We start from the raw sequence: 212,057 nt of genomic DNA, 5'->3' as shown, positions 1-212,057 counted from the left end.
CCTGGTTCCGCTAGTGGCTGGGAGGGACGGAGGTCCGCCTTGGGTGTGTGTTGGAATCGGGTAATTGGGGCTGCCACATTCTGGGCAGAGCCAGCTCTAACCGGGGAGCAATAAAAAATAAACCTCAGATAACCTGAATCAATATTTCCCCACCAGGGCCCTTGGAGCCCCCGCAGCTGCTTTCCTGACAATCTGGCAGTGCCCCACCCACCCCTCGCCCCTCCCCTGCCCTCCCCACCCTTCGACTGCTCTGCGGGGCCATATAAGGCCCAGACCCCTGCCCCGGTCGCTCTCCCACACCAGGTTTCTGGCCACCATGGGGCTGCCACTAGCCCTCCTGGTGGCCCTCTGCCTGACTCTGACCTGGGCCGGGGGCTCAGAACTCCGGAGAGGTGAGAGGGTGCGGGCAGGAAGACCGGGCGGCCCAGGGCACATGGTCCTGCCTGGGGTAGAGGTGTTTCCCTCGGCCCGGGCTTTGGGGTGGACAGCGTGGGCCAGGCCTCCTGCAGCCCCACCCCTGCTGACTTTGGGTGGAGGGATGGAAGGAAGGAAGGAAGGAAGGAAGGGAGGGAGGAAAGAAGGAAGGAAGGGAGGGAGGGAGGGAGGGAGGGAGGAAGGGGGTCTTGGGTTCCCACCATGCTTCTGAAGGTGATTGCCTGGCCAGAGTGTGTATCCAGCGGACAGTCCCAGGCGGACGCACCGGTCTGGGTGGCTGCCTGTGGGCCTAGGGGAGGCAGGGGCCTGCCAGGAGGGGCCGGGCCAGGGGAGGCCCCCAGTCCCGGTATCAGTACCGGGACTGGGGGTCAAGACCAAGCCGGGCCCTTCAGCAGAGCCAGCTGTTTGGGTCTCTGCTCAAGGGGTGGCTTCAGCCAGAGAAGACCATGCAGATGTAGGATGGGGACATCTCTGTCCCAGCAGGGCACTTGGGGACAGGGTGGTGGCGGGGCTGGGGGAAGGGGGAGCTGGCCCCATACGGATGAACATGACGCAGGTTCCCTCTGAGGGGTCTGGCACAGATCTTCTGCGGGATGAGGGGCGGCTGGAGCGGGGCTGGGGTGCTGGCTGGGGTGTCGATGGACGGAGTGTGGTGGAGACCGGGGTGGGGAGCTGGGCCAGGCTGACAGGGCGCCAGGGAGCCCGACAGCCCCTCTGGCCCTGCTCCCCGCTCAGCACACAGCCGCATCCCCCGCAGGGTCAGGGTGGGAGGGCGCGGCGGCTGGAGACGCCCTTTCAGGGGGCTGAGACTGCGTGGATGGGGTGGCCAGTGTCCAGCAGAGGACCCCCGCAGGACGACCCTCCCTGGGGCCTGGGCCGAGACCCCGACGGGCTCTGAGCTGCTGCGGGGCGCCTCTGGAGGGTCCTCAGAGGGCCGCTGCCAGGCCAGAGCCTCGGACGGACGGGCTTCCTGGCGACATGGGCTGCTCACGTGCCCACCCGCTGCGCCCCAGCAGGCAGGACCCGGAACCACGGCCAGAGCGTCTGCAGCACGTGGGGCAACTCCCACTACAAGACCTTCGACGGAGACGTCTTCCGCTTCCCCGGGCTGTGCGACTACAACTTCGCCTCTGACTGCCGGGACACCTACCAGGAGTTCGCTGTGCACCTGAAACGGGCCCCCGGCCGCAGTGGGGGCCACCCCCAGGTCGAGTACATCCTGCTGACCGTCAAGGGTGATGCCATCTACCTCACCAGGCAGCTCGCTGTGGTGAACGGCGCCGTGTGAGTGGCCAGGCAGTGTCCCTTCCCACGTCCTGTGAGCCAGTGCCCCCGCTTGCCCTCCCTTCCCCCCACCTCCCCCCACTGCCCCGCCGGCTAAGAAGGAGAGTGTTGGGGAGAGAGCTTTATTACCAGTGAGTCTCCTCCAGCCCCGCTGCTGGCAGCCCACCAGGCTCTGGGCTGGACCGTGCTGGGCAGGGTGGCCTGGCAGCCCAAGCTAGGGTTACAGGAGCCCACGGGAGGCCCGTTCCTCCTTCCCCCACGTTGTCCCGCGTTGTCTCAGGAACAAAGGGGCCCTGAGCTCATTCCTGCCCCGGGCGGGCGGGGGTTGGGGTGCAGGGGGCGTCCCCACCTGCAGGGTTTGCCCTTCCCCTGCTGCAAGGGATTTCGATTCCCCGAAGCCCAGGCTCAGAGCAGGGGGTGGGAACAGGGCCCACAGGGGCAGCGTGGGGTGGGTGCGGCGCCTGCCCTGGGCGATGGGGCGGGTGGGGCTTCTCCAGCCTGGCCCCCCTCCTCCCAGGGCTTTACGGGCTCCCTGGGGGCCCTGCCCAGAGCAGAGCCCAGGGAGGGGGTGTGGAGAGGGCGTTGGGCCGGCGGGTGTGGCTCGGCCCGGAGGACCTAGCCAGGCAGGTGGACAGGGGCTGGGCCACGGCTCGAGTGCCCCCAGAGGGTGGCCACACTGCTTGTGGCTCCGGATGGGAGCCGGCCACCCCACCCACGCCCCCAGCCTCAGCCCCTCTGCCACGTGGGTGCTGCGTGGGCCGGCGTGACCCCGGTGCCCATCCCCCAGGGTCAGCAGCCCGCACTACAGCCCGGGGCTGCTCATCGAGCAGAATGACGCCTACACCAAGGTCTATTCCCGTGCCGGCCTCATGCTCATGTGGAACCGGGAGGACTCGGTCATGGTGTGTCACGGGCCTCGGGGACCCCAGGGGACCAAGAGGGGGTCTGGGCGGGCTGGGGCGCTGTGTGGCCTTTGGGCGGGTGGAGAGGCTGGAGGCAGAGCGGGGGTCAGGCGGCCCACCCCGTGAGGGGACCCTCTGGCCCGGGGTGGTGCTGGCCCTGCCCCTTCCCCCGCCCCCTCCCCCCAGCTAACCCCAGCTCTCCCACCACGGCTGACACCCGTTCAGGCAGGGTTCTGAGGCTGACCTGGCTGCCCCACGGCCTGCTCACTTGTCTCCCTTCCCCGGACAGCTGGAGCTGGACAGTAAGTTCCGGAACCACACGTGCGGCCTCTGCGGTGACTACAACGGCCTGCAGACCTACTCTGAGTTCCTCTCCGATGGTGAGGGCCTCCTCGGGCCTTGGCGGCTGGGCTGCGGGCAGGCTCCCCGCCCGGCCCCGCTGAACGGCTGTGCCCCCCAGGCGTGCTCTTCAGTCCCGTCGAATTTGGGAACATGCAGAAGGTGAACAAGCCTGAGGAGGTGTGCGAGGGCCCCCAGGAGGTGCCGACCCCCGCGTCCTGCTCTGAGCATGTGAGTCGCTGGCCATTCGGGGGGGAGGGGGCCGTGGGAGCAGAGCCTGCCCCTCCCCCCAGAGCCGTGCCTGCTGGCCTCTGTTGGGGACCCCGCGCCCGCCCCGGCGGCGCGGAGGGGAGAGGAGGCCATGAGCAGCCCCACCCACTGCCCGCCAGCGCGCCGAGTGCGAGAGGCTGCTGACACACACGGCCTTCGAGGACTGCCGGAAGCTGGTGCCACTGGAGCTGTACGTGCAGGCCTGCGTGCAGGACCGCTGCCAGTGCCCGCATGGCGCCTCCTGCGTCTGCGGCACCATCGCCGAGTTCTCCCGCCAGTGCTCGCACGCCGGCGGCAGGCCGCGGAACTGGAGGACCGCCTCGCTCTGCCGTAAGTGCCGCGCGGGCAGGAGCCGGGGGCACGTGGGGCACGATCCGCGGGGAGCGCGGGGCCCTTTGCGCCCTGGACTGGGAGCCATGCTGTGCCCAGCTCAGCCGGGGCGCGAGGCCGGCACGGACCCTTCGTGGCACCCGCTGCGCCCTGCCCTCGGCTCAGGGGCCTGCCTCTGCCTGTCCAGCTAAGAGCTGCCCCAGGACCATGGTTTACCTGGAGAGCGGCTCGCCCTGCATGGACACCTGCTCACACCTGGAGGTCAGCAGCCTGTGTGAGGAACATCGCATGGACGGCTGTTTCTGCCCGGAAGGTGAGTGCTGGGGACGCACGCAGGCAGCGGAGTGGAGAGCGCTGCCCTGAAGCACCGCCCGCCGCCTGTGCCTGGCGGGACGGCCGCCTCGCTGCCTGGGCCTCGGCTCTCAGCCATGCTGAGGGAGAGCGACAGCTCGGGGCCCTGCAGGGACATCGGGGACAAGGTCCAGATAGAAGGGCTACAAGGGCTGCAGACCCCCCAACATACACACAGCAGTGTCACCTTCCTGCTCATCACCCGTGGACAGACCTCCTCCTGCCTGGCCTGTGGCTCTGAGCCTGGAAGCAGGTCCCTCTGATACAGTGTGGGGACCACAGTTGTCCCCAAAGGACCATAGGTGTCTGTGGCTGGGAGGCCTGGCTGGCAGCACCCCTTCAGGGAGGCCGGCCCCTGGCTGTGGCCCTGGAAGCGGCAGCCCCGCCAGGGGGGACGCTGGCGCTGTTCGGGCCGGCTGAATGGAACATGTCCCGCGCTGTCCCAGGCACTGTGTACGATGACATCAAGGGTGACGGCTGCATCCCTGTGAACCAGTGTCACTGCAAGCTGCATGGACACCTGTACGCGCCTGGCCAACAGATCACCAACAACTGCGAGCAGTGGTGGGTCCCGGAGCTGGGGTCCCGACGGGCTGGGGTTCAGGGGTCCAGATGGGCAGGGGTCCGGGTGGGCTGGGCCCGAGGGCTGGGTCCGGGTGGGCTGGCCCGAGGGCAGGGGTCCGGGTGGGCTGGCCCGAGGGCAGGGGTCCGGGTGGGCTGGGGTCCGGGTGGGCTGGCCCGAGGGCAGGGGTCCGGGTGGGCTGGGGGTCCCGAGGGCAGGGGCGGCGGTCGAGCCTGACCCTGGCCCTGTTGCCTGCAGTGTTTGCAATGCCGGCCGCTGGGTGTGCCGGGACCTGCAGTGTCCCGGGACATGCGCCCTGGAGGGCGGCGCCCATATCACCACCTTCGACGAGAGGAAGTACACGTTCCACGGGGACTGCTACTACGTGCTGACCAAGGTGGCTGGCACCCGGGTGGGCATGTGGGTGGAGCTGGACCCTGCCCCACCCGCTGCGTGGCTGCAACGCCCTGTGCCCTCCCCGCAGGACACCCATGACTCCTACGCCGTCCTGGGCGAGCTGACCCCCTGTGGCTCCACCGACAAGCAGACCTGCCTGAAGACGGTGGTGCTGCTGGCTGACAACAAGAAGAACGTGGGTGCCCCTGCCCCCTGCCCTCGCAGCACCCCCGGGGGCCCCAAGGCCCTTCTCAGCCCCCGTGTGCACTCGGCCTTGCCCACAGGTGGTGGCCTTCAAGTCGGACGGCAGCGTCCTGCTGAATGAGCTTAAGGTGAACCTGCCCCACGTGACGGGTGAGTCCAGCTCCAGGGCGCCCATGCCGGGGAGGGGGCGGGGCGGGGGGAGGGAGACGGGGGAGGGGGATGGGAAAGGAGGGGAGCCCTCCCCACGAGCCCTCCACGGCCCTTCCCCTCCCCTGCCTTGCAGCGAGCTTCTCCATCCTTCAACCGTCCTCCCACCACATCGTCGTGACCACCGCCTTCGGCCTCAGGCTGCAGGTCCAGCTGGTGCCGGTCATGCAGCTCTTCCTGACGCTGGACCATGCCGCCCAGGGGCTGGTGCAGGGTGAGCGGCCCCGCCCAGCGCCCCCCACGCAGGCCACCCTCGGGCCTGCGCACTCTGACCCCCGACCCTTCCCAACCCTGTCCTGGCCCCTCAGGCCTCTGCGGGAACTTCAACGGCCTTGAAGGTGACGACTTCAGGACGCCCGGTGGGCTGGTGGAGGCCACGGGCGCCGGCTTCGCCAACTCCTGGAAGGCCCAGTCGAGCTGCCGCAACAAGCTGGACTGGCTGGATGACCCCTGCTCCCTCAGCATCGAGAGCGGTGAGGCCTGGCCGCTGGGGAGCTGGCCCGGCGCACACAGGGCTCCTGGTGGGACGCGGCGGGCGGGTGTCGTGTGGAGACAACAGAGCCAGCCGTCCACCTGCTGCCGTCTGCCTTGCGGCTGGTTTATGGTGGCCCACGGTGGCAGCCTGCCCAGTGACATGGCAGAGGGGCCGGGGCTACTAATCGCAGGCTGGTGGCCCTCATCTGGGGGCTGGCCTGGTGCCTTGACAGGACACCCTAACACCTGCCAGGTCACCTGCCACGTCCACGAGGTGGAGAGAGGAGAGGGGTGGGAGCCCTTGCCCTACAAAGGGGCACCGTCCTGTGCTGACCTGCCCTGAAGGGAGGGGCCTGGGCTCGGTCCACCGAGGGGACAGTGTCTGCTCCAGCCTGGGCGGCTGGGCAGCCTGACCTGGGGGCTTGCTGGAGGGCCGTCCGCACTGATGGGCTGAACCCTCTCCAGCCAACTACGCCGAGCATTGGTGCTCCCTGCTGAAGAAGACAGAGAGCCCGTTCAGCAAGTGCCACTCTGCCGTGGACCCGGCCGAGTACTACAAGGTGGGGCCCCCGGCGCTGCCCTGCCCGCTGCCTGCGCGGCTCCCGTGCGAACCGGCCCCCGGCACTGCCCTGCCCGCTGCCTGCGCGGCTCCCGTGCGAAACGGCCCCCGGCACTGCCCTGCCCGCTGCCTGCGCGGCTCCTGTGCGAACCGGCCCCCGGCACTGCCCTGCCCGCTGCCTGCGCGGCTCCTGTGCGAACCGGCCCCCGGCACTGCCCTGCCCGCTGCCTGCGCGGCTCCCGTGCGAACCGGCCCCCGGCACTGCCCTGCCCGCTGCCTGCGCGGCTCCCGTGCGAACCGGCTGGGTGTGAGCACAGCACGTGTGTATAGCTGGGTGTGTGTGTGCACGTGCGTAAATGCTGCGTGTCTGTGTGCTCACACGGGCGTGATGTCCCCCAGCCAGCTCTCCCCGTTCACTGCCCTGTTTGCCCCCACAGAGGTGCAAATACGACACGTGCAACTGTCAGAGCATGGAGGACTGCATGTGCGCGGCCCTGTCCTCCTACGCCCGCGCCTGCACCATCAAGGGCGTCACGCTGTGGGGCTGGCGGGAGCGCGTCTGCAGTGAGTGCCAGGTGTCCTGGGCCCGGGCCGGCCTCCAGGCCCTGCTGTCCCAGGTGGCAGCTCACCCTGGCCGTCGAGGGTTGAGGGTGCAGGGGGCCGACCTCACTCCCAGCTTCCCCGGCTAGGAAGCAGCAGGAAACCAGCCCTGGGCCCCTCTGCTTGCAGGGAGGGGCCTGGAACTGTGGCCACGATGCCTTAGCTCAGAGGGGAGGTGCGTGCAGGGGGCTGGGGCACCTGTGTGGCCAGGGGTCCCGGGGTGACTGCCCTCGTTGGCCCCCTGGCTGGGTGGGTGTCCTGGCCAGATGTGGGGCTCAGGGCTGGCTTTCGGGGAAGGGAGCTGCGGGCCGTCCTCCCGCCCCTCAGGCCGGCCCCTCCCCTCTGCAGACAAGGACGTGGGCTCCTGCCCCAGGTCGCAGGTCTTCCTGTACAACCTGACCACCTGCCAGCCGACCTGCCGCTCGCTGTCTGAGCCTGACACCCACTGTGTCAAGGGCTTCGCACCCGTGGACGGCTGCGGCTGCCCCGACCACACCTTCCTGGACGAGAAGGGCCACTGCGTGGTCCTGGCCAAGTGTTCCTGCTACCACGATGGCCTCTACCTGGAGGCAGGGAAGACCATCCTGAGGCAGGAGAAGCGATGGTGTGTGGCCTGGGGTCAGGGAGGGAGGGCCGGCTCTGCTGGGGGCGCCCACACCCCCGCCCAGTCCCACAGAGCCACTGGGCCCGCCCCCGAAGGGCCCCATTCACCCCCCACCTCTCCCTCACAGCGTTTGCCAGAACGGGAGGCTGCACTGCCTGCAGGTCAAGCAGCCCTACCAGCGTAAGTGGCTGCTGCCCTGTGCATGGCCTGCCGCCCCCCAACCTGCTCCCCCTCCATCGCCTGCGCGAGCCCCACACCCAACTTCACCTGAGCTGATGTGGCCCCTTCCGTCCCGCAGGCTGCCCGGCCCCGAAGATCCATGTCGACTGCAACAACCGGACGGCGCTGGCCACCCGGAACCCCAGGCCCGTCAGCTGCCAGACGCTGGCTGCCGGCTATGTGCGTGCTGGGCGGGGGCGCTGTGGACAGGGGTGCAGGCGGGCTCCCGTACGGCCGGTCCTGCGGCTCTGGGCCCTAGGTCCTCTGGACACATGCGCTTCGCCGGCCCTCCCCGTTCCTCGTGGGAGGTGACCACCTGTGGGTCCCCACCCAGACCGCTGAGGGCACAGGGACCAGTGTAGGGGCCCCTGGCAGGCTGCTTTCCCCCATCTCCCAGCCCAGTGGTGAGCCCGGGGGCAGGGCTCCAGAGGCTGGACCAGGGAGAGGCGTCAAGCGTCAGAGGGTGGGGGGGCGGGGCAAGAGGGGTGTCTGCAGCAACAGAAGAGGGGTCAGCCACCCTGGGCCCGGCACCTGATCCCCGAACCCCGCTCTCCAACCGCCCGCCAGTACCAGATGGAGTGCATCAGCGGCTGCGTGTGCCCTGAAGGGCTGATTGACGATGGCCGGGGTGGCTGCGTGGTGGAGGAGGCGTGCCCGTGTGTGCACAACAAGGACCTGTACTCCCCCGGGGACAAGATCAGGGTGGACTGCAACACCTGGTAAGCACCCTGGCCCCCGACCCCCAAGCACTCCGTGGGGAGCCGGCCCTGGACCACAGGCCTCCTCCACGGGGGTCTCCTCCGCGGGGCTGGCCGGGGTCTGCAGGGCCCTGGCCTGGGTGGGCGCTGGGATAGGAGGGCCTGGAGGTGTGCTCTGTGAGCTGCTGGAGGGCTTTCCGCACAGCGCCAGGGTACACGCTGAGCAGGGGTGGGGGACCTGGGCCCCTGCAGCCCCTCCAGGCCCCCCATCTCGCTCTCCTCAGCACCTGCCAGAAAGGGCGCTGGGCATGCACCCAGTCCGTGTGCCACGGCACCTGTGCCATCTATGGGAACAGCCACTACATCACCTTCGATGGGAAGTACTATGACTTTGATGGACGCTGCTCCTACGTGGCCGTTCAGGTGAGGCCGAGGGCATGGCCAGAGCCTGCCACTGCTTCGTGGCCCCTGCGCTGCTGGCCCTGGGCTGCTCCAGACCAGTGAGGAGGCTCCGAGTGGAGGGGTCTGGGGCGGGACGGGAGCCCTTCCGTGGCCCTCCCATTCCATGACCCTCCCGTGGGTTGCGGGGGTGTGGGGTGCAGAGGGGCGTGTGTGTTTGGGGGGTTAAGGCCCCTCTCAACAGATGAGGGGCTGAGGCTCGACCAGGTCCAGCTGGGGGGAGGTGCCCAGGACCCTCATGGCCGGGCTGGCCTGGCTCACGTGCCCGTGGGCCCCCAGGACTACTGTGGCCAGAACTCCTCACTGGGCTCCTTCAGTGTCATCACCGAGAATGTCCCCTGTGGCACCACGGGTGTCACCTGCTCCAAGGCCATCAAGATCTTCCTGGGGGTGAGTGCTGCCTTCCCCTGGGCACGCATGGTCCCTTGGGGACCCTCAGACCCGGCCAGTGACGGGGCCTCTCCCCTGGGCACAGAGGACGGAGCTAAAGCTGGAGGACAAACACTGCATGGTGATACAGCGTGACGTGGGCCACCATGTGGCCTACACCACGCGGGAAGTGGGCCAGTACCTGGTGGTGGAGGCTAGCGTCGGCATCCTCGTCATCTGGGACAAGAGGACCAGCGTCTTCATCAAGCTCGCCCCCTCCTACAAGGTGCGCAGCCGCCTGCCCGTCAGCCAGTCCGTGCCTGTGCTCCCCCCGGGCCCCCCAGGCTCGTGAGCGGCCAGCCCCTCCCGCCTGCGAGCCCCCGGCAAAGCCCCCGGCCGGCTTGTCTCTGCAGGGCACTGTGTGTGGCCTGTGTGGGAACTTTGACCAGCGATCCAGCAACGACTTCACCACGCGGGACCACATGGTGGTGGAGAGTGAGCTGGACTTCGGGAACAGCTGGAAGGAGGCCCCCACCTGTCCGGACGTGAGCGCCACCCCCGAGCCGTGCGTCCTGAGGCCGCACCGCCGCTCCTGGGCCGAGAAGCAGTGCAGCATCATCAAGGGCCCGGTCTTCGGGGTCTGCCACAGCAAGGTGGGTGGGGAGTGGGCGAGGGCGGGGCCGAGGGCGGGGCTGCGTCAGCCTGTGCCATCTGTTCTCCAGCTTCAGCTCCATCTTCTGTGTCCTTTGGACACGTGACCAGAGGTCCAGCCTTCCCTCTGAGACCCCTGGTTGGACCCCCGGCCTCTGGACCTTCCAGGGAGGGAGAAAGGACACAAGCCCCTGAGGCCCAGATGGCCCTTAGCTCCCGGCAGTGGTGGGGGGAGGTGGGCAGGGTTGGGCAACCGTTGCTGGACCTCCCCTGCCAGCCCCACTGGGGGGCTAGGGCTGGGTGACCACACCCTGTCCCGGGCGCAGAGTCGGCCTTGGGGTCCCGAGCTTCCTGGGCCACAGGGGAAGGCCTGTCCGCATGAGGGCGGTGTAGACACCGGGCACATGGAGGCTCCTCCCCTAGGTGGACCCCAAGCCCTTCTACGAAGCCTGTGTCCACGACTCGTGCTCCTGCGACACGGGCGGGGACTGTGAGTGTTTCTGCTCTGCTGTGGCCGCCTACGCCCAGGAGTGCACCAAGGAGGGGGCCTGCGTGTTCTGGAGGACGCCCGAGCTGTGCCGTGAGTGCCCGCCTGTCCTGGGCCTGGGGTGCCAGTGTGGCGGGCCGGAGGCTGCTGCGCCAGGGGATGGGGTGTTTGTGACCCCCCCCCCGCCTCCCCCGCCCGGCCTCGGCCCTCCCCGAGCCTGACCCCCCTCCCCCCTCCCCCAGCCATATTCTGTGACTACTACAACCCCCCGAACGAGTGTCAGTGGCACTACGAACCCTGCGGGACCCACAGCTTTGAGACGTGCAGGACGATCAGCGGCGTTCACTTCAACATCTCCATGTCCCACCTGGAGGGTGAGGCGCCCTGTGGGGCCCGGGACCCTGCGTGCCAGGGTGGGCCAGGCTCGCCGCGCTGACAGGGGGCTGGGAGCCTGAGTCGAGACCCCGCCCTAGAGGAGAGAGGCAGAAAAGGGGCAGCTTAACACGCCACGTCAGGTCAGGAGACCGTGTGAGGTCGGGGGCGAAGCTGCTGTGGGGAAAGAGCAGAAGAGGGCGAGGTGGGGGCTAGGGAGTCCTCTGCAGCGTCTGTGAGCTGAGAACACGGAGATCTGGGGAGGGAGCAGTGGGCGTGCCCCCCAGGAGGCTGGGCGGGGCCTGGCTGTCCCTTTGGCCACAGGGCCGTGTCAGGGCCCCAGGAAGGGGGCGGTGTCCAGGCCCCTGCCTTCCCAGAGGACATCTGGAGAAGAGGACCTGCCAGGGTGGGGAAGATGGGTAGGGTCTGTGGATGTGGGGTCCTCTGTGCCGGTCCAAGCCCAGTGCCCTGTGCCCACCAGGCTGCTACCCCCGGTGCCCTAAGGACAGTCCCATCTACGACGAGGACCTGAAGAAGTGTGTCACACGGGACCAATGCGGCTGCTACGTCAACGGCACTCACTACGCACCCGGAGAGCCTGTGCCCACGGAGCAGATCTGCCACTCTTGGTATCTAAGCTCACGCCGCAGGGGCCCCGGGGGAGATCAGTGCACACGCACACACGCACCCACATCCACGCACACACACCGGCACACAGTGCTGTTCATGTACACACATGTGGACACATGGCCGCTCGCACACAGGAAACACGGGGAGGGGAGAAGTGGGCCCTCCTTCCTTCTGCTCCCCTTGCCTCGTCCCCTCTCTGCCCACAGTGGGAACCCAGGCGGGGGCTCCTGGACTCAGCCTTTGGGGTGGCGCCCTGAGGCTTTGGGCCGGCGGCAGAGGCGGCTGGGAGAGGCCAGTGTTTCCTCGGGCCTGCAGCCTTGCTCTTGCTTTTCAGTGTGTGTGACAACTCCTCGCAAGTTGTCTGCTGGCCAGAAGTAGGTAAGCTGCCCGCCCCTGGACGGTCCTCCTGGCCCTCCCCCTCCCCCTTTTCTTCCGTGTGGCTTCCCTGGGGCTCCCAGCTCAGATGTGCCTCTGATTCGCAGCAGCCCCTCGGGCTCACCTGCAATGTTTGTGTTTCTCCTGATGGGGAGCAGATGCCCCATCTGTGGTGTAGCTTCTGTGTCCTGATGGGCACCGCTTAGGATTCTGGGAATGGGGTCCTGACGGGCACTGGTTTGCCAGTGGTTGGAGGTGGGGGAAACCAGTCTTCCCCTTATTGGGACAGACTGAGGAAGGCCTTGTGTGTCTCTGTCTTGTTCCTGACGTGTTGACGTCGGCCTCCCCCCAGGGAAGAATGTCACCTCTAAGAAGGACAGCCCCTTCTGCTACTGGGAGACCTGTGGCCCCAACGGGACGGTGGAGGAGCACTTCAGCATATGCGAGCCCACCCCACCACCCTCGTCCCCCTCAACACCCGCCACCACCACCTCTGTCTCCCTCATCACCCCCTCCACCACCACGAGCACCACTCTGACCGCCAGTACAGGTAAGGTCTTCCCCTGATCCCAGCAGGGCGGCCTTTCTAGGTAGATGGGTGTGATGCCGACATGCCTCTCAACTCAGGGAGTGTCCCCCGCCTCCCAGCATCTTGACCACACCCCTGAGCCCAGATTGCAGTGATGGCGACTCGGGGCCGTCTCCCCAGACCCGCAGGAAACTACCCCTAAGGGTTAGAGGAGGCAGAGAGACACCCTCTAGTCCCTGTGCATTTGCTCGGGCTGAAATTGCAGCTACTGCTGAACGAGCCGCCAGCCGCCAGCCACTGGGAAAAGAAACTGGTAAAATTAAAAGGTTTGAAAAACCTCAGAGCTATAGAATGACATTCTCTTTCCCCCCCATTTTACTGCAGTGCCATCTCCCTCTTCAACAACTCAGAGTAAGTCACGTTGACGGCGTTCCCAATGATACAGGGCGAGGACCTGCAGAAAACTGCTGGGCGCCTCCCTCGAGACCCAGACACGGGGCTGGGCTGGGTGGGCTGGACCAGCGGCTCGCGGACCGAAGATGCTGTATTTTGGTGACTTGATTCCCGATTTGCTGAGCCCAGGGACACGTGCAGGGGACCTGACCAGCTCAGGGTGAAAACATTGGTCAAGAGTCCAGACCAAGTCCCTGCCGGCGCGCTTCTTCGCTGGACTGGGTGGCCCTTTCCTTATTTATTGGTTTGACATAAGGATTTGAAGGTAGCTGAGGAATGGGTGCTAGGCTGGCGCTCTGAGGCCTGGGTCTGTCACTGGCATGGCATTGGGGTCTTGGGTTTTTAGCTGCAGAAGGAGGGGAGAAGTGGAGGGTGGAAGTTAGGGCTCAGCTTAGAGCCTCAGAGCCAACACTGCGCCCTTTGGTGATGATGGGGACAGCTGGTCCCAGGGGTCTCGGTTCTCCGAGTCCCACAGATCTCCTGAAAGGCACACCCCAGCCTGGCTAACCAGCGCTGCGTCTTGCTCGCCTAGGGCTATGCTGCTCCTGGTCCGACTGGATCAACGATGACCATCCCAGAATCGGCAGTGATGGTGGAGACCGAGAGACATTCAACCATGTCTGCAGGGCCCCCAAGGATATCGAGTGCAGGGTGGCCATACCGCCGCACCTCAGATGGGAGGAGCTGGGCCAGGAGGCTCAGTGCAATGTCTCCTTCGGGTTCATCTGCAAGAACGAAGACCAGTTTGGAAAAGGACCTTTTGAAGTCTGCTATGACTACGAGATACGCGTCTATTGTTGCCTGGTGACGGATGAGTGTCGCATGGAAACGGTCACGACGCCCACCACAACTTCACCTGGGACTCCAACTCCGACCCCCAGCACCACCTCAACAGAGACTCCAATTCCGACCACTACAGAGACCACAACCGCAACACTCACTACCACCTCAACTGCGACTCCAACTCCGACCCCCACCACAACTGCAACAGAGACTCCAACTCCGACCACTACGGAGACCCCAACTACAACACCCACCACCACTTCCACCGGGACTCCAACTGCGACCCCCAGCACAACCACAACAGAGACTCCAACTCCGACCACTACAGGGACCCCGACCACAACACCCACCACCACTTCCACAGGGACTCCAACTCCAACCCCCACCACAACCTCAACAGAGACTCCAACTGCGACCACTCCAGAGACCCCAACCACAACACCCACCACCACTTCAACTGGGACTCCAACTCCAACCCTCACCACAACCACAATGGGGACTCCAAGCACTACAGAGACCCCAACCACAACACCCACCACCACTTCACCTGGGAGTGCAACTCCAACTCCCACCACAACCACAATAGGAACTCCAACTCCAACCACTAGTGAGACCCCAACCACAGCACCTACCACCACTTCAACTGGGACTCCAACTGCGACCCCCACCACAACCACAACAGAGACTCCAAGCACTACAGAGACCCGAACCACAACACCCACCACCACTTCACCTGGGACTCCGAGTCCAACCCCCACCACAACCACAACAGAGATTCCAACTCCAACCACAACAGAGATTCCAACTCCGACCACTACAGAGACCCCAACCACAACACCCACCACCAGTTCAACTGGGACTCCAGCTCCGACCCCCACAACAGCCACAACAGAGATTCCAACTCCGACCACTACAGAGAGCCCAACCACAACACCCACCACCACTTCAGCTGGGACTCCAAGTCCGACCCCCATCACAACCACAATAGGGACTCCAACTGCAACCACTACAGAGAGCCCAACCACAACACCCACCACCACTTCAACTGGGACTCCAACTCCGACCCTCAGCACAACCACAACAGAGACTCCAAGCACTACAGAGACCCTAACCACAACACCCACCACCACTTCAACTGGGACTGCAACTCCAACTCCCACCACAACCACAATAGGGACTCCAACTCCAACCACTAGTGAGACCCCAACCACAACACCCACCACCACTTCAACTGGGACTCCAACTCCGACTCCCACCACAACCACAACAGAGATTCCAACTCCAACCACAACAGAGATTCCAACTCCGACCACTACAGAGACCCCAACCACAACACCCACCACCAGTTCAACTGGGACTCCAGCTCCGACCCCCACAACAGCCACAACAGAGATTCCAACTCCGACTACTACAGAGAGCCCAACCACAACACCCACCACCACTTCAGCTGGGACTCCAAGTCCGACCCCCATCACAACCACAATAGGGACTCCAACTGCAACCACTACAGAGAGCCCAACCACAACACCCACCACCACTTCAACTGGGACTCCAACTCCGACCCTCAGCACAACCACAACAGAGACTCCAAGCACTACAGAGACCCTAACCACAACACCCACCACCACTTCAACTGGGACTGCAACTCCAACTCCCACCACAACCACAATAGGGACTCCAACTCCAACCACTACAGAGATCCCACACACAACACCCACCACCACTTCAACTGGACCTCCAACTCCGACCCTCAGCACAACCACAACAGAGACTCCAAGCACTACAGAGACCCTAACCACAACACCCACCACCACTTCAACTGGGACTGCAACTCCAACTCCCATCACAACCACAATAGGGACTCCAACTCCAGCCACTAGTGAGACCCCAACCACAGCACCTACCACCACTTCAACTGGGACTCCAACTCCGACTCCCACCACAACCACAACAGAGGTTCCAACTCTGACCACTACAGAGACCCCAACTGGGACACCCACCACCACTTCAACTGGGACTCCAACTGCGACCCCCACCACAACCTTAACAGAGACTCCAACTCCGACCACTACAGAGATCCCACACACAACACCCACCACCACTTCAACTGGACCTCCAACTCCGACCCTCAGCACAACCACAACAGAGACTCCAAGCACTACAGAGACCCTAACCACAACACCCACCACCACTTCAACTGGGACTGCAACTCCAACTCCCATCACAACCACAATAGGGACTCCAACTCCAGCCACTAGTGAGACCCCAACCACAGCACCTACCACCACTTCAACTGGGACTCCAACTCCGACACCCAGCACAACCACAACAGAGATTCCAACCCCGACCACTACAGGGACCCTGACCACAGCACCCACCACTACTTCAACTGGGACTCCAACCACGACCCACAGCACAACCACAACAGAGATTCCAACTTCGACCACTACAGAGACCGCAACCACAACACCCACCACCACTTCAACTGGGACTCCAACTCCGACCCCCACGACAACCACAACAGAGATTCCAACCCCAACCAGTACGGAGACCCCAACCACAACACCCACCACCACTTCAACTGGGACTCCAACTCCGACACCCAGCACAACATCAACAGAGATTCCAACTCCACCCACTACAGAGACCGCAACCACAACACCCACCACCACTTCAACTGGGACTCCAACTCCAACCCCCATCACAACCACAACAGAGATTCCAACTCCAATCACTACAGAGACCCCAGCCACAACATCCATCACCACTTCAACTGGGACTCCAACTGCGACCCCCACCACAACCTTAACAGAGACTCCAACTCCGACCACTACAGAGATCCCACACACAACACCCACCACCACTTCAACTGGGACTCCAACTGCGACCCCCACGACAACCACAACAGAGACTCCAAGCACTACAGAGACCCGAACCACAACACCCACCACCACTTCAACTGGGACTCCGAGTCCAACCCCCACCACAACCACAACAGAGATTCCAACTCTGACCACTACAGAGACCCCAACCACAACACCCACCACCAGTTCAACTGGGACTCCAGCTCCGACCCCCACAACAGCCACAACAGAGATTCCAACTCCGACTACTACAGAGAGCCCAACCACAACACCCACCACCACTTCAGCTGGGACTCCAAGTCCGACCCCCATCACAACCACAATAGGGACTCCAACTGCAACCACTACAGAGAGCCCAACCACAACACCCACCACCACTTCAACTGGGACTCCAACTCCGACCCTCAGCACAACCACAACAGAGACTCCAAGCACTACAGAGACCCTAACCACAACACCCACCACCACTTCAACTGGGACTGCAACTCCAACTCCCACCACAACCACAATAGGGACTCCAACTCCAACCACTAGTGAGACCCCAACCACAACACCCACCACCACTTCAACTGGGACTCCAACTCCGACTCCCACCACAACCACAACAGAGATTCCAACTCTGACCACTACAGAGACCCCAACTGGGACACCCACCACCACTTCAACTGGGACTCCAACTGCGACCCCCACCACAACCTTAACAGAGACTCCAACTCCGACCACTACAGAGATCCCACACACAACACCCACCACCACTTCAACTGGACCTCCAACTCCGACCCTCAGTACAACCACAACAGAGACTCCAAGCACTACAGAGACCCTAACCACAACACCCACCACCACTTCAACTGGGACTGCAACTCCAACTCCCATCACAACCACAATAGGGACTCCAACTCCAGCCACTAGTGAGACCCCAACCACAGCACCTACCACCACTTCAACTGGGACTCCAACTCCGACACCCAGCACAACCACAACAGAGATTCCAACCCCGACCACTACAGGGACCCTGACCACAGCACCCACCACTACTTCAACTGGGACTCCAACCACGACCCACAGCACAACCACAACAGAGATTCCAACTCCGACCACTACGGAGACCGCAACCACAACACCCACCACCACTTCAACTGGGACTCCAACTCCGACCCCCACGACAACCACAACAGAGATTCCAACCCCAACCAGTACGGAGACCCCAGCCACAACACCCACCACCACTTCAACTGGGACTCCAACTCCGACACCCAGCACAACATCAACAGAGATTCCAACTCCACCCACTACAGAGACCGCAACCACAACACCCACCACCACTTCAACTGGGACTCCAACTCCAACCCCCATCACAACCACAACAGAGATTCCAACTCCAATCACTACAGAGACCCCAGCCACAACATCCATCACCACTTCAACTGGGACTCCAACTGCGACCCCCACCACAACCTTAACAGAGACTCCAACTCCGACCACTACAGAGATCCCACACACAACACCCACCACCACTTCAACTGGGACTCCAACTCCGACCCCCACCACAACCTTAACAGAGACTCCAACTCCGACCACTACAGAGATCCCACACACAACACCCACCACCACTTCAACTGGACCTCCAACTCCGACCCTCAGCACAACCACAACAGAGACTCCAAGCACTACAGAGACCCTAACCACAACACCCACCACCACTTCAATTGGGACTGCAACTCCAACTCCCACCACAACTACAATAGGGACTCCAACTCCAACCACTAGTGAGACCCCAACCACAGCACCTACCACCACTTCAACTGGGACTCCAACTGCGACCCCCCCGACAACCACAACAGAGACTCCAAGCACTACAGAGACCCGAACCACAACACCCACCACCACTTCACCTGGGACTCCGAGTCCAACCCCCACAACAGCCACAACAGAGATTCCAACTCCGACCACTACAGAGAGCCCAACCACAACACCCACCACCACTTCAGCTGGGACTCCAAGTCCGACCCCCAGCACAACCACAACAGAGACTCCAAGCACTACAGAGACCCCAACCACAACACCCACCACCACTTCAACTGGGACTGCAACTCCAACTCCCACCACAACCACAATAGGGACTCCAACTCCAACCACTAGTGAGACCCCAACCACAACACCCACCACCACTTCAACTGGGACTCCAACTCCGACTCCCACCACAACCGCAATAGGGACTCCAACTCCAACCACTAGTGAGACCCCAACCACAGCACCCACCACCACTTCAACTGGGACTCCAACTCTGACCCCCAGCACCACCTCAACAGTGACTCCAACTCCAACCACTACGGAGACCGCAACCACAACACCCACCACCACAACAACAGGGACTCCAACTCCGACCCCCACCACAACTACAAGAGAGACTCCAACTCTGACCACTACAGAGACCCCAACCACAACACCGACCACCACTTCAACTGGGACTCCAACTCCCACCACAACCACTACAGAGATTCCAACTCTGACCACTACAGAGACCCCAACTGGGACACCCACCACCACTTCAACTGGGACTCCAACTCCGACTCCCACCACAACCACAACAGAGATTCCAACCCCGACCACTACAGGGACCCTGACCACAGCACCCACCACTACTTCAACTGGGACTCCAACCACGACCCACAGCACAACCACAACAGAGATTCCAACTCCGACCACTACGGAGACCGCAACCACAACACCCACCACCACTTCAACTGGGACTCCAACTCCGACACCCAGCACAACATCAACAGAGATTCCAACTCCACCCACTACAGAGACCGCAACCACAACACCCACCACCACTTCAACTGGGACTCCAACTCCGACACCCAGCACAACATCAACAGAGATTCCAACTCCACCCATTACAGAGACCGCAACCACAACACCCACCACCACTTCAACTGGGACTCCAACTCCAACCCCCATCACAACCACAACAGAGATTCCAACTCCGATCACTACAGAGACCCCAACCACAACACCCACCACCACTTCAACTGGGACTCCAACTGCGACCCCCATCACAACCACAACAGAGATTCCAACTCCGACCACTACAGAGACCCCAGCCACAACATCCATCACCACTTCAACTGGGACTCCAACTGTGACCCCCACCACAACCTTAACAGAGACTCCAACACCGACCACTACAGAGATCCCACCCATAACACCCACCACCACTTCAACTGGGACTCCAACTCCGACCCTCAGCACAACCACAACAGAGACTCCAAGCACTACAGAGACCCTAACCACAACACCCACCACCACTTCAACTGGGACTGCAACTCCAACTCCCACCACAACCACAATAGGGACTCCAACTCCAACCACTAGTGAGACCCCAACCACAGCACCTACCACCACTTCAACTGGGACTCCAACTCCGACCCCCAGCACAACCACAACAGAGATTCCAACTCCGACCACTACAGAGACCCCAAGCACAACACCCACCACCACTTCAACTGGGACTCCAACTCAGACTCCCAGCACCACCTCAACAGGGACTCCAACTCCAACCACTACAGAGATCCCAACCACAGCACCCACCACCACTTCAACTGGGACTCCAACTCCGACCACCACCACTACAGAGACAATCCCCACCACTATCACAACCACTGAGACCCCAACACCACCACCGACCACCAGCTCCATGGTGACTCCCACTCCGACCCTCACCATTAGCACCACCTCCACCGAGACCCCAACATCTACACCCACCATAACAGAGGCCCCAACTCCAGCATCCACCACCACAGAAATCCCCTCCCCGACCACTGCCACATCCACAGAGACTCCAACCCCACCTCCCAACATTAGCACTACCAGCAGCACATCAAAATCTCTTCCTACGTCTTCCCCTCCAACCTCCCAGTCCACCTATCCCTCTTCCATGGAATCTACCACGCTTGTGACCACTGCCCCAACAACTGTGGAGACATATAGCACACCACAGACCCCAGCGTCGACAGAATCAGCCATCACTACAACAGGAGGAACCACGCCCTCTCCACCTACACCTGGCACCACCCCTCCAGGTACACAGAGACCATGGAACTTGTGTGGTTATTGGTGATGCGCTTACCGTTCCTTCTCCCGCCAGGGGAGCTTTACAACTCTTGGGACTTGAGACAGGTGCCCCCCCACCCTACCCAGTGAGAGCGGTCCCCAAGAAGGCTCCAGGAGGGCTCGCCTGCCTCTCCTGCCCCCCAAGTCCCGATGCTGAGTGTTCAGGAAGCTGCTGACCCCACAGTACGTCTCTACTTGGGCATGGCTGCCTGTGGCCCACATCCCTCAGCCTATGGCTGTAAGATGGGCTACGTGGGCAAAGCCATCCTGAGGGGAGACCACCGAGGCATGTGTGGCCTCATGGGGAGTAGAGGCTGCCAGTCAGGTGCCATGGGAGACCCTCCCTCTGTCCCCCCTCTTCCAGCTGCACTTCTCCCTGGGGCTTTGGAGGGCCGCTGGTCAGCCTCTCTTGATGGACCAATGTCCTGTGGCTCTCGTGCTGCCTGGAGCTGGTGCCTCACCCCCGTGGCCCCCCTGTTACATACACCATAGACTGTGGGCCCTGACAGTCTGCTCAACCCTGAGACTGAGGGCTGGGGAAATGGATGTGAGGCCTCCCACGCCAGGTACCACGTCCTTCGAGTGAGCTGCCCACATGCACTTGCCACCAGGCCGCCTGTGCATCTACGATGGGTGGACGCCCTTAGCCCTGACTGCACCCTCCATTCTTACAGGCTCGCCAACCTCGGGTCCCACCTCCTCGAAGACCACTCCCACCCATGGAACCACGACTGGGCCCCCTTCATCCACCACAGGCCCCCCTTCCACACCCACACCCACTCCCGCGACTGTGTCAACGACTTCCACGGGAGCTTCCACACCAATAGGACACTCGTCGACCATGCCACCTACGCCACAGACCACCAGCACCTTGACCTCCAGTGTGACCACCCCTACGGTGATCCCATTAACCTCGCCCCACATCACCACGAGCATCGTCTCAGTCACCATCGGCACTCAGAGGGAATGCTGCTATTTAAATGACACGTACTATGCCCCAGGTATCCAAGCTTTTCATTCTGACTCAGGCAATGCAGGCTGGTGGAACTTTGTGTTCCCAGCGCCCAGGGGTCAGTTGAAGGTCTAAACTGGGTGCTTGCTTGGGAAGCTGGATGCCAGCATGGGCGGATGTCTCCATGGCCAGCCCCGTGTGCTGCCACAAATCAGGGCTGAGTGAGGGTGGTGTGGACTTCTCTCTCGTGGCCTCTGTGGGGACCCGCCTGGGTATTCTGGTGGCCAGCCCTGTGTGGATGGGGTAAGGACTGGGTCTTTCCCCTTGCAGGTGAGCTGGTGTACAACAGCACACATGGGGACACCTGCTATTACGTGAACTGCTCGCTGGACTGCACCCTTGAGATCTTCAACTCGTCCTGCCCATCCACACCCACCACCCAGCCACCCATGACATCCAGTGTGCCGCCCACCACCAGGCCCCCTGCGTGCCTGGACTTCGATCCTCCCAGACAGGTCTGTGTCTGTGGGTGGCTTTTGTCCCCTCGGGCACCCCCCCCCCACTATCTGGGCATCCAAAGCCCCAGGCTCTACCTTTCTGTTGGTCATGCCCCTGCCCCTATGCCCCACATCCCCAGTTGGGCGAAGGCTTTAGGCAGCTTGCTGGGCTCAGGGTCTGCTGTGGCCCTCCTACCTTCTCTCCCACATGCCCCTTGCTGTAGTGAGGTGGCTGGCTGCCCTCCTGGACGGGGTTGCCCTTCGCCTTCAGCCTCCTGGGCAGGGCTCTTAGGTGCTCACCTGGGGCCTCGCCTGCACGGCCCACCCCTCCTGTGTGAACCTGGGTGCCAGGCTGGTGCCGCTGACCCTGTGCCCTCCCCACCTGCAGGAGAACGAGACCTGGTGGCTGTGTAACTGCACCATGGCCATCTGCAAGTACAACAACACCGTGGAGCTCGTGGAGATGAAGTGCGACCCCCCACCCATGCCCACCTGCTCCAACGGCCTCATGCCTGTGCGCGTCGAGGACCCCGACAAGTGCTGCTGGCACTGGGAGTGTGACTGTAAGCCCGACGCCGCAGAGACCCACCCCACCTGCTCCCCACTGTGTGTGTGGGGGCTGCAGACCCCAGGCTGTCGTGATGGCTTTGATGGCTGAGCACCCGCGGAGAGCCAGGCCCACGTTTGGAGCAGTTTCTCACGCCTCCTGCTTATTCCCCATCTCAGGCCAGGGGTCCGGGGGGAAGAGAGGGGCTTGCCTGGTGGAGCATGGCCACCGCCGAGGGGCCTGGGGTGGGGGTGGGGCAGAGCTGGAGTTGGAACCGAGGCCTGGCCACTGCGGGCTGAGTGCGGAAGGCACTCTTGGGGCCCAGATGTCCCACGTGCCCCAGGAACCAGACTCCGGGGCTTCCCTCAGTTTCTGCTTGCCCTTCCCACCTGACCCTTGACCCTTGGTCCCTGTCCTTGACCCTGTCCCTGTCCCAGCCCCCGGCCCATGGCTCGGCACTGGCTCACCCCAGCTCCCTCTGCAGGCTACTGCACGGGCTGGGGGGACCCGCACTACGTCACCTTCGATGGGCTCTACTACAGCTACAAGGGCAGCTGCACGTACGTGCTGGTGGAGGAGATCACTCCCACCATGGGCAACTTCGGGGTCTACATCGACAACCAGCACTGCGACACTGACAGCCAAGTGTCCTGCCCCCGCACGCTCATCGTGCGCCATGAGACCCAGGAGGTGCTGATCAAGACCGTGCACACGATGCCCATGAGGGTGCAGGTACGTTGGCTGGGGAAGGGTGTCCACGGCGGGGCGCACTGATGTGGGCTCCCTTAGCCGGTGGGAGGCTGGGCTTCCTCCCCCAGAGCCAGGCTTGGAGAGGGCAGGGCGGCGCTCAGCGGACACATTTCTGTGTCTGGCCCTCTGGAGGCATTCAGGGACCTCTTGACCTCCCCCTCTCATGCCCCTGCCACCCACCCTGGGCACAGGTCTCTGTGGCAGAAGCCCCCTCCCTGAGGACAGGGGTGAGTGGGGAGGGGCCCTGAACACACTGCACGGAGTTGTTGGTTCCCGTGGCCCGGGGAGTCCTACCCCCTGCACGGGGGCCCCCAGGTCTCTGGGGGACTCTGAGGACAGCGGCCCTGCCACCTTGCCCCTGAGACGAGTCAGGACAAGGATCAGAAGAGGGAAGGGGGAGAGGGACGGGCAGAGATCCCTGCACTGGGCGCTCAGCCTGAGGACAGGCGGGGGAGGGTGACCCCAGGTGCCTCCGGAGGCACAGCTCGTCCCGCCCTGCTGGCCTTCCCTGACCCCAGATGTCTCGGCCACAGGTGCAGGTCAACAGGCAGGCCGTGGCGCTGCCCTATAGAAAGTACGGGCTGCAGGTGTACCAGTCAGGCATCAACTATGTGGTGGACATCCCTGAGCTGGGTGCCCTCATCTCGTACGACAGCCTTTCCTTCTCCATCCGGCTGCCCTACCACCGGTTCGGCAACAACACGAAGGGCCAGTGTGGTGAGCCTCTCGCCCCCCGTGCGCTGCCCCAGGGAGGGTGTCCGGGCTGCGGCTGGCTGCGGGCGCCTGCCCCCACGGCTGCGGTTCTCAGCGCCGTGCAGGCCCCCACTGCCTTATTTGGGCTGGGCTCCTGTGGGAAGCCAGTAGGAGCCTAGTCTAGTCTGTGCCCTTGGCCCCGGCCAGCCGGCCACCGGGGACCTGGGCTGGGAGGGGCTGGGTCCTGGGGGCTTTGCCCAGCCTGCTGGACGGCTGGGCTTGGCTCAGGGACACGTGGCCTTCCTGCCGACACAGGCACGTGCACCAACAGCACCTCGGATGACTGCATGCTGCCCGGTGGGGAGGCCGTTGCCAGCTGCGAGGTCGCGGCTGGCCACTGGGTGGTGAACGACCCCTCGGAGCCGCAGTGTCCCCACAGGGGCTTCACCACCAAGCGCCCGACCGCCTGGCCGTCGGTGGGCAGCAGCACACCCACCGGGACACGCCCTCCGTCTCCGCTCTGCGAGCTCATCAAGGACAGGTGATCCCGGCCCGGGCCCAGCTGCACCCCTGCTGGTCTGCGGAGAAGAGGCCACAAGGGCTGAGCCTGGGGCTGGGGAGGCAGAAGGAGGTCACAGTGGGGCCCAGGACTCGGGCTCCTGATTTCCATGGGGCTGAGTGGCCCGTAAGGCATCCCTGTGCCCTTTGTGACCCCCCCATCTCTCCTGCCTCCTGGGCTGGTGCAGGGGCGGTTGGGCTTGAATCCTGGGTAGAGACTAGTTGACTCGGGACAGAGTTCGCATCCAGGACTGATGCTGGGGAGGGGTATTTGGGCTTAGACAGAGAGGGGGCGCTCCCAAAGCTGGCATCCCTGGGAGCGAGCAGCTTGTCCCCAGAGGTGGGCGAGGCGGGGCTGGGAGGTTCCCTGCTGGTGTTGCTGGAGGGGGGTCTTGGCACCCCGTGGCCGTTTAGACACGAAGCTTCCATCTCCGGCCCGAGCACAGCGCCTCATCCTCGGGCCACAGTGCTGGCCCCCCTACCCCAAGGCCAGCCCCGCCGCTCTGCTCCCACCCTCAGCCCACGGGCACCTGTCTGGTGGTGCAGGCTGAGCCGGGCCCCGGGGGACAGCCCGGGTGGAGGTGCTGGGCAGGGGGTATTGTGAGAGAGGCTGGGGCACCGGCCAGACCGTGACCTGCAGCCCTCCACCCGCAGCTTGTTCGCCCGGTGCCACGCTGTGGCATCCCCCAGGCACTACTACGAAGGCTGCACATCCGACAGCTTCGCCGCGCCCGGCTCAGGCCTGGAGTGTGCCAGCCTGCAGACCTACGCCGCCCTCTGTGCCCAGAAGGGCATCTGCGTCGACTGGCGGAGCCGCACCGGCGGGGCCTGCCGTGAGTGCCTGCCCGCCCCGTCCCGGGCTCTGCTGGGCGCTGTGCCGGGAGCCAGACTGGGGTGGGGGGACAGGCCACCAGAAGAGCCGCCTTGCTCAGCAGCCGGCGGGCTGGGCCCCCTCCTCCTGGCTCGGGACAGCACGGGGGGCTGAGGCCACGCTCAGCCCGTGCGGGTGTGTCGGGTCCTGTTTGGGAGGGGCTGGGCACGATGTCACTTGGGGGTTAGGGTGGGGGACACAGGCTTTCCCCCTCTGACTCTGGTTCCTGCCCCCTCCCCGCAGCGGTGACGTGCCCGGCGCACCGCGAGTACCGGGCCTGTGGTCCCGTGGAGGAGCCCACCTGCAGGTCCAGGTCAGTCGCCGTGGATGCGTCGGGGCGGTGGGCTGTCCCTCTGACCGTGCTCCCGGCCGGTGTGTCAGGGCTGGTCGTCCAGTCTGTCCCCTCGCCGTCTCATGATGCTCTCCCCCCCAGCCCCACCCAGGCAAACAGCCCACGCCTGGCGGAAGGCTGCTTCTGTCCCAAGGGCACCACAAGCTACGCGCCCGGCTTCGACGTCTGCGTGGACCTGTGCGGTAGGCTGCCTGCCAGAGGCCGCTACTCCTCCCTGGGGCTGAGGCCAGCTCCCACGTGCTGGGGCTGTGCTCACGGGGCTGTGCTCACGGGGCCTGTCTCCTTCCTTCCTAGGCTGCGTGGGGCCCGACAACGTGCCCAGAGAGGTAGGCCGACACCCTTGGTGCTGGGACTGGACACTCCCACGAGCCCTGCATTTTGGGAGGTGGGATGGGTTGGAATGAGAACCTGGGACCCTTGGAGGCTATAATGAGTAATGAGTGATTTAAGTCCTGGAAGGCTGAGCTAGCAGGGGGATCCACCCACTAGCCATTTCATGCTCTGTCTACACCTGCGGCGGCGTCTGCAGTGTTGAGCGTGTCTCCTGCGCGTGGTTGGCTCTTTAGCTCCACGCTGTGTGAGCCCCACAGAGGCACGTGGCGCGTCTGCCCCGCACCAGGCCTGTGTGTGCACACGCTGGTGAGCAGGTCTCGGTTGTGACGTGAGTGTCCTGGCCCAGGACCTGCCTTGTGCGCTCAGAGCGGGGAGGGCGCGGGCTTTCCCGCAGGCCGCCGGGTGCAGCGCTGCCTCGGGCTGACCGGCGCCCGCTCTCCCCCTGTTCGCCCCTCCTCCCTGCAGTTTGGGGAGCACTTTGAGTTCGACTGCAAGGACTGCATCTGCCTGGAGGGGGGCAGCGGCATCATCTGCAGGCCCAAGACATGCCACCCCAGGCCCCGCGTGGAGTGCAAGGAGAAAGGCACCTACACTGTCACAGAGGTCGACCCCGCCAACGTCTGCTGCAACATCACCTCTTGCAGTAAGGCGTCCGCGGGGCAGGGAGCGGGCCTGGCCCTGCTGTGATTTCTGGAGGTGGGGGCCTCAGGGCGTGTCTGCAGGAGGGTGGGCGTCGGTGCGGCCATGGGGGTCCAGACCCCGGGTCCCTCTGCTGCAGGCCCCCGCCCTGTGCAGGGTGGCGTCGGGGCTCGGCCAGCTAGCAGCCGTGCTCACTGGGGTGTCTCCCCCGTTTTCAGAATGCAACACCAGCCTGTGCAGGGAGAACCCCCCGCCTTGCCCGCTGGGCTTCGAGGTGAAGAGCAAAATGGTCCCTGGGAGGTGCTGCCCCTTCTACTCGTGTGGTAGGTGGGCCGGGGTGGGGGATGAAGGAGGTCTAGGCCGGGCAGCCGGGCTGGGGCTGGGCAGTGGTGTGATGGGGGGATGGGGAGGTGGGGGGGTGGGGCTGAAGTGGCCCCTGCCTGGGGGCTCAAGTTCTGCCCAGCGGATGCACCCAGCCCAGTCCGCTGGCTCTGCGTCCACGTGGGCTCAGGCAGGACAGTCTGACCTTCGTTCCTCTTCTTCCCCCCAAGTACCCAAGGGCGTGTGTGTTCTCCGGAACGCTGAGTACCAGGTGAGCCCTGACGGGCTGCGGGGAGTGGGGCCGGGTGCGCAGAGGGCATGGGGTTTGGCAGGCTCTTGGCTGGCCCGGTGAGGGGCCCTGCTCTGGGGGCTCTCGGCCCCGGGGCGCCCAGCTCGCCTGCTGGTGATGGGGGCGGTGCCCTGGAGGGGGGAGGTGCCTCGGAGGCCCCGCCTCACCTTCCCTCCCCGTGCCCGAAGCCCGGTTCTCCAGTCTTCTCCTCCAAGTGCCAGAACTGCACGTGCACCGACCGCAGGGACAACGCCACGCAGCTCAACGTCATCTCCTGCACCCACGTGCCTTGCAACACCTCCTGCAACCGCGTAAGCACCCCGTGCCCAGACAAGTGCGGCCCGCCCACCGCCGTCCCCGCGCAGCCCTTCCTCTTTCGATGCCAGCCCGCCCGGGTGTCCTGCAGGGCTTTGAGCTGGTGGACGTCCCCGGCGAGTGTTGCAAGAAGTGTCAGCAGACCCACTGCATCGTCATCAACCAGCCCGGCAGCCAGAGCGTGGTCCTGAAGGTGCACATGCCTGTCCTTCCCCGCCCGGGGCAAGGCTGAGTCTCCCCCGGGGCTGCAAGGCTGTCCACGTCCTGTCTCTTATCAGGACACCTGCCATGGGATTTTGGCCCCCTGTCCCTCCCCCACGCCCCGGGTAATCCAGGATGGTCTCACCTGGAGATCTTTAACTCAGCTCCCTCTGAAAGACACCCTTTCCAGGTCAGGTCACCTCTGCGGGATGTGCGGGTTAGGTTGTGGACCCGTCTGTGGACTACAGGCTGGTAGTCCCTGGGCCCCTCCTGGGTGCCACCGGCCTGGTGGCCCCGGGCCTGTGGGCTGCACTCGGCAGGGTGTTCGGGGTGTCTCCAGTTGCCTTTCTGGGTGGGACTCCTGCCAGGCCTCCCACAGACCCTCCTCTGCCCCACAGCCCGGGGACATGAAGAGAGACCCCCTGAACAACTGTACCTTCTTCAGCTGCATGAAGATACATGACCAGTTCATCTCATCCGTCTCCAGCATCACCTGCCCCGACTTTGACCCCAGCACCTGTCTCCCGGTGAGCGGGCCCATCACTGCTGGGAGTGGGGGTCCCCGATGTTCCTGAGCGGCTGGCCCGCCAGCACCAGGACAGCAGCCTCCAGCCTGGAGGGTCTGCTGTGGGCCCTTATGCAGGAACGGCCGCGTGCACCCCCGTGGCAAGCGGGGGGCTGTCACTGCTCGGGGAGGCCTGCGAGTCCCAGCTGCTTCTCCTTCCCGCCAGGGCTCCATCACGCTCATGCCCAATGGCTGCTGCAGGAAATGTGAGTTCCGGCGGGTGGCTCCTGGGGCGCGGGGCGCGGCGGCCTGGCAGCGGGCTCCACCCGGGCCCCTTGGAGGGAGGACAGCACGAGGGGATGGTGCCCCGGGAACCCCGTCCCCTCTGTGCCACTCTCAGCTGGACGCTGAGTTCGAAGGCATCACCTGGGCTGCCCAGGAAGCCTGAATCCCTTCCTGAGAAGCAGGACAGAGCTCAGCTTACTTGAGGGCGGCCGAGGTGGGGTGCTTGGGGAGGGAAGAGGAAGCAGTGAGGGGGAGTGAGAGGGCCCTGCATGGTGGAGACCCCCCGAACCTCTGCCCCCTCTCCCCAGGCCTCCCTCGCAATGAGACCAGGGTCCCCTGCTCCACTGTCCCTGTCGTCAGGGAAATTTCGCACAACGGCTGCACCAAGCTGGTCACCATGAACGACTGCTCCGGGTCCTGCGGGACCTTCGCCATGTGAGGCCCAGGCCGCGAGTGGCCCTGGTGGGGGCGGCGGGGGGGATCCTGCGGGACCTTCGCCATGTGAGGCCCAGGCCGTGAGTGGCCCTGGTGGGGGCGGCGGGGGGATCCTGCGGGACCTTCGCCATGTGAGGCCCAGGCCGCGAGTGGCCCTGGTGGGGGCCGTGGGGGGGGCGGGGGCTGCGTCCGCGCCAGCAGGCAGTGGCGCCTCACCCCGGCTGCTCTGCAGGTACTCGGCCGAGGCCCAGTCCCTGGACCACAGGTGCTCCTGTTGCACGGAGCAGCGCACCAGCCAGCGGGAGGTGACGCTGCAGTGCCCGGACGGGCGCGGGCTCAACCACACCTACACCCACATCGACAGCTGTCTGTGCCAGGACACCATGTGCGAACTGCCCCCCTGGCGCAGGGCCCGGCGCTCTGGCCTCAGGGACCTGGGCCCGGGGCGGGGGTGAGCGGGGAGCGCTCGGCCACCCAGGCCCCGCCTCCACCGTCCATACACCCCCTCTATTGACCCTCTGAGCTTCCTCGCCTCCTAATCTGACCTTCTCTCTGCAGATATTTATTCTCCAAAAGCCTTTGTTTGATTCTCTGCTTTTCCGAAATAAACTCAGGCAGACACTGCGCTGCTGTGTTTCAGTAGAGGCTGGGCGTCGGGTGGGCCACCGTGCACGGCCGAGGTCTGGCTGATTCCTGGGGAGCGAGTGGGCTCCGGCCACCAGGCTCTGCACACAGGATCGGGGGGACACAGTGCCCAGGGGCCTGGCCTGGCTTCGGCAAACCCCGGAAGGCACTGTCCTGCCCTCTCCTGCCCTTGGCATGCACGAAGCCCTGGCGGGGCCACCGAGATGCAGGTGGCCCCCCGCTGCAGGAAGCCCCCTGTGCCCGATTTTGTGAAGAAGGATGCAGTCCCTTTAGCAGCCATTATGCTGCCTGTGCACCTGTTTGCGTGCATGTGAGTGTGTGTTCGCATATGTGACCTGTGTGTGAATGTGCACACGTTTGCATGTGTGTGTGAAATGCACCAACCCCTGGGGAAAATAGAGAAGGTCCTGGTCCACAGACGGGGGCAGCATGCCGACGCCTGCTGCAAAAACTGACAAAAAGTGACCTTATGGGTCCTTCCGGGCTGCCGTAACGCAGCTGGCCGCAGGGCCTCCGGCTGGCTCTGGGGACCAGGCCAGGAAGCGGCCCTGTGTGCGTGCGTGTGTCCACGTGTCCACACGCCCACGTGTGTCTGGGGACCTGCTCTGTGCGCTGGCTGAGATACCAGAATGGTAATTCTAGGGAAGGGACCCTCTGGTCCTTTTACCGTAGAGCGAGGCTGGCAGCCGTGGAGACCCACGGGGTTGGGAGGGGAGCAGTTGCTTCTCTCTGACCAGGTGGTGGGGGAGTGGGGGCCCTGGGTTCCTGGGCTGAGGACCCCCAGGTGTAGTAATCCAACCTGTGAGCATCCTTGGAGACCTAAGGGGAGGGCACTCTCCCCCCGGGGCCCAGGTACAGTCTGCTGTCACATTTACACCTGATACCTGTCGGCCACATTTACACCTGGCTCATGGGTGCTGGATGAAGCTGCCCAGGGCCCAGCCGTGCTTGCACAGGGCGGACCCAGGCCCCCACCTCCCCTCCACCCACCGCCTCCTGCCACTGCCCTCCCCTCAGCCACCTGACCCCCTCCCCCACCTGACCCCCACCTGACACCAGGTCAGGACACCCCAGCACAGCAGTACCACCCTGGATCCCGGGCTCCTGGTGACTTCAGGAGCTCATACTGCACCTGGCCCAGCCCGTGGACTCCTCGGTGGTCAGTTGGCCTGGGATGGACTTGGAGTCACCAAGTCCCCTCCTAAAGCAGATTTGTTAAGGGGACAGAGGGGTTGCCCACCCCTGCTTTGCGGCCACGTGGGGTCCTGGGTGCCTCAGAGCCAGCCCTGCTGGTAAGCGGTCACTGAGCCCACCCCAGGCTCTCAGCTGTTCCTCTGTCCCTCCTGGGCCATGAAGGCTGTGAGCTCCATTCACTCAGTGTGTGGCCTGTTGCCTGGACCTGGACCCGAGCCCCAGGCCCGGCAGCTCCAGCCCCGGCCGCGAGACCTGTAGGACAGGCCCGGGGGGAGGGCGCTGGGGCCGGCGCTGGGTCGGGGGGTGGTGTCAGGCTCTGGCCAGCAACCTCCTTGGCCTCCCAGGTCCCCACTGCTGCCCCACTAGCCCTGGCCTCACAGCTGTGAAACGGGGGTTCCCGGGTGACCAGGGGTGGGCAAAGGTGGGTTGTGCCCCCAGGCCCGCTGATTTAAGCAGAACAGCCCTGGCTTTTTTCTCTTGGACATGGAGTTTCCATGAAGTTTTGCTTGGAAAGAGGTTTTTGGCTTAAAAATAGTTTGACAGGGACTTCCCTGGTGGTCCAGTGGTGGCTAAGACTCTGCATTCCCAGGGCAGGGGGCCCGGGTCCCATCCCTGGTCAGGGAACTAGATCCCGCGCACCGCAGCTGAGTCCGAATGTTGCAACTAAGACCCGGTGCAGCCAAATAAATAAATAAATATTAAAAAAAATAGTTCGACAAAATCATCGGCAGATGGCGGGAGGCCGCGGCCCTGTCCCCCGAGAGGAACCCGTGGGCGCCTCCCGCCCACCCCGCACGTCGAGCGCTCACGGACGAATGAACCAGGGAGCGCGTGAGCAGAGGAACTATCCACACGCCAGCCTCTGCGCACGACCCCAGGCCCACGAAGACCCAGGCGGGGGCGGGGGGGGGCCGGGGGGGTAGGTACCGATTCATTGTTTCGCTTCCGTCAGGCCAACGGTTCCTGCCCCACCCCCCTGTTTAGATGCGGGCTCTGAGGGCTCTGCTGTCTGCCGGACACCTGTACGGTGGGTGGCAACCCGGCCCTCTGCTCAGAGAGCAACCGCCTGGGCCCTGCCCCTCCCTCCGCGCTCCCAGCCCAGCCCTTCTCCCACTTCAGCCTTCCGATCCTGCGGAGACCCCAGGCCCTGGGGCTGCTCCACAGGTGCTCCCCGCCTGCCCCAGACCTGGTTTCTAGCTGGGGAGGGGTCCCCATGGAGACCCCAGGCCGGGCCCACACCGCCGATGGATGCAAAGCCCGGACGCCAGGTGGTTCCCTGCTCCCCAGTCCGCGGCCCCTCTCCTGGTCTGGGTCTCTGGGCTGAGCTCCCCTTTCCACTGACGCCTCTGGGGCCGATCTCTCCTCTGACCAGAGGCAGAGAGGCCTCCACCTGCCTCCACCGCCTCTGCCCCCCCAGGCTCTCAGGCACCGCTGTGCCAGGGCAGAGGCGGCAGATGTTCCCAACCACCTGGGTGGCCCGGGGGACACCTTCTGTAAATGGGGACTTGGCAGAACAGGTGCGTCCCTGTCCGGACAGCCTGCCCCCTCCCCCTGCACACGGCCCACCCAGGTCACAGAGGCGTTGGAGGGTCAGGATGGGGGACAGGGAGGGAGGAGGGCGGGCAGCCTGCAGCCCCCTCCCCTCTCCAGCTGCTCTCTCTTCCTCCTCACCTGGCTCACCACCCAGAGCTGTGTCCTCCTAGGACTCCCTAGGGGTACGCCCCTGGAGCCACGGCCATCTGCTTCTCCCACGGCCCATGGTGGGCTGTCCCCTGTCTGGGGTGCCCCCAGGTCAGCCAGGTGGGCGGCCCTGCCCCGGGGACCTGGAAGCTGGGCTACAAGGTCTCCGCCACTGTCTTGGGTGCCGTGGGAACAGGGCCAGGCTTGGGACAAAGTAACTGCCCCTCTCCATGCTGCCCCACCCGCCCTGGGTCGTCACAGCTCCTCCCCGCTTCCCGCAGCCTGCCCACCTCTGCCCCTGGCCAGGAGGCTATGTAAGAGTAAAACACCTCACTGTTGGCTAAGTGCCTGTTTCTCCTGCTGCCCCCGTGGACCCTCACGCTACAAGGGCCCTGACACAGGGTTCACTCCAACCCTGTTTTCAGTAGGAAAACAGGCCTGGAGGGCAAGGGGCTCCCAAGGCCACCAAGTGGACCCCGAGGCAGAGTTGACCAGGCCATGGGTCCTTCTGCTGCATGCTGCCTTCCCCCCCCGCCCCACCCCAGCAGGTGACCCCCCCACCCCCCGCCGTTCCCTCGAGCTCACTGATGCTGGACGGGCCCCAGGGCAGGGCCCACAGGTTCCCACCAGGCCTCACGGCACTGCAGCTCAGCTACGCTCGACCCCTGGATGCCGGCTGGCCCACGCTGTCTGGGGTGGCGGGCCTGCAGCGTGGCCTTCAGCGGTGCCCATGGCCATGGTGCCCACTCGGGCTCCAGCTGTGCAGGCCACTCTGTGCCTGCTGTGCCCCTTCAGGTCCTCACTTCACAGCGGGATTGTGACCATAACAACCGACAGGTAGTGCCTGGCTTGCTGCTACCCAGGCCTTCCAGAGGCTACGCTCGCCCCCAGACACTTGCCCCCCACCACAGGGGAAGGCCGCAGAGCCAAGACCCCTGCTGGGGCCCGGGAGGGATGGGGTCTCCTAGGTACCCTGCGGGATCGCAGGTTGTCAACCCTGGGGCAACACTTCTCGGGCTCTGTGGGGCTCCACCGGTGAGGGGAGCCCTGGGCCCACAGCCTGGCCCTCGATCGCAGGGCTGCGGTGGAGACCCCAGTGGTGAGAACACAGCCTCGTTCTGAGATGCTGCCCGGGCCTCCCATGGTGTGATAGCCCTGTGCACACCCAGAGCCTGGACATTAGATAAGGACCGGACTTAGGATTTCCATCACGAGTTCCCACCTTGCTTTCCCCAGCTGTGAAACGGGGGTTCCCCGTTTCACATACTCCAGTCACAAAACAAAAGGAAACATGTTTAAAACAGTAAAAATCATACAAAGTATGTTACACACATGGGACACATGGAATTGAACTAAAAATCAACAACGGAGAGAGAGATATCTGGAAAATTCCAAATATTTAGAAATTAAGACATACTTCTAACTAACTCATGAATGACAGAGGAGGCCACAAGAAATCAGGAAATATTTAAAATAGAATACAGATGAAAACAAAACCTATCAAAAATTGTGAAATGTAGCTAAAGCATGTCTTAGATGGACTTTTATGCATTTAATGTTTGTATTAGTGAAAAGGAAGCTCAAAGCAAATAGAAAGAAGCAAATAAGAGAGAGCATAAATAAACAAAATTTAAGACAAAACAAACAACAAAACCAGAAATCCAATGGAGATTGTCAATGAAACAGAAAACTGGCTCTTTGAAGAGACTAAAAATAAAACTGACAAATCTCTAGTGGATCATGAAAAAAAGAGCAAAGACGTGAATGATTAATATCAAGATTAAGAAGGGACATAACTACAAATCCTACAGACATTAAAAGGATAGTAAGGGAGTATTATGAGCTGCTTTATGCTAATACATTTGATAATTTAGATTAAGTAGACAAATGTCTTGAAGGAAACAAGTTAACAAACTTTGTTCAAGAAGAAATTGAAAACTTGAACAGCCCTATGTTGATTCTAGAAAACTAAAACTCAAAAACTTTTCCACAAAGTTCAGGTTCAGGTGGTTTCACTGGTGAGTTCTATCAGGTATTTAAAGAAAAAACAATATGATCTTACATAAATTCTTTCAGGAAATAAAGAAGGAGGGGACACTTCTCCGCTCATTTTATGGGGCTAGTATTTATGTTGATTACAGAACCAAAGATATCATAAGTAAAGCAAATCACAGATCAATTCTTCTCATGAAAATAGGTGCAAAAATCCATAACAAAATATTAGCAAGTCAAATCCAACAATACGTACACAGGCTAATACCAAGTGAGGTTTACCCCAAGAATGCGAGATTGGTATAACATATGAACATCAATCAGTGTAATTCCCCATGTTCATAAAATAAAGGAGAAAAACAAATGATCACATTATATGCAGAAAAAGTGTTTGAAAAAAATCACAACACTTTAATGATAAAAACTCTCAGAGAGCTAAGAAAAAAAGAGAACATCTTCAACCTGATTGGGGACATTTACAAAAACCTGAAGCTAACATCACACTCAGAGATTAAAGCCTATTCCAAGATCATGTAGGAGAGTAGTCTGTGTGCTCTCACCACTTCTGTTTAGCATTGAACTAGAGGCCCTTGCCAGTGCAATAAGACAAGTAAAAGAAATGAAAGATGTTCAGGTTGGAAAGATCTGAATGGTATATTTTATAAAGATGTCTATATTTGCAGATGATATATTTATGTATGGCGATAACCCTAAGGAACCTACAAAATATCTACTAGAAAGAATAAGTGAATTTATCAACATTGCAGGATATAAGGCAATGTACAAAAACCAATGGCATTTCTATATAGTATAAATGCACAATTAGAAATGAAATTAAAGAAAACAGCTCAATTTACAATAGCATCATAAATAAAATACTTAGGAATAGATTTAACAAGAGTTGTATGAGATGTGCACAGTAAAAACTACAAAACAGTACAAAGCAAAACATAAAGGCTGAAGTAAATGGAAAACTATACCATGCTCATGGTGGAGGATTTAATATTGGGAGCATGGCTGCCCTTCCCAAATTTATCTAAAGATTCAATGCAATACCAATCAAATCCCCAACAGGCTTTGTTGAAGAAATTGACAAGATGATTTAAAATTCATATGGAAAGGCAATCTGGTATAGTCAAAACAATTCTGAAGAACAAAGTTGGAGGGCTAGCATTACCTGATTGCAGGAAAATGTTGTATAAATACAGTTTTATGTTATTTATTATTTATATTATATTAATTATATTATTATAAAGATATAGCCTATATAATTAATAGTGTTCTATTGGCATAAAGGTAGACATATAGATCAATGCAGCAAGACAGAGAGTCCAAGAATGGTGGCGCAGTGGTTGAGACTCCACCTGCCGATGCAGGGGACATGGGTTCGTGCCCCGGTCCGGGAAGATCCCACATGCCACGGAGCGGCTGGGCCCGTGAGCCATGGCCGCTGAGCCTGTGAGTCCGGAGCCTGTGCTCCGCAACGGGAGAGGCCACGACAGTGAGACGCCCGCCTACCGCAAACAAAAACAAAAACAAAAACACAAAGGTAATTAATAGGATAAAGGTAGTCTTTTTTAACAAATAATGCCAAATGTCTATCTGTGTGGAAAAGAAATAAACCTTGACCCTTAGCCAACACCATATACAAATATAACCTAAGTGCAAGAGCAAGAACTATTAAATTTATAGAAGAAATACAGAAGAAAATATTTATGACATTGGAATAGGCAAAGATTTCTCAAACCAGACATAAAAAACACAAAGTATAGAAGAAAAAAACCAATAAAATAGACTTTATTAAGATTAAAATCTTTTGGTTTTTGAAAGACATGGTTACCAAATTTTTGCAAAACATATGTCTGAAAAGGAACTTACATCCAGAATATATAAAAAAACTCTTACAACTCAATAAAAGTAAGTTAACTCAATTAAAAATAGGCAAAAGATTTATAGGATCCATCACAAAATATGATATAGGATCGGCCAGTAGGACGTTCAGCGTTACTGGTCCTCCAATCAATGCACAAACTACAAAGGTGTGTCGGTCTTCACACACGGACAATACAAAATGTTGGCAAGAACATGGAGTAACTGGAACTCTCAGATGTTGCTGGAAGGAATGTGAAATTGTACAGCCTTTTGGAAAACAAAACGTTACCAAGTTAAATGTATACTTACTATGTGACTCACCAGTTTCCCTCGTAGATGTTTACCCAGGACAAAAGAAACCACATGGTCGAAGAAGACGTACGTGAATGTTTGAGGCCCCATCATTCAAGATTTCTGAAAACGAGAAGTGATGTACTTGCCCGTCCACTGCTGAATGGATAGACAAATGGAAATATTGGCTTGGCCAAAAAGTTCGTTCGGGTTTTCTATCACATGAAAAACCCGAACGAACTTTTGGGCCAAGCCAATATAGCCGTACGTTGAGATACTGCTCTCCAATAAAAATGGACAAGTATCGCTGTATGCAACTGGGGTAAGTATCAAAAGCACTGTGTTAATTGAGAGTAGTCAGGTGTAAAGGACTGCAGGATTCTGTACCACAGAATTCTAAAAATGACAAAACTGGGGGGAATGGCGAGCACAGCGGTGGTTTCCTGGGACCAAGGATGTGGAAAGGGACCAGCTGCAAAACGGCACAAATAAGCTTTCTGAGTTCCTCCATCTTGGTTTTGGTGGTGAGTACATGACTGCACATAGTTACTAAAAGTTATCAGGCTGCTTGTCACGTGTCTGCTGTCAGCTGGTGGGTCTGCAGGACTGGACATGGTCGGAGTAGCTTGGGTCACTGGCGCCTGTATCCATGAGTCGCTCCTTCTCCAGAAGAAGGTGGCTATTCCCATGGCGGTCACCGTTCCCAAGAGGCACGAGAGACCCGAGGGCACAAGCTCTTTTCGTGCCTCCACATGTGTTGGATTTACTGCTGTTCCAGTGGCTATAACTACCATGGACACAGCAAGCCCAGATCGGTGAGGATGGGATACAGGGGTGTGAACAGCCGGGCCTTGGACCACATCGTGTCACACAGACTTTCGAAGAAGTGGGAGGCCGAGGCCTCTCATTTCTGAAACTAGGATAACGGTGATACAAAAATCTCTCAAAAGCAGTCCCAGGAAAGGAAGTTGCAGACACCCTGAAGCATGTGTTAGTCCTTGTGGGGCTTGCCTTTTCCTCTGCGGCCACATCTCTTTCCATGAGGAGCTGGTCCTTCTGTTCCTGCCCCTTTGTCCTTTACGTCCTCCATCTCAGAGAGAGCGCAGTGGCTTAAAGGCTTAATCCACACCCGAAAAGAGAAACAGGGCGTGGGCATCCCTCCTCTCTTCTCTTCCTTCCTCCCGGGCCTGACCTGCTCTCCCTTGCTTCTCCAAGGAGGGGGCTTGTCAGGGCCGGCCATTGGAGGGCTGTCTGTTTAATTCGAGGGGTCAGAGTAAGGAAGCCGACTTACCCACAAGCGCGATCCGTGGTCTCCGGCCAAGAATTTATAATTTACGCAACTAGGCCTTGTCCTGCACACGCCAGCTCCCCTTCCTTCTTTTCAATTGGTTCAAACCTTCAGGTGGGGAGGGCTGTGTATGAAGCTCCCCTAAGATCCCAGAAACCGTGAGCAAGGAGGCTTACCCAGCAAGTCAAGTATCGTTCAACAGCAGAAGATCTACTGACGTAACGTCTCAGTCAGGATAGCTCTGTTGTGCTGCAGGAACAAGAGCCCCCAGATCTTGGTGGCCTGTGACAGCAGAGGTTTCCAGGCACCCTGGACTGGTGCTCTGCTCCCATCTTCTCTCCAGGACCTCAAGTGATGGAGCAGCTGTCATCTCAGAGATCACGTCTGTCACACGGAGCCTCTTGCCCAGTGTCTAAACCCTCAGAACAGAGGGTCACCTGGGTCATCCCAGCTGCCAGGGCTGGGATGTGGGATGTGGCTTTGCCAACAGGAGGGGAGCCAGCAACGTTTGGCGATTTCCATGGACAGATTAAAGGAGAAAAACCATTAAGAGATGCAGAAAAAGCACCCCATGAAAGCAAACAGCTTGTCTTCATTTTTTTTTAAAGCAAACTAAGACTGGAAGGAAACATTCCTCATCTGTTAGTGGGTATCAGTCAAAAAGCGGCAGCAAACATCAGATTTAGTGCTAGAGCTTTAGGTCATTCCATGAAAGTCAGGGGATGCGGAGGCTGTCTACAATGACTACTTTCTTTTTTTAAAAAAATTTATTGATGTATAGTTGATTTACAATGTTGTGTTAATTTATGCTATACAGTAAAGTGACCCAGTTATACATATATATTCTTTTTCATATTCTTTTACCATCAATCTATGGGGTCTAGAAGTTCTTGCCAAAGCAACAAAACAAGAAAAAAAAAAAGTATCAGGATTGGAAAAAAATAAAACTGTCCTGACTTAAAGCTACTGTGATTATCAAGATGGAAAAGCCAATCAGAACTCAGTAACATTGTTGGATACAAGGTTAATGAAAACAAGTACACAAAACCAGTAGCATTTATTTATGCCAGTAAAAACCAAGTAGAAAAAATAATAATTAACACAGCCACAAACCCACGCAGATTCCTAAGAATAAATCAAACAGAATATGTCCCAGGCTATTAAGAGAAAATTACTATAGTTACTGGAAGGCAAATAGGAAGAACTTATTAAATGGAGAGAGATGCCCTGCTCACGAATGATAAGATTCAATTTTGAAAAATAAAACCATTTCTTGGCAAGCAGCTGTATAAACCTAACAAAATGCCTTTCACGATCCCAGTAGAGTTTTTCATGGACTTGTCAGGCTGCTCAAACAGCCCACGTGAGACCAAAGAGCTAAGAAGAGCTGAGAGTTTTCAAAGAAGCACGAGGTGGGAAGGCCGGTCTCTTCTCACAGAGCCGAGTGGGCTTGCTCAGGGATAGGCAAGCGGGCAGGTGGAACAGACCACACGCCAGGACAGTGACTGCGGTGGGAGGGACTCCTCATATGCGGGGAGGGGCGACCTTCAGTAGAAGCTGCTGGGACAGCGTTCTCTCAGTGGGGAAGTAGGAATGAGGTCTCCACCTCACGCCCCAAACTAAGATCAGACACCAAGTGGCTTAAATAGCTAGATGTGAAAAGCAAAACTTTTAAACTTTCAGGAGAAATTAAAGGCGTGATGTTTATGACCTCAGGGGAGGGGAGGATTTCTTAACCAAGTCAGTAAAATCCCAAGCCGTCGATGTTGCAATGGAGACACTTGGTAATATCCTGTTTACAAAGAGACAACCTAACAAAGTGAAAATACAGGCCAAAGAGGGAAGGAAGCTTCCGTGAGGATGACTCATGAGGACCAGTGTCCAAAGAGCTAAGGAATGCCCGTGATGTCCACCACCTGCTGGACCCTCATGGGGTGAGGGGAGGAGAAGGAAGGGGAAGGGGAGGACGGGGGAGGCTGAGCCCACCCACGGCCTAGACGGAGAGTCCAGGGCGCCCACCTGCTGCCTCGGGGCCGAGGGCAGCTCACCTCCTTCAGGCACAGATGACGAAAATAAGCAGCAAGCCAAGAAGCTTGGCCACGGGGATCCTGGAAACGCGAGAGAAGCCGCCCTTGGGACCCGCGTCAGCCCGCCGGCGCTTCTGCCTGGGCCGTCCCGCCGCTGGCCGAGCCGGGTGTCACAGCCCTCTCGCAGGAGTGAGACCCCCACCCTTCCCCAGAATGCAACACGGCCACTAAACCTGCAGGAACCGGAGCCACAGCAGGCTCGCGCAGACGCTGATCGCATCACTGGGGATTCACGCGTTATCCCTGCTTTATAACGTGCACATTTACAAACGTGGTGAAACTGTAAAAACTTTCGAGAACCATGGAATTCAGGATTGTGGCCACTTCTGGGGAGGGGGTGGGGAGAGGCACCCGGTTCTGCCCGTAATATTTTATTTCTTGATGGAAAACATATCTGAAGCACAAAGGTCAAGGAGCTAATGTTAGTTGAAGCTGGACGGCGGGTACGTGGTGCCCACGTGTCCCTCTTCTCGATGGTACATTTGAAATCTTTCCTGGTGGGAGGATGGGAGCTGGTGAGTGGGCCCTGCAACGTCCAGCGCAGCCCCTGGGGCCGCGGCAGGAGCACAGGGAACGTGCTGCGGTGGGGGGAGGGCGTCCCAGGTCTCAGGCTGCTGAGGGCGGTGTGGTCAGTCCCTCCCTGCCCAAGCCAGCCAGGCCGAGCCCGCAGCCTGCGACCAGGAGGCCGGAGCAGGGCCCCACGGACGTCACCGGGCTCTGAGAGCCTCATGGCGCCCTCGGACCCTCAGGAGAAGCTCCGCCAGGGTTTGCTGATGGCATCAAATCAGATCCTGTCTGTTTAGGGTTCTGCTGGCCGCTCCCTGAACCCCACCTGCCTGCCGGTCCCTGAAAGGAGCCGGGGATTTTCTCCCTGTGCAGTGAGTTTTGATCACTCTCTCTCCTTTTGTTCTTACAGGTTGTCGTGGGCTGAACTGTGTCCCCCAAATTCATACATAGGGGTCCTGACCCCCAGCACCCCAGAATGTGACTATTTGGAGATGAGGTCTTTAAAAAGGTGGAAAGTGAAATGAGGTCACGAGGGTGGGCCCTGCCCCAGTGTGACTGGTGTCCTTATAAGAGGAGGAGGTCAGGACACAGACACACACAGAGGGACGACCCCGTGAGGACACAGTGAGGAGATGGCCGTCTACACGCCGAGGAGAGAGGCCTCAGGAGGACCAAGCCTTGCCCACACCTGGATCTGGGATTCCAGCCTCAGGACTGAAGACAAAAAACAACGAACAATGTTGCTCCAGTCACCCCAGGAAACACACCCTGATCAACCCTGCGGCTACACGGAGGGAGGACCCAGGTGGACGGGATGGGCGCTCAGAGAGGACATAGGGCTTTCGGGCCATCACCTGTTGGCGTTCCCCCGGAGAGTCCACCCCCTGCCAAGCTCGGGGAGTGACAGGGGAGGTGTCATTGGCTCAGTGATCCCGGCCGAGGGTGAAGCAGCTTCCTCTAGGGGACAATCTTGGTGTTGGGGGGGGGGTTGACTATCACTTCATTTAACAGACGGCAAAACCTGCCAAGGTGGGCCAGCAACCCGGGGGGTCACGCAGCTGGGGTAGGCAGCACCTCACCACGCTGATCCCCCGGAGACCCTGGTTGGGCTGGGCGAGGGAGGGGGCCCTGGGGACAAGGCCAGGGCCTCCCCAGCTCCCCTCCCAGCCCGGTCATGCCACAGAAAACGCCTGCTCTGTCCTGGCTGGAAGTGCTTCCGAGCCCTGATTTCCCGCTCTTCCCGTGGTTGGGATGCCACCCGCCCGCCGCAGAGCTGGGACCCGCGGCCGTCCTTGCACCACGTGGCTGAGAAACGGGTACCCAGGCCTTGCAGCCAGGCCACCTCCTCCTGTGCTATGGGCTGGCGGGGGGTAGCTGGGCATTTTCCATCCCCAACGTCCTCGGCGTCAGCAGGCCTGTTAACAAGGCCCCAGGGAGATCGGGGACGTTGCCACCTGGCATTGGAGGCCTGCCCCCCACCGGTGGCACGGGGCCAGCGGTGTCCTCTCTTCTCGGCTGTCCCTGGGCTGCCCCGAGCACCAGGAAGTGGCCGTTCCCCAGCATCTCCAGGGCAGTGAGCGAGCTGGTCATCTTCCCACTTCCTGCTCGGGGGACAGTGGCTCTGGGCCAGGCTGCAGGGCAGGCCGTGCCTCTAGTGCCCAGCCAGACCCCACCCCAGGGAGCCTGCATGCCGCCCGCCCCCCAGCACTGCCTGGGCTGCCCTCTACCGCCTCTGCCTGAGGATGGGGCCCCACACGGAGAACTTGCAGGGGGAACCCCACAAAGTGGGCCCCGGGTGCTCCCTACTTAGTGTCAGCTTTCAGGACTCTTCCTGCGAACGACGCCTGGACAGGGGTCTCGGGGGAGGCGTCCTGTAAGGACACCAGTGTTCACAGCGGCCTCCCGTCTGCGAAATCAGGGCTCACACAAACCCAGCCCCCAAGCAGCAGCTCTTGGCCGAACCGCAGGCATTTCTTGGCCGAACCCTTTGGCCTGTTGGTCAGAGATGGGCCAAGCGCCAGACCACGGAAGTTTACCCCGGGGCGGGGTCTTCTGCCCGTCCTTCTGGCGCTGAGGTGTTGCCGTATTTTCCTGAGAGGCCCGACAGAGGCTCGCCGCGAGGGCCAGTGCCGACTGCACCTTTGAGCCTGAGGGCCGGCGCTCGGTGGGGTGGGGGACGGCTGTCTCCTCTGTCGCTTCCCCTGGGTGGCTGTGCCGGGGGCATCTCCAGCCACTGCCCAGAGCCCGTCAGGTGTCCGGGGGTGGTGATGGGTGAGGGCCCCTAGGGCAGCACAGCCCGGCCACGGGTGGAGGGGCCCCAAGCGGCCCGCTGGCCGCGATGCTCAAGGGTCTGGAGTTCCCATTGCAGCTCACGTGAGTCTAGCTCTTCCTTGCATTTGGCTGCGGTGTCCAGGATGGTGGTGAGTGCTTCCGGGGCGTCACAACCCCCACCCCTCACGCGGGCTCTCAGCACCCACACGTCTGCGGCGAGCTGTCCCAGGACCCCCGACCCCGAGGGTCCTTTAATGCCCTCGACTTGGAGCAACAACTGGCTCAAATATCAAATAAAGTTCAGAGTTCTTTTCTTTCAGCTTTTAAACATATCACTCCTTGGTCCCGTAACCAGCGTGCATGGAGAAGTTCAAGGTCGACCCCATCTCTTTCAGAATCCTACCGTCTTCTACCCCCGCACCCTGGTAGCTGAGGTGTGATGGAGGCTTGGTAGCAAGAGGCCCGAGGAATTTGCCGTCCCCCGACCCGGGACCCGGAGCCCCTCGGGTGCCTTGCAGGGTCCTTCTGGTTTCTCTCACCGTCTCCCCTGTTCTTATGATTCACGCCCACAGAACTGGAAGTAGGTACCCTTTGTCCGTGAGATTTGGGCGTGCTGTGAGTAGCAGAAGTTCATTCTTTTTATTTCTGAGTGGAACTGTGTTGCAGCTTTGCCGCAATTATTTATTCACCCTACTACTGGTGGACGTCTGGTTCCTCCCAGTGCCGTGGGGTGAACTGTATCCCCCCCAAGTCACATGTCAACGTCCAAACACCAAGTACCTTGGAATGGACTTGTTGGAAATAGCGTCTTTCTGGAGGTGACTGAGTTAAAATGAGGTCACTTGGCTGGACCCTCATCCTGTATGTTGGTGTTTATTAAAAGGGGAGATTTGTAGACAGACACACACCAGGGAGGATGGATGCCACGTGAAGATGAAGGTGGAGATCGGGGTGATGCTTCCAGACGCCAAGCACACCAAAGACTGGAGCAAACACCCCAGAGCTGAGGGGGAGCACTCGACAGAAGCCCTCAGAGCCTCGGGGCGGGGCGCAGCCCCGCACTCCCCTTGATCTGGGACTCCCCGCCCCCAGGACGGAGTGAATGAACTTCTGTTGATCAGGCCACTTGTGCCCGGTGCCCTGTCCTCGGGCAGTCAGGGCTCGCGGCCGTGCCCAGTGTTTGGCTACTGTTAATAAAGTTGCAATGATCATTGGCACAGTGTTTCGGGTGGTGCAGCCACCGTCTCTCTTGGAAACGCTTCGTCCCACGTCAGGCAAACGGTTTCCCGAGTGGTCCTGGTGATGGGCATGTCCTCTCAGCCGGGACGGGGGCTCCACCAGCTCGGCGCTGGGCCAGCACCTGGAACGGTCCGTCTCCGCCAGCAGCCCTCCTGACGTTTCACTGGGTCGTGTCCAGGGGCTATTTTCCGTTTCTCTCTTGTTGGGCTGCCTTTGAGTCCCTTCCTTCTGAGGCCTTTTGTTTTCCACTGTGGGAAAAACGTTCCATTATTACTTTAACATTTTTCCTCTGCATAAAAATTTTTTTTAAAAATTATTTATTTATGGCTGCATTGGGCCTTCGTTGCTGCACGCGGACTTTCTCCAGTTGCGGCGAGCGGGGGCTGCTCTTCGTTGCGGTGCGCGGGCTTCTCATTGCGGTGGCTTCTCTTGTTGCGGCGCACGGGCTGTAGGCGCTTGGGCCTCAGTAGTTGTGGCACACGGGCTCTAGAGCGCAGGCTCAGTAGTTGTGGCACACGGGCTTAGTTGCTCCGCAGCACGTGGGATCTTCCCAGACCAGGGCTCGAACTCGTGTCCCCTGCATTGGCAGGCGGATTCTTAACCACTGGGCCTCCAGGGAAGCCACCTCCATTGAAATTTAAAATATTTTTCTTTGTGGTACGAAACATATAATATAGACTTTACCATCTCGCTATGCCTAAGTGCACAGCCCAGGGGCATTAAGCACGCTCGCATTGCTGCGCACCCTTCACCACCATCCACGTCCAGAAGTTGTTCATCCTCCCAAACCGAAACCCTGTCCCCATGAAACACTCACCCCCTCCCCTCCCCCAGCCCCGAGCCCACCGTCCACTTTCTGTCTCTATGGGTGTGACTCCTCCAGGGACCTCATGTGGGTGGAATCAGATGGGATTTGTCCTTCCGTGTCTGGCTTAGCTCACCGAGCATCGTGTCCTCAGGGTTCACCCAGGATGTAGCCTGTGGCAGGATGTCCTTCCTTTTTAAGGCTGACATCCATTTATGGATGGACCACATTTTGTGCATCTATCCACGCACCCTTCGACGGGCACTTGGGCTGCCTCTGTCTCTGGGCTGCTGTGAACATGGCGTATGAGTGCCTGCGAGCCTGCTGTCAGTCGCTCTGGGATTCTCCAGGGTCTTCCTGAGGAGAAAGTGGGGATGGGCCCAGACCCTCAGACGCACCTTGACGCATTCCCCGTGACCAGACCCCTCCTGCTCAGACCCTCACCTGAACCCTCTGGGGGAGGAGCCATTACAGGCTTGACCGGCCAGCCCAGGTGCTTGGAGGAGAGGGAAGGAGGAGAGATGCTGGGTGGGCTGGTCCACAGGCCTGCCTGCCATTGCCATTACCCTAGGCTGACTGGGACACTGCTGCCAGCCTCTGACTCCGACCTCATGGCCCAGGGGCCTGCTGAGGGCTGAGACCAGAGACGGCCAGAAGGCCTTCATCCCGTCCGCCTCCCACGGCCTCCCACTGTCCCCTCCCTACCAGCCCAGCCCCCCACCTTGCAAGGCAGCCTCGAGCTCTCTCCCTCTCAGCATCTCTGTGTCTCTGCCTCTCTCTCCCTGTCTCTCTCTGTGTCTCTCTCACTCTGTCTCCCACTCTGGGTGCTGACCAGTGACTGCGTCATTAGATAGGGCTTAGTTAAAACCCCATAAATCTCAAAGCTAAATAAGGCAGCTGGGCCAGCCCTGTGTGCAAACAAGAAGCACCTGTGTGGCCTCTGCCCCACTGCTGAGGAGGGCGGGACAGACCCCGTCGTCCTGACACTTTCCCTCCAAGCCTGCCGCCACCTCCTGGCTCAGAGGCCTTGCGAAGCAGAAGGGGCAGCGGCTGTGCGGTGATTCACAGAGAGGAGGGGCCGACCCTGGGCTGGGGAGTCCTGGGGAGTCACGAGGGTCATGTGCTGGAGGCAGAGTGGCCGGGCTCTCAGGGGCAGCCTCTGCATCACCGCCCCGGGTTCTGAGTCAGTTTTGAACCTGGGCCCTGGCCACCCTGATCCTGCTGGGCTGTGCAGCGCCTGCTCGGGGCGCCGGCTGGTGGTTGTAGCGGAGTCGCCGCGCGGCAGCTGCGTGGGTCACGCACGAGCAGGACGAGGACCAGATGCCTGGGAATCACCCCCACACGCCCAGCACCCACGTGGGATTCCAAGCCCAGGGGCTCGCGTGCAGCGGGGCTGCTGGTCAAGCGCTCAGCCACCTTCCTCCCCCAGAAGGGCCACGAGGCCTGTCCCGCCGGCCGGCCCCTGGCATGGCCGGGTGTGGAGACTTGGGGGACGGTGGCCTCGTGGCCCACGCTGACCCTCAGGGAGCACGTCCTTGAGGTTTCCGAGCTTCCCTTTATCATGGTGCCTTTTTCAGAAAAGCACAGACACTTATCAGAGCCAGGGAGCTACCGCACTTCTGTCCATGAGCTGCCAGCTGCCCAGCGGGGTGTCCGTCCATGTCCACCCTCCTTCCTTGACACTTGGGCGGGAACGCGTTCAGCGCCGCTGGGGACAACGTGCCTTGTCCTGACCTTGATCTGTCCCCGCACGTCTCCTTGCCTCCCGGAGACGGGCCGGGCAGGGCCAAGCCCACCACGTTCCAGGGGCCTCTCAGTCTCACGGCTTGCTGGGAAGGGCCGGGTGCCAGGAGGAAGGGTCACAGTGCCACGTCACTCCGTCGGCTGACCCGTGGAGCCCTCCTGCAAGGCCGCAAGGCGGGGAGGGTGCAGACAGGAGGAGCCATTCCTCTGAGAGGACCTCCCGGCCTCGGCAGGCCTGCTCGCACGCCCTTCCCCTGGGACCCTGAGGAGGTGACCTGACCTTAGAGGGCACGCAGCTTTCGGACCTGCCGTGACCCGCGGTGCTCCCAGCGGGGCGCAGGCACAGCCGGCTGGGCGTACAAACCCTTCCCTCAGCCCTCTTGCAAACCGCACACCCCGATCTTGCAACCTCCGGCCTCCCTGCCTCCGGCTGTCCTGCCGATGCTGCATCCTTGAGGGTGATGGGGGGCCGGAGAGGTCCTGCCCGCTGAGGCCCTACCTGTGGGCCTTGTCATAGGAGGCCCTGAGAGGGCAGGCATGTTGCCTGCGGGGGGGAACGGACGGCCACGCTCCTGCCCCACAGGTGCCTTGAAGGCAAAGAGGGAGCAAAGCCGTGGGGGGCCGATCCCCCATTCACAGACACCCACTCCGGGTGGGCCAGCCAGGCGGCTGTTGGAAGTGCTTGGGGACTGCAGGACCACTACCCTGAGCCCAGCGTCCCACCGGCACTGGGCGGCTGTAATCTGAGACTCTGTGCTGACCGCTCTGGTCACCACCTGTTTGCTGTGAGGTCTGGGAGGGCAGACCGTGCCCATCTCATGGCCCTCGAGCCCTACCCGCAGACATGTACTGTGGAACAAGAAGAAGGTGTCCCCATGGGGCAGCGGGCCAGGCACAGGGTCTCCGAGGCCCTCAGAAGTGGGGGCCTCAGGCAGCTGGAGGAGGCCGCGTCCCCAGCTTGCAGGTGGCTGCCACCCTGTCCTCTGGTGCCTGGGCCGGCGTCGCTAGTTGATAGGGCTTCCCCCTGCCCACACAGGCCTGGAAGTGGCCTTGGAACCCTGATGAACGCCCTGCGCCGGGTAGCCCTGCGCCCAGGGCTGGTGTGTAAGGAGAACCCCTACCATCTGGGAAGCCTGGCCTCCTCGCTTTACGCGGGAGCTGCTGCCAGAGAGCCTGGTTTGCCAGGAGGGATCTTTAAGAGTGGGGCACCTAGAGGCCCCCAACCCCGTTGTTCCTCCCCCGCTGCCACCAGCACCCCCTTGCAGGGCCGGAGCAGTGGCTGCAGAGACGTCCGGTTGACCCGCAGGCGGCCTGGTGCTGGGCTGCGTTCTGAGCCGCGTTTCCCTCCTTCCGCTCCTTCCTGGGGCCTTTGATTTACCCGGGAGGAGGGGACCCTAATGGATCTCTTCCTTTCCTGTGAATTGACGGGCCTTTCACTGCCACCGAGCCAGTGCATGGCTCCCTGGCCCGCGAACCCCATGGGAGGCTGCGTGACTCAGGCTCCCCGACGGGAACTGCCGCCCCTGCGCTGAGAGATCCTGGATTAGTCCCAGAGGGCAGGCAGCTGCCTTTGTCAGGGCTGTTCTGAAATCCTCCTTCAGGGAAGCAACACCCCACTAATCCCCGGGGGAAGGTCCTCTCCTCCCGGAGTGCCCGCCTGGGCCCCTCCCTGTGCGGCCCTGGGTTGCTTAGCAGGTTTCTGGGAGACAGCGGTGTCCTGCACGCAGTGGGACTTGATAAATGTTTGCTGCAGGAGAAAAGGAAAGGACGGTTCCACCCCCCGTCAGCTGGACCTGTGTCCACTGCAGCCCCCAGGAAGGCTTCAGTCCTCCCGGTCTAGAGCCACACGGTCGAGTCCTTCGGTGTGGACGGGGCAAGGTCTGTGCCAGGAGCAGGGCGCCGGGACACAGTTCCTTCCTTCCCTCCCTCCCTCCCTCCCTTGCGGGATATTAGTTCCCGGGCCAGGGACTGAATCGGGCTACCGCAGTGAAAGCGCGGAGTCCTAACCACTGGGCCGCCAGGGGAGCCCCTGCTTCCTATAGGTTATGCTGCTTGGGGGGGGGGGTTGATTTATTTTTAAAATTATTTTTTTGAATTGTGGCAAAATACACGCAACATAAACTTACCTCCTTAACCGCTTGTAAGTGAGACGTCAGCAGCGCTAACACGTTCTCGTTGTGTGACCGTCACCCCCATCCACCTCCAGAGCTTCTCCATCCTCCCACACGGACACTCTGTCCCCGTGAAACACTCCCCTCCCCTCCCCCAGCCCCGGGTCCCACCGTCTACTTCCCGTCTCTATGGATGTGACTCCTCTAGGGACCTCCTGGGAGTGGAATCAGACAGGACTTGTCCTTCTGTGTCTGGCTTATTTCGTTGAGTGTAGTGTCCCCAGGGGCCATCCTGTCGTAGCCTGTGTCAGGATCTCCTTCCTTCTTAAGGCCGAGCAATGTTCTACGATGTGGACGGACCACACTTTGTGACGCACTCACCCACGGACGGACACTGAGCTGCCTCCACCTCTTGGTGACGGTAGCACTGCCGCGAACACAGGTGTGCAAGGGGCCGACGTTCTGTAACGAGCAGGCTGGCGTGATCTAAGGTCACGCGAGAAACACGGAGGGTCCCAGCAGCAGGCTTGCAGCCCCCAGTGTGGGCCCAGCTGGATGGGCTCAGCCCTGCTGGAAGCGCCTTGCCAGGTATTGCTAGGCACCCCAGGGAAGTGGGAGCACAGCCACTGGCAGAGGGTCAGGTCCCTCAGGCGGGGCCACGGCCTGCGACGTCTTGCCAGTTTGGGAAGAGTCCCTGGGACCGCTGCCTTGTGAGGCGCCGCCAGTGGGCTCGGGGCGGGCAGCCAGGCGGGGCGGCGTCAGCCGCCAACGGTCTTGGGACGGGCTTTAGGGTCCCTGAAAACCCCAGGTTCCGCCCTCAGATCAGCAGTGCACCTCGGCCTGACCCCGGGGCCGAAGGCGGCTGAGACCGATAGCTGAGCAGCGTGTGAGGGGCTGTGTACAGCCCTGTGTGTCCTCAGAGCCGCCCCAGGCTCGGCTGCTCTCCGTGCCAGGCTGGGCTGGGCTGGCCTGGGGAGATGACACTGCCTTCTCTCCTACGAGGCCCAGCACCCTCCAGCCCCCCGCTGACCCACCCCCACTCCTAGAACTCTGATTTCCGCTCTAACCCTCCAGGGCAACCTTCCTCAGCTCCCACGAGCCCAGTCAGTGGGGAGGGGCGGGGGGCTCGAGTCCTCCCGCTGGGCGCTTGTCCTCGGGTTGGAATTTCTAAACTCTCTGAGCAGTGATGCCGAGGGGAGCGGACAGAGGGGCCGGCGAGGCCTGCAGGGGCTTCTTAGTGCAGACGGGGTGATCTGGCCCCATCCGCTCTGGTCCCGGCGTTGGGCCACCCCCACCGGGCTGGGCTGATGGAATCCTCACAGCTTCCTGGAAGGCAACCGGGACATATGTGTGCCGGGGGTGGGAGACACCCCTGCCCCAGGGACAGAGGACTTCCGAGCCCTGGAGACCCAAAGTCGTGGTGTCCAAGCAGAGGTGTGAGCCCCTGCTCTCTGACCCAGTGGGGGTCTAGAACTTGGGCTCATGCCTCTGAAGGACTCACCTGAGGCGGGGGCCCTGCTGCCCCTCCGTTCTGACCCCGCATCTCCCCTTCACACTGCTGTGTTACGACCTGTGAACGGTCTGTCCCCCAAATCGCAGTGTGCGCTGGAGGGAGGGATCCCATAAACACTGTGCAATAAATGGGTGAGAGAAGGTGGACGAGTGCAGGTGAGCGCAGGTGAGCCCAGGTGTGCGCGGGGGAGCGAGTGGTGTCTGCTGAGCAGGTGAGCCAGCCCCAAGCACACGGCCCTGGCTGTCCCACAGAGCCTCCTGGTTCCAGGGGGCCTGTCAGCCACGGAAGCTACGGCAGGAGTGTCTCCCCGTCAGGTCTGCCCACCCTGGGTGATGGGGCCCCCCGGCACTGACCTGTGGTAGCACAGGTTGGCTGAGGTGACGGGGGACAGCAAGGGGGGTAGACCGTGGCCAGCTCCCTGGCTGTGTGGCCTTCCATGGCCTGTTCCCCGTTAGGGTGCCTGCAGCTGCTTTGCATGGGACCAGCCCCTCCCGGCCTGTGCACCTGGAGGACGGTGTGCATCCCTGAGGGTCCCGGGCCTGGGAGAGCCCGTGGAGGCCCTCAGGGTCAGAGGTCAGGGAGCTGGAGCCCCCGAGGACGTCGCTCCAGGCCTCTCTCCCAGGCCTGAGGGCTCCGGCGCTGCTGGGCTCGTGGCCGCCTCCCTCCTGTCTCTGCTCCTGTCTTCATGGCCATGTCCCCTGCGTGGTCTCTGCTTCTCAGATCTCACTGGGACCCTTGCCAGTGGAGTTGGAGCCCAGGATGAAGGTCCCTCAAGGTCCTTAACTTAATGACACCTGTGAAGATCCTTTTCCCAGATACACATACTCACGGCTTCTAGGGGCTGGGGTGGGGCATGTCCTTTGGGGGCCGCCATTCACCTGGCTTCACCTCAGAACTCACAGCTCAGACAGCACAGTCCCCGGGGCGGGCAGGGCAGGTAGTCCATCCGATCCAACCACCAGGCAGGATGGGAGGGAATCCCCCCCCGGGGGCTCGGCCCCTCAGGCAGTGAGGCTTCACACTCGGAGGACCTGCAGGCTCTGCTCCGAGCAGCTCAGGGTATTGCCCACCGGGGCCCTGGCCCGTGGACGCCCCTGACGGGCCAGGCGGGGTGCGCCTGACTCCCAGGTGGGGGATCCTGGCAGCTCCCCGAGGCTGGCCCGTGCTGAGCGCAGAGATCCACGCCGAGCCGGGCCCCGAGCTGGGTCTGACTCAGGAGGGTCCACCCTCTAGAACATCCCACACAGAGCCACGAGAGCGAGGTCTGCTTTGCTCCGTGCTGTGTCCCCAGTGCGGGAACACGCCGGGCCCAGAGTGGGCCCTTGGCCGAAATCCTGAATGAAGGAAAGAGGCTCGTCCACACGCCCTCCCCGCTTCAGCCTCGAAGGAGCCCCCGGGGTGGCAGTCGCAGTCCTCACGATGTAGGACAGACTCTGCCCCCCCGGGCAGCCCTGAGCGGGGCTGACCGCTGGCACCCCCAGCCCTGCATCCTGCCATCTGGGGAAACCTCGGCTGCGCTCGGAGCAGCTCTGTGGGCCGTCTGTGCCCGGGGTGGGGGTGTTTCGGCCTTGGGCTGGGAGGGTCTCCGGGGGGGCAGTTCCCGGGGACGGATGGCCGAGTCCTTGCAGCCAGCACTCCTAGTGGCCAGGGGCAGGGGGAGAGGGCGTGGTCCTTGAGGGGCCCAGGTGGCACCCCGCAGGCCACCACGCAGAACTGCTGCGGCCACGGGGGTCCTGCTTCTCAGGACCTCTACCCATTTGCACGTAGCCCTCAAGTGCGGCCCTGCTGCCCCCTCGACAGCTGCCCCCAGGACCCTTCCAGCTGCCCACCATCCTGCTGGTCCCCACGGGAGGGGCTGGCCCTCAGTCTCCAGCCCCCTCCACGCAGCAGGCAGCCTTCACTTCTCTGCCTCTGGGTGGCCAGTGCCCACGCCAGCCGGACCTGTGTGTGCACCCGCCCCGATGTGTGTGTGCACCCGGGGCCTGAGGCCAAGTCACCCATGAGCACGCCCTGCCCAGAGCTGCCCAATGGGGAGGGGCGCAAGCCCGGGCTGTGCGGACACCGTCCAGCCATACAGGAGGGGGTTAGGACGTCCCGAGCCTTCCCTCCCACAGACAGGCACCCCTGGCCCAGATTCTGGCCACTACCATGGACGGCGGCCACTTCCTGGCCCAGCTGTCGTGCAGGTGGACATGACTGCAGGTGTGGGGCGCAGGGAAGCGGGGAGGGGAACATGCTGGACCCTCGTCTCTGGCCTTTGCTGGACAGGATAGCCAAGCTGGGGCAGCGGAGAGAGCCTCTTCCCCTTCCCCTATCAGGCCCAGGAGCTCCTCTCAGGTGTGGCCTGGCGGCCCACAGATAAGCAGATTAGCGCTGTGTGCGCCAGTGCGTGAAATCAGTGAAGTCAGCCTTATCAAGTGGGGATGTTGTCTCAGGTGGGGCTGGACAGGCCCAGGTGAGGAGGGCGTTCCCTACCCCACCCCATGGCTGGGAGGTGGCGGGGCCAGGAGCCTGGAGGGCCAGGGTGTGGAGGGGAGCAGGGAGCCCACTGCTTGGTGTTCCGGCCTCTGGTCCCCAATAGGCCTGCCCTTCCTGGCTCGTCCTCACAGAACATCCACTCGTGCATCTCCCGAGCTCCTGTGTCAGGGGCACCGACAGAGACCGGGAGGGGGATGCTGGGGTTTGGGGGGGCCCGGCCTGCTCAGGGCACCCAGTGGGGAGGGGCCTCGGGCATCAGCGGGGCAGTGTCTGCAGTGGTATTGGGGGCACCTGGGGCGACCGAGAGCACCCACATGCCATCTGGATGGATTCTCAAGAGGGGACCTCCACCAGCAAATGAGGAGGCGGTGTCGGGAGTTTGGCTGCCTGGCCTGAGGTCACTGGCCGGTGGTTTGAACCTCACCTCATCCCTACTGAGCTGCAAATATAATAAACCCAGAGAGGAAACTGGGGGAAAGCAATGCAGACACGGGGACTTGGACAGAGCCGGGCCGGTGGCCGGACAGTCGGTACCGCTCAGGTGGGCCCTGCTCGCAAGCGGCAGGGTGTTGGCACCCAGCCTTCCTGTCATTCCTGGCTGGACGTGAGGAGAAGGGCCATGGACAGGGAGGGGGGAGCCAGGGTGGCCTGGGGGGCCCGGGGGAGGGGCCGAGCCCTGGGCGGGCTTGCAGGAGGGCAGAGGAGGCTGGTGTGGGCACAGACCTGTAGCCGTTGGGGCCCTCCTCGTCTGCCCACCCCGGCCAGGCTGAGCCCCGTCCCCAACTTCTTCACTCCCTGAAAGTCCTGCTCTGGATCTGCCCCCGGGACCCCTGCCTCCTCCCAGCCCCACGTCCACCTAGTGAAGTCTCACCTTGCCGGACGCACCCTCCATGAAGCCCTTCCTTGTCCCCTGTCCGTCCTCACCCCACCCGCCCCTCGTCCACAGATGGGCAACAGGCTCTGCGGACAAGCTCCCAGGCCAGGCCCTTCAGCCGAGCCCCGCATCTGCGTGTGCATCCCGGGAGACTGCCGCATCCCGGGAGACTGCCGCAGCCCTGTGTCACTCTGGGAGGGGGGTGCGCCGAGGAGCCTGCAGTCTAGACCGCCCACCCACAGGGGAGGGCAGAGACACAGAGGCTGTGGGAGCCTGGAACCCACTGAGAGGCCAGAGGGGGGAGAGGCGAGGCCGTGGTCCCACCCTGCCGCCATGCTCCTGCCCCTGCTTGGCCCTTCCTCCTCTCGCGGTCACCTCCTCCAGGAAGCCAGCAGGATGTGGCCCCCCTCCTGTCTCTTCCCACCCCCCACTAGCCTCAGAGCTCCTCCAGTGGGGCCACAACGGGGGAGCGTCTGCGGGGCCTGCTAAGGGCTTGTGAGGTGATGCAGCCGCCCCAGGCGCCTGGCTGCCATTCCCTGTGCTCCAGTGGTGCCCAGCCTCTGCCACAGGCAATTCAGACCCTCTGGTATGGGAACCGGCGCGCACCGCACCAGCTTCTGATCTCTCCTCCTCTCGCCCTCACGTCCTCACTGCATCCCAGCCCACTGGGTCCTCACCGTGCCGGTATCTGCTTGGCGTTGCACAAGGAACACCTTCCATGCTTTCCTCGCCCAGCTGTGCACCCACCGTTGGAAATTCTCTGTGGCCCTCCGGGCCAGGTCTGCCTTTTCCACAGGGCATCGTTTCCCTTGCATCTCGACCGTGCTGGCTACGTATCTCTAGACTTTCTGGAGACCCCGCGTCATTATCACCCACATTCTTACTCCATCAGGTCCCACCTCAGCCCCCTCAGGATTTAACCCTTTGAGGGCCATTTCCTCCCTGGCACCCCAGCCTTCTCATTCATGCACAGATCTCCACTTATTCAGGATTACTTTACCCCTCTGGGCAATAAAGATATGGAAAAAGGAACATCTTTAGTAAAACTGTTGGGCCAGGCTTTGCCCTCTGCCACAGCACATGGTAATGCTCCAGCAGAACAGTGAGCCCACGACAGACGTGTCACGTGGGTCCCGAGTGGAACTTGGCTGGTTTAAGCCTCAGACTTTTAAGTAACTGACTGATACACTGACCAACTGGTGAGCCCAGGGGCCAGTAGACCCTGTGGTCCCCTCAACAGGAAAGTACCAGAGGCCCGGAGAAGCCACTTCATGGCAAGCAAACAACAAACAAATAAAACCAACTGAAGTGGGGCCCTTGGAAAGAGTCATCAGCTGGTATGAGAGTCAGGAGAGACACATAGTTTTGTAAGAATAAAAGTTACGACAGGGAAATAAAGTACATTTTAGAAAGTATCTATTAATTCAAGAAACCGTTGACTCTGAAACAAGAAGGGAAAGACAGACAATGAAAGACAGCTAAAAAGGGGACTTCCTTGGTGGCGGAGTGGTTAAGAATCCGCCTGCCAATGCACGGGACACGGGTTCGAGTGCTGGTCCGGGAAGATCCCACATGCCGTGAAGCAACTAAGCCCGTGCACCACAACTACAGAGTCTGCGCTATAGAGCCCGTGAGCTACAACTACTGAGCCCGTGCGCCACAACTACTGAGCCTGCGCTCTAGAGCCCACAAGCCATAACTAGTGAGCCCGCGTGCCACAGCTACTGAAGCCTGTGCACCTAGAGCCCGTGCTCCGCAACAGGAGAAGCTACTGCAGTGAGAAGCCCACAAACCGCAACAAAGAGTAGCCCCCCACTCAACACAACTAAAGAAAGCCCACTTGCAGCAACGGAGACCCAATGCAGCCAAAAATAAATAAATAAATAAATTAGTTTTTTTTTAAAAAAAGACTGAAAAGAAACGATCTGTGGGTACACACCACAGCACAGGTGAGTCTCGGAAACATCCAGGCACCAGGAGCTACTCCTTCTGATTCCATCTGCGTGACATTCCAGAACATTCCAGAACACACACGAATAAGGTACAGGGACAACACTCAGACCAGCGGCTGCCTGGCTCAGGAATAAGGGTGGGGTTGACTGGAAAGGGGCACGAAGTAATTTTTTGAGGTTATGGAAATGTATCTTGATCGTGATGCTGGTTTCCTGAGTGTGAACATTTGCTAAAACTCACTGACTATTGACTTGAAGTGAATTAATCTTCTGGTGTGTGAATTATATCTCAATAAAGTTTAGTCTAAAAGAAAAGAAAAACCTGATTAACTGAAAAGAAATCAGGAAAGAGGAACAAAGAACAGGTGGGTAAAACACAAAACAAATTGCAAGATGATAGACTTAAACCCAACCGTGCCAATCACATAACTGGATTGAAGATACGATAAAAGAAAACATTTTTGAGCTGAAGCAAGACGTCTTTTTTTGTGTGTGTGGTACGCTGGCCTCTCACTGTTGTGGCCTCTCCCGTTGCGGAGCACAGGCTCCGGACGCGCAGGCTCAGCGGCCATGGCTCATGGGCCCAGCCGCTCCGTGGCACGTGGGATCTTCCCGGACCGGGGCACGAACCCGTGTCCCCTGCATCGGCAGGCAGACTCTCAACTGCTGCGCCACCAGGGAAGCCCGCAAGCTGTCAGTTTTGCTCATTTATTTAGTTATTTGAGAACCTCTCCTTTTCATTGAACAAAGGTCACAAAAACAGACGAAAATCCTTGCTCTCATAGGAGGTAAAGTTTAGCAGGAACATCATTTTCTGGTTCTATAGTCTCACTAATCTGTGTATAATTGCAAAAGGAACATAATTCTGTGGGAATATTCATCCTGGGGAGGTGAGCCTGCCTGGAGCAGAGAACAGCCAGAGAAGGTGCCCTTAAACAGGTGATGGAGGTCAGCGGGGAATGGATGGGGGTCCAGAAACAGGTGTCAGACACAGGTGTTCAGAAGCACGTGCAGCCTGGAGTGGGAGGGAACGGGTCTTCTGAACACTGTTAAGTCTAAGGATTAGAAAGAATATTTTCCACATTTCCACATACTTTTCCTGGAAACTAAAAGGACTTGAAGACATACTTTGAGATCATACAATCAAGACACAATCTCGGTTCAAGAATGGGAAAGTCTTGACCTAAGAAGCCTGGTGAGAGCCCTGGAACTGTCTGGTTTAGGGGCTGCTCCAGGTGGCTGTGTGCTGTGGCAATAGTCCTGAGTGCAAAGATCAGAAGTAACTCTTGCAGGACAGACACAGGGGTGAAATTGTTATTACAATCCAGAGTGAACATTCCAGAACAAGGCCTGGAAGAATGGAAGGGTGGTGGTTTCTCTGCCATCCACAGGGGTGACTCAATATTGCTGATAGAAAAAGATAGCCTCTATGGTAACATTACTCAGTGAATATCCACAGGGCAGAAAAGGCAAAGTAAACATAAGCCAAACGGCACGAGAAGGGCAGAGGCCAAAGAAAGAGGCAGGGATGCGTCCAACAGGGTGGCTGGGGAGCCCACTCTTACCTGTGAGAATAAAGGCACATCCAACTTCCCTGAACACAAAGCTGGAGGTGGGGTGAGAAAGGGAGAAAAACACTTACAGGCTGACTCCATGTTTATAAGAGACATATCTAAAAATCATGCCACAGGAGAGTTAGAGGGGAAAGGCAACAGCTTCCCCCAGAGTGTCAGTGGAGGTTGTGCAGGGGAGCAGTAATGAGGAACACCTGCCCCCCCAGCCAGGGAGGCCTCATGGGGAGCCAGGACTCCCACCCCACCCAGCAGTAATGAGAAGGCCTTTTGGGTGTCAACAGAGGGTTGGACCCCTGTCTGGTTCTCCCCTTCCCTTGGTAAATCTGTGCTAGAGAAAGCCAACTAAACAGGCTTAAATAAGGTCCAGAATCTCACGGCAGTACCCAAAATGTCCCAGTTTCAATAAAAATATTGCTCATCATGACCAGAAGCAGGAAGATCTCGACCTGAATGAGAAAGGACGGTCAACAGAGGCCAACACTGATGACACAGATGTTAGATTATCCAGCAAAGAGTTTAAAGCAGCTGCCAGAAAATGTTTCAGTTATGGACACATTGAAATGAATAAAAAATACAAAGTGCAAGCAAAGAAAGAGAAAATATAAAGGAGAACCCATGGGAACTTTGGAACCGAAAATTACAATAAATGAAATAAAAGCCAACCCAACACAATGGAGGGAAAGGATCACTGTACTGGATTGTAGAACAATGGAAATTACCCGATCCGATCAACAGAAAATACATGGGAAAAAAATGAACAGAGACTCAGAAACCTGTGGGATCTGTGCCACAGGGGACCTGGAAAAAGCACTCAAAGAAATAAAGTTTTAAAACATCCCAAATTTGGCAAAAGACCCACAGATTGAAAAAGCTGAGTGAATTCTAAACAGGTTAAACCCAAAGAAAGCCATACCAAGACATACCATAGTCAAACTTCTGAAACCTAAAGGCAAGAAAATTTAAAAAATGAAAGCAATGAGAGAAACAGCACTTTACCTTTAGGGGTAAAAACCAATTTGAATGACGGCCGATTTCTTGTTAGAAATCATGAAGGCCAAAACAGCATGACATCTTCCACGTGTTGAAAGAAAAGGACTTGCCAGCCCAGAATGCTCAACCCCGTGGAAATGTTCTCCAGAAAGGAAGGGGGAGACAAGCCATTCTCAGATGAAGGAAAAGCTAGAGAATCTGTCACCATAAGATCTACCCTAAAAGCTGCGAAATTTGTGAACTGAAAACTGATATAACTGAAAGGGGAAATATATAAATTTACAATCCTGGCTGGAGATGTCAACCCCCGTCTCTCAACAACTGACAGAACAACTAGACAGAACATCATCAAGGATGTAGAAGAACTTAATACCATCAACCAACAGGATCTAATCAACATTTACAGAACACTCCACCCAACAGTAGCAGAATACACACACTTTTTAAGACAATATACCAAGACGGACCATATCCTGGGACACAAAACAAATCTCGACAGATTTAACATAACGGAAACCACACAGAGTTTGTTCTCTGACAACAATAGAATCAAATTAGAAACCAGTAACCAAAAGTTAACAAGAAGATCTCCAAATACTCAGAAACACGTTTCTAAATAATCCATGGACCAGTGAGGAAGGCTCAAGGAAGCACAGAGATACACTGAACTGAATAGAAATGAAAACTCAACATATCAAAAATTCTAAAGCAGTGCTGGGGGAATTTTATACCAGTAAAGGTGTATACTAGGAAAGAGGAAATGTCTCGTATCAGTACACGAAGCTCCCACCTCAAGAACCTATAGGAAAAGAAGAGAAAAAGGGACTCAAAGCAGAAGGAAGGAAAGAGCAAAGACAGCAGCAGAAACCGGAGAAATTGAAAACAGGAAAATGGGAAAGAAGTGAATGAATTTTAACTCATTCGAATGGAAGAAATGAAATGAAAGAAAGAAAAATATCAATAAAATTTACAGAACTCTAGAAAGCCTGAAAAGAAAAAAGAGAGAAGACCCAAGTTACCGATATCAGGAATGGAACAGGGGGTATCACTACAGAACCCACAGTCGTCAAAAGGGTAGTGAGCAAATGCTAGGAACAACTCTACACGCAGAAACTTGACAACTTAGATGAAATAAACCAATTCCTCAAAAAGCAAAAACTACCACAACTCACTCAATATAGATAATTTGTGTAGCCTTATAACTATTAAGGAAATTAGATTCATAATTTTAAACTCCAAAAAGAGAATCCAGGCTCAGATGGTTTCAGTGAAGAATTCTATCAAACTTTTAAAGAAGAATTATCACCAAATCTGCACAACTTCTTCCAGAAAGGAGAAGAGGAGGGGACACTTCCCAATTCATTTTATGAAGTTAGTATTACCCAGATACCATAACTATAGAGACAGTACAAAAAAAATTAAAAGCCAAAACCAACAACTGCAGATTAACATCTTTCGTAAGTATAGATACAAAAATGTTTTACAAAGTAACGGCACACAGAGTTCATCAGTACATAAAGAGAATTATACATTTTCACCAAGTGGGGTCCATTCCAGGGACGCAGGCTGCTTCAATATTCAAAAATGAATGAAATCAACTATATTAACAGGCCAAAGAGGAAAAATCACATGAGCATATCAATTAATGCAGAAAAAGCCCTTCACATGACAAAGTCCAACATCCACTCATGATAGAAGCTCCCAGAGAAACAGGAATAGAGGCAGCTTCCTCCGCTGGATGGGGACCGTCTACAAAAACCCTACTGCTAATATTGAACTTCTTGGGGAGAGATGAGTGCTGGAAGCCAGGCAAGGATGCCCACTCTCACCAGTCTTCTCCAACAGGCCTGGAAGTTCTAGTCAATGCAGTAAGGTAAGAAAAGGAAACAAAGAGCACCCAGTTTGGAAGAAATGAAGCTGTCCGTATTTGCAAACGACACCATTGTCTACACAGAAAATTCCAAATAATCTATTATTAAAAAAAATCTAAGAATAAGCCGATTCTGCAAGCTTCAAGGATACAAGATAAACATACGCCCATGAGCTGTATTTCTATATCTTACCAATGACCACGTGGTCACTGACCATTGTATTCAGAATATAATACTATTTGCGATTGCTCAAATAAATGGAAAAACTTAGGTGTAGATCTAACAAGGCCTATATAGGACTTGGGTGCCCCAAACTGCAAAACGCTGATGAAAGGAATCACAGAGGATCTGAACAGATGGAGTGTCCCCGACCTCAGGTTCAGCTGCTCGTCAGCTCAAGAATCCAATACTAGAGACAAGTGTTGGCTAAAAGGAAGGTAGCTTTATGGAGGAAGCCAGCAATCCTGGGGAGAACGTGGACCCGTGTCCCAAAGAACCAACTCCTCAGCTGCGGATCAGAGGGCAGGAGCTTTTAAAGGGGAGTTTCAGGGCTGTATAGGCGGAGGGAGGGGCTCAATGCAGAAACAGCAGAGTCAGCGCTGGAAGTCATTTTGAAACTGGTCTGCAGTGGTCTGATCAGTGTCATCTTTTTTTTTTTTTTTTTTTTTTTTTTTTTGCGGTACACGGGCCTCTCACTGTTGTGGCCTCTCCCGTTGCGGAGCACAGGCTCCGGACACGCAGGCTCAGCGGCCATGGCTCACGGGCCCAGCCGCTCCGCGGCATGTGGGATCTTCCCGGACTGGGGCACGAACCCGTGTCCCCTGCATCGGCAGGCGGACTCCCAACCACTGCGCCACCAGGGAAGCCTCAGCGTCATCTTGATTGTTTTAAGTGCAGTTGATCTTCAGCTCCAGGGTCGGTTTGTTCCCATTTCCTTGAGGCCAGTTCTTGGAATTGTGCAAGACGGAGCAGCTTATGTCATGGCTACAGTCTGGTCACCACGCAGTCAGCTTTTTCCATTCAGTGCCAGTTTCTGTATCTGCAAAACAGCTCAAAGGATATGGCTCAGGATATTATCTATAGCCCTGGAGGAGGGACTAAAGGTCCTTGACTTTGTTTAATGGCTAAACTATTATTTCATCTTGTTTGACTGTTTTCCTTTGTTTCTTCATTTTCTCACTTCTCTGATTAAATTTATTCTTTGGAACTCAGGGGAGGCCTAGGAAGCTAGGTCTCTATAAACAAGAGGCAGACGGAGGACAGGGCAGGGTCTGTCCCAGGAAGGCCCCACAGGGTCCCACTCACATAAAGACATACCATGCTCATGCACTGGAGGGCTTGACATGGTGAAAGTGTCAATTCTCCTCAAATCAACATACAAGTGCAATACAATTCCTATCAAAATCCCAGCAAGGGTATTTGTAGATATAGACAAGATTATTCTAAAATTCATATGGAAACATGGAGGAACTAGAGAAGGCAAAGCAACTGTGAATAAGAAGAAATTGGGAGACATCAATGTACCTGATTCCAGGACTTCTTATGTAGCTGGATAACCAAAACTATGTGGCATAAGTAGAGGGGTAGAGACAGATCAGTGGGACAGAAAAGAGACCCAGAAACAGACCCACACAAATACGCCCAAAGGTGCCAAAGCAATTCAGTGGATGAAGGGTTGATTTTTCCACAAGTTGCTGGAGGCATTGGACATCCAAAAAAAGAATGTGGACCTAACTCACATGTTATGCAAAAATTAGCTCAGGATGGATCGCACACTTAAAGGCAAAATGCAAAACTCTACAGCTTTTAGGAAAACGGGAGAAAATCTTCAGGATTTAGGATTAGGCAAAGAGTTCTTAGTCTTGACACTAAAAGCATGATCCGTAGAAGGAAATAAAAGGTAAACTTGACTTTATCAAAATTAAAAACTTCTGCTCCATGGAAGACCCTGTTGCGGGATAAAAAGAGAAGGTACTGACTGGGAGAACATATTTGCAAACCACACATTCACCAAAGGGTTGGTATCTAGAATATATAACAAACTCTCAACATAGCAACACTAAAAACCAAACAATCCAATTAGAAAATGGGTAAAAGGCATGAAGGGTCGCTTCTCTGAAGAGGACATAGAGAAGGCAAATAAGCACATGAGAAGGCGCTCAACATCATTAGCCTGGAGGGAAATGTAAATTAAAACCACAAGGAGAGGGCTTCCCTGGTGGCGCAGTGGTTGCGAGTCCACCTGCCGATGCAGGGGACACGGGTTCGTGCCCCGGTCTGGGAGGATCCCACATGCCGTGGAGCGGCTGGGCCCGTGAGCCATGGCTGCTGAGCCTGCGCGTCCGGAGCCTGTGCTCCGCCACAGGAGAGGCCACAGCAGTGAGAGGCCCGCGTACCGCAAAAAACAAAACAAACAAAAAAATAATAATACAATCACTCTAATAATAATAACAGTTTGTTGAGTTCTTAAAAATCTAAACACGCAACTACTGTACAGCGCAGCAATCGCACAAAGGCATTTATTTATCCCGGAGAAACAAGAGCTGATGTTTACAGCAAAGCCCATGCACGCATCTTCACAGCAGCATCATTTGTAACAGCCAAAACCTGGACACAACCCAGATGTCATTCAACAGGTGGGTAGATGAACAAGCTGTGGTCCGTCCATGCCCTGGGATCTCACTTGGCGGTAAAAAGCAGTGAACACAAAACAATCTGAGTGAAACTCCAGAGAATTATGCTGAGTGAAGAAAGACGGTCCCCAAAGGTTCTGTACAATTCCTGAAACAACAAAATTATAGAACTAGAGAACAGACTTGTGGTTGTCGGGGGTTAGCTAGGTGGTGAGAGTGAGAGCAAAGGCAAGAGGCAGGATGCTGGGGGGCTGGAAATGCTCTTTGTCTCGGCTGCATCAATGCCAGCATCCCGGTCGAGATGTCCCACTGTTGTTTTGTAAGATGTCACCATTGGGGGAGGCTGGGTAAAGGGTACCTGGAATCTTTCTGGATTATTTCTTAGAGCTTCATGAGAACCTACAATTCTCTCAAAATAAAAAGCTTAATGGAAAAAAACCCCATAGCATCAAAATATGTTCAACTGTCTTTTCAGCAAATGGTGCTGAAGTCCTTGAACATCCACATGCAAAAAAATGAAAGAAAGAAAAGAAACGCAATCCGTACACCACACCTCACACACGAATGAACTCAGAACGGATGAGGATCCAAACGTAGGACCTAAAATTACAAGACTTCCACAGGAAAGCAAGAGAAAACCTTGGTGACCCTGGTGGAAGCAAAATTTCTTAGCTATGACACCAAAAGCAAGACCCATAAGAGAAGAAATTGACAAATTGGGTCTCATCACAATGAAAAACCTTTGCTTTTTGAAAGACGCTCTGAAAAGTGCAAAGATCAACCATGAACTGGGAGAAGATGTTGACAAATCACGTGTCTGATAGAGGACTTGTGTTCAGACACACTCAACAATAAGAAAGCAAACAGTTCAATTTAAAAATTGGCCAAAGTGTTGACGGTCCCCTCAGCTAAGAAGACACACGGATAGAAAGTATCCCCAACGTCAAAAGCTGTTAGAGAAAAATTCACATGAAAGCTACGAGGAGACTCGCACAGAGCGGCCCGGCTGCCACACGGCTGGCGGAACCAGGACGGCACAGCCCTGCTGGAATACGGCCCAGCAGTTTATTATAAGCTAGACGTACTCTTACCGTAGGGTCCAGTCACCCATGCCAGTATGCATTCATCAGAACTCCCAAAATGCTGCACGAACAAGAGAGAGTTTTACTGTGTATAAGTTACACCTTAATAAACAATGAAAAATATACAGAGAGTTGATGTCAAAAAGAGCACAGAGGAATTGCGAAGAGGTGGTTGTAGCGTCCCACCCCATGACAGGTGCAAGAGGGACGGATAGACAGACATAGAGGCAAGATTTCAATTATGTGATTCCTAAGATTTATTTATTCATACGTTTCTAACTTTATTCCCTAATACAGATGACATTCATTCATTTTTACAGTCCAGAAGATAGTCACAGAAATTAATCTATATTAGTGTCCAGGGGAAACTGCAACTCATTCCAAAGATAATAAATGTTACTTGTTTATGAAATGTTAGCCATGGTCCAGCAAAAATTCAAGCAAAGCAAAACAGTGTAATTGGCGAGTTAACGGTGTGGTTAGCCCCCGGCCCCTCCCCCCTCCCCTCCCCCTTCCATCATCTGGGCAGAATGGGGACCCCAGGAAGAGACCCACACATGTGGCTACTTGGCTTGTGACGAACACACCATGAACAGCAGTGCTCGGGCCCTTGGACAGCGGATGGAAAAACGTGAACCTGACCAGGCCACACCACACGCAGACAGGATTCCAGCTGGATCTCGGTCCCATATGTGGAATGGGAAACAAGAAAACTTCTGGGAGAAAACATGGGAGCGTGTCTTCAGGACTGTGAGTTAGATGAAGATTACTTAGAACACGAAAACATCAACTAAGAAAGAAAGAAAAGGATAATTGTGTTCCATCAAAATTAAGAACTTCGGGCTTCCCCGGTGGCGCAGTGGTTGGGAGTCCGCCTGCCGATGCAGGGGACGCGGGTTCGTGCCCCGGTCCGGGAAGATCCCACGTGCCGCGGAGCGGCTGGGCCCGTGAGCCATGGCCGCTGAGCCTGCGCGTCCGGAGCCTGTGCTCCGCAACGGGAGAGGCCACAGCAGTGAGGGGCCCACGCACCGCAAAAAAAAAAAAAAATTGTGTTAAAATACATGTAACAAAATGTACCATCTTAACCATGTCTAAGGGCACATTTCGGAGGCACTAAGCACATTCACATCATTGTGCAAACTTCACTACCGTCCACTCCAGAACGTTCCATCCTCCCAAACGGACGCTCTGTCCCCATTACACACTCACTCCCCTGCCCTCCCCCAGCCCCTGATCCCCACCGTCTACTTTCTGTCTCTATGGATGTGACTCCTCCAGGGACCTCATGCGACTGAGTCACGCAGGACTTGTCCCGCGTCTGGCATATTTCACTGGGCATCTTGTCTCCAAGATTCATCCTGTGCAGCCTGAGTCAGATTTCCTTCCTTTTTAAGGCTGAATAATATCTCACTGTGTGGATGGACCACGTGTACCCCTTCATCCATCGATGGACACTTGGGTTGCCTCTACCTCTGGGCTGCTGTGAGCACAGGTGTGCAAATATCTCTTCGAAGCCCTGCTTTCAGTTCTTTTGGGATACACCCAGAAGTGGTGGTCTAATTTCTATGAGCACGATTTTACACTGTGAACAATACCTTTTAAACGTGCTGATGGCGTTAGACAAGCCCCAGCCCCCCGAGTGCCGATGTCCTTTTGTCCTGGGGTCAGAGGCGCCCGCTCCGCGTCAGGACCCTGGGGGCCACAGTCAGGGCTGTTTGGGCGGCATCTCACTTTGGATGCATCCTCCCCTCTCCCTAGAGGCTGACAGGACCGTCAAGGGTGACTTTTCCTTGTCCTGATGCGGGCAAGTGGGCGGGCAGTTCCCTGCCTGCAGATGGCGGCGTTTGGGGGAGGGGCTGGCACAGTGCTCTTAGGGCAGAGGAGGCTGGATTCTAGTAGTGTCAGCTGCTACCTGACCCCTGGGTGCCCAGGCTGCCTGGGAAGCTAGGAGGGACACAGATGCGGTTGCCTCCAGGGAACAGCCTCAATGGACAGTCCCCTCCGTCCCCCCAAGGAGGTGGAGGGGTGACCGCTGAGCAGAGGCATTGGAGGAAGGCATGGTGGGGAGGGGCTGGGGGCCTTTGTGTTTTCTGGGGCAGGAGGGGGCGGGCGGGGGCTCCCAGGAGCCGAGCTGGGCCCAGGGCGATGAGGGACTCCAGGGCCAGCACTGCCCCGCCCAGGCCTGGGCAGAGAGGGGCTCAGCTGTGGGGGGAGGGGGGAGCCACTGTCAGCAGCAAGCCGGGGTCTCACCGCCCTTCATTTACAGCTGTGGATCTGGGGGACCAGGTCAGATCTCGGGAGGAATTCTGTCTGCCCAGTGATGCAGGTAAACAGACGCATGCAGGAAGCCTCCAAATCAGGTCAGCCCTGCCATGAAACCAAGTTTACTCTCCGCTCCCTTCTCCCGCCGCCCAGAGAGCATCCCCCGTGCCCCCCCGACCCCCCTGCCCGCGCCGCCGGTACCGGGGGGGTCTTGGCCCCTCGGCCCGGGGAGGCTGACCCCACTCATGGGCATCTTCCAGATGGCTCTCTCCCCCTCGGGCCCCGAAGCCAAGCAGGAGGGATTAGGACACCATCCTCCTTATCAAGGAAGTTCCCGGCTTGGAGCAACTCTGAAGCCACCGTGCCCTTTCTGTCAACAGCATGATAATTCCTGCAAGCTGTCAGAGGTTCCCAGCGCCTTCCTGCCGAGGTGGCGCCCACTTCCTCTTCGCGCGTTAGAAGGGTTCCATCTGTCTGTGTCCTGAAGTCATGCTCTGTCACACGGGATATGTGGTAAACTTTCCCCAAACTGCTGGTTTCCGCATCTGTGACATCAGGCCGCACCCTCGGCCTCACGGTGTCCCCTGCGTCAGGAGTGACTGTGGGTCACGGATGCTGAGCCAGCATTGATGAGAAACTGGGCTGTGATTTTAGGTGCAGCCAATAGAGGAAGGTGCTGCCTGTTCGACTGTCATGGTGCAGGCTAGGCTGGCGGTGCACCGAGGTCCCAGATGCGTTAAACTGTGCAGAAGGTCGAAGGGACGCCCCAGCGCGGCATCATCACCCCGTTTCAGGAAGAGAAAGCAGGAGCTTCACGAGGTCCTTCAACTCGCCTGAAGCCTCCTGGAGGCGACCGCTGCAAGGGCGGCAGGGGCTCTTCCGGGGGACCAGACGCAGCTCAGAGGACGCTTCCCTGACGCATCAGTTGGTTTTGTCCTTGGGGCAACCGTCCTCTGAGCAGCGCTCCTACGATCACCATTTTCCAGACGAGATGCCCGAGGCACAGAGAGGGTGATGTGCTGGCCCAGGGCTACACAGCGGATGGGTTTCAGGGCCAGGATACCATCTCCTCCCAGTGTCTGGAGCCCCAGGCCCTGGATTCGAATTCCTGTTGGTCCCTCTGAGGTCAGGTGCCTCCCATCTGTGTCATCCAAAAAGCAGGGATATAACCACAGTTCCTACCACTCAGGAGTTTCTGATTTTCTATGGACTGAATTATACAGTGAAGCCTCCAAGAAGTGTGCCCGGTCCACGAGGGCTGCCACCAGGCTGGCGTCCGAGACGGGGCTGGCAAAGTGTCCAGAGGGGCCTGGAGACACCCGTCCGCTCCGCAGTCTCAGCAGAAAACAGGCGCCACGGCGGACTGTCTGCTTTAAGACGTGCGGCTGGTCCAGGCCTGGCTCTTTCCCCAGGGCAGGGGGTTGGAGGGACCTGGCGTTTGGGGTGTGGGTGTTGACCTCCGGGTTGGAGATGTGCCCCAGGTGGAGAGTGGAAGTCAAGTCTTCCCCCACTGCAGCCCCTCCAGTGCACCGGGCTATAGGGGAGGGAGGTCTGGGTCAGGCTGCCTGGCCACTCCAGCCGGACAGTCTGCGCGTCCAGTCAGACCCCGCTGTTCTCACCTCCTCGCCCTGGAGGGGAGGAAGCCAACCCCACAGAGTCCCACATGGGAAGGGCTGTGAAGCTGCCCCCTTTTTCTGCCCCTAAGCTGTACCTGTCCACCAGGACAGAGCCTCTGCCCTGCAGCCTGCGTGGGCTGAGGGAGGTGGGAGTGTCGGGTCCGGAGAAGGCTGCTGGGACGGCTCAGCCCCCAGGTCCTGCAGCTACAGCAGAGTGACCCCAACGGCCCTGCAGGTCACCTGCGTTGGGACCTCGGCCATGCCCAGAAACTGGAAAGGAAGGGACAGGCGTTGGGGAGGAGTGCCAGCCCAGGGCAGGCAATGCTGGATCCAGTGTCCCCTGCCTAGGTGCACGCGCACCTACACCACGAGCGTGTGCACAGACTCGGGCACGCCCCAGCACACACAGACGCACGGCGCGCGCTCACGTGCACTCGCCCCCACCCCATCCCACCCAGCACACGCTCTCGGCGGGGCAGCCCCCGCTGAGCCCTCCCGTTCTCAGTGCCCGTCACACACCCTCCTCTGAAATCGAAGACCTGCCTCCATCCAGACCTTGTCTCTGCTTCTTGGTCCTTGAGACTTTGCCAGGCAGTGGCCTTTTATGTGACCCACACCCGCTGCAGCCCCGATCCCAGGGCCCCCACTGTCAGGCCCAGGAAGCCCCATGCAGAGCCCATACGTAAGGGACTCCCTTAGGGGAAGCCTGCCCGCGTGCCCAGCAGTGGCTGGCAGGGGCCCAGGTCACTCTCCAGCCCTGGGCCAGCGGAGCGTCAGTTAACGGACCTCAACCCGCTGCCCTGCAGCCCCGAATGCCTGGGAGTTCCTCATTTCATCTCCAGACTCCCCGAAAGTGCTGTGTAGCCGCCGCTTAAACTGGCGGTGTGGAAGGGGAAGGCCGGCGTAGCCCGGTCGCCGCGAGCGAGGGCCGCTGGGAGCCTGCAAAGAGCCCGGTGTTGTGCTCTGTCAGACATCAAGCTGACCGCCACCGAGTTTGGGAATCTGCAGAAGATGGACGGCCCCACGGAGCAGTGTCAGGACCCTGCCCCTGAGCCCCCCGTGAACTGCTTGACCGGTTTTGTAAGTCCCAGAGTGAACGGGGGTGGCGTCCGCCTCCCACGGCCCCGGGGACAAGCCGGGGAGGGGGCTGTGAGCCAGGGGATGTTCCAGAGCCTGGACTGAGTGCCCCGGCTTTGCCCCAGGGCATCTGCGAGGAGATGCTGAGCAGCGAGCCGTTCTTGGACTGCGCCGCCCTCGTGGACGCCAGCAGCTACGTGGAGGCCTGCCGGCAAGATCTCTGCCACTGTGGCCAGGCCAACCTCACCAGCTGCCTCTGTCACACCCTTGCTGAGTACTCCCGCCAGTGCACCCATGCCGGGGGGCTGCCCCTGGACTGGCGGGGCCCCCAGCTCTGCCGTGAGTGCCCTGTGTGACCCCGGCCCTGCCATGCCATCCCTTCTCGGGCCGGAGGCAGGGGCAGGGCGTGACACGTGCCCCATCTCCTCCCTGCAGCCCAGACGTGCCCCCTCAACATGCTGTACCGCGAGTGCGGCTCACCCTGCGTGGACACCTGCTCCAACCTGGAGCACTCCCAGCTCTGCGAGGACCACTGCGTCGCCGGCTGCTTCTGCCCTGAGGGTGAGCCGGAGCCCCACCCCCTCTGGCCCCCCCGAACCACACAGATGCATTGTAGGTGCTCAGGAAGGAAGGCCCCTCTGACGTGGCCCGAGGTGTCCCTGGACCCCTGGGTCTGAGGAACCCTCCAGGGCAGGGCCACTGTGGGCAGAGGGCCTGTCCCCTCCACACACCCACATGGCAGGCACAGTCCGGCACCTGCCACGTGGCCTGCCTGCCTCTGCAGGGACGGTGCTGGATGACGTCGGCCACACTGGCTGCATCCCGGTGCCCCAGTGCTCCTGTGTGTACAACGGGGCCACCTACACTCCAGGGACCGGCTACTCCACAGACTGCACCAACTGGTAGGACCCTGGGCCCCTGCCCTCCCCTTCCCCGGAGATGCCCAGGGACGGCCCCTGCCTTCTGGTCCCCCTAGATGCGCCCGGGCCGGCCCCTCTGGGGGCTTGTCCTCTCCCACGCGGGTCCCCGGGTGGAGGCCAGTGGCTCTCTGGGCAGGCGCTGATGGGCTCCAGTCTATGTGGTGATGCAGGCAGGCCTGGGCAAGTCTACCTGCCGTCTTGGGGGGGCGGGCTGCTCCCGGGGGCCAGCACCCACGTGGGCGCTCCCTGCTCTCAGCACCTGCGCTGGGGGCCGGTGGAGATGCCAGGAGGTGCAGTGCCCGGGCACCTGCTCGGTGCTGGGCGGTGCCCACTTCTCCACGTTCGACGAGAGGCAGTACACGGTACACGGGGACTGCAGCTACGTGCTGGCCAAGGTACATGGCCCCAGGGTCCTCCCCGGACAGAGCGGCTTTCAGGTCGTGGGTCCACGTGTCCTTCCCCAGCCTGGGCTGCATGTGGGTGCCGCATTTGGGGCCACCTTGGGATCCCCGACGCCGAGTCCTCCAGGAAACCACCCGAGCTCTGGGCGGGCGGACGGATGGTGGGGAGGGGAGAGGATGAGGCGGGCTGGGGGCGCTGCGCTTTGCGTGAGTACCTGTGTTTCCAGCCCTGTGACAGCAGCGCCTTCACCGTGCTGGCCGAGCTGCGCAGGTGTGGACTGACCGACAGCGAGACCTGCCTGAAGAGCCTGACGCTGACCCTGGGCGGGGGGCACATGGTGCGTGCAGACCCTGGGGTTGGGGTGTCCTTCACGGCAAGCGACCTCTGCCCGAGCCCTTGACCCCACATGGGCAGCAGGTGGCCGAGGCATGGCCCGAGGACCCGCCCACTGCCTCCCTGCTTCCACCTCTTGTGGGTCTTTTGAGTGACGGTCCCCAAAGGGAACAGCTCAGGGGCTGGCAAGGGGCCTCCACACCTCCCCCACGAGGCCAGGAAGCTTCTCTGCTGAAGTCGACTTTTTTACTTTAGTAAATCTCTTTGGTTTTCACGTCGCCAAAAAGCGGTCCGGTCCTCGCGGAAAGCTTAGCGGAGCAGGCTGAGCCTGGGGGATGGGGGGCCAGGTCATCAGCCCTCCTCTGCCCTGGGGAGGCCATCGGGAGCCCTGTCATGTGCTTCTCCAGGTCTTCGTGGTAAAGGCCAGCGGGGCGGTGTTTGTGAACCAGATCTACACCCAGCTGCCCCTCTCGGCAGGTGAGGGCGCCTCCCTGCCCCGCCCCTGACAGCCCCGCCCCCTGACAGCCCCGCCCCTCGCGCCCGCTGAGACCTGGTCCCCTGCGTCTGCAGCCAACGCCACGCTCTTCAGACCCTCCACCTTCTTCATCGTCGCCCAGACCCAGCTGGGCCTGCAGCTGGACATCCAGCCGGTGCCCGTCATGCAGGTGCTCGCGAGGCTGGCGCCCCAGCTCCAGGGGCAGACCTGCGGTAAGAGGGTCACCACCCAGCACCCGAGCCCCCCCTCCGCAGCCCAGCACACAGGGGCCTCACGCCACCCCCGCCCCCAGGCCTGTGCGGGAACTTCAACCAGAACCAGGCCGACGACTTCCGGACCGTCAGCGGCGTGGTGGAGGGCACGGCCGCCGCCTTCGCCAACAGCTGGAAGACCCAGGCCGCCTGCCCCAACGTCAAGAACAGCTTGGAGGACCCCTGCTCCCTCAGCGTGGAGAACGGTGTGTGTGTCCAGCAGCCCCGCGGGCCAACCTGGTGCGGGGGCCCCTGGGCCAGAGGTCTGAGCATGCGCTCCTTGGGGGCCCGGCCTGAAGGGGGCGTCAGGTGGTTGGTAAACAGGCGGACTCAACATGCGTTGTTCTGGCCGGTGAGCCCCGGGAGGAGAGGATCAGGGTGCTGGGGGGAGTGGAGGCCCACCCTCCTTGCCTGCTCTCCTGGGGGACCGGGCTCGCGGGGCGCTCGGGAAGCAGCCTAGGTCTGCTGACACCTGGCACTCCTTCACACGGAGCATAAGGGATTCCGGCTAAAAGGAAAGCTGCTCATCTCCATGTAGCTCCCGCCTGACGTGGCCGTCCAGCCTCGCTGACCGCCCCCCTCCTCTGTCCACAGAGAAATACGCTCAGCACTGGTTCTCGCGGCTGACAGACCCCCGCGGCCCCTTCACCCGGTGTCACGCTGCTGTGAGCCCCAGCGCCTACTACTCGGTAATGCCACCCACCTGCCTCTGCCCTTGGACCACTCGGCCACCCTCAGGGTCCCAGGGGCCATGGCAGCAGCGTCTGGGCCCAGCAGGTCTCTCAGTCTCCAGTTTCTCCCACCCCCATTCACTCACTCATTCACTCATTCACTCACTCACTCATTCACTCACTCATTCATTCACTCACTCATTCATTCATCACTCATTCATCCACTCACTCATCCACTCACTCATTCATTCATCATTCATCATTCACTCATTCATCACTCATTCATCCACTCACTCATCCACTCACTCATCCACTCACTCATTCACCACTCACTCATTCATCACTCACTCATTCATCCACTCACTCATCCACTCATTCATTCATCATTCACTCATTCATTCGTCACTCACTCATTCATCCACTCACTCATCCACTCACTCATTCATTCATTCACTCATTCATCCACTCACTCATCTACTCACTCATTCATCACTCACTCACTCACTCACCCACTGCTGTGGTTCTGAGTCCGTCCTCTCCTCCAGCTCCATGCTAGGCACAGGGGCTACACCCAGGGAGTGAGTAGCCTGCTGGCCCCAGGGTGCAAATGAGAAACTGGTGTCTAAGGCTGACTACACAGGGATGGACCGCTGGGTCACACAGATGAGGGGCTGGGTCCTTCCAGCACCCCCGCCCGCCAGCCCAGGGGCGTGATGGCAAGATGCTCTGTGCACGTTAGTGGGACCCCCGTGAGGCTCGGGGAGGGGTCCTGGGGAGGCAGGGACTCCGGCAGCAGCATGGGGGAAGCTCACCGTGTGTGGCCTGGTGTCCCTGACATCCTGATGCCCCCACAGAACTGCATGTTTGACACGTGCAACTGTGAGAAGAGTGAGGACTGCATGTGCGCGGCCCTGTCCTCCTACGTGCGGGCCTGCGCCGCCCGGGGCGTGCTGCTCGGCGGCTGGCGGGACGGCATGTGCAGTGAGTGTCCCAGGGTGGATGTCCCATGGCCCCCGTCCCCCAACCAGGCTCAGAGGCCAAGGAGCGCCCAGGCCAGTGCCCCGGGACCCCATCAAGGACGAAGGGCTTGGCGGGAACAGGGAAGCGGGGGGGCCGGCCCTGTCCTGAGTGCTACCCCCTCCTGGCATCGTGCAGCAAAGGCCATGACCACCTGCCCCCAGTCGCTGACCTACCTCTACAACATCAGCACCTGCCAGCCCACCTGCCGGGCCCGGAGTGACGCGGACGTCACCTGCAGCATCAGCTTCGTCCCCGTGGACGGCTGCACCTGCCCTGACGGCACCTTCCTGGATGATACGGACCAGTGTGTGCCGGCCACCAGCTGCCCCTGCTACCATGGGGGCTCCGTGGTCCCCAATGGGGAGTCAACGCACGAGCAGGGGGTCGTCTGGTAAGAGCCCCTGCTGAGTGGGTGGCGTGGGCGAGGCTGGGGGGCTCTCTGACCACTCTCTCCTTGCAGCACCTGCACCCAGGGCACACTGACCTGCATTGGAGGCCATGCCCCAGCTCCAGGTGAGCCCGGAGTGGGGGAGGGGGCCCTCGGTTATCTCTGCATAAAGTTACCTAAGCTCGGGGTTAAATGCCCACAAGTCAGCGAGGCTGCTGGGTGTCAATCAGCGTCTCTGGGCTCAGCAGTGTGGGCACCCTGCCCACGCACTCACACGCTCACCCCGGGGCGGCTAAATTCTGCCGTCGGGAGACACGTCCCTCAAGCGAGCCTGGTAGGCGGCGTCAGGGTCCCCTGAATGGCCCCTCCCTCGCCAGTCTGTACCCCACCCATGGTCTACTTCGACTGCCACAATACCACGCCTGGGGCCGCTGGGGCTGGCTGTCAGAAGAGCTGCCACACCCTGGACATGGACTGTGTAAGTGTCCCCAGTGACCCCCCTCCAACAACCCCACACCTGCTCGGCCCCCATGGGCACCTGTGGAGAAGCCCACTCACTGGCCCCAGGGGACCCCTCCCCGCAGGCTGCTGGTCCTGTATCCCTGTGGCCCCGCTGCAGGCCCTGGGGGTCCACTAAGCTGTGTCTGCTCCCCCCCCATAGTACAGCTCCCAGTGTGTGCCTGGCTGTGTGTGTCCCCACGGGCTGGTGGCCACTGGCGACGGCGGCTGCATCCCCGTGTCCGACTGCCCTTGTGTGCACAACGAGGCCAGCTACAAGCCGGGCCAGGTCATCCGGGTGGGCTGCAACACCTGGTATGCGGAGGGGCTCGGACCCCACCTGGGGGAGGGTTCCCTGCAGCGGGAGGTACAGCCTGGCCGGCAAGTCCTGCCCCCGTCCAGGCAGGCAGCTGGGCCTCCAGGAGGGAGGTTTGGGCCTGATGCCTGCTGCCCCTGCCCAGCACCTGTAAGAGCAGGATGTGGCAGTGCACAGACCAGCCCTGCCCGGCCACCTGCGCGGCGTACGGCGACGGCCACTACCGCACCTTCGATGGGCAGCGCTACAGCTTCAGCGGGGACTGCGAGCACACGCTGCTTCAGGTATGGCTGCCGAGCCCTCCCGCCGCCCCGCAGCCCTGCTGTGCTGCCCCGCGGGGCACGCTCAGTCCCATCCCGGCCTCCTTAGGACCACTGTGGGGGAGACGGCAGCGCCTAGGACGGCTTCCATGTCATCACCGAGAACGTCCCCTGTGGCACCACGGGGGCCACCTGCTCCAAGGCCATCAAGATCTTCCTGGGGGTGAGCAGTGGGTGGGGGCCTTGGTGGGGAGCCCCCAGGAAGGCCGCGCTCCCATGGCTGAGCTGGGACAGGGGCCGCAGGGCCATGGACCCATTCGACAGGTAGCCAGGGTCCTCACCCAGACACTCGCTGGTCCTGCCCCATGCAGAGCTACGAGCTGAAGCTGAGTGACGGGAACATGGAGGTGATCGAGAAGGAACAGGGGCAGCTGCCGCCCTTCTCCATTCGCCAGATGGGCAACTACCTGGTGGTAGACACGGATGTCAGCCTGGTGTTGCTGTGGGACAAGGGGACCAGCATCTTCCTCACACTCAGCCCCGAGTTCAAGGTGAGGCCCTGCCCAGGAAGGGTGACGCCCTCACCCCAGACCAAGGGCCGGCCGGAGACGGGGGTGCGGGTGGGGGAGAGACAGAGGAGATGATAGAAAAACAGAGAGACACAGAGACAGAGAGAGATGATAGAAAAACAGAGAGACACAGAGAGTTATAGAGAGACAGAGAGACAGACAGAGAGACACAGAGAGATATAGAGAGACAGAGAGACAGACAGACAGAAACCGAGAGGCAGAGAGACAGAGAGGAGGTGACAGTAGGAGACCCTCAGCCGTGTCCGGGTCCTGCAGCTGCTGGAAGAAACGATCCCTAACTGGTGGCCCTTCTCTCGCAGTCTGGACACTAAGTCCAACCAGGTGCCCCAGGGCCACGTTCCCTCCAGAGGCTCGAGGGGAGGATCCTTCCCGCCTCCTCCAGCTTCCGTGGCCCCAGGCGCCCCGTCAGCCCAACCTCTGCATACGACGTCCCTTTACTGTCTTCACTCTGTGTGTGTCCCTCGTCCTGTAAGGACGCCGGCCACTGGATCAGCCACCCCAGTCCAGGATGCCCTCATCCTAACTGGATTGCATCCGCAGAGACCCTCCTTCTGCTTTGGGCCAACTCGTGGGTCCCGGGTCAGGACCTGAGCCTGTCTTTGGGGGACACTCCGTAGCCACTAGGCTGCTTCTCCTGTGCCCTCCCCTCCTGGAGACTTCAGAGCCCAGTGGGGCTCTTCCTGAGGGCCCCGGGGTGGGGGGAGCGAGTGAGGTCGCAGGGCCCCTCCTGCGCTTGCCCTGAGCCTGCGCCGTCTCTACGTCTGTCCGTCCACAGGGGAGGGTCTGCGGGCTGTGCGGGAACTTTGACGACAACGCCCTCAACGACTTCACCACGCGGAGCCAGTCCGTGGTGGGCGACGTGCTGGAGTTCGGCAACAGCTGGAAATTCTCCCCGTCCTGCCCGGACGCCCAGGCCCCCAAGGACCCCTGCACCGCCAACCCGTACCGCAAGTCCTGGGCCCAGAAGCAGTGCAGCATCATCAACAGCGCCACCTTCAGCGCCTGCCACGCCCACGTACGCGGGGCGCTCCTCCAGGCACCTGGGGAAGAAGGGACAGAAATGGGAGCAGTGGCTCTTTGCCGCCCTCTAGGGCCAGCTGTGGCCATGAGGACCCGTCTGGCTGGCCTCGTGGGACAACGAGCTCCAGGGGAAACCGGCCCAGGCCGACACCAGCTGCACTGATTCCCCGGAGCCCACAGGGATGGCGGGTCCCTTGGCATCTGAAGCCCCTCTCTCCCGTAGGTGGAATCGGCCAGGTACTACGAGGCCTGCGTGAGCGACGCGTGCGCCTGCGACTCAGGGGGCGACTGCGAGTGTTTCTGCACGGCTGTGGCCGCCTACGCCCAGGCCTGCCACGAAGCGGGTGTGTGCGTGTCCTGGCGGACCCCGGACATCTGCCGTGAGTGCCCACGGATGTGTCCGTCAGGGTGGGGCGGAGACACAGAGAGTGACAAGAGTGGTATTGAATGTGCGAGGGGAGGAAGGGCTTGAAGGGAATCAGCAGAGCACCCCCCCTCCATGGAGCCTGGCCGCAGTGGGTGGGCGTCCCTGACAAGCCAGCCAGCCCCCCTCCCCACTGCCCCCCCTTGCCCCTGGGCATCCCAGGCCCATGTCCTCTGAAGCCGCGTCCGGGAGGCACAGAGGAGGGACGCGTCTTCAGAACAGCTCGCAGGACTTGGTCAAGGACCGGGCTACGGGGGAGCCCCCGGGGCTGTCCTTGCAAGGGCGGCACTCCACCTGGGGCCCCCTGGGCCGAGCGCCTGGCCCTGAGCCCGCCCCCGTTGTCCGCAGCCCTCTTCTGCGACTACGACAACCCCAAGGGCCACTGCGAGTGGCACTACCAGCCCTGCGGGGCCCCCTACCTGAGGACCTGCCGGAACCCCCGCGGCCAGTACCTGCACGACGCCCGTGGCCTGGAAGGTGCGCTGCTGCCCTGCTGGTCTGGGCGGGGCCGTGCTGGGGAGACGGTGGTTGGGGCCAAGGTTTGTCCTGGGGATCCAGGCTGGGCGGCTCCTGACCCCTCGGGGTGCTTTTGCGGCCATAGCCTCAAGCTCCCCATGGCGTGGTGGGGTCCAGGGCTGGGGGCTGAGTCGAGGCGGGGCTGAGGCACTGGGCAGTTGGTGTGGCTGGGACTCAGGCCTCTCTGGTCCCCAGGCTGCTACCCCAAGTGCCCATCAGAGGCCCCCATCTTCGATGAGGACCAGATGCGATGTGTAGCTTCATGCCCAACCCCGACCCCACCACTGCCCTGCCGCGTCCAGGGCAAGTCCTACCGGCCGGGCTCTGTGGTGCCCTCGGAAAAGAACTGCCACCACTGGTGAGGCGCTTGGCGGGAGCCGCGAGGACCCTGGAGCACGTGGGGGATTCGCCCAGCCCTCCGCTACTGGGGAAAGGCCCCACCTGGCCACCCCCCAGCACAGCCTCCCTCCTTCAGGGCCAGAGGGTCCCCCAGCCTGGGTTTTCTGTGGGGTCCAACAGGGAGCTTCCTTTATGCAGGATGAGGGTGGGGGGTCTGGGGGTGAAGAAAGGGGCCAGAGGGGAAGCTGAGTCATGACACGGCCCAAGGACCTCTGGGAAGACACCCTGGAGAGGGAGTGGCCTTCAGAAGGTCCAGGGGGCTCAGTGGCCATGCTCGAGCTGCCTTCTCTGGTCATTGATAGGAAGGGCTCCCTGAGAGGGCGTGACCTCTGGGGCTGAGGCGTGGCCCCCAGGGACCCCAGTGGGGCTTCCCCTGCCTGCCTGCCCCTGGGTGAGTCTCCACCCCCAGACTCATCTCCCTTCTGTCGCCAGCGTTTGCACCGAGAGCGGCGTGCAGTGCACCTACCACTCTGAGGGTGAGTGGTGGGCGGCCCTCCTTGCGCCCGGGGTCTCGGGTCCCCGCCTGCGCCCCGGCCCCCTAACCGCCTGGCTGCTGTCCTCCCCACAGCCTGTGTCTGCACCTACGACGGGAGGCGCTTCCGTCCCAGGGAAGTCATCTACCACACGACAGACGGCACGGGGGGCTGCATCTTTGCCCACTGTGGGGCTAACGGCACCATCGAGAGGAGGGTCGAAGACTGCAACACTACCACCCCCACCCCCCAAACCACCTTCGCCTTCTCTACACCGATCGGTAAGGCAGACAGGCGGGGTGCCGACCGGGTGGTGCCGTCCCCCCACCCCTGGCCCCGAGCGGCAGGAAGGAGCCGGGACGGGACAGAGGGCATGTCCCTGTGCCGGTCAGCCCGCAGCCACCGCGAGGCTGGCAGGACCCGTGTCCCCAGTCATGCTCTCAGGGCTGCGGCACCCAGCATGGGGCAGGGGCTGTGAGCAAAGGTACCCCAGGTTAGCTCCTGGGGAGAGGACCACGGGAAGCCGGCTGGGGAGTCCCCGCCTGGATCCACTGCTCTCCGATCGCCTTGCGTCGCACCAGGGCCAGGCACCTCCGCGTCCTAACCTCTTCTAAGGGTGACTTAGGGCCTTATTAGAGCTTCCCCCGAGGGTGAAGAGCCCCTGTAGCTCTGGCTTTAGATTCCGGGGCGCTTAATTCACCCCTTGACTCAGCTGCAGTGAGCTTTACCCCTGCCAGGTTTGGGCATATCCCGGACGCTTGGCGACTGCCCTGTCTCCCAAGTTCCCGTCATGGGTGGAGACAGACAGGCAGCTGACACTGACAGAGGGGGCGGGGGGGCTGTCCTCAAGGAGTGTGGGGAGCCCTGGCCCCTGACGCTCGCCCTTTCTCTCCTGCCCTCAGTCGTGAGCTCGACGCTTCCACCCAGCACACACCCCAGCCCGTCCGAAAAGACAGCACACGCTCCGAGCTCGGCCCCGGCCACCACCCCGGGCACATCCCCTGGACCAACCCCTCCCACAGCCTCCGCCCCGCCCTCGTCCCGGCCCCGCTGTGGGGAGGAATGCCAGTGGTCGCCATGGCTGGATGTCAGCCGTCCGGGATGGGGCAGAGACAGCGGTGACTTCGACACGCTGGAGAACCTCCGTGCCTATGGGTACCGGGTTTGCCGAGCACCGAGGGCGGTGGAGTGCCGAGCCGAGAACCACCCAGACGTCGGCATCCAGACGCTGGGCCAGGTGGTGCAGTGCAGCCCGGAAGTGGGCTTGGTGTGTCGGAACCGGGACCAGAAGGGCAAGTTCAGGATGTGCCTCAACTATGAGGTGCGCATGCTGTGCTGTGAGCCACAGAAAGGCTGCCCTGTCACACATGTCACAGTCTCCAGCACCTCAAGTGTGAGTGTCACCAGCCAGACAGGGACCACCTTCCATGAGGCCACATCCAGTGCAACCACGGTGCAGACAACCAGTTCAACCGCAGTGCCTATAAGCAGCACCACCACTGTGGAGACAACCGGCCCAACCACAGCTCCTACAACCAGCACCACCACTGTGGAGACAACCGGCCCAACCACAGCTCCTACAACCAGCACCACCACTGTGGAGACAACCGGCCCAACCACCGCTCCTACAACCAGCACAACTTTTGTCTCTATACCTGAAACAACCCACTCCCAACCCTGGACCACCTCCTGCCAGCCACAGTGCACGTGGACCAAGTGGTTCGATGAGGACTTCCCATCTCCTGGGCCCCACGGAGGAGACTTTGAAACCTACAGCAACATCGTCAGAAGAGGAGAGAAGATCTGCCGCCAACCCGAATACATCAGCGCCCTGGAGTGCCGAGCCAAGAACCACCCAGACGTCGGCATCCAGACGCTGGGCCAGGTGGTGCAGTGCAGCCCGGAAGTGGGCTTGGTGTGTCGGAACCGGGACCAGAAGGGCAAGTTCAGGATGTGCCTCAACTACGAGGTGCGCATGCTGTGCTGTGAGCCCCAGAAAGGCTGCCCTGTCAGCTCTGTGACTGCAAGTCCGCAGCCCTCACTCTCTCCAGAGTCCACCACCCCCACGGTTTCCCTGGTGACCTCCCCTAGCTCCGCAGCGCCCTCCACATCCACGTGCTACTGCAGTGTGGCGTCCAGGTTATACTCCGCAGGTATGTGTACTCTACCTGGGTGTGTGGTGTGTGCTGACCCTGGTCACTGTTGTCCTGTTCACAAAACTATGGTGTTAAGGGGAGGGAGGGGTGCCTTGTCTTTGCGAAAGGGCTAGGTCTTTTGTATAGGAAGGCAGTAAGCCGTCTCTGAGGATATGCCATCTACACCTGGGAAGGAAGGCCACCTGCCAGCCCAGCACCCAGGTGGACCACCAGCCTGGTTAGAGTCCCTCCTGGTGATCGCTTCTTGGCTCTCCTAGTGCCCTCCCGTTCCTTTTCTTGCAGGATCCATCATTTACCAGCAGACGGACCTCTCCGGGCACTGCTATTATGCCCTTTGCAGCCTGCACTGCCACGTGGTCAGGCGGACCGACCACACCTGTCCCACCAGCACACCACCTCCCGCCCCGGCCACCTCCACGCCAGTGTCCTCCCCTTCTGCCTCTGTGTCCGTTACTCAGGGAGGATGCCCAAATGCAGTCCCCCCAAGAACGGTAACCTCACCTTTTCTGCCCTTCTCGGGGGCTCGGGGCGGCCAGGGCAGGGACCCTCCGCATCATTCAAAGTAGGCTGTGGCGTCAAGGGTGCATGAAGGTTGGTGGCCCCTCGGCTGACGTAGGCTGACCATGGCGAGCGGCCATTGGTGGCCCCTCGGCTGACGTAGGCTGACCATGGCGAGCGGCCATTTCTGGTCCTCCAGAACTTCTGGGAGGGGGCGCCAGGAGCGTGGGGCCCGAGGTTGAGAATCTGTTGCCTATAAAGGGGGCTAGAGCAGGTGACTGATGCTCCGGACAGGGTCAAACGGCCAAGGAGTGGAAACGGTGGGTGGGTGGAAATGGGCAGAGGGGGAAGGGGGCAACCTCCAACACCCGGAGCCCCTCCCAGTCGGCCGGGCGCTCGGGGGGGTGCTGGGGGAGGAGAGGCCTGGTGTGAGTATTGGTCCCAATCCTGGTGGCTCTTCTCTCCCCGGAGACCCAGGCGAGCCCTGAGCCCCGAGGGGTGGGCGCCACGTCAGGGCAAGGCCCTGCAGCAGTCTTTGCTTCCGCAGAATGGCGAAACCTGGGCCATGCCCAACTGCTCTGAGGCCACTTGTGAGGGCAACGGGGTCATCACCGTGAGAGCGCGCCAGTGTCCAAAGAGGCAGAAGCCCACCTGCGCCAACGGCTACCCTGCTGTGATGGTGGCCCACCCGGAGGACTGCTGCCCACCCTACGAGTGCAAGTGTGAGTGGGCGGGGCCGGGGTGGCGGCCATGGCAGAGAAGGCAGGACGGAATCAGTGGGACCCAGGAAGGACTTCCCAAGGTCAGGGCAGCGGTGGTGGCGCCCAGCCTCCTCCCCAGGTGCCCGGCGGAACCCTGCCCAAGCCCAGAGCAGCCGGGCCACGCAGGCGCGAGGGGGCGTCCGGAGTCTGGCCCCACTTCTCGGCCTCTTTGGGCACCTACTGGACAGAGTTCTGTGTGCTGTTGGCGTGTGGGTCCCGACAACAGGGCAGTCGCCTGCTCCGCTTGGCGCGGGACACACCTGCCCCTGCGGGAGCCCCGGGGCGGTGGGAGGAGGCCCGTGGTGCGGCCAGGTAAGGCGGCTCGTCCTCCCGCAGGCGTGTGTAGCCGCTGGGGCAAACCCCACCACATCACTTTCGATGGTACGTACTACACGTTTCTGGACAACTGCACATATGTGCCGGTACAGCAGATCGTGCCCGTGTTCGGACACTTCCGGGTGCTGATCGACACCTACTTCTGTGATGCTGAGGATGGGCTGCCCTGCCTACAGTCCATCATCATCGAGTACCAGCAGGACCGCGTCGTGCTGACCCGCAAGCCCGTCGGAGGGGTGATGACCAATGAGGTGGGGACGCCCTGCGGGCAGCCCCCATTTGTGCCGGGTGGACTCGGGGCGCCAGGCACTGGCTGATCGCCACCCGGTTCTCTTTCCCTTGCTGGGTCCCCGTCTAGATCATCTTCAACGGTGAGGTGGTCAGACCCGGCTTCCGGAAAGACGGCATTGTCGTCTCCCAAATCGGCATCAAGATGTACGTGACCATCCCCGCCCTTGGTGTCCAGGTCATGTTCAGTGGCCTCATCTTCTCTGTGGAGCTGCCCTTCAGCAAGTTCGCCAACAACACGGAGGGGCAGTGCGGTGAGCGCCCGGCCCAGCCCCGCTCTGGCCCTCCGCACTCTGGGCCCTTTCTCTGGCCGGGAGTGTCTGGTGTGCGAAGGGTCGGCCTCGGGTGTGTCCCTCCAAGAACTGCATTCTTGGCTGGGGGTGAGGCCGCCCGTGTGGCGCGGAGCCTCCAGGTGATTCTGCTTTCCAGCTGCACCAAGAATGTGCGGCACACGGCCCAGGGGCCTGGCCATGTGGCCCATACGTGAGGCCTCTTTGGGAACTGCCCCAGGGTCTGGCTTCTTGGAGGCAAAAGAAAGCACAGGGAGGTCAGGGGACAGGTCCCACAGCAACCCATCGAGTGCTGCGCGGAGACGCTGGGGCCCGGCCCCCAGCACCCCAAGGGAGGGTGAGGGTGCCTCTGCTTTCCCCGGCTGACTGACCGCTGCTTCCACGCCCCAGGCACCTGTACCAATGACCAGAAGGACGAGTGCCGCCTGCCCGGGGGGGCGGTGGTACCCTCCTGCTCCGACATGCCCGGCCACTGGAATGTGACACACCCCGGCCAGCCATCCTGCAGCAGGCCTCCCCTGACACCCACCACAGTTGAGCCCAAGAAAACGTCCACCTCGTGCCTACCTTCGCCAATCTGCCAGCTAATTCTGAGCAAGTGAGATTCCCTGGCAGGGCTGGGGTGTGGGGGGTGTTGAGTAGCCCTGCTAATCCCACGCTGCCTGGGAGATAGGAAGAGGTGGGCGGGCCTGCAGGGGGCTCCAAGGGAGAGGGGTCACGGCTGCTGGAACGCCAGGCGCAGAGCCCAGCGGGGCTCGTGGCGGGTCGGCCTCTGAGGCGCTGAGGCAGCTCATGGTGGCTCCGGGCGTAAGTCCTCAGCCGGCGGCAGCACCCGGGCGTGCAGGGCACGGGGGGAGCCCAGCGGAGAATTTGCAGAAAGAAAAGCTGTGTTGCAGCCAGACACCCTCCCCGCCGCACACAGATGGCCCCAGAGGCTGGGGTCCCTCGGCACACAGGTCGGCCCAGTGACGCCTCTCCCTCGGGGCCCTTCATTAGGGAAAGCCTACAGCCTGGCAACCCCACCACGGAGCTGCCCCATGACCCGTGTGTCTCTGTGCTGCAGGGTCTTCAAGCCGTGTCACTCGGTGATCCCCCCGTGGCCATACTACCAAGCCTGCGCCTTTGACCAGTGCCACGCGCCCACGGTGGACACGAGGTGCTCCAGCCTGGAGCTGTACGCCGCCCTCTGCGCGTCCCTCAGCGTGTGCATCGACTGGCGGGGCCTGACCGCCCACGAGTGCCGTGAGTGCCCCCTCCCCCCCCCCGCCCCAGAGTGCCCCGTCCCGCTGGGCGGTGGCAATCAGCATGTTCGAGGGGACAGACACACTGGGCAATCCATGGGTGGGCTTGGGCGGTCAGGGTGGGCTTCCGGGAGGAGGAGGGCTGAGCCCAGGATGGAGTGCATTTGTTTCCTGGAGGGACAAGAGGGGAATCCAGGTCAGAGCACCTGGGCCCAGGGTGCAGGGGTCCAGGGCTCGGACAGGCTGGGCGGTGCAGGGCACACAGCAGGTGCCTGGGCCAAGAGCTCCAGCCAGCGGGGCCCAGGCCAGGCCTCGCCTCTCGTGCCCTCCGGCCTCAGGTGTGGCCTCACCCTTCGCACAGGTTTCACCTGCCCTGCTGACAAGGTGTACCGGCCCTGCGGCCCGTCCAATCCTTCCTACTGTTACATGAACAACAGTGCCAATACCCTGTAAGCACCTGCCCTCTCCCTCTGGGACACGCCCACCCCGCCCTGTGTCCCCAGGCCGCCTCTCCCCACCCTGGAGGTCACGGCCCGCTCCCCCTCCGCTCCCCACAGGGCCCTCCCGGAAGCCATTCCCATCACAGAAGGCTGCTTCTGCCCGGAGGACATGACGCTGTTCAGCTCGAGCTCAGAGGTCTGCGTGCCAGCCAACTGCAGCAGTACGTCCCTGGGGCTGGGCTTGGGGCTTCCACGCACTGGGCCCTCGGGCTCTGCACTTCTCAGCCAGACCCCAGGGCTTTCCACCACAGCCTAGGTTTCCCCCAGCCCCTGACACCGGGTCTGCCCCTGACACCGGGTCTGCCCGTGACGGGCTGGGGGCCATGGAAGCCCAGCGATGACGCCCTCTCTTTTCCTCCAGGTTGCGTGGGGCCCGACGGGGAGCCTGTGGAGGTGAGTGTGGCACCCTCGGGGGACTCAGAGGAGGGGCCAGGTTTTCCTGAGCAAAGACTCAGGAGGCCTCCTTGCACGGCCCTGGAGGAGGGTGGGTGCTGGCCCCAAGGCTGGCCGCATCCCGCCCTCCCTGGAGACAACCCCCCACCCTGCTCCCACACAGTGAAGGTGGGGACGGTGGGGAGGGAGGCCGGTCGCCCGCACAACCCCCTCCCACCCCGCCTCCTGGCCCCCATGGGCCTCCCAGAGCCCCAGCAGCCCTCAGCCCCACCCACACTTTGGAAGACCCCTTGCAGGCCCTCAGCCGTGGGCCCGGGGGTCCCATGTCCTTCCCCTAACAGCCTGGCCACACTGTCAGCGTGGGCTGCCAGGAGTGCACCTGCAAGGACGGCACCTGGACTCTGAGCTGCCAGACTCGGCCCCGCGCCCCGCCCCCCGCCTGCCCCGAGCCTGGCTTCGTGCCAGTGCCCGCGGCCCTGCAGACCGGCCAGTGCTGTCCCCAGTACACCTGCGGTGAGCCCCAGGCCGGGTCAGGCTCAGGGCTGGCCAGCTTTGCCCCTGAAGGGTCCCGAGGTGCTGGCACCTGGCGGCACACCCCAGGAGGGTGGTGGGCATACCCTCCCTGTATGTGGCTTCAGCTGCTGACCCCCAGCAGGAAGGCTCAAGGGTGAGGGGTACCATGGAGGTCAGCGCCGAGCAGAAGCCTCGTCCCCTGTGGCGTGGGCACCCCCTGGGGAGCCTACCACCTGTCCACTGGGTAGTCAGTACTCCTGGAGACCCCCAGGGAGAGGCGACACTCAGGCTCGGGAGGGAGGCAGGTGCCCTGACGCCCCCTTCCGTCTGCTGCAGTCTGCAACACCACACACTGCCCCGCGCCCGTGGACTGCCCGGAAGGCTCGCGCTCCATCCTGGCCTATAAGGAGGGGGCGTGCTGCCCGACCCAAAACTGCAGTGAGTGTCCTGGCTCAGCGGCGGCCAGGCTGGGGGAACATGCGCCGTCGCCCGGGACTGGGATGCTGTAGTGGTGGCGCGGGCAGCTGCCACTCAGGAGGCTGGTGGGACAAGGGGACGGTGGGTCTGCAGGTCTGCCTTCTCCCCCGAGCAGGCCGGACCGTCTGCAGCATCAACGGCACCTTGTACCAGGTAAGAACCAGCCGAAGGTCAGGCCCCCTGGTGCACAGGGACCAGAGTCCCCCCGTCCTGCCAGCTTCTCCCCGAGGCTGCGTCCCTGCGGGCCTGGGTGGCCTTTGGAGCAGCAGTGGGTTCTTCTGGGACCACAGCCCCTGTCCTGAACTTGAGAAGGTCCCCAGCCTCTCTCTCCCCATGCCGGGTCCTCCAGAGCATGTGACCTCCCTGGAGCAGCAGCCTTGGGGCTCTGTCCCCAAGACCGGGACCCCAACCAGGAGGCACTACTGAGGGTCACCTTGGGGGAAGAGTCTGCCTGGCGGGGGCAGGCCTGGAGGGGATGTCCGGGAGGGCGGGGGCACCAGGCCCAGCTGGGAAGACACTGTCGCCTTGATTCCCCCAGCCTGGTACCATATAGTCTCCTCGAACCTGTGCGAAAAGTGTTGGTGTGAGTTGCCCGGTGGCCCCCAGTCGGACACGGTCGTGATCAGCTGTGAGACCCAGATCTGCAGCACCCATTGCCCCGTGGTGAGCGTCCCCCCCCACTCCCACCCCCACGCAGCGCCCAGCCGGGGCTCAGGCCACACCCACACTCCCACCCCCACGCAGCGCCCAGCTGGGGCGCAGACCACACCCACACTCCCACCCCCACGCAGCGTCCAGCCGGGGCGCAGACCACACCCACACTCCCACCCCCACGCAGCGTCCAGCCGGGGCTCAGGCCACACCCACACCCCCACCCCCACGCAGCGTCCAGCCGGGGCTCAGGCCACACATCCTGCCCCCCTCCCAGGGCTTCGAGTACCAGACACAGAGCGGGCAGTGCTGTGGCGAGTGCGTGCAGGTGGCCTGTGTCATGAACACCAGCAACAGCTCTGCTCACCTCTTCTACGTGAGTAGCGGTCACGGGGCCTTGGGGTGAGTTCCGGGCGGGGCTGGCCACAGGCTCCAGGGGGGCCAGCCCCACCCCTGCACAGGGGCCGCCGGGAGCGACAGCGACAGCGGGGGTGCTGGATGGATGGCTTCCTGGTGCACCGGGGCCCCTGGGGAGCCGTCAGTGCCAGGCGGGCGCAGGGCAGAGGCCGCGGGAGCTGGCAGACGGATGGATGTGGCACCCTCCCCTGCTGGAAGGGGGGCCTTGGGGGCCACTCACCTGCTGGCTGGGCCTCCCTGCAGCCCGGCGAGTCCTGGTCAGACCCCGGGAGCCGCTGCGTGACACACAAGTGTGAGAAGCAGCAGGACGGGCTCGTGGTGGTGACCACGAGGAAGGCGTGTGCCCCCCTCGGCTGTCCAGCGGTGAGTCCGGGGAGCCCGCCGCCCTGCCCTGCCCAGGGGGGTCGACAGTGGCCACGGGAGGATGGGGCCCTGCATGGGAGTGGGCGCCACCGTCTTGCGTCCCTGCGCTCGCCCACGGCATCTCTGTCCTCACAGGACAAGGCTCGGCTGAGCGAGGACGGCTGCTGCCTCTCCTGTCCCCAACCCCCAGCCCAGGACAGTGAGTGGGCGTGTCTGCCAGGGCCGGGGGACGCAGGAGGCGGCGGGGGGCGGGGGCGCCTGGCCAGCGCTGACCTCTGCGCCGCCTCCCGTGTCCCTCCCCAGGGTCGACCTGTGCCGTGTACCACGAGCTTCGGGTCCTCCGGCAGCGAGGCTGCAGCTCCGTGGGGCCCGTGCGCCTCACCTACTGCCGGGGCAACTGTGGGGACACTACTTCCATGTACGTGAGTCCCTGACTCGCCCAGGGCAGACCCGCCATCCCCCACCCCCGGCCCACAGAGGCTCCTGCAGGGCAGGGCCTGGGGCGGGCAGACGGGGCAGGATGGGGGGCCGGGGGCCAGCAGGGGTCGGGGCCGGGGGCCAAGGACGGCTCGCGGCCTGTCTGGACTCACACTCTTCCCTTTACTGAGACCCCAGACTCGGGGTCCCCATTGGTGACCTGCTGGTCAAGTGGTTGCTGAGAGGCTGCTGGGCCCCCCCAGCCTTTGGGGGCTCAGAAGGAACCACAGGCCCTCAGCTGCCGTGACTGGCTCGCGGGAGCCACTGTTAAGCGCCCCCGCGACCTCTGGCTCAGGCGGCCCCTGCCCGCAGGTACTCCCTGGAGGCCCGCGCCGTGGAGCACAGGTGCAGGTGTTGCCGGGAGCTGCGGGCCTCTGTGCGCTCCGTGACCCTGCGCTGTGGGGACGGCTCCAGCCAGGCCTTCAGCTACACCGAGGTGCAGGAGTGCGGCTGCGTGGGCCTGCGCTGCGACTCCCACGGGGGCTCCAGCCGCTCAGGGGAGGCGCAGGGTGCTGAGCACAGCCAGGAGGCGGGGCTCGGGCGCTGGAGCAGAGGCGCCCCGGCTCCCCGGCCTTTGCAGTAGACGGGCTGGAGCCCCGCCCTGTCCCCCCAGGACAGGCCCACAAGAACGGTTGTATTCGCTGCAGTCTCAGCCTCCAGGGCCAGTGGAACCTGAGCCCCGGTCCAGGTGACCCAAGCCTAGGACGCACGGTCCACCCCTCTCGTCCCTCTCCGAGTCCAGCGGCCCCGGGTGTGCAGTGGCCCTGACGGGCTTGCAGCCGCCTGCTCGGGACCAGCCCGGGGGGCAGGGGGTGGGGGAGGCTCCTCTGTGGGGCCAGCCTGCTGGTCCCAACCTTCAGCATCACGTAAGGGCCCGATCCACAGCGGTCCCTCAGAAGCAGCAACGACTGCTCGGCCGGCCGCTGGGCGGCAGAGCCTCACCCCGCCTCGGCCCTGGGCCTCAGGAAGGGGCCGTCGGTTTCGCAAATACACGTGGAGCATTTGCAGGCGTGGCTCCGTGTGGTTTTTAAGCTTGTCCGTAAACGCCGGGAGCAGGTCGGAGGGCAGACGTGGGCCCGGGGCGGGGCAGGCCAGCTGCCTGGTCTCCTGTGCACTTGGCTGGACGGAGGGCGGGGGTCCCGCGGGTCCACCCAGCTGAGCCGTCAGACTGGGAAGGCTCCACCTTCTCTCTACAAATCTCGACTCTCCCGTCACACCAAAGTCAAGCTCGGTGTGCGGTGCACCTGTGTGTGCACATGCGTGTGTGCACGCAGGCCCAAGGGAGACCAGTCCCCCAGCAGTGCTGTTGCCCTCCCCTCCGTGACCCCTGCCCCCTACCCTGAGAACCTCCAAGTTTCGAAAACCCCGCCCCCTCTTCCTCAGAGGCCCCAGGGGAGTCCCCGACACCCCCGGTGACACACTGGCCTCAGGCTGGACCCAGCCCCACAGCAGCACTGGGAGGGTGGGCAAGGGCCGTGCGGATGTCCCTCTCCAGGCATGGAGGGAGGCTGCTGCCCAGACAGGGCAGTGGAGGGGGGCAGGGGGCAGGGTCCAGCACAGGAATGCACAGGGTGTCCCGAGCTCCCCAAGCCTGAGTGCCAGGAAGGGGCACGCAGAGCAGACAAGCCCACGGGGCCAGGTGCCAGCCCGCCGACCCCGGCCATTGCTGGGAGGCCAGCCTGGCCTGGACCCCGACGGGGCGGGCGCTGCCAGGCTGGACCGTGCCGGCCACCAGGGTCGCCTGGGGCTAACAGTCCTGCCGAGCTTCCCACCGCTCCGGCCTCTTGGGGCCCCTTTGCTGGGCCAGAGAAGGCCTCGGGGACCTGAGGACACGGGGCAGTGGGCTCGAGTGGCCAGGCGTGGATGCAGGGCAGGGGCGGATGCCTCACCACCTGTCCTCCACGACAACATGGGGGGTGGGAGCAGGCTCTCAGTCCTGCTGGAATCTAGGCCTGGGGAGGGCAGCTTGCTGGAGGTCAGCTGTGGAAACACAGGAAGCTGGACTCATGTCCTCATGTCCCTGCTGCTGTTCCTGGAATTAGATATGCCCACTGCGTCCACCTCACGCTGCCTTGGTCACAAGAACCGGGGCCAGGCTGAGTTGGGTCTCGGGGCCGGGTGGGTCCGGGGCTGGTGACACCAAAAGTCCCACCTCCAGGACCGGGCTGCAGTCCCTGAACTGCCACAAGGTGGCAGCACAGTGGTCTTGGCGCCTCCGGCTGGGCCAGGGGCTCAGGAAGCAGAGTCAGGGGTCTCAGGGGTCCAGGGAGGTGGCTTACGTCCTCTGAGGCTGGGCCGCCCCTTGAGGTCCGCAGGGCCTCCAGGACCCTGGATGAGGGCGAGGACCGCCCTTTACAGTTTACACCCCTCTGGCCGGCGTTGCCCACTCCCACCCCTGTCTGCCCAGTCCTGAGCGCCAAGTGCCTGGTGCCCTGGTCCAGGCCCCCATGGCCCGCCTGACCCGGCTGTTTGCTCCGGCCGGCCGTGTGGGCAGTGGAGCTGACCTCACAGCCTGACCTCCCCTGTCAGAGACCAGGTAGGGGCCGAGGCGCTCCCACAGCCATGACCCCACGACCCCTTGGGCCCAGGAGACAGCCTGAGTGGGAGGTGGATGGACGTGGCAACGACGTCCGGGCAGGGAAGTCACTGCCACCCCCATGGGACGCCCTCCTTGGGAGCAGGAAGTTCCCGGCCCTCTGGCTCTGGGAGCTGCTGCCCCAGAGACCGGCTGGCCCTGTAGCCGCAGGTGGCACCCTGATCAGCGCCACTGCCCCCGGGGGGGATCGGGTGTCGGAGGGAGCCCCCTCTTCCTCTCTGGCTGGGATGGACGCCAACACAGTGACTAACCCTCCACCCCCGCAGGAGTGCACAACCCCTCCCCTGCCTGGAACTGTGACCAGGCAGCAAGAGTAACCAGATAACGGGTCCCTGCTGCCACACCAGACCCGCAGCCCTGGCCAGGTGGTGTCAGGAAGAGCAACAGAGCCGGGTTCGGCCCCCCGAGGCGTCCACGGCTCTGCCTGCAGGGCGGCTCCTCCAGGCTGTGCTTGGGGCCCCCACCTGCTGGATGCTGGGGGGGAGGGGGGATGATTTGTCACCACGGGGGTGGGGACACATGGCCAGAAGAGGTCCCGGGGCCAGGGCTGGCCTCTGCGGCTCACACCCCACCCCTTTGGCCCCCGTGGAGTCTGGCCTTGGCAGGGACACCCCTTCATTTCTGGGTCCTGCCCCAGGCAGATGGGGAAGGGGCGTCCACCCTCATGCTGGGGGGACCTGACTGGGGGCAGCTTCTGCCCAGATAAAGGGCGCTGGGGGCTCCTGGATATGGGGAAGGAGATGGACAGGGACACAGGACACTGGGGAGCCTGTGACCGTGGTGGGCAGGTTGGGTTGCAGCCCTCTCCTGACCTCTGCCCCCAGCAAGCCCACCCCATCCAGGGACACTTGGACTCCCACCCAGGCCCGAACCACTGCGGAGGGCTGCTTGGTCTGAGGCCAGAGCCGGGCGCCAGCGGCCGGCCTGGTCCTGGGCACATGCAGGTCACAGCTCTGACCTATTTGACCTGGGCCCTGGGCAGCGGATTGGCGATTCACAGCCAACCCCGTGGGGACACGTGGGGCCTGGGCCATCACACAGGCGTCTCCGTGAGCGTGGCCCAGACAGCCTCGTGGCCCGGTCTTCAGAGGAAGTCAGCGAACACTGCAGAATCTGCATGGACGTCAAAGGTCCTCAGATATCCGGATCAACTGACAAAGAGTGAGGGCGCTGCCGCTGGCGCGGGAAGTACCGCGGCGATCTCGGGGCCAGGGCTGCGCCAGGAGCTGTGCCACGTGGCAGCCCGGGACCCAGGGCGAGCCGCGTTCAGGGACCGGGCCATGCGCGGAGCCACGCACAGCGGGAGCCTGGCGACGGCGGGCAGAGTGGACAGATCACTGGGAATGAGGCCACGCGTTAGTGCCACGGGGGAGTAGAGCAGAGAACCCCTTTCTGCTGGTGGGGTCCCGCTCAGTGGCCGTCATGGGAGGGAGGGGGGAGGGAAGGAGGGAGCCGGGGCCTGTCTGGGGGAGGTGCCCCGGCAGGGCCTGGCGGGTCGGAGGGCGGAGCTGCAGGCACACGGCTGTGCCCGAGGCGGGCGGGGCGAGGGGCCGCAGGGTGAGCCAGAGCCGGGCCTTAGCCCTGAGTGAAGGGCCCCGGGGGACCGGGCAGAGGTTGTAGAGCCCTGCCTTGCCCTTCAGGCCCCACTGCAGGGTGAGGACGGACACACGGGCTGAGGGAAGCAGGAGACTGAGCTGGGGGGTAGGTCAGTGGTGAAGGTGGCAGTTTGGCAATGGACCGGCTGTGGAGTGTGGGTGAATGGGCAGCACCCCCATCGGGGGGCCGGGGAAGGATGGGGGGGCCGGGGAAGGGCATTGGGGTGGGTAGGAGCTTGACCATTAGATGCCCGGTGGAGAGGTCAGGGCGGTGGGTGGACATGTGAGTCGGGGGGGCCAGGGCTGGAGCCTGCCCTCACCGGGAGGCAAAGATGGGAGAGGTCGGAGCTTCAGCTCTTCCGCTCGGGAGATTGTCAAGGGAGTGAGCGCAGATAGAAAAGAAAGGGAGGGGAGGTGGGGGGAGGGGCGGGAGGTAGGTCTCCTCTCCTCTGGACTCCAGGAGGCTCGAGACCTCGCAGGTGAGGACCCTGCAGCCCCAGGGAAGCTGTGGGAGAGGGTTCTGTGATGGGAGGTGGGGAGGGAGCCCTTCCGCGAGATGTGAAACAGCAGATGCCGGCGACAGCCCTGGGCTTCGCTGACATAAGCTCCCCTTCGCCGCGGCCCGTGGACAGGGTGACACACCTGGGGTCGCTGTCTGCACCCGCGGCTTCCTCGTGGCTCGTAGAACCCACCTATAGAGAGGCACGCCAGGGTTTTCTTTCTTTACAGAACAGAATAAAAATAAAACATCATCGTGTTACCACTGTAAAGCCCCTGTGTCCCGGCTCCCAGAAGAAAATGTGTTTATGACTGACGTTCCAAAGAGCATGGCTCCCGCAGCCAAGCAGGGATGGACAGAGGGATGGAAGATGCTAGAGCCGGGAACAAAAACAAAGATGGAAAGCCAGCCCGGAACTCGGACGATGGGCGCGATCCGGTGTGTTTCTGACAGCAGCGGGGGGCTCTGCATGATCAGTGGTCAGCCTGGGACTCAGGACACCCCCACAACCCAGCGTCCACCCCAGGGGTGTCCAGCTGCCGAGCAGGGGGCTGCCTGGGGGGCTGGGCAGGAGGGTCGCCAGGGCAGGTCAGAGCTGACGCAGCTGAATGGGAACCGCCCCTCCACCAAGACAAACAGCCTGGGCGCCCCCAGCCCCCGCAGGGCTCAGGGAACTTGGTGTCCTCACTCCCAGATTGACAGGCCCTGAGGGGACCCCAGCACCCACGCCAAGCTCAGGGCCACCCTGTCCTGTGAGTGCCACAGCCCCCCACACCCATGAAACGAAGGAGCAGGTAGGGTGCCCTCTGGGGACACAGCCTGTCAGCAGGTGCTGCCCACTTCAGGAGACCTTTCAGAGTAAGGTACCCAGCCCACTGGAGGACGTGAGGGGCACGAAATCCCCGGGGGCATGAGGTGGCCCCCTTCCCGCCCAGCCCCTCCCGGGGGCCCCTCCCCGCCCTGGGCCCCGGCCCTTCCTGCTTCCACCAGGGTAGCCAGCCCTGGGGGCACACAGCGTCCACAGAGCCATCGGCCCCATGGCAGCCTGGGTGTCTGGAGACCGTCCCCCAGGTGGGAAGGGCGGCCTGGCCTCGTGGACCCTAGACTCAATCTCAGGCCACAGGCTGAGCCCTCGGGTGGAGGGACTTCGCGCCCTGTCTCCAGACCTGTCCTTTCCTGGACACCCTCCCGGCCCTTAGCCTCCAGCCCCAGGAAGTGGGCCTGGAGCTCTGTCCCTGGGTTGGGGTCTCTGCCTCCTGCCAGCTGCTTCCATGCTGTGTCCTCAGCTGACAGCCGAGCCTCCACGCTTCCACGAGGGGGCGGTTCAGCGTGTGTGGAACCAGCAGGGACCCTGTCCTGCTGCTCCAGGCTAAGCCATGCTTGGTGGGGCCCAGCGAGCTCCCCCCGGCCCCCGTCTCCTCCCAGGGCCCCTGCAGAAGCTTCCCTTGGGGCGGCGGCCACACCCCTAACCCTAGGCATCAGGGAGACGGCGTCTCTCCAGCCACGGCACCTACGTCTCTGCTCACGTGGCACCCGGGTGTGCGTGTCGCTCACACAGTCCCTGGCCAGACCTGCAGACGTGGACACCAGAGCCCTGGGGACGGAGGGCAGGGACTACCTGCTGGCAGAAACCCCTCCTGCAGAGGCCAGGCAGCCTCCCGGGGAAGGGGGCTGGGGCAGGGGGCTGTGGGCAAGGCGCTCCGGCCACTGCTGTCCCTGCGGGTCCCACCATCCTGCTGACCAGCGAGGTCCATCCCGAGTGGTCCTGAGCTCTGAGGGGCCTGGCAGCAGCTCTGCTGGGCAGATGTGGGGGCAGACGTGGCGAGGCGGCTCTAGCTCCTCCTCCCCCGGCTGGTGCTTCCAAGAAGCCTCCATCCAACCCTCCCCACAGCCCGCTAGTCCAGCTCATGCCTCGAGGACTTTCCTGGCCACCAGGATCGCGGCTGTTAGCCATCCTCCTCGCCCTCCAGTTACAGTCCGGAGTTCAAACTCACCCATCGCTGGGGTGTACCCCACTTGCTGCATCGCCCACATCCCAGACGTGGGGCCAGGCGGGGGCCCTGACAGAACACGAACAAGATACCCAGACACGAGGGAACCCCTTCAGTCTCCCCAAGAAAATGCAGCAGAGTGAAGTCGGGGCCTCCAGAGGTCAGAGATCAGGCCTGGGCCTGTGACCCCCAGGAGGGCCGGGCCTCCCCCACCCTGGAGCCTGAGCCCAGACGAGGGCGGCGTGGCCCAGGACGGTGGTGTGTCCCCCAGCCGCCCTCTCCGGTCACTGGTCACTGCTGGGGCCTTGAGGCCGGTGGAGAGGGCAGCAGGCGGGGCTCCAGCCTGCGTAGCCTCAGGGCCAGGTGCCCCTCAGCACTGGCTGGGGGGTGTGGCCCCGGGCTGTGTGGGGCTGCGTCGGGCCCCTCTGCCAGGCTCTGGTGCTGAGTCAACACTGGGGTTCCTGGAGGGAGGAGGGCACACTGCCCACTGACACCTGGTCACCTCTGCTGGCGGCCAGGACACCCCACCCGCTACTGTTTATTCTCCCTCACGCTGTCTTAATCCTGAGCAAACGTGGGCCCAGAGGCCCAACCTTCTCCTCTGTCCACATCTGCCTGTCCATGCCGGGCCATGCCTGCCCCCTCACCCAGGCTCTGCCCCCTCGGGGGGTCCTGTGACCCTCCCCAAGACCTTGGCCCTGTATGGGGGTGCTGCTTCTCCAGGAGATTCACAACAGGGCTGGGGAAGAGGAGGGGGGAGGGGTGGAGAGGGAGTGGGGAGAAGGGGACAGGGAGGCACCTCTTGCACCTGCCTGGGGACCTTCCACGTCACGGGGCCCCTGCTCAGGCTGGCTCTGCCCAGAAGATAGGGTGCCTGCCCTCCTCCGCTCTCCCTTATTTCCTCCCCCTCCCCCTTCCCTCCTTTCCCTTTGGCCCTCCCCCACCTCACCACTGTGTCCCTGCCATGTACAGGTGCAGTGGTCCCCCAATGGCCTCCCTCTAGTCCATTCCCCAAATCACAGCCAGCACGGAGCTTTCTGGAGAACTTTTGGATACAATCTCCAATTTATGGATAAGTTACAGAAATAGTATAAAGAGCTCCTGTCTGCCCTTAGCCCAGATTCTCCAGGGTTTGTATTTTGCTCCCTTTGCTGTACTGTGTGCTCTTGGGCTGTGCTGTGCCTGCCCTCCCCTCTCTCTGTGTCTACATATTTTCTCTGTTTCACTGGAGTTTAAGAAGATTGCCCCTTCAACCTAAATAGATGGGGGTGCGTCTCCCAGAAGTAGGGCGGGGTCTGTGAAGATGCATTACCACCTGCCGTCCTCAGGCTGCTACACCCCTCGCTTGTCCTGCTGGTGTCCATTCCTCCCAGTCTGGGGTCTGACCCAGGACCGCATGTCACGTGAGTGCAGCCTCCTTGGTCATCTTTAACCTGGAATCTGTCCCCAGCCTTTCTCTGGGCTTCTTGACCAGCATCCCCCAATCTGGTGCAGCATCCCCCAATCTGGGTCTGTCTGTGGCTTCCTTGTGTCGAGGTTGGAGTACACACTCAGCAGGAGTGGAGCTGTGTCCTTCTCGGTTCCTTACACCTGGAGGCACGTGATGTCGGTTGGATCCACCACTGGGAGTTCACTTTGGCTCAGGGTGGGTCTGTCAGGTTTTCCACTGGAAAGTAGCCATTTCCCCCCTTGGAATTAATAAGGGTCTTGTGGGAGAGGCTTGGGACCATGTAAGGATCCCACTCCCTTCAGTGTTGGCACCCAATGATGCTTTTCCAGTCACATCCACTCTTCTTACCTGCATTCTGCAGTAGGAAGAGAGATCTCTTTTCTTCCATTTATTTATTTTTCATTTATTCATTTATATCCATTTAGCCTCACGAACTTGTATTTTCAGAATGACTCTGTGGTGGGCTGGGAAGCTCTAAGGTCTCATTTTCCACAGAAACATTGAAAAGGACAAGGAGAAACTGTCTGGAATAACTGTCTTCAGAGCTCTAGAAGATAGTCAGAGGTTTACAGCAACCAAGCTAATGTCCAATCCAGAAAAGGCCATCTTCAGAAGGATAGGAAAGTTTTGTGGCATTTTCACTCACCCTTGCCCATCCCCAGTGCAGTGGCAGTTTTAGTCTTGAGTTGCCAGCCCAGTTCCATTCCCTTCCCCCACCCCAAGCCAGAAGGAGCAGAGAATACCATACTTGCAAATTACTGTGAACATCTGGTGGATTCATGAAGGAATGATGCAAGGCACGCATCTCTGTTTTGCTTAACCTGGAATTCAAGTGGCACAAGTGGCAGACACTGCTCATAAAAGCTGCAAAGTGACTACAGACCCACAGACTCCTGGGGCAAGAGATTACAGTTGGAGACATATAATGGACCATCTAAGGCCTGGAGGAGTTGAAGTGGGACCCTTTGAGAAATTCGGGCATTCAAAAGCAGCCATGCACATGCAGGAATTTAGAAAGACACACTCATGCCCAGGCAAGATTTCATCTTGGGCTGGTCCCCAGGCTCAGAGCAAGCCTGCCTAAGTGTTGAAGGACAGAGCTAGGCTGTAAAGACTGGGAAGGCTCCTGCTACTCAAGGAAACTCTGCCAAACACCAGCTGAACACAAGCTAAACCAGCAAAGATTCAGTGATCACACACAACAAGGAATAGTCTTTGTAAAAATTAAGACTTTGGAGAAGTCTCAAAACAAATGGACCGCTACATCCTTCAACAACAAAAAAAGAAAGAAAGAAAAGAAGAAGAATAGCAAACACTGGGAAGGGGAGAATCTGATTTCCAGAGTTACCTCCCAATTTTCAACAAAAAATCACAAGGCTTACAAAGAACAAGAAAATATGGCCCATTCAAAGGAGCAAAATAAATTTATAGAAATCGTCCATAAGGAGGTCAAGACATCAGTCTCACTAGAGAAAGACTTTAAAACTACTGCCTTAAGTGTGCTCAAAGAGCTAAAGTAAAACATGGACAAAACCCAAAGGAAATCAGGGAAATGATGCATGTACAAAATGAGAATATTAACACAAAGATAGAAATTATTTAAAAAAAAACAGAAATTCTGGAATACAGTGACTGAAATGGAAAATTCACTAGAGGGGCTCAATAGCAGACTTGAGCAAGCAGAAGAAAGACTCAACGAACTTGAAGACAGAACAACTGAAATTATCAAAGTTGGGGAGCAGGAAAAAAAGAATGAAGAAAAGTGAATAGAGCCTAAAGGACTTGTCAGGCATCATCAGGTGGGCCAACATATGCATAATGAGAGTCCCTGCAGAGAAGAGAAAGGGGCGAAGATATTATGTAAAGAAATAATGGCTGAAAACTTCTAAGAAGCTCAACAAACTCCAGGTAGAATAAACTCAAAGAGGTCCACATTGACATACATTATAACTAAATTGTTGAAAGTCAAAGAAGAAAATCCCAAAAGTACCAAGAGAATTCATTCTCAATAAGATTATCAGCTGATTTATCATCGGAAACCTTGGAAGCCATTAAGGCACTGAATGATACATCTGAAAGGGTGAAAGAAAAAACAATCAACCAAGAATTCCTCACCTGGCAAAGCTGCCCTTCGAAAGTGAGAGCAAAATTAAGACATTTCCAGATAAACAAAAACTAAACCTACCGTATAAGAAATGCTAAAAGAAGCCCTTCAGGTTGAAATGAAAAGACACTAGACAGTAAATCAAAGCTCTATAAGAAAATAAAGATACCCAATGAAGCTCAATATGTGGGCAAATATAAAAGCCGGTATTACTGTAATTTTTGTTTGTAACTCTACATTTTATTTTCTATGATTTAAAAGATAAATTCATGAAAATAATTGCAAATCTATGTTATTAGCACACAAGGCATAAAGATTTAATCTGTTACAACAATAACATTAGGAGGGGAAGGAACTAGATGGGATTAGAGTTTTGTATGCAACTGAAACTAAATTGGTGTCAATTCAAATTAGACGGTTTTAACTTTATGCCGTTATATGTAATCCCATGATAACCACAAAGAAAATATCTACATAATATATACAAAAGGAAATGAGAAAGGAATCAAAATTTGTCACTACAAGAAATCAACTAAACACAAAAGAAGGCAGTAATGGAGGAAATGAGGAACAAAAGAGCTAGAAGACATACAGAAAACAAATAGCAAAATGGCAGAAGTCAGTCCATCCTTATCAGTAATCAATTTAAATGTAAATCGATTTAAACTTTCCATTCACAAGGCAGAATTGATTAAAAACAACAACAACAGGGCCTCCCTGGTGGCGCAGTGGTTGAGAGTCCACCTGCCGATGCAGGGGACGCGGGTTCGTGCCCCAGTCTGGGAGGATCCCACATGCCGCGGAGCGGCTGGGCCCGTGACCCATGGCCGCTGAGCCTGCACGTCCGGAGCCTGTGCTCTGCAATGGGAGAGGCCACAACAGTGAGAGGCCCGTGTACCGCAAAAACAAAAACAAAAAACAAAAAAAACCCCAACTATGCCTAACATACATATACAGAACACTCCACCTGTCAACTTCAGAATACACATTTTCTCAAGTGCACATGGGGTATTCTCCAGAATAAACTAAGTGTTATAAACAAGTGCTAAGTGTTATAAACTAAGTGCTCTAAAACAAGCTTTAGTAAATGTTAAAAGATTAATATCATATAAAGTATCTTTTCTAACCATAAAGGAATAAAGCTAAAAATCAATAATGGAAGGAAATTTGTAAAATTCACAAATACATGGAACGTAAACAACACACTCTTAAACAACTAATAGGTCAAAGAAGAAATGAGAAAATCCTTAGAGATGAATGAAAACAAAAACACAACATACCAAAACAGGAGATTCAGCAAAGGCAGTGCTAAGAAGAAAATTTATGGCTGTAAAACCTACACTAAAAAAGAAAAGAGATCTCAAACCAATAACTTAACTTTACACCTTAAAGAACTAGAAAAAGAAGAGAAAACTAAACTCAAATCTAGCAGAAGGAAGGAATAAATAAAGGTTAGAGCAGAGATAAGTAAAATAGAGAATAGAAAAACAACAAAGAGAGCCAACAAAACCAAAAGGTGGTTCTTTGACAAGATCAACAAAACTGACAAACCTTTAACTAAATGCACTAAGAAAAAAAAGGAAGAAGAATCAAAATTTTAAATCAGAAATGAAAGGGGCATTTATCTCAATTTTATAGAGATAAATGTGATTAAAGGTTTGCAACAACATGGATGGACTTGGAGGGTATTATACTAAATGAAATAAGTCAAACAGAGACAGACAAATACTGGTGATATCACTTATATGTGGAATCAAAAAAATACAATAAACTAGTGAATACAACAACAGACTCATAGTTGTAGAGAAAAGATTGTGGTTACCAGTGGGTAGTAGGGAGGGGGGAGGGCAACATAGGGGTATGGGATTAAGAGGTACAAACTATTATGTATAAAACAAATAAGCTATGAGGATATATTGTACTACATGGGGAATATGGCCAATATTTTATAATAACTATAAATGAAGCATAACCTTTAAAAATTGTAAATCACTATTTGTACACCTGTAAATTGTATAATATTGTGTATCAACTATACTTAAATAAAAAATTAAAATAACAGAATGAAATAAAATATAATACCATGTATGGTTCTCAAAACAGTTAAAAAAAAAGGCTTCAGGATCTTTTGTACCACAATATTATTATTACTGGCATTAGTTTATATTGTTCTATGAATATGAAGGTATAATCTAATGAGGGCAATATAGTATATTAAAAACTAAAATCACAAAGAAATAAATATAATACAAATAATACTAAAAATATGATTAAAAGGAATAGTATGAACAATTGCATGCCAACAAATTTGATAACCTAGAAGAAATGGAAAAATGCCTAGAAACACAGTCTAACAAAACTTACTCATGAAGAAACAGACAAACTGAATAGACCTTTAACTAGGAAGGAGATCAAATCAGTAATCAAAAACCTCAAAAAAAACAACAAAAGAAACTATGTTTGGTCCAAATAAAGAAAACTACGTACCAATATCCCTCGTGAATAGTTATGCAAAAATCCTCAACAAAATACTAGCAAACAAATTCAGAAGTATATTAAAAGGTTTCTACACCATGATCAAGTGAGTTTTATTCCAGGAATGCAAGGATGTTCAACATACAAAAACCAACCAATCACCACATTAATAGATTGAAAAGGGAAAAAACCCACATCTCAATTAATGCAGAAAAAGAATTTGCCAAATTTCAATATCTTTTCATGATTAGGAACTCAACAAACTAAGACTAGAAGGACACTATCTCAATATAATAAAGGCCGTATATGAAAAGCCCACAGTTAATGTCATACTTAATGGTGAAAGATAAAAGCTTTTCCTTTAAAATCAGGAACAAGACAATGATGCGTATGTTCATTGCTTCTATTCAACACAGTATTAGAAGTTCTAGCCAAAGCAATTAGGCAAGAAAAAGAAGTAAAAGGCAGCCAGATTGGAAAATAAACTATCCCTGGTCACAAATGACATAATTTTATATGTAGAAATTTCTGAAAATTCTACCAAAAATGATTCAAGCTTGCTATGGTGTGTTTCCATCCAAAATCCATATGTTGATATTCTAACCCTCAAAGGTGACGGTATTAGGAGGTGGGGCATTTGGGAGGTGCTTAAGTCATGAAAGTGGAGCTCTCATGAATGGGATTAGTGCCTTATAAAAGCAGCTCCAGAGAGATCACTAGCCCCTGTGGACTTTGCAAGAAGTGGGTAGCCTGAAACCAGGAAGAGGGCTTTCACCAGAACCCAATCATGCTGGCTGAATTCCAGTCTCCAGAACTGTGAGAAATAAATTTCTGTTGTTCATAAACAACCTAGTCTGTGGCATTTTGTTATATCAGCCCAAATGGATTAAGACAGAGCTAATAAATGAATTCAGCAAGTTGCTATACACTAGCAAGGAACAACCCAAAGAGGAAATTAAGAAAATAATTCCATTCACAGTAGCATCAAAAATAATAAAATACTTAGGATTAAAGTTAAGCAAGGAGGCAAAAGACTTGTACGATGAAAATTACAAAACATTGGGACTTCCCTCATGGTGCAGTGGTTAAGAATCTTCCCGCTGATGCAGGGGACCCAGGTTCAGGCCCTGGTCTGGGCAGATCCCACATGCCGTGGAGCAGTTAAGCCCATGTGCCACAACTACTGAGCCTGCACTCTAGAACCCGAGAGCCACAACTACTGAAACCCATGAGCCTAGAACCTGTGTTCCACAGCAAGAGAAGCCACCGCAATGAGAAGCCTGCACACTGCAATGAAGAGTAGCCCCCGCTCGCTGCAACTAGAGAAAGCCCATGTGCAGCAACAAAGACCCAATGCAGCCAAAAATAAATTAATTAAATAAATAAATTTATTTTTAAAATTACAAAACATTGCTGAAGGAAATTAAGGAATACATAAATAAGTAGAAAAATATCTCATATCCATGGATTTGAAGACTTAATTCCGATAAGATAACAATATTACCCAAAGAGATATACAGATTTTATGTAATCCTTATCAAAATCCCAGTGGTGTTTTTGCAGAAATAGAAAAATCCATACAGAAATTCATGTGGAATCTCAAGGGAACAGTCAAATTACTCTTGAAAAAGAAGAACAAAGTTGCAAGACTCATTCTTCCTGATTTCAAAACTTATTACAAAGCTGCAGTACTCAAAACACTGTGGCACTGCCATAAAGACAGACATGTAGACCAATGGAATAGAAGAGATAGTGCAGAAATGAGCCCCGGCACACACAGTCAATTGGTTTTTGACAAGTGTGCTAAGACCATTCAATAGGGGAAAGGAGGCTTTTCAACAAATGGTGCTGGGAAAACTTGATATCCACAAGCAAAAGAGTGAAGTTGGACTCTTATCTGACACCATATATGAAAATTAGCTCGAAATAGATCGAAGACCTAAATGTAAGAGCTAAAACTATGGAAGTCTTAGAAGAAAATTAGGGAAAAATCCTTGTGATGCTGTATTTGGCAATGATTTTTGGATATGACCCTAAAAGCACAGGCAACAAAAGAAAATTGATAAATTGGACTACATCAAAACTAAAACCTTTCTGCATCAAAGGACATTATCAAGAGAGTGAGAAGACAAACACAGAATGGAGAAAATATTTGTAAATCATATATCTGATTAGGGATTAATATTCAGGATATTAAGAACTCCTTCTGCCTGCCAATGCAGGGGACAAGGGTTCGAGCCCTGGTCTGGGAAGATCCCACATGCCGCGGAGCAACTGGGCCCGTGAGCCACAACTACTGAGCCTGTGCGTCTGGAGCCTGTGCTCCACAACGGGAGAGGCCGCGACAGTGAGAGGCCCGCGCACCGCGATGAGGAGTGGCCCCCGTTCGCCGCAACTAGAGAAAGTCCTCGCACAGAAACGAAGCCAAATAAATAAATAAATTAATTAATTTTTTAAAAAAGAACTCCTAAAACTCAAGAACAACAACAAAAAAACAAACAACCCAGCTCAAAAATGAGCAAAGGACTTGAATAGACATTTTTCCAAAGAAGATATGCAAACAGCTAATTAGCATGGGAACAGATGCTCAACATCAACAGCCATTAGAGAAATGCAAATCAGGACCATGTGAGGTACCACTTCATACCTGTTAGGATGGCTATCATTAAAAAAGAGGGCATATAAGAAGCACTGGCAAGGATGTGGAAAAATTGGAAACTTTGGGCACTGCTGCTGGGAATGTAAAACGCTTCTGTTGTTTGGTGATTCCTCAAAAAGTTTAACATAGACTTATGATATGATCTAGCGATTCTACTCCTAGGTATGTACCCAGAAGAATTGAAAGCAGGGACTCAGATATTCACACCGTCATGCTGATGACGTCATGGCCCTATTCACTATAGCCAAAAGGTGAGAACAACCTAAATGTCCATCAAAGGATGAGTGGATAAACAAAACGTAGTCTATTCATACAATGGAGTATTATTCAGCCTTAAAAAAGGAAATTGTTGGGCTTCCCTGGTGGCGCAGTGGTGAGAGTCTGCCTGCCGATGCAGGGGACACGGGTTCGTGCCCCGGTCCGGGAGGATCCCGCATGCCGCGGAGCGGCTGGGCCCGTGAGCCATGGCCGCCGAGCCTGCGCGTCCGGAGCCTGTGCTCCGCAACGGGAGAGGCCACAACAGTGAGAGGCCCGCGTACCCCCCCCCCCCCAAAAAAGGAAATTCTGACACAGGCTACCATGTGGATGAACCTTACAGGCATTGTGCAGAGTGAATAATCCAGTCACAAGAGAACAAACACCGTACAATTCCACTTACACGAGGACCTAGAATAGTCAAATTCACAGACACAGAAAGTAGGAAGGACCGGGCCAGGGCCAGGGCCTGGGGGAGGGGGAGGGGGAGTTGTGTAATGGGTAGAGTCTCTTCGGGATGATAAAAGAGTTCTAGAGAGGATAGCGGTGACGGTCGCACAGCACTGTGAACGTACTTAATGCCAGCTAATGTGCACTTAAAATGGTAAATTTTAAGTTATATACATTTCTCTACACAGATAAAAAAAAAAAATCCCCTATGGTTTCCCTGCTTTAAATGCTCCAGTAAACTGTACCCCCCAAATTCAGAGTAAACCCTGACTCCTCCCCGGTCCAACCTTGCCCACGCCACAGCCAGCTCCCCTCTTGCAGGTGCCCCAGTACCAGCCACACCAGGTGCCTTCAGACCCTCCAAGGAGCCATGTTGATCCCTGCCCCAGGCCCTTTGCACCTGCTGTTCCCTAATTTGCAAAAGGCTGCCTCTTCCCCTTCCTTCAGCTCAACGTCACCCTAGCCCCACAGAGAGCTTTGGTTCCTTCAAAGCTCTCACTGCTCCCTTATATGGCCAGTGAGCTGTGAGCTCCAAAGGGGCCCTCTCTTATCCTTGGCCACGTCAAATCCCCAGGGCTTGGGGCTCAGAATTTGCTAGAGGCAGAAAGGAAGGAGGGAAGGAGGGTGAGAGGGACGGAGAGATGAAATGGGCAAGAAAAGGGGTTGTGTGAAGACCAGGAAATAGAAGAAGATGCTGGGTGGGGGTGGGGGGTCTTGGTCTTCACACAGGGCAGGGGCTTCCTGGGGGAGGGTCTCCACATTCTTGCAGCCCTGGGGCAGGGTTAGGGGAGTGGGCACAGCCTTTCTCACCATGGTGGCCGCTCTGGGGACGAGGATGCCCCGGTGGAGCCTGATCCCACCCCCCTACACTACCCGGGTATGGACTAGGGCGGGGGGCACCCCATCGGGCAAGTGGAGGCTTCCACTCCCCGCGGAGGCAGCAGGTGCAGAAGGCCTGCATCCCTAGACGGCCCGGGGCCGGGCTCTGAGCAGGCCTAGAGCCAGCCAGGCCTTTGACGCCCCCAGGGCCATACCTTGTACTCCTGAACCCTCCATGGTGTCCGGTGTGGAGCTGGGCAAACAGCCAGCACTCGATAAATGCCTGGAGCTTGATGCACCCCGGTGCCCCTGGCCCTGACTCCGCACTGCTGTGGTGAGAGGCCGGTGGGCAGGGAGGGGTGAGCTGAGAAGGGCGCCCAGCGTTCTGTGATGACCCCTCCAGGGGCTTCCGACAGGGCCGAGGGACTGGCCGGGGCAGCCCAGCTCTGGGCTCTGTGTGTGTGGGGTCTTTTCTGGGGGGAGGGATCACGTCTGCCTGCGGGCTCTGCAGGCTGAGCGCGGGACAGGGTGCGCCCCAGGCGGGGCAGGTCCCTGGCACGTCCCTGCGGCCTCCCCAAGCCCCGGGAGGCCTGGCCCGGGCTCTCCTTCCCAGCAGCCTCACGCTTCGCTTCCTTCTTCTTCTGTCCTCGGCTCTCTCAACTGTGAAGGGGTAAACTCGCTGGGCAAACAGGCTGGGCTTGGCGGTCCACATCCGGGATGTCTCAATCCTGCGACCCTGGCGGCCCCCACGGCCAGCCCTGCCCGAGGGTGGTGCTCCGGGGGGGAAAGGGCAGCGTCGGGCCACGGCACAGCCGTCTGCCCCCTCAGTCTTCCGGTGCACTGACTGAGTGCCTACTGTGTGCCAGCTGTGAACAGATGGGCCAGGCCCCTGCCACATGGAGTGTTCCTTCCGGGGTGCTGGTGGTGGTGGGGGGCAGACGATAACCTTGAAGCTTGAAGAGATAACATCCTCGAGGCCGAGGCGCCCAGGCTGCTCACACACGGTGCTGGCGGGTGCGGAGCGAGGGGCCGAGCTTCGTGGGCACTGGGGCTGGCGGGGCCCCTCTGATGGCTGTGTGGTGCTGGCCACCCAGGGCGGGCGGAGGGATGGACCAGCCTTGAAGGCGCCCAGCTCAGCTCTGGGCCAGGGGCACAGATTGAGAGCTGAGGCTTCGGGAGCGGGGAGAAGGCGGGCACGGGGGCTCAGTCTGGGAGGCCAGATTCCCTGCTTCCTTCCTTCCTTCAGGTGGATTCAGGGGTCCGGGCTGTGTGCACTCCCCACCCACATGAGGGACCAGGTGCCACGGCCTCGAGCACCGGCTGTTGGCCTGGAGCGAGGGCAGGAAGGCCAGGCCCAGCCACAGCCTGAGAGCTTGGGAGGGCGGGGTTAGGAGGGTGGAGGGAGGGGTCCAGCGCACCCTCCAGGCCTGTTCTGCAAGGGGCCCCACCCAGCCCTCCCCCAGAGGCCCCTCCAGCTGTGCCCTCTGCGGAGGGGACAACTGGGTTGGCCGTGAAAGAGAACTTTGGAGATCACGCACCCCAGGCCGGGAGGTGACAGTGAGGATGGGGGAGGGACAGCTGGAGGGCAGCCTGAGCGCCTGCCCTGGGGTCCCAGAAGCGGGCAGTGGGTGGGGTCTGAGCCTGAGCTGAGACCCAGGGCCTAGGTCTGCAGGAGCCCCCATGCTGCTGCCGGTGCCGGAAACGGCCCAAAGACACCAGGAACCAAAAGGAGACGCAGGACCTGTGGGGCCATTGGCCAAGCTGGGGGGATGACGTCGGTAAAAGACGTTTAGAGCTTCAAGATGGGGTTTCCCTTTTCCCCAGAAATTCCACTTCAACGGACTTATCCGAAAGACAAAGGCGGAGGGCAGGGCAGAGGGCAGGGCGGGGGTGGGGGTGGGGGCCTGTGCACCCCACCCCCCAGCCGTCCTGTGCTCAGACACAGCAGGTTTGGGGTGAGGACGCCCAGTGGCTGAGAGCCAGAGCCAGAGGAGGGAATGGACGGGGGGGGGAGGAGTGTGGCTGGGGGGCTGCACTGACCAGGGCCCCCCCAAAACCTGCCATACCAGTCAGGGGAGCAGGCCTTCGTGGCTCCCGCTTGGGGCAGGTACTGGGGTTTAGAGATCCCTGGTCCCCCAGTGCCCCCCGTCAGCCCTGCGGGGGGCCCCGGGGCCACATCACTTTGTACACGGGTCCCTGCTCAGCCTGCCGTTGGCCGGGGACCCCAGGTGGGTTTGGGATTCCTCTGTGCCCCTTCCCTGGGGTTAACCAGCCGGCCTTGGGCATGAGGCGAGGGTCAAACAGGACCCAGGCTGGGAGCCCCCAGCCCTGCCTTGGCCAGTCCCGGCATGCGCGCCAGGGCGTCCATCCTCAGGGCCTCAGTTTCCCCTTGAGTTTGAACTTGGTGACAGAGAGGAGCCCAGAGGCCTGGCAGGGTCCTGCTGGCACAGCTGGGAGCTCTGGGACCCCCGGGAGCCTGCAGACTGGTATCCCCCTCCATACATAGCACGCACACCCCGCAGCGAGCAGGACCCCCGCCGCCCCCGCCAGGCGGAGTGATGGCCTTGCAGCCCCTGCTCACCCCTCGGGGATGGGGTGGTGAGCACCTCTGGGCAGCTCCCCCACGGCTGCCTCTTCCCCTCCAATCCCCCCTGACCGCCTCAGCCAGGCTCCCGGGAGGTGCTGCCCCGGGGTCTGAGCCCGCCTGCTGCCCACACACCGCACCCTCCCCGGGCCCCATCCTATCGCGGGCGGCGGGGCTGCAGCAAGGCGGGACCCAGGCAGGCCGAGGCGGCCCTGCTTTGTGGGGGCTTTGCCAGCGCCACCCTCCGGCTCCGTCCACGCTTTCTCTCCTGATCTCAGAAGCGGTGGGCTGGGGCGTGGGGCCCCAGAGCCGCAGATCCTTCCTCCTCTAGGCTCTTGTGTGCCACGGCCCCTCCCCAAGAGCAAACACACGTGGCTGCCGTGGGGAGAGGACAGCACCCTGCGTGGCCCAGGAGCTGGGCACGGGGCCAAGGCTTCCCCTATATAAGCCCCGGGGCCCCCAGGGGAGCGAGCGTCGTGCCCCACTCCCTCCTCGCCGCCAGCCCACCGCCGTGCCGGCCCTCAGGATGGGTGCCCAGAGCGGGTGCCGGGCCCTGGCCTGGGCCCTGGTGGTCCTGCCCTTGGTGCAGAAAGCAGGTAAGGCCTCAGCCCCTCACTCCATCTCGTCGGCCCCCGCAGGCCACTCGCCTGTGTGTCTCCTGCCTTCACTGCACAGCGTGTCCTCCGTGGGGCCCTGCACGCGCCAGACTCCCGGCCCCCCCGGAGCGCCCAGCTGCGTTGGGAAAAGTTAGGTCCCCCTGGGGAAACTGAGGGTCTCAGCCTCCGGGATGGGGTTGGGGGGCTCTGGGTGAGGAGACTGGGCTGGGGGTTCTCTCTGGTTCCCGTGAGGCCCCCAGAGCAGAGCGGGCAGGGGACGGCACAGCTGCCTGACGGCAGGGAGAGCAGCAGGGTTGCATCTCCCACACTCCGCCCTCTGGGCTGGCCCGGGGTCACGGCCGTCACGGCAGCCCCATCCCAGCGCCGGCTCTGCTCCTGGAGCTATAACTGCCCTGCGGCCTTTCTCGTCCTCACCTGACTGCCGCCTGTCTGGCCCTGTGGCACTCCAAGCCGGGGAAGCACCGTGAGCCCTAACGCTTACTGTCAACACGAAAGATGCTGCCTGGGGCGGCCGGTGACACCCAGCTGGGCTGGCCTGGAGCCCTGGCCACCGGGGGCCACCCCTCCGTCCCCGGGCCCCATGGACTGCTCCGGCAGCCCCTCTACAGCACCTCAGCCCAAGCTCGGGGGTCTGGGCAGGTGGGCACCAGCCCGAGGCTCTCTCCCTCTGTGAAAGGGAGGTGCTGAAGGGGAGGGGGTTGTCTCCCAGAGCCCCTGCCCCAAGCCGCCTTTCTGGGAGGGCGAACTGGGCTGGGTGCGGGGTTGGGGGGGGGATTTCCCATGGGAGCTCCCGGTGGGGGTCCCGCACGGTTTGGGTGGCCGGCCAGCCTGCCTCAGCTCCGGGGCAGCAGGCCTGCCGTCAGCCCACTCCCCTCCCTCTGGCTGGGGGCAAATCCCTGGGATGGGTCTGTGCTCCTGTCAGAAGGAGACGCGCGCCGTGGTGGGCATGGGCTGGGAGACGGAGCAGTGAGCCGTGGCTTGAAGCAAGACCTAGTTCCCTGCTCAGGAAGTGGGCCTGGGCAGCCTGGATGAAAACCAGGAATCCCAGCTGCTAGTCCCCCAGGGGCTCAGGGCCAGAAGCAACGTTCCCCTGGCCCTTGACCCCACTGGAAAATGCATTTCTCAGGGAGGCGAAAACTGTAAAAACAGGTACAAAGTTTATTACTAGAGACACAGCACAACCTGTGGGAGAGCTCACAGAGAAACAGTTTGTTTAGTTAAGACAGAAGCAAGGCAGAGATACCCTAATCCTAACTACTCACCTCCCCCAGAGAGAAAGGGTGTGGGCGCCCCCCCAAGGAGGAGGACCCCAGGAAAGAGGCGGTGAAGTCATTCATACAGGGCAGTTCTTCCGGGTCTCTGTTTACCTCTGGCCAATTATCCGGTTTCCCTTTCCACACCCTTAACCGCCCTAGGATCCTCCCCAACATGCGTGCGCAACCTTTAGCCAAGATGGATCCCAGCCCAGAGGCCTATGGGAGGCCTTGGCATCACCTATTAGGGGGTGGCGCCCCCTCCTTTTTGACCCCCAAGGAGCCTTTCTGCGCGTGTGCAGTGTCTCCCTTGCCCCAGGGATGGGAAATACGTGATCTCTTGATCTTTTCCTCAAACAAGGGTTAGCCCCTCTCTGCTCCTGCCACGACTGTTACCTTAAAGCATCCACCAGAAGCAAAGTCCAGCTTTTTACCCTGTTCCTGTTATTTCCATCTCCAAGTGCAGACGGGAGGCTGGCTGTAAACATCTAGCCTGGAGCCCACCTGCCTCCTGCCTCGGGAAATGTAAACAGGAGGCTGGCTGTAAACATCTAGCCTGGAGCCGATCTATCTCCTGCCTCAGATGGGTGTCCCCTGGGCTGAAGCCCCCTTAGGGGTGGGTGAGGTTGGGCCCTGCGTGGGGGGGCTTCCCATCAGGGCGATGTGCACCGGACTACAGCGTGATGGGGCTGTCAACAGCAGGCATTTCTCTGGCCAAGCGCTGGACCCAGGCTCACTGGGCCGTCACCTGGCCCAAGGAGGGTGTGCCACGTGAGCCTGTCCGTGTGAAGCCCCCTGATTTCCCGACCATGGGGTGGGTACAACAGCGGACACACGCGGGAGGGGCCGCAGGTCGGGGGTCAGGGGCGGACGGGGGAGCAGCCACGCTTCTGGGAAACGCAGTCAACTAGGGCCCTTAGGAGGAGAGAGAAATCCCAGGCCAGTCCCTGTGGTTCCCATGTCGGTGTCCCAGACGGGAAAGTCGCACAGGGAGTGGAGGCTGGCATGGTAGCTGCGGGGCCGAGCCCCAGCGCCACCGGGGACATGGGGACCCCTGGGGCTGCCCCTCCCACTCCCGAAGAGGCGCCGGCTTCGGCCGAGCATGGAGACCCCCACAGACGTGATGAAGGAATTCGGAGGCACTAGCCCGAGAGCGGGGTGCCCCAGCCTGAGCCTGAGACAGAGGGGTCTGGAGGGGGGCACAGTCCTGTCCATCAAGATTGTGGGGGCACCTGTGCCTGGTGGCGGGGGACACACAGGTGACCTGGGGAGCCGTGCCGGCACTGGGCCCCCCAGGCCTCCCACCTGCCACGGCTGGTAGTTCTACGGTGGAGCTGGCTCTGGTCTTGGGTTTCTGCTAAGTGACGCCCGGGAGCCTCCCCAGCCGTGTGTGTCCTTCTCCCCAACAAAGCCAGGCTTTGTCCTTCTCTGAGGGATGTGTGGATGGGGCCGAACGCTCTCCCTGGGGTGGCCTGGGGTCAGTGAGGCCAACAGCTTTTCCTGATTCCATTCTACCCTGAGCCACAGCGAGATGCGGTGCAGACGGGGAGGGCGGGTCAGCTCCCTGCCGAAGCTCCCATCCCGGCATCGGGTGCTGTTCACGTGGCCACCATCCTGCAGCCCTTGGAGACCAAGGGACAGGTGGCTGATGTCAGGCTTCTCGTGGACTCTGGTTCCCTTTTCCCACAGAGACCCAGGGCAGCGCGGAGCAGAGCTGGGCGAGTCAGGAGGCTACCATGAACGGTGAGAGGGTGGACAGTGGTAGAAAGGGCCCCACACGGAGCTGGCAGGGGATCTGGGCGGGGGGGGGTGGTGGACCCTTTGCCACATTAGCGACGTGCCACAGAGACCCTCCTGGATCCCATCTGCCCACAGGACGGGACAGCGGAGGGGGTCTAAGAAAACAAAGGCACCGAGCAGACGGGCTCAGACGCTCACATGCACTCACACACGTGTGCACACACGTTCACACCCACACGTCTGTGCTTACATGAATGCCCACCCACTCACTCGCAGGCGTGGACACACTCACATGCTCACACACACACACAATCGGGGAAACACACAGACCTGGGCAGGAGCGTGTCCTGGGCAGATGGATAGGGTCCTGGAGGGGACAGCGTTAGTCCTGGGCTCCCTTGGCTGGGCCAGGGTTGGCCTGCGGCTCCCTGCTGCCCCGGGGTAGCCAGTGAGGAGGACGGCAGTCCTGGGAAGGGGTGTCCTGGCTGGTCCCTGCCCGGCCACGTTCGGGTGTGACCCGGCTCACTCTGCAGCCCGGCGTGTGACCTTCATCCCGCCCATCACTGGCTTCCCCACCATGAGCTGTAAGTGGTTGCCGCCCATTGCCCACAGGGGCGGGGGTGTTTGCCAGCCTCAGGGGGTGGTCATAGACCTGGGGATAAAGCTGGGACAGTGTGGGCAGCCGGGAAGCTGGAGCTTGGCTGGAGCCGGGCCTTGGGCGTGGCTGGGAGCCATCCCTGTAGATGGTTCTGCTGGGGGCTGACCCGGGTGCTGGTGTCGGAGGAATGGGAGAATCCGGAGCAGAGGGGAGTGAGGAAGGGCGCGGCAGCTCCCCACCCCGAAACCGGGGGCCTGGTCCCAGGGAAGGCTGCCCTCCCCCACCGCGCACTCCCCACAGCCCTGAACGCGGCGCACCGCGGGCGGGTGTGCAGCACGTGGGGCGACTTCCACTACAAGACCTTCGACGGCGATGTCTTCCGCTTCCCCGGGCTGTGCAACTACGTCTTCTCCGCGCACTGCGGTGCCGCCTACGAGGACTTCAACCTCCAGCTCCGCCGCGGCCTGGTGGGCTCCAGGCCCACGGTCACCCACATCACCCTCAAGACGCAGGGGCTGGTACTGGAGGTCTCCAACGGGTCCATCCTGGTCAACGGGAGGCGGTGAGCCTGCCCGGGTGTGGAGGGGCCAGGCTCCAGGGTGGGCTGGGCTCAGAGCTGGCGGGGAGGGCGCTGGACCCGTGGGAGCACCGAACTTTCTGGCCCAGGGAGGAGCTGCCCTACAGCCGCGCCGGCCTCCTGGTGGAGGAGAGCAGTGCCTACGTCAAGGTCAACATCCGGCTGATGCTAACCTTCACGTGGAACGGAGAGGACAGCGCCCTGGTGAGGCTGCCCACCCCGACGCCCTCCCCACCCAGGGGCAGCCCTGCGGGAGCTGGGTGGATGGGGGCTGAGGGCCCTGCGGGCCCGCAGAAGCTAGAGCTGCCCCTCCCCCGCCCCCAGCTGGAGCTGGACCCCAGGTATGCCAACCAGACCTGCGGCCTGTGCGGGGATTTCAACGGGCTCCCGGCCATCAACGAGTTCTATGCCCACAGTGAGTGCGCAGCAGGTGGCCGAGCCCGGGCTGCACGGTCCCAGGGAGGCTGGGGCGCAGGGTGGGGGCCTTGCCGGGACGCTGGGCAGGGAGCAAATCGGGGGGTGGCAACGCTTCCAGTGATGCCCCAGAGGGAAGTTTCGGGGGTCCTGAGCATGGGTGGGAGCTCTGCCCCCAGAGCCCCTCCGGGCCCCTGCATGGAGTGCCTCCTCTCTGCAGATGCCAGGCTGACCCCTCTGCAGTTTGGGAACCTGCAGAAGCTGGATGGGCCCACGGAGCAGTGCCAGGACCCCCTGCCCTCCCCAGCTGACAACTGCACAGATGAGGTGAGTGCCTGCCCGCGACCCCTGCAAATACGTGCCCCCCCAAACAGTCTCACCAAGAGGGGGCGCTCAGGAAGCCCAGAGCAAAAGCCCTTCCGACGTGCTGGGAGGACCCCACCTTTGGAAGTGGCCCAAAACCAGCAGAATCCACGAGACTTAACTGGGGAACTGAAGCTAGTCAGGGGTGGGGGCTGAACAAGGGGGACGGTCAGCGACAGGTCGGCACTGACCCTGCTGGGGCTGGCTGACCGTGGGCACCTCCGCCTCCGCCTTCTCTGAGCCGCCTCCAGCATGGGGTCTGCACCCGTCCTGGGCACGCGCACCGTGGGCAGGTGTGTCCCGGGGCCCGGGGTGGGCGCAGGGAGTCCAGGGTCGTGGGTCACCAAGCAGAGCTCTGCACAGAGCAGTAGCAAGTTCTCAGTGGTTGAGCAGAAGGATGGGTGGCTGGCTGGAGGGAGGGATGGATGGATATGTGGATGGACAGATGGACAGAGGACTGGAAGGACAGATGGGTGGATGGAGGGAGGCAGGGATGAGAAGATGGATGCGTGATGGACGGTGGGCAAGCAGGTGGCTGGCTGGCCGGCTGGAACCTCAGGGAAAGGGGGCTTCCTGGCCTGGGGAAAGGCTGCAGGGCTGGGGTCCCCACCGATACCGCACAGAGGACAGAGCCTCCAGCCTCTGTCTCACCAGGAGGGCATCTGTCGCCACACCCTGCTGGGCCCAGCCTTTGCTCAGTGCCACAGGCTGGTGGATGCCGAGGTGTACGTGGCCACCTGCACCCAGGACCTGTGCCGCTGCCCCACCTGCCCATGTGCCACCTTCGTGGAGTACTCTCGCCAGTGTGCCCACGCCGGGGGACAGCCGCAGAGCTGGAGGGGCCCTGACCTCTGCCGTGAGTGCCCCCATGCACTGGGGAGGAGCCCAAGGCCCTGCACCCACACTGGGTCCCTGGGGAGAGTGTGAGGGAGGCGACCCTCAGGCAGGACACCTGGCACCTGGCTGGGGATCCGGGCAGGTGGAGCCCCTCGGGGGGCCCACGGTGAGAGGATGGGCAGGAGATCAGAGGGGAATATGAAAGGCCTGCGGGCCCCCGAGGGCCCAGAGGGAGGACCTGGCTTGGGCACACTGAGCTGGGCTCACCCCTGAACCCAGGTGGGGGCGGGGGGGCTGCCCCCGGAGGCTCGGGGCCCCACGCTCCTCTCCCCTTCCGCCTCACTCAGAAGATGGCTAGATGGGGCAAGAGGCGCCCCTTTGGGGACCCTTGGTGGCACATGGAAGGCGGGAGCAGGGTGGCTTCCTGGGGCCAAGCCCTGTCCTTCTCCCCACAGCCCAGACGTGCCCCCTGAACATGCAATACCAGGAGTGCGGCTCACCCTGCGCGGACACCTGCTCCAACCCTGAGCGCTCCCAGCTCTGCGAGGACCACTGCGTCGACGGCTGCTTCTGCCCCCAAGGCAGGTCCTCCGGGCCCTTGGGGACCGCCCCCTATCTGGGCCTTTGTCCCCATCGGTCGCTGTGTTTCCAACGCCTGAGCCCAGCCTCCGCTGACCACTTGCGCCCCCCACCCCCCGCTGCTCCCCAGGCACGGTGATGGACGACGTCACCCACTCGGGCTGCCTGCCCCTGCGGCAGTGCCCCTGCATGCACGGCGGCCGCCCCTACGCCCCGGGGGCCTCCTTCGCCACCAGCTGCAGCTCCTGGTAGGTCCCCGGCCGGCCCCGCCCCTGCCCCGCATGGGGCTCACCTCCCCCTCACCGTGGCCCCTCTGTCGCGGCTCCCCCCCCAGCACCTGCTCCGGGGGACTATGGCAGTGCCGGGACCTCCCGTGCCCGGGCATCTGCTCCGTCCAGGGCGGGTCCCACATCTCCACCTATGATGAGAAACTCTACGACGTGCACGGGGACTGCAACTATGTCCTAACCAAGGTGAGCCCCGCCTGCTGGGCCCTCCCGGGACCCTCCGTCCTCCTCCACCCCAGGAGGGGTTCCGTGACAGCCACCCGAGCGGTGAAGTCCCCTGGGGTTCCATTCCCAGAGGAAGCTCACACTCATGGGGGCCAAGGGGCTCCCAGGTCTGGACAAGCTGCCCAGAGGTGACCAGGTGCCAGAGGCCCCCGACCCTGCAGGGCTTCCTGGGCACAGGGCACCACACACACACAGTCCCTCCCGCCCGGGGTGGGGGCTGGCCGACCCAGGACACGGGTGGGCTCTGTGCCGTCAGATATGTGCAGGCAACGCCCTCACCGTGCTGGCCGAGCTGCGGAAATGCGGCCTGACGGACAACGAGAACTGCCTCAGAACGGTGACGCTGTGGTTGAGCGGAGGCGACACGGTGAGGGCCCGGCTGGGGGCGGTGGCAGCGGCCCTCCGCGCGCGGGCCGGCCGGGCTCCGCCCCGCGCTGACCGCGGCCCCGCCTCCTCTCCCCAGACCATCCAGGTCCAGGCCAACGGCGGGGTGTTCGTGAACTCCATCTACACGCAGCTGCCCGCGGCAGTGGGTACGCGGCCCCCAGGCGGGACCTCTAGGACGCGCCACCGAGCCAGCTCTCTGTGGCCTTGGGAGTCCCGGAAAGGCCCCGGGCTGGGTTCCCACCTGCAAGGTGGGGCTGTCACGGGCCTCATCTGTGACTCCGTGGGGACCCGTGTGGCGCATACGCGGTGCCTGGCCTCACAGCAGCGTCAGCGGTCACGGCCCGAGCACACATGCGAGCTCCTGCCCAGCTCCCGGGCCCTGGAGGGGCGGCCGGGGCTCCTGCCGGGCAGCCCCCCGAGCCCTCGGCCCAGGCCTGGCTGGTCAGCACGGCGGCCGCTGACTGTCCCCCCCAACCCGCAGCCAACGTCACCGTCTTCAGGCCGTCGTCCTTCTTCATCCTGGTGCAGACGGGCCTCGGGCTACAGCTGCAGGTGCAGCTGGTGCCCCTCATGCAGGTGTTCCTCAGGCTGGACCCCTCCTACCAGGGCCAGATGTGCGGTGAGGCCAGCGGTGGGCTTGGGGGGCTGGGGGCGGGGCGGTGGGGGGGAGCGGGGGTGGGCAGTCAGGCCAGAGGCGGGGACTGGGGAGTCAGGGGTTCCCCGGGCGCAGCAGGGACCCCGGCCCCGGAAGGCGGGCCGGGAGGATGGAGAGCAGGACACGCTGCCCTCACAGCGGGTTTCATGTGGGGGCTGCCTGTCCCCCCACCAGGGCTCATCTGCAGATGGCTTTGGAACCAACATCCTGGGATGGGGCTCTCCGGCGGGGCCACGGTGTGGTGGTGCCTGTAGGACCCGCAGGCTCCTGGGAGCCTGGGCCGAGCTGGGCGGCCCGCTGATGCCCACCCCCCCGCCCCCAGGCCTGTGCGGGAACTTCAACCAGAACCAGGCCGACGACTTCCGGACCGTCAGCGGCGTGGTGGAGGGCACGGCCGCCGCCTTCGCCAACAGCTGGAAGACCCAGGCCGCCTGCCCCAACGTCAAGAACAGCTTTGAGGACCCCTGCTCCCTCAGCGTGGAGAACGGTATCCCCAGCCTGGGGGTGGGGGGGCCTCGGGTTACCCTGCGGCCGGGCCTGGGAGCTGCCCGTCTGTCTCACCCGGGCTCCAGGGTGGCCGGGGCTGGGGGGTGAGCGGGGCGGGGTGCGGGGTCACCGACAGGCTGCAGGCCCACCCCCAGGGGGGCGCCCGCTGCCCTGTGAGCTGGGCCCACGCGGCGCGGCTGGCGAGCCCCCAGTTCCGGTTCGGTTCCCCCAGCGGAGCGGCCCCCACAGGGCCTGCGTATGCCGAGTGGAGGCTGGGCGGGTGGGCAGGTGCAGGGGAGGAGGTGTGGGAGGAACGCCAGTGACCGCTGAGCTGCGCCCGCGACGGTCCGCGTGCCTGCCCTCCCCAGAGAACTACGCCCGGCGCTGGTGCTCTGTGCTGACCGACCCTGCTGGGGCCTTCTCGTCCTGCCACTCTGTTATCAGCCCTGGGCCCTTCCACTCGGTGAGACCCCCGGCCAGCCCCTGGGTGGGGTGGGGTGCTGGGGGCAGGACATGCCCCACTCCCGGCTCCCTCTCTCAGCACCGCCCACACCTCCGTGGCCGAGGGGCATCCCACTCTAGGGACATGGCCACTGCTGGTGTGTTCGGTGCCTGGGGCGGCCATACCAAAGGGCCACAGACTGGGGGGCTGACAGCCGGAGGCATCTACCCACTGCCCAGGTCCTGGAGCCTGGAGGTTAAGATCATGGTGCTGGCAGACGGTCCCCCGGGGGTCATTCCTGCCTCTCCTGCTTCTGGGGGCCACGACACTGCATCACCCCAGCCTCTGCCTCGTGCCCTCCTCCTTGTGTGTCTGGGTTCAAAGCTCTCCCATAAGGACACCAGGTGTGTGGGTCCAGGCCCACCCTAACGACCTCATCCTAACTTTGTCACATGTGCAAAGACCCCGTTTCCAACAGGGCCACGTTCACAGGCCCTGGGGTCCTGACGTGGACACACCCTTTGGGGGGACACAACTCGACCCGACAGTTGGCTCACAGGCCGCTTCTCTGGAAGCCAAAGCCCTAACGCTCAGTGACTCCAGCCCCCGGGAGTGTGTGTCCACAGCTGGAAGACCCAGGCCCACTTTGGGGGGCTGCACCCCCTGCCAGCACCCTCCCGGCCAACTCACCTCCAGACATCTCCGGCCTTCAGTCTCCCCCCACATGCAGCTCAGCCAATGACGGACCTAGAACTCAAGCTGAGCCCTGTTCTGGTCCCGCAGAGACCCCTCCCTTGGACCCTGTCCTCAGCCTGGCCTGGCCTCTCCCATCCCTCAGAGCAGCATGTTCCCACCCGCCCCCCCCACTGTGGCCTTACGCCAAGCTCCCCGCGGGAGGCCCCGCTGCCCTCTGTCTCCTGGCCCGGACGGGGGTCCCAGGAAGGATGGACACGGAGAGAAGGGTCCCTGGTGGGCTGGGGTCCCTGACGTCCCAATGCCCCCCCAGAACTGCATGTTTGATACCTGCAACTGTGAGAAGAGTGAGGACTGCATGTGCGCGGCCCTGTCCTCCTACGTGCGGGCCTGCGCCGCCCGGGGCGTGCTGCTCGTCGGCTGGCGGGACGGCGTGTGCAGTGAGTGTCCGCCAGCCGGCTTGATGGGGCACAGGGTGGGGATGCGGGGGGACCGGAGACCCTGGGGCGCACCCCACCACCTGTCCTCAGCGAGAGCCTTAGGCCTCCCCACCCCAGCCGGCGGGGAGGCCGAGTCTCGGGCTGCTCCAGCCCCAGCTTGGATGTGGTCAGGCGGGGCTGGACGGGCTGCCCAGCTACTGACCTGTATGTAACCTGCCGGCCCCCAGACAAGTACATGAGCAGCTGCCCCAAGACCCAGAGCTACGCCTATGTGGTGGACAGCTGCCAGCCCACCTGCCGCTCCCTAAGCCAGGCCGATGTCACCTGCGACGTGGCCTTCGTGCCCGTGGACGGCTGCACCTGCCCCTCGGGCACCTTCCTGGATGACACCGGTGGCTGCGTGCCTGCTGAGGCCTGCCCCTGCTACTCGCATGGCTCTGTGCTGGCTCCAGGGGAGGTCCTGCACGACAACGGCGTGGTGTGGTGAGGCCCCTCCCCGCTGTCACCCCCTCCCCGATGTCATGCCCCCCAACCCGCCTGCTCCACACACAAAGATCTCCGTGCCTCCCCCAGGGGACTTTAAAACACAGAGGACACCCTGGGGAGGGAAGTTCAGCCCCGTGCACCCCATAGCCGTTCTGAGAGGGACCCCTCCTCTGGCCCGGGAAGGTGTTCCAAGGGTCTGAGGCCCGTGGGGGTCACGGCGTGTGCCCTGGAGGGCCCACCTGGGTGCACCCCTGTCCTGGCCTCCCCCACCCCCTCCCGCCCGACTCCAGGTACCTTCCTGGCACCTCTGCTCATTCACTCAGTGCGTTCGCGGGGATCTGGGGCCCTCACCGTACCCCGGAGCAGGCGCCTCCCTCCCCTCATGACAAGGCCCGGGGGCCCAGCCGGCCGAGAGCTGGGTGAGGTCTGTGGGGCAGCGGGCGGCTGCCCAGACCGGCCATCGTTCTCATCTCTTGTAGTTCATGTGTGAGCGGGAAGCTGAGCTGCCTGGGAGCCGTGGAGCAGAGCACAGGTTCTACCCACCCCCGCCCCGGGCCTCCCCCCTTCAGGGCCCCGCACCACCCCCCGACGACCAAGGGGAGGGGCTGCTGCCGGGCCGGGCGGCCCACCCAGCGTGGTCTCCTCCTCAGGGTGCGTGGCCCCCATGCTGTTCCTGGACTGTAGCAACGCCTCCGCGGACACGCCCGGGGCCGAGTGTGTGCGGAGCTGCCACGCGCTGGATGTGGACTGTGTGAGTCAGCTGGGAGGGCACGGCAGTGCTGCCCGGGGCCAGGGGTGGGGGGCAGCGTCCCCTGCCCCTTGGTGTCCCCGAGCCGAGCCGGACGAGCCGCTGATGGGCGTCTGCCTGTCCACAGTTCAGCACGCGCTGCGTGTCGGGCTGCGTCTGCCCCGCGGGGCTGTTGGCCGATGGGAGCGGGGGCTGTGTGGCCGAGGAGGACTGCCCCTGCCTGCACAACGAGGCCGCCTACAAGCCTGGGGAGACCATCAGGGTCGACTGTAACACCTGGTGTGTGGAGGGGCCGCGGAGGGGGTGGTGTGGGCGGAGGCCACGGGGGCAGTGGCCCGGGCGGGCCTCGGTCAGGATGTCCTTGGCAGGAGGCCGGAGAGGAGCTGAGGCCTGGAAGGCCCTGGGTGGCCCGTTCGTCCTCTGGAAGGTGCCCAGGGACTGGCCGCCTCTGCCCAGCAGACGGCAGGGCCGGTTGAAGCTGCCCTCAGGGCCGTGGGCCCTGCACCCCAGGCGCCAAGGGTTAGGGGAGCCTGCAGACAGGAGCCCAACTCGGGGGTGGGGTGTCAGATCCCGCGTGCCCCGAGCTCCCTGCTCCATTTAACCCCTCCAGCCTGGGGAGGGGCACACCGCACCCCTGTTTTATGGAAGAGGCACTGTGTCCTCGTCCTTGTCAGTCGTGACGGGCTCGGCCGCGGCTGCCTGGTGAGGTGGTCTCCTGGCCCGGCCCCCTGAGCAGGGCATCACCTCCCTTCCCCTGCAGCACCTGCAGGGGCCGCAGGTGGGAGTGCAGCCGCCGGCCCTGCCTGGGCACCTGCGTGGCCTACGGGGACGGCCACTTCATCACCTTTGATGGCGAGCGCTACAGCTTTGAGGGGAGCTGTGAGTACACGCTGGCCCAGGTACGCGGCCCCCCTCCCTCGGCCAGCACATGCTGGCCCAGGTACACGGCCCCTCGCCCGCCCCCAGCCAGCGAGGGACCACGTCCCTCTCCTCCCCCTCCCAGGACTACTGTGCGGGCAACGACGCCAGCAACGGGAGCTTCCGCATCGTCACCGAGAACGTCCCCTGCGGGACCACAGGCGTCACCTGCTCCAAGGCCATCAAGATCTTCCTGGAGGTAGGGGCACCTGGGGACCATCTCCCTCCCTCTGCAGCCCCGTTGGAGCCCCAGCCGGGGCCCCTGGACCTCCAGCTGTGGCCTCGGGTCTCAGGGCCGCAGTAACAGCCACAGCCCGGGGACTTGCAACCTGAGAAGTTAATTCTCTCATGGTTCTGAGGCCAGGCTCCCGCCACAGGCTCCAGGCGAGGGTCCTTCCTGCCTCATCCAGATCCTGGGGGCTCCTGGCTTGTGACTGTGTCCCCCCCGATCTCTGCTCTGTCGTCACACGGCCCCTTCTCTGTGTCCTTTTCCCCTGTCTGACCTGGTAGCAACCCCCGTCCCTGGATCTGGGCCCTCCCTAAATCCACGACGGTCTCACCTCCAGATCCTTCACTTCATCACATCTGCAAAGACCCTTTTTCCAAATCAGGGCACATTTGCGGATTCTGGCGGTTAGAACTCGACGTGTCTTTTTGGGGGGCCTTCGTTCAGCCCCCCACACCTGGGGTGACCAGTTCTAGCAGAGGGTGGTCAGAGTTCACAGTGCAGAGAGCAGAGCTGCTGACTGGGGGCCGCTTCCCACCCACCCCAAAGGTGGGGAGAGGCGTGAGGAAGGCAGCAGAAGCATGGGCGGCAGGCCCGAGATGGGGCCGGCTGGCCTCCTGCAGCTCCTGTGCCCTCCGCCCCACTCTGCTTGCCCACAGCTCCCAACTTCCCACACACCTCTGCGGGCTCCCAGGCTCTCACCTCAAGTTCGCAGACAGTGTCAGGAGTCCGGCTCATTCCTAACGCCAGCCCCATGCATTGGGACCCTGAGTACCCACAGAGCCCCTGTCCTGGGCCACGGGGGAAGGGGGCTGCGGCCCCAAAGCTGGCCCCTCAGCTCCCTGCAGCCGCCGCCTCCCCGTGCCCCTCTGCAGAACTATGAGCTGATCCTCCACGAGGGTTCCTACAAGGTGGTGCAGAGGGGGCCAGGCGGAGACCTGCCCTACAAGATCCGTTACATGGGCATCTACCTGGCCGTCGAGACCCGCAGTGGCGTGGTCGTGTCCTGGGACCGGAAGACCAGCGTGTTTATTCGGCTGCACCAGGAGTACAAGGTCGGGGTGGCAGGCTGCGGGACCCCCTTGGGGAGGGACAGAGCTCTTGCTCCTAGACCTGGCCCAGCAGTGCAGTGTGGCAGCTGACGGACTGCTGAGGGCTGGAGAGGCCATGCACAATGTCCGCTTCCCAAAGGGGCATGTTGAGACCAAACCGACCAGTGGGCGTGTCAGTCCTGGTTGGAAAGCGCTCGTGGCTCCCTGGTCTCTGCACTCAGCTGTTCCATGCCCGCTGGGCTAAGGTTCTATAGGGGAGCAGGTGCCTGCCTGCCTGTCTGCCTGCCTTTCTGTCCACCTGCTTACCTGTCTACCTGCCCACCTGCCTGCCCACCTGTCCGCCTGCCCACCTGTCCACCGGCCTGCCTGCCTGTCCATCTGCCCCACTGTCTACCTGCCCACCTGCCCACCTACCTACCTGTCCACCTGCTTACCTGTCTACCTGCCCACCTGCCTATCCACCTGCCCACCTGTCTACCTACCCACCTGCCTATCCACCTGCCCACCTGCCTGCCCACCTGTTTACCTGTCCACCTGCCCACCTGCCTGTCCACTTGCTACCTTTCTACCTGTCTACCTGCCCACCTATCCGCCTGTCCACCTGCCTATCCACCTGCCCACCTGCCTTCCTGCCCACTGCAGGACTCCTCGTGCACCCCGCCTTCCTGAAAGTTCACTGGGTGCTGCCTGGGGGAATAGGGTGGCCTGCAGTCACGCCTCCCAGGCCAGGCTCTGTGCTGCTCCCTCAGGCCACCTCATGCAGCCCCACCCTGTGCCCATCTCTGCGTCCATCTGCAGGGGAGGGTCTGCGGGCTGTGCGGGAACTTTGACGACAACGCCCTCAACGACTTCACCACGCGGAGCCAGTCCGTGGTGGGCGACGTGCTGGAGTTCGGCAACAGCTGGAAATTCTCCCCGTCCTGCCCGGACGCCCAGGCCCCCAGGGACCCCTGCACCGCCAACCCGTACCGCAAGTCCTGGGCCCAGAAGCAGTGCAGCATCATCAACAGCGCCACCTTCAGCGCCTGCCATTCTCAGGTGGGCCAAGCGGGTGCTGGGGCTGCCTCCTTCCCTCCTGGAGGGACCTGGGTCTGGCCCAGGCCTGTCCTCCGAAGACGGCCTTGACCCTGACCATTGTACACGGCACACTGTGTGGACCTCCCACCAGGCAGGTGCCCACGTCCCCAGTCCTGCTCTGCTTTCCCTGATGGCACTCAGCCTCATCCCCTGGAAACGGGGCTGCGAGCCACCCAGGGAGGACCTCAATGTCACCTCTCGGTCCTCCCCCACATTCCCTGAGCCGCCAGCCCCCAGCACGGACAGAAACCTCAGGGGGCCTCAGCCCAGCCGGGCCCCACGGAAGCGGAGCATTGCCACGGCCTGAGAGCCTTCCCCGAAGCCCTTCCTGCTACTTAACAAGGACCGCAGGGCCCACTCACCGACTCGGTCTCGTGATCCGGGACTCGCGGGTGCCGAGCAGGCGGCGTAGTGGGACTGGTCCGCGGCTGACGCTGGCCAGCCTGCGTGAGGCCTCGCGTCCCGCCGGGCTCGCAGCCCCCGCCCGCACCCTGGGTGCCCTGCCCGCTGGCTCAGAAAGTCCTTTGTGCACCTGACACAGCAGTCTCCACCTCAGACGGTGCCGCCCGTGGTGGCAGATGCGAGACATGGTGGCCCTGGTCTCTGCCACCCGGGAGGGAGGAGCGGGGGGCACCCCCTCACCCTGAGGAGACAGCACCCCGTTTGCCAGGACAGGTCACAGCACGGTCACAGGGAGGGCTGGCCTACAGCTGAGTGAGTGGCGGAGCAGAGGCGAGGGAGGAGGGGTGGGTGCCCAGGTGGGCGCGCCGCAGACGGCAGGTGGGGGGTTGCCGGCTGCCCAGGGGCCGGGGACTGGCTCTTCTCACTGAGCAGACCCCACCCCCCAGGTCGACTCCACCAGGTACTACGAGGCCTGCGTGAGCGACGCGTGCGCCTGCGACTCGGGGGGCGACTGCGAGTGTTTCTGCACTGCCGTGGCCGCCTACGCCCAGGCCTGCCGCGACGCGGGCGTGTGCGTGTCCTGGCGGACCCCGGACATCTGCCGTGAGTCGGGCTCTGTCCATGGTGGCGGCATGAGGTGCAGCTGCACCAGCTCTGGGGCCTGACGGGCACGCATGCACACACAAGGACACGTGACACGTGTGTACTACACGCATGTGCTCACGTTCGTGTGCGTACAAACCAGACAGACAGGCTCCCCAAATGGGATGGCTCAGCGGGGGACAGGAATTTGGGGGGCAGGCCCTGAGACCCCTCGGACCTGGGAGGAGTGAGGTGACGGGGCCCGGCGGGCGCCCACAGCCTCTCTCCCCCTCGCTCAGCCCTGTTCTGCGACTACTACAACCCCCAAGGGGAGTGCGAGTGGCACTACCAGCCCTGCGGGGCCCCCTGCCTGAGGACCTGCCGGAATCCCCGCGGGCACTGCCTGATGGACCTGCCAGGCCTGGAAGGTGAGGGCAGGCTGTTCCGGGAGGCCATGCCTCGTCACCCCAGCACAGCGTGCAGGCAGTGGGGCAAGGGGGCTCCTGCCTCCCCATGCCCACCCTCGGGACGGGGGGACAGAGATGGGTGGCAGCCGGGGCAGCCCCACCGCCTGGCCTGAGAGGGGAGTGTTCTCCCTGCCCTGTGCCCGCCCCAGGTTGCTACCCCAAGTGCCCACCCAGCAAGCCGTTCTTCAACGAGGACCAGATGAAGTGCGTGGCCCAGTGTGAGGGCTGCTACGACGAGGATGGAAACTACTACGATGCCGGCGCCAGGGTCCCCACGGCGGAGAACTGCCGGAGCTGGTGAGCCAGTGGCGGAGCGGGGGTGGGGTCTGGGAGGACAGGAAGCAGGGCCGGGCGCACACAGTAAGGCCTGCGCCCTGCTGGTCCTCAGCTCTTCTCTCTCTCCCTCCCAGCGACTGCACCCCCAGAGGCCTCCAGTGCACACACAGCCCCGCGGGTAAGCGGGGGCCTGTTGGTTTGAGGGATGGGGGCTGGGGGCTCTGAATGAGCCCCGCACCTGTCCGTCTCCAGCCTGTACGTGCGCCTACGAGGGCAGAACCTATGCCTACGGAGACGTCATCTACAACACGACGGATGGGCTGGGCGCCTGCCTGATTGCCATCTGCAGAGACAATGGAACCATCGTCCGAAAGGCCGAGGAGTGTCCCGGAACCACGCCCACAATGCCCTTCACCTTCACCAGCACTGCGGCTCCGCCCTCCACCACGGGTAAGCCTGGCAGACACACCACTGGTCCTGCCTCACTCACCAGAGCCCCTGACCCCGGTGATGGTCTGGGTGCCAAGGGAGAACCCAGTGGGCACCTGGTACAGGTGTCCTGGGTGCAAAGGATGGCCCGGGGCCAACGCTGGGGCAAGGGGACATGAGTCACCTCTCCTCTGGGCTGGCGAGGACGCAGAGGAGGCTGATGGGGACCCCGGCACCCCACCCACAGGCTCGGTCCCCACACCCTCCACCGTGTGCGTGCGGGAGCATTGCCGCTGGTCCGACTGGTACGACAGTGGACATCCAGAGCCGGGCATGGAAGGGGGCGACTTCGAGACATTCGAGAACCTGAGGCAGAGGGGCTACCAGTTCTGCCCGGCCCCAGCGCATGTCGAGTGCCGGGCCCAGCAGTTCCCGGATATGCCTTTGGAGAAGCTGGGTCAGAAGGTGGAGTGTGGCCAGGCCCGGGGGCTGACCTGCCTCAACAGTGAGCAGAACCCCCCGCTCTGCCACAACTACGAGCTGAGGGTCCTCTGCTGCGATTACGTGCCCTGCAGCACCAGCCTGGCCCCGGGCACCAGCCAGCGGCCATCCTCCCAGCCCCTGCCCACCTCCACCCAGACCACACCCACCAGAGGAACCTCCCTCCTGTCCACGGTGGCCTCCACCTCACAGACCCCAACCGCCAAGTCTGCCTCAACTGTGACCCAAGTGGGCAGCAACTCTGTGGTCCTGGCCACCACCTCTGTGGTCCTGGCCACCACCACCTGTGAGCCCCGCTGCCAGTGGACAGAGTGGTTTGACGAGGACTACCCCAAGTCCGAAGAGGCCGGAGGGGACGTCGAGTCCTACGACAAGATCAGGCATGCGGGAGGGGCCGTGTGCGAGCAGCCCCAGGGCATAGAGTGCCAGGCCGAAAACTTCCCCAACGTGAGGCTGGAGGAGCTGAACCAGCGCGTGCACTGTGACGTCAGCTTCGGCCTGGTCTGCAGGAACGACGAGCAGGTGGGCCTGTTCAAGATGTGCTACAACTACAAAATCCGCGTGCTGTGCTGTGGGTACAGCCACTGCGGGGAGCCCACGCCCCCCACCACCACTGCCACCGCATCCACTGCCACAGCCACCACTGCCACCGCCTCCACTGCCACAGCCACCACGGCCAGCACCTCCACTGCCACAGCCCCCACGGCCACCACCTCCACTGCCACAGCCCCCACTGCCACTGCCTCCACTGCCATAGCCACCACTGCCACCACCTCCACTGCCACAGCCACCACTGTGGCCACCTCTACAGCCACCACTGCCACAGCCCCCACGGCCACCACCTCCACTGCCACAGCCACCACTGCCACCGCATCCACTGCCACAGCCACCACTGCCACTGCCTCTACTGCCACAGCCCCCACTGCGGCCACCTCTACAGCCACCACTGCCACAGCCCCCACGGCCAGCACCTCCACTGCCACAGCCACCACTGTGGCCACCTCTACAGCCACCACTGCCACCGCAACCACTGCCACAGCCCCCACGGCCAGCACCTCCACTGCCACAGCCCCCACTGCGGCCACCTCTACAGCCACCACTGCCACAGCCCCCACGGCCACCACCTCCACTGCCACAGCCACCACTGCCACCACCTCCACTGCCACAGCCCCCACGGCCACCACCTCCACTGCCACAGCCCCCACTGTGGCCACCTCTACAGCCACCACTGCCACAGCCCCCACGGCCAGCACCTCCACTGCCACAGCCCCCACGGCCACCAACTCCACTGCTACAGTCACCACTGCCACCTCTACAGCTCCCACTGCCACCATATCCACTGTCACAGCCCCCACTGCCACAGCCCCCACTGCTGCCACCTCCACTGCCACAGCCCCCACGGCCACCACCTCCACTGCCACAGCCCCCACGACCACCACCTCCACTGCCACAGCCACCACTGCGGCCACCTCTACAGCCACCACTGCCACAGCCCCCACGGCCACCACCTCCACTGCCACAGCCCCCACGGCCACCACCTCCACTGCTACAGTCACCACTGTGGCCACCTCCACAGCTCCCACTGCCACCGCAACCACTGCCACAGCCCCCACGGCCAGTACCTCCACTGCCACAGCCCCCACTGCGGCCACCTCTACAGCCACCACTGCCACAGCCCCCACGGCCAGCACCTCCACTGCCACAGCCCCCACTGTGGCCACCTCTACAGCCCCCACTGCCGCCACCTCCACTGCCACAGCCCCCATGGCCACCACCTCCACTGCCACAGCCCCCACTGTGGCCACCACTACAGCTCCCACTGCCACAGCCCCCACGGCCACCACCTCCACTGCCACAGCCCCCATGGCCACCACCTCCACTGCTACAGTCACCACTGCCACCTCTACAGCTCCCACTGCCACCATATCCACTGTCACAGCCCCCACTGCCACAGCCCCCACTGTGGCCACCTCTACAGCCCCCACTGCCGCCACCTCCACTGCCACAGCCCCCACGGCCACCACCTCCACTGCCACAGCCACCACTGTGGCCACCTCTACAGCCACCACTGCCACCGCAACCACTGCCACAGCCCCCACGGCCAGCACCTCCACTGCCACAGCCCCCACGACCACCACCTCCACTGCTACAGCCACCACTGTGGCCACCTCTACAGCTCCCACTGCCACCGCAACCACTGCCACAGCCCCCACGGCCACCACCTCCACTGCCACAGCCACCACTGCCACCACCTCTACAGCCCCCACTGCCACAGCCACCACTGTGGCCACCTCTACAGCCCCCACTGCCGCCACCTCCACTGCCACAGCCCCCACGGCCACCACCTCCACTGCCACAGCCACCACTGTGGCCACCTCTACAGCCACCACTGCCGCCACCTCCACTGCCACAGCCCCCACTGCCACCACATCCACTGCCACAGCCCCCACTGCCACCACATTCACTGCTACAGTCACCACTGCCACCTCTACAGCTCCCACTGCCACAGCCCCCATGGTCACCACCCCCACTGCCACAGCCACCACTCCCACCTCTACAGCTCCCACTGCCACCATATCCACTGCCACAGCCACCACTGCCACCGCATCCACTGCCATAGCCCCCACTGCCACCCCTACAGCTCCCACTGCCACAGCCCCCACTGCCACCGCATCCACTGCTACAGTCACCACTATCACCACATCCACTGCCACAGCCCCCAGTGCCACCACATCCACTATCACAGCCACCACTGTGACCACCTCTACAGCTCCCACTGCCACCACCTCCACTGCCACAGGCCCCACTGCCATCACATCCACTGCCATAGCCCCCACTCCCACCTCTACAGCTCCCACTGCCACAGCTCCCACTGCCACTGCAACCACTGCTACAGTCACCACTGTGGCCACCTCTACAGCCCCCACTGCCACCACATCCACTGCTACAGCCCCTACTGCCACCACATCCACTACCACCACCTCCACTGCCACAGCTCCCACGACCACCACCTCCACTGCCACAGCCCCCACTGCCACCACCTCCACTGCCACAGCCCCCACGACCACCACCTCCACGGGCCCACTGGCCACCTCACACCCTGAGACCAGCACGTCGGGAATCCCGGTGCCGACAGCCACCACCACCTGTGAGCCCCGCTGCCAGTGGACAGAGTGGTTTGACGAGGACTACCCCAAGTCTGAAGAGGCCGGAGGGGACGTCGAGTCCTACGACAAGATCAGGCGTGCGGGAGGGGCCGTGTGCGAGCAGCCCCAGGGCATAGAGTGCCAGGCCGAAAACTTCCCCAACGTGAGGCTGGAGGAGCTGAACCAGCGCGTGCACTGTGACGTCAGCTTCGGCCTGGTCTGCAGGAACGACGAGCAGGTGGGCCTGTTCAAGATGTGCTACAACTACAAACTCCGCGTGCTGTGCTGTGGGTACAGCCACTGCGGGGAGCCCACGCCCCCCACCACCACTGCCACCGCATCCACTGCCACAGCCACCACTGCCACCGCCTCCACTGCCACAGCCACCACGGCCAGCACCTCCACTGCCACAGCCCCCACGGCCACCACCTCCACTGCCACAGCCCCCACTGCCACTGCCTCCACTGCCATAGCCACCACTGCCACCACCTCCACTGCCACAGCCACCACTGTGGCCACCTCTACAGCCACCACTGCCACAGCCCCCACGGCCAGCACCTCCACTGCCACAGCCCCCACTGTGGCCACCTCTACAGCCACCACTGCCACCGCAACCACTGCCACAGCCACCACGGCCACCACCTCCACTGCCACAGCCACCACTGCCACCACCTCTACAGCCCCCACTGCCACAGCCCCCACTGTGGCCACCTCTACAGCCCCCACTGCCGCCACCTCCACTGCCACAGCCCCCACGACCACCACCTCCACTGCTACAGCCACCACTGCGGCCACCTCTACAGCCACCACTGCCACTGCATCCACTGCCACAGCCCCCACGGCCAGCACCTCCACTGCCACAGCCCCCACGGCCACCACCTCCACTGCCACAGCCACCACGGCCACCACCTCCACTGCCACAGCCCCCACTGTGGCCACCTCTACAGCCACCACTGCCACAGCCCCCACGGCCACCACCTCCACTGCTACAGTAACCACTGTGGCCACCTCTACAGCTCCCACTGCCACCGCAACCACTGCCACAGCCCCCACGGCCAGCACCTCCACTGCCACAGCCACCACTGCCACCACCTCTACAGCCCCCACTGCCACAGCCACCACTGTGGCCACCTCTACAGCCCCCACTGCCGCCACCTCCACTGCCACAGCCCCCACGGCCACCACCTCCACTGCCACAGCCACCACTGTGGCCACCTCTACAGCCCCCACTGCCGCCACCTCCACTGCCACAGCCCCCACGGCCAGCACCCCCACTGCCACAGCCCCCACTGCCACTGCCTCCACTGCCACAGCCCCCACGGTCACCACCCCCACTGCCACAGCCACCACTGTGGCCACCTCTATAGCTCTCACTGTCACCGCATCCACTGCCACAGCCCCCACTGCCACTGCATCCACTGCTACAGTCACCACTGCCACCTCTACAGCTCCCACTGCCACAGCCCCCACGGCCACCACCACCACTGCCACAGCCACCACTGTGGCCATCTCTACAGCCACCACTGCTGCCACCTCCACTGCCACAGCCCCCACGGCCAGCACCTCCACTGCCACAGCCCCCTCTGTGGCCACCGCTACAGTCACCACTGCAGCCACCTCCACTGCTGCCACTGCCACAGTGGCCACCTCTGCTGCCACAGCCACCACAGCCCCCACGGCCTCCAGCACCACCACCACTGTGACACCAGCCACGCCGCACACAACATGGCTGGGGAGCACAGGGGTGACCACGTCCCCCGCCAGCAGTGCCACACCAGCACCTTCCCTTTCCACGGGGCTGACAGTCCGAGTGACATCCTCGAGGCCCAGCCACACAGGCACGCTCCCAACATCTGCCACGTCGGTCCTCCCGACTCACACAGCCTCAAGGGGGCCCACCCTGATGTTGGTGACGACGCAGACCTCCACGTCTCAGCTGCTGACGGGAACAGCAACGGGCACAACGGGCACCACCTCCACGGGCCCGCTGTCCACCTCACACCCTGAGACCAGCACGTTGGGAATCCTGGTGTCGACGGGCACCACTGGGGCCACCACCAGCACAACCAGTTGTCAACCCAAGTGCCAATGGACAGAGTGGTTTGATGTGGACTCCCCCACCTCGGGGGTCAGGGGCGGAGACATGGAGACCTATGACAACATCCGGGCTGCGGGCGGCAAGGTGTGCCAGCAGCCTCAGAAGATCGAGTGCCGGGCAGAGAGCTTCCCCGAGGTGAGCATTGAGCAGATCGGGCAGGAGCTCAGCTGCAGCCTGGAGGTCGGGCTGGTCTGCAGGAACGACGACCAGAGGGGGAACTTCACCATGTGCTTCAACTACAACATCCGTGTGTACTGCTGCGATGACGTCCGGCACTGCCCCACCACGGCCACCCCCCACCTCACCTCCACCACGCTGCCCGCCACCAGCAGCTCCACAGCCACGGCGCCATGGCCCTCGACCTCTGCCGCGACCCAGACGGGGGCCCCCACCACGGCCCCTCCAGCTGCACATGTGCACAAGACCACCTTCGGGACCACCTTGCTGCCCACCCCCGTGACGCCCAACACCCGCTCCCTGCACCCCACGGCCTCCCCTCAGGTCACAGAGCTCCCCACCAGGCCCTCCGAGACCACACCCGGACCCCCCATCACCACACCCAGCACAGGCCAGGCCACCTCCACCAGTGTGACAGGTCCCTCCTCCACGGGGACCACGCAGAGTGTCTCCACCCCCACCCGTGTGACAGGTCCCTCCTCCATGGGGACCACAGAGGGGGTGTCCACCCCCACCACTCTGACAGGTCCCTCCTCCACGGGGACCACGCAGAGTGTCTCCACCCCCACCCGTGTGACAGGTCCCTCCTCCACGGGGACCACCGAGGGGGTCTCCACCCCCACCACTCTGACGGGTCCCTCCTCCACGGGGACCACCCAGGGGGTCTCCACCCCCACCACTCTGACGGGTCCCTCCTCCACGGGGACCACCCAGGGGGTCTCCACCTCAACCCGTGTGACAGGTCCCTTCTCCCCTGGGACCACCGAGAGCGTCTCCACCCCTAGTCCCTCTGCCTTCCCGGGGTCCCCACCCACGACCACCAAGCCAGGCTTGCCCAGTGTCTCTCCTACAGGTCCCCTTTTGACTTCGCCCATATTAACCGCCCCCGGGTCCCCACCCATCACCCCTTCCTGGTCTGGGGTGGCCTCTGGCAGCCCGGGGGCCTTCCCCACCTCCACCGCCTCTCCCAGCCCCACCACAGCCTGCCTTTGCCATGCCTTCGGAAAGCTCTTCCTACCAGGTGAGTGGAGCCCTGCAGCCTGGACGCTGGGTCCCGCGGGCCGTGTTCATGTGCCTGCCTGTCCGGGGATGCCCTCCTGTCCCCCTCCCTGGCTGACCCAGTGTCTCTGTGTTCGTAGGGGACGTCATCTACAACAAGACCGACGGAGCAGGCTGCCTCTTCTTAGCCATCTGCAACCAGCGCTGCGACATCGACCGCTTCCAGGGCACCTGCCCCACCTTCTCACCCTCGGGGACCTCGGCCTCTGTTCCCCCAACCACCCCAGTTCCCGGCTGCAATCACACCATCCCTCCCCGGCAGGTGTGCCTCCCGCCTCCTCCCTGTAGCGCCAGGCCCTTCTGTGTGCACAGGGTCTCGGGCGAACCCCCAGCCCCTCGGTGGCCGCTCCACAGCTAGCTTGGCTGGAGGGAGGCACGCGGGGTCTGGGCCTGCTTAGCACCGGCCGGCCAGGAGGCGGGGCAGCCCTGCCCAGGCCGAGGGGGTCCTAAGGCTGCGGCGGCGGCGGTGAGTCCACCTGGTGAGCGCTCTGCGCTTCCCTCCAGGTGAATGAGTCCTGGACCCTGGAGGACTGCACGGTGGCTCGGTGTGAGGGCGACAACCGTATCGTCCTGCTGGGGCCAAAGCCGATGGGCAACGTCGTCTGCGTGAACGGGCACCTGCCCGTGCGAGTGCAGAGCGGGGATGGGCCCTGTGACTACAGCTACGAGTGCGAGTGTGAGAGCCCGCCGCTGGGGGTGGGGGGGGAGGGGATGCGCCGCCAGGCATTTGGGACACGCACATGTCCCCTGTGCCCAATGCCCGGGATCGCTGAGCCCACCCCCCGTCAGGCTTGGCGGTTTGAAGGGAAGCCGGGGGTTTCTGAGGTCAGGGAGAGGAGGGGATCATAACCTGAGGGGTCCTGAGCAGATTTCCCCATGGAGCAGCACGTGGGAGGGGGTGATCTTACAACCCCCGGGGGTCCTGGGGCAGCTAAAATGAAGGACCACAAACTGGGTGGTTCAAAACAACAGAAAGTGACTCTCTCCCAGTCCTGGAGACGAAATCCAAGATCCAGGTGTCTGCAGGACCGAGCTACCCCCAGAACTTTAAAGGAGGGTCCTGTCTGCCCCTTCCAGACTTGGGCCTCAGGCGCCCTGGGCTGTGGCCGCGTCCCTCCCACCTCTGCCCCAGTCATCACGCGGCTTCCTCTCTCCGTCTCTTCCGTCTCTTAGAAAGCCACCTGTCGTTGGATTTAGGGCCACTCTGGTAACTCAGGGTGACCTCACTCCATGATCCTTAATCACAGTTGCAAAGACCCTTTTCCCAAAGGAGGTCACGTTCTTAGGCTCTGGGTGGACGCGTCTTCGGGGCCCCCATCCAACCTGCTATACCCACGTCATAAACGAGAGGACTGGGGCCCTGGGGGCTGAGTGACTCCCCAAGGTGGCAGCTCTGGGTGGCACTGCGTGAGGCCTGTCCACACCCCGCAGGCTCCTGCAGCGGCTGGGGGGACACCCACTACGAGACCTTCGACGGCACCTCCTACTCCTTCCTGGACGATTGCACCCACGTCCTCATGCGGGAGATCCAGCCGCGCCACGGGAACCTCAGCATCCTCCTACACAACCACTACTGTGAGGCCGCCGCCAGCTGCCCCCGCGCCCTCAGCGTCCACTATGAGTCCATGGACATCGTCCTCACCACCACCCCTGGCGCCGACGGGCAGGAGGAAAGCCTGGTGAGTGCAGGCAGCAGAGCGGCACTGGCCTGTCCCAACCTGGTTAGGGAAGGCAGGGGCCAGCAGAGGCCCGGGAGCCCTGGTGCACATAGAGCGCATTTCCCCCGCGCGGACGGCAGCTCCCATGGGGCCTCGGGGGAGGCAAAGGGCACGCTGCGGCCTGGGGCCCCAAGCACAGTGACTCCTGAGCAGGGAAGCAGCGTGGGAGGGGCCCGCGGCCAAGAGCACCCTGGGACCCAAATGCGCCGACTGTGACCCCAGGCCCGAGGCGGCATCTGCGCTTCGGGGTGCAGATGCCGAGGAGGGGGCCCAGCGTCCGGCAGGCAAAGGCCAGGCCGCTGCCCCCGGCCCAAGTCATGGGCTCCCGGTCACGTCCCCAGATCCTGTTTGGCCAAATGCCGGTGAGGTCGAGCTTCAGCAAGAACGGCCTGACTGCGACAGCGACGGGGGCCGCCGAGATGAGCATCGAGATTCCCGCCGTCGGCGTGAGCGTCCTCTTCAACGGGCGGGTCTTCCAGGCCCGGCTGTCCTACAGCCGCTTCAGCTACAACACCGAGGGCCAGTGCGGTGAGCAGGGCCCCGCAGGACGCCTGCTGGGGGAGCGAGGGGCCGGGCACCGCCGCTGCGCCACGCGCCCCCAGGCGGCCCTGGCTCTTGACCGCCTGCCCCCGCCACAGGTTCCCACCTGCTCCCCCTGCCACCTGCCCTGGCAGGAAGCAGTGTTTCATAGCTGACTGGCTGCCAGGGAAGTTGGGGGATGGAAGGGGAGAACAGGATGGTCCAGTGCCCCCCTACAGTGATGCGCCTGCCCCGCCCTCCCCAGGCACCTGCACCAACAGCCGCAGGGATGACTGTCGCCGGCCCGACGGCACCATGGCCCCCACCTGCCAGGACATGGCCTGGTCCTGGCTGGTCGCCAACAGCAGCGGGGAGGGCTGCTGGGCACCGACCGGGCTGCCCCCGACCACCAGCCCCCCCTTGCCGGCACCCAGCACACCCACCTCCACTCCGTGTCCCCCGGAACCCCTCTGCGAGCTGATGCTGAGCCCGTGAGTCCTCTGCATGGGCTGGCGGTCGGGGGCAGCCACCCCCGGGGCATCGCCTTGGCCTCTGACCGGCCCTACCCGCAGGGTGTTCGCCGGGTGCCACGGCCTCATCCCGCCCGGCCCGTTCTTCAGCACCTGTGTCAGCGACAGCTGCAGGCCCGGCCGCCCTGACCGCCCTGAAGCGCTCTGCCAGAGCCTGGAGGCCTACTCTGCGCTCTGCCGCGCCCGGGGCGTGTGCCCCGACTGGCGCAACGCCACCAGCGGGCTGTGCGGTGAGTCGGCTGTGGCCGCCGGGGGCCCTGGCCTCCATGGCCCACCTGACACCCGTCCGTGTGTCCGCAGACCTCACCTGCCCGCCCACCAAGGTGTATAAGCCGTGTGGCCCCGTGCAGCCCAAGTCCTGTGACTCCAGGTGAGCCCAGCAGAGGGGGACGGGATAGGACGGTGGGGACAGCAGGCCTCCCAGGCCTGCCTGAAGGGTCTGGGGGGACCCAGGAGGAGACCCACAGAGGGTCCGGGACCCCAAGCCCCAGATCTCAGGGTGCCCTTCCCCCACCCTGACCTCCGACCCTGGACTTCCGGAGTGACCCCAGCCCCCCACCATGCCCACTGCACTCCTCCTCGGACTGCCCTGGTCGCCTTGCAGGAGCCAGAGCCCGGCGAGCAGGGGGCTGGCGGAGGGTTGCTTCTGTCCCGACGGCCACATCCTGTTCAACTCCCACACGGACGTCTGCGTGCCCGAGTGCCGTAAGCAGCCCCACACCTGGGCCCTCCCCAGCCCCGCAGCCCCACACCTGGGCCCTCCCCAGCCCCGCAGAGCGGGATGCGAGGGCCACGGGGCGGGCACGCCCCGGCCTGGCCCCGCCCACCCAGTTCTGCCAGCGGCGCAGGGTGGCCTTGAGCCTTCCTGAGCCCCCTCCTAAGTGACCACCCGCCTCGGGTTCTCGGGGGGCTTCTGTCCCCAGCAGGAAGAAGAGGCCTCTGTTGGGGGGAGGGGTGGCCAGGCCTGCTGGGCCCCAACCCCGGCACTCCCAGTGACCCCCTTTCTCCCCGTTCTTCCCTCCCAGCCTGCGTGGGACCAGATGGGTTTCCCAAATTCGTGAGTGTTCTGCGCACAGCTGCCTGACTCCTTGCTTGAGCAGAAGGAGGGAGGGCGTCCCCATCTCGGGGCGGCAGCTCTACCCGGGCCGGGGAGGGGCTGGTGTGGGCACCCCAGCGTGAGCTGCATCACCGTCACACGCCTGCTCCAGAGACGGGGAGGCTGAGGGCGGGGGCCTGACCCGCTGCTGGACGCAGCCCCAGAGGCCGGGGCACCACCCAGGAGCCCTGGGGGACCCTGAGCTGGTCTGTTCCAGCCCGGAGAGCGGTGGGTCAGCAACTGTCAGTCCTGCGTGTGTGATGAAGACTCCGTGTCGGTGCAGTGCGCCCCCGTGCAGTGCGAGGCCCGGGGCCAGCCACAGGAATGCGGCCGGGCCGGCTTCGTGGCCCAGACCAGGCCCCTGGCCGACAACCCTTGCTGCATGGAAACTCTGTGTGGTGAGGCCTGCACCCCAGGGGACCGGGTGGAGCGGAGAGACAGCAGAGGACGGCGTTGGGCACAGGCCGCCTGGCCGGCAGGCCTGCAGGGCGGAGCAGGGTTGCAGGGTCCTAGCTGGACTTGGCTGGACCACGAGGTGGGGAGGCCTCTTGGGCCTTCATTTTTCCACCTAAAAATGAAGCTGATGACCTCTGGTGTGCCCTGGTACCACCCAGGGTCTTGGGGAAGACCGGGGAGGTGACAAAGCGTGGGGACCCTGCAGGGCAGCAGAGAGCCGTCAGCTCCCATGGAAGGGGTGCTCTTTGGTCCAGCGAGGGTAGGTGTTACCCTGGGAACCAGAGTAGCCAGAGGCCAGAGGGCAGGGACACCCCAGGCAGCCCCCCAACTCTCCCGCAGTCTGCAACAGAAGCACGTGCCCCCAGAGCCCACCCAAGTGTAGGCCGGGAGAGGAGCTGGCCTGCACCCAGGCGGAGGACAGCTGCTGCCCCACCTTCAGCTGCCGTGAGTCTCTGGGGTGGGGGTGGCGCCGGGGGGGTCTGAACACTTCCTTCCGCTGCCTGGGCAGGTCCTCAGCCCTCTCGTCCCTTCCAGGGCCTCAGCTGTGCACCTACAACGGCACCGTCTACGGGGTAAGGGCTCAGCTAGGTGGTCGGGGTAGGGCGGAGAGCGGGTCCGGGGTGGGCACATCCGCCGAGGGATGCCCCGTGTCCACTCCTCGTCTCCCCACGCCCAGCCCTATTCGGCCCCTCCCGCCATGACAGCAAGTGAGTCGAGGCTCCGGGCCCTATACAGGCACCTTCTGTAGAGAGCCTCTGGGAGCTTAGCTCTCCCAGCAAGAGCCTCGGGGCAGGACTGAACCCTCCCACCCCTCCTGCCTGCCCGGGGCCCCTGCCTGCCCTGGTCTGTGCTTAGCCAGCAGGTACATCCGTAATCCCATGTGAAGAGGAGAGACTGCTCTGTGGGCCTCACCGACACGGGGAGAGGTCCTGGCCCTGGTGCCCCTCAGGGCCCTCAGTGTCACCTCCCCTCACCCTGTCCACTGCAGGTCGGTGCAACCTTCCCAGCGGTCATTCCCTGCCACACATGCACCTGCCTGTCCGTGGGCACCCATGACCCGACCGTGCTGTGTGAGGAGGATGCCTGCGACACCACTTGTCCCCAGGTGAGGCCAGCCTCCTGGGCAGACCCAGGCCCCTGGGGCAGCCCCCAGCCACCACACCCTAGGGTCCAGGAAGGGTCTCCAGCTCAGGCTTCACTGGGGTTTTTTTCTTCCCAAAGGGAGAGAGTGAAGCAGGAGGATGGTGGAAGGGGTCTTGGGCGAGGGGCAGGACCTGCAGGGCTGGGATCAGGTTCCTGGAGGGCACAAGTGCAGAAGGTGCTGGAAGCAGGGGTGAGGCTAAGAGGGGACACTGGGGCAGGGTAGGGACACTGCCTCACAGAGGAAAGGTGCTGCTAGGGAGGCCCTGGGCCCCTGGGATATGGGCAGGAGAGCAGGAGGCTGATGAGCCAGGCTGGGGCTAAGGAACGTGACCCCCCCCTCTGTCCCCAGGGCTTCCAGTACTCGAGGGTGGCCGGGCAGTGCTGCGGGGAGTGCGTGCAGACGGCTTGCCTCACGTCCGACGGCCGGCTGGTCCAGGTAAGGGGGGCTCAGTCTCAATCCCCGCGCCCCAGAGACCCTCCCCGCCAGCTCTTCTCTGCCCACCAGATAATCCTCAACCCGGCCCCCACTCTCCCCCTTTTATTTCAGCCCAATGAGACCTGGGTCAACAGCCTCGTGGACAACTGCACGTTGTACAGCTGCCAGGCTGAGAACGGGCCCCCTATGCTGACCCCGACGCCCGTCGCGTGCCCGGACGTGTCCAGCTGCAGGGTGTGTGTCTGGGGCTCAGGCCCGCCCCGGAGGCCCCGCCCACGCCCAGAGCCACACCCACCCGGGAGCCCCACCCACACCCACCCCAGGAGGGCCCGCCTGCCCCAGCTCGCTCTCTGTCCCCCTTCCCCCGCAGGGCACCCTCAGGAAAATCGGCTGCTGCTACTCCTGTGAGGAAGTGGGTAAGTCGAGGCCCGCCTTCCCGCCCCCAGCCCCGCCCACTGACTCCTCCCGAAGCCAACGCCGCCGCCGGAACCCGACCCTGAGCGGGAGGTGACGTGGGGGTGCGGCGCGGGCGGGGACCTCAGAGATCCGCCTCCACCGCCTTTCGTCTGCCCAGACTCCTGCCAGGTTCGCGCCAGCATGACGGTCCTGCGACACCAGGGCTGCGCCACCCAGGCCGCCGTCAGCGTGCCCTTCTGCGAGGGCTTCTGCCCAGGAGCGGCCCGGTGAGCGGCCCGCGCCTTCCCCCACCCCCGGGACACACGGGGACACCACCCGGTGCCCCACGTGTCTGTGTCCGTCCCTGGCCGGACACCTGGCGCTGGGCTGGGGCTGGAGGGCCCAGCTCGCTACAGGAAGGGAAGAAGGGCCGCCCCAACAGGGCTGCACCAGCCCTGGGGCCTTCCCTGACCCCCAGAGCCCAGCCTGGGAGAGCTTGGCTGGGCCACGTGGGGCAGGGCACCAGGGCTACCACCCAAAGGTCAGAGTCTACGTGCAGGACGGGCAGAATCCGGGGGGACCAGACTGTCTGGGCAGAGCTGCTGGCAGAGCCCCACCCCACCCCCGATGCCCGGGCTGCAGCCAGCTGTGAGCAGACGGGCTGGAAGAGGCAGGAGGATGGGTCCAGGCCTGGCTGGAGGGCCCCGGGCAGGTTCCTGGAGGAGGGGTCTGACAGGGTCAGCAAGTCAGAGGAGCTGTTGTGGGAAAGAAAGGGGGCCTGGCTGGGGAAGGTCGGGGTTCAAAGTGACCGAGAGCGCTGCCTGGGCCAGTACAGAGAAGCCCCGAGCGCTCAGGGAACAGGCACAGGGCCGCTGTCTCCCGACCCCCGAGAAACCAGGAGCCGGGCAGTCTGGGCGGTTGTGGCTGGGTGAGCAGGTCCTGAGGGCCATACGTCTGCAGGTACTCCATGGGGGCCCGGGCCACACAGTGCCCATGCATCTGCTGCAAGAAGACCAGGGCCCACCAGGAGGTGGTAACCATGCAGTGTCCCAACGGGACGGCCTTCCAGCACACCTACACCCACGTGGACGAGTGCAGCTGTGGCCCATCTTGCGTCTCCTCGGCCCAGGCTCCCGAGGACAGCACCCCCAACTTCCCGACCTATGGGTCCACCATTGTCTGACGCATTCTGCCCCCCCTCCGCCCACCCCACCTGCCCCACCTGGAGCCAGAACACGCACCACCCAACCACGGAAACCGCGGGAGCCCACGCACACCTTCCGTGGATACCACTGCCCCCGCCCACTTTACACCTGCCCCAGGTGAAACCCAGGCCCTGGCGGGTGACAGCGTAGTGAGGGTCGGCTTGAGGAGGACCCCAGGCTGGGGGGACCTGCCCTCAGAGCCCCTCCTGCCTGCTTTGGCCACCTGCCTGGCCTTCGGGCCCTGACCTTCATCTGAAACACAAGCACCCGCTCCACCCAGGCTCACCCCTGTCCTGGTGTCAGAGGGATGCCCCAGAGAAAACTGCACACCCACTGCCGTGCTGCTCCCACGGCGGGCCTGTGTGCCCCCCACTGCCCCTCGAAGCCCCGCGGTGCACAGGTGCCCGCTGGCTACACCTCTTGCAGCTGAGCGCAGACTGAGGCCTGTCCGGGCAAGGCTGGCTACCTGCCCACGTCTGGACCCCGGCCTGAGGCTCCGAGGGCCAAGGGACGGGCCCCGGCGGGGTCGGCACCCCACAGCTCCCGCTCTGCTCACCCAGCCCCCGTCTCTGAAAATAAACACCGAGCATCACATACGTTTCCTGGTCCTGGCGGATGTCCCCTCCACATGTGGGCTGGGCTGTCCAGAGGCACACCCCTGCTGGACCTCCGGGAGGGACAGGCGGGGCAGGAGGCAAGAGGCCCCCAGGGTCAGTCTTGGGCTGTGGGAGTACTGGCCAGAGTCAGGGGTCATCCGAAGGTTCAAACACGCGGGTTTTATAAGGAGGTTGGTTCACAGCTACACAAAGACCAGACGAGCCAACGGGGGAGGCCCACGGGGGATGCAGAGGGCATCTGTGGGAAGCGCTCCCTGCGCCTCTGCGGGGCATCTCCTTCAGGCACTTGTCACACGTCAACTTGCTGTGTATCTGACCTTCGCTTCTCTCTCCACCGAGGGCAGGGATTGCTGCCTTTCTCTTCTGCTGCCCCATCCAGGGTGGAGAACACTGCCAGCACAGGAACGGGATGGGACGAGCTGGGGGCAAGGCTGGGGTGGTGCCCCGGCTTGAGTGTCCACATGGGCAGGGGCAGCTACGAGAGGGTGGGGCTTCCACCGGGGAGGCAAAGGCGGTGCTGGCCGGGGCCAAGGAAGCCTGGCGAGCGTGTGCGGGGCGGGGGGCTTCTGGGGCCTCCTGCATCACGTGACCTGCCTCTGCGCTCTGTGTGCGCCTGCCCACCCAGGGAACGGCAGCCACAGTGAGTTACATTGTCCCCCACGGGCTGCGGTCCTCAGCTCCCGGGGAAGGCGGGGCCTGTGCTCTCTTTAGTGGCCTTTCCTGCTCACGTCACCGAGGTCTGGTCAGGGAAGGCCACCCTGGGACTGGGCCGGAGCTGGTCCAGGAGGGCTGACGAGGTTACAGTTGCCCGCCTCGGTCACCACTGGAGTCAACTGTAAGCTTGCCGTCTCACAGTCTGATTTCCTGGGGCGGCGGGGGGGGGGGGGGGGGGGGGCTGTGGCCAAGTCATGCCCCAGCCGTGTCTTCGTTAACCCACGTGTAAAACACAGCATTTCCTAAACGTCAGTCATTCTCAGGGCACGACTGCTTCCTTAAACCCACGCACCTCTTACAAAACTAAGCGTTTCCAAGGCACCTGTGAAATGAGTGTCCGTCTCCACAGACCAGAGCTCACGTGTGTGAAGTGTTTTCACCCGTCACAGACTAGAGCTCACTTTGGAGACCAGGGTCCAGATGTGCTCTCTGCAGGCTCTCTCTCTGCCTGGTGTGGAATTAATTAAGGAAACTGAGCTAAAGTTGGAGTCGGGACAGGCCTGCAGGGGAAGCTCTCATGCCCTCAGCGCATCATCAACTACCCCAAACAGGAAGAGACGTCCCCCTGCACGCCCCTGACAGGAAGGCATCTCTACGGACCACCCAGCCGTCCGGAGGAAGGAAGGAAACTTCTCTCCTCCCACGGCAGCCCAGCCAATCAGAGACTGCAGCGGCCCAGCCCATGGGAAGCCTCCTTACTCCGGACCCCCAGCTCCTCCAATGGGCTCTGGATATCACAGCCCCTCCCAGCTCCCCCTTCTCCCCATAAAAGCAAGAACCCCTTCCTTGTTCTCTGGATGTGCCTGTGGGCCACCACGGTTCACAGATACTGAGCTGCAATTCCTCTGCTATTCCCGAATAAACTCACTTTTGCTGGTGAAACAACTGGCTATGTTATTATTGAAGTCGACGCTGGACAAGCTGCACCCCACCTCCTTCCAGAGGCCACAAGCCCACGGTCACTGAGGGCGGCTGAGACATGGGACCCTGGGAGCACCAGGTGCTGCCTCTCAGCCCCGGGCGGCTCTGTGCTCTCGTCTTGCTCCAGGCAAGGCTCACCGCTGGTCAGCCAGGTCCAGCCCTGAGTTCAGGGGCCTGACTGGGGTCCCACTGTCCCCCCCACCCAGGTCTTGGGCTCCCTGACCCATCAGGGCGGACGCCAGGCGCCCTCATCCTCTGCTTGGTGTCGTGGCCCGCCCCCACCCAGGTCTTGGGCTCCCTGACCCATCAGGGCGGACGCCAGGCGCCCTCATCCTCTGCTTGGTGTCGTGCCCCCCCCCCCCAGGTCTTGGGCTCCCTGACCCATCAGGGCGGACGCCAGGCGCCCTCATCCTCTGCTTGGTGTCGTGGCCCCCCGCCCCCAGGTCTTGGGCTCCCTGACCCATCAGGGCGGACGCCAGGCGCCCTCATCCTCTGCTTGGTGTCGTGGCCCCCCCACCCAGGTCTTGGGCTCCCTGACCCATCAGAGCAGACGCCAGGCGCCCGCATCCTCTGCTTGGTGTCATGGCCCCCCCCCCACCCAGGTCTTGGGCTCCCTGACCCATCAGGGCGGACGCCAGGCGCCCTCATCCTCTGCTTGGTGTCGTGGCCCCGCCTGGACCCCGCGTGGGCTTCTGCAGCTTGTGTGGACCCAGCTCTGCTGCCAGGCTCACTGGGGGCAGCTCCTGTGCGATGCGTGAAGGGCCGAGGGCGTGGGGCCCGGGCAGGTCACAGACGTTTCCAGAACTCCGCCAGTGCTCTTTACGAGACAACTCATCCTAGCTCCATCCTAGGAAGGGTGTGGAGGGTGCCTGGCACGGATCTTCCTGCTGTCCGGGTACCCGGGGGTCACGTCCTCACTCGCCCTCCAATCTGCTCCCTCGCTGAACCCAGGCCACGTTGGTTTCCCAGCCTGTCTGGGGCCTGAGAGCAGAGCTGTGGAAGCAGGGGGCACGGAGCTCTGCGGGGGGCCCAGGGCTCAGCCTGGCCGCCGAGCGGTCCGTCCACAGCTCCAGCTCAGCAGAGCCCCTCCCAGACCAAGGCCCCAGCCGGGCCCTCCTCCAGGACGCCCCTCGGCCAGCACCGGACGCGTCCCCCTGCGCTGGTGTGAAGTCCACACGCTCTGTCCATCCTGCCCTGATGTCCACAGGAATAACAGCGGGCCAGCTGTATGTCAGAAAGAAAACAGCTCTTCCACACTAATAACCCTTGCACTGCAATTTTTGTAATTTTTCACTTTTCCATTTTGTCCTAAATGAGGTTTATTGGTTTAATCTTGGCAGTACCTAACAGTTAATAGACACTGAGGATAATTACCTTAGTGACAACGTTACAAATTACTGAATGAACGTTTTGTTATCACTGGGTTTAACGCGCTTCACAGTGACACCCGCGCTCAGCGAACCGCGTGTTTCTCACTAGACTGACGTGTTAGTGCAGAAAGCTTTCAAGCAAGACCGCCATTGACATGCTCGTCCCAAGCAGCCCCGCGCTCTGCTTCGCTGTGCTGGCTTGTCTCCCGCCCTCCGCCCTCGGGGTGATGGGGACACAGCTCCGCTGAGTGCTAGGGGACTACGGCCCTGGACACGGGGCTCTGCCTCCAGAACAAGTCAAACATCAAACTGGGCTGCAGCCTTTGCTTCCACAAAGGTTGCTTTTCAGAAATCAACAGTTCCAAGGGATGTTCTGAACATTACTTCTGAAAATAAAAATGGAAGAGAGAACGATAATAAACCGCTCTCCTTGTCGGCACAGGGAAGACGGCCCCGAAGGCCCAGACTCTGCGCTCTGGGAGCCCCGTGAACCCGGAAGCCCAGCCCAGGGAGGTCCTGCCACCCTTGGGGCCACGGCGGGGAGGGGGACCGGCCGAGCTCAGAAACTCTCCTGCATTTGTTCGTCCAACAAGTGCTGACCGAGCCCTGCTGTGCAGGCAGAAGCCCGTGCTTGACCGCCCAGCATCCCAGCAGGATGGACACCAAGCAGAGGAAAGGGAACGGGTACGTCTGGATGACCCAATCGAGAGGGGCTGGGTGTGGGGAGGGCGGGGAGTTGCCAGAGAGGCTGGGAAGCTGCCCCGCTAGCCATGGGGAGCAGGTGGAGGTCAGGAGCCTTGCAGGGGGACGGGAGGCTCGGCAGGAGGCCTCCCTGAGCTCCTGGCTCCTGGGTCTTCCCTTTGCAGGGCTGGCCAGGACGTGGGTGAGGATCCGGGCCTTGTGCCGTCTCCCTAGCGCTCAGGAGACGTGGGAACCCAGACGAAGGACCAGAGCCGCTGCCAGGGTGCTCGGCCCACCCATTAGAGTCTCCAGACTTCCTGGTGGGAAGTGAGGGGCCTCCTGGGCCGGCTGGGGACAAGCAGTCATCCTGCAGCCTGAGGAGGGGCCCTGAGCACCAGGCCCGGAGCTCAACATAAAGGCAGCAGCACCTGCCACCCCAGGAAGCCCCGAGAGGAAGGGCGCCTGGACCCGCGATGGCCGTCCTCGGAGCCCTCATGGCTGCGGGGCCAGCCCACTCCTCGCTGCCCATGACTGAGCGGGTGTCAGCGTGGAGGCTGGGACAGCGTGGGCCCACTGCAGCTGCAGGCACTGGGAAAGCATCTTGGAGCCTGACAAGCTCTGGACCCAGTCGGGGGGCTGGCTGTGGCCCAGGAGCAGATTCACCATGCTGCCGGGCGGGCTCTTGGAAATTCGGAACCGACCGCGGTCCGCGTTGGGTGGAGAGCCCAGGAGGGCCCTCGCAGTGGCTGAGGAAGGGATGTGGAGGCTAAGCAGGGCCGCGGGGACACTGCACAGGTGAGAGGGCGCCTGCACAGCCGAGAACCAGCGCGGGTGACCTCTGCGGTGCGGCTGAAGACAGCAGATGCCGTTACGGGGCTGGCTCCCCAGCAGCAGAGTGATGGGGTGGGGGCTGAGGCCCCACAGGAGCAGAGGGGTCAGAGGCAACCGGACGCCCTGAGCAGCGGCTACCTGCGGTGATGGGGGCAAGCTGGACGGGCCGCTGACAGCCTGCGGACTCAGAACAGAACCAAGTGACAGCACAGACAGCTGTCGGCCTCCTCGTGGGGGCCACGGCCCCTCGCCCAAGGTCCAGACCTGCTCGGTCCTCAGACCAGAACCATCGGCCGGAGGAGAGGCTGGGCTCCCTCGGGAGAGCCCCAAGGCACCAGGGCAAGTGGACAGGGCGGTGGTCCCTACCCCCTCCCAGAGGGGCTCACGGCATTCACCCCCAGGGCAGAGGGGCCACCACTGACCGCAGGGGCCCAAAGCAACGCCAAGGCTCCTTTAAAACTGGGGCTTATGGGGCCACTCAGCTACCCACCGGTCATTTCCCCAGCCCTGGAACGTGCAACTGGGATGGACACCGGCAGAACGCCACTGATTCCTCTGCCGTCTGGGACGGGCTGGCCGAGAGGAGGGCCATGTCTGACCTCCGACATGAAAGACGCAAGTGTCGCCGCCACCACCACGGCCCGGTACCCACTGCCCGGCGCCTGCACACCCAGCCCGCACGCGGCTGCGGATGGACGTCCACGCGAGGAGTGGCGGGCCCGAGACGTGGGCAGGCTGCATACCTGGGCCATGTCCGCGTCCCCCGTCCCCAGCTCCACCCGCTGACCCCAAGGTAACACCCCCGCCCACGCCCAGCTCAGCATCAGGCCTGTTTCACACACTCGATGCACAGCTACCTCGTGTTCCCTGGGGTTCACAGGATTCCCGACCGGAGGCACCAACCGTCCCCCCACCTCCTCTGGGCCCCGCGTGCAGTGGGTTTCTTCAGCCCCCGCTGGACCACCATCCCTCAGCAACGTCCCATCTGGCAAAAGCCTGCCCACCAAGGGGCCAACTGCATGACCGTATCTGCATTTCCAACAGTTCTATCTGTTCTTCTCCATTTCTGGGTGGGTATTTTTAACTCTCTTGGTCTTTGCATTTTATTCTGTTTCCACGACACTGCAGGTCGTCACGTGCTGCTCCAGGGGAGGCTGGCGGCTGGGATGGGTGGGGTCCCGCTCGCCTGCATCTGAGCTGGCGCCCCGGGACCGACACTGGCTCCTCCAGAAATGAGCTGCTGCTTCCACCAAGCGGCTTTCTCACCCGGAGCTCCCCGGGCTGCAGGTGGTGTAGACGTGGGCCCGCGGTGGGGAGGGTTCCCCCCCTCCCTCTGTGGGCCGAGTCCCCTCCTCAGCCAGCACTTCAACGAGCCAAGGCCGCGCCTCCCGGCGGCTCACGCCCCACACGCAGGGCCGAGCGCCCGGGACACACGAGCGCTGAGCGTACCCTACCCTCTGCATCGTGTCCCTGGTGCCCGGGCCCCGCCCGCACACAACTCCTCTCGGCCTTGGGCACAAGCTCTCACTGTGACACTGACCCGGGGCAGGAGGGCACCTGAGAAAACTGTCGAGGGATAATGGGGGCGGGGGGGGGCGTACCTGAAGGCAGTGGGTCCCCTCCCTCCCGCCCCCAATCCCCGGCTGCACGACGTCCTCAGCGGGGCCAGTGCCCGCTGACTCAGGGCTGGGCCAGCCCCACCCCTGTGTGCTCCAGGGCCACGGGGCCCAGCACCCGAGCCGGACCCTGCACTCGGGGTATGGCTCCGAGGCGGGCGTCGTGGGCCCTCTTAGAAGGGGAGACACACTGTGGCCCATGTTCGGTTCCTACTCCCGGGTCGGGACGGCCTGGAGAATTACAAACAGGACAACAAAGGAACGAGAGGCCGGTGCTTCGGGAACCAGGAGAGGAGGACAGCGTCTGCGGCCTGTCCTCCACAACCCAACCAGAAAACCAGACCCACGCTGCATGGAAACATTTCCGGCTCCCAGTCAGAATGCAGCCTGTGCCCTGCTCTGCCTTCACTTACGAGTCCTGTAACTAGTTTGCTGGTGAGTTTACTGCGACTGCTGTCAACCTGCTTGTTACGAGCCGAGTTAGATCAGAACAAAAATGGTCAACTCTCCTTGGAGAACTTGACTTCTCTATTTTACACAGACCATTTATTAAATTAGAAGGCTGAAAAGTAAAAACGTATCTTACAATCAAGGAGGAATCTGGACCCTGGACCCCAACAGAATGATCAGAAACGCAAAGCTCTGAGGACCGTTTCTGCCAACACTGGCAGGGCGCCTGCTGGAAACGCCTCTCTCCTCACCAGCACAGAGCGGGCTGCACGGTGTCCCGGCCCCGGGCGCCCGAGCCAGACGGCCCCCACCCCACCCCCAGGGGCTGCCTGGATGGGGAGTGCAGACATGAACGCGAAGCCGGGGCAGGAAGGGCGTCTGACTTAACGAAGGCCTCACAGGCATGACCTTCCTCTGACCTAGTAAAGAAGCATCCATGGAAAAGGACCATGAGAGCTGGCAGGTCTGGGGCCGCCCTGAAGCTAAGACTCCCGTGAACGGAGGCCCGGGCGGGGCGGCTGGGGCAGCGCGGGGTCACCTGGGGCTGGGGGCCCGGCCTGTGTGGAGCTGCGCCGAGTGTGGTCAGGTCACCGCCCAACAGTCTAGGGCTGCAGCCGAGGAACCATCGCTCTCAAGCATCTGAGAAGAGCCTGCGGCAAAGGCACAAGTGGTCTGAACCCACCAACCAACGCAGGTCTCCCCGAGCCGGGGCCACCGTGCACGCCCGGGGGAGACAGAAAGCGGCACTGCACTTAACCTACATGGAGGGAAGGGCTGCAGCCTGAGTCCTCCTAACTTCCTCGGGCTGGCCTTCCACTGACGTCCACACGGTTGGGATCCACCTCTATGTCCAAAGGCTGGGCAATGACTCCAAAGACAGAGCGGTGACCGCGACTTACCGCGGACCGCAGTGGCCACAGCCAGTGCGTCACTTCGGAGACACCATTCAGATTCGATTTCCACGGGGCATCACCCAGCCTGTCCCCATCCTCTCTGTCCGCGGCCGGAGCCAGGGCCAGGGTAGCATCCACACGGCAGGGCGCCTCCTGCCTCTTGGGAAGACCTGCCAGCACTGACGGTCACCAGACTGCCCTCTCTGTCGCCCAAACTGACCCACAGGCCTGGGCCCAACCTAGTCTCCCTAAATTAACATCGGCAGTAAAAGCCAGGAGTTCCTAAATGCCCTTTAATAAGCAAATACAAGACTGGATCTGTTTCTTACACCCCAGTTTTAGTTCTGTTGCCAGAGTGCATCCCAGGGGGAGCGGTGACCCTTCGGGACAGCATCACACAGAGGCGGGTGAGACAGCAGGAGAGATTGAGGGCCCAGGGCTCGGGCCAGGGCTCCCGACGCCACGCCCAGACCTGGCTGCTCTGCACTCAGGCTGAGCTCTGCAGCCGAGGCTGGACGGGGGTGAGCAGCCCACGAACACCACCAAGGGGAGGAGACAAGTTTTCAGCTGAAACTTCTAAGTGACCCCAAACCCGCTGTCAGTGGGTTCTGTGTGCCTTGCGTTAATGGGCCTACCCGATCAGGTCGCGTCACCGCAGGCCCCCAATCAAACCAGAGAAGGCTCGGCGCGAAGGCCCTGGTGGGGGCAGCTGCTCCCAGGAGAGCCTCCCGGGACGGCGGGAAGGCGGGCGCGCACACGGGACACGGCCCTCCGACCAATGCGGGAGAGGCCCCCCACCCGCCGCGACCACGTCGAGAACGGCTGCAGGAACCGAAAACCACATGCATCCCGAACAAGGGTGTGGACTGGGCTACACAGACGTCCGAGGAAGGGGCTACGCAGGGTGCGTTCACGGGGATCTGCTGGGGACGGTGCTCCTGGGAGCTGGGCGGGCAGGCGGGCAGGCGGGCTGGCAGCGGGGCACATCTAGGACTCCTCGCCCATCTGCAGCAGGGAGTTGATGGCCGCATCCTTGCTGCCCCGCTGGGCCTCCAGCACAGAGCGGATCACCTCCCGGTCCATGTTGGGGAACATGTCCTGGATGGCCTTCAGGTCCTCCTCGCTGCAGCGGGGCTGGGCGCTCACGGCTGGGGGCAGGGCCACAGGCACCATGCCGGGGCTGCACACGGCGGGCATCCCTGAGAGCAGGAGACAGGGGTCAGGGAAAGCAGCACCTCCGACGCGCGGGCTAGCCGCCCTGGGGGTCGGCCCCCCAGGTCTCGTCTCCCAGCGTGACCTCAGAAACTGGCCAGACACTCGTGAGAAACCAGGGGCGAGCAGCCCCCCGCCACTCGGTCCCCGGCATCTCACATGAGCCCACTTCACAGCGGGGGTGGCAGGGGCAAAAACAAGCCTAAGAACGTGTGCATTTACACCACAGGGGTCAATTCTCATCCATCAAAGGCCACAAAACAGTTCCCTCCACCTGAGAACGAAACAGCAAACCCAGTCTATGCTCCTTTGCCCCAACACCTGAGACTTTCACGCCGTTTCCTCTGTCACACATTCCAGAACAGACTTTCCCAGCTTGGCACTCACATCACAATCAGACACTGACGGGGAAAGAAAACTCACCCAGCGCGTGCCCAGCACGTGCCCAGCCTTCCCCGTGACAGCAGACAACCCACGAGGCGAGGTGCTCACGAGCACTGCCGCGCCGGGGCCTGTGCGCTCGAGCAGAGGCCCTGGGGCCCCGGACACCCAGCCCCGCCAGCTACACGTGGGGCTCCTGGTATCACTCCCTCACACCAGCCACGTCCCCTCACTCCCTTGTTAGACACAGGTGACAACTGAGAACCTCACGGCATCTCAACTGCTGGAAGGTTCAGTCCGAGCACCTGGTGCCACCGGACCCCAAGACAAAGCTTTGACTCCTTGTCCTGAGATGGTCTCGTGGGGGAACCCAGACAAACGTAAGGAAGGAGAGTGTTAACAGAGGCTCCACGCCTAACCGAGTGCAGAGCCTAGTCAAACACCTCTCTGAAAAGTAGAAACGGATTTAAAATCATTAGTTCTGGGACTTCCCTGGTGGCACGCTGGTTAAGAATCCGCTTGCAGGGCTTCCCTGGTGGCGCAGTGGTTAAGAATCCGCCTGCCAATGCAGGGGACACGGGTTCGAGCCCTGGTCAAACATGCCACAGAGCAACTGAGCCCGTGTGTCACAAATACTGAGCCTGCGCTCTAGAGCCTGCGAGCCACAACTACTGAAGCCCACGCACAGCAACAAAGACCCAACTCAGCCATAAATTAATTAATTAAAAAAAAAAAAAAAGAATCCGCTTGGCAATGCAGGAGACGCGGATTCGGGCTCTAGTCGAGAACTAAGATCCCACATGCCGCGGGGCAGCTAAGCCTGTGCGCCACAACTGTTGAGCCCGGGGGCCACAACTACTGAAGCCCGTGCGCCTAGAGCCCATGCTCCACAACAAGAGAAGCCACTGCAATGAGAAGCCCACGCACCACAACCAAGAGTAGCCCCCGTTCGCTGCAACTAGAGAAAGCCTGCGTGCAGCAACGAAGACCCAATGCAGCCAAAAATAAATAAATAAATTTTAAAAATAAAATAAAATAAAATCATTAGTTCTTATAAACTCAAAAGCACAAACAATCTGCCGAACCAGGCTGGGAGCGCTGGACTGAGAAGTTTAGGACATGATTTCCTTTCCTGTCTGAAGTCAGAAGATCCTAAAGGCGGCTCAACGCCGTCCAAACCAAAACTGGCAGAAGGGCCGACAAGTGTTGAGACGAGGTCGCATCGGCTGCAGGTGCGCGACTGAGGCTGCGCTGGACACACACGGCTGCCTCCAGGGACAGAGGGGACGGGACGTGCTCCCAAGGCAGCAGCAGAGCCCAGCCCCTCCGAGTCCCTCCTGGGCCAGCCGGGCCGAGCACCGGCCCACACCCCCCGCCCACCGGCCTTTAGTCCTGGCCGTCCTGAGAGGCGAGAGGTCGCTTGGGTCCCAGGCGGGCACTCAAACCTGGTGAGGCCAGGGCCCCCAGGTCATTCCATGAGCCCAGGAAGGTGCTCGCCCACCGCCTTTCAGAAACGGGGAGGGAAAGGGAACCCGGGACTGGGGATGGCTGACAGCTTCACTCCGCGAGCCCCCCGCCGTCCGCCCTGGCCTGGTTCGCATCCAGGCCACACCCCCACCGCCTGCATTTCTGACACTTCTGGGAACAGTGGAGACAAACTTTAGGGGGCACCCTGGCTCTCCTTAGGCCCCTTCCGCCAGGAGGGTCTTGGGTTGTAGCGTGGGAGGCAGGCGGTCCTAGGTCAATTAACTCGGGGCCCCACAGTCTTCACCTCGCTCTGGACGGAGTTTAGAGGATTTCGGGGACGTGGCCACCACCGTGCACACGGCATCCTCGGCGTCACTTGGTCTCTCCGGTGCCCCGAGCCTCCCGCCGCCCATGCACTGCCCGGGTTTTACGGTGGTTCACGTGGGGGGCGAGCTGAGCCCAGGACCCGTCACGGCCCCGGATGGGAGCCGCTCACAGGCTGACGTGAAGGCTCAAAAATCCGAAGGCGGAAGAGCCACAGCCCAGCTGGACTTTGCTGTGCTGTGCGAGCCGCGCGCTCAGAAAGGTCGCCAGCGCGCAAGGTAGGAAGCTCATAAAGGGAAAGAGATGGGAGAGAAACAGCAACGCTGGAGCCCGGGGTCCATCCACCCAGCAGGAAGTGATCTTGTGCTGCGGTGATTCAAAATGCTTAGAAATCACATTTCAACATCTCCATAAATCTCCATAAAAACTCACCTTCTCTGTGCCAACAGAGAAAAAACAAAGCCTATTTCCTACACGTGCACGTAACGTTCAAACGTAACAGCGGACCCCTGGTTTTGGGAGGCTCTCCGGGCATCCCTTGAAGACCAGGCCCAGACTCTAGCCCACACCCCGAACCCCCACGCGCCTCCCCGCTGCTCGAACACCCAAGGGCATGCGCCCGGGGAGGAGAAGCAGCACACACCTGTGATGGGCACGTAGCCGACGCCCTGCTGGTACACAGTGGGCATCAGGACCACGGGCTGAGGCGGCATCATCATGGCAGCCGGCAGTGACTGAAACACACCAAAGACAATCAGGGGTCAGAGAAGAACACAGCACACATCCGAACCTCATCACTCCCAGCCTCGCCAAAAGCGTCCTGGGAGGGACAGTGCAGGGCCTGGAGCCCAGTCACCGGGCCCAGGATCGAGGTGGGTCCAGCCAGGCCCTGCATCCCGTCCAGCATCATCAAGTCCCTGCCCACACCGACACCCCAAAGGCTCCTCTGCCGGAGGACTCGGGTAGAAGGTGGCATCAGGCCTGCTGAACCACGGCTGAGACGTGACCAACAGAGAACCCCGCTCAAGAAAGGAAACCTAAGCTTAAACTCCAGGGTCAAACCGCCTCTCTGTTTATAATTCTTTAGTTAAGTACAACGATGGCTTTCCGTCTACGTAGAAACGCCTGTTACAGAGGCACGATGGCATGTTCACGAGTAAACTCACTGATGTTGGGACCTGCTGTGAATCAGTCCAGCACCAGAAAGGGGGTGAGACAAAGTGCCAGAGGAGGCGGCCGTGAGGCTGGGCAGTCGGTCCCACCCAGGGCCCCTGCACCCCCTCCCCGCGTCCACATGCCAGAAACACCTGGGAGTAAGGGCGGGGATGCCGGTAAGCCCGGGAACGGCACCCCAGTGGCCATGGGCCCGCCGGCCGGCCTCACCGTGTAGGACAGGACCAGGTTGATCATGCCCTCCTTGTCGTCGCCCTGCCGCCCGCTCAGGCTGTACCATTCGTCCACGACCTTGCCCTGCCTCAGCGCCTCGGGGATTGTCACGTGCGTCCAGGCAATGCGGTCGTCCATGGAGAAGGCTCGCTGGGGGGCGACGGGAGATGGCGGTGACCCCAGGGCTGCCCGGGAGGCCGCCCCACTCCCCCAGCCCTCCCGGCAGGGTGTGCGCGGCCCGGGGCCGCCCCGCTCTCTCCACCTCCTGTGGGCGCAGGGGGAGGGAGGCTCCACCGGGCCCCTGCAGACGTGCGCCCCCCACAGACCACATGCTCCCCTCCACCCCAGGGCCCCAGAGGCGACGGGGCCGGGTGTGAGGGAGGACCCGGGAGGAAGGGAGGAAGGCAGAACCCTGGGGACTGTGGCCACTTCCCAGCCCCGCTGCCCACCCCCACCTCCCAGCCCCGTCAGCCGACCACAGGCGAGGGGGCAGCCGACCCGGCCTCAGGAGCGGTGGGACACGCCCAGGCAGGCCCTCGGAGGGCCAGGCTGAGTTAGAGCCCAGGGCACCCGACGGCCCAGCGACACTCGGGAGGCTCCTGCCACTCACGCCACCCAGCCACGGGCCCTGACCACGTCACACCTGAGCTGCGTACAGATAGCGGCTGCCTGACCTGCCTGGTCGGGTGACGCCCACACGCTGGACACAGGGTGGTGACGTGTCTGAATGCAAGTTCTAAAGACTCTGCAGGGGAAACGTGCTTTTCACTATGCTGGGGACACCAGGACACCTGTCACAAAGCCACAAGAAACCTGAAGTTCTGGAGCGGCTGAGCGGCCCCCGCGCGGCGCCCACCTCGTCAAAGATCTCCAGGTAGAAGGAGTCCACACCCGGGGGCACCGTGCACTGGATGACCTTATTCCAGCGCGGGTTCTTGGCGCCGTTGTGGGCTGTGGGCGTCTCGTACACCGCGTAGCCCAGGCGCAGGCGGCAGTACGGATCCATGCGGGTCATGCCGTAGTTCTTTGCCAACTTGGCCTGAAATAAAGCCGATGTATGAGACGGGGCAGCGGCTGTCACAGTGGAAGCCGCAGCTCAGCTAAGTGGGCTGCCCCTTCCACTCACGGCTTCCAGAGATTTCTGGGTGCCGACCCACCGGAACACGGCTGTAACTGAACCGTCAGCCCTCCGTATCCGTGGATTTAAGCAACCACAGATAAAAAATATTAGGAAAAAACATTCCAGCAAGTTCCAAAAAGCAAAGCTTGAATTTGCCACACCAGCAACGAATTTTATAGCTCTACACTGTGTTACGACTGCATGCACACAGCATCTACCGCGTGTCAAGTGTTACGAGTAACCCAGTGATGACTCAGTACACGGGAGGACGTGTGTCAGGCACGTGCAAAACTGCACTGCTTTATATAAGGGACTTGGGCATCCTTGGATTGTGGTGTCTGTGGGTCCCAGAACCAATCCCAGGGACGACCGTGCTCTGGGACCCAGGAGGGAGGAGAAAGTCCAGGCTGGGTCCAGCGTTTCTGCGATAAGGCCCCGGCGCCGTGCCTGACATTCAGGACACACCGGCTGCTGCTAGGCAGGGGCTGGATCCCCACCCAAAGGAGGAGGAGGGTGGAAAGGGCAGGCCGTCCCAGGACAGAGCCAAGAGCCACCGAGAAGAGAAGCAGGGGGACGGGGGCCACCCCGGAGAAGCAGGGCCCAGCCAAGGCCTTCCCTGCGCCCTCGGAGAGTGACCGTGCTGGCTCCCCGGCCCCGCTCCCGCGCAGGAGCCTTTCAGCAGTGACCATCCCTGCCCAGTGCTGCATGGGGGCCAGGGGTGCAGGCAACTCATCTTGGGCACCAGATGAGGCGGAGCCCACCCACATCTCACATAGGTCACGGGCCCACCTCAAGCCAGACGCGCTGCTCGGGACGGCTGGGATGCGTTTGTAGGCGCAAACGTGAACACCGATGAGCACATCAGGCTGTCGGTCGGGAAGTACTGACTCCCAGTGGATTATGGGCTTAAATGTAAAACCTAAAACTGTAAAACTTGCACAGGAAAAACCAGAAGAAGTCTTTGCCATCTTTTAGGCAAGGTCAGCAAAAGCACGGCCCAGGAAGGACAGCTGGCGGCTCCCTGGGGACCGTGAGGAGGACAGAGCAGCCCCGTCTGCGGCATCAAGTCTGATCACAAACCCGTGTCCAGGACATAACGGACCCACAAACCTCAGCAATGAGAACACAACACGGTTGAAAAACAGGCAGAAGATCTGAAGAAGAAAAGCTCGACGCCAGTTAGCACGTGAGAAGACGCTCCCCACCATCGGCCATCAGCGACACGCAAAGCAGAACCCCATGAGGCCACAAGGAGCTGCTGGACGGGCTCAGACCCAGCCCGCCGGGCCAAGCCGCCCACCCCCAGAGCGCAGGAGTCCCGCAGGCGGCTGGGAGAAGCCACGGTGTGGCAGTGCAGGGACCAGCCTGGCAGCTTCTCCAAAGCAGACTCCACCCAGCTTGGGAGTTGGGAGTCCACTCCGAAATGGGAACTCACGCTCACACAGAAGCCCGTGCTTCACAGCGGCCCGGGGCTGGGACCCCCGTCCCTGCTGGGCAACAGACAGACTCGGGAAGTGCCCCGGGGCCTGAGCTTGGTCAGCACTGCGGTCAAGGGCAGGCCCACCGACAGGCAGAGGGAACTATCTGTGTTGCTGGGGAAGCTCTCTTCATCACAGGGGTGGACAGGCTCGTCAGAGGTCATTGAAACACAGGCTAATTCAAATCAGTGCATTTTAACATATGTAGATCATATTCAGTAAGGTCGATTTTTTAAAAAACAGCAAAAAATTCCCCAAAGCCCTGCTGCCTGCACTGACACCCTCTCTCTTCTCCCCTCTGGAAGGCTCCGCACAAGCCCCTATTCTGTCTGCGAGCCTCCTTGCCCCCCCGCATCCCCCACTCTCGTGCCGACTTCCCCAGAGCTCTGGCCGGGGCTGCCCACGACCGCACGTCCCCGAGCCACCACCCCTCCATGCAGGCCCAGCCTGAGCCCCTCAGGACGCCCGCCTTATGTCACTGCTGGACCTCTGCCCTGCAGTCCACAGTCTCCCGGCCTCGGCCCCCTGCCTTTAAAACATCCTTGACTTAACGTGTCCGACACCGAACCGCGAGTTTCCTTCCCGGCCTGTTCCTCCTGTAATTTCCCCCATTTTGGTCGAGGCTCCTCCATCCCCTGGGTGCTGGCAACAGGCCTTGGGGTCACATACCCGCCTGCCCCCACGTGGGTGCGCCCCGAAGTCGGCTGGTTCTCCCCCAGGAGCACCAAGCGCAGGGCCTTCCAGCCTCACCCACATCTTCCCGACACAGACCCCGAGGGAGCCCTGAACTCCAGCTCAGGACAGGGTGCCCACTCAGAGCCGAGCCCCAAGGCCACAGGACCCCCAGCTGGCAGCACCAGGAGGGCCTGGCCCTGAAGCAGCCCCCGGCACAGGGTGGCGATTCCTGTTCATGCTGTACTTTCCACGATAACACCTGGGCCGCTCCACACCTGCCCCCCAAGCTCGCCATCGGCGCACCGCACCCCGGCCCTCAGGGCGATGCAGGCGTTTACTGCCACCCTGCCCTGCCCTCCTCACCCGCTGACTTCCTGCTCCTCTGTCTGCAAGAGCAAACACGGATCGCATGGGCAATGTCTTCCCAAAAGCGCCCGGCAGAGGGCCTCAGCCCTCACACGCTGTTGTCTTCACTGTGAATTCACTAGAGCAGTTCTCAGGATGGCAGATTTTCCCCCCAAAACTCCTAGAAGCCGCCCTGGTATTTTCTGGAAAACACGTAGCAGCAAAGTCTGGAACGGGCCTGATTTCCGATAGCTTCAAGGCCGCTGTTTTGTCTCTGTCTATCCGCCAAGGCTTTTCCGGCTGAATAATCCGACGCTCGTGGCCTGAGCAAGGCCAGCGGCCCGTGAGTGCGGGAGGCGCCTTCCTTCTCCTGGACCCCGACTGGCCCCAAGGCCGCGCTCTGCTCACGGCTGCTGCCCTCTGCAGAGGCCCGTCTGCCACCGTGCTCTCCTCCCGCGCCCCCGGCACCACGAAGGGGACACGGAGGCCTGGCCTGCCCGCTTCCAAGTGGCTCCCCTGAGGCATCGACTGGGCTGCGCTGTCGGCACACGAGTGTCTGAGGAAGGCCACCCCGAAGCTTACTGGGCACAACGACTCGCCAGGCACGGCCCTGGTGTCTGCTGCGGACAAATGGACAGATGGACAGATGTCTCTGCCTCCCGCGGCCTCACGCAGCCCGTCAGAGCAACGTGGCAGCGCCCTTTCTGTCCTGACAGCACATCTGGTTCTCCCGGGGGCCGGGATGACCGGGCAGCAGCCACACCGCCCCTTCCCCGGCACCGGCAGGGCGAGCGGCACTCCGGACCCCTTCTCTAACTCTTCCCGGGGAAACCCGGGCGATCGTCAGTATCTTCACATCCATCGCTCTCCACGAGGTATGTGTTTCCAGAAAAACGGGATCAGAGGAAGCCCCATCCATCCACGTGGCAACATGCTACGACAGCGAAGGCCCCGCCCCGCCCGCTCCGGCCCCCTCCCCCGCCCCCCCCACAGGCGGCCACACCCACCTGCACCACGGTGATGCTGAGGCGGCCCACGGTGCCCAGCGCCCCTCCGTACTGCAGCTGCTGCGCAGCCTGTGCGTCCAGCTGGACCTGCTGCTGCTGCTGTGTGGGCGTGATGCGCAGGAAGTCCTGAGGCAGCTCCCCGATGTACACCTGCGGAGAGCACGGCGGTCAGGGCTGGGCGCCACCCGCCCACAGGACGAGGGTCCGCGGCGGCAAGATATCCACCCTGCGGACCCCTCCCAGGGCCTGCACTCTCGGCATCAGGATGCGCAGCAAACGGGGGGCTCTGTGGAGGCCCGAGTGCGTCTCCGCCCTGAAAGCAGGCCTCGCGTCCTCGCTGGGCCTGGGGGCCTCACACGCTCTGGTCCACGTGTCCACGATCCCTTCCCCAGGACCAGGACCGCCGCAAGCAAGGCCTGTCCACCGTGAGCGCTGTTCACGGGGTGAAACCTGAAGCTTGGATGTCCAGTGACTTGGAAAGGCCTCTGTGCTGATACCCTTCAAACGTCTCCACGAGAAACAACTTGCGTGCAAAAACGCCCCGGAGACCAAGAACCCAACAGATTAACCACCAGAAGCCCGGATACCTGGCCCTGGACAGGTGAAGTGATGGGGACACACCTGATGGGGACCACACTCAGGGACACACCTGAGTGTGGAGCCTGGGGGCTCCAAGAGTGACGACTCCCAAGAAGACCGCAGGAGACCATGCACGGAGAGACGGCCCACAGCCAGACGGCCCGACCGCCTGTGTTCAGAGCCCTCGACAGCCGCACCGTTGCTCGCCCCCCGGGGGGGTGCGGGCCTGGAGGGGCCACAGTGCGAGCAGAGCCCAGGTGAACAGGAGGGAGCAGCCGCAGGACCCACGATGGAGGTCTGGCTGCTGGGGGGGAAACCGGGGCCACAGGCCCCCTCAGCCGCACAGGGGACGTCACAGACCCCAGCCGCGGGCCCTGAAGAACTGGATGGAAACGGAAAGGAAGACCCCAGCGTGTCACAGCGAGTTCTGGCAACTGCGCTCACAGCAGCCGCCAGGGACCACTTGACGTCCGGGCGCCGCACGACACGGGGGTCTCTGCTGCGCAGACCAGACGGCACCAGGCAGGGGCCCAGACAGCACCCCATCCACCTAGCTCACAGCGCCCCTGGGAGAGCACCTCCCCCAGCGAGCGCCCCCAGCGCCTTTCCTATCGAAGGTCCCTGGGAGGGTCTGGGCCTGGAGATCATGCGCTCCCACCAAGGCTGATGGAAGCGCACACAAGGGCGCTCGCTGGCTCCCAGCAGCCCGCACGCCGACTCTGCACCCAGGGGCCTAGCGCTCCCGCTGCTTCTCTCTAAAAGCAAGCCCCCCGCCCCCCCCGACCCTCTGTCTGGGAGCCAGCTCTGCGTCTCACACCTCCGCTGCATCAAGGGCCCAGCCCAGGGCAGGGGAGGGTGCCCCCGGAGGCTGCCCCCCAGAGGCCCCGGCGTTGCCAGGAGAGGAGCGCAGTGCCTTCCATTCCCTCCCCAGGGCATCGCAGGCCGCGTTTCCTGGGCGCGTAGTGCAGCCGAGTGGGTTCCAGGACAGGCCCTCGAAGGAAAGCGGGTGGTGACACCCTGTGGGCCACACCCCTCAGGAGGGCTGAGATGCCCAGGACACGCCAATCGTCAATTCCTGCCAGCGCCAAGACCAGGCCCCCGTGACCCCCCAAACGCACCCCATCCAGAGCCCCTCAGGCTCCTTGCTGTTTGCCCGGTACTCGTCTTACTGAAATGACTCTCCCAGGGGTCGCTGGCGCACAGACCACACCCCCGCCTGCTGGCCTGAGGAATGACTGCCCACCTCAGCGCCAAGGACCCCACAGGGAGCAGGCCGCAGGGGGACATTCAGTGGCGAGAGTGACAGGTCAGGAAAGGCCTCTCTGTTCCTTCACTGATCCTGTCTTGTCAGGAGCTCCTAGAGGTCATGAAACTAGAATGAAATGAAACTCCTGGGGGGTATGTTCCCTCTTTACTGTACTCATCTTGGTTCTGGGGTTCAGCACAGTCCACACAGGAGCCACGCGGGGACAGCGGGCCACGCTGAGGCCTTAAGGGAGGGGGACCAATCCCACGTGGTCAGAGCCTGTGAGGGGCGGGGGAGGGGGGATCACAGCCCAGGGAGGAGGAGCCTCCAGGTCTGCAGGGCCACCCGCCTGAAGGCACCCTGGGGACACCTGCCCTAGGCCCGCCCGCCAGAGACAACAGCAGGGGCGAGGCCCAGGGTGATGGCGGGTCAGGGCAGGGCATGTGGGGCTCAGCACCCGGCGGCTGACGGCTGCCCCACCAGCCAACAGGCCCCGTCGCACAGCAGTCCCAGAGGCCTGCGGCAAGCAGTAGGCTGCACGCTCATCCCAGCGCCCGACAGAGAGGCCCCGGGACGCGCCCGCTGAGGCCTAGGAGACACCTGCCAGTCACGGCACGGGCCACTGACGTTCTTCCATCAGTTCAGCATCTTCCCAAAGGAAGTTACAAGGAAAACTCCAACTGCCAGCCGACACCTGCAGCCACGGGGATGGGTCTCCACACGGGTCACCGCCCCCCACAGACACACACACCCTGCTCCTTCCTCAAGTCTCCAGCGCCTCCTGCCGATGACCTGGTTTCAGGAAACAGGAAAAGAGGAAAAAGCCCAGAAGCAACAGGGAGGGAGGGCTGGCGCCGTGGGGGGCTCCCCAGAGGGTGCCACTTAGTCCCTCCCCCCCGCCCCTCCCGCCACAGTCCTCTTCCAGGTTTCACTGCAAAAACCTCTGTGTCAGCTCTCCTCCCCTATTCCTATCCCTCAGGCCTCCCCCAACTTTCTAAATGACCCAAACCTGGATAGGCCACTCAAGCCAGGACGTCTGGCTGTCCCAGCCCTGCCGGACACAAGCTCCGGACGCGGGGACTGAGACACGGCGTTGACTGAGCACGAGGACGCCGGAGGGTCAGTGAGAGAGACAACGCCACTGGCCCAAACGAGGACCAGACCACATGCTGACAGGACAGCAGCGTCTTCCACGGGGCCTTGCCCAGGGATCCCGGAGCCTCTCACGCCAGCCCGGGGTCTGGGTGCGAGCGAGATGGATCACCCTGTCCACACCTGAGTAAAATGAAACAGCCAGTGACGGGCCAAGGGGCGCCGGGGCCGGGCATCGCACTGCAAGTCTTTCAACTTCACCGTATGTGCAGATTTTCACGCCAAATGCTGGGGGGAAATCACTGCTCCCGTGGCGCTCGTAGTTTAACAAAAGAAGACAACTGCTGAAAGTCGCAGCGCTGTACATAATCACAGGGTGAGCACCCCGGGGCAGGTGAACAGCCGGTGACGTAAGACGGTGTAGACGGCTGAGGCCACTTTGGGAGAAGACGCCACCTCAGCAGAGGCCTGAATGGCATGAAGGCGGCGGTCATGCAGAGCCTGGGAGGGCTCTGTGCACAGGCCTGGCCAGAAGCCCGCCAGGCAGATTGAGGCAGGGAGGTGGCTGGAGCAGAACAAGCAAGGGAGAGCAGGAGGGTGCAGCAGAGGACAGGAGTGTCGCACCAAGGCCACTGATGGGCTCTGACTCAGAGATGAGGAAGGGAGCAGGTGAGCAGCCGGGGCAGGTGAACAGCCGGGGCAGGTGAGGAGCCGGCGCAGGTGAGGTGCCGGGGCAGGTGAGCAGCCGGGGCAGGTGAGCAGCCGGGGCAGGTGAGGTGCCGGGGCAGGTGAGCAGCCGGGGCAGGTGAACAGCCGGGGCAGGTGAGGAGCCGGGGCAGGTGAGGTGCCGGGGCAGGTGAGCAGCCGGGGCAGGTGAGGAGCCGGCGCAGGTGAGGTGCCGGGGCAGGTGAGCAGCCGGGGCAGGTGAGGTGCCGGGGCAGGTGAGGTGCTGCACACGCACATCTGGCTCTGCCTGGCGCCCGGCCCCAGCGTGTGACAGTGGGGGGTGGGGGGTGGGGTGGGGGCGGGCGGGACCAGTCGAAGGGGTGCGGTTGGTGTGGGTGAAGCAGAGGCTGAGAAGGAATCCGATGCTGGACCTGCTCGGTAGGCAGAGCCACAGGAGCGGCTGAGTGGGCAGGAGAGGCGAGGCCGCCCAAGGGGACGGGGAAGCCAGGGAGGGTTCCAGGGAAGGAAAGGGCGGGTCCGTGTGCGATGTTCTTGGGAGACAGGGAGCCGCTCAGGATGGTCAGCCTGGGGATGAGTGGGGTGGGCGCCGACACCCCCCAAGACCCCCAAGGGAGCAAGACGGACAGAAAGGAGGAGCCGTGGAAGGAAACCCGTGTGAAGAACGCGACCCTAGGCCGTGAGAGGCCATCGCACCTGTGCCCACTGCCGCGGCCGTGCCCACAATGAACCCGCCAGACAAGCCGCTGCGGGGCCCCCGCCCGAGCCCCACCCCCACTCGGTCACCCCCGCACCTCGCAAAGCACAGGTGGCTTCCCGACCTGCAGGACCCTCTCACCGTCAGCTGAGGCAGCTGCCCTTCCTGGGCCCCCAGCCCCGCACCGCCATCCTCCCACCCAGCTCCTGTCCAGCTGGTGGTGAAGCAGAATCACCAGAGGGAGGTGGGTGGAATGGGAGGCACACAGGCAGGACTGCGGGCGGGGAGCCCGAGGAGTCGGCCAGGTGTCTGAGAAACGACAAGTAACGCAGGGGCCGAGCAGCCCCCAGGCCGTATACGTGGGAGGGTACGGGCACAGAGCTGCTGGCCACAATGCCCAGATAGATGCCACAGACACCGACAGAGAGCAGAGCGGGGGAGCGGAAAGAGGGGCTGGGGGTGCTCTCAGATGCGGGGAGAGGCACAGGGCTGGAGCACACCAGCAGCTCAATGGCAGATGCCTCACAGGGACCTTCACGTCCCAAGAGAAGGAGCCTGTGCGCCCAGAATCCCAGACAGCAAACATACCTTTCAGGAACTAGAGAAAGCAGCACAGTGTCTCAGTCCCTGTGAGCAAGCACCAGCTTATCAAGGTAACACTGCCCCTGGGAGGATGGGGAGAGGCCACCCGAGGCAGCAACCCATCAGGAGGAGGGCGGTTACAAGGGTTAACCTTGCAGCGCAAAGTCCGTACGTTAACATTTCCAGGACAACCCCAAAGAGAACAGAATGACAACATGTGTTTTCCAAACCGGCAGAAACCAAAAAATGGAACTTAAAAAACTATATTTAATCAATCCAAAAGAAGGCAAGGAGAGAAAAAGAAACAAAAATAGACAAATAAAAGCACAAATGAAAGTGTTAGGAACAAAAAGTGTGTGTGTAACTATACACATAAAACCATCTAACACATTCCAGCTAAAAGTGAAGAAGACAGGCTTCAGATTCGACCCAACAATCCAGCTCCACGTTGCTGACAGCAGACCAACCTGACACATGTTCTGAAAGATGTGGTCCAACAATGAAAACCCCCTCAGGCAAACACTCCCTAAAAGAAAGCTGGCGTTGCCATGTGGCATCAGACCAAACAAGAAAGGCCTGTGCATGGCCAGCGGGGTCACCACACGCAAAAAGGTCCAACTCACAGGAAGACGGGGCCATCCTAAACCAGGATGCGCTCCTAACTCACCCTGAGAATCCAGAGCAGAGCTCACGGGGACACGGGCGATGGTCTAGACTCCAACAGTGCGGGTCCACAACTGTACCCGAAAAAGAGAAAGCCAAGCGCAGGCCTAAAAAGAAAAACAACTCCTTCCTCTGAACATTGGAAATGAAAGAGAAAGAACTAAGCAGCTGTCTTGCCTTTCCCATACAGACTGTATTTAAGGACAACCAGACAGCGTTCATCTATACAAACAGGTCCAGCTAATAAATGCAGAAGAAGTGACAAAATTCAAACATCAGGGGCTTCCCTGGTGGCCCAGCAGTTAAGAATCCGCCTGCCAATGCAGGGGACACGGGTTTGAGCCCTGGTCCGGGAAGATCCCACATGCCACGGAGCAACTAAGCCCGTGCCCCACAACTACTGAGCCAGCGCTCTAGAGCCCGCGAGCCACAACTACAGAGCCTGCATGCCACAACTAATGAAGCCCGCATACCTAGAGCCCGTGCTCCACAACAAGAGAAGCCACCGCAATGAGAAGCCTGCGCACCGCAACGAAGAGTAGCCCCCGCTTGCTACAACTAGAGAAAGCCCGCTCGCAGCAACAAAGACCCAACGCAGCCAAAATAGATTAAAAAAAAAAATTCAACTATCACCCTCTGCCACCCCCAGTGAAGTCAATTATCAATTCGTGCAAGGCTGATGAGAACCTGGACATCCCCGCCCACCCAGGCATCCAGACAGCTCACCCTCAGGCCTGACAAGGGAAAAGACATGACAGGAAGGAGGGGCCACACTGATCAACCAGCATCTCCAAAAGCAGGACAAGTGGTCCCTACTGGCCCCCTTTGGCCTGGACTCAATGGGACACACCACACATCTTAGCCTGTGACCAAGCCTTGGCCGCCGTCCCGTCGAGCTGACCGGCAGCACTGTGGTCAACAGTGGCAGGTCCCGCAAACCCCCCCTGACCCGAGTTCTACCTCAGAAGGCAGAGAGGCCCCCACACAGGTACTGCTGTGGGTGCCCATCGGGTGCTTTTTAGTAGTTCGTGGACCAGACAAAATCACAGCATGGAGAAGGTCTGTCAGAACAGAAACACCAGCACTGCTGAAAGCGGGCAGACAGCACAGGGCTGGGCATCCCTCGGTGGCCATTCAGGGAGGGACTCACCTGCAGACGCAAACACCACGTCTCCTGGAACTTAAGCAAATTCCTAGCCCCTCAGGCTCCCCTTCTCAGGGACAAAGGGAACCTCCCCAGACCCGTGGGACCCCCCCTTCTGCTTCCCATGCCCGAGGACTCTGCCTGTCCCTCCTTCACCACGAGCGGGAAGAGACAGTCAGACTTCAGAGTCAGCCCAAGCGAGCGTGAATCCAGGCCCTGGGAGCCCTGCTGAGTGACCCCGGGCCGAGGCTGAACCCCCGTCCTGTGTGGGTAGGGCTGGGTCCCCCCGGCCGAGGGCGGACCCTCGGGAGAGCCGCCCAGCCGGGATCCGGCATGGGGAGCACCTGCCGGATGCCCCAGCTGGACCTGCAGCTTCTGCCACGAGCCACGCCGTCCCGCGGGGCCTCCACCGCACCACACACACGACGGCACGTGGGAGCTCCTTCAACGCCAAGTCCGTACACCCTGGCAAAGGAAGAGGTCTCCACCAGACCCCGAAAACCACAAAAGGAAGGGTTCTCCAAGTCTGATAGCCGGCAAAAAAGCCTTTACGAGTACAGTTAACCCAGACGGGGTGGGCCAGCGGGGAGATGTGGAAACGAGAGGATGTGTACCAGGCAAAAACCTTAGGGGGGGAAAAGAACAGTAAAAAGTAAACAGTCCACTGTAGCAACCAGATCAAACGCAAGGCCAGATGCACCTGCACTGGCGGCCCCGCCCTCTGGCACAGACAGCCCTGCTCAGGACCCTTCCTGGCCTTGAAGCAGCAGCCCCCCATCTCCCAGACCCTGTCCCACTCTGCTTTCCATGCTCTCCCCTCCCACCACCCCACAGCTCCTGCTACCCCATCGAGTCTCCAGTCAGAGACCCTTGCCCCAACACCCTTACTCAGCCCGGCCCCGGCCCCGGCCCAGGCAGGCCACCGTTCACCCCGACTTGAATTCAGACCTCAGGGTCTGAGAGTGGATGCTCTGTGAGACCCTGAAGGCAGGCGTCACCGTACGGTGCCACCCAAGATACCGAGAGCACCCACACCATCTGGGCAAGCCACACAGGCTCCAGGGCGCCCAAGACCCCTGAGCCCCCAGCAGCTCTGGCCCGGACCGAACCTTACTGCACGAGCACAGGTCATGGAGGGCAGCCCTCAAACACCTGCTGGTCTACGCATGGGGCCCACGACACACGGACAGAAGGCCCACGACCACTCGGGTGGGTCAGCCGGGTCATCGAGACCCCGACAGCACAGGCCCCAAGTCCGGACACCGTCCGCCGCCCTGGCCCGGTCACAGCGCTGTCACAGCACATGGCCGACGTCCCCCTTGGTGAGAGGAGGGGCCCACCTTCAGCAAGCGCTCCCTGCGCCCGGCCCCGAGCCGGCTGTGTGTTTGCCTGCGGTTCCCAGCAGGCTGAGGACACGTGACGGGCCAGGAACGGGGCCGGGCCGCTTGCCCATTACGCCACCGCTCCCCTCCCGAGGGAGCCACTAATTTGCTCCTTGTGCTGCTCCGATGAGCCACTTGCCCAGAAATGAGAACGTGTCGACAGACACTCGGCCTGCTGTGTAGCTCGCTGTACGCAGTGCCGGTGAAGACGCGGAAACGCTGAGAAATCACTCTACTGACTCTGGGGCGTTTCCACACCCAGTCGGCTAGGAACTCCCATCAGGTCCCATTCAAACGCTCAGAACGAGCGTCTGTGCCCAGGGGGGTTTCTAACAAGCCCTGGTCTTCCTCAAACTCAGAAAAACGTTCTGTGGCTTCTTCTCCAGTCGGGAGAAACACAAACAAGACTTGTCAAGCCCGACTCGAGGGTGAGGAGCCCCGGCAGCCGGGGGCTTACCCTCAGCAGCGGCTTTCAGAGAAGGCACATCAAAGCGTCCACAGAAGAGCCTTGTCCCGACTCAGAAGGACCCAGGTGTCCGCCTACCGTGCGTTTCAAGACGCTGTGATAAGAACCTCACTACTCGTGAGGACGCACCCCAACCCAGTCCGAACGCCCGGCTGGAGGCGAGTCCCCAGGAGCCGGCCTGAGCCCGTCTGGACTCGCTCGCCGGCAGCGACACAATAAGCTGGGCCAGAAGACAGGACGCGAGGGCTGCGCGGAAGGGCACCCAGCTCGCGGCTCCCAGACCCTCATTTGTCACTTAAGAAACCGAGGAACAGAGCCGGGCCTGGGAGCCTCCACCATCCAAGAGCCTGTCCAGGGTTCAGGGTGCTTCTCTGGGTGCCTCCTCCTCCCGAGGACCCACTGGGTGCGGGGCCTCCCCCAACCCGGGGACCCACCCGGTGCGGGGCCGCCTCCGTCCCGGAACTCCCTTCCGCTTGCCCGGAGCCCGGCGTCGGGCCCTCCCCTGCGCCCTGAGGCCGCGGAGCCCGCCCCCAGCCGGAGCCTACCGGCCCGCGCTGCGTGCTGACGGTGGTCGCCATGGTCTGGCCGGCCTCAGGCCTCGCCCTCCGAGAGGTGACGCGCCGGCGACCCTTCGCGCGGAACCGCGATCTAACTATTACCCCGCAAGGCCGCCGCCGCCACAGTCAGCTGACGGCCGGCCCCGCCCCCGCACTGCCCACTGCGCCGGCGCAGCACCGCCCCGCCCTTTCCGGCGCCGGGCGCCTGCGCAGTCGCTCCCCGCCCCTCGGCCCCGCGAAATGGCTCCCGAGCCGGCAGTGTGCGCATGCGCGCCGGGCTGTGGGGGGGTGGGGGGGGCGGGCCGCGGGGCCGGGCCGCGGACTGTAGGTGCTGGTGCATCCGGCTGGACCCGCGGCCGGAGCGGGTCTGTGGCCCCGCCGCGCCTCGCCGAGTGACCGGAGTGACTCGGAGCGGCGGCCGCCCTCCGTGTGTGTCCGCGGTGAGGCCGCGCGCTGACCACTCCGCCCCTTGCTTCCCGCTGGCCGCTCAGCAGGGTCTTACCCGAGGCTGCTGGCCGAGCTTCCTCTGGAGACCACGGAGCTTTGCTGTTGTCCGTCCGAGGAGGAGGAGGTGGAGAGGCCTGGCTTCCCCTAGGCCTGGTGTTCTGCTGTTGACACAAGCAGTTTCCCAGGCACTGCGATCAGACAGGGCTGCTGACCACTCCAGTCACGGGTGGACCTCCTCCGCCACCCGAGCTGGGACACTGCTGCCTCTTCCCGTTACAGCTTCACCTTCTAGATGGGAGTTATTAAGAAGCTTCCAGACAGCATCCAATCCACAGCAAAACCCCGCTTCCTTAAACCCTCCCCAGAACCACCTACAAAAGCCCCAATTCTATAAGGAGTCCTTTCTAATACCCTCCAAGTCCCCCGGTGCATCCCCCAGGTGTGTGGTCTCCTTAGCTGCAACCAGGAAGAATCCCAGCTTGTTGAGTTACAGGTGTGTTCCTGGTGGCCTGCCTGGAGGGCACTGACACACCCAAGGTGTGAACCGTCCTTTTCCTGTGTGTACTTCCCAGAGCCCTCAGAAGTAGCCAGCCCACTGCATAGTCTTTGTAACCCCGCATTTGCCATAGCGACTAAATATCTCATCCACTTGGCCACACGTCTGTTTGCCCTCCACTTGCACCACATCCCATGCCGCCATTGGTGATAATTTGAGGAATTGGGTTGCCCCTGGATGACACAGGCTCCTGGTACTCCATTTCCCCGGGCAAGGACTTTAGCCACATGCTCATCAAATATATGTGCAACCCAATGCTAGCGTCCCATTTTGAGTCTGTTTTCTGGGGCCACTTCTGGTGGCAGTTACGGTATCAGTCATGGTCCCGGCGAGAAACAGATAGCACGCGCGGAAAGATCACTGGAGGGATTTCAGCAAATCCCTCCAGTTTACAAAGGAGGGGCAGAGTTAAGTGAATAAGCAAAGCATGAGGGACTTCTTTTAACCCCAGGAAGTGGCCACCGCTCCTGGCCTTGAAAGGACAAAAGGAGGAAGCAGTAATCAGGGAGAGAGGCTTCCTCAGCAGAGGAGTGGAGCCACTGGCAACCACAGGCTTGCAGGGAGGCACCTGGGGAAAGAAACACCCTGACCTCGCTCATCGCTAGTCTCTACAGGTGTCTACCATTAACCTAACCAGGTGATGCATTCTGTAGGCAAACACTTCCTGGGGCACAAAGAAAGGCAGAGAAAGGTGGAGAGGGTCTGGGAGGCCACACAGAGACTCTTCTACATGTGCGTCTAAATATCAGTGATAACTAGAGGATACAGTTTTATACCATTGAAAGGAGCAAAAAAAGAAGAGACAAAATGTAACTTTTTTTAAAGTGTTAAGGAAAAATTATAAAATTTGATTAAAAGACCTTAAGGAAGACCTGAATAAGTTGAGAACTGTTTACCATATTCATGGATAGGAAGGCTCAGTATCAGAAATATGTCCATTCTCCCCCAAATTGCCCTACAAAAGAAATTCTCATTAAAACCCCAACAGCCTTTTTTAAAAGAAATTTAACAAGCTGATTCTAGAATTTATATGGAAGAACAATGGCTGAGTAATAGCCAAAACGTTCTAGGACAAGAAAGAGGAGAAGGAGGAAACAGAAGGAAACTGTCCTAGGAGGTGTCCAAATGTACTCCAAAACGACGGTAATTGAGCCTATGGTATGGATATGGGGATAGACAAGTTCACCAATGGAACAAAATCTGAAAACTTGACTTAGGAGGGTGTTGGCACTGCTGAGCAGCCGGGAAAGGAAGTATCTTCTAATACTCTGTACTAAAACGATTGGTTCTACTTAGGAAAAAACTTGAAATTGGACCCCTACCTTATGCTGAACAAAAAAGCAATTCCTGGTGGAACTGATCCAGTGAAAATTTGATGAATTCAATACCTACGTCATGTTTGTAAAGAATAAAATCAGAAAAAGGTGGCACCTCTCCTCTGCTCCATCTGGGAAGGGTTGAGCAGCAGTTGAAGTCTTGGGAGAGAACACCTAGGATGAAAGGAGAGACGCTTGGTGAGTCAAACATGAGGACAAGTTGTTCAGCAGACCAGCACCACCTGGCCCCCAGGGTGCTGACCACATATCCCTGAGAAAGGCAGAGGGAGCTGATGGGCAGAAAAAGTGAGAGTTAGGTGGACCAGAAAAGGAGGTTTCAACCCTAGAGTGGGGGTTAGGACCAAAGCAAGGTGTAATAGTGAACCATCCTCATGGAGCCTTACCGAGTGGAGTGGTATGGCCATAGAGGTGGCCAGAGAAGACATCCTTGGCAGGAGAATTGCAAGAGGGACAAAACTGGAGGCCAGGGGTCCAGCCAAGTGAAGTCCTGTAGAAAATGTAGACTGTGAAGGGAATTCTAACTTAAACACCATCTCCTCCCCCAACTGCTTACATTTGCTCAGAGACCCAACACCAACACTCAGGACCCTGACCCTGTGTGTCACCTGAGCGATGTCATCTACCTGTGTAATCCTCATTGTTCCCCAGTCCATTTCCATGTTGTCATGGGAGGTGAGCTCTCCGTGGCCTTTCTGGGTCCAGGTTTCAACTCACAATGGCACCCACAGGTCCCAGTATTCATGGAACATCCCAATGTACCAAGAGCCCCTGATAGCTTCTTTGTATGTCTTTGGGTGGCATTCTTGAGTAACAGTGATGATAAATAACACCTTTGCATGTTTCATAGGTGTCAGGCTCGGTGTGTATAATCTCATTTAATTTACAGTACGGTCCCATGAGGCACATGCGTTTGTCATCTGCCTGACAGAGGGATAATGGGCAGGTGAAGGACAAAAATGTTTCAGTGTCTAACACCAACGAGTAATGACTGTCCAGAATACAGAAACACCTCCCATAAATCACAAGGAAACAGGAGACCAGATGGTAAATGGACAGATATTGTAAACTGGCAGTTCCAAAAGGGGAAGCCCAAAGGGTCGACAGGTATGGGAAGGGGCTTTCAGACTCACTAAGAGTAAGAGAAATAAAACAGTCATGAGACACCACATTACATCCATCAGAACAATAACAATTAGGAGGGGAGGGAGACCAAGGGCAGGTGAGAACCCAGGCGAGGGCGGCTCCGCAGCTGGGCTTAGTGGACTAGACACACCCCAGGAGCTCTCTCCTGAGCATACGTTCCGGAACATTCTCACTCTGACCCACAAGAGACACATTCAGAGCTGTTTGTTGTTTGTGTAGCAGAGTTGGCAACCTAGTCGCCCATCTTTAGGGGAATGAATCAGTAGGATGTGACGCGTACACACCATGGGTGCAATGCGACAGGGAGAAACAATAAAGTGGTTGTTTGTAGAACAGCTTGTATGAATTTTTTAAATCCACGCAAGATAATTAAGCAGCAGGTTTTCAAGACACCGGACATAAAGCAATGAGGGTCAGTGGTCCCTGTGGGACGGGGAACAAGTGAGCTCAGCTGTAGGACGGCCTCTGCTCACTGCCCGGAGAGAGCTTGCAGGCTGCAGGGCAGGGAGGGTGACCAAGGGGCAGGGCAGGGGTCTCCCTGAGCTGAGGGGACTTGGCCGGGAGCCTGAGGAGGCCGGGGAGGCTGGCATTCGCCGGCGGGGGCGGGGGGGGGGAGTTCCTGCGCAGAGAAGGGACTGCTATCTGCAGAGACTCCCCCTGGAGACTTCAGCTGAATACAGACCAGAGCACACATGGGATGAAACTGCTGAGGCACGAGAGAGCGCCACCTGAAAGAGCTACAGAGATAATACCGTTAGCCAAACGGGGCAGGAATAGTTCCTGTTCCCACTAGTCAGAGTAAAAAGCCACATAACCAACAGGACACTGAGTAGGGTACGCAAAAGGCTTTGCCTTGAAGTTGCCGGGGATGAAGCGGGTCGTTTTAGATGGTAAAGGGATACACTTACCAAGAGGACATAAAAATCCTAGAAGTTTCTACATCTAGTTGTAGAGCTTCAGAATTCTTGGAGCAAAACCAGATAGAACTGCAGGGAGAGAGACAAACGCACAGCCGTCGCTGGAGATTTCAACACCCTCCCCTCCGTATTCAGTGGAACAAATAGAAGCCTCGTAAAGGGAGGACAGACCAGGACAGCACCAACAGCTTGATCTGACCGGCATTTGTAGAAAACTCCATCCAACAACAGCATAATACACAATTTAAGTATTCACTGAACATTTACCAAGATAGACCATATTCCGGGCCAGAAAATAGTCTAAAATGATTCAAATCATGCAAAGTATATTCTCTGACCGAAACAGAATTAAATTAGAGATCAATAATTAAAAGATATCTGGAAAAGGCACAAAATATTTGGAAACTAAATCACAAAGAGCTAAATAACCCGTGTATCAAAGAAACCCAAAGGAAAGTTAGGCAGCATTTTCAACTGGATGAAGATGAAAATGTATTACATTTTGTGGGATGCAACTAAAGCAGTACATAGGGGAAATCCATGCCTACATTAGAAAATCACTGACCTCAGCATTCACCTTCAGACACTAGAAAAAGAAAGGCAAATTAAATTCTAAGTAAGCAGAAAATAAGGAGGAAATAAAAGGCATTGAAGAGGGACTTCGCTGGCCGTCCCGTGGTTAAGACTCTGTGCTTCCACTGCAGGGGGCGCGGGTTCTATCCCTGGCCAGGGAACTAAGATCCCGCGTGCCAAGGGGCACAGCCAAAAAAAAAGTCATTGAAGAAATCAATGACATAGAAAACAGAAAGACCACAGAGAAAATTGGTAAAAACAAAAGCTCATTTTTTAAAGAAGATCAATAAACCACTAAACAGACTGATCAGGAAAAAAAAAAGATAGAAAACGTGAATTACCGATAGGAGGAATGATAAAGTTGGCATCACTACAGATTCTACAAAACATTAGAAGAAGAGTAAGGAAATGTTATGAACAACTTCACTTAGGTTAAATGAGATAGAATGAAATAGACAAAGTCCTTGAAAGACACAAATGATCAAAGCTCCCTCGTGAAGGACAGTTCTGTCTATTGAATTAAAAACCTTTCCACCAAGAAAACTCCAGACTCAAATGGCTTCGCTGCTGAGTTCTACCAAAATTTGAGAAAAAATAACATCAATTCTACACAAATTCTCTCCTAGAGAACAGGAGAGGAGAAAATACTTTCCAACTCATTCCATGAGTCCAGCATTACGCTAGTACCAAGACCAAACAAAGACATTACAAAAGAGAAAACTGCAAACCAATATCCCTCATGAACCCAGATGCAAAATTCTTAACAAAATTTTTAGCAAACTGAATTCATCAACATATAGGAAGGATAATTTATCATGACAACGTGGCATTTAACTCAGGAGTGCAAGGGTGGTTTAACTTTTGAAAATCATTATACGATGCAATCTACCACATTAACGAGCTGAAAACAAAAGCAAAAAACAAAAAACAGATGGTTGTCCAAATAAAGGCAGAAAAAGCATTTGACAAACTCCAAAGTCCACTCCATCTGTTAACTTTCTGCACGTGTGAACAGAAGGGAACTCCCTCCATCTGATAGAGGGAATCTACAAAAAAACATGCATCTGACATATCATACTTAGGGGTGAAAGACTGAATACTTTTCCTCAGACAGGAACAAGACAAGGATGTCTGCGCTCACCACGTCTATTCTGCGTGGAATGGAGCTAGTAGCAGGGCAATCAGGCAAGAAAAAGAAGCCAAGGCATCCCACTTGAAAAATAACAAGGTAAACCATCTTTACTTACAGACGGAATGATCGTTTACGTGAAAAATCCTACAAAACAGCTACTAGAACTAGTTAGTGCGTTGAGCAAGTTTGCAGCGTTCAAGGAAGTAAACAAAAATCTACTGTGTTCCTATATACTAGCAGTACAAACTGAACATTCATAAACTGAAATTCAAAACAATGCCATTTACAAAAGCGTCCGCAACATTAAATACTCAGAGATAAATCCAGTTGATTGCTGGTGGTGTTGAGTTCAGCTATGTCCTCACTTGTCTTCTGCCTGCTGGACCTGTCCATTTCTGGTAGGGGGGGGTGAAGTCTCCAGCTGTAACAGTGGGTTCATCTGTTTCTCCTTGCAGGTCCATCAGTTTTGGGGTTTTTTTAATATTTATATATTTTTATTTTAGTTATTTTATTTTTGGCTGAGTTGGGTCTTTGTTGCTACACGCGGGCTTTCTCTAGTTGTGGTGAGCGGGGGCTACTCTTTGTTGCGGTGCGCAGGCTTCTCATTGCGGTGGCTTCTCTTATTGTGGAGCACGGGCTCTAGGCACGCAGGCTTCAGTGGTTGTGGCATGCAGGCTCAGTAGTTGTGGCTCGCGGGCTCTAGAGCGCTGGCTCAGTAGTTGTGGTGCACAGGCTTAGTTGCTGCGCAGCATGCGTGTTGCAACGTGGCTTAGTTTCTTCCCGGACCAGGGCTCGAACCCATGTCCCCTGAATTGGCAGGCAGATTCTGTGCCACCAGGGAAGCCCGTCCATCAGCTTTTGCCTCGTGTATTTTGATGCTCTGTTGTTCGGTGCATACACATTAAGGAGTATTATGTATTCTTGGAGAATTGATGCTTTACCATTTTCCCTGATAAGTTTCCCAGCTCTGAAGTCTGCTCTGCCTGAAATTAACACAGCAACCCCTGCTTTCCCTTGTTTCAGGCTAGCGTAGTGTGTCTTTCTCCATCCATTTCAGAATGGATCCTTTTCCCTCTGCCTGACGGAAGCACCAGGAATTTTTCTCCAGTGTCTACTGTGAGGACCTGGTGGTGCTCCTGGAGGTGAATCTCACACTACTGTGGGGACCCCCTGACCGAGTGCCCCTGGAGCTTTCATCCCTCAGGTGTGTCCACACCGAGCCTTCAGCCATTTATCAATTCCAGTCCAGACTTCCTACCCCAGTGCTGGCTCCCATGCAGACAGCTGCACTGGTAAACCCCGACTCCCTGTGTGCGCCTGTCTGTCTCTCCAATTTGGGGGACAGTAGTTTGCCCTGTGACCTCGCTCCTCTATGGATCAAAGAAGAGTTTTGGATTTTTGTTTGTTCAGCTTTTTACTTTTGTTAGGACAGAATGGCAACTTCCGAGCTTCCAGCATGTCAGAAGAGAGGGTAGTCTTTTCACAGATATTGCTGGGTATCCATATATGCCTGGATATCCGCATGCAAAAAAATCAACTTTGATTGGCATCCCACATCTTATAGAAAATTAACGAAGAATGAATCATAGATCCATGGGTAAAATGTAAGAATATAAATCTTCCTGGGAAAACAGGAGAAAAATCTTTGTACTCTTGAGTTAGGTAAAGATTTCTTGGATACAACAGCAAAAGCCCAATCCATGAGAAAAAAATGGTAAATTGTACTTCATTAAAATTAGTAACTTTTGCTCTTCTAAAGACCATTAGGAATAATGGTTAAAGAAATAAAAGGACAAGCCATGGACCAAGAGAAAATATTTGCAGATCATATATCTCGTAAAGGGTTTGTATGCAGAACATGTCAAGAACTTTAAACTCAGTAACAAGAAAATAAACAACCCAATTAAAAACGGGCAAAAGATCTGAATAATTTATGAAAAAAGGTATATAGGGGCAGATAAGCATGTGAAAACGTGTTCAATATATTAGGCATTAGGGAAATGCAAATTGAAATCACAATGAGATGCCACTGCACACTATTAAATGGCTAAATTCTAAAACAAAAAAGACTGCCCACGCCCAGAGAACGTGGAAGAACTAAGCCCTAGTGCGCAGCCGGTGGGAAGCAACACGGCGGCACAACTACTGGGGGGACGGTCGGGCAGCTTCTTAAAAGGTTTGTTTGCTTGTTGTGGAGTTTCCGCCAAGGTTAAACCTACACCCACCATGTGATTCCACTCCAGGCTCTTTCCCTAAGAGAGCGAAAGCACGTGTCCCACGGAGAATTCTCACAGTAGCTTTATTTGTAATGGTCCCAAACTGGAGAAAACCCAAATGTGCACCAAAGTGTGGAGAGAGGAACCTTGGAAGGTGCACCCAGCGGGGTACTTCCGGGTGACCTGGGGGCAGGGGCTGTTGGCACACAGGGCAGCAAAGGTGAATCGCAAAATGATTTTGCCGGTGTGTGTGAGTCCATATATTCAGAATTCTGGGGAGTTCCCTGGCAGTCCAGTGGTTAGGGCTCGGCGCTCTCAGGAGTTCCATTCCTGGTCTGGGAACTAAGATCCTGCAGCACCGCGGCCAAAAATAAATAAGTAAAATTCTGGAAAATGCAAAGTCCTCTGTGAGGACACAAGCGGATGAGTGGGGAGGAGCTGGCAGAGAGAGGGTGGCGACAGACAGGCAGACAAACAGGAGGGGCACGACAAAGGCACAGGAAGCTTCCGGGGGTGAGTGATACGTCATTATCTTGATTGTACGATGCTTCCAGGGTCATTTGCGAAAGCCAGAACGTATCAACGAGCGCAGTTTAAATACGTGCCGTCATTGTACATGAGCTGGACCTCCACACGTGGTCTAAGCTAGCACCAACAACACGCGTTTCACAAAGACGCGTGTGCACAGGAAAGTGTGTGTTCCACACCCTCTGCCTCAGGCGAGAGAAGGCCGACGGGCTCCACTCTGCACCTGCGGCCCAGAGATGTTACAGAGCGGGGCACTGCAGACCCACCGCGGGGACCACAGTGCCCACACCAGCAGGAAAGGGAGCTTGGGGCTGGGCGCGCTGTTTAATCTCTTACAAAGACACAAAGATCTACAGTGATGTCAGCCCTGGTCGCCGGGAGTTGGTCATGCCAGCCTCTGTTTTTCTGCCACTTCACTGAAAAGGGGAGACAGGTGGGTTCTGACCTGGGCTCTGTACCACTGGCTGCGTGACCCGGTGCCAATCTTTAGACCTTGATTTTTCACCCGTGAAAATGAGAGAACACCTACCCCATGGGGTTTTCTCCACTAAGGTCAAATGCGGTCATTTTTGCAGAGCGTCTTGGGGACCCTGGCTCGGGGTCAGGAAATGTGAGCTCCGTGTTATCATGAAACTGTTGGGGAAAACCAGCACCCCACCACGTGACCAGAGGAGCCGGGACGCGGGGCCTCACCCTCCCTCTGTGAGCAGACGTACACGTGGGCCATCAAGTATCCGTCAGATCATCTTCGTTCTGGCCGGTCGGCACTCTTGGGGGCGTGTCTGGGGTCTTCTGACTTGGAATACGGCCAGGGGTTCATCCTCTCCCCGTCCTGCAGGCCCAAGTCTGAATCGAGGTGTCGCAGTGTCGCGCTCCGCCTCTGCTGCTGCCGGGGGCCCCACGCGCCTCTGGGCTTATGGCCGCGTCACCCCAGCCTCTGCCTGGTCTTCACGGGTCTCCTCCTCGCTCCGCCTCTTCTCTCATCAGGGCACCTGTCGTTGGATTTAGGGCCCCCCTGGTGACCCAGGATGACCTCATCTCGAGACCTTTAGCTTGACCACAGCTGCAAAGACCCCTTTCCCAAAAAAGGTCACCTCAGGTTCTGGGGGTTCAGATGTGGACTATATTTGGGGCCACCAGTAACGCCTCCCAGGGGTGGGAGACCCTGGCCCTGCCCATCCCAAGTCCTTGGGTCAGGATTTCTGACACGGGAGCCAGCACGTTTGCCTCAAGGTCCTCCTTCCAAGTGTGACCTACTCCCTCCCACCCCAAACACACATACACACGTGTGCACACACTACACACACACACACACACACACACACACACACACACACGTTTTTCCCTTGGAAAAGTCACACTGCCACGTTAAGTACACCCCTGTTCAGTCTCGCCCCCTGGGTCGTGCGAGCCCTGCCCTCTGCCCCTCTGCCCCTCTGCCCCTCTGCCCCTCTGCCCTCGTTGACCTGCAGCTTGACCTATGGGTGCTCTCTCACCTCACACACGCCCCGTTCTGTGCTCCCTGAGTCCTGTGACCTTGGCTGGGACACAGGAGGGCTGGTGCAGGAGGGCAGGGTGTCCCGAGTGGGGCTGACACTGGGTTCGTGTCGGGGGGACGCCCAGGGTAGGGGTGTCCACGCCCACAAGGTCTGGAGACAGAGGCTGCTCAGGCCAAATCCCAGCGGTGGGGGGATGTCGCTCGGGGCCCTGAGAGGCTGACGCTGGGCTCCCAGGAAGGAAGCACAGAGCAGAGCCCAGGGAGCAGACGCTCATCTCTGTGTCCCTGTTGACCTGGGAGAGCCTGGGCCACGGGGAGGGCGGCCCCAGCAGCCGGCAAGCACACGGGCCTGGCAGAGCGCGGACGCCGGCTCCAAGGAGGACACCCCCCATCGGCGTTCACATCCCGGGTGCAACTACGCTCACCCCGTCCCGCCACCCCCAAAGGTCCTGCCCCATTGCAGCACTGATTCCAAGTCCAAGAGTTCACCCAGATCTCTGCTAAATCAGGGATGGGGGTGCTCAGCGCATGAGTCACCCCGGGGCAGAATTCCTGCGCCAAGGAGCGGATGCCTCTCCCCCTAACTGACACCTCGCAGCCCTGGGTCCACCTTTGGGATTTGGAAGAGGCTGTTTAAGAGCAACACAAGGGTGAACAAGATGTGGTCCCTCCACATGACGCAGCGTTACTGGGCCTCGACAAGGAAGGAGATCCTGACACGGGCGACAGCATGGGTGAGCCTTGGGGACATTAGCCAGACACAGAAGGACAAATCCTGTGTGACGCCACTCCCGTGAGGTCTCCAGAGTCATCACATTCATAGAGACAGGAAGCAGACGGTGGGGCCGGGGCTGGGGGAGGGGAGGGGGGTGAGTGTTATGCGGGCAGCGTGTCCACTTGGGAGGATGGGAGGTTCTGGAGATGATGGTGTGACGGTTGCACAATGTGAACCCTCTCAGTGACAACGTGCCCTCGAAGAGGTTCAATCTCATGCGTATTTTATCACAGTGGGGAAAAGCAGAAGAGAAAACAAGAAACATAGCAGTGGGGACCCCTCACTCAGACACAGCCCCACTCCGCGCCCTGGTGTTGTGGGTAGGTTTTGCGTCGAAGAAGCCTCAGAGCCCAAGGGAGGGGGCCAGGTCCCGCCGCTGCCGCGCATGGGTGCCAGTCGGGCATGGGTGAAGATCCACTACCTGATCGCATTCAATCCCCTGCGGGCTCTCTGGCTCCACAGAAGGGACGAAGGCACTTTAACATTCCCCCGGGGGGCTTCCCTGGTGGCGCAGCGGTTGAGAGTCCGCCTGCCGATGCAGGGGACACGGGTTCGTGCCCCGGTCCGGGAAGATCCCACATGCCGCGGAGCAGCTGGGCCTGTGAGCCATGGCCACTGAGCCTGCACGTCTGGAGCCTGTGCTCCACGACGGGAGAGGCCACAACAGTGAGAAGCCCGCGTACCGCCAACAGAACAAAACAAAACGTTCCCCCGGGTGCTGCTTCAGGGGCGCTCAGGTGACCCTGCTGGGTGCTGGAGCGCCTCGCAGCTGGTGGGGGGTCAGCACGGGAGCAGTTTCCTGGGCATAAAATCAAGATTCCAGTGGGTCCCTCCGCAGGACGGTGATGCATTCCAGGGAAGAATGGCTCTTGTCTTGTGTCCTTCCTCTCTGATGGTCAGGAACAGAGCTGCTGTGAGAGGGGACAGGAGGCGGTGACCAGCGACCTGGAGAAGGCTGGCCAGGCCAGGAGATGCCACACCCGGGGCAGGACGGGCCCGACGTCACCCCCTGGAAGCAATTCCAAGAGACAAGTGGCAATCTGCTCTCTGCTAAGGGGGCTTTGGCCAAAGAAGCTGTTTTCAGGTGCAGGTCCAGCCTCCCCACACACCCAGCCCAGGTGATGCAGCGCGCCACCTGAAACTGCAGCATCTCAGTGCACGGCCACTGCTCACGGGGTGTCCGCGAGGTGTCCCTGCCAGGGCCAGCACAGGGCCCGGAGGCCCTCCAGCCAACACAGGCTCGCACGTTTTGGCGCTCGGGATTCCATGGGGCTTCACTACTTTTGTACCAAATGTCTTAAGTCATGGCCTGATGTTAGGCCCTAACCCTACCCCTAACCCCTGAATGTGTCCCTGCAAGTTCATACGCTGGAGTCCTAACCCCAGGAACTCAGAATGTGACTGTACTTGGAGATGGGGTCTTTAAAGGAGTGATTAAGGTAAAATGAGGCCATTAGGGGTGGGCCTAATCCCATAGGACTGGGAAGAAGAGGAGATCAGGACACAGACACACACAGAGGGACGACCCCGTGAGGACACAGGGAGAAGACGGCCGTCTACACGCCGAGGAGAGAGGCCTCAGGAGGACCCAGCCCTGCCCACACCTGGATCTTGGATTCTAGCCTCCAGGACTGGAGACAGTGAGTGTCTGCTGTTTAAGCCCCCTGATCTGTGGGACTTTGTTGGGGCGGCTCCAGGAAACTCACACTCCACATTATTCCTGATCACAGGTTATTTCCGTGTCCTGGTTGCTTGGGCACTGACATGGCCCAGTGAAATGACCCACCTCTGTCGCGTCTTTCCACCTGGAATCTGGAGAGCGTGGTCCACTGTGGCTCTGGTCCCCAAGAGCCTGGCCGCTGCCTCTCGGACTCTGTGTGTCACCAGGAAGTCCCACTGTGGCGTGGGGCACCGGCTTCTCTTCTCCATCCAGGCGCCGCCTCTCGGACTCTGTGTGTCACCAGGAAGTCCCACTGTGGCGTGGGGCACCAGCTTCTCTTCTCCATCCAGGCGCCGCCTCTCGGACTCTGTGTGTCACCAGGAAGTCCCACTGTGGCGTGGAGCACCGGCTTCTCTTCTCCATCCAGGCGCTGCCTCTCGGACTCTGTGTGTCACCAGGAAGTCCCACTGTGGCGTGGGGCACCGGCTTCTCTTCTCCATCCAGGCGCTGCCTCTCGGACTCTGTGTGTCACCAGGAAGTCCCACTGTGGCGTGGAGCACCGGCTTCTCTTCTCCATCCAGGCGCTGCCTCTCGGACTCTGTGTGTCACCAGGAAGTCCCACTGTGGCGTGGAGCACCGGCTTCTCTTCTCCATCCAGGTGCTGCCTCTCGGACTCTGTGTGTCACCAGGAAGTCCCACTGTGGCGTGGAGCACCGGCTTCTCTTCTCCATCCAGGCGCCGCCTCTCGGACTCTGTGTGTCACCAGGAAGTCCCATTGTGGCGTGGAGCACCGGCTTCTCTTCTCCATCCAGGAAGCAGCACTGTGGTGCTTTACGCTCAGGGTGTTTTATTGTTCAGTGCAACACGAACTCCGTCTGGCAGGCGACTCTGGAAGCCCAGCTGAAGCTGCTCGGGGCAAGGTCTGTGGAGAGAGTGGCACCGCTCTTCAGGGTGTCTTATCCTGCTCCCAGGATGCAGGATGTCCCCGGGATCCAGGGGCACAGAGAGTGTCCCTCACCTCCTCCATGGTCAGTGTGCCAGCACCTGCATCTTCTCTACGGAAAAAAAAATGACCTACGTCATTCCAGGAACAGGTGGAAGCCCAGACCGCGCTCAGGGGAGTCCTCAGGCCCACGGCTGGCACCCAGGAGGCACGTGTCCTTAATGGACGCCCAGGTGGGCGAGAGCTGAGTAAGGACACAAGGGGGCACCCAGCTTACAGCTTGCAGAAAGTGAGGTTTCACAAAAGAAGCCACTTTTCACATGCCTACCCGTAAGCCACACCAGGGCACACTTCCTGCTTCTAGGCATTAGCCACAGGAGAGCAGAATTCAGGCTGGGGTCAAAGAGAAGGCCAGCGGGGTAAGAAATTACAAATATGACCTTTAAAACATGCACAATAAAGATTTCCTGCTGCGACGGACACCAAACCCAGAGGAACGCGTATGTCTCTCACAACCCCGGCGGGTCTTTCGACGGCCCTGCCAACCCAGGGCGTTGCCCGCCCAGTGCATTGCGGTGGGGGTGTGTCTGGCCACCACTGGTCAGTCCCGCCAGGAAAAAGTAGTGGCCAGAACACTTCTCCCCTCAGGGCTGGTCAGAACCCACTCCTTCATCAGCACTTGGCCGCTCTCTTTGTATAGAGAACAGAGTCCCTGGGGAAGGTCTTTCCTAACTAGTTAAAGGAAGAGAGAAGGAGAGGTTCTGGCGGCCAGTTAGCAACCCTTCTTCGGTATTTGTCGTCGTGGCTCTTGGTCACCAGACCCCAGTCTTCCCCTCCTCCCACGTCCCCCGCTCCCGCCCACCTCACCCGGCACTGGGTCATCCCATCCTCCGTGGCTCCACCCACCAGACCCTCCAGCCTGGGTTTGCTTCCCTTCCCTCCCCCTCCCCCCTTCCCCCAGCTTTGTTGAGATATAACCCACCCATTTAGAGCCTACGATTCAATGGCTTTTAGCGGACCCACAGAGGGATGCACCCATCACCACCCTCCACTTTAGAGCACATCCCCCACCCCCAAGAAGCCCTGCACCCTTCGCGGTCATAGACCGCTCCTTCCCCTGCCCCCAGCCCCTGGCAACCACAAATCTCCTTTATGTCACCTAGATTTGCCTGTTCTGCACATTTCATATAAATGGAACTGTACGGTTTGTGACATTTTGTCTGTTTTTTTTTCCACTGAGCATAGTGTCCCCAAGTGTCATCCACGTGGTAGCCTGTGTCAGAATCTCCTTCTTTTTTTTTTTTTTGCGGTACGCGGGCCTCTCCCGTTGCGGAGCACAGGCTCCGGACGCGCAGGCTCAGCGGCCATGGCTCACGGGCCCAGCCGCTCCGCGGCATGTGGGATCTTCCCAGACCGTGGCACGAACCCATGTCCCCTGCATCGGCAGGCGGAGTCTCAACCACTGCGCCACCAGGGAAGCCCAGAATCTCCTTCCTTTTTAAGGACGAATAATATTTCACGGTACACACAGACCACATTTTGCTTATCCGTCCATCTATCTGTGGACACCTGGGCTGTTGCTGCGTCTTGGCTGTTGTGAACGATGCTGCTGTGAACACAGGTGTGCAAGTACCTGGTTGAGAGCCTGCTTTCCTCTCTGCTTCGTGCTTCTTTATGGCCAAACAATGTTCCATTGTGTGGATACACCATTTTGTTTATTGATTCATCAGATGCTGGGCATTTGGGCTGTTTCCATTTGTTGCTGTTATGAATAACATTGCTGTGAATATTACAAGTTTTGTGTGGACATATTTTCGTTTCTCTTGGGTATTCCAATGTGTGTTTTTTTCCCACACCCCCAAGTGATTCTCCTGTGAGACACTACCTAGGTGTCTCACAAATTTAATTCAATTCTGACACTACCTGCCTAGAGTTAGCATCAGACCCCACAGGTAAAGGGCTCAGTCTCACATCTCCACCTTAAGATGCCAATCCCAGATCCAGGTTGTCACCTGTGCTTCTGACCGACTGGGTATAGGTTGGAGGTTCCTAAGACCCCCTCTTGGGGTTTGATTTGCTAGAGTGGCTCACAGAACTCAGAGAAACATTTTACTCACTGGACCATCAGTTTATTATAAAAGGATGTAACTCTGGTGGAAGAGATGCCTGGGGCAATGTGTGGGGAAAGGGTCAGGAGCTCCCATGCCGTCTCCAGGTGTGCAGTCTCCCAGACCTCTGTGTGTTCACAGCCCGGTCCTTTTCAGTGCTTTCGAGCCTTCATTACCTGATTGATTAAATCATTGGCCACTGGTGATTGAACTGAACCCCCAGCCCCCTCCCCTCCTCAGAGGTCTGGGGGATGGAATGAGGGTGACAGCCGTCTCATCACACCATTGTTCCCCCTGGTGACCTGCCTTTCGTCAAGGGCAAATACAAATCTTAAAAGTGTTCTCCACAGATAATAAAAGACTTTAGCCGTCTGAGTGAGTAGACTTAATTTATTCCAACTGCTATTTATAAACTAGTGAGTTTTGTATTGTACGTGATTCATGACGAAAGTTCTAAAATGGAAACTATGAGATCTCTGTCTGCGTCTGTCTGGGTGACTGTGTGAATATCTATGTATGTCCTTATGGATATGGTATGTTTCTACCTCTGGAGGGTATTGCCAAAATTAACTTGTCAAAGAGCTCTATATAATTGACTTAAAGAAAATGAAGTGCTTATATAAATTTTTAGAAATATAATGGAAACTAACCCAAATGAATTTCAGGTTATGTGATCTGGGAAATTTTCAGTATTAAATTAATATTTGTTATTAAAACTAGTTTAACTTTGTTGGTTTAATTCATATAGACATTTCTTCAGCATCAAGTATAATACTTTTATTGTATCAATACCTAGGTTTACTAAAAGTCAAAAAGTTCATGTTATCTTTGTTATAAAATTTGTCAGCCAAAACAAAAATAGTCCGTATGATGATATCTTCATAAGTGAATTAAATGTAAATGAGATAAGAGTTGTTAGGTGAATTCTTTATGTTTTATGAGACTTAAAAATATTTTTTCCATTCTTTTTGGTAACTGGAAACTTTAGAGTTTTGTTAAGTTAAATGACAGAAATTTATTAAATATCTAGGTCATTCCCCCCAAAATAAGATGCTGAAACATTAATTACTGAACATAGGCTTCCTTTTACAGAGAAACCAAAGATATTTGGGGCTATTAGTAAATATATTTGGTGCCACCCTGAGTAATTATCTGTGAGAAGGTCCATGTTCCTAGAAATTGTAAAAAGTATTTGTAATTCGCCAACCTACAGAATGCTAATGCAAAAGACAGTCCATGATTGCCTACTTCTTAATGTTTACTAGAAATTAAGGCTTCTAAGGGTTAAAATTCTAATTAATATATGTAATTAAAACCACCAAAATTAATAAGAAAAACATCTTCACATGCAAGGCAATTTGTTTTAAAAAGTCTAAGGAATGGAAATGCATTTTGTTAAGGGAAAAAAAGTGACTTTGTCCTAAAGCTGGTAGTTTCTAAATGGGAAAGAAAACAGGGGACAAACAATATGGATATAGGAAGTTATAGAAAGTTTGTAAACAAAATGAAACAAAAAAGCGAACGTTTAGAAGGGAATTTTATATATGGTCAGAACTGGCTAACACTGGAATGAATTCAATTAAGTAAATGATTTTTAATATCAAAAGCAAGCTTTGTTTAAAAAATTAAACTTTGTTTTCTCTGTTGAAAGGAAACGTTTTCTTAGACTATTGGTCTGATCTTAATGAGAAATTGTAGACAAAGGTTTTCTTTAATGTAATCTGTCTAGAAAAACAAAGATTCTATATTGTATAGCTCAGGCTTTTTACTATATACATAACTTTTTATATTTGCCTTTAATTGTTATTTTGGTAAAATGGATAACTAAGCACTGCTTCACAGTTACCTATGATCCGATTTGACCAAGTGCTTTTTTTAAAAACTTTTGGTATTTGTTGCAAAATTCCCCGAATCAAATTCTAAATGAAGTCTTTTTGACTTAGAACTAACTTCGAGGTATGAGACGTTTCAGAGGGCCCCTGAAATAACACAAAGATTTGTTCTCTCTCCTTGTAAAAAGGAGATGTTAAATGAATTAGGCTTATTTGATATTTTAAATTGCACGGGAAGCATTGTCAAATAAGAAGTAATACTAAGCCTCCTTTATGTTGTGTCCGTGTAGGTATATGTTAAATATGTTTCTGAAACTATGTGAAATTTCTGGAAATCTGGTGTATCCTGGTATAATGTCATCAGTCATAATTCTAGTTATTATCTTAAAATGCTGTATGTCAGTGAAATAACCTAATTTCCTTGTCAATTGCATTGTGATCAGGTCTTTAACCAGCCATTTTAAGTCTTTTTTCATTTATACACATTGCTTTACTCTGGTCTTTATTAATGTTTCCTCTTCAGAGAGATTCCTGGAAAGGGCTCTGACACTTTCTCTAGACTACAGGTTTCTGATAAACTTTTAGATCATACCATTCAACTGGGTAAGAATTCACAGAACTCTACTGAAGAAACTGATGGCTTCATAAAACTACTAACAACAGGTCAAGATCAAGAATTAATTCCATGGGGGGCTTCCCTGGTGGCGCAGTGGTTAAGGGTCCGCCTGCCGATGCAGGGGACACGGGTTCGTGCCCCGGTCCGGGAAGATCCCACATGCCGCGGAGCGGCTGGGCCCGTGAGCCATGGCCGCTGAGCCTGCGCGTCCGGAGCCTGTGCTCCGCAACGGGAGAGGCCACAACAGTGAGAGGCCCGCATACCGCCAAAAAAAAAAAAAAAAAAAAAAAAGAATTAATTCCATGAAACTGAATGAACTGGTGAGGAGAATTATCACTTTTATGACTTTTTGTTTTAAACATTGCAGGTCATTTTATGTTTTGCTTTTCCAGATTTAAGAAAACCTTTCCTCTCAAGCTATCTAGGACTTGCAGCAATTTGATAAAGTATACCTTTGTAGACAAAGATGAAATATCGATCTTTTCTCCCTACCTAATCCCTCCAGAATTTGGAAACTCTGAGTGGGTATTCTTGTTTCCATGGCAATATAATTATTGGCATAATTTCAATAAGACTCTGTTCTCCTTATAACAGGACATAATTGGAAGCATTGGTTCTTTTACCAAGGCTTTGACTGGAATGTCATATTTGAGAGGGACATGCATTGTCTCAGGCCAGAAAGCTTTAAGGAACTAAGCCTGACTTTATGGAGCCAAAAGCCCATTGGGAAAACAGCCTGGGACCTGGCTTACAGGGTTCCCAGCAGCCTAAACATGTGAGTAGGGAAAGTCACTTCCTGGCAGGTGCATAAACCTCAAGATATTTGGGGACCTGGAGAAAAGAGGAATGGAACCCAATCTGCAGGTACTGCAGGCGAAATCTGATGTCAAGTTCTTGCTTGGCTTTCCTGGCCTTGAGAGGACTTTAAAAGTTCAGGCTGGGGGCTTCCCTCATGGCGCAGTGGTTAAGAATCTGCCTGCCAACGCAGGGGACACGGGTTCGAGCCCTGCTCCGGGAAGATCCCACATGCCACAGAGCAACTAAGCCCGTGCGCCACAACTACTGAGCCTGCGCTCTAGAACCTGCGAGCCACGACAACTGCACCCACGTGCCACAACCACTGAGGCCCGCATGCCTAGAGCCCCGTGCTCTGCAACAAGAGAAATCAACACAATGAGAAGCCCGCACACCGCAACAAAGAGTAGCCCCCGCTCGCCGCAACTAGAGAAAAGCCCGCGCCCAGCAACAATGACCCAACGCAGCCAAAAATAAAAATAAATAAATAAATAAAAGTTCAGCCTGAGGGGCTTCGCTGGTGGCGCAGTGGTTAAGAATCCACCTGCCAACACAGGGGACATGGGTTCGATCCCTCGGCCGGGAAGATCCCACATGCCGTGGAACAATTAAGCCCATGCGCCACAACTACTGAGCCTGTGCTCTAGAGCCCGTGTGCGTAGAACCCATGCTTCACAACGAGAGAAGCCACCGCAATGAGAAGACTGCGCACTGCAACGAAGAGTAGCCCCTGCTCGCCGCAACTAGAGAAAGCCCACGTGCAGCAGTGAAGACCCAACACAGCCAAAAATAAACAAATAAGTAAATTTTTAAAAAAAGTTCAATCTGAGATTCTTTATCAACAGTTCCAGCAAAGCCAATTTAAATTATCATAAAAATATGAACAATTGCTCTTCTTGTTCCACTTATGTAAATAATTGGGTTGAGTTTATTGAAATCAGACTTACTTTGCAAAAAAAATTACTTTGGCTAACTTTGGTAGACATGAGGGTAATTTTAGAGAGAAAAGTTATGTTTCAGTAATACTTTTGCGGATATCAGGTTCTAGTGCTGTTAAATTGCCTTTGAGGTTTTGGTATTTACCCATAATCTGGACTAGATCCTGAATTCTCCTAGTGTCCTCTAATATCTGGCTATGACTCCAAGCTAACATTTCCAGTTTCCCTCCCATCCCTTTGACTTGGAAATGTTTAGAACTAAAAATGCCCTTTTCCCAAAGTCATGCAAGCTAACATCAGACAACTTGATTTAAATTTCAGAGAAATCACCATAACAGCTCACGTACAGACAATCTTCACGTCTGCTGTTGTACGAGCCACTCAGAAAGTTTACCTAAACCCTTGATGACATGATCAGAGACATTTCACACTGCAAAAGATGCTCTGACCCTGACATCGAGAAACCTTCAGCGGGCTCCCTTCTGCACTTAGTGCCTTATCGTGACCCGGATTGCGACTCATTATACTAATCGTTGTTCTACTCTGTTCTCTCCGTGTTGTTTTTAAAGTGTTTGTGCTTTGTGTCTCTCTCTGCTGTACTGTGATGCCCTCCACAGCAGTGATGGTGGTTTGATGTCAGCATGACTGGCCACTCCTGTAAGATTCGTCCTGATAATCCACTTTGAGCTCGTTCTTCCGTGGGGTGTGAGGGACCTGCCTCTAGGAGTGATTCCTGATTCCTCTGCCTGCAAGTCCCTCTCCACCACCTGCTACCTGGAAAACTCATATGTGTACATCAAGACCCTGCCCCGTCACTGACATATATACCCTACCAAATGTAAAATAGATAGCTAGTGGGAAGCATCTGCATAGCACAGGGAGATCAGCTCGGTGCTTTGTGACCACCTAGAGGGGTGGGATAGGGAGGGTGGCAGGGAGACGCAAGAGCGAGGGGATATGGGGATATATGTATACGAATAGCTGATTCACTTTGTTATACAGCAGAAACTAACACAACATTTTAAAGCAATTGCACTCCAATAAAGATGTTGAAAAAAGCCCCAAAAGCCCCTGCCCCACGTCGCCTCCTGTGTCAAGGCTGTCGCCACCCTCCTGGGCAGCTTTAACTGCTCCCCGGGATGTGGGCTCACAGCCAGTCCTGCGCGGAAGCTGGTCATCTCTGAGTCACACCCTTAGGTGCACAGGAGGCTGACAATCACGCAGCCAACATTTACGCCAACGTTCACCGAGCGGGGCCTACGGCAGGGACTTTGCAGTCCCGCCACTCTTTGCAGGAGCCACGCAGCCCCGTGATACAAGCGGGGAAACTGTGGCTCAGGGACATAAGCACCTTTCCCAAGTCCACATAAGTAGTGAATGGATGGATAGATGAACAGATGAATTGTTTGTAAGAGATGGATTCTAAGTGATGAGACTAAATTGAAGCCCAAAACTCTCTCTTTGAGCCCCTGAGAGCATCTTAGAGGTGTGCCTAGGAAACACAAAAATCAGATACCCGGTGCAGGGGTGTCAACGGAGAGAACAGCTACATGGGAGAGCAGCCTCGTGGGCTTTCAAGAGAATCTGCTAAAACCCAGAACTCCTGTAACTAGCAGCTCTTGCAAGACATCGGGTGTCAATTTTCCAAGTGCTAACGAATTCAGAGATGTTTGGAGTGGAAGTTCCATGCACCACAATCTCTGGGAACGAAACTCCATTGTAACAAAGCCGGGTCTTTGTTTTTAATACGTGTCCTAATACATCTTCAAGATGGAGCGGACCTGCTGGCCAGTTTTCTCCAGGTGGTCCCTGCCTGGTTGTAAGCGAACAGGTCAGCCCAGCGAGAGGCTGGTCTTGTGGGTCCCGGGCTCCCTCCCCCCTCCCAGCTCCCTGTGCCACCCAGCTTCAGCCCTGCAGGCCCGGCCCGGGGCCAGCGCTGGGTCAAGGCCACTGCACCATCCCCCGCCAACCAAACCCCCACCCCAGCTCACCCCAGCTCCAGCCCCACCCTAGCCCCGCCCCGCCCCACCCCACCCCCCTCCCCACCCCCCCCTCCCCACCCCCCCCCTCCCCACCCCCCCTCCCCTCCCCACCCCACCCCTTCCCGTGCCTTCTTACGGCTGCCGCCCCCCAGCTAGGCCCCGCCCAGGGAGCGCTCGGAGGCGCATCTCTTCAGGAACCACCAGTCCTTACTTCCACTCTGGACGGAGCTCAGAAACACACGCACTACTCGTGACTCCGCGGCCTCCGCAGCTGCCAGTCCGCGGGCCGGGGAAGTGACCGCTGATGCCCAGGAGCTCGGAAGCACGGCCGTCCTCAAACGTTAATGTGTATTAGCTTACAGTCAAATAACCTGCAGTAAAGCCAGAAGCACCGCTTCCTAATTACCGCCGGCCCCTCGCTGCTCCGCGTGGGGCGCACCCGCGTGGGCCGCAGAGGCTGCCGCGCACCTCCGCCAACTCCGGCTCGGAGCCCACGTGGGAGGACTTAGCGAGAAAATCCGCCAAGGCCACGCCTCAGGCCTTGACTCCGGTTCTGCTGATGGTGTCGCCTTCAGGAGGCGGTAGAGAGTGTTCATAATGCAGATCAAACCGAAATGGAAAATTTCTTCCTCCAGCAAAGGACGGCCCCGCGGAGGCCTGCTGTCGGGGGGGGGGGCGGGGGGACAGAATTCCGCCTCGCGACACCGTGACCCTGCTCCTCGGGGCGATCCCTGCTGGATGGAGCTGTGCCCAGTGCAGGCTCCAAGTCAGGTGGTCCACTAGGACCTTCTATCTCACGCTCACCAAGCCAGCTCCTTGCAGGGGCCTCGGTGTGCCGGGCCCAGACCCCTAGGCCCAGGGAGGGCGGTGGTCTCCTTATTGATGACGACGATGATGATGACACAGACCCTGATCGTTGCTCCGTGGTTTGGTGTAAGCGCCTCGCTGTCTCTAACTCTGCACCTGCCCCAGTGTTGGCGCCTGTCTGTCTGCCCTGAGTCGAAGCCGGGACACCCGCAGAGCCCGGAGTTCTGGGGCCCCCCAGGGCCCTGCCCTCCGCTGCTGTCATTCCCCCCGTTTCCCTTCACAGGCAGGTTTTCTTTCGTGTCCCCACTGCTGGGCTCGCCTCCCTCCCAGGCATGGTTTTTATTCCATTTCATCTTCATTTGAGAAATGTCGTTAGAAACAATTTGGGGGAGAGATTCTGAACTCCTGCGTCCTCTGTTCCCGGGTCTCCGCCGCCCCCTGGCGGCTCCCTCGGAGGCAGCACCCGGAGCCAGCGGCCCCGGGGACACGGCCCCCTGTGCGGGGAGGCGGGGTGGCCGCAGGAGGACAGCGGCCGGTTACGAGGATGAAAAAAAGCTGGGGTGAGGAGAAGCCACACTGCCGTCGGCTTACTGGGCGTCAAGGTCCCCACGCGTCCTCCCGTCCCCTCACCGCGGCGGGCAGGCGTCTTCCCGCTGCTCCGGGTCTGGAAGCCTCCCTCTGCGCCCCCCGCCCGCGTCAACCCCCCCCCCCCCCCCCCCCCCGTCTCCTTCCTCCCTCTCTCTTCTCTCTGTCTCTCTGTCTCTGTATGTCTCCCTGTCTCTTCTCTCTGTCTCTGTGTCTCCCAGTCTCTGTGTCTCTCTCCACCCAGCGTTCTCCTTCCTCAGGGAACCTTTTCCTTCTCCTTCCACTTGCTGTGGTTGGTCTTCCTGCATCTCTTTTGTCCCGTGCTGGCGGCTCCCTTCCCTGGAACTCACCCACGGCTGCAGGCTCCAGCCTCTCCCCTGCACAGGTCCTCGTCCTCTGTCTGCCCCAGTCCCCCTGCGACCCCCGCTCAGTCCCTGGGCCCCATCTTCACAATACATCCCAGGCCGGCAATTGTCCATGTGGCTGGAGCTGTCCCCAGCACTGAGCCTCCCTCTGTGACCACTGGCCCTGTGGCCCTCTGGGGCATCTGGGCCAGCAGTGGACGGCCATCTGGAAGGCTGGACTGTTGCCAGCTGCTCGGCCACCAACAGGAGACTGTTTCCTTTTCAGAGCATCTGTGGAAACTCACACAACATCCCTGGAAGGACAGAACCATCTCACCGTGGGTTCAGCACTGCTTCTGCCAGTGCGGTTTCGGTGCCTGGCACCGATCTTCCACTGGGTGTCATCGGGCATCCCCTGCTCCTGGCATCGGGGACACAGAGGAGAAGGGGCCGAGCCCTGCAGCCGTGGGGCCGATGTGTGCACGTGTGTGAGCGTGTGTGTGCATCTGTGTGAGTGTGTGTACGGGCGTGTACATTTGTGCTGTGGGTGTATAGTGGTACCTATGAACGTGTGGTGCATCTGTGTGCGTGTGCACACACGTGTGTACCTGTGGGTTTTATGTGGGCATTTCAAACCCAGCATAAGAGCAGCTTCTCCTCTTGCTTCCAAGGAGGGCAGAGATGCTGACTGACTGCACCTAAAGAGGGTGGTGGGCACCCCACCCCGGGTGCATAAGGGGATCCCAAAACCATAATAAGCTGACCAAATGTGTGTGTGTTGTCATCACTGCACTCTGACCCTCCTAAACAGTGTCGGTAAAATGTCCCCCCGGACTGGCAGCTCCTCTGTAACCCCCGACAGGAGACTGATTCCAGGTATCCACAGAAAAATATCTTCCAACCTATGTTAAGATTTTATAGCTAATCAACAAGGACCTACTGTATAGCCCTGGGAACTCTACTCAACATCCAGTAATAAACTATACGGGAGAAGAACCTGAAAAAGAATGAGTATATGTGTCACTGAATCACTTTGCTGTACACCTGAAACTAACACAACGTTGTAAATCAACTCTAATACAAAATAAAATTTAAAAATAAAATAAATTAAAAATAGGTTTTAAAGGTAGCCACCAGGAGAACAGAAATTGGATGGAGAACTTCCAAACCATCATCAAGACAAAAAGTGGAGCAAAGACAATTCAGCCAATACAGTGAAAGGCTTGGGGGGAGGGGTAACAGTAAAAACCATGGTAAATAAGAAATACAAGACCAGACGGCCAGGTAAATGCGAAGCCGCTAACGATCACAGAAGAGCATCAAGGGCTGAGGTCCCTACTAAGAACCTTCCAGATTTGAGGGGGTGGGAGAGGGATTAGTGGACAATTCTGTATGCTGTTTATAAGAGATACAGTCAGAAGCTAAATGAAAAGGAACCTTTGAACATAGAGGGAAAGACAGAGATTAAAGCATCCACACACACAAAGAGAAAGTGGTTGTGCCACTCTACGTCTGAACAAGTATTAATTAAAATAGAATGAAGATGGAAAGACTTAATCTAGAAAAAGGAAGGTTTTATATGCACTAAAGGTAAAATCCTCCAAAAGGACGTAACAGTAGTGAATAGTGCAGCTAAATGCTCACCTTCGGGATGTAGGAAGCAAAACCCTTCAGGACTTTTCGGGTGAGCTCCACCCTCACAGTGAGACACCGGACACGCTCACAGAAGCTGACGAAGTGGAAGGTAAGTAGGTAAGTAGGTCCCTGGGGATGGAGTTACCTGGTCGGAGGGCAGGCCGAACGTGTGGTCACAGTAAGCAGAGGAGGCTGGGGACGGGAAGGTGGACTCGCCCAGTGCCGCACGGGGGCCGGGATCACCCACGAGCTCCCTCTGCGCCCCAGTAACGCAAGGCCCCGTTTCCCGGGACCCTTTAAAGAGACCTTTGTAAACAACTTCCTGGTTAAAGCTGCCTGGAAATGGCCTCACAGCAGCACCGTGGGCGTTTCCTGGAGAACGGGGGTCGGGGGGACGCTGAAGCCAGAAAGCACAGAGCAGATGCCCCCAGGAAAGGGCTCGATGAGGCAGGAGGAAACTGAGAAAACAGGAAATTGCCAAGTAGACCTGCCCAGGAAAACCCAAAGCTGGACTTTGGGGAAAAATGAATTTTATTAAAGATAAAAGACAAAAAAGTAAAATAATGACAGAAACTAAAGGGATGTCAAAAGTTAAAGGAGGGCTTCCCTGGTGGCGCAGTGGTTGAGAGTCCGCCTGCTGATGCAGGGGACACGGGTTCGTGCCCCGGTCCGGGAAGATCCCACATGCCGCGGAGCGGCTGGGCCCGTGAGCCATGGCCACTGAGCCTGCACGTCTGGAGCCTGTGCTCCGCAACGGGAGAGGCCACGACAGTGAGAGGCCCGCGTACCACCAAAAAAAAAAAAAAGTTAAAGGAGAACTTCATGCACAAGTTTCTACCCAGCACTTTGAAGGTCTAAATGAAACTGAGGAACTATGGGATGAAATGGACTCGTTCATTTCTCCCCATATATTTGGGGGCATCTCCTGTGAGCCAGGGACAGACAGACCAACAGGGACCACTGCCCTCGGGGCACTGACTCTCTAAGGAAACTAGACGATGACCAGCAGTATGTGACGTGGTGGCCGTCCGCCGGCCATCAACACCAGGGAGACCCACAGAGCAGGTCCGAGCAGCGGGCAGTGCCCCCTTATGTGGGAGTGGCCAACAGTGAAAGATGGACAGCGGTCCTGGCCCTGGGACCAGCCTGCCCACAGCAGCGTCCCCCTGCATCCGACAGGCGTTCACACACTCACAGTCACACACGTACACACACGGTAACACACACAGACAGACACAAATACACGAGCACGCACAATCAAACACACAGACACACCTGGTGATAGAGACACAAACAATCACATGCAGTCTTACACACAGACACACACAAAGGAAAAAAGAACGTGAAGGAAAACCCCAGGCAGCATCACAGGAGACTGGATGCAAACACCGTGCAGGTTTCCATTTCACATCTGTTTCTGCTGCACGAGCCACAGACAGGCAGCACACGCAACGCAGACAACGGTTCGAAGCCGCAGGCCCTCCGCTTCCCAGAGTTAATGCCTGGTCGTTGCTTGGAATCTCTCAGGCACGTCCACGTGGAGGTACGTAGTGTTCTGAACTTGCCTAAATAAAACACCAGCAAAAAACCAAGTGAGGGATCAAAAGAATAACTTGTCCTCGACCTGAAGGAAGCCTCCTCTCGGCCTGCGAGGGTGTTTCCACGCTACCACGTCCATCAGTGCGATCCCGTACGTTAGGAGCTCAAAGGTGAAAACTCTCAGTGAATCAGGAGCACAAAAGCACATCCTTCATTCACGAAGCTGGAAACCTACAGCAACTGCCCTGCTTATTTCTTAGACATTAAAAGCATCCCATTAAAACCCGGTGTCAAACAGATAACTGCTTTGAGGAGAACCGACATCCGAACAGTACTGAGTCTCGACATCCATCAATATAGCGTATTTCTCAATTTTTAGTGATAATCTCTAAATTCCCTCAAAATGTCGTGACGGTCACCAGAGTGCTCTTACACATCTTCTGTTAGATTCATAGCTGTTTGATATTTTTGAGGCTTATTATAAGCGTCAGCTTCCAAATTCTATTTTCAACAGTTTGTTGCAGGCACAGAAAGAATTGATTTCTGTGTATTGATTTTTCTTTACTGTGGTAGAATAACATAACATAAAAGTTACCATTTGAACCATCTCTAAGGGAACACTTCAGTGGCCTTAAGCACATTCACATTGTCCTGCAGCCACCGCCATCACCCAGCTCCAGAACGTCCTCGTCACCCCACATAGAAACTAGACACCCTGTATATTGATTTTGTATCAGTCGAGGCTGTATGAGTTTGCTAGGGCTGCCATAACAACATGCCACATACGGGGCGGCTTAAACAACACATGTTCGTTGTCTCCAGTCCTGGAGGCTGTAATCTGAGATCCAGGTGTGGGCAGGGCTGGGTCCTCCTGAGGCCTCTCTCCTTGGCGTGTAGACAGCTGTCTTCTCCCTGTTCGTCCCTCTTGGTGTGTCTGCGTCCTGATCTCCTCTTCTTATAAGGACACCAGTCACGTTGGACTAGAGCCCATCCTAATGGCCTCATTTTCACTTAATCTACTTCTGTAAAGGTCCCAGCTCCGAACACAGCCACATTCTGAAGTCAGTTCAACCGGTAGCACTGGCTCTTGTGGATTCTTCTGTATACCCAACTATATCATGTGTGATGACATAATTTAATTTTTCCTTTTAATTTCTCTTTCTTACAGCAGCGGTCAGGACCCCAGCACTGAATATAGGCACCCAGCCTCAGAGGGACAGATTTCTGTGACTCACCTCGTTTGTTAGTCAGTTTTTAAATCGAATGAAGGAACATTGGATTTGCTCAAAAGCATCCTCAGTCTCTGTTGAGATGATCGCAGGACTTCCTCCTTTTTTTATTTACTTAAAAAAAATATTTAGGGACTTCCCTGGGGGCGCAGTGGTTAAGAATCCGCCTGTCAATGCAGGGGACACTGGTTCGAGCCCTGGTCCGGGAAGATCCTAAGTGCCGCGGAGCAGCTAAGCCCGTGCGCCACAACTACTGAGCCTGTGCTCTAGAGCCCATGAGCCACAACTACTGAGGCCCGCGCACCTAGAGCCCGTGCTCTGCAACAAGAGAAGCCACCGCAACAAGAAGCCCGCACACCGCAACGAAGAGCAGCCCCGGCTCACTGAAACTAGAGAAAGCCCGCGTGCAGCAACGAAGACCCAGCACGGCCAAAAATAACTAAATAAAATAAATAAATAAATTTATTAAAATTTATTTATTTATTTATTTGGCCGTGCTGGGTCTTCGTTGCGGCACGTGGGATCTTTGTTGTGGCGTGCGGGATCTTTTAGTTGCAGCATGCGGGATCTGGTTCCTTGACCAGGGATCGAACTCCAGGGCCCCTGCATTGGGAGCGTGGAGTGTTAACCACTGGACCACCAGGGAAGTCCCAGGATATCCTCCTTTCATTTGTGAGCCACGCCAATGAAGTTTCCAGTGGGCATTTTCTCCGGATGCGCTATATTTTGTAAATTCCTAGGCATGTTTTTTTCACCATTTAACATCTCTGAAGTCAGGTGCAGTGTTGCCATGGATGTTGTCTTTTTCTATTATTATTGAAGTATATTTGATGCATAATATTGTATATCAATAAATTACAATGGCACAATAGAATGATTCGCAATTCTCAAAGGTTTTGCTCCATTTATAACTATTATAAAATATTGGCTATATTCCCTGTGTGTACAATGTATCCTTGTAGTTTTTTGTATACCTGATAGTTCGTACCTCTTAACCTCCAACCCTACATCGCCCCTCCCCCCTTCCACCTATCCACTGGTAACGACTAGTTTGTTCTCTAGATCTGTGAGTGGCAGTGGATGTTGTCTTATAATCACTGCGCCCTGGTGGCAACTGTGACATGTGGACATTTGGTCACCACCCACGCACAGGAAAACTTGGCGGTTTCTCCTGTGGGTCCGGCTGGACAGCCGCGGGCGCTCCACAGCTGTCACCCAACAGGCCGTGTAAGGACCATCTGGAGAAAGGATGTGAGTCCTGACTTCTCTGAAACCCTGCCTAACACTCTCTAGTAAGTGTTTTGTTTTGTTTTTTAACTTTAAAATTTTTATTTATTTATTTTTATTTTTGGCTGTGTTGGGTCTTCACTGCTGCGCGTGGGTTTTCTCTAGTTGCAGCGAGAGGGAGCTGCTCTTCACTGCGGTGCGCGGGCTTCTCATTGCGGTGGCTTCTCTTGTTGTGGAGTACGGACTCTAGGCGCATGGGCTTCAGTAGTTGCAGCACACGGGCTCAGTAGTTGTGGCGCACGGGCTTAGTTGCTCCGTGGCATGTGGGATCTTCCCAGACCTAGGATTGAACCCGTGTCCCCTGCATTCTTAACCACTGCACCACCAGGGAAGTCCCATAGTAAGTTTTTTTTTTTTTTTGCGGTACGCGGGCCTCTCACTGTCGTGGCCTCTCCCGTTGCGGAGCACAGGCTCTGGACGCGCAGGCTCAGCGGCCATGGCTCACGGGCCCAGCCACTCCGCGGCATGTGGGATCCTCCCGGACCGGGGCACGAACCTGTGTCCCCTGCATCGGCAGGCGGACTCTCAACCACTGCGCCACCAGGGAAGCCCCCATAGTAAGTTTTTGTTTGTTTGTTTTAATAGCATTGTCAGAACTTGTAGAATTGGCATCAGCTGCTTTGAAGGGAGAGACAGTGGACCACTGTTTTGAAAAACACTGCACTGAAACCCATGGGGAAAATTTTAAAACACTCTGGAAAGGGGCACAAGTCGGTTTGAAGAAGTGGAAAGACATCCTCATCCCCTTGGACAGAGTGACCCAAATTGTAAAGTGTCACTTCTTCCTAAGTTAATTTATAAATTCAATGCAACCCCAATCAAGATACCAAGACACGTTTATGGAGTGAAACGAGTTGGTGATACAGTTCTTACAGAAAAGCAAACATGTAGGAAAAGCTAGGAGTGCCCCGAAAAAGAGAAATTGTGAGGACTCAGCGGATGTGACGACACCTGAAAGTCTCTGTGACCTGTTTAGAGCCGCGTGGTGCCGGTGCCGGAGTGGACTCGGACCACAGAAAGGGCCCGGCTGGGTGGAAAGTTCATGGATGACAAGGGTGGGTCACAAATCACGGGGTAAAGACAGAATCTTCAGTGATGGCGTTGGGAGAACCGAGTAGCCCTTCGGAAAAGGGATTCATGTTCCTCTGGTCGTGAGTGGCCGCTGGGGCTTCTCTGCTCTCTACTGAGCATGGGTGCTATCCGCCAGGCCACCAGGGACACATGGCGTCTTTAAAGGCCCTCCCTGGCTTTTTCACCCCCCAGATGTCCACGTGAAATGTCTGTCTGTCTGGGTGGTCCGTCACTTGCCCCGACCACTACGGGGACCTCAGGCTAGCTGGGGTGTTGGCCTTCTCTGTCAGTTGCCACAGAGTTTGCTGTTGTTGTTGTTGTTGTTGGCAACGCCCTGAGCATGGAATTTTCCAGACTCAGCTCCAGAGAAAGCCGGCCCCCTCTGCCACGGTCCTTCTGCTCTCCAGGCTGGGCCGGACTTCCCTGCAATGGGTCTTGTGGGCGGGGAGGGAGAGGAGCAGGCCCTGGCTAAGATGCCACAAACTCTCACGGTTCCTGCCAAGATTCAGTAGATTTCCCTGGATAAACATGTCTCAAGGGACTTCCCTGGTGGCGCAGTGGTTAAGAATCCGCCTGCCAATGCAGGTGAAACGGGTTCGAGCCCTGGTCTGGGAAGATCCCACATACCGCGGAGCAACTAAGTCTGTGCACCACAACTACTGAGCCTGTGGTCTAGAGCCCGCGAGCCACAACTACTGAGCCCGCGTGCCACAACTACTGAAGCCCATGCACCTAGAGCCCATGCTCTGCAACTAAAGAAGCCACCACAATGAGAAGCCCACACACCACAATGAAGAGTAGCCCCGCTCGCTGCACCTAGAGAAAGCCCACGTGCAGCAACGAAGACCCAATGCAGCCAAAAAATAAATAAATTTATAAAAACAAACAAACAAACAAAAATGTCTCAATTTGTTGCATGCATTTGGACAATTCCTAGAGTTTTTTTTGTTTGTTTTGTTTTTTGCGGTACGCGGGCCTCTCACTGCTGTGGCCTCTCCCGTTGCGGAGCACAGGCTCCGGACGCGCAGGCTCAGCGGCCATGGCTCACGGGCCCAGCCGCTCCGCGGCATGTGGGATCCTCCCGGACCGGGGCACGAACCCGTGTCCCCTGCATCGGCAGGCGGACTCTCAACCACTGCGCCACCAGGGAAGCCCCTTTGCTTTGTTTAGTCGTTCTACATTTAAGTTGATTCAGGGTCAACCTCGCTCATTTTATAACAGCATCTCCTTTTATTTCATCATTCATTTATACAGTGGATGCCGGGGCCCTATCTGAGGGGCTGGATATAAAGTGATGCACGTAATAGGGTCCTCCCTGGCCAGGGGGCTCTCAGCAAGTGGAGGAATCAGCACAGAGTCTCTGGGAGGCTCCTGTTCTTGAGATGTTTGAAAATGTTGTCTGCGATGCTACGAAAGGGTCAAATGTCAGACACGATAACGAGTGAAAATGGACCCAAAAAGAACAGGCCATTTGATTTCACTATCACAACATCCTAGAACAGGCAAAATTGATCTATTGATAGAAGTCAGGTCAATGGTCAGCAGCCTTGGGGATGGGGCAGCAGGGATTTACGGCAAAGGAGCGCAGAGAAACCTTCCAGGCTGATGGAAATGCTCTGGGTCTGGACCGGGAAGGTAGTTACAAAGGGGGGTACATTTTTTTTTACAACCCATTGAACTGGACAGTTTACATTGGAGCATTTTATCCTGTATAAATTATATCACATTAAACCTTCCAATTACAAAATTTGAAAAATTCAAAAATTTCACATTTCAAAAGTCTGTGGCCTTTCCCTGCACAAGAATTGAGCTGGTTATAGAATTACTGGATTACTCTCTTTCTCTGAGGTCCCTGTAGACATTGCTCCTGGCATGGAATGTTCCTGTGGAAAATTCAGAAACGAGCCTGATAATCTTCCTTGTAGGTGAGTTTTGTTTTCTTCCAGGGCCAGGAGAAAAATGGGGTGCCCACAGGATTCTCATCTGGTTCTTCAAATTCCAGGAATTCTGGGCTCGTTCTGATACGGTTTGAGGAGGCCCCACTTCTCCCCATGGAGTTCTGCGCCAGTTGAGAAATAAAAGAGTGAGGTTTGGGGGACCAACATGCTGTTTATTACCGGTTAAGCTGCTGTTGGAGAATATGAGCTCAGGGTCTTTTTAATGACGACCCTCAGAATGTGCAGACTTGCCCCCCAGGCACAGCTGTCCCTGTCCTTCCCTAAGGGGAGAGCCCCATGCTGGAAACCGTGGAGGTTGGAAGAACACGGAAGAGGCTTGGGCAGGTTGGTTCCCAGGGAGGAATGGGGACCCCTGCCCTGCCCCTCCCCTTAGCTCTCCAATAAGCAGGGCCCCCTCCCCAGTCTACGGGGAGAGCCATCGCGGCGGAGGGACACATCCGCCCCCTCTTGTCTCCTAAACAAAAAGCCTGTGGTGGACGAATGAGCCCCCTCCCAGGGCCGTCCACGGAGACCCCGACCTCTGGTCCCTGACCTCCTGGGGCCTCTGGGAGGCAGTGTATCCTTTATCTCTAGAAGGTTCTGAAGCGGTTAGAACCATACTTAATTCCAGTGCCATTCTCCATCTGTGATGGGCTGAGTCGTGCGTAGCAGACCTAAACCCCAGGACCTCAGAATGTGACTGTGTTTGGAGGTGGGGTCTTTAAAGAGGTGAGTAAGGTAAATGAAGTCATAAGACTGTGACCCTAATCCAATGACTGGTGTCCCTATAAGAAGAGGAGGTCAGGACACAGACACACACAGAGGGACGACCTGGTGAGGACACAGGGAGAAGACGGCCGTCTACACACCGAGGAGAGAGGCCTCGGGAGGACCCAGCCCTGCCCACACCTGGATCTGGGATTCCAGCCTCCAGGACTGGGGACAATAACGTCTGCTGTTTAAGCCCCCTGGTCTGTGATGTTGGTTACAGCAGCCTGAGCAAACTCATACCCCGTCCAGGGCGTAAGTGCGTTATTTCCCTCCTATTTCCCAAGCTTGTGTCTGGCCACGTCCTGGAACAGGCCATCAGAGATTCTGTGATGACATCATAGACTCAACACACAATTACGCTTCAACGATGCAACAAGAGCTAACACTTCTATACCGTCTGATAGTAGCAGGTACTTTTAAAAGATTTCACACATATTGACCCACTCAGCTGTCTCAAGAGCCTCATGAGGCTGGCTTGCCGTGACCCTGGCTTTTATGAGGGAAGAGGACAGCAGGTCCCCCACAGAACCTCTCCAAAGCCTTGCAGGTAGAAATGTGCAAGGCTGGCCTGGTGCTCGGGCATCGGGGCCTGGAGCCTGGATTCTTGTTTCCAGGGCTGTGGCCTCTCCAAACAGCCAGCTCTCCACAGACGCCTCAAGCTGAAAACAGTCCCCCCATCGGTCAGTCCAGGGGGAGCGTGAGGCCCAGGCAGTGGTTTGTGTCAACTCAGCTGAATCAGGTGTCTCCAGGACACAGTCGGCCAGAGAGGAGCAAAACTCAGCAGCCACTGTGTTCTTTTTTAAAAATACGATTCTTTTTTTTTAGACTGTGGTAACAAACACACAACATAATATTTACCATCTCAGCCGCTTCGCGGTGTACATGTCCGGGCACGGAGCACATTCACATGCTGTGTTACCTTCCCCACCATCATCCCCAGAACGTTCCGTCTTCCCAAACGGACGCTCTGCCCCCATGAACACTCCCTCCCCTCCCCTCCCCCAGCCCCGGACCCCACCATCTCCTGTCTGTCTCTATGGATCTGACTCCTTCAGGGACCTCACGTGGGTGGAATTAGACAGGGTTTGTCCTTCTGTGTCCGGATTATTTTCACTTAGCATAACGTCCTCCAGGGGCCATCCTGCGGTAGCCTGTGTCAGGATTTCCTTCCTTTTCAAGGCTGAGTAATGCCCCGCTGTGTGCAGGGACCACAGTTTGCGTGCCTGTTCTCCTGCTGACGGACGTGGGCCGCATCCACCTTCAGGCGTGTGAATGATGATGTCGTGGACACGGGTGAGCACGTGTCTCTCCGAGACTCTGCTTTCACTTCTTGTGGGGACACAACTCACACGCTCTTAAGGTCACGGTGGCCACAGGCAGTGAGGCAGACACAGGCCTGGCACTTTGCAGATGTCTCCACTTTTCCTGCCCTGAGCCCTCTTCCCGACGGGTCCCCGCTGCCCCACAGGGACCCCAGGTGTTGTCGGGCGCTTGGCTGTGGACTCGCGGAGGCAACAGCGAGGAGGGCAGCAGCCGGGCCTGCGCGAGTCCGGACCCAGCTGCAGGGGAGGCGAGGGCAGCCACCCCCCCAGGCCCTCCTTCCCTAGAGCTTCAGACACTCACAATGGGTCCAGCCCCGCTGCTAACATTCTTTATTCCGTGAGCTATTGCATCGGCTGCCGTGTAGCAAGTTACCCGCAAACGTCACGGCTGGAAACAACACGCGTTTCACCACCTCCCTGCTTCTGAGGGTCAGGATCCGGGAGGGGCTCGTCTGGGTCCCCCAGGGCCGTGGTCTCCCCTGAAGGCTGCCCTGGGGAGGCCCTGCCTCGAGCTCCTCCGTGGGTGCCCGCGGGTTCACTTCCTGGAGGGCTTCCTTTGCCGGCAGTTATCACGGGACATCCAGCCATTGCCGCGAGGGCCCCTCCCCCCAGCCCACACCCGCACCCGCACCCGCACCCGCACCCGCCTTCTGTGACCCAGGCTCCGCTGCGTTCCAGGCTCTAAAGCCCTCTCCCAGGGGCGGGGTGGGGGGGTGCTCCCGAGCACCCCCACGTGGTCGGCTGGCCCGTCCTCAGGGCCTTTTCAGCGCCAGCAGCCCTGGCCCCTCCCCACACCCCCCATCTCCTCTCCCTGAGCTTCTCCAGGGGACCCTCCCGTCAGCACCCCCGGGAGCTCCACGCCTGGTCTTCAGCGGCGGCACCGTCCGCCGGCTGCCCACTGCGGGTGCTGGGGTTCTGTCGCCCAGGGTCTCGGTGTTTCTTGGGGCAGGGCTTCCCCCCACTCCACCCACCCCACGCTGCGCCCGGAGTCTCCCCGCTACCCTCCGGGGGAATAAACCCCGAAGGCACCTGCAGGGGTCCCAGGGTGCAGGGGGTGGGGCTAGGGGTCCGCTGCTTCGAGAGCCTTCACCGGCCTGCCTCCCTCCAGCAACCCCCGCCTGCGCTCACCCCCGTGGCACCCTCACTGCTCACGGCTGTCAGGACGCGGGAGTGGCTTCCTCCCCCGCGGGCTCTCCCCGTGGACACTCCGTGGGTTTGCCCCTCTCTGCCCTGCACTGACCACTATTCCTTGGGGTCCGTGGGCACCAGCTGCCACCACGCCTGCGAGCCCTTGTCCGCCTCCATCCCAGGTCGCACTGTCGGCAGCAGGTTCAAGGCCCCTCGCACTTAGCTTTCTGGCAGTGGATCAGCAGTGGGGGGTGGGGGGTGGTCACCCCGCCCCACAGGAGCCGGGCAGGGCCATTTCTCTGTGCATCTGGGGCGGCAGGGCCCAAAGAAGGGGCACAGGGCCAGCCGTCCCCCTCCTGGTGGGAGGAGGTCCAGCAAGAGGGTGACGTGGTCTGAATTTTGCGTCTCTGGCTGGAGATTGGTCGGATGTCCCCCTGGAACAGAAGTCCAAGTCCTTGCCTCGCCTGCAGGACCCTCTCTGCAACCGGCCCCGCCTCGGTTCATGCCGTCCTTCCCCAGCCTGCGGGCCTCGGGGCCCCTTCCTGCTGGCCGGACGCACGTGGGGGTGTGAGGCTCCCCCAACCCACATTCTGAATTGAATGAAATCTAAGAGAAAGTACTGAGCACTTGAAGCCAGGCGGGGTGTCCTGAGTGGATACCCGTGCAGAGCGTGGGGCGCTGGGGGGAGAGCCACATCCCGCCTCCCAGGGAAGGGGCATCTGTAACTCATGCAAACAAAATGCCGTTTGCCCCGGGAGCCCCTCCGAAAATCCAGCCGCGCAGTGGGACGCCTGCCTGTCCACGGCAGAGTCCTCTGCTCAGACTCCCGCCGGTGCTGGGGGCAGTTTGCAGTCTTCCTGGGGGTCCCTGGGAAAGCCACCAAAAGCACGTGCTCTGAGTTTCCTGGGGGAGTGACCTCACTTCTGTGTGCCCCTCCCGGGGCCCTGTGACCCTGTCCTGGGTGCTCTGAGCCAGGAGGGCGGCCCCAGGGAAGTCCCTGCCTCCCGCCCCTTTCCTATTAGAATTTCAATGGGACCTTCGACTTGATGGATGGCTTGTGGCGGGCGCTCGGCCTGGCCCCGAGGCCCACCTGCTCCGTGTGGCCTGACTCTGACGGGCTCAGTGCCGGCTGCCGCCTTTGTTGTCTTTGTCTTTCCTCCCTCCTCCGAGACCCGGGCAGTAGGCTCCCATCCCGCAGGCCTGTGGGGCGGCCAGGGCCTGGCCGTGGCTGTGGGAACTGACCGGGCGCTGGGCTGGACAGCCCTTCATGTAGAGAATGTCCTTCCTGGACCCCCCATGGCCATACGGCCCAGGGTCTGGCCCAAACATGGGCTGGTGCCCCACTGGCTTCTAGAACCTTCTGGTGGCCCCTCCTCCTGCCATCTCTGGCTTCACCTGGGTTGTCTCAGCTGACCACCCCCATCTTAACACCCAGCCCCCGCCTACCCACATGTCATCCTGGGGGGCCCGGCCCATCAGATTTGCGTCCTTCCCCAGGGCGAGCACCCCTCCGTCACTGACCCCAGTCATCCCCTTGGCCACACCCCCTGTGCTGGCTGTCCTTGCCGTCCAGCCCTGGCTCATCTGCCCTCCACAGCCTGGGACCCCTCCCTCTCTGCAGGAATGCACATCCCCCTCTCTCTCCAGGATCGCCCAAGTCTGGCCTTCTCCAGAAACATCTGGTCCCGTGCGGGCGAGCATTCCATCCAGAACTTAGTCAGTCTTGGGGCAGCTGCCTGTCTGAGGGCCTGCTGGGCGCTGGGGCAGAACAGTGAGCAACGGCGGACAGGCCTGCCCTCCGTGGAGGGCGTGGCTGAGGAGGCAGATCTCCGGGGGAGCAGCTCCTGGTTCTGGGCCTTTGCCCTAATGTCGTGTATCTGCCAGATGCACCTGCTGCTGCCAACTCCTCCTCCCAGGTGGGCACTGTCTCCAGGTCTGGACAGGAGCCTCTGGACACCCTTCTTTCCTTACGCTCGGCCCCTGGCCTGGCACTGCGCTCATGGGAGGGCCTCTGTCCACTCTGGCAGGACCTGCTCCAACTAGACACACAGGACGCTTCTAGAACTTTCCTTAGTCACGTCTCTCAAGGTGTTCTCCGCTAAATTTGTGGCAATTTGGTGCAGCAGCAGTAGACAGCTGTACAGTAGGGCAGAGCAACTGGAAAGAATTAAAGACAAAAGGACAGCAATTGATGCAAGTGGAATATGCAGCAATAACAAACTCCAGGAAAAACAAAAGGCTGTCCAAAGAAGGTAATGAAGTTACACTACCTTCTACTAGAGTGGATGGTGTGTAGACAGGATGTTGTAAACACTGACCATTGATTCAAGTTTAAAAGTTCTCTCTGTATGGAGTACATGAGGAAGGACAGGTGAGGGACAGGTGAGGGGTAATAACAGAGCTAGTCCTCACCTGACACAACAGAAGTTAGTGAATAATATCTCAAATTGACCGATGAAGAACCATAGAGGAGAGCAGAGGCGGCTGCATAACATGTGCGAGTGCACTGAATGCCACTGAATTGTGCACCTGAAAATGGTTAAAATGGCAAATTTTAGGTTATGCACATTTTACCACAAATTTAAAATTTTGAAAAAATAAAAAGCAAACGAACAAAACCGTGTGCCTCCAGCAAGCATTGCTGAGGCCTCCACGGAAAAGGCAGAGGAGACTCCAGCCTCGAGGAGGCTGCCTGGGGTGCACAGGGTGGGCACAGAAGCACACGCTGAATTATCCTGCCGGGGACGGACGGTGCGGGGAAGGACCAAAAGGATGCGGGGGAGTGGCTACTGGGCGCATGCGGGGAGAGAGGGTGTAAACAGGAAGGAAAGGGTGGCATCCCTGCTAGGATGTGCTGAGAACTGGCAAGGGACGGTTGTGTGCATACTCCCCAGCCCCACTCTCGCCTTGCCAGGTACACCCACCACAGCTGCTGCCTGGACACCTAAGCTGCCCACTCAGTTCTCCTTCTGGCCATGGACTCTCCACTCCCCACATTCTTGGGGTCAGCAGACACCCTGGCAGCCGGTAGACCCTTGACCAACACAGAGAAGGGCAACGATTCCTGCCCAGCAGGCCCCATGCCCATGAGGGGACTGGCCAGGAGCCCATGGTGCCAGGAGCTGGGGTGCAGCCCAAGCGACCCAGGAATAGCCGTGTTGGCCTCGTCCTCTGGGGCTGGGTTGCCCCTGCCTCTCGGGTGCCAGGCTGCCAGGGCACTGCACACAGGGACAGGCCCAGGAAGGGGCACTGCCAGGACCCCGCAGCAGCCCTGCCTGGGCACTGGCCCCACCCACCCTCTCATCTAGTTGCCCTACGACCATGCACCCAGGGGTCACTGCCACCACCCTCACTCATGGACAGGGGCAGGTCAGGAGGGGACGGGGCCCTACCGGCTCCAGCAGGGGAGGAGGAATTTGAACCCAGCAGGCTGACCCCTGACCTGGGGCATCTGAACACTGGGCCGTCCTGCCTCATGCCCTCAGCAAAGCAAGGGAGCCCAGGGTCTGCCCTAGGGTGTCAGGGGTCCCGGGGGTGCTCAGAGACCCAGCCAAAGAGGAGAGTCCCCCCAGAGGGCGGCAGACCCCCTGCAGCCCGATCTCACGCCGCTGAGCTGCCGGCACTGACTGCTCTCTCCCCGCTGTCACCTGCTCGGATGAACTTGAACGTTCAGGTCTATTAACCCCGAGTCACTTTATTTCCGTTTTACCGCTGGCCTATTTTCTCCTCATTTAAAACCAATGAAGGTGCATGTGGCGGCCTCTCAGGACGACGGCTCGGCTGCTGGGGGTGTTGGGGGCGTCCCGGCTGGGCCGAGCTTCAGGCCGAGTAACCCCTGCTTCTGGCGCCGTCGCTCTGCTGTGAATCCCACGCCCCGAGCTCCGAGTTAGGTGTCTGGAGCCACAGAGCGCGGGAAACCAGTGCCGCAGAGAGCACGTTCCTTTGGAAACGCCCCTGGGTTTCCTGTAAACCACAGCTGTAGGGGTGCTAGGGGGGAGGCACCTGGGGGGCCGCAGCCTCCGGGAGGTGCTGTCCCCAGCAAAAGGGGGGCCCCTCTGGGCCTTGCCCCTCCGTCCCTCCACTGGACCTGAGGGTGAGGGTGGGTGTTGCTCTGCCCCCTCCCCTGGCCCACCTCAGCGTCCCCCCAGGCAGCTGGGCCCCCAGGACACACTTCAAGGCCACGAGGCCACTGCCGTGGCCCAGGGATCTGAGAAAGGCCTAGTGTCCCGGCCGCTCCCCCTGCCCACCTGCGCACACCTCCCACGCTCACGGGGTCGCCAGGCAGGTGGCAGGACACCCTTATGTTAAAACTCAGGTAAACAATGAATAATTTTTCAGCATAAATATGCCCTAAATATTGCACGGGACGTACTTATACTGAAAGATTGTTCGTTGTTTATCTGAAATTCAAATTTAGCTGCACGTTCTGTGTTTTCATTTATTAAGTCCGGCCCCTCCTATGACACTGATGTTGGTGAAGGGAAAATGCCTCTGTGGGGGGTGGGATGGGTCCCCAGCACCTCCCCCCCGAACATCCCTCCTTGGGCACCGCCCTGCCAGCCTCTGCCCTCCTCCTGCCGCAGGGCCTCGGGCCAGATCCTGAGCCTGGTCTGGAAGATCCCGGGGCTCATCTTGGCCACACGGATGGCTGGACGCGTATTCGAGAGCTAACTGTCCCTCCCGACCTCAACCACGGCCGTGGCCCATTCCCTCCCCTGCCCGCCAGGTGGGTCCATCCCCGTGTCCTCCCCACGGCCAGGTAGAGAGGAGAGCAGAGCTCCTGGAAAGGAGTTGAAAGTGCAACATAATTTGAAGAAAGGGACAGGATTCTTTAGGTCAGGGAGCGGGGGCAGGGAAGGACCAGGGAGGTGGTGTGAGTGGTTGACTCCCCCGCAGCCCGGCCCCCAGGCACAGGCTGTTCTGGCCACCCTTCCATGCTGGCCCGAGATGTCAGCTGCCTGGTCGGTGGCTCTGGCCCGGCTGCTGTCCAGGTGCGCCAGGGATGGGACTCCATCTCTCGGTGTCTGCTCGCTGACGGCCTTTAGGGTTCCTCGCGCCCACATCTGGGTGAGCTGGGAAGGAAGCGAGCGCTTCATCTGCCCTCTGGTGCCGGCAGGAGATTCAAGTGCACGTTCCTGCCACGCGGGGACACTCACAGCTGCCCCACTGTGACCTTGGTGAAGACGCACTCTTCCTGCCCTCAGTCAAGGCATCGGGCCTCTCTGCTCCCCCCAGACACCTGCTCCGTGAGGAATAAGCTTTCTTTACCCTCTTGGCGCCTGTGGTGTCATCAGTCTCAACATGAACCACCTGCTTCTGAAGGGGACTGTAGCACCACGGCCGCGGGTGGGCTGGAGGTGCCTCCGTCACAGCACACTGGCCCAGATGCCCTCAGAGCCCTGGCCCGGATGCCCTCACGTCGTTTACTGTCTCCAGTCCCAGATCCAGGTGTGGGCTAGGCTGGTCCTCCTGAGGCCTCTCTCCTCGGCGTGTAGCTGGCCGTCTCCTCCCTGTGTCTTCACGGGGTCGTCCCTCTGTGTGTGTCTGTGTCCTGACCTCCTCTTCTCATAAGGACCCCAGTCCTGTGGGGTTAGGGTCACCCCAGGGTCCCTCAGTCATTTTACCTTCATCCACTCTTTAAGGGGCCCACCTCCAAATACAGTCACATTCTGAGATGCTGGGGTTTGGGCTTCAGTCTAGGAACCTGGGGGACACAATCTAGGCCACAGCAGGGCGGTGCTCAGTGACACAACTGGGCCCCTTTCCTGTTCCTGAGGCGGGATCATCTCGTGACGGGGGGCAGAGGCCTCAGCGGGGGCTGCAGCCCTGTCGGGCCAGCCCCGCTTCCGCAGAGAAGTCCCGGCCGCTCCCCTGCCCACCTGCGCACACCTCTCACGCCCACGGGGTCGGAGGGCATCTCCCCGTTGCTGCACCTGCAGCCGCTGTGCCGGTTCCCACCCTCCCTACGCTTTGGGCTGAGGCCTCTCCTGGGACGGGCAGCCTTGATCAGCTCCCGTCCCAGCTACTGTGCTCCGAGGCCTGGCCACGGCAGAGGCGTGTACCCAAGAAAGTGGTCTCCGGGACTTTACAAAGGTCTCCAACAGCTGCACCCAACCCTGAAAGGCTCTACCTTCAGGTGACCAAAATGAATTCCAAATCCTAACCTGTGGCACGAGCTCCCCGCACGGGGCTCTTACTGCAGTGAGTTGCTTCCTGAATTTCTGGCATATGGCTCCGTGGGACAGGATTGGAGTTTTTCCGATGAGTGTGTGATGAGGTGGAGTCAACAGATGACCCAGGTGCCAAACACGGGCAGCCTCACCCCCTCACGCGGGGCTAAGGAAACGGGGCAGGTGAAGACCAAGTGACTGATCGTGGTGTTGAAAGGGTCCTGAAAAAACAAGAGAAAAATCCCATATTAAACACCAATTTCATGGGAAACACTAATATTGCAAAAATGCAAATCTGCCAGCTATTCACGTACAAAGAATCGACGCACAGGCTTACCTCGTGATGCGACGGGCAAACTGCAAGAAACAGGGACTCAATCCACTGAGTTATACTGACTTTAATTATTAACATTCAACATAATTATTAGATATTTTTCTTCTGCTTACATCTGAGGGAAGCTTTGCCTGCACTTTGGAGACATGTGACCCGGTTCTGGGGGCGAGAGGATGTTTGATGTACTCCTAATTCTGTAAAGGCGAATAATAATAACCAAATTGAAAACATAAATAAATGGCCCCATTAGGAGCCAGGAGCAGACAGGAGGGGAAGCTGGGTTGGGGCAGCTCCCTGTCTCCTGCAGCACTTCCGGGGCTGGGACCTCTCCAGGGTCCCTGGAGCCCCATGTCATTAAACAAGTAAATACAAAGACAGTCTTACTGAAAATGCATCGACTATTAAGCCACAATTCGCCGGATTATAAGCGTCATTACGTTTTATCAGTCTGTCCGGTTATCAATCAGGTGGGGACTCCGCGCGCGGAGCGTTTTCTGCCCTGGCGCTCGGGCATGGTTTCTTCGCGGCCAGCTCGAGAACGAACGAGGGAGAAGGAAGGGCGCACACCCCCTGGCAACCGCGGCACCTGCATTTACTGCGCTTTGCCTAATAAGTGTAATTTCCAGCGTGGCCTGCTTCCACCTTCCTCGGTGGTGGCGCGGGCGCACCGTCTCCGCGCACCGTGTCCTGCGCGCTCCGCGTCGGTTCACCCCGCGAGCGAGGGAGGAGGGGGCGAGTGGCTGGGCTGTCTCTCGAGGAATGGGATTAATGCTCCAAAAATAGGCGGCCAGTGCTGGGAGAGCCGGCTTGGAAACGCCCTCCGTCCCCTCTCCCTCCTCCCCGCACCCAGCGCCCGTATTGGGTCCAAGAGGCCAGGCTCCCTACGCTGTCCTGCCGCACCTGCGCGTATGACCTGCCGCACACTGCCCACCCCGCCCCCACCCCCAAGAAGTCCCGCGGAGGGAGGGGGAAGAAACAAAGCCCTACTTTGAAGAATATGACTCCCATCGTTTTTCCGGCCTGTTTTTTACGTTTTTAATTGTGTTTAAAAATATACATAAAATGTAACCTCTTAAGCATTTTTAAGCGTGCAGTTCAGCGGTGTCAGTACCTTCACTCTGTCCTGCAACCAGCTCCAACCGCTCGCTTTTTAACTCCCCATTTCTTATTCAAATGCTGATGGAGATACAGTCGTGGGGAGAGTGGAACCCCCCCCCCGCGCTTCCCCCCTCAGCCCCCCACCCCAGGTGGGGAGCAAAGCCAGGGGTCCCTGAACCTTGACCCTGCAGCGAATGAGGTCCCTACACTCTGGAGGCTCCTCCCACCCGTGGGTGGACCCCCCACCAAGCTGGGGGTGGGGCTCAGAGCCTCCTGCGACCCAGGGCGGCCCACCCACCTCTGAATTACTAGAAAGTCTTTCTGTGTCCTCAGGCTAGATCCTTGTCGCTGGAACCTGTACCCCTCGGGGCCTTCGGGTCACTGAGGAACAGGCCTCCCCATTTTTCCTGGGTCAGCTCCCCATGATCAGAGGCACCCACAGACTCCTGAGCTCCTTGGCTCCCTCTTCAGCGCTTCAGGTGCCCAAAGAGGGGGAAGGCGCTTGTGTGCAGCAGAAGGCTGGACGGGGCCTGGAGGAGCCCTGTCCTGAGGCTGCAGGGGCTCGGCCCCTCCCCCAGCAGACAGAAGTATGGGGGCGGGGCTGGACGCAGGAGTTGCCACTGAGACCCCCAGGGCCAAACACTCCAAGGGCCAAACACTGGGAACCTCGGTGTATCTCAGTGTGGTGCAGCCAGGGAGGCACCTGGGACTGACCCTGGGGCCACCGGGTCACCTGCTCCAAGGCCCTCGCCTTTGTCATTTCTCCCTACCCCCACCCCGAGCTCATGGGGAAGAGTGGAGACCCCAGGAAGTAGTGACTTGCAGCCAGCCCAGCTAGGAAGAGTACAGTTCTCTCTTGGGGTCTCCCCCAGGGCAAGCTGGGGGAGGGCACGGGTGGGAAGGCTTGCCTGCTGGCAAAGGTCTTCATTTCCAGGAGGACAGCCTGAGCGCTGGCGTCCGGTCCCCGCGTGGCTTGGTCAAGGCTTTGCTAGGGCGAGTGACCCACCCAGCTAAGAAGCAGGAGATGCCCCCGGGACACAGGCCAGTCTCCTAAGCCGTGGGCCAGGCCTGGGGAGCCCTCCACCCCGTCCGCTTGCGCCTCTCCCATCCCGGCCCTCTCACTCACCTCTGCAGCCTCTCTTCCTCCCCGTCTCTCTGTGATCTGACTTTTCCAGCATCTCAGGGCCCCTGGGGGTCGTCCTACCCTCACAGTTCCCAGGTTTCTGTGTCCTCAGGTGGAATGGGCAGCAGTGCCTGGTAAGCACCTCTGGATCCTAGTCCCAAATGGTCAGGAGGGAGACCCCACTTGGCCCCGCGTGGGCAGCTGGGCATCCTGGTCCAATGAGCCACGGCTGATGTCGCAGGGCACCAACCGATCCGACTCCAAGGTTACAGCCATTGACAGCAGGAGGACCCTAATCTGGAGTGACAGCCCAGGGGTCTCCACTTTGCCAGAACTGTAAAGGGGAAGATAACAATACCTGACGACACAGACGTTGAAAATGCACTTAGCCCGCAAAACACTGTAACCGAGACTGAGAGTCAAAGCACAAGCATGGAAAAAAAACATTTGCAGCAAGCATGCTAGAGGGAATGTTGATGTCTTCAATACTAAAAGGGGGACTTCCCTGGTGGCACGGTGGTTAATCCGCCTGCCAATACAGGGGACACAGGTTTGATCCCTGGTCCGGGAAGATCCCACATGCTGTGGAGCAACTAAGCCTGTGTGCCACAACTACTGACCTGTGCTCTAGAGCCCGCGAGCCACAATTACTGAGCTCGTGTGCGAAAACTACTGAAGCCCACGTGTCTAGAGCCCGTGCTCTGCAACAAGAGAAGCCACCGCAGTGAGAAGTCTGCGCACTGCAATGAAGAGTAGCCCCCGCTCACTGCAACTAGAGAAAGCCTGTGCGCAGCAACGAAGACCCAACGCAGCCAAAAATAAATAAATACATTTATTTAAAAAAAAATACTAAAAGGTCTCTTGCAAATCAGTGAGAGAAACCTGAACGCCTCGAAAGAAAAGTAGGCAAAAGACATGTAGAAGTCATTCACAAAAGAAAAATGCAAATGGTGACTAAATGCAAGAAAGAATACTTCCAGCCTCACCAGTGACCGGAACCGTCCCCGCGAATGAAGAGGGTGATTGCCCTGAATCCGAACCGCCGGGTGTCAAAACATGACCCAGTTCTGTGAGGGTGGACGAAGGTGGTTCACTAACATATGGGTGATGAGGGATGAACAGCAGGAGAGAGGGCAGTAAATCAACACAACTGTTCTAGAGACAGGGCCGTGTTGGGGGTGGATAGAAGGCGTGTAAAATGCAGTACCCGCTGCCCTAACCACCCTGCGCCGGGAAATTCACTGTAGGAAAGCCATCGAGAGGCACATGAAACATGCAAGTGCAGATGGGCCAGACCAGCATCTTTGTAAGTGAAGGCATTATACAGCTTACACAGTGTGAGGGTGAATTTCATATGTCAACCTGGCTGGGCTATAGGGGGCCCAGACATTTGGTTGAACAAGAGTCTGGGTGTTTCTGGATGAGATGAACGTCTGAATCAGTGGACCCGGTAAAGCAGATGGTTCTCCCCGATGTGGGTGGGCCTCATCCAATCAGTTGAAGGCCTGAAGGCTGAGCCTCCCCAAGTAAGAGGGAACTCCACCTGCCTAGCTGCTTGAGCTGGGACATCGGTCTTCTTTTGCCTTTGGACTGGAACTGCACCTCCCGGTCCCCTGAATATCCAGCCCGCTGACAGAGGAGAGAGATGGGATGGAGATAGAGATACAGAGAGAAAGAGAAAGGATGCACAGATCTCCTGTCGGTTCTGTCCCCCGGAGAGCCCGGCTAATACTCAGCTATGGTGCCTGCACCTACGGCCGGCCCTGAAGGTAATGCCACAGAAGAACCTGTGAGGAGGAAGGCGGCTCGTTGGCCGAGTGCCCGCCATGTGCCAGGCTGGGCTCTGGCTCCTGAGATCCCCCCAGAAACAAAACGAGGACCCTGCCTCACAGGGCTGAGTTCCAGAGGGAGACCCGGGCCAGAGGTAACGTCGAATGGACCTCAGAAGATGGTACCTGCCGTGGAAAAAGAAACGGTGAGCAGGTGAGAAGGATGTGGAGTCTTTGGAAGGAAAAGTTGCCAGTTTCAAGAGGCGTGCCACAGTGGGCCTCATGTGATGGGCTGAATTGTGTCCCCAAATTCACATGTTTAACCCCAGCACCTCAGAGTGTGGCTGTGTCTGGAGCTGGGCCTTTAACGAGGTGAGGAAGGTAAAATGAGGTCACTAGGGTGGGGCCCTAACCCCACAGGACTGGTGTCCTTATAGGAAGAGGAGGTCAGGACACAGACACACACAGAGGGACGACCCCGTGAGGACACAGGGAGGAGACGGCCGTCTACACGCCAGGGAGAGAGGCCTCAGGAAGACCCAGCCCTGCCCACACCTGGGTCTCAGATTACAGCCTCCAGGACTGGGGACAGTGAATGTCTGTTGTTTAAGCCGCCCCGGCTGTGGCACTGGTTATGGTCTCCCTGGCAAGCAGATACCCTGACACTTGACGAAAAAGTTGCAAAAGCCCTTCCAGGCCGTGAGGACGAGTATGCCTGGCACCCAGTGCCAGCGAGGGGCCACGGTGGGAGGAGCAGCGTGAAGCAGGCCGCTGGTGGGAGAGGACGCCCGAGAGAGGGGGTGAGGGAAGCCCACCTCGCCTTCTAAGCTGGGTGACAGGGACCCAGGGAAGGGTGTGAGCAGAGGGGTGGGATCTGACTCCCAGTCTTAGCCCCTGAGAGGCCAAGGGAAAAACCAAAGACAGCAAAGGACTCAACTATGAATATACGTGTGCTCCAACTAACTACATAACTTAGGTGAGATGGACAAGTTCCTGGAAAGACACAAGAACCAAAACTGACTCCAGGAGAAATAGAAAATCTGAATAGACTTGTAACAAGTAAAGAGAT

The 212,057-nt window shown here is 59.6% G+C and overlaps 4 protein-coding genes across 5 annotated transcripts; 3 read left to right on the top strand and 1 right to left on the bottom strand.

Moving 5' to 3' along the window:
- Positions 1–316: 316 nt before the first annotated feature.
- Positions 317–29,520, top strand: LOC132430354 (mucin-2). Its single transcript, XM_069540990.1, has 56 exons — positions 317–392; positions 1,449–1,719; positions 2,507–2,621; positions 2,911–3,007; positions 3,082–3,191; positions 3,350–3,560; positions 3,748–3,873; positions 4,358–4,475; positions 4,732–4,870; positions 4,958–5,065; positions 5,154–5,223; positions 5,357–5,494; positions 5,589–5,750; positions 6,220–6,314; positions 6,751–6,877; positions 7,262–7,517; positions 7,645–7,697; positions 7,816–7,916; positions 8,304–8,455; positions 8,719–8,857; positions 9,173–9,283; positions 9,369–9,548; positions 9,676–9,915; positions 10,337–10,493; positions 10,643–10,774; positions 11,254–11,401; positions 11,737–11,780; positions 12,130–12,327; positions 13,271–14,503; positions 14,815–15,421; positions 15,818–16,939; positions 17,336–18,073; positions 18,194–18,547; positions 18,662–19,783; positions 20,887–20,920; positions 21,015–21,088; positions 21,197–21,420; positions 21,467–21,523; positions 21,805–21,989; positions 22,360–22,534; positions 23,003–23,250; positions 23,802–23,985; positions 24,277–24,502; positions 25,174–25,352; positions 25,634–25,703; positions 25,824–25,924; positions 26,037–26,068; positions 26,541–26,718; positions 26,933–27,037; positions 27,266–27,306; positions 27,513–27,635; positions 27,731–27,832; positions 28,239–28,367; positions 28,572–28,611; positions 28,939–29,065; positions 29,298–29,520. Exons 1-56 carry the CDS (start codon positions 317–319, stop codon positions 29,518–29,520), a joined length of 11,907 nt encoding a protein of 3,968 aa, XP_069397091.1.
- A 393-nt stretch (positions 29,521–29,913) lies between these two features.
- LOC132430353 (mucin-5B-like) lies at positions 29,914–138,910 on the top strand. Its single transcript, XM_069540989.1, has 63 exons — positions 29,914–30,020; positions 32,322–32,421; positions 32,696–32,770; positions 53,728–53,857; positions 68,606–68,715; positions 68,838–69,051; positions 69,148–69,273; positions 69,497–69,614; positions 69,889–70,027; positions 70,261–70,371; positions 70,775–70,844; positions 70,938–71,075; positions 71,156–71,320; positions 80,040–80,046; positions 107,053–107,123; positions 110,087–110,143; positions 110,650–110,811; positions 111,036–111,297; positions 111,402–111,516; positions 111,637–111,727; positions 111,947–112,053; positions 112,744–112,945; positions 113,382–113,516; positions 113,636–113,753; positions 113,840–113,978; positions 114,274–114,384; positions 114,481–114,550; positions 114,886–115,023; positions 115,382–115,546; positions 115,914–116,008; positions 116,994–117,120; positions 117,348–117,603; positions 118,086–118,138; positions 118,257–118,357; positions 118,482–118,633; positions 119,115–119,253; positions 119,358–119,548; positions 120,337–120,553; positions 121,349–121,588; positions 122,476–122,632; positions 122,911–123,039; positions 123,228–123,375; positions 123,489–123,532; positions 123,607–123,804; positions 124,031–130,726; positions 130,845–131,026; positions 131,269–131,477; positions 132,182–132,443; positions 132,824–133,010; positions 133,267–133,492; positions 133,574–133,761; positions 133,832–133,901; positions 134,136–134,236; positions 134,557–134,588; positions 134,845–135,025; positions 135,423–135,527; positions 135,618–135,655; positions 136,072–136,188; positions 136,576–136,662; positions 136,774–136,896; positions 137,033–137,078; positions 137,237–137,345; positions 138,019–138,910. Exons 1-63 carry the CDS (start codon positions 29,914–29,916, stop codon positions 138,239–138,241), a joined length of 14,982 nt encoding a protein of 4,993 aa, XP_069397090.1. The 3' UTR covers positions 138,242–138,910.
- Positions 80,127–87,633, top strand: LOC138414147 (mucin-5AC-like; the record flags this gene model as incomplete). The annotated part of the gene is given in 17 exon segments (XM_069540916.1): positions 80,127–80,336; positions 80,891–81,065; positions 81,441–81,691; positions 81,799–81,982; positions 82,409–82,616; positions 83,082–83,260; positions 83,621–83,708; positions 83,817–83,920; positions 85,002–85,103; positions 85,258–85,295; positions 85,681–85,689; positions 85,692–85,805; positions 86,071–86,169; positions 86,454–86,573; positions 86,709–86,772; positions 86,877–87,065; positions 87,470–87,633. Coding segments are annotated over 17 exon segments (2,298 nt in total), but the record flags the coding sequence as incomplete, so codon positions are not given.
- A 6,607-nt stretch (positions 138,911–145,517) lies between the features above and the next one.
- On the bottom strand, positions 145,518–164,989 carry TOLLIP (toll interacting protein). 2 transcript variants are annotated; one of them, XM_060019532.1, is made up of 6 exons: positions 164,832–164,989; positions 155,752–155,901; positions 151,983–152,165; positions 151,124–151,276; positions 150,384–150,474; positions 145,518–147,555 (listed from the first exon to the last, which is right to left on the bottom strand). In XM_060019532.1, the coding sequence occupies exons 1-6, from the start codon at positions 164,862–164,864 to the stop codon at positions 147,344–147,346; spliced, it is 822 nt and encodes a 273-aa protein (XP_059875515.1). In that variant the 5' UTR covers positions 164,865–164,989; the 3' UTR covers positions 145,518–147,343. The 2 variants fall into 2 exon arrangements, with proteins under 2 accessions (XP_059875515.1, XP_059875516.1); XM_060019533.1 differs by lacking the exons at positions 150,384–150,474; positions 151,124–151,276; positions 151,983–152,165 and having other exon boundaries at positions 147,361–147,555.
- Between the last annotated feature and the right edge of the window lie 47,068 nt (positions 164,990–212,057).

This window comes from Delphinus delphis, chromosome 8 (genome assembly GCF_949987515.2).
Source record: "Delphinus delphis chromosome 8, mDelDel1.2, whole genome shotgun sequence".
In the NCBI taxonomy this organism is placed as follows: Eukaryota; Metazoa; Chordata; class Mammalia; order Artiodactyla; family Delphinidae; genus Delphinus; species Delphinus delphis.
Note: the sequence above shows the minus strand (reverse complement) of the source record. Positions and strands in the feature narration are given on the sequence as shown.

What these genes read in the sequence shown, in the direction of transcription:
- LOC132430354 (XM_069540990.1), top strand. Translation starts at nt 317, where the DNA reads ATGGGGCTGCCACTAGCCCTCCTGGTGGCCCTCTGCCTGACTCTGACC. An exon ending in ACTTCGATCCTCCCAGACAG is followed by an intron (nt 21,990 to 22,359) that starts GTCTGTGTCTGT and finishes CCCCACCTGCAG; the next exon opens with GAGAACGAGACCTGGTGGCT. An exon ending in CCGACAACGTGCCCAGAGAG is followed by an intron (nt 26,069 to 26,540) that starts GTAGGCCGACAC and finishes TCCTCCCTGCAG; the next exon opens with TTTGGGGAGCACTTTGAGTT.
- LOC132430353 (XM_069540989.1), top strand. Translation starts at nt 29,914, where the DNA reads ATGCAGGTGGCCCCCCGCTGCAGGAAGCCCCCTGTGCCCGATTTTGTG. An exon ending in GGCTCCGCCCTCCACCACGG is followed by an intron (nt 123,805 to 124,030) that starts GTAAGCCTGGCA and finishes CCCCACCCACAG; the next exon opens with GCTCGGTCCCCACACCCTCC. An exon ending in ACACCATCCCTCCCCGGCAG is followed by an intron (nt 131,027 to 131,268) that starts GTGTGCCTCCCG and finishes GCTTCCCTCCAG; the next exon opens with GTGAATGAGTCCTGGACCCT.
- TOLLIP (XM_060019532.1), bottom strand. Translation starts at nt 164,864, where the DNA reads ATGGCGACCACCGTCAGCACGCAGCGCGGGCCG. An exon ending in TCAGCATCACCGTGGTGCAG is followed by an intron (nt 152,166 to 155,751) that starts GTGGGTGTGGCC and finishes GCTTTATTTCAG; the next exon opens with GCCAAGTTGGCAAAGAACTA. An exon ending in ACCTGGTCCTGTCCTACACG is followed by an intron (nt 150,475 to 151,123) that starts GTGAGGCCGGCC and finishes GGTGTGTTTCAG; the next exon opens with TCACTGCCGGCTGCCATGAT.